The sequence below is a fragment of the Rhinatrema bivittatum genome, chromosome 15 (genome assembly GCF_901001135.1).
Source record: "Rhinatrema bivittatum chromosome 15, aRhiBiv1.1, whole genome shotgun sequence".
NCBI lineage: Eukaryota > Metazoa > Chordata > Amphibia > Gymnophiona > Rhinatrematidae > Rhinatrema > Rhinatrema bivittatum.
In genome coordinates this window covers 34,075,837-34,319,629 of record NC_042629.1, presented here as the reverse complement: position 1 = coordinate 34,319,629, position 243,793 = coordinate 34,075,837, and the positions used below count along the sequence as shown (strand labels likewise).

Below are 243,793 nucleotides of genomic sequence, written 5' to 3'. Positions count from 1 at the left end.
AACAGTCCAGATATATTCCACATATTAAGAAAGATGGAAGGAAGGCCAAACAATTACCAATGTGGTTAAAAAGGCAAGATGAAAGAGGCTATTTTAGCCAAAAGATCTTCCTTCAAAAACTGGAAGGATCCAACTGAAGAAAACAAGAAAAAACATAAGCATTGGTAAGTTAAATGTAAAACGTTGATAAGACAGCTACAAGAGAATTTGAAAAGAAGCTGGCTAGAGAAGTAAAATCTCATAATAAAATCTTTTAAAATATATCCGAAACAGGAAGTCTGCAAGGGAGTCGATTGGACCATTAGATGATCAAGAGGTTAAAAGGGCACTTAGGGAAGATAAGGCCATTACGGAAAGATTGAATTCTTTGCTTCAGTGTTTACGAATGAGGATGTTGGAGACATACCCATTCCGGAGACAGTTTTCAAGGGTGACAATTCAGAAGAACTTCCCCAAATCATAGTGAACTTGGAAGATGTAGTAGGCCAGATTGACAAACTGAAGAGTAGCAAATGACTTGGACCAGTTTATATACCCCCTCTGGGGTCTTGAAAGTACTAAAAAATGAAATTTCAGACCTATTACAAGTAACCTATCATTGAAATCATCTATTGTACCTGAAGCCTGGAAAGTGGCCAGTGTAACCCCGATATTTAAAAAGGGTTCCAAAGTTGATCTGGGAATCTATAGACCAGTGAGACCGGAAGTCGTCAGCAAGTCTAGGTACAGAAAACTCTCTCAGACTACTTTTAAAGGACTGAACACAGCTGTCTCGCCCAGTCCTCCTTAAGATTGAGACCTGCAGGTTCCAGGGCTCCAGGAAGTCCTTTTACTGCCAGAGAAAGTACTACCCTCCTGCTTCTTGGGCATGCACATCACGTGCCAGCTCTCAGGGTCGCTCACATCAATAGCAGACCCCTAGGCCTTAAGCCGCCCCCCCTCCCAGCAAAGCCCCGCTATGGGGTTTTGACTACAGGCAAGGGAGCATGTGCCAGATTGCCGTACTCTCAGCCCCCTGCCCCCCTGGTCAGGGGTTGGCTACATCTATTTGCGGAGCATTATGTTGGACCAGTGGATTCTCGCCATCATTCGCCAAGGGTACCTGCTCAACTTCAGGGATGTCCCAGAGGACTCTCCCCCGTGTCCATCGTGGGGTCTGTCCACTCATCACGAAGTGCTTATGACAGATCTCTGCCCTACTAATGGCCAGGGCGGTCGAAACCACCCCCCCCCCCCCCCCCCCCCCCAGCGGGGCCGAGGGTTCTACTCTTGGTACATCCTGCTACCAAAGAAAACAGGGGGTCTGCACCCTATTCTTGATCTGAGGACCTTAAACAAGTTTCTTCAAAGAGAAAAGTTCAAGATGGTCTCTTTGAGCACCCTGATCCCTCCCCTGCAAAAAGGAGACTGGCTCTGCTCCCTTGACCTAAAGGATGCCAATGCCCACATCAACATCTTCCCCAACCACAGGAAGTATCTCCACTTTCTAGTGGGCAAGGAGCATTTCCAATACTGCATGTTGCCCTTCGGCCTCGCTTCGGCTCCACGGGTCTTCACCAAGTGCCTGGTGGTTGTGGGGGCACACCTGAGCCGGCAGGGTGTGCACGTGTTCCCCTATCTGGATGATTGGTTAATCAGAAGCAACACCCAGCAGGGGGCACTCCGCTCCCTGACACTAAGTGCCTGTGTGCTGTAGTCTCTAGGATTTGTCATCAACTACCCCAAGTGCCATCTCAGCCCATCTTCACATCTGGGCTTTATTGGAAAAAGACTGGATACGGGTCAAGCCAAGGCGTTTCTGTCCCACACCCTAACACTTGTCCTGGCAACACTGGCGGGTTTGGTCCGCCGCAGTTGTCAGGTTTCCGCTCATCTGTTGCTCAGTCTTCTGGGTCACATGGCTGCGTCTGTCCTTGTTACCCCATTCACCTGCTTGTGTATGCGCAGTGCTCCATGGACCCTGTGCTCTCAGTGGCTGCAGGCAACCCAGGACCTCAATGCACCTGTCTGCATCACGCAGCCTCTTCAGGCCTCCCTGTCTTGGTGGGAAAATCTCTCCAATCTGGAGCAGGGACTTCCATTTCAAGCTCCTCCGCACCAGACTGTGTTCACCATCGATGCATCCACTCTGGGATGGGAGGTGCATGTGGACAGCATCCATACACAGGGTCGATGGAGGCACAGGAAGCTCGCTGCCAGAACAACTTCCTGGAGCTCCGAGTGATTGCTAAGCTCTCTGGGCGTTTCAGGATTGTTTGTCTCACAAAGCTGTTCAGATTCAAACGGACAATCAGGTTGCGATGTGGTACATCAACAAACAGGGAAGCATGGGCTCCTTCCTCCTTTGTCATGAGGTGGTGCAGATATGGTCCTGGGCCCTATCCCAAGGCATGCTCTTGCAAGCGATTTACCTGGCTGGGATGGAAAATGTGGTGGCGAACCACCTGAGTCGGGCGATCTGACCACATGAGTGGTCACTGGACCCCTTGGTAGTAGACCGGATCTTCCACCTGTGGGGAACCCTGGATGTGGATCTCTTTGCAACAACAAAGTCAGCCACTTCTGCTCTCTGTTCAGGAGTGACAAGTGACCAGCCTCGGACACCTTTGCCCACACTGGGGCAAGGGTCTTCTGTATGCGTATCTTCCGCTTCCACTGGTAATGAAGACTCATGAAGCTCCAGCAGGACAAGGGCCCATGATCCTGGTGGCCCCATATTGGCCGAGGCAGGTCTGGTTTCCAATCCTGCAAGACCTGTTGGTCAGACAGCCCATCTGTCTGGGGACTCCCCCCGATCTGATCATGCAGGATCGGAGCAGGCTGTGCCATCCAAATCTCAGGTAATTAGCTCTGATGGCCTGGATGTTGAGAGGCTAGTCCTGCAGTCCCTCTACTTCTCTGACGTGTCTCAGGTACAGGTAGCTTCAAGAAAGCCTTCTACTAGGAAGTCTTACAGGCTCAAGTGGAGGAGGTTCTCCGTCTGGTATGGAAGTCATGGCTTGGATCCATTCTCCTGCCCCATGTCGCAGTTGCTAGATTACCTGTGACACCTCTCGGAGGCTGGCCTGAAGACCAACTCAGTCAGGGTCCACCTGAATGCCATCAGTGCTTACCATCAAGGTATTGGTGGTACGCCCATCTCTGTGCAGCCTATTGTAGGCCGATTTATGCGGGGGTTGCTTCAGATGAAGCCTCCTATGTGTCCTCCTGTTGCATCATGGGACCTCAACGTAGTGCTAGAGTGGCTCATGCGTGACCCATTCAAGCCTATGTGCTCTTGCGATATGAGGTACCTAATCTGGAAGGTTCTCTTCCTTGTGGCGATCACTTCGGCTCGCAGAGTTAGTGAGCTTCAGGCATTGGTGATGTATCCGCTCTACACAAAGTTCTTTCATGATAGGGTGAGTACACAGGACCACCCTAAGTTTCTGCCTAAGGTGGTGACTGATTTTCATCTTAATCAGTCTATTATTCTGCCCATGTTTTTCTTGAGACCTCATTCTCACCAAGTCTAATGGGCTCTACACAGTTTGGATTGTAAGAGGGCTTTGGCCTTCTAGCTCAAATGCACTACAGGCCACAGGTAGTCCACACAACTCTTCATATCCTTTGACAAAAACAGAATAGGTGTTGCGGTGGTCAAAAAACTCTGTCCAACTGGCTGGCGGATTGCATCTCCTTCTGCTAGGCGCAGGTGGACCTTCAGCCTGGAGGCTTAAAAACCCAACTCTCCCTGCCTAGGGCTCATTGTTTGGGTTCATACTGTCTCCCTGTGTTACCAACAGCACTGCAGTTATTTTTGTGCCCGTTGGCACCTGGTTTGGTGCCTGTTTGTCATAAGCCTTAGTGGGAGCAGCCTGTAGCTTGGTATTCACCCATCTGTGAGGACCACCATCCTGCTTGACCTAGGAGAAAGCAGAGTTGCTTACCTGTTCTCCTAGTACAGCAGGAGTTTAGTCCTCAGGAAACCCGCTCGCCACCCTGCGGAGTTGGTTTCTCATGGATGCGTGGATAGTGACATGCTGGGCATGCTCAGTGTGCCAGTCAAAGTTCTAGAAACTTTGACAAAAGTTTTCCATGCTGGGCTCTACCTGATGTCACCCATCTGTGAGGTGTAACATCCTGCTGTCCTAGGAGAACACCTGTTACAGATAAGCAACTCTGCTTTATCCGGCTATATTCTGATTTATCTAGCTAAGTAGTAGCAGTCGGATAAGTCTTAAAAGTTGGATAAATCTAAAACGCACTACTTATCCAGCTATCTGGCTTAGCCATCTAAGTAGCGCTTTTCAGACTTATCTGGCTAAGTAGCAGTTTTGCCACTTCTTATCCAGATTAAATCAGAATTTATCCAGATAAATGCTGCTACTTATCTGGATAAATCCAAACTTGTACACCATGTAGCTTTTACATACGCACGCACTCATATTTTATAACCTGCACATACTGTATGCGTGCAGGTTTCCCACTCAAATTGTGTGAAAAATGATTCTACCACGCTGGACAAGGAAAACTAAAAGTAACATTTCTTTAAAATATATTTGTCTCCTAAATTGTATATAGTACTATATAGCAACAGTGTACACTACTAACTATGCAATAGAAAGGTAGTTCAAATTTTTAGAAAATTATGTTCAAATGCTGCTGGAACTAATTTTGACAACAGAAGGAAAGTTCCACAAGGAAAACCATTTGTTTTCACCAGTATACAGCAAATTCAGTGGACACATCCAATGTTATCCCAGTTTGAGTACTGGAAAAATAATGGAAGTTTGGTCTTCTTAAGCCTTGGTGGAAACAAAGACCATTATTTCAAAAATTGCAACCATATTCAGAACTACAAAAATAATTACAAACCCAGTGACACTTGTCAGTGAAGGTGTGTGCTATAATTAACAGGTGATTGTACTACTAAGGTACATTTTATTGACTGGTGGTCTTTTATGGAGTTTAAAAGCACATTCACCCTTCTACTTAATAAGCTAACATTTTTTTAATCATTCGTGCAATCACAGTTAATATATGTACCAAACAGCATGAAATTAAATCATCAGTGTATAGTGACTGATTAAGTTGGTGGTGCACCATAAATTTTGCTGCTACCATGTAGCTCAATCATAGTTAAATCCTTGATAATTATTTTCATGAGGAGAATAAGCTTATACCCCAGGGGTAGGCAATTCCAGTCCTGAGAGCCAGAAACAGGTCTGGTATTCAGGATATCTACAATGAATATATGTATGACATATATTTGTATGCACCACTTCCAATGTATGCAAACATCTCATGCATATTAATTGTGGACATCCTGAAAACCAGACCAGTTTATTGCACTCCAGGACCCAAGTTGCCTACCCTTATCATATCCCCCTATGTGCAAGCGTGTTATATTTTTCACAACTACATGCCCATGAGATAGTTAACACTGAAGATGTGAAAAAGGCCTTCATGCCAAGCCTACATCACAAGGTCAGTGTGCTCCCCCACCACCCACTCAATACAACAAGGCCACCCAACCCCTTATTATCCCCATGATACACAAAGATATCACCCCTACCCACCAGCACAATAAGAAAACTGCCCAGAATCCTTAGAAGCCCATCAGACCTCCTATACCACCAACCCTGCCAGGACTTAATCTCCCCATATTGTTTTGTAGGCAGGTGAAGTGCTTTAACTCCTGCAGTCTTGCCTAACACCGTCATAATTGTATCACCGTCACATTTTGTCCACATATGGGTGAAACTGTGAGGCAGCACTAAGCTGGTGACATGAAACCAATAGATAAGCACCTCTCTTCTACCTAAGGAAAGGGGAGGTTGGAAGGGTCAGGCAGCCTTGTACAGATAGCCTGTGAACGTCAAGGAGATGGGCAGGGCAGGGAAGGCTAGGAGAAGTAAAATGTACAGTGTACCCAACTTCCAGGCCAAAATATTTTAAAAAATCATTTAAAAAGCAGTACACAGAGCAAACATAAGTAAAGCACTGCCACTCATTTAGTGTCACTTTTTACATTTAAAATATTAACAATTTAAAAATACAAATAGAATTGTTTAAAACTCTGAAGTCACATAGTCAAAATGAATGTGTTATGTGGGAGATGTTACCTTTGTCTGGCATCTGCCTCTTACCCTCCCAGCTGACCAGCCTAAGTCTGAAGCTGTCTCACACCCTCTCTGGAGCAGTCTGTGTCCCTGAGACTTCCTCTCCCAAAAGGTTCAGCAGGAGAAATAAAATGCAGCACTACTTTTCAAAAGCAGCTCAGTCCCAGTCAGGAGGACAAGCTCTGTAGTTAGGGAGCGGCTACGAAAAAGTTATAGAGGGTTAAAGAAGAAAATTAAAAGTGCTACAGGTTATTACATGCTTCCCTCTCCAATGACTGCAGCTTGCAGAGGGAAAAGAAACAAATAACTAAGACCTTGAATTAGCAGCTTTAACTTTTCTCTGTTCTCCCCTTCAATCGAGAACTTCATTCCCTAAACCAGGGGTAGATAATTCTGGCTCTGGAGTGGCCACAAGCAGGACCCTCCACAATGAATATGCACTATATGCAAATATCTTTCATGCATATTCATCGAGAAAACCAGACCTGTTTGTGGAGCTGAGCTTCTGAGGACATTTCCCAGCTCCCCATTCTTTCAGGTGTAGACACAGAGCCAGTCAAATGACTTAAAAAAAAAAAGTCTAAAATGCAACAAAAAATAATTAAAACCATGATGATAAATAATAACTGGTGCAGCTGTTCACGCTTACACGATAATTGTGAAGTAATTTGAAGCACTAGTGATTCTTTAAGAATGTATGGCTATCCAAAAAATGACAGGCTGTTTGCCATTTTTTCAAGTTTATACACTGCTCTGCACTACTGGACTTTATGGCCCTGAATGAAATAACTTTGGTAGCAGCCATTTTCAAATCTACACATATGTTGTCTGTAAATCATAATCTCTCTCACATTTTCCCATCACACTAGCTAGGAGGATAAGTGCATGCTGCCACTAGAATGATCACCCACAGAACTGCAGCAATTTCATGGTGTGAAATGTCACAGCTTGGTTATGCAGGTGATTTCAGTGGGACCCCTCCACATCGCCAGGTAGGGTTCAGAAGAAGCTGTGCTTGTGTTCTATGAAGGAGATCCGCGCAAAGTAAGGAGAATGCACACAATAATTACTTGATAACTACAAATGCCTAAAAAATTCCATGTCACAAAATAAAGATCCAGGTATCAGTTCCAGATGAAAAATTGAAAAGCTACCTTGGTTGGATTAAAAGGCTTTTAAATAATATTTTACTCAGCTTGACTGTGGTCTCCATTGTGACCCTTAGCTTTGTCATTCATGAAAATTACTATTACACGCTGAGAATAATTACTTTATAATTAAGGAAGTCAGCTCACTCATAAAATACAATTATTGCATTTTCTGACATCACGTATGAATCGCTTGAGTTTCTCCAAAATTAGATTCTGCTATATATACACATAGATTAAAGGAAAACAACATTGTAGCCTTGCTAGCTGAATCGTCCCCACAATAAAAAATCTGCAAAGCTTCCCTTTATAAGATTTATTAAAGTACTCTCCACAAATTAAATTTTTGTTTCAATAAACATTTTTAAAGTATGGATGAGCACAAGTATTCGCAATATAGCAAATAATATTTTTTTTTTTATAAAGGTTTAATTGTATGTTGCTAGAGATCTAGTTATGGTAAAAATTGCTGCATAAATTGTACTCGTGCTACTACATACTTTAAGAATGGCTTCTGGATGACATGTGGTAATGTCTACTTTTTTCAGCTTGTAGTCTGATTCCATCCTACTGCCGCCTGAATCTGCTGTTAATATAATTAGCCCATTTTCCTCACCACCTATCAGTTGCTCCCGCTTCCCTACGTACAGCTGTCGCTTTGCAGTTATGATGAGGATGTCACCAATGTAAAAAAGATGCAAGAACTACACAGAATTTTCTCTTTTCCAGTGTGTCATCTTGAGATTACCACACAAAATGTAACCTTTACATTAATTATTTCATATGTGTTCCATTGCCTATTTACGGTTGGAAAAAAATTATTTTAATCAGGTTTGGGTAAAGCTAAAAACACACAGAACGAGGTAATGTTATAGGTAACAATATCTGGCAAACTAAATCATGAGGGAATATTGTAATCCTTTAAGTGTAATGGTCTGTGAAGCGAAAGGATTTGTTATCAGAAATGTTGAGGAGCAAGTTTTGAATCTGCCTTGCTCGCCTTGCTTCTGTCATGAACCTCCTAGCTCGCTCTTTGGCAATCAGCTGCTCAGTTCGTTTTTCCATTCTCTTTCTTGCCAGCCATCTGTAAAGAATAATCAGAATACTGAGTTTGCATTATTTTGGGTTCAACCCATCAAAAACAAAATCCCTGCTGGAGTCTGTGGACACAGTAGTAAAATGACTGGAAAGTACAGCACACCATGTGTAACACTGTCAAACCCTTCCATCAGAAAGTCTGTCTCAGAGCAATTGGATGGCCCAGAAGAATGGATGTGGAGTCTTTTGCCTACAGCTTTCTGGTTTGAGTCCATCTTAGGTCAATAAGTACGAACAGCTTGGCCTACATGGCATGAGTTGATGATTTAAACTAGTTTCCAGTGGACAGTTAACTGACCATTTTTCATTGCATGCTCAGAGAGAATTGAACTGTGGACTGCAGATGCCAACTGTGTTCTGCTCCTCTGCAAAAATTTAAGCACACATTTGTGGTGCAGAAGCAACCTCTGGGGACACCCAGAAAGGAAAATTGGTTCTTACCTGATAATTTTCGTTCCTGTAGTACCACGGATCAGTCCAGACTCCTGGGTTTTGACTCCCCTCCAGCAGATGGAGACATAGAAGTTCTGACGGACTCTGCCATATATACCAGGATGCCACCTACAGTCCGTCAGTATTACTCAATCACAAAGCAGAATGGTACCAAACCAAACTAACTATATGCAGTAACCTAACAACTTAAACTGGTTCACTAACCCCCAAGTGGGAACAGAACACATGAAACATGGTAAACAAAATGATTCTGCAGACTAAACAAACGAAATGCTGAACAAGCGGACTCTCCATTACCTGTGAATGCCAAATGGGCGGGACTCTGGACTGATCCATGGTATTACAGGAACGAAAATTATCAGGTAAAAACCAATTTTCCTTTCCCTGTACGTACTCAGATCCGTCTAGACTCCTGGGAAATACCAGAGCTCTCTTACCTACAATGGGATCCGGAGAGGCCCGCTCTTAGCACACCTCCAAATCTGCCCGCACCCGGGCCCTGGACATCCAGCGGTAATGCCTGGCAAAAGTGTGTAACGATTTCCAGGTAGCTGCTCTGCAAATCTCCTGCGGCGTAATTTGCTGACATTCCACCCACGATGCCACCTGAGAACGAGAAGAATGTGCACAAAGCCATTTGGGTAAAGGTTTACCCCTCAGCAAATATGCAGAATTGATAGCCTCCTTCAACTATCGGGCGATAGTGGACTTTGATGCCATGTTACCTCTTCTGGGGCCACTCCAGAGCACAAAGAGATGATCCAAGACCCGAAAACCATTGGTAACCTCAAGATAACGCAGCAGTCCAATTTCTTTAAGTCCCTAGATAGAGGATCTGAATGATCCAGGTCCGAAAAGGAGGGAAGCTCCACAAATTGATTCAGATGAAAGGAGGAGACTACCTTCGGAAGGAAGGAAGGAAGGAAGGAACCGTTCACAAGGATACTCCAGAATCCAAAATCCTCAGGAAGGGTTCCCTGCATGACAAAGCTTGAAGCTCAGACACCCTACGAGCAGAAGAAATTGCTACCAAAAACACCACCTTCAACGTCAGATCCTTCAACATTGCTCTTTTCAAAGGTTCAAAAGGTGCAGCAAGTAAGGCCAAAAGAACTAAATTTAAGTTCCAGGACAGACAAGGATGTCTCACCGGTGGCCGTAAATGCTTCGCTCCTCTAAGAAATCAAGAAACATCCGAATGCATTGCTAATGGTACCCCCCTGAATGGTACTGCGTAAACAACCAAGCGCTGCTACCTGCACCCGCAAGGAACTACACGATAATCCCTTAGCTAAGCCAGCTTGAAGGAAGCACAAAATATCCGGCACGGACGCTCGGGTAGGCAGAATCTCCCTGTCTACACACCAAGCCTCAAACACCTTCCATACTCGCACATAAGACAGAGACGTAGAAGCCTTACGCGATCTCAAGAGCGTAGATACTACCGCGTCTGAATATTCTTTGCTCTTCAGACGCTGCCTCTCAAAAGTCATGCCGCTAGACAAAAGCGATCGACCTGGTCGAAACAGACAGGTCCCTGACTAAGTAGGTCTGGGAGATCCGGAAACCTCAGAGGAACCTGCACTGCGAGATTGACCAGATCCGCAAACCATGGACGACGCAGCCACTCGGGAGCCACTAGGATCACTTCTGTTGGGTGTAACTCTATTCACCGGAGTACCTTGCCGATTAGAGGCTAAGGCGGGAACACATAAAGCAACACATTCGTCGGCCAGGGAAGTACCAGAGCGTCTACTCCCTCTGCTCCCGTGTCCCTGCGGTGAGTAAAGAAGCGTGGGGCTTTGGAATTCCTGAATGTCGCCATCAGATCCATGCAGGGCGTGCTCCATCAGCCAGCTCCCACTCCCCGGGATCGAGACAATGTCGACTGAGAAAATCTGCGTGCACGTTGTCGACCCCTCCAATGTGGGACGCCGCGATACTGACCAGGTACTGCTCTGCCCAGCTGATCAGCAGTCCAGCCTCCAAAGCCACAGGCTGACTCTTGGTTCCACCCTAGCAATTGATGTAGGCCACTGTGGTCGCATTGTCAGAGAGAACTCTGACCGATTTCCCCTTGATGAGTGGGAGAAAAGCCTGCAATGCCAGGCGCATCGCTCTGGTCTCTAGACGATTGATGGACCTCTGTGACTCCTCCTGGGACCACTGCCCCTGCCCGACTTCTGTAGACAAACCGCTCCCCAATCGGAGAGGCTGGCATCCGTAGTCACTACCGTCCATTCTGGGACAACCAAGGGAATTCCGCGGCTCAGGTTGTCCTAAAGGAGCCACCAGTCCAGGCTGGCCCAGGCTGCGTCTGGTAAAGGTAAAGGCAGATGAAATTGTTTGGAAACCGGATTCCTGTGAGAAAGCAATGACGATTGCAACGGCCACATGTGAGTGAAGACCCATGGAACCAGCTCCAGGGTCGAAGTCATGGACCCCAGAACTTGCAAGTAATCCCAGACCTTCGGCGGATGTTTGGACAATAAGGATCTCACCTGTCCTTGCAATTTGGCAATGCAATCTGCCATCAGGAAGACTCTGACCAGATGAATGTTGAACAAAGCCCCCCAAAACTCCAAGTATTGGGAGGGAATTAGACGACTCTTGGACAGGTTGACCACCCAGCCGAGTGCACACAGCAGCTGAAGTACCCGGTCTATCGCTTTCTGGCAAAGCGCTTCCGACTTTGCTTGAATCAGCCAATCGTCCAAGTATGGATGCACCAAAAATCCTTCCCTGCGCAGTTGTGCTACTACCACCACCATGATCTTGGTAAACGTTCTGGGCACGGTGACAAGACCGAAAGGCAGAGCCTGAAACTGGTAATGCTATCCCAGGATGGAAAACTGCAGGAACTTCTGGTGATCGGCTCTGATCCCGACGTGCAAATACGCCTCCGTCAGATCCAGGAATGCTAGAAACTCCCCCTGCCGCACTGAAGCAATGACCGACCGTAATGTCTCCATGCGGAAGTGGGGTACCCAAAGACATCTGTTGACCTGCTTTAAATCGAGAATGGGCTGGAAGGTTCCCTCCTTCTTTGGAACCACAAAGTAAATGGAAGTAAGAGCGACCTAGTCGATGTTCTGCCGGAGGGACGGGAGAAATCGCACAGAGATCGAGAAGGCGCTAAAGAGTCTCCCGTACCGCCCGGCGCTTGGTTGCATATCCGCAGGGATAGACCAGAAACTGATGGCAGGGCCTTCGTGCAAAATCTAAAGCGTAGCCGTGTCTTATCACCGATAGAACCCACTGGTCTGACATGAGTTTGGCCCACTCCTCGTAAAACAGAGACAATCTGCCCCCAACCACCGGTACCGAGGAGTGGACCGGCCGTCCATCATTGTGAAGGCTTTCCGCCCTGAGTGGACTGGGTGTTGCCAGGCCTACCGAATCGTCTTCCCCAAAAGGACTGAGACCATGACTGCTGTCTGTTGGTGAAATGAGGAAGTGGCGGTCGAGGTGTTCAAGACCTCCGATCCCCACGAAAGTGAGACCTGGATGAAAAGGAACCCCTAGACTTCGGCCTGTCCTCAGGCAATCGGTGTACTTTATTCTCTCCAAGCGACTGAATCAGATCCTCCAACTCCTTGCCAAAGAGCAGTTTGCCCTTAAAAGGCAGAGATCCCAGCTGAGACTTGGAAGAGACATCTGCTGCCCAGTTTCGTAACCACAACAGATGATGCGCCGAAATGGTGGAAACCATGGTCCTAGCTGAAGTGCGGAGTAAATCATGAAATGCATCCGCACTATAAGCGATTACAGCTTCAAGCCGTCCAGCCTGGAGGGTTTCTCCCTCCGACAATCCCTCATTGGCCTGCAGTTGTTGCACCCAGAGAAGGCCTGCCCGCAAAGCAAAATTGTTACACATAGCCGCGCGGACCCCAAGCGCTGAGACTTCGAAAATTTTCTTGAGTTGAATTTCTAGCTTGCGATCCTGCAAGTCCCTGAGGGCCATTGTGCCGGTTACCGGGATGGTGGTCTTTTTTGTGACAGCAGAAACTGCCGAATCCACTTTGGAAAGCCGAAGAAGCTCTAAGGCCTCTTCTGGAGAGGATATAGTTTATCCATAGCTTTGGCCACCTTCAGACCTAAGTCCAGCGTATCCCACTCTCGAAAAAGCAAATCCGTGACTGAAAAGTGAAAAGGAAAAGAGGAGTGCGGACCCCGCAAGCCCAACAACACCGGGTCCGTGGCCCCCAGCCAGGACTGTTCCTGGGGAGTCTCAATACCCAGTTCACCTAAAATGGCAGGGATGAGAGGACCCAGCTCCTTACAAAAAAGCCTGACCACCTTAGGATCGTCGCCATCCATCCCATGAGATCCACACAGACCTCCCTGTGCTGGATCTGCCTCCCCATCAACCCCCCCCCCCCCTCGGAGGCTGGGAAGGTAACTGCGGATCCTCCTGATCCCCAGAGTCTGAAGAAGAATCAGAGACAGCCTGAGGTGTCCCCAACCTCAAAGGCCTCTGTAACTGAGGGCGACCCGTCTCATCTACATTACCAGTACAAAGTGCTGCCCTTCAGGCTGGCACTAGCCCTCCTGCATTTTTACCAAATGCCTAGTGGTGGTGGCTGCTTACCTCAGGCATCGCTTGGTGCACATGTTCCCCTACCTAGACGACTCCCGCTCCGGAGCCTTGCAGGCTCTGACCCTGTTGGTGCAGACGCTACAGACGGTGGGGTTTGTCATAAACTTTTTTCTTGGACTTGGCTGCAGGGTCCAACAAGAAAGATCTATCAAGTTCCCTCCTTCTTACCTGCTTTCCTGGCTTTGAATGTTCTGGGCATCAACAGCACAAAATCTGATGAGAACGAAGAAGCGGAAGAGGAATCAACGGTATCCCCCCTCCGAGATATCCCCTAAGCCATGTGGATCAGGCCCCCCCGAATTGCCCCCCTCAGGGGCTGTCTTTTGCGGGGTTAACTGCGACGGGAGATTTCCTTCCCCCTCCGCCACATTTACTGCTGCGCTCGCTGCTGAGCTCGCTGCTGCGAGCAAATCCAAGATGGCACCCGTTCCCGCACTCAGCGGGAACGGGCTGAGAGTCGGGGGCTGCAACTCCCCGAAGGCTCTGGAGACAGTCTGGACCTGCATAACGACCTTCACTGGGGTTGCAGAGGCTCCCTCTCCTCCTGAGAGGCAAGAAGAGCAAAGCCCTTCTCTCGACAGCTGCATGCGGCACCACAAGCCCAACACGCGGCTCTCCTCGACATCTGACAACAAAAACACAAGTGCTCCTCAGCACAACCCCGACGTAAACGCGGCGAAAGGGGACTAGGGGAGCCCAAAAGCGATCAGAGGGAGAAGGAGAGCCCAGAAAATGAAAGGCAACAAAACTGCAAAAATTTTAATTTTTTTTTTACTTGCCCTAAAGCCTCCTGGTCCCAATCCTACTGGGAGGCGTGAGCTGGGCTCCCCGGTATCACCCCAAGTACTGCACTTAGCTGGAAATAGGGTCCTCAACCCTTCACCTCAGCGGCCTCTACAACCAGGGGGGATGGTCCCCTCAGAACCTAACAGCCCCCTGGGAGGCAGAAGACTGTCTCCTGTAGCCCAAACTTCTTTTTCCTCAGTTAAAATCAAAGACCTCTTTTTTTTTTTTTTTTAACTGACTAGGCTATACCTAACCCTAATCCAACTCTAAGTATGCTCACAGACTGTAACATATGAAACATAGAAACGATGGCAGAAGAAGACCAAACGGTCCATCCAGTCTGCCCAGCAAGCTTTCACTTTTTTTTTTCTCCCCCATACTTATCTGTTTCTCTTGTCCCTTGTAAGTGACTTTTTGTTGTATTTCCCTTCCACCCCGCCATCCCTTCCACCCCCGATATCGATCTATTTCCCTTCCACCCCCGCCAATGTAGTTAGCAGTGCTGGAGCTGCTTCTAAGTGAAGTATCAGTGCTGAAGCTGCATCTAATTGAAGTATCTAGCTAATTGTTTAGGGGTAGTAATCGCCATCATAGCAAGTTACTCCCACTCATGTTTATCCAGCCTGTGCAACTCAGTCCTTGTTGGTTGTTGTCCGAATATAAATCATCTTTACTTCATTCCCCTGGTCGTTTAAGCAGTGATCCTGTCATCATTCCCCCTGCCCCTGCATAGCAGAGAACTATGCTGGATATCGTTGAGAGTGAAGTATCAGGCTAATTTGGTTTGGGGTAGTAACCGCCGTATCAAGCAAGCTATTCCCCTGCTTTTTTATGGATGCAAATCCTTTTTTTTTTTGTTTTTCTCTATTTCCTCTTGCTGTTGAAGAATAGACCAATGTTGGAGTCGCATTAACCGTGTGTATATTTATTTAATTAGGAAACTAATCTCCAGGTAGTAGGCGTCATTCCCGCAAGCCATCATTTTGCATCAGCCATCTGCTGGAGACAGAGAAATACTGAAGGACTATAGGTGGCATCCTGGTATATATGGCACAGTCCGTCAAAACTTCTGTCTCCATCTGCTGGAGGGGAGGCAAAACCCAAGAGTCTGGACTGATCTGGGTACGTACAGGGAACAGAGATTAAAGTTGATGAGGGAGTCAGCTGTAGTAAGGACCTTACAAATAACAGCAAAGGCATTTAAAAGAAAAACAAATTTTGAGGCATATGTAATCAAGGTCCACTTGGTAAAGCACAATTTTATCTGCTGTTGTATGCATGTTTTATGTGTGCAAACTTTATTCCTGATACAGCAAGACGTTTTGTGCAAAAAAAATACCCACAAAATCTGCTCTCCCATTCAAATTTAATAGTATTGAAGGTATTAACAATCACCTCCCAATGCAGAGAGATGTTCTTAGATTGTATGTTGTTAGCACTGGAACCTTACAGCCGGATTTTCAATGGCTGGGGGTTACACGCATAGACGGGCCCTGTGAGCGCGAGCACATTTTCGAAAGTGCCTGGCCACGCGCATAACCCTTGGTATGTGCAGAAGTGCCGGGCCATCGAAAAGGGCCGAGCTGAGGGGCGGGGTCTGGGCTGGGAGGGGGCCGGCCAGGACAGCAGCCATTAGGCCCTGTCCCAGGGAAGCATGTGCTGGCCCATAACTTACTTCTGCTCTGAAGGAGCAGGTAAGTTAAAAAAAAAAAAAAAGAATAGGGTAGATAGAGTTTAGGGGTCGGGGAGGAGAAAAGGTAGGAAGGTTAGGTAGGCGTATAGGGAAGTTCCCTCCCAGGTCGCTCCTTAATTGGAGTGGACTGGGAAGGAACTGGGGAAGGCCTACCTGTGTCGCTGTGCATTGCATTTTAAAATTTCCCCCCCCCGCGCGCACGCGTCCCAACCTGCCCGCACGCGTCCCAACCTGCCCGCACATGTGTGTGTGGATTTTAAAATCCGGCAAAAATGTGCACACGGGAACCACAGGGTCGGATTTCCCATAAGGCCAACCTAGGCCATGGCCTAGGGAGTAGCAGTCAGGGGGGCGTATATACAGCAGAAATAACAATCAAACATTTACAAATTTTTCAGTATTACTTTGAAAGGCCATATATTTAAATTTAGCAAATGTTGCTTACCTGTAACAGGTATTCTCACAGGACAGCAGAATGTTAGTCCTCACATATGGGTGACATCACAGGATGGAGCCCAATCACGGAACACTTTTGTCAAACTTTCTAGAACTTTGACTGGCACCTACTGGGCATGCCCAGCATGGCACTAACCCTGCAGTAGGGGTCCCCCTTCAGTCTTGTTTAAAAGCTACAGGAAGTGCCGAAAAATAAAATAAGAAACATAACGAACCCAACACCGCAGGGTAGCGGGCGGGTTTCGTGAGGACTAACATCCTGCTGTCCTGAGAGAACACCTGTTACAGGTAAGCAACATTTGCTTTCTCACAGGACAAGCAGGATGGTAGTCCTCACATGTGGGTGAGTACCGAGCTGAAGATGTCCGAGAAAAGCACCAAATGTACCCAAAGACATGCAATAGACACAAGGACTGGGGTGAAAAATTGGCTGAGGGCATCCTGAACCCTACCGGGCAGGCAGAAAGGTGTTGGTACGTCAAGTTGTGAATAGGTTACGCAGGACAGATTGACTTTGTCCAAGCAATAGTAGGCTGTAAAGGTGTGGAGAGAACTCCAAGTGGCAGCCCTGCAAATGTCAGGAAGCAGCACCGAGCGTAGGTGTGCTACTGAAGTCCCATGGCCCTCACAGAGTGTGCTTTGACATGGTCTTGAAGCGGAATGCCTGCATGCTGGTAGCAAAAGGATATGCAGTCCGCTAACCAGGATGAGAGAGTCTGCTTACCCACAGGCTGTCACAATTTAATAGAATGGAAAGAGACAAACAATTGAGTGCTTTTCCTGTGGGCAGCTGCACGGTTTAGGTAGAACGCTAGAGCCCGTTTACAGTCAAGGGTATGCAGAGCCTGCTCTCCTGGACTGGAGTGGGACCTGGGAAAAAAGGTAGGTAGTATAATGGATTGATTGAGATGAAACTCTGATACTACCTTAGGCAAGAACTTAGGGTGAGTGCAGAGTACTGCCCTGTCTTGCAAAAGTATAGTGTAAGGCGGATAGGTAACTAGGGCCTGTAACTCACTAACTCTGCGAGCCGAAGTGATTGCCAAAAGGAAAATCACTTTTCATGTGAGATAGCAAAAGTTCACAGGATTGGAGAGGCTTGAATGCTGGTTTCATGAGCCGACCCAAAACCAGGTTGAGGTCCCAAGAAGGGGTCGGAGGACGCAGTGGAGGCTTGAGGTGAAGCAAGCCCTTCAGAAAACGTGTTACAAGGGGTTGTATTGATATGGGAACATCCCCGACACCTGTATGGAAGGCGGCCACCGTACTAACATGCATTCTGATGGAGGAAGTTTTTAGACCTGACTCCGACAAGTGCCAGAAATAGTCCAGAAACTTCGTAACTGGACAGGTAAAAGGGTCAAGGGATTGAGAAGAGCACCATGACTGAAACCTGTTCCATTTGTAAAGGTAGGATTTTCTCGTTGATGGCTTCCGTGAAGCAATCAGGACACGGGAAACTGATTCAGAAAGGTTAAATGGCTGAAGGATTAACCTTTTAACATCCATGTCGTCAGGTACAAAGCTTGACGATTGGGGTGGAGCAGGCACCAGTCGTTTTGCGTAATCAGAAGCGGGACCTTTCCCAAGGGATTGTGCCTGCAAATGGAGAGATCCTGTAGTATTGGAAACCACACTTGGCGTGGCCAGTGAGGTGCTACCAGGATCATGGTTCCCTTGTCCTGACGTAACTTCACGAGAGTCTGAGAGAAGTGGAAGTGGAGGGAATGCCTATAGGAGACTGGTTGCCCATGAGAGGGAAAACGCATCTCTTGGCTGAGAGTGTTGGCTGCGAATGAGAGAGCAAAAATTCTCTACTTTGCGGTTCTGAGATGACACAAAGAGGTCTATGTGGGGGTAGCCCCAACGTTGGAATATTGAGTCCGCTACTGAGGGTTTGAGAGACCACTCGTGCGGTTGAAAGGTGCGACTCAGCTTGTCTGCCAACACATTGTCCACTCCCGGCAAGTAAGTGGCCCTGAGGTATATCGAGTGGGAGAGGGCCTCCTCCCATATCTGTGCAGCTTCCTGGCACAGGAGGTAGGAGCCCGTGCCTCCCTGTTTGTTGATGTACCACATGACCACCTGGTTGTCCATCTGAATCAGGATGACTTGGTTGGAGAGGCGATCCTGAAATACTCTGAGAGCATATCTGATTGCTCGAAGCTCCAGGAAATTGATTTGGTGTTTGGCTTCCTCTGGAGACCAAGTTCCTTGTGTCTGCAGATTGGCCACATAGGCTCCCCAACAGAGGTTGAAAGCATCGGTGGTGAGAGTTATTTGAGGGTCTGGTGCCTGGAAGGAAAAGCCTTGGAGGAGATTGATCTGATTTTTCCACCAGGCGAGAGACTGACGGAACGAGTCGGTGACGTGGACAATGGTCGACAGGGGCTGAATGCATTGAGTCCATTGTGACCGTAGAGTCCACTGTATGACTCATGGCTAGGCGGGCCATTGGGGTGACCTGAACTGAGGATGCCATGTGTCCCAGGAGGATGAGAAAGTGGCATGCAGTCATGTAGCGCTGAGACTGCAGCTGGTGTGCGAGACAGACTAGAGTGAGAGCTCATTGTCGAGGTCGAAAAGCTTTTGCCTGCAAGGTGTCCAAGTCTGCCCCTATGAATGATAAGGTTTGAGATGGGACTAAGTAGGATTTGTCGTAGTTGACGAGAAATCCTAGTGAAATCAGTGTGTGTAAGGTAAGATGTAAGGACGACTGAACAGTTTGCTGAGTGGGAGCTAACCAATCGTCTAGATAGGGGGTAGACGTGAACACCTTGAGTCCTGAGGAAGGCTGCAACTACTACGAGACATTTTGTGAAGACTCGTGCTGCAGACGCGAGGCCAAATGGAAGCACTTGGTACTGATAGTGCTTGGGGCCTACTAGAAATCTCAGGTATTTGCGATGAGATGGAGTTATCGCAATATGAGTGTATGCGTCCTGGAGGTCTAGAGAGCAGAGGCAGTCCCCTCTTAGTAGAAGAGGAAGAAGAGAACCCAAGGTTACCATTTTGAACTTTTCTCGATGGACGTACTTGTTGAGGGCACGTAGATCCAGAATTGGACGAACACCTCCCGATTTTTTGGGGATTAGGAAGCACCGGGAATAGAACCCTAGGTCGTGCTGAGAATAGGGTACTGGTTCTATTGCCTTGGGCTGGAGAAGGAGAGAAAGCTCCTGTTCCAGAAGGATGGAGTGATCGGATGTTCTCCACATCGGTAGAGGTGGGGAGTCCGGTGGGATGGAGAGAAAGTTGAGATGATAACCTTGAGCGATTATCGCTAGGACCCACTGGTCTGAGGTGATTGAGGGTCACCTGTTGATGAAATGGCACAATCGACCTCCCACTGGTATGTAAGGCAGTGGAAGCTGGCTGCTGCTCTCTATGCCCAGTTTTTGCTCTACTGGGCATGAGCAGCAGTTCCCGCATGACTGCTTGTTGCTAGATCTCCTCAGTTGTTTTCAAAGTGTAAAGAAGTAATTCTTGTGAAGGAAGCTGTCCAGGAAGGAGGGCAGATTAGCATGGCTAATTCATCCTATCATCTATGGAAAACACCCTTTACAGTAAGTAAACTTGCTTTTTTCCATTGATAAGCAGGTTGAATTAGCCATGTTGTCTGGGGAGTCCCAAGCTGAGGGTTGCTGCAGTGCCTCGTTTTCTTTTTGCAAACTGGACTCCTGCGTGGGCAGCCATCACTTGTCTGCCATTTTGTTTAAAGATTGCTTGGCCTACAGAACTATCAGAGACCATCAGTTGGTCCAGGCAGTAGAATAATGTGAAAGTATGGATTGAAGATCATGTTGCAGCCTTGCAGATGTATTCAGTTGGTAGATTGTGAAGGTATGCCACAGAGATTGCAGTTGCTCACAACTGGTGTGCTTTTACTGAACCCAATAACTGGATGGAAGCATAGCAGGAAATGTGATTGATTGATCGAGGTGAAAGGCAGATACTACTTTCAGCAGAAATCTAGAATGTATCTGAAGCATCACTTTATGATGAAAAATTGTAGCTATAGTGGAAAATGAATTAAAGCCTGAAGTCACTTACTCTTCTTGCAGATATTATAACAATCAGAAATAGGTCTTTCCTTGTAAGGAACCTGACTCCATAGGCTCGAAAGGTTCTTTCATTAAGACCTTCAAAACAACATTAATACCTCTATGTACTTGAGACTTCCAAATCAGCAGATGAATCTACTATAAGGCCTCTCATGAAGCTAGAGATCAGAGGATGTGTTAAGATAGGTGCTTCATTATTACGATTATGATAGGCCACGATAGCACTCTGTATACTCACATTAAGAACATAAGAAAATGCCATACTGGGTCAGACCAAGGGTCCATCAAGCCCAGCATCCTGTTTCTAACAGTGGCCAATCCAGGCCATAAGAACCTGGCAAGTACCCAAAAACTAAGTCTATTCCATGTTACCACTGCCAATGGCACTGGCTATTCTCTAAGTGAACTTAATAGAAGGTAATGGACTTTTCCTCCAAGAACTTATCCAATCCTTTTTTAAACACAGCTGTACTAACTGCACTAACCACATCCTCTGGCAACAAATTCCAGAGTTTAATTGTGCGTTGAGTAAAAAAGAACTTTCTCAGATTAGTTTTAAAAGTGCCCCATGCTAACTTCATGGAGTGCCTCCTAGTCTTTCTATTATCCGAAAGAGTAAATAACCGATTCACATCTACCCGTTCTAGACCTCTCATAATTTTAAACATCTCTATCATATCCCCCCTCAGCCGTCTCTTCTCCAAGCTGAAAAGTCCTAACCTCTTTAGTCTTTCCTCATAGGGGAGCTGTTCCATTCCCCTTATCATTTTGGTAGCCCTTCTCTGTACCTTCTCCATCGCAATTATATCTTTTTTGAGATGCGGCGACCAGAATTGTACACAGTATTCAAGGTGCGGTCTCACCATGGAGTGATACAGAGGCATTATGACATTTTCCGTTTTATTCACCATTCCCTTTCCAATAATTCCCAGCATTCTGTTTGCTTTTTTGACTGCCGCAGTACACTGAACCGACGATTTCAATGTGTTATCCACTATGACGCCTAGATTTCTTTCTTGGGTTGTAGCACCTAATGTGGAACCAAACATTGTGTAATTATAGCATGGGTTATTTTTCCCTATATGCATCACCTTGCACTTATCCACATTAAATTTCATCTGCCATTTGGATGCCCAATTTTCCAGTCTCACAAGGTCTTCCTGCAATTTATCACAATCTGCTTGTGATTTAACTACTCTGAACAATGTTGTGTCATCTGCAAATTTGATTATCTCACTCGTCGTATTTCTTTCCAGATCATTTATAAATATATTGAAAAGTAAGGGTCCCAATACAGATCCCTGAGGCACTCCACTGTCCACTCCCTTCCACTGAGAAAATTGTCCATTTAATCCTACTCTCTGTTTCCTGTCTTTTAGCCAGTTTGAAATCCACGAAAGGACATTGCCACCTATCCCATGACTTTTTACTTTTCCTAGAAGCCTCACAATTGGTGAACTCGCTAGTCCTGATTGGGAAAGATGGTGTAAATATGAAAGCAATAGTTGAGGCCCACAACAGAAGGGGGTTTATAGAGTTAACGATGCACCAGGTCAAATAACAGTGCCATTTGAAGAATTAATTATAATTAAAACCATGGACCCCCCTGACACTAACTACAGATCAGTTTCCAACCTACCATTAATTGCAAAATTAATAGAAAAGACAGTTCAAAAACAACAATCAGAGCATTTAGAAAATAACATCCTGTATCCATCACAACATGGATTCCGGAAACATTACAGCACTGAAACACTTTTACTTGCACTGACAGACAATATATTAAGAGGATTTGACAGTGGAAAACATTACATTCTTGTATTACTTGATCTATCTTCAGCATTCGACACAGTAAATCACGAAATGCTAATCAAAAGACTAGAAGAAATGGGACTACACAATAACACAATTACATGGTTTAGATCATATCTTAATAACCGAATGTTTCAAGTACAAATCAATAACACCATATCCAAAAAAATAACATTAAAAACAGGAGCACCACAAGGATCCGCACTATCAGCAACACTAACATTTATCTACTACCACCATGCCATCTCCTAGCAGGTCTAGGAATCATACACTACGTTTACGCCGATGACATTCAATTAATCCTACCAATTGAAGACACCATTGAAAAAACACTAAGCTCAGCTAATATGTATCTTAACATAATCAAACAGCTTTTAAACCAAATGGAATTGGTAATTAACATTGACAAAACCGAATTCTTACACTTAGAAAGAATATAAACAAAATAATGCTCAAAAACAATCAAAAAATCGATTTAGCCGAGAAGGTGTGTAACCTAGGTATCATAATAGACACTGAGCTGAACCTTAAACAGTACATATCACTAAAGGTTAAAGAAGGGTATGCAAAACTAATGGTACTAAGGAAATTAAAGCCATTACTGACATTATCAAACTTTCGCACAGTACCCCAAGCACTAATATTTGCGAGCACGGATTACTGTAACGCACTACTGTTGGGATTACCTTATACATCAATAAGACCACTGCAAATTTTACAAAACTCAGTGGCTAGAATTCTCACAGGCAAAAGAAAAAAAGAGATCACATTACAGATACACTAGCAGAACTACATTGGCTACCTATCGAACAAAGAGTTCAATTCAAAGCTTACAGTACATAAACTGATCCACGACAAAAAAGCAGAATGGCTGAACACAGCACTTCGAGTACATGTACTACATAGAAATTTAAGATCAGCAAACAAAGCTCTCTTAACCATTCCATCAGTAAAAACAGCTAGACTAACCCAGGTCAGAGAGCGTGCACTATCACTGGCTGGTCCCATATTATGGAACACTATGCCCCTAGAAGTAAGACTACAGAGAAATTTCAAAATGTTTAAAACAAATCTCAAAACTTGGCTTTTCAAACAGGCTTTTTACAAAGAGAACGGTGAAAGTATGTAAGGATAAGACGGCACAGAGCACCCAGCACATAATCTCCAAGTGACTACCTGGAAATTATCTTTATCCCAATGAATACGTAAATAACAATTAAATACTGAGAATGAACAGCATGTACTCACCCAAGAGACATGTATAAAAGGGCAATTTAAGTCAGAAATCAAATAGTCTATAATGAATTATATGTTACCGGTTATTAATGGCACCTTTCGTAAAGTTTAAGCTATTGATTACTATATGTGCCTTTTTGTAAATGTTATGATGGTAAATAACTTAATGACGGTATAGAAAAACGTTTAAATAAATAAATAAATGAGAATTTCTTGCATTGGTTTCGGTAAATTCCAATGAGTTAGGACCGTGTGTTCAACATCCATGTTGTAAGGTGTAGGTGTTACGTGCGGGTGTTTTCGTGTGCCCATGGGCCTCAGTCCGACCCCAGACGGATCCAGGACCGAACCGAGGGTTGACAGCGTGTTCCAGCATGGCTGACGGTCTTACCCTCTGGCAGGCCTGCAAGCTCCCAAGGCCAACAACAGGATGATGTTGGAATGTGAATGGTCCTCCGAACATTCCGAGTCCTTTCAGACCTGCCGCTTGGACTGGCATGGAGCAGCAGGCCTGGCCTGAGGTCGAGGGCAGATGGACCTTGACATGAAGACATGACACCAAGATCGATGCTACGGCATTGCAGACAAAGAAATGGCACCAAGGCTGATGCGGACGGCATCAGAGACGAGGGCTGGCACAAGACATGACACCAAGGCTGATGCGAAGACATCATGGACCAATGGTCGATGCAACGGCATCCCGGACCAGGGTCAATGAGACGACATCAGGAACAAGACATTGACATGATACCAAGACTGGTCCGGGACGAGACGAGGAACTTGACGAAGTCCAGATGAGACGAGAGATTGGGTGGAAGGACATTGGCACTGTCTCTCAGGGCGCCCTACACAGTCCACCCGCGGGGCTGGTCGCAGACCACCCTGTCCCACAGCGTGCCCTACACAGCCTGAGGAGGCTGGTCACGGACCACGCTGAGAACGGGACAAGCGCAGGGAAGAATCCAGTCGAAGTGGAACTCCGACGACGAAGCCAGATGTCGCCCGAAGCACCACAAAGGCTGGCAGGACATGACGGCTCAGGAGCACAGGACATCAGTCCACCTGCAGGCCACTCCACGCTCGGGAAAGACATCATCCGAGGGAGTTGAGTCTGACAGGTACCAGAAGGCTCAGGAGCGCTGAAGCAAACACCAAGAAGGGCAGAACACCAAGGAACCTGGAACATCAGGAAACGGAGGATCAAGACGAGACACCAAGACACCTGGACGAGGACCTCAGGCACAAAGACATAACTTGACTTGAAGATGAAACGAAGAGGAGCTCCATGAAGAAGACCTGACGGAGCTCTGGCAGGCAGGAGCCTCCAGAGGGAAGTAACTCCGTTGCAAGGCAAGGCTGACTGGAAGTTGAAGTCCTTTTATAGGGCTGCAGACAGGCGACTCCCTGGGAGGAGTTTGGAAGGCCCACACCTAGCTGGCCCTATAACTACGGAGGAGTGCTGCGGGCTGGTCCCTAGGGAGAAGGGCAAGGCTCAAACCAGGAAGTCCATGCAAACACAAGCAGCCTCAGGCAGGCCCCAAGAAGATTGAGGCCTCCCAGGTCCTGGAGCAAATCCTGGATAGTTCATAGGCGAGACCCCGGCTTTGGAGTGGCCTCCAGAACCCAAGGGCTCAACCTGCAGGGGAGGCAGCTAGTAAAAGTGAAGCTCCAGACTGTTCTGCTACGGGATGCATTCGCTAGCTGCAGCATAGACCTCGAGGGTTCACCCTTGAGGCTGCATCAAATATGCTGCAGCACTAAGGGCTCACACACCGCATCTTTCATAGCTCTTATGCATCGGCGCGTCGTACATGGTACACTTCGAGGGCTCCTACAATGCATGCCTTGGTACGCCATGTGTCAATTGCTTTGAAGCTTTGGTGTTCTGTGAGCCAGTTGCTTCAGCGCGTTGTTCACTACATGCTTCAGCATGTTATAGGTTGTGCAATTCAGCATGCCATGCACCATGTGTTCTGGAGCGTCGTGTTTTGATGCGTCTAGTGCCTTGGGCTGTAAAGCAACCTTTGATGTGCTTTTGGATGCAATTTGCACCGTGGCCTTTTTCCGCGCTGCCGTAGCTACTTGAAGATGGGGGTGCTGAGACTTTGATTCTGATGGCAAATGTAGTACCTCTGGTGTCCCCATGGATGCAGCCCATCAAAGACTGGGACTGAGTTTCTTAGGCCCTGGAGAGGACTGAGTCAATCTTCTATCAACCTCCCTCGCGGATGGAGCAAAGCCTTTTGAGATTGAAGAAGTTTTTTGCTCCCCTGCTGACACAAGCTCTTCTCTTAAGCTGTCTCTGGGCCCATGGAGACATTCTCCCATAGCCTCGGCAGTTGGCCTGGTCGTGGTCAGCCCCCAGAGAGAGGTAATAGTAGTTGTGCTCATCTGTGAGCGACATTATGTCCCCACATGAGCAATTCTTGAGTACTTTTACATGTTCAATCTGCCTTTTCCACCTCTTTAACAAATGTTTAGTACCTTCTGTGAACAAATCTCAGCATGAATGTTACTGGTAGGTTTTCACAAGATGGCCTCAGTTACCTAATTTTTTTTTCCAGACTAGTCCCTGGTGTTGATAAAAGGGTTGATTGTTTGTACCTGTATCTATTCAACTTTACACCCTCTACTGTAGTATAGTACAAGAAACAGACAAAATCCCCAACTGTGACAAAGTGTATTAAATATGAAAGTCTCCACGGATACCTTTTATATTCTGTATATACAGATATCCTTAATATTCAGTGATACAAACAACTGCCCTCATCCTGTTTTTGGTGTTTGTTATGATCACTACTATTTATTTATAAAATGTACACAATACTGTGCAATCACAAGGCATATGAAAGCTTAAAGGTCTCTCTCACAAAGAATGTATAAACTAAGTGAAGACTGATTAAGGAAAACAGAAAACAGCAGTTGCACACAGGGAAATTAGATTATTTGTTCAAACCTCAAGGTCACACCATGACAGTGACTGGCAAAAATGGGAATCAAATCTGAGAATCGGAAGTTCTAAACCACTAGGTTATGCTGCCAGCTCAGGAAGAAGATTTAACTCTTCACATAAAAAAGATAATCCATATTTTAGATAGGCTTATTAAAGCTGAAGACCAGGCACTTTGCATGCCAAACAGCTACTTACTGTCTGAAAGCTCTATCACAGTCTTCTTTCTTGTGCACAAAGTATGAATTATCTTGCTGTTTCCTCAATTCATCCATTTCTCTCTCTTTCATTTGTTCTTCTTGCTTCTTCTTAAGCCACAACTTGAAAGCTGCGTTTGGATCTCTTTCCAAGTACTATTAAAAAAAATGAATATCTGCTTAGCACAGTACACAGTATGCCATATGGTGCTATTCTAAATTGTTTTAAGGTGCAGATTTTTTCACCTTGTAAAACATTCAAATATTTGACAGGCTTCTGTAAAGTACAGAAAAGTGAAATTTTCCATAGAAGAGGAAATTCAAGGATAAAGGGTGCTCCAGCTCTTGCCAGGTTCAAATGCAGGCTGCTTTTAAAACATGAACCTAATTGTTCCTGCAGAAAGTCTTCTTACCTCACCCATGGGCCACATCCTTCTATAGACAACTATCAAGAAGCTCCTTGAAGTTGGCTCTGCTGTTTTAATTTCAAGAGCCCTCCCACATGTTTTGTGTGTGTTTCTTGTCTGTCCTTATTAGACTGTAAGCTTCAAGAACACTATACAAAGAACAATAATAATGTACAAAGTTGCAGGCTAAGAGAGAATTTGAAAAGAAGTTGGCTGTAGAGGAAAAAACTCACAGTAAAAACTTTTTAAAATATATCCGAAGCAGAAAGCCTGTGAGGGAGTCAGTTGGACCGTTAGATGATCGAGGGGTTAAAGGGGCACTTAGAGAAGATAAGGCCATCACGGAAAGATTAAATGATTTCTTTGCTTCGGTGTTTACTGAAGAGGATGTTGGGGAGGTCCCGTAATGGAGAAGGTTTTCATGGGTAATGATTCAGCTGGACTGAATCAAATCACGGTGAAGATGTGGTAGGCCTGATTGACAAACTGAAGAGTAGTAAATCACCTGGACCGGATGGTATACACCCCAGAGTTCTGAAGGAACTAAAAAATGAAATTTCAGACCTATTAGTAAAAATTTGTAACTTATCATTAAAATCATCCATTGTACCTGAAGACTGGAGGATAGCAAATGTAACCCCAATATTTAAAAAGGGCTCCAGGGGCGATCCGGGAAAACTACAGACCGGTTAGCCTGACTTCAGTGCCAGGAAAAATAGTGGAAAGTGTTCTAAACATCAAAATCACAGAACATATAGAAAGACATGGTTTAATGGAACAAAGTCAGCATGGCTTTACCCAGGGCAAGTCTTGCCTCACAAATCTGCTTCACTTTTTTGAAGGAGTTAATAAACATGTGGATAAAGGTGAACCGGTAGATATAGTATACTTGGATTTTCAGAAGGCGTTTGACAAAGTTCCTCATGAGAGGCTTCTAGGAAAAGTAAAAAGTCATGGGATAGGTGGCGATGTCCTTTCGTGGATTGCAAACTGGCTAAAAGACAGGAAACAGAGAGTAGGATTGAATGGGCAATTTTCTCAGTGGAAGGGAGTGGACAGTGGAGTGCCTCAGGGATCTGTATTGGGACCCTTACTGTTCAATATATTTATAAATGATCTGGAAAGAAATACGACGAGTGAGATAATCAAATTTGCAGATGACACAAAATTGTTCAGAGTAGTTAAATCACAAGCAGATTGTGATAAATTGCAGGAAGACCTTGTGAGACTGGAAAATTGGGCATCCAAATGGCAGATGAAATTTAATGTGGATAAGTGCAAGGTGATGCATATAGGGAAAAATAACCCATGCTATAATTACACAATGTTGGGTTCCATATTAGGTGCTACAACCCAAGAAAGAGATCTAGGTGTCATAGTGGATAACACATTGAAATCGTCGGTGCAGTGTGCTGCGGCAGTCAAAAAAGCAAACAGAATGTTGGGAATTATTAGAAAAGGAATGATGAATAAAACAGAAAATGTCATAATGCCTCTGTATCGCTCCATGGTGAGACCGCACCTTGAATACTGTGTACAATTCTGGTCGCCGCATCTCAAAAAAGATATAATTGCGATGGAGAAGGTACAGAGAAGGGCTACCAAAATGATAAGGGGAATGGAACAACTCCCCTATGAGGAAAGGCTAAAGAGGTTAGGACTTTTCAGCTTGGAGAAGAGACGACTGAGGGGGGATATGATAGAGGTGTTTAAAATCATGAGAGGTCTAGAACGGGTAGATGTGAATCGGTTATTTACTCTTTCGGATAGTAGAAAGACTAGGGGGCAGTCCATGAAGTTAGCATGGGGCACATTTAAAACTAATCTGAGAAAGTTCTTTTTTACTCAACGCACAATTAAACTCTGGAATTTGTTGCCAGAGAATGTGGTTCATGCAGTTAGTATAGCTGTGTTTAAAAAAGGATTGGATAAGTTCTTGGAGGAGAAGTCCATTACCTGCTATTAAGTTCACTTAGAGAATAGCCACTGCCATTAGCAATGGTAACATGGAATAGACTTAGTTTTTGGGTACTTGCCAGGTTCTTATGGCCTGGATTGGCCACTGTTGGAAACAGGATGCTGGGCTTGATGGACCCTTGGTCTGACCCAGTATGGCATTTTCTTATGTTCTTATAAATATGAGAAAATACTTCTTTATTGAGAGGGTGGTAGATTCCTGGAACAGCCTATCAGCAGAGATAATAGCAAAAAAATACCACGAGATAATTTAAACATAGAAATGACAGCAGAAGAAGACCAAATGGCCCATCCAGTCTGCCCAGCAAGCTTTCACACTTTTTTTTTTTTCCTCATACTTATCTGTTACTCTTGGCCCTTAGTAACCTTTTGGTTCTGTTTTCCTTCCAACCCCGCCATTAATGTAGAGAGCAGTGTTGGAACTGCATCTAAGTGAATATCTAGCTTAATTAGTTAGGGATAGTAACCGCCGCAATAAGCAAGCTACACCCATGCTTGTTTACCCAGTCTATGTAATTCAGTCCTTGTTGGTTGTTATCTGTATATAGATCCACTTTTCTTCATTCACCCCTGCCATTGAAGCAGAGAGCTATGCTGGATATGCGTGAAGTATCAGACTTTCTCCCTTGCCATTGAAGCAGAGAGCTAACATGCATTGAAAATGAAGTAAACGTGCTTTGAACTGACACAGAACGCTGAGGGAAAGGTAGCTGAGGGGTAACATCTAGTAGAAATGAGCAAGAGGCTCAGTGGCATGCAGTCAAGGCCTTCTAGGGATTCAGTGAATCCTCAAGAGGCTCAGCCTCCTATTGCAGTGTCATTGTTGTTGTTGTTTTTTATTTTGTCAGCTCCAGGTTCACAATTGCATTTGCGAGTGGTATCATCGGCCTGTGTGGGTGCAATGGAAGCAAGACTGCAGCACTGATGGCTCAGTGTCTTTATCAGCTTGGGAGGACCTTTGGCATGATTGGCCCAAATATGCCGATTCAAAGTATCTTATCAGTTTATGTAGGCTCAATGGAGGCACTGCCAGCCAACAAGGCACCAGCTTTAGGTCAGTAAGTCATGCTGGGAGGAGGAAAAGTGTGAGAAAGATAGCTGGGGGCATGGGCAAGCCTTTTGGAGGAGGAGGAGGGAGCTAGGGCGAGATGAGTATTGTGAAGATAGAAAGTTGGAGGGAATTATCCTAGAAGGGAAAGGAGGGAGAGAGAAATAGGGAAAGGAGGGAGAGAGAAATGGGGAAGGGAGGGAGGAAGAACTGGGGATAGGCAGTTTAGCCTGGTGAGTAAGAAGACGTGAGGGAGAGGGAGACAGGCGGAGAAAGCTGAGGAGGGATGAGCCTGGGAAATGGGAGACACTGGATAGGAGATCAGCCTGTGGGATGGAGAGAGGGAGAAAGAATTGAGGGGGAGGGCAGCTGAGCCTGAAAGGGAGGGAGGGATAGAGAGCTGGGTGAAGGAAAGGACACAGAACTTGGGGAGAAGGAAGGAGGGAGAGAACACTTGTTGTTGGGGGGGTGGTGTTTGAGCCCTATATGGGGAAGCAGCAAGAGCTCTAAGGATGTCTAGACGGTAGCAAGCAGTGGCGTAGCCACGGATGGGCCTGGGCAGGCTGTGGCCCACCTACTCTGGACTCAGGCACATCCAATCAGTGTTGCATAGCAGCCCGTCACAGGGCCACAGCGGATATGCTGGGCGAGAGGAGGAAGAATCCACAAGGCCACCGATGGACCCCATCCATCCAGCAGCTGAGAAGAGAATCGCAAGGCCGCCAGGGCACCCCATCTGACGTGGCCAAGAAGTGGAACAGAATTGTGAGGTCGCCGCTAGACCCTATCCCACCAGCGGCTGAAAGGAGGATGAGGCCCGCAAGGCCACCAGTGCACCCCATCCAACCAGTGGCTGAGAAGAGGAGTAGGATTGGGAGGCTGATGGTTGAAGAAAATAAAACCCTCACCAGAAGGCATGTAGGTGTGAATGGTAGCCTGCCTGGTGGTTGGGGGTGTAAATGGTAGCCTGCCTGGGGGGGGGGGGGGGGGGGGGGTGTGCGTGTATGTCTGTGAATTGTAGCCTCTCTGGGTGTGTGTGTATGAGAATAGGATGGCCGGTGTGTGAATGGGAGCCTGCCTGGGGGGCTGGAGGATGTATGAATTAGAACTTGCCTGAGCTTTATGTGTGAATAGGAGCCTGCTTGGGGGCAGGGGTGAATGGGGAGCCTGCTTACACTGCGTGTGTGAATGAGAGCCTGCTTGGGATAGTGAATGGGAGCCTACCTAGCAGTGTGTGTGTGTGAGAGAGAGAAAGCATGTGGGAGTGGGAGCCTGTATGTGAGAGCCTGTGTATTTGTGTGAGAATGGGAGTCTGCATGTGAGAGCATGTGTGTGTGTACTTGTGTACGTAGGTACAAGCTTAGATTGTAAGCCCTCTGGGGATAGGGAAATACCTACAGTACCTGAATGTAATCCACTTTGAAGCGCTGTGAAAAGTGGAATATAAAAAATAAATAAATAAATACATGTATGGAAGTGGAAGCCTGTATGTATAAGAGAACATGTAAGAGTGGGAGCCTGTGTGTTTGTGTGAGTGGGGAGTCTGCATATGAGAGTAAAAGCCTGAGTGTGTATGTATGTATTGAAATGGGAGCAAAAGCCAGCATGTGAAAGCCTGTGAATTTGTGTGGGAAGATGAAGCTGTGTATGAGAGAGGAAGTAAAGGTGAGAGCCTGTGTGTGTCTGTGAGGGGGAATTGGAGACAGCATATGAGTCCCTGTGTGTATACGTTATGCATGGGAGCGAAGCCTGCATGTGTGAAGAGCATGTGAGAGCTTGTGCGTTTGTGTGTGAGAGAACATGTAAGAGTAAGAGCCTGTGTGTGTCTGTAAGGGGGAATGGGAGCCTGTATATGAGAGATAGCATGTGAGAGTAAGAGCCTGTGTTTTGTGTTTGTGGGAATGGGAGCATGTGTGTGAAAGAGAGCATGTATGTGTGTGGGAATGGGAACCTATGTGTATGTGAGAGAAAGCATGGAAGAATGGGTTTCTGTGTGAGAGAAAGTATGTGTGTGTGAGAGAGCATGTGAGAGAGAGAGTCTATGTGTGTATAGGAAGGAGGAAGGAAAGAAGACAGAAGAAGAGAGAAGAAACAGAATAAAAGAGACCATGAAAAAAGGAATAAGGAAAAGACAGACAAGGGGAAAAAAGAGGCTGGGATCAACCAATTAGAAATATAAGATCAGACAAGAAAGGTAAAAAAATTTAATTTTGCCTTTCAGCAATTGGAATATGTCATCTTTGGAAATGTGCATTTTTTACATTTGTATTTTGCTTTTTCTTTAGTATTCCAGGGTTCACAGAATCTGATTTCTAAGGCTTTCCATGTCAGTTCTGTCTGCATGTTTGTTTCTAATTTGTAGACCCTTATTCTGTATCAGGTAAGGGTCTTTCTGTATTGTGCATGTGTGACAGAGATGCAATATTTTGGCTACCGTGTAGTTTCTCTGTAGGGATTTGTAACAGTCCGGTTTGTTCTGTTTGCCCACTAGGTAGTGTATTAGTGTGCTAGAGCCTGGTGTAATGTTTGCCTTGCTGCCTTTTCATAGATAAAGTTGGTGCTATTTGAGTTCTGAGAGTTACTGCTGTTATGGTATGGTAAGGTTCTATGTATTTATTTATTTATTTTTGCAGGAATTTGTTACTTCACAAAGTGTTTGACAGTGAAAGGAATTTGTTTTTCTGTCACTAAGCTGGCACCGGAATTCTAATTTTTTTTTTTTTTTGCATGTCATAAGAACATGCCATACTGGGTCAGACCAAGGGTCCATCAAACCCAGCATCCTGTTTCCTACAGTGGCCAATCCAGGCCATAAGAACCTGGCAAGTACCCAAACACTAAGAAGATCCCATGCTAGTGATACCAGTATTAGCAGAGGCCATTACCTAAGTCAACTTGATTAATAGCAGGAAATGGACTTCTCCTCCAAGAACTTATCCAAACCTTTTTTAAACCCAGCTATGCTAACTGCACTAACCACATCCCTTGGCAACAAATTCCAAAGTTTAATTGTGCATTGAGTGAAAAATAATTTTCTCTGATTAGTCTTAAATGTGCCCCATGCTAACTTCATGGAGTGCCCCCTAGTCCTTCTATTATCCGAAAGTGTAAATAACTGATTCACATTTACTCGTTCAAGACCTCCATCATATCCCCCCTCTGCTGTCTCTTCTCCAAGCTGAACAGCCCTAACCTCTTCAGCCTTTCCTAGTTCTATTCTTACCTGTTGCAAATCATTTTATGATGATTATTATGATTGCAGCTTTATGCATTTTTGGAAAGAGGATTCATAAAAAAATATATTAATATATTTTATTATGTGATGGGATCTGATGTTTCTGTTATGTGTTTTTTGTTTACTTTTCACATGATAAAAGTGCATTTATAAACTGCAATAAATATAAAATGAATACAGATTAATAAGGCATTTTTAATGTTAGTAAGTGCTTGAAGTAATAGAATTAAAATATTTTAAAAGGTCACTCATGCATAATGGCTGTTGCAGACTACTTAGAAATCCACTGTAGAGTGCATGCTAAGGCATTTTTTATCTATAAAAGTACAACTAGTAGGGCCTAGATCTGTATGTCTACTGCCCACTCATATTAACCTTGAGGCCCCCAAAAAACTTTAGTTCTGGCTATGTCACTGCAGCAGTCTCAATTAGTTTAGAAAGGAATAGATGAGATGGGATAGTAATTAGCCAAATATGTCAGGTCTAATGAGCTGTTCTTGATTGTCCACTAACTTTGTAGAAATCGCTTATGGGATCTTATTCAAGCCTGAACCCATGACAAATAGAAGACCATACTGCTGGAGATGTTCATTGGGGCCCACTGGTTACCTACACCACCACGAAGAGTTCATCATTTTTGAATTCATCCAGGTCCCCACTTGCCCATGGGGAACATTTAGGTCAATATTCTCATCATGCTCTCTGGTAGTACTTGGATAAGCAGGTTCAGACCTAGCTAGTAGCTGGATGGAGGATGACCAAGGAATATCAGGCAACCGTCTAGCCAAGGAAACCAATGTTCCATAAAAAAGCAATGCTCCCTGTGAGTTCTTACCTAAGCAGGGCCAAACCTGGCTAGTACTGGAATGGAGACCCACTGCGGAATAGCAGGCAGCCAGACAGCTGAAGAAATTAATTTATTCATAATCAAGCAAATAAACTCCATATGCAACAATAACCTCGCAATCATCCTAGGAATCACTTGACTGGCAAAGCATAATCCCCAGATCAACTGGCCCAATGGGAACGTAATATTCTCCTTCAAACTTGTGTTGCACTATGAGTTTCAGATCACACTAAAGCTAATCCTTGGGTAGGGATTAACTTCTTAACAAAATCACATTTGGAGTTGATGTCCCGGGTACCATGGAAGTATTGTTCCCTTCCCGACTCCCTGCTCTCCTCTCCCCCATCCCCACTGAGGATTCTCTCTACCTTAACACCTGGCTAGCAGGAGAGTGGTGTCAGCCACCTGCCATTTCTAGCCTGCTCCTCCTGCCACTGACATCTACTCCTACCAAATGGTTCACACATTTAAATAGAGCACAGGGCAGTTCAAAACGCTAATATTCTGCATGGGAGAAAGAGATGCTGGTAACAGGAGAAGAAGGTTAGAAGTGCCAGGACACAGGCGCCATTGTCCTACTGGCTGGAGCCAATCACAGAGAGGGAACATGAGAGAGCCTGGACAGGACAGGTGCTTTTCAGTCACTTTACACATGCAGTGCAACATGGAGAAGGTATGGGATTTGCCATGGCCCCTGAAACAGTATCAGCAGATGCAATAAAGAACTAATAAGCATGGTCCCTGGCAAACAAGCAGAGAGGGGAAAGCCAGGGATACACACTGCATGGCAGCCAACAACTCCTGGTCTTGAAATCCCACCTCCCCACACAGGCCCAGTTAATCATGAGTGCAAGAGCTGCCAAGATGGAAGGTTACCATTCTGCAATTGGCTGCTGCTGCTGCCACCACCACTGTAGATAGCCTGCTGGCCTGACATGGACGACTGGGATATACCCAAACTCCCAACAGGCCAGCTCACCTTGATTACTACCATCTTTCTAACAGGATATCTGTAATAATACTAGGAAGATTGGCTTCACTTACACTATTGTTCAGCTCCTCCAGCTCTTTAGCCTGCTGAATTCTCTTCTCTCCAACTAATTGTTCTCTTTTCTTCTGCAGCCAAGCTCTGAATGCCATTTGGTTCTCCTTTTTCTTTTGTTCTTCTTGTTGTCTTTTCCATTCTTCCTCCTTGTGAAGAATCCTAAAGAGTTAACCATAATCTTGCACAAAGGAATAAATTGTTCTATCTTTATCATGTTCGTAACATTCTATGGTAAATTTTCAATATGGCTCCTATGAACAGCAGCAGGCATGTACTTTTAGCCTGCACAAACCAATCTGGGATTTAAACACAAACTATCCACATAGCTTGTGTTTGAAGATAGGGTATTATTTGGATAAAAAGTACATATGTACATTAAATTGTTTCAGATGAGGTCCTAAATTATGCCTGTTGGCTTTGTGCATATACTTTTTAACTTTAATGTACGCATGTAGTTTTCTCCCCAACCCCTCAACACCTCTTTTTGGTGCCTCTAAAAGTACACATTTTCTTTTTTGGCAGCTGAAAATCCACATAGATGGCTTCTGACATGCTACCCACCTATCCCTTGTTTTTATACCCTTAACTGTTTAAATTCTATAAAGAATATTCATCAATATCATTAATGTTAGTAGTTATCTAAACAGCATTACTACCTATAGATTGAAAGAAAAAAGTATGCCAAACTTAGTGGTCATATTTAACCTCTGTTAATCCATGAGTCATTTTAGCAGTGAGCTAAGACTCAAAAAGCCACATTAAAATGTCATCTGCTTTTCATATACACTGTTCTAAAAATTCAGTGGTATAAACCAATCCCAGCTTAAGCAACTCTGAGTTCCAAAAATGAGCAGGCCGTGTCTAAGGGTACCACAGTGAAAGGGAAACCTCTTCCTCATTTGAGCACCACTCAGCTTTAGTAGCCGTGTTCCCCTGAAAGAATGTGCTTTCACTTGCCTCTGCTTTTTCTGCAGCAGATTTCTGCTGGAAAAGTATCCGTGAAGATTTGAAGAGGTCAACTGCAGGTTGTCTCCTGCCTTAAACATGCCCGCTCAATGTGGCTCAAGGGCATGCACTGAGGGAATAACGTGCGGCCGTTGAAAGCAGTGAAAATCTTCTTACCCGCATAAATGGCTTTGAAAATTGTCCTCTTCAAGTAAAGAAATCAAAGGTTGCTCACATATTTCATGTACAATATCCATAGTAGAGTCATTTGGGTTGGGGTGACCAACTCCAGTCCTCAGGATTCACAAACCTGTCTGATTTTCAGGGTATCCACAATGAATATGCATATTGTGGTGAACGTCCTGCCGTCTCTACTCAGCTCTTGGGGGCAAAGGCAGAGGGCTAGACAGAGACAAAGGAAACCTAGGTATCAGGAGCAGGCCCAGGTTCCCCTTTGCTGAGGCAGGCGGGTGAGGAGGTGGGAGGGATCAAGGTCCCACATACTCTGAAGGTTATGACTAAAGGTCAACTCTTTCAGGACCTTCTCTTCACCTTTTGGACTGACTCAGAAGATACAGCAAGAGGGATGGAGGGTGCTCCATCTCACCAGGGGACTCTGGAGGCTCCAGCTTCCATGCCAGCACAAAGTGAGCTTAACTGCTTAAAAGGAGATCTTGGATGTTCAGACTGTTGAGAGACTAATCAGTTTGCTGTAAAGCAAGAACTGAATTTGAAAACAGGACTATTAAATATTCTTCAATTACCATCTCCATAGAGAGTATTTGAGTAATGTATTATTAATTCATTACTAGCAGAAACCGACAAAACATTTATGAAAGGAATTAGCATTTGTTATGTCTCCCTCCCTGTCCGATCCCAGCACTTGCTGTCCCCCTTCCCCCACCATGTCCCTTCTCCAGCCTGCACGGTGCAAACCAACCAAAGCTGTTTGCTAGATCCGCCAATCTGCACAGCTGAACTGCCAATTCCTTGTCATCTTTCTACAGTGCACAGTGGAGGCCAATGCCAGTCAGACAGATGCGCACCCTGTTGGTCACCGATAGGAACCACTGCACTGGTTCCTAAGTACATTTTATTATCTATATATAATGAGATAAGAATGGAACAATTCTAGCAGGATATTGATAAAGCACTTCAACTACTGCATACTGTTCCAAATGAATACCACAGTTGGACATTTTTTAAAAGTGTACTGCAGGAAAAAAACACACATAAAAACTCATAACTGGGGTCTACTGCTACATAAATGATTCTTTGGAAAAGATTATGCCACTAAAATGAAAAGGAAATCACTGTTGAAATTTTTACTCTCTTAAGGCAAAATGAAAACCTCCCTTTGGGCCAATCCTATGGCAGAGATGTGTGCATTCATTCAAGAGATCAGAGTTTGATTCCTGATCCCAACCGACTTCTCAGGCCAACTAGGGTAACATTCTCTGCCCCTGCACAAAGAGGTAATCTAAACCACTGCACAATGGTGACACCTAGGGGCGGGTTTTGAATAGGACATGCAACTTAAATCTAGCCAGCTAAAACATCGGACTAGATTGAGGAAACGTTTTGAGGCAGATGGATTGATAGTACAGTAGTTGGGCAGAATAGAAAGGGGGTGGGTTAAACTGGTGGTGGGGGGGGGGAAGCCTGGTTATTTGTGAATGAAGGCTTGTGGCACTGTATATTTAGTAGGGGCACAGAGGTAATAATAAGGAGACTATTATTATGGACTGATGGTTCCCTCTTGCTCCTTTCAGCTCCAGCTTAATTAGAACCAACCCCTACTAAATATGCAGAGCCACAAGCCTTCATTCTCAATTAACCAGGCTTTCCCCTCCCCCCTAAGTTTAACCCATCCCCTTTCTATCCTGCCCAACTACTGCACTAACAATCCATTGGCCAGATAAATTTATCTGTATTGCACTGAATATCAGTGCTAACCAGCCACAGAAAATCCCCAACCATTGAAAGCCCCATCACCTCTTATTTATCCAGCTAATGTTTTGCAGGTAATGAGTTACCCACACAAAATTTTACGGGAAATCAGAGGAGGGTTTTGAAAACAAAGATACTGTATGTCTGGGTAGCTCCTGAAATAACCTGGACAAATCTTTTGAATAAGGACCTCTGCTTGTGCTTGTGATTTAGTTCTGGGTTGGTTATTACCTCCAGATTTTCAAGTGGGAATAGCCACTAACTCATATATCACCCCAAAACCACTAATCTGGTTGAGATCTTGAATTTCTGCATTAAACAGAAGACAGCTATCAAGCTTATGTTATACAGGTGATTGAGAGGTTTTCTAGCTAAGTTTGGGACTATGCCAGAGAAACCTAGGGTATTAAATAGACCCCACACTGCCCAGATAAGTTTGTCAGGCAAGTCATTAGCCAGCTAAAACCTTATCCAGCACAGGGCAATCCAGGAGCAGGGCTTCAACTTAGCCAGATAGCACTGAATAGCAGTGCTACCCAGCAAGTCTGGTAATGGTGGAGAGGAGGTCTAAAGTTAATCGGTTATGCTTATCCAGATAATTGGCTATAGTTAGCATAAAGCCAATAAGTTTAAAAGCTTACAGGCAGCAGTAGCCTGGTCCTCTCCCACGAGCAAGTGAAAAAAAAAAAGTTGTAGCCATAGCGGCCCGATACTCCCTTCCTCTGCTTAGATACATGGGGCATTACCCTCACCCCATCCCTGAACCTCTCAAAGCTTTCCATTACCCCTGCAAAGAATGAGAAAGTGTTATGATGGGGGGGCTAGTTGTCAACCTTCCCTGGCATCTCCCCTTGTACTCTGCAATTTAAACATGCTAAGCCATCCTCCTCCCTCCCATCAGAAGCCAGAATCTCCTACAGCACTGAGGTAGCAGCAGGAGGAGACAGCGTATCTCCTACTGATCTAGGAACTAAGTTCAAGACACCTATTAGGAGGGGCCAGAGACCTGCTGGACTTGGAGGCTAGTAAGAGGTAAGGCTGTCTTGACACCAAAAACCTTTAGAGGGGTCCTAGTGAGAGGAGGGATTGAAGGGTGGGAGTTAATTGTTTCCTAGGTTAGAGATGGGAGGAGAATCTGGCATGGTTGTTATTCTTCAGCTACACTGGAGTGGGAGTGAAGGCTAAGCTGTGAGGGGTGTGTTTGATTTTTTTTTTTTTATTTTAGTTTGGGTGAAGGCTGAGGACATGGCCTTCTCCTGTAGTAAAACTGCTAGCGGGCTAGATCGGCACCACAGCAGTTTATTTCAACTGTTATATTTCAAACATTAAATTTAACCATTGGCTTTAGGGTGCCAATGTACTAAAGTGCACTAATGCTTTCACAATCATTAGCACACGTTAAAAGCACTGTTAATACATATAATCTTATTTATATGTGTTAACAGCACTTTCCACTCATGAAAATTATCTTGTGGGAGTCTTAAGGCAAAAATGATGCTAATGAGGTGAGATTCAAAACAGCTCATCACCTATTAGAGTAGGGAAAAAGCATGTGTTCTGTTTTGCAGATACATTAACACACAAAATTCTTCACTGCAATTCAGAAGTGTAGTTAAGGTTTAGCAATAATGTTCATAACTAACATATGCAGTACTTTATCAGTACTGCCTCATTTCCATGTAATTAACATTTACATTAATACACATGTGAATTAATGGCTGATGTTAACTTACTTTAATACATTGGCTCTCACATTTAGCTTCTGCTCTGGGGTCCCTAGTGCACAGCAATTTAGAGGTCCATATTTAGCCGCTATGCAGCTCAGCAAGTTAACCAGATAAACTTATTCAGCTAACTTAGCCTATATATTTAGCAACATGGCCATGGCACTAAATATATCCAGCTATCCTAAAGTTAGCCAGATAAACATATTTCGTGCACAATATTAACTGCATGCTCCCCATTCCCTTATATAATGTGTAATTTTCCTCATCTTGTAGATTTTTTATCTCTCCTGTACCCCTGTAATATCCCGTTACCTTGTATAATATATAATATTCCTAGTATCTTTTGATTCTCCTTGTTTCCCTATGTATATTAGTTTCTCTCTTTACTGATTTTCCTACGTTACCTTTTTAAGGTCCCCTTGTACATTCTCCCCTTTTTTATTCTTACGGTTGCTCCCCTGTTTCCCCCGCCCTGTTCCATGTAATTTCATGGAGTTCTTTGTAAAGCGATATGATGTACCCATGAATACTGGTATAGAAAAGTTTATAAATAAATATCTGGCTAACTTTAGGACAGGTCTACGGGCCAACCAGAGGTAGTTGGATAAGTTATCCAGCTAACTGTGAATATCAGAGTTAGCCACATAACTTATTCGGTTAAGAGCAAGTTTGCTTACCGTAAACTGCGTTTTCCGTAGATAGCAGATGAATTAGCCATGCTGTCTGGGTACGTCCTCCGTGCCACTAGGTGGCGGAGCTCTCAAAGTCTAGGTAAATCATTTAGCTAGGTACTCCCTCCCTCCTGTATCGTGACAGGATCACCTCAGGCTCCTCAGTCAGTATCAAAAGCAAGGTAGGTATGCTAGAACTGTCCGGGGAGGCAGGCGGGTCAGCATGGCTAATTCATCTGCTATCTATGGAAAACACCGTTTATGGTAAGCAAATTTGCTCTTTTCATGTAGATAAGCAGCTGAATTAGCCATGCTGCCTGGGAGTGCCCAGCTGACATATTGAGCTGTTAATGTGTGTAATTTGATATATTTGCTCAATACGGGAGATCGAGGCGGACAGTTCCTATGAAGGCTATGTATGAGGAACAAGTGCTCTTCTGTAGGATAGTCCGTCCTATTAACGCATCATCCGCAGTTTATCGAAACAGTAATGGGATGTGAAAGTGCGCAGCGATGACTACGCTGTCACTTTACAGAGGTCTATAATGGGAACCACAGGTAGATGGGCCATCGGGGAGCAATTGCACGCACCCGGCGTGTCTTTGGATTCGTAGGTAAAGTTTGCTATCATTGGTGATAGCAAACTGAATACAGTTCGATATCAACATAGATAGAGTGCATTTTGTTACTGGAAGTCCCTGAGTGTTCGGGTTGAAATATTGAAAGAACTGTAAAGGTCTGTCAGATGAATGAGTGCGCTGTTTGTAGTAGTCTAGCGCACGTGTACAGTCCAAAATATGGAGTTTTCTCTCATTCCCATTCGCATGAGGATTTGAATGGAAAGTGGGTAAGGTGATGGTTTAGTTGATGTGGAAAGTTGAAATCACCTTTCCATGGAAGTACTTCCCATGAGAAATATCGAAGGTGACTAGAGTCTAACGGTTCAAAGGGGTGGAAGTATTAGGTATTCAATGATCATAGAAACGTCCCACGGCACTGCTGGTTTATGTAAAGGTGGACGTGGGTGGAATATTCCTTTCAGGAATCTGGAGACTAGTTTATGACATGAAATGGGCTCTCCATTGAGATGAATGTGGTAATCCACTAAAGCGCATAAAGGAACACGGAGTGAGGAAACAGCAAGACCCTCACTGCAGAGTAGATGAAGATAGGAGAGAAGCCATTCAGGTGGGCAGTTAATAGGTCAATACCCGTTGTTGAACACCAAGAAACGTAGCGTGACCACTTTTTGTTGTAATTGAGTCTGGTTGACAGTTGTCCTGAAGACAGTAACATGTGCTGAAGATCAGGAAAGTGTTTAGGTTTTATGTGACTCGACCAATCCCCATGCCGTGAGGCGTTGGGAGGAGTGAAGAAGATGAGAGATCTTTTGTCCTGGGTGAGTAGTTGAGGGCTGCTGCCCCGCAGAATTGGTTTGCAGATTGATAGGTGCAGTAAGTAGCTGCGCCATGGTTGCGTCGCCACACTGGCGCGACAGAGATCAGACTTGCTTGGTCTGCGATGCATCTCTGGATTGTACGAGAGATGAGTGCTATTGGAGGGAGCGCATACCATAGGTTGTGAGAGCCATTGACTAGAAAAACGTGTGGAGCGACTCTGTGGGCTTGGGAAACCGAGAAGGTTTTCAGTTTTCTGTAGTCTCCTGTTGCAAACAGGTCGAGGGAAGGATGGCTCCCAACTGAGAATATGTGTTGAGCTACCTTCTGGTATAATTCACATTCGTGGGGATGAAATATTCTGCTGAGCTTGTCTGTACTGGAGTTTGGATTCCGGGCAAATAAGTTGCTTGAAGAGAAATTGATCGTTGATGAGCCCATTCCAGTATCTGGAGTGCTTCCTTGTAAAGGTCTCAAGAACCTGACCCTTTGTCTTTGTTTATGTAGAACATTGTGATTTGGTTGTTTTTTAATTAATCATTACTATCTTCCCATGTAGGGAGTCTCCAAAGGCTCAAAGGGCGTTTCTCACCGACTTGAGTTCTTGTAGGTTCATGTGTTGCGAACGGTCGTATGTGGTCCATAGATCCTGTGTTGATAACTGGTCTAGTTGAGCTCCCCAGCCCCTGGGAAACGCGTCCCTGGTGAGTATTATCTGATGTCGTAAGGAATTTAGGAACGAGCCCGTTCATAAGTTGACGGGAGTAGTCACCACTGAAGGTAGTTTTTTTCATGCTGTTGGTGAGAGTAACGTGCAAACAATGGATGGAGAAATTGAATCCATTAGGTCTTTAGTTTCCACTGCAGGCGACGCATATACAGGTGTGTATGCGGGACCACATAGATGGATATTGTCACATGACCTAGGACGGCCAGGATTTGTCTAGATGGTGAGGATCAAGTCAAAGAAATGATCACAAGGGTGCCTTGGCTAACTGTCACAGACAGGTAATCAGTCAGGTAGGAAAGATCATGATGCTATGTTGTCAAAAAGGAGTACCACTGCGCAATCCCTGGCGAGGATTCTTTAATCAGTAGGGACTCTCTATGAGAATTTCTATTCGGTTTGACGGAGGCTATAGTCCTGCATGTCAAGCGGAGCAGTGTTAATGAAGGTTAGAGCAGGGAAAGGCTGCACAAGTGCGGCGAAGATGAAAAATGGAAGAAATCGGTCCGTATAGAATCTGAAGAGTAAGTACGGGTTGATCTGTGTGTTAGGACAGAACAAATAGAAGAGACTGCTCCCCACTAAAGGTAGTGGGAAATAGGCAGTCTAAGAAATCCCCCAACGGCTCATGGAAGCTGGCAGAAGTTGGAGAATGCCGCCGCATTTCCTGTGAAACTGAAAGTTGAAGTCACCAGTGGGACAGGAAATATAACGTGGTCAGTAGAATGATATAGATGAAATTCATTCGACCTCCAGTTTGATGGATCAGCTACGGCAGAGACATGAGTTTTAGTTTCCATGCACATTGGTGAAAGAAGGATGTTCCTTGCACGTAACTTGCTATTGCATTGTGCAGTCGGCGAGGATAACTTAAGTAAAAGACTCGATTGTGTCTGTCGGTGCAGTACACAAGAATGCAGGAAGACTAGGGTGGTCGGCATTCGACAGAATACTGTGCTTGTCCCTGGCAAGAAATGGCAGGATGCACAATTATTATTTTTTTTTTTTTCGCTGTGGAGATCATTGAAACCAGCTTATCTGCTTATAAATAGAGAAGGTATCGTGAAGTATCCCATGTTCTTGGAGAGAAACTTTAGAGCCTTAGTGTTGCGTTCGTGCCTATTCTCGCCCTTGCTCCACCCTCTCTACCTTTGTGGCGACTCCCTTCGGCTCAGACGGACAGATGCAGCCGCTGCTTCTCCCCGCCTCTTAGTCCCGGTATCCCCGGGCTGGCTTGACGCCACAGATCCTCCATGTTTTTGAGGATGTAAGGGTGCGCGTATGCGCGCGCACTCCAGACTTTGTACCAGCAAGGGCTCGAACCTCGGGGGCGTCCCCTTGTAGTGACGTCATTTGTTTTCAATTTAAAAGGTCTTTGTTTGCTAACCTCAAACGAGTTAGCAAGGAACTCCATCAGGACTTGCTTTGGCAGTCCACGCTACTTGCAACAACAATCCGAGTCAGCAAGGGGAAACCTTTCTCCACTGCTCGGCCTTTTCAAACTTACCAAGAGTACCCGCTCCTCGGGGGCTCCGCTCTCTCTATTCTTGTTTTCAGATTGTTGGACGGGATCCGGTACTCGCTCCTTGAGGGCTTACATTCCAGAAGACTCAGAAGACTCCTATTGCCTGGAGGCAATCGCAGACATGAACACAGTGATCCTATTACAGACAGGAACCGGTACTCTCTCCACGAGGGCCCTTGTTCCTAATCGCTGCGGCTCCCTTCAGTCTAAGACGTTATTGCAGGTACGGAGATCGTGAGTTTCCATTGCAGATAGGAACCGGGACTTGCTCCACGAGGGCCTATGTTCCTAATTCCTTTCTCAAAGATATCGCATACCAATATCTTATGGATTATTATTACAGATTAACAAACAGGAACCGGTACTCACTCCACGAGGGCCTACATTCCTAAATCTCTTCTAGCCTCTCTTTTTTTCCAGAAGTCATCCCATACACAGTTATTGTGAGTTCTATTTCAGACTGCCTATAGGAACCAGTACTCGCCTGTGGCTCCTGTTCCTGAATACTGAAGACTCTCTGTTGCATAAAGAAGACACTACAGAGATCTACAATTGTGAGTGTATCATCTACCACAGGTTATGTCCAGCATTCCCTGTCTATTCACTACCTATAGTCTCTCCTTACAGCTCAGCAGCTCAGAGATCGTAGTTCCAGTATCAGAGGGACTTCAGCCCTGCCAGGCATATCAACCCACTACTATCACCTCTGGTGGTTCTACTTCCAGTCTAATAAAGAACTATCTGTGTTTGTCTCAATACTCCAGCCTAGCCGATGGTCCCTCTCAAGATCTCCATTTGAGGGCGCTGTCATCTGCCATTGGCCCAGGGATTCACTATTTCTACTAAGTGTTACTTCTTACACTAATAGAGCGGTATTATCATCTGCCACTCTGTGGCAGCCAACCCACATCAGACCATTACTCCTCTCTCTGCGGAAGCTGATTCATATCACATAGCTTTCTCCCTGTGGGGATCATACAGGTTGCTGGCTCATCTTTCTGCAGGAACAAAACATAACAGTTGCTACTCCATCCCTCTGGAGGAGCAGAGCACTAACAGATTGCTAACTCCTTAGCAAGATCCTTAACAGAGTGCTACTGCGCCCCCTGGCGGGGTGTTCACTAACAGATTGCTAATTCCTCCTTCAACGGGAATATCCAGCAGCCAGATCTATAACAGATTGCTAACTCCTCCCCTTTGGGGAGCTGGTTGCCAACAGATTGCTAACTCCTCCCCTTTGGGAAGCCAGTCTTTAACATTTAGAGACTGGAGTCCTGTGTGGAAGACTACAATTCACAAAAATATTACCTTCTCCAGTGATGAAATAGTAGCAGATATTGGAGTGCCCATTTAGCGAAACTAGGACATTGAATGTCCCCAAGGCAGGGGGCTAGAAGAAGGTGAGACCCCCCTTTTTTTTTTAATGTCTAAATGCGAGGAAGATAGTCGTCCGTAGGCGGGATCTCCCCTTGCCTGTTTTTTGTTTGTTTGTTTTTTTGCAACACTCGGGGCAAGTCAGAAAAACGGATCCGCCGAAGGAGAGATTTCTCACCAAGTAGTGCAGTAGGGAGTGAGCAGCAGTCGCAGAGAAAGTAGCACTCCCAATAGGAGAACCTGAAGATGATCTCTGTATGGGCCGACGGTGGAGGGAATTGGAGCCTTCTGGTGCATTATGAGTCCTCGAAGGCCATGCGTGCCCTCATGGAGGGTCGTTAATAGCCAAGTGGAGTGGAGGAGTAGCCTGGCAGTTAGAGCAGAGGGCTACGAACCATGAGTTCAGGGTTCAAGTCTCACAGTCACTCCTTGTGACCTTGGGCAAGACACTTTACCTTCCATTGCAAACCTCAGGGGATAGGGAAATATACACCGTACCTAAATGTAATCCACTTTGGAGCGCTGAGAGAAGAGAAAGGATTCACGGCGCCGAAGGGCAAAAAACCATGATGTCCGGCAGGGCAGATGCATCGTGCGAAATGCAGCCATCTTGGCAGCAAGGTACTTGGCCACACTTTTACATGCGGCTTAACGCTGCAATGCAGGACTGATCTGTTGACGCTGCATGACCACGCGTCAGTGCGCCCCAATTGAATTGGTAGCCAGCAGTCGTGGTAGCGTGTTGGCTTGCTCGTGGGCATGTCACTTATTCATGTGGACGCGATGGTGATTCTGAGAGTGTCCCTCAAGTCTTGGAAGCGCTCATGTTCGATGGAGACTGTGCTACCATCTGCACTGATCTTTTTTTTTTTTTTCACTTGGCACCCGCATCGGTGACCCAAAGTGCCTGGCTTCCATAGCGATGTCCTGGCGCCCTCGGCGCCCATGTCCACACTACCAATGGCATGTGCAACGTCCGAGCCAATAGTCAGCGCGCTGTCAACGCCTTGTGATTTGTACAATAAAACATGCCGGTATAACGCTGGACGACTCCCTGAGTCATACCTGCTGAGAGGCTGGGTGCCTCGAAGAACCTGCAGAAGTTCTAGCCCCGGCGGATGTCTTGCATGAATGCACCAGCAGATGCACTATGTTGAAGCGCCGGCGCGCATGCGTCGATGGCCCGGCGCTTGCACTGAAGGTCGGTGCGCCCGGCGCCTGCGTCGATATAGACGCTCCTTCAGCACTATGGAGCACTTTCTGCTCTGTTCATCAGGATCCCAAAGACTCAACTCGGTGCTGGACCCGCTGAACCAGGAGGCTACTGAGGAGCTAGAATTAGAAAAGGGGGAAACAGCCCAATTGGGGCCCCCGAAGTCATGCCTTGGCGTGCCTGCATGGAGTCAAGTCCTTTTCTGTCCATGAGTTGACTTACAATCAATGTAGCGCCCCTCCCTTGGGCTCCACTCGGTACTGGCCCGGACTGGGAAGCGTACCGAGGAGGTTGACGTGCAGGCATTGAATTGGCTGAGAGGGAGGAAGGGGTGCCCTGAGACGTTAGAACAGTCTCGTGAGGGCAGGCCTTCTGAAGTAGATTTCATTTATTTTATTTTGTCCTTTCCTCTATTTCTGTTTCTTATGTTTGAAATGTTAATTATACGTTTTCTAAGTAAATTGTGAGGAGAAGAAGAGAGTTCCACGCACTCTGTTGCGCGGAAAAAATTTGACTGAGGAGCCTGAGGTGATCCTGTCACGATACAGGAGGGAGGGAATACCTAGCTAAAAGATTTACCTAGACTTTGAGAGCTCCGCCACCTAGTGGCACGGAGGACGTACCCAGACAGCATGGCTAATTCAGCTGCTTATCTACATGAAAACACTCCTCCCCATTACGTCCATTCTCTTCCCACCAGTTAGCCGGATAAATACTTCAGCATTTATCCAGGTAAGTGGTGATCCCTGACGAATATTTAAAACATGCCTCTTTGCCGGATAAGTTAGAAGGTATCTGGCTAAGTGGAGCTGAATATCGGCCTCTTAATGACTGATGAAGTTATTAGTGTGTATGACCCTGTCTAGCTTATGTCAGCATGTTAACATTTACTGTGTTGGCATCTTAGCTAAATAGCACATTTTTTTTCAACGTCAGGGGCCTTTGTACATAGAGCATTACTTAGTCCTCGTGCTAATGGAGAGCTTAACATGCGGGTTCATTTTTTTTTTTTTTTTTTAGTTCTTTATTTATTAATATTTTCAAATTTTACATATAGAGAAAATATTTTGAGATACAATTGTTTAATACATTTATGTAATACATTATCATCTTGAGTCATAACACTCAAATACATATGAAATAAAAATATATGAGTATTAATTAATGGTTTTGACACCATAAGATTGGAAAGCAATAAACTACTGCTTATCCAATAAAATAAAATGAAATAATTCTTAAACTGAAAATTGGTAAATCAATTCTTTGGAAAAATTGAGGCAGATGATTTTTTAGAATCAGAATAAGAAACTAAAGGAGAAATTTTTAACAATATCATTAATATAACTAAGCGTATCACATAGACAGCTGGAATTTTATATTTGTCCAGATTATTGCTATACTCCACTAGATGGCTCATTGACAGGGGAGGACTCAGCTATAGGCAGGTCTGCTTCTGTACCAGGTGATTGGGACTCAACAAATTGTTTCAAGTGTTCTATTTGGTAAAAAATATAAGAATTTACCCCCTTCTTTATCTCGCATCTGCAAGGATATCTTAAAAAGAACAAAAAACCTAAGGATATAATTTGTTGGCGCATTGCCAAAAATTCCCTTCTCCTTGTTCTAGTTATTGGAGCCAGGTCTGGATATAATTTGACTGCCTCCCCATAGAACATTGTTGGAAACTTTTTAAAATATTTTCTCATCACACCGTTTATATCTTGAGATGTAATAAAAGATACTACAAGTGTGTTACGGTGAACAACTTCTAAAGTTGATTCTTCGAGGAAGTTCGTCAAATTTTTGCACCCCCTGTTATATGTAAACCGGCATGATATGATCTTATCATGAATGCCGGTATAGATGAACTTCGGTTCATCTTATCATGAATGCCGGTATTGATGAACTTCGAGGAAGTTCGTCAAGTTTTTGCACCCCCTGTTATATGTAAACCGGCATGATATGATCTTATCATGAATGCCGGTATAGAAAAACCTTAAATAAATAAATAAATAAATAAAAATAAATTTACAGGAACTTGGGGTTTTTTAATCAAGAAATAACATGAATTAATAGAGGGAAGATCCTCTTCCTTATATTGTAATACCTCTCTAAAATAATGTTTTAGAGAGGTATAGGGAATTTCACCAAGGACCTGTGGAAAATTTACAATCCGTATATTTAAATGACGCACTCGGTTTTCCAATATCTCTAATCGCCTTGAACTTGCAATTTGATCTTTGATTAGGGAAACATTCACTTTTTGTAATGACACTATGTTCTTTTCATTTTCATTCATCTTCTTCAACAATTGGGTATTCTGAGTTTGAGCATTGGATAATTGACCTTGAAAGTCAGATGTTACATTGTCTATTTTCCTCTCTAACCTAGATACCACCAGACTTAAACTATTTACTGCCTCCAGTATCTTATCTAAAGTTACCTGCCCCTCCAAGGGGGGTTGTTGTATTACAGATTCAACAGTCCTTGGGACATAGATAAATAAATGTAAGGGGCAATTTTTAAAGGATTTCCATGAGTAAATAAGAGTTTGCCCATGGGGGAAAACACCCTTTCTAAATTGCCCAACCCTCTACGAGAGGAAAAGGATAGCACCGAGAACGGTTAGGGCTAGCTGGATAAATTATTTGTGGGGATTTCATTTTAAAATTACTACACATTATTTAGAAACATATAGAAACAAAACAAAAGGAAAAAGACCGTATGGTCCATCCAGTATGCCCATCCGTCCAATTAATTTAGCATTATAATTCTCATCACTTCCTTATAGATCCCCTGTATTTATCCCAAGCTTTCTTAAATTCAGATACTGTTTTTGTCTCCACCAATTCCATTGGGAAACTGTTCCATGCAGCCACTGCCCTCTCGGTAAAGAAATATTTCCTAGTATTACTCCTGAATCTACCCTCTTTCAACTTTATCGCATAACCCCCCTTTCCATTGAAAAAGGCTCACCTCCTGTGCATGGAAACCTTTGAGATATTTGACTATCTCTATCATATCTCCCTTATCTCATCTTTCCTCTACAGTATACATGTTTAGATCTTTAACTCTATCCTCATATGCTTTAGAACAAAGTCCACTGACCATTTTAGTAGCCACCTTCTGGACTGACTCCATCCTGTTTATATCCTTTTGAAGGTCTTCAGAACTGTACACAATATTCCAAGTGAGGTCTCCCCAGGGACCTATACAGGGGCAATATCATCTCCATTTTTCTGCTGATCATTCTTCTCCATATGCAGTCAAATATCTTTCTGGCTTTTACTGTTGCTGTAACCACATGGTTGGCCACCTTAAGATCATCAGATACAATTATCCCTACATCATTTATTTATTTATTTAAAAACTCTTCCATACCATCGTTAATTCACCATCACAACGGTTTACAGAAAGGCACAATAAAAATAGTATGATTGGTATAGATTAAAAATTAAACATGTGCCAACATAGAACGGTAACATATTTTAATAGCGACTATGGGGCGGATTTTAAATGTCCTGCGTGTGTAAATCCGACCGGATTTACGCGCGCAGGGCCCTCGAGTGCCGGCGCGCCTATTTTGCATAGGCCGCCGGCACGCGTAAGTCCCGGGGTTTTTTAAAAGGGGCGGGAGGGGGCATGTCGGGGGCGTGGCCGCAGCCTCCGGACCAGCCCCTGGGACCGGAACACGGAGCGGGGCAGCTGGCCGGCGTGCGCAGATTTATGTCTGCTTTTCGCAGGCGTAAATCGTGGAATAAAGGTAAGGGGGGATTTAGATAGGGCCGGGGGTGGGTGGGTTAGGTAGGGGAAGGGAGCGGAAGGTGGGGGGAGGGAACAGGCAGCGCGCGCTGGGCTCGGCGCACGCAGGTTACACAAATGTGCACCCCCTTGCGCGCGCGCCGACCAGCGTATTTTTGTTTGCGCCTGGTGCGCGAACAAAAGTACGCGATCGCGCAATTTTTAAAAATCTACCCTTATGTGTTAAATACAGGTTAAATGTTGGTTAGGAAACTGTAAAGCGGTTCATATCTACGTTAAAATGTGTTGGGAGATATAAGGGAAAAAAGCTGATTGCTCCGTGGGTCCTCACCTATCAATTGTTTTCCTCATTCTCTTTGTCTTTGTAAAAGGCTTGTTTAAAAAGCCAGGTTTTCAGATTAGTTTTAAATAGTTTCAGATTCCTCTGTAGCCTTATTTCGAGTGGCATGGAATTCCATAGCATAGGTCCAGCCAGTGACAGTGCTCTCTCCCTTACTTGAGTGAGGCGTGCTGATTTAACAGAAGGAACAGTTAGTAGGGCCTTATTAGCAGATCTCAGGTTTCTATGTGGTACCTGCACGCGCAATGCCGTGTTAAGCTAGTCGGCCTATTCATCATGGATTAATTTGTGAATTATAAACATTGCCTTGTATTGTATTCTTTGTTCAATTGGAAGCCAGTGTAGTTCTGCAAGTGTTCCTGTGATGTGGTCTCTTTTCTTTTTGCCTGTCAAAATTCTAGCTGCAGAGTTTTGCAATATTTGGAGTGGTCTAATGGTAACTTGAGGTAGCCCTAATAGCAGAGAGTTACAGTAGTCTGTGCTTGCGCATATCATTGCCTGTAGCACTGTGCGAAAATTGTTCAGCGTTAGTAGGGGTTTTAGTCTTCTGAGTACCATAGTTTGGCGAAACCTTCTTTTAATTTCTGTGAAATGTGTTGTTTCATGTTTAGCTCTGTGCTTACAAGAATTTCACCTCCAATACTGTACCTTTTCCTTGAGTTTTTGCATCCTAAATGCATTACTATGCATTTTTTTAGCATTAATCTCAGCTGCCAGACTTTAGACTATTCCTCAAGCTGCACTAGATCACTCTTCATGTTTTTCACACCTTCCTGGCTGGCCACCCTGTTACATAATTTGATATCATTGGCAAAAAGACAAACCTTTCCAGATAATCTTTCCATTATGTCACTCACAAAAATGTTGAAAAGAGCCAGTCCAAGGACCAATACCTGAGGCACACCACTAGTAACAACCCCCTCCTCAAAGAAACCTGCATTTACCACTACCCTTTGTTGCTTCCCACTCAACCAGTTTCTAACCCAGTCAGTCACTCTAGCACCCATACCAAGGGTGCACAATTTATTTATAAGTCTTCTTTGCAGAACCATGTCAAAGGCCTTGCTGAAATGCCTAACATTCTCCCTTGATTCAGCTCTTTGATCACCCAATCAAAAACGTTTCCCCGCTTGCTTTGGACCTGCAAAATATTGGGTCAATACAGAAAGAAGCGCAGGAGAGCCAGCGAGCACCAGCAATCCCGATGCGCATAGGTCAGTGTCCTAGGCACACGATTCAGTATCGGCCTGCATGCAAATGAGGGGCCTCCTTTTTGACAGAAGTGGCGGCTGTCAGCGGGTTTGACAGCCAACGCTCAATTTTACCGGCGTCAGTTCTCGAACCCGCTGACAGCCACGGGTTTGGAAAACAGACGCCGGCAAAATTGAGTGTCAGTCTTCCAACCCGCGGGCCACGGGCAGATTTTTTAGTTTTATTTTTTTTTAATTTTTTTAATTTTTGGGGCCTCCAACTTAATATCGCTATGATATTAAATCAGAGGGTGTACAAAAAAGCAGTTTTTTCTGCTTTTCTGTACACTTTCCCAGTGCCGGCTGCACATTTTGCTCTCTGTATCGCGCGGGAATGACTAATAGGCCCATCAACCTGCATTTGCATGTTGTGGGCGCTATTAGTTCCAGGCGGGTTGGCAGCACGTTTTCAATGCGCTATTACCCCTTACTGTAGAAGGGGTGAAAAAATGGCGCGTCGAAAATACGTGGCCAAACGCGGGCTAACAGTGTGTTCCACCAGAGCGCACTTTACAGAATCAGCCCGCTTGTGAGGTGAAAAAGTATTCATGAGCCTGCAAGCTACACGAGAGGGGAAGAGGGGCTGAAAATAGCCCCTATAAGAATTACATAATTAATGGAGTTAAAACTTATCAATGATAGAAGATATGGGCACTTGAACTTGGCTAAGCATGAAGGGGAGGGAAGAAAGGATGACTATGAGAAAAGGATAAGCCAAAGGTCAATAAAAAAGGCTCTGTTGTATCACACCTCAAGACTGCCTATCTAACCTGGCAAGGTTATGATTAGAATGATTCAGACATAGGACTGGAGTAAGAGCTAAATTAGAACCAGATAATGAATGGTGGAGATCTCATGGGACAATTGAAAGAAAAAAAAAGTTTGCCAATCATTTTTTAAGGTTTTAAAATGAGATTCATGAATCTCTGCATTCTATGTTCTAAAGCAGTGATCTTAAAATACCCCAAACAAAAATAGCATCAAATCTCAACATCAAGGATGTCAAACAGATGGTGAGTGTGTAAGTTATCTGGGTAAAGTTATGCATGTAACTTTTCCTAGCTATTCAGGAGGATATCCATGCATAAGTCTGCTGCTTCAATATACCTGGATAAAATTATGCATATAAACTTACTCAGATAACTTTAGGACAGGTATTTTTTTCTAACCAGACTTCTGAACATAATTTAGCTGGAAAATGCTAAATAGGTGTTCACACTGGCTAAGGTTGGACCCCACCTACAGAATGCCTCCACTGACACCCCTTTTTATCTGAATAAATTGTGTGCACAGAATAAAGCTTGAACATAAAATGTATGCAGACAGTAAGGGGGAGATATTAAAATCTTGGGTTTTGTGTGGGGGAACTCCAACACGTACCAGCACAAAGACTTTGAATATCGACTTCATAGTGTGGCATTTTGAGATCTGGCTAACCACCAAAGTGACTCACAGAGTGACAACATTTATTACTGTAATCCTATATAATAGAAAGCCAGTGTGCCTTAAGGCAGGAGGAGGCTTCCGGTTGGTCAATGCAAACGCTAGGAAATGAGTGCGCACCGCAACTATGGTTGCCTTGGTAACTATTTTGAACAGCCGTGAGTCTGCCCCAGGCAGCAGGAGGAAGCAGACATGGCATGAAGTATTTTCCTTTTTTCTCCTTCCAGTGAGAGACAAGTTTGGATTAGTTGGAGGGAGGGGATGAATTGGCCACCTAGTGGACAGGGGGTAAAGGACAGTGAAAGCATTGAGAAACTCTGTATTCCTTATTCTGTCTGGGTTATGCTCATCATTTGGGCTGCATGGGACAATTCATATATCTATGGAGACTCAAACCAGAGTCTGACCTGGGTGGCAGGAGGCAGCAAATGCCACATGAAGCACTTTCCCCTGTCTCCTGCCAGTCAGAAAGAGGACTGGATTGGATATGGGGAAAGTGAGCTGGTGAGGGAAGTCAGAGAGAGAAGCAGCAGAAAGAGAGAAGGAAGGGAACTGACAATATGTACTATACTCTGAAATATTTGAAATCCTGTCATTTTTGTGCTAAATGACAGATAAAGTTATACATCCCTTAAGTAAGTCACATGAAGTGGGGCAACAGCTAAATGGAAGCATCAATATCAGCAATACTGTCTGTGTGAGTTAAACTGCGATATTGCTGCTTCAAGAGAGTCAGGGAATAGGAGGGAAATAGGTAAAAAAGTTTTGGTAACCCCAGTCCAGTAAGACTTTGGTGTTAGTGCAGGGCGAACATTAGTACTTGCCAATTGCACTTTTGAAACATTACACAATATACAGTCAAAACTCACCTCTTTCTTTTTCTGTGCTTTTCTTTGTTCCATCTTCCTTTGTAGTTCTTTCTGTTTGGATGAAAGGCAATAGGTAGTACTTTTTGGAGAGCAGTTTGCAGACTGCACCCTTCGAGAAGGTTGATTTTTCCTTACATTTCTCATCATATTAGTTACAGAACTAGGACGATACTTGAGGCTAGCTGGTGGTTGAGGAACATGCATCACAACTTCCACAGACAAATTGAGAGAGTTTTTACTTTGTTGTCCTAAGGTGTCTTCCTTCTTGTTAGCTAATGTGCTAGACACATTGGACTCTGAGGATCTAGGAGAAATTAGCTGTGGTCCATTTTCAATGGATGCAACATTTATTGGGGGTAAAAACCCTTGACTCTCAATATCATGTAAACTTACAAGTTCAAATTTCCCATCTCTCTCTACTAGAACCTTTCCATCTTTGTGTTCCTGTTTTGGTTCATCAGAAATCTGTAGTTGTGACATACTGCCTAAGACATTCTCTTCATTATTAATGATGTTTTTATCCACGTCAACAAATTCTATTGGAGGGACCTCTAGATCTACCAGATTATCCTTGAATTTGAGTTTTCGCTCTCGGCCTTCATATATGGGATCTTCATCCTCCAGCTGCTTATTGGCCTTTACAATCTTCTCCATAATGTACCGTTTTACTTCTTCATCTTCTACATCTTGCTGCTCCTCTAGTTCCTGTGGATTTTCTAGTTTTAACTCATTTTCAGAGCTATCACTCTCTGTATCCGATACCATGTCTGGAATAGGCACTGCATAGTTCTTGGTCTGTGACTTTTCAAGACTTTCATCAGAATCATCTTTAGCTGATGATAGGTTCTCATCATCAAATTCTGCTAGTTCCTTATCAATACATGCTTCTATCTCTGCATCATCCTAATGCAAAAAGAAAGTTTTTTCAAGATTTACATAAAATGCAGTATAATACTCCGTTTAGTCCACTACAATCAACAGCACTGATCTTTGCAAGAATGTGTATTCAAAATACATACAAGATGACTTTATTTGTGATTTCATTGAAAAACAAACCAGTAAACAAACTAGTGCCAATACAGGAAAGCACAATTGCTTATCTGTAACATGTTTTCTCAGCAGGATGTCAGTCCTCACACATGGCAGACATCAGCATATGGAGCCTGGGAAATTTGATGTCAAAGTTTCTAGAAATTTTGAGCATGCCCTACTGAACATGTGTAGTATGCTATACTACCATGCATCCGCATGGGGCCCTTTCAATCTATAATTTAGCTTAGACTGGGAGAAATCTATTCCAAGTGAGTGGGTTTTATGATGACTGATATCCTGCTGTCCTTTGAGAACACAGAGGTAAGCTACTCTTCTTTCTCCAATGACAAGCAGGATGGCAGTCCTCACATATGGGGGAATCCCTAGCTACAGACTGCCCCAAACAAAAAAGGGGAAAACCTGAAAAGGTGCCAATGGGCAAAACACGTTTTTGGTAGTAACAAGCCATTTTTTGTATTCTTTGTCCTTTTTACAGGGGCAGTCTAGAACTAAAACAATGGGTCATAAGGAAGAGGAAGTTGGATTCTTCTCTTCAGAGGCTCCTCAGGACAAACTAGCCAAACCATCAAAGCGAAAGTCCCTGTCCAAGCAAGAGTGCAATATGAATATATGGAAAGAACTCCATACCGCAGTTTTACAGATCTTCTCCATGGAAGCTGATCCTAGGTAAGCTACCAATGCTGCCATAGCTCTATCAGCCTTGACATGATCTACCAGATTCAGGCCTGCCTAGGCATAAAAGAAAATGCATCTGCTAGTCTATTTGAAAGAGTGTGCTTGGCAATAGCAATTCCTGGCTTGTTGGTGTCAAAAGAAACAAAAACCTGGATGGACTTTCTATGAGAAGAAAAAGGTCAAGACTCTTTTGCAGTACAAACCATGTATTGTGGACATGTAGCCTGGGAAACAATGCTGAAAGGATGATTGACTTGTTAAGGTGAAAATCTAACAGTACCTTAGGCATGAAAAGGATGCATGCAGGACCATCTTACTGTGAAAACATTTGACATGAGGTGGATAAGTCACTAGGGTCTGGAGCTCACTGACTCTGTGAGCTGAAGTGACTGCCATCAGGTCAGGTAATTTAGCTGACCTTCAGTGATCTTCCAGGTCAGGTACTTCAACTCACATGAGTCTATAGGCTCAAAGGGAGCTTTCATCAACTGGGCCAAGACACAGCAGGAAGCTTGATGGGAGGCTTCACGAGAAGCAAACCCCACATGAAAACAGACAACTAAAGGCTGTACAGAATTGGATTTACCTTCTGTATGATAGTGGTAAGCACCAGTTGCACTGAGGTGAACCCTAACTGAGCTGATCTTAAGACCTGATTCAAACAGATATAAAAGGTACTTAAGCATTTTTTTGTGTCGAGCAGGATACAAGACCTTTTCCTCACAACAAAAGACCAATTCCCCCACTTTAAACCTATGACTTCCTCATGAAATCCTTCCTGGAAGTCAAAAGAATACAAGACACAGCCTCAAGAAGATCTAGGGTATGCAAAGCTATCCTCTCAACATTCTGGCTGCGAGGACCAGGGGCCCTATGTTGGGATGCTGCAACAAATCCCAATCTTGAATGATGAAAGTTGGGGAATTCTCTAATCTGACTGAATTCCTGACTTCTTCCAGAGGAGTGCAAACCAAATATCTCTTGGCTAATAGGGAGCAATGAGAATCATAGTTCCTCCTTCACTTCAGTAAGGTCTTTGCCACTAAAGGAATTGGAGGATACATGTACAGAATATCCCGACTCCAATTTAGGGCAAAGGTGTACGAGACTAGTTTGCTTTGAATCACCTTTCTGGAGCAGAAGCATGGAAACATTTTGTTCAGAGGAGATGCAAATAGATCTACCACAGGTGTGCCCCACTCATGAAATATCTGGTTTGTTACCCCCCTCGACCAGAGTCCACTTAAGATGTTCCAGCACTCAACTCAGTCTTCAGTGGCCCTGAGTACCACTACATGAGAAATAGCCCAGTCCCACATCTGGAAGGTCTCCTGACTCAGAAGGTACAATTCCGTTCCTTCCTGCTACTTGGTTGTTAGTCTCAATGAAGATAAATGAGTTGGTTAATCAATCTCTGAAAGTCTTTAGAGCATACTGTATTGCCCTTAGCTTTAGGAATTTTACCTGATGAAGTTTTTCCTGAGTAAACCAAAAGCCTTGCATGTGGAGCGCATGTATGTATACTATACATGTGCTGCTACCTGCTGTGAAAAGCACATGCATTTTCTATTCATGGTTGATTGTGAATGTTCTTCTGTAACCTGCTAAGAACTATGGCTTATGTGGGCTATAACTAGTGCAAATAAATACATAAATAAATAAATGTAGGTCCCCCAGCTCAGGTTGGATGAATTTATGATTAGGACAATTTGCCCTGGAAGAGTGGAAGGAATCAGCCACCAAGGCAGAGACTCTTTCAAAGGCTGGGTGATGCAGATGCAGCCTCCAAGATACTGATCCCACTGCAGTCTAAGGGTCCATTGGGCTCTTTTTATATGGAAATGTGCCATGGGAGTGTGAAAGGTGGGCTGAGTGGTGGTATAATACATCATAGAACACACAATCTTGTAAAAGCAAAACAGTTTACTAAATACAGTAAAAATTGGTAGATAATTGTATAATCAGTAAAAACAATATCAAAAGTGAATATCAGTAATAAGCACACAGCATCATCATAAGCATTACATAGATTAATCAAGACAAATAGTTATTGCAATAACAAAGATAAAAATAAAGAAAGGAGTTTATATGGGAAATACTTTCCTCATAGGCCTTTCTTTCTATGATTTAATATCTTCTTGAAAACAGAAGGCCGTATGACACCAGGAACTCCACAAATGCAATTCCTTATATTCTTACTTTTCTAGCTCTATTCCAGCATCTGCAAGCGTTAAATGTTCTGACTTGCACTCATTTCTCTGACAATTGCCATCTGTATCTCATAAAGCTATGGCCAATTAAATAAACTGGTATTACTTGATTCCCAAAAGGATCAAATACAGGCCTTCACCAGCTTTATTTCTTAGAAAAACAACTATAGAAAGAACAGAGTATCCTGGCTTATCTTCAGCTCATTAGTATAAAGTAGCATGCTACAGTTTCAAGTCCCAATGGTCTCATGCTAAGCTATGTGCAATGTACATGTACTGAGCCACATTTATCAATTATTGGGGATTGTTTTGATCCATCTATCAACCCCAACTTTGCATACAATAACCTTCCAGGAATCTAAAAATAGCTCTCTAAAATAATCTTAATATAGGGAGTAATATGGACAATTTGATCCCATGAGGCCCAACATCCTCAAATATGTCCCATGCTGATGCTTGTTGACTCATTCTTAACCTCTTCACAGTGGGTATCAACACAATAATCCTCTCTTATAGACAGAAGGCTCTCACCCATATTTGTCTAGCAGTGCTCCTATAAATTCCAATTGAGGTGAGAGGCTCAAGAGGGACTTGGGGTAATGACAAACCCTAGTATCTTCACTGGTTCTACTCTAATTCTGAAGTGGTGACTTCAGACGTGCTCTTGACAAGCCAATCCTCCAGGAAGGGCAACAAATACACCCTGAAATATCCTTTAGATCCCATTTTCTAGAAAGGGAATCAAGGTACCCAGGGAGATCATTTAGAACTTTTCTCTTTCCAGGAACTTGTTCAAAACCCCCAGGTCTAGGATAGGATCCCCCTGTTTTTTTTGAGTCAGGAAGTACCCACCCTCTTTCCTCTGGTGGAACAGACTTGACTTCTTCTGGCATCTAAGAAAGAGGAGAGCTCCATTTATAACAATTCCTTATACTGAAACACTGACCAAGCAAGTTTCAGTGAGCAATTTGAAGGTCCATCCAGTAGGTACAGTCTACATCCTTTTGAGATTATGCTGAGGACCCATGTGTCTGAAGTTTACACAGTTTACATAAAACGTTATCCTGCCTCCAATAGGAAGGTCCTCCGGTACATATTGAGATCTCAGCTATGCTCTCTAGAATCCAGTGAAAACCTAGGTTTTGGCTGGATGCTAGTTGTAGCTTTGGGGTCCTCTGCTGCTAAAATTGAGCACAAAGACTTTGCTGTTAATGAGACTGAGGAAAACATCTCCTCAATTGATAGAAATGCTTCCTCAGCAGCTCACTCAGGTACCTTTGGTTGAGGAGGGTGGGTATGGACAGGGTCCAAAACATCACATACTGGTCTTTAATCTGAGCCAGCATTTCTTTATCTTAGTTTTGAAGAGATTCTCCCCATTGCAAGGCATGTCACCAAGTCTTTCCTGGGTATCTGGCCAAAGCTTTGAGGCCTGCAGCCAGGCCACCCTGTAAGAGTCAATACCTGCTGTAGAGATGCTCAAAAATAGCAAAGGTCAATCGGACCATATGCTTTCCACTCTCCAAGTGCTTGTCCACGTGACTCCAAATCATTGCACTGCTTCTGAGGAAGCTGCACTACCGACTCCATTTCTATTTCAAGTAAGTCAATGGTACAAGAATCATTTCTAGGGGGAACCAAAGAATAGGTTCTATACTTCGACTTTCATAAGCATGTATTTAACCACAACTGACTTGTGCGGCAGCTGTTGTTTCTCAAATCCTGAAGCCTAGATACAATATATTATATCCACCTTTTTATTCATTGGAGCCACAGAGAAGGAACTCTCCCCATCTTCATCTGAAGCTTCTGAAAGATTTCCTTAGGGGAACTCCATGAATTGGAATATGTCAAGCATTTTAGTTCTGGACTCTTCCTTAAGAACATAAGAACATGCCATACTGGGTCAGACCAAGGGTCCATCAAGCCCAGCATCCTGTTTCCAACAGTGGCCAATCCAGGCCATAAGAACCTGGCAAGTACCCAAAAACTAAGTCTATTCCATGTTACCGTTCCTAGTAATAGCGGTGGTTATTATCTAAGTAAATTTAATAGCAGGTAATGGACTTCTCCTCCAAGACCTTATCCAATACTTTTTTAAACACAGCTATACTAACTGCATTAACCACATCTTCTGGCAACAAATTCCAGAGTTTAATTGTGCGTTGAGTGAAAAAGAACTTTCTCCGATTAGTTTTAAATGTGCCACATGCTAACTTCATGGAGTGCCCCCTAGTCTATTATCCGAAAGTGTAAAAAACCGATTCACATCTACCCGTTCTAGACCTCTCATGATTTTAAATACCTCTACCATATCCCCCCTCAGCAGTCTCTTCTCCAAGCTGAAAAGTCCTAATCTCTTTAGTTTTTCCTCATAGGGGAGCTGTTCCATTCCCTTTATCATTTTGGTTGCCCTTCTCTGTACCTTCTCTATCGCAATTATATCTTTTTTGAGATGCGGCGACCAGAATTGTACACATTCTTTTTGCAATGTAAATGGAAAGGCAGCCTCCATTCTCTTAATAAAATCTAAGGAGACCTTCTCTTTTGTGGAGAAGAGAGGTCCGATGGGGGACCTGTTGTCCCCTCCTGGTCAGACAAGTCCTCAGATCCATAGCCATACCACCAAGAATATTCTGGATCCAAGCTTATCTGGTAGGTCAGGGGCACCTTATCTCACCCAGCTAGCAGATATGGCCTCAGAAAGCAGAGCACTTGTCTGTTGGAGCCTATACACCACTGACCTTCTGCATTGGAGACATTTTGTCAATTGCCAGCAAAGATTCTAGTAGCTACTGGATGTCCATCTGCAGAGCCACCAATGTTGGTGCACTGATGCTCTGCATCTTATGATCTAGGGCCTCCTGGATTTTCCTATGCAGCTCCCCCTTGAAAATGTCAATGCCTACATGGCTTGGGAGACAGAAGAGGCCATATATTCCTGGCATACCAAAGATGTATGAGTGGTTAACATTTGGACCCTCAGAAACTGATGTGATTCCTGGGATTGCATGGAGGATAAGCACTCCTCATAGCAGGAACACTTCAGGAGATTTAAGACATCCACCAGAATGTCCCCACTCCTAGCATAGTGCATTGACAGGGACCAAATTGATGCTCCATGTCCTTCACCTAATGACATCATTAGAGCTCCACAATGCTAGAAACAAATAGACTGAATCCATCGCTCCATTCTTCTAGAAGGAGACAGACAATTGTCTGCCCTGTCGGTCATGCCTGGCACTCAAGAGGATTGATGCCCTGCCGATGTCAATGCAACTCCCAATACTCTTGATATTGATGCCTCCAATGTTGATACAAATGGGACAGATTTATGAATACTGAAGTGCTTTTCCATGAGGTAAAACAGGAACACCTTTTAGTGACACTGTCACAGAGTATTATGGTTAGTGGTGTTTGGGTGGATTCCTGGGAGCTGTGGCAGATGACCACGCCCACGGGGAGGAGCCCCGTGGAGAGCCACAGTACTGGGCTAGACTCAGGATGCACAAACACAGACTTAGATCTTTTATTGTACAGCTTTGATGTGAACCACCAGAGGTGGCAGTAGTGATGTGATCCAGAGGTAGCGGTCTCAGGACCCTTGGCAGAGGGGACCCGTCTCACCACGGGATTCCGGTGTAGGTTTCCCAGCAAAGCAATGCTGTAGATGAGACAGACTGTGAGTTAGATTACTCACTAGATGGTAGCTGTAGGTTGGCGATTCCACCAGGCAGAAGTAGATGGTACAGGCACAGAGGCAGGGAGAGCAGGCCCTCAAGGAGCGAGTACCTGATCCCTGTAAGGCACCTGAAATAAAGTAGAGGCCCCTGAGGAGCGGGTACCCAGGTTAGAGATTGCCCTGAAGGGCAGAGGAAGAGCTTCCAGCGGCAGCATGGAAGCAGCAGAGTAGCTTAGACCGGTCGAGACCAATCCTTGCTAACTCAATGAGCTAGCAAACAAGTACAGGCTATATACCCGGATGGCGTGATGTCACTTGAGGGAGATGCCCCCGAGGTTTGCGCCATAGCTGGAATAGACGTGGGTAGCACGCACGCACCCTAGTAGGTCCTTGGAGGAACATAGCGGGAGGAGGCGCCATAGCCGTTCCAGGGACGCCGGAGAGGACGGCTTGCAGACGCGGTGGTAGCCATCTTCCCAAGGTGAGTGGAAGGAGCCGAGAAAAAGGTGAGGCATAAGGGGCGAAGCAGTCTGACCCCGGACACAATACACAGAGGGACAGTCTACGGACATCATGGTTGGCCCCCAAAAGGGAAAGGACACATCTATCACGGGGTCTGGGATAGACATGAACCTTTTGCACAGGGGGCACTTGTCGAAACTGCTGGCTCTCTTCTCTTTTAGGGCTTTCAGATGAAAAATGAATGCAGGGAAATCAAACAACCAGATGTCTAAAAATAAAACTGCAATCGGTGCTACCTCGATGCACCAATACCAGTGCACCACATAGCCACCAAAAAGAAAAGGAAAAACCTTACAAACAACTGAAAAAACTACCCATGGGGTCCCACAAAGATCGAGTCCTGTACTTTCATGAAGCAGACAATTCTTCAAGAGCAAGAGAGACAAAGATCCGCGACTGGTGGACTCTGCGGATGAGACTAAAGTGGCCCCCCCATGTGGATGTGTGGTACTATAGCATACTGCACATGCCCAGTAGGGCATGCTCAAAGTGCCAAGCTCCATCTGATGATGTCACCCATGTGTGAGGAATGCCATCCTGCTTGTCCTCAGAGAATCATACTGTACTTAAAGAGGTTGATATTCAGCCATGGAGCAACTAAAGTTAGACGGATATAGCTCTCCGGCTAACTTAACGGGGATATTCAGCGGCGCAGCTGCACCGCTGAATATATCTGGCTAACTTCAGGACTGTCCTATGGCGCGACCAGAATTAGCCACATTGGTTAAGTGGCTAACTCTGAATCTCTGAATTAGCTGCATAACTTATGTGGCTAACTCTGGCCCGCCCTGACTTGCCTCCCACCCATCCCCGGACCACACCAAACTTATGAAGCTAGAATTTAGCCGTGTAAGGTTTTAAATGCAGCTGGCTAGCCATACAGTTATACATCTAAATGGCTTTTGAATATCGACCTCAAAAGGAACTCAACTTTTTCCAGAATTTCATCTAACTCCTGACAAGAAAAATTGGTTAAGAGCAAGAAATGGTTACAACAATAGTTCACCAAAAGATGGTTAAGAACAAAGCAACTACACCAAAATCTTATAAATAAGAAGTGCGGTCCAATATTTTTTCTGATCTGTAGAATACTATAGTAAAACTTCAAACACAAAATACTTGCTTCAATCCTGATTTAATTTTAAAAACCTGATATTTTAATTCCAAGGAAAAAATTTTGCTTCACAATGTTATCAATAGCGAGTCAGTCCCCAGACCCAGTCAGTCAATAGCAGATCAGTCCCTAAACACAGACTATCAGGCCGAGACAGGCGCTGACAGCTCCGGAGCAGGAAGGAAGGACCTGTTATTTCCAAGCATAACCTAAACTCTTGCCTGCCCAACCTAAAATCCAACGCGCCGGGAAAGCCACGTGCTTCAGATCGCGACTAATCCCATCCCCCCCCTGTTCACCTGCCCTGGCCGCGTCCATGGGTGCCGGTCTCCGGGGCAGCCCCAGTCCTCTCTCCCATCCTCCCAGGGGCAGCCGGCGGCGAGAGCGAGAGCAGCCCGGGGCAGATCGCGAGGCGGCTTCCAGCAGCCCCCGCCGGCGAGGGTGCACGAACGCACGCCGTGACCCGAGTGCCCGGCTGAACATCCGAGGTCACGGCGTGCGCTCATGGCATCGAAGGTGCATGAACGCACGCACGCCGTGACCTGAGCACCCGGCTGGACGTCAGAGGTCACGGCGTGCGCCCATTCACCATCGCCGGCGAGGGCTGCTGGAAGCCGCCTCGCGATCCGCCCCGGGCTGCTCTCGCTCTCGGCTGCCCCCAGGAGGATGGGAGAGAGGACTGGGGCTGCCCCAGAGACCGGCACCCATGGACGCAGCCAGGGCAGGTGAGCGGGAGCTGGGGGATGGGATTAGTCACGATCTGAAGAGCGGCTTTCCCGGTGCGTTGGATTTTAGGTTTTCTTTTGCTTAAAGTTGGGATCCACTTCCTGGTACCTGTCATTTCAAATGTCATTTGAAATGACAGGTACCAGTGCACCCTGGATACTGTATAGGCGTTGTATAGTGCCTATACAGTAAAATGGATTGTGCTTCATGGACGGGCGTTGGATGCGGCTTGCATTTGCATGACATTTAAATTCAGTATCGAGCGGTATGTGATCCAGACTGTGCGTGCGGCAAACACGGGTGCGCCCGGCACTAACCCACCTCACTGTATCGGCCTGTATGTTAGAAGACTGACCTGCTATTGATTTCATTGTGAAGGAAATATGTTCTTGGCATTAAAATATCAGTTTTTTAATTAAATTAGAATTGAAGCAAGAAGTTTGGATCTGAATCTTTATTATAGTATTCTACAGATCAGAAAAAATATTGGATTGCACTTCTTACTATTTATTTTAATAAGCAGTTCAATATAGCCAAAACACATTCAGTCATGTGAACCTTAGCAGGGGTAGACAAGAAGCATGTTACACCTTTCATGGGATAAAATTTCTGAAAATTAAATTGCTTATCAAAACAGTAATGAAACTGTATTTTGTGTTTACAGATATTGGCTTCTGTCCAATTAATGCTAAGACAGGCCTAATTGAAAGGCAAGAATCTGGTAATTCAAGTACTTCATAAAGTGAGACTTCAGAACTTTAATGTTAATGAAGAGTAACAACTGAGATGCTCTCTCCATGAGGACTGTGAGCACTTTCTACACAGCAGTCCTAGCCCAAGCTATCCAAGGAGAGGAAATGGAAAAGTTAATCTGGGACTTCTCCTCAACCACTGGGGTAATTTATTGGCAAATAACTTGCACAAATACCTCTTGTTCTTTAAAGTTCTCCTTTTCTTCATCAATTAGCCAGTCAAGATCTCTTTCAAAATCATCTTCATACTCTCCACTTGTATCCGTATCAACATTGTCTTCCTTTTCACTCAGACTATCCATTATGAGAATGCTACAAAAAAAAATTGTCATCTATGGTAAACAATATGAAAAGTCAGGAAAAAGAAGGATAAAAGAGGCCTGATCATTTTTCTGAAACCATTTCACCAAAGAAAGCAACAATTTTGTGAATATTTAACAGAAAAGCAATACAAAAAAAGTGTCTGAAAGACATTAAGAATTTCCTTTATCAATAGTCATGTGACCATAGATGCTTGTACCTGGAAAAGGGATGCTTTACAGATCACAAAAAAGTGATGATCCATCCAAGTATTTGCCAAGGACAGTGTTTGGATTGCAATCCAGTTTTCCATCTTTAAAAAAATTTTGACTGTGAATTGCAATCCAAAAAAAACAAATGTCTTGTTGCCCCACTTCCTAAAAACACATAGGCATGAGATTTACCTTTATGAATTGTGATTTGAACCCCAAAACTAGTCCATCTATAAGCTTGTCTCTACCAAACATTTCTATACCCACAATCATGCAATTCTGTGGCAGTAATGATGCCCAACCTATGTTATTGACAAAGTTTTAGTAAATTACTTTTATTAATCACAGAAATGCAGAATTTTCTAACTTTTACTGCAGAATCTACTCTTGAGGTAACACAAGAAACTGGGGTCTGTGGGTATAACTCTTTATTTTTTTTTTTGCACTTTTATTAAGCATTATATCGTTGGACCATATTTATTTCTCATGCTCTTATAATCTTGTTTTATATCTAGATATTAGTTTTTCAGTTTGATATCACAAATGTTATGCTTCATCCTGGCATTACTTAAATCATGAAGATTTGCTGTATCATTTTGTCAATTTTCCTTTCCTTGTGTGTGATCTGAGTTTAATAATTGCAATTTATTTCAGCTTTATTTTCCATGTAAGTAGTTTTGCTTCTTATGGTTACTTTTCTGTCTCAAATACTATAGGATTATTTCTATATACATGTTTCTGAAATTCTGTGGCACATTTGTATATATTTGCATATCTACTAGATAAGGGAGCCCTGACCGACGTGCCGCAAATGCGCGGGCGAGCACGTCGGCCAGAGCGGAGTGTGCCCGAAAAAAAAAATGGCGCCTGCTCCTTAGGAGCAGGAGCGGTGGCAGCAACAGCAACGAGCAGGAGCGGTGATGGCGACAAGCATGAGCGGGAGGAGCAGTAGCGGCGGCGACGCGCGCGAGGGAGGGAGGAGCAGTAGCGGCAGCGGCGACGCGCGCAAGAGAGGGAGGATCAGTAGCGGCGGCGACGCGCGCGAGGGAGGGACACCCCCCTGTCTGCCGGTTGTGGATGAGCTGAAAGGGGAGGGGATTGAGAGAGGGGGAGTAAGTGAGGGGAGGGGAGGAGGGAGGAGAGAGTGAGGAGAGGGGGAAGGAAATGGACCGAAAAAAATGTTTTAAATGTAGCCCGTTGTTACGGGCTTAACGGCTAGTGTTTTTATATTAAATAATGTATTTGTATTTTGCTTTACAAAAATAAAGTTATCTCCATCATTTTTTTGTGTATCCAGATAATTTATTTTGTTCTTTTTTTGGAAGAAAGTTATTGATGATGGAAAGGGATTTCAGAAGGGAGATACAGAGGGATAAGCAATTGAGAGGAGATTTTAGGGATCAGAGATGGAGAAAGGGAGGAAGATTAGGAATGAAGGAATGGAAGGGTGAATTGGAGATCGGAGACAGGGAAGATCACAAATAGAGGAATGAGAAGATAGAAGAAGGAGTGTAAGGAGAAAGAAGGGGGATTGTGGATCATAGGAAGGAGGGGGGATGCAGTCTCTGACATACCTCCTCCAAACGACAATCCCTTCTCTCATTCACTCACATATCCCACACCACCCATGATCCCCTCACTTACATACACCCCACACCTCATTAGATCCCCTCATTCAAGTCTAAAAAATGGGCCCGGCTAGGTCAAAACCCTCCCACTACACTGTACGGAGGGGAAGTTGATTTTTGTTGTGGCAAGGTTCATGCTTTCATGTGGAATTTACTGCAAGAAAATCACTGTGAAACATTTGAATATTATGAGGTCAATATTCAGAAAAGCGGCAAGTGGACAAGTCTCCCTTTGAATATACTTACCTAAAATTATTCAGGTAAGCTTTAAGTCTAACTGGTCATATTCTGAATATACCCATGTAATAAAATTAAAAAAAGAAAACATCTAGGCCTGCAGTTTCAATTCTCCAATCCTCAAAATAAAATTTAAAAAACACATCTACCATAGTGACCCAAGGCCAGAGATCCCTCCCACCCTCTATGATGTTTTAGATAAAGGCTCCGAGCCCCCCACCCCCACCCCCAAACTCTATCCCACCCTGCTGTCCCTCTCAGAACCATCCCAAGCCCCAAACCTGAGACAGGAGCTGGTACAGTCTTACCATGCTCCCAGCATCTTTCTGCATAGCTCTGACAGCAGTGCAGGAAGTGAATGCCTTTCATCTAAAATACTGTGGAGGAGAGGCTGGCCTTGAGTTGCTATGGCCCATTTTTTTATTTTTTTTTATTTTAGAGGCTAGGGGCATTTGGAGGGGAATTTAGGGGTGTTGTGCTGGGAGATTTGGCCTGCAGCCCCGAAAGTTATATATCTATATAAATAAAAATGTAAAATAGTTTGTACGTAATCGATAATCTCAGAAACTACTGCACCAATTGCTTTCAAATTTGGACACAACCTTGTTTTCACTTTCGGCAAGGTTCTTCTCTATGTAGATTACATAGATGTCACACGGTTATAGATAAAAACATGTTTTTACATGTGTGTGGGGAAAACAGAGACATCTGCTGGACAGACATGCAACACACGCTATCTACCTTGGGAAATGAAGATGCTGTACTGCGCATGCGCGGGCGGAAGCACACGTCAGGCACAGCGGGACCAACATGGCGCTGGAAGGAGCAGCAGCGGTGCACGTCAGGCACAGCGGGACCAACATGGCGCTGGAAGGAGCAGCAGCGGTGCACGTCGGGCACAGCGGGACCAACATGGCGCTGGAAGGAGCAGCAGCGGTGCACGTCGGGCACAGCGGGACCAACATGGCGCTGGGAGGAGCAGCAGCGGCGGACCGGCGGCGATATCGGGCGTGGTAGTGTCGGCCGGCCGAACTTAGATACCTGGGAGAAGCTGCGGCAGCGATCTGGAACAGCTCACGTGCACTCAGGGAGGGATCCTCGCAGAACCGCACAAGAGGGAGAGGGACGGGGGGGGGGGGGGGGGAAATCAGCTGGGAGGACATTGCGAGCGAGAGGGGATCAGAGTCAGGGAAGGAGATTGAGAGAGGGTGTGGTGTCACTGACGAAAGGGTAGGGAGTAGGTGGGGAGAGGTGACAGTGAGGGGAGGGAGAATGAAGGGGGCGGTGAGTGTCACGGGAGAGACACAGAGGGGAGAGGTGAGTGTGAGGGGAGAGAGTTGGAGTGGGGACAGGGGAGTGAAGGGGGGTTAGTGACCAAAGAGGGAGGGGTGAGTGTGAGGGGAGAGAGTTGGAGTGGGGACAGGGGAGGAAAGAGGGGGTGAGTGTCCAAGGGGGAGGACGATGTGTGACTGAGGTAAATGAGCAAGGGGAAGGGGGCGGGGGGAAAAGAACCTGACTCTGCCACTGCAACGCGTGGCGGGCCACCGCTAGTATATTTATTTATTTATCAAGCTATATTTTAAATAGAGCCAGTTAAGAATCAACTTATCCTTGTACACATACCTGAATAACTTTAGGACTGCTCTGAGGCGGTTCTACGGTTAACTGGCTAACAATGTGATCTGGCTTAAGTTAGCCAGACAATACTGATCCATCCCAGACTGGCCTTGGTGCATCCCTGATCTAACAACTTAGCTGGATAAGTCAGGAGTGGTTCTACTGGCAGGAAATTCAAACCACCGGGTTTATCTGGCTAAGTCCCATCGTTAGACTATAGACCTGTATAATAAATATCCCGGTATCATGAGAAAAATGTAATAATGCAAGGCCATTCCTGTGGTCTTTACCGCAGTTTAGTATATCAGCCCTTAGGAATGCAAACTTTATTAGAGGATATTTAGTAGACATTGATCAGGTTACTGCAAAAGTCCAGAAAACTATTTTATTTTGTAATCAAGCATGGCACTAGATTTCAGTAACAAATGAACTGACAGTATTATAGAGCAGCAGAGATCACCATAGCAGTACTCCACTAAACAGATTGGAATGCACACTCAAAAAAGCTGTAGACACCATTTCAATACTGAAAACTATAAAATTCTTCTTCACAATAAAGATCTTATTGTTTCTAAAAGCTGATTCAAATTTCACTGCAGTGTTAGGAATAGGATTCTAACTTCAAGTTTACTATATAGAGGAAGGCCAATTTTCATAGTCCCCGCAAGCAAATGTGCAAAGGGAAACTCTATGCGGCGTTTCCCTTTGAAAATCCTGTGGCGGCCAGAGCTGCGGGGAAATTCTTTATCCCGGAACTGTGCAGGGAAAATCAGGCAAAGGGATATCAAAATGAAATCACTGTACATACCCCACCCCTGGCACTGGCTTGTTCCACCACAGAGGTGGGTGGGCAATTTTCAAAGGAATATTTTCTGCGAGTTAACGCCCTTTGAAATTTGCTCCCTTAAGCAGAAGCTTGCAGCTGATCCCCATTTTATAGAAAGGCTCAATTCACCCGCTTTGAGGGGAAAATGGAGGCTGTGGTGAAGAGTTATTCATGAAGGCTATGCAGGAGGCCAAATAACAGCAAATTGAGCATATAATTAATAAGTAAGCATTTCTGGCCTGCCCTGCGCCAATCAATGGAATGTATTAGCTGCCTCATTTCCAAATTCATGAGCCCTTTTTGGACATGCAGTGATACTCCAAGTGACATCAGTCTTCTATAGAAAAAGGCAAGGAAGCCACCCAGCTTGCAAGGACCATGATATTGGCACATAAGACTTGCCATACTAGGTCAGACCAAGGGTCCATCAAGCCCAGCAACCTGTTTCCCATGGTCGCTAATTCAGGTCACAAGTACTTGGCAGGATCCCAAGGGGTAAATAGATTCCAAGCTGCTTATCCCAAGAATACGCAGGGGATTTCTGCAACTCTACCTTAATAATGGTTTATGGACTTTTCCTCCAGAAACTTGTCCATAAAACTAAGGTCAAAAATTGAAAACATGTACTTAAAACATCTATGATGACACTATCTCATTACATATGCTCTAAAACACATGTACCATAGATCAATAGAATTAAATGGGGAAAACCCTAGTACTCATTGCGAATGGAAATGAGGCAGTTAGTCTAGTCCTCAACTCAAAGCACAGCAGGCCCGAAATTCTTCATTATACTCTCATTAATCGCCCAATTTGCTATCTGCTCTCCCACATAACTACTCAAAGCTGGAGCAGAGGCTATTTCTTATATTTGCTAGTCTTCTCTGTCTTTTTTTCAGCCTCATATTGGGAGTCAATCAAGGATGTTTATTTTCCAATTTTGAAAATTCATACTAAATGGATACAGAAGCTCTGTTCATAAAGTGGGTATGTGAGGCAGTGCCCCTATGTTCCTCCTTAAACCAGTGCAGGAACAGGCTAGGTGCCTGGTCCCCTCTAATTCATCTTGTGAGAGAGAGCTCTGTGGGTGGGGCCCAGCAGGGGAGGAATAAGAGCTGGGACCTAGGTGGGTTAATCAGACTGGGCCCAGGTCTCCAGGAGGAAAGTGGCACCTGTAAATACTGCTGTCCAAACACAGAGCTGTAACGAAGCTGTATAAGTACTGAGGGATGCGGTACTAACTGTGAGTAAACGAAGTACTCTGTTCTGAAGGTAAAGGTAGTTTACTAATGTGTATGTGTTAAAATGGCAAATGAAGATAAAGAGGTAGATTTTAAAAGCTTTGCCCGCACAAAAACGGCCACATACGCGCGAAAGTGGGCCACGCGGGAGCTATGTGAATTTTAAATAGCCAGGAAGGACGTTCGTACATGAATGTATGCACGACAGAAAAAGTAGTCAGAAAAGGGGCAGGGCATGGGCATTCTAAAGGTGGGGCAAACACTGATGTGCGTAATCCCTAATTTTCCTCAGCCGGTGAGCATATGTTACGCACGTAACCTTGCTACAGCTCCTCAGTAGGCATAGGAGTCCAGCGAACATCGGGTGGCGGGGGAGAGAGAGAGAGAGAGAGAGCGCAACTTTATAGGACTCAGCCTGACACTCAATATATGCACCAATGTAAGAGGGCACTTTGAGTTTTTGGGAAGTGGGTTGGGATTTGGAGAGTGGTGTTACAGAAACATTCAGAGGAATTCATTGTAAAATCATTAAAGAATTTTAGTCCTTATAAGCGATGAAAATTCTAACAAGAGGAGTTGATTTGTACACTGCAGTCTCTGCTAGCTGCATTGTACAAATCAACTCCTTTTCATCACTTATAAGGACTAAAATTCTTTACTGATGTCAATTTTATAGTGAATACCTCTGAATGCTTCTGTAACACCACCCCACAAACCCCAATACACCTCCCGAAAACTCACCTCGAATCAAAGTGCCCCCTAACAATGATGCACATATTGAATGTCGGGCTGAGCCCTATAAAGAATCAGTCTCTCTCTCTCTTTCCCCCTGAGCGTACGCAAGATATGCGCATCAAGGCTGCAGACATATGCACAGTGTTGTCCATAGGAATGTTATTCCCATGGGAATCCCATGGGACACGTCCCATGGGATGGGATGGGTCGGCACACATTTGTATTTTCCATGGTAGTCGATACTTGATATTGTAAAATAAATTTAGGCTGAAATTTGCAGTTGCGTAAGTGCAACAAAATAGAATTCATTCATCATCTATGTAACTGCATGGTGCTATGAGAAGGATTTCGAGTCTAAAGAATAATTCAGGTTTTCCTAGATTTTTTAAAGGCTCTGTCTAGGTTCTCTCAATTTAACGAGCGGTAACACTGCCAGACTGGCACATTGCGCATGCGCGCGGCTAGTCAGCCATTGTTGCTGTGTTGTTGATTGTCGTCTTTGGCGTTTTGTAAATACAAAGCTAGTTTTAATCTGGTGTAATCTGTTTCGTTGCTGAATTTCATTCTGAATTGCTAATTTCAAATAATTTGTGAAGGCAGGAAGGTAGTCACTTGAAGTCACGGTGTTACTGAGTACAGGCTGTGTAAGCCTAGCACCCCAAAATGGCTGACCAAAAATATGAGTTCCAGGATCTAACTAAAACTGTGGTTGCAAAGATGTTGAGTGATGGAGAATGCCACTTGATTGATGTTCCAAAAGAACATGTAAAGTCTTCAACAGCTGATGTTAAAGCAGTTAAAATATCTGAAGGTATTTTAGCACCATTTCTTTGCTGTGCAAAGTGCAAAACGCTGTACAGTTGGTATAAGTTGATTAATGGAAAATGGATTAATCAAAGTGGTTATGGAGTTGCAATACAGCATAGCATGAAATGTGGTTCTGGTAGTTCAAGTTCTACGAACATCAAAAGATTTTTTGAAGCCAAGCAGCCGGAAGTATCAAAACCACCACCAACATTGGCAAATGCGTGGCAAAAAACAGTTGTTGAACTAATTACATCACATCCAACAGTATCCATTTCGGCTGGATGTGACGCTGCTAACTTTGCTGCAAGATCTACTCACGCTGCAAACAAGGTATATAATTACACTATATCACGGCAAACAGTGACTCGTGCTATTTTGGAGCAAGGAAAATTGGCAAAACTGCAGTTTCAGAAATTGTTTCAAAATATGGCACAAGATCCAGAATGTGCAATTTCAGGAATAGTTGACTTTTGGTCTGCAAGACAAACATATCTGTTGCCATATGGAGGAATTATTGCATGTGGACTAGATCAGAGTTGGGAATGGATTACTTTTCCTCTGTCTATTATCAATATTGATAATAATGAATCTCATACTGCACAATTTACGCACAGTTTTTTTGTACGTGAATTTCTTGTCGAATCTACCACATTCTCCAGTCCATTGTTTGTGTGTACTGATAATGCAGCAACCATGACGGCAGCATTTGATGGACGGTTTGATACCGATACAGAAATTCACCGATCTGGTTGTACTGAGCACAGGTTATCAACATGCATTACTGATAGCTTCAGCAGAGGCGTGATTTTTGAATTGGATCATTTCATGGATCAACTTTCATTTATTGAAACATATTACAATACACGTCAGGCAAAGGCATCACAGCTGCCATTTTCCATACCAACAAAATCTACAACACGTGAATGGCGATCATATTACCGACGTTTCAATGCCCATTTAAAAAATTACTCGCATTACTTGAATGAAGATGATGAGGAATTCTTAAATCACATTCCGAATATTGCTCAGATTAAAGGAATGCTGTATATACATGAGAAATTCAAAACTTTTTTTGACAAACTAGAAATTGATGGTGCTACATCTCATTTAATATTGCTGTTATATTTCGTCCTAGACTATCAGTTGTACAAAGTTATTGTTGATATTGACGAAGAAACTTCCAGCAGCATGGTGAAGAAATATTGTCAGAACTTTCGCAATATTATTGAAGAAAAACTTTGGCCATATTGCGGCAGTTCTCTGGCAGTTACTGCGGCATTCCTTACTGGAGTTGACATTACAGCCAAAATAGAAGACATGGTCAAGTCAGTTGTTGTTACTCAGAAGAAAAGGAATGTGGACACCAATAAATGGGCCAATGACTGGGTCGCTTTTTCTAAGTCTGTTGTTCCAACTGTTATTTCATTCATCAAGGATTTAAATCTTTCTTCTGAATCATCTGTTGTGTGTGAAGTAGCAGGAATTGTAGAACAAAAGCCGAAAAGTGATTTTGACTTACTTTTTTATCCTCCGCCAAACAAAGCACTTAAGTTTGATGGCGCCAGGAGGAACAAATGCCTTGAGGATGAACTCATCATGTTTGAAAAATTACGGCAACCAACTTCACAACCATTAAATTATTGGAAAAATGAACATAGGTTTCCACTGCTAAAAGCAAGTGCGAAAATTGTTTTGGCCATACCAGTGTCATCGTCAGCAGTAGAGCGCTTATTTAGTGCGACTGAATTGTTGTTGAGTAAGTTACGAAAACGGATGTCACCAGCTGTCGTTATAAACTCTGTGTATATCAGATTTGCATGTAAGATGAAAATTGTGGAAATGGTTCAGGGATTACCTGGATTAACTGAATTATTAGAAACGGTCGATGAGCAGGAAATTGATAGTGTGCTGAATGAGCAGAGTGACTCAGAAATAGAATGAGAGTGTCAGAATGATACTGAATTGTCATACTTAGATTATACTTTTGAGTGTTAAAGTTAATAAATTTTGTCGTTTTGCATGTCTCTTTGTACATGTAGTCCTATTTAGTAGACACTAAACGTAAACTTTCATAAATTTAATAATTTTATTTGAACTGTATTCCATATTAATATTGTAATGGGAATCCCATGGGATGGGATGGGATGGGACAGGCATAAATTGCCATGGGATGGGATGGGACAGAAAAATATGTCCCATGGACAAGCCTGCAATGCGCATGAAGAGTATTTTAAAATCTATGCGTTAAAGGCTGGATTTTAAAAGTCCGACGCACATAAAAATCACTTCTTACACACGTGGCCGGAACCTGCGCACGCCACGCGCATTTTCAAAAGGGCCCGGCCACACGTGTAAATGATGATACGCACAGAAGTCCTGGACCCTAAAAAAGGGGCAGGACGGAGGCCAGCCGGGACAGCGGCCATTAGTCTCTGTCCTGGGGAAGTGCACTGGCACTTCTGCTCCTGAGGAGCAGTAAATAAGAAAATTTAAAAAATGGTGAAAGGTAGGGTAGGTTTAGGGGGTGGGGAGAAGAGGCGAGGGGAAGGGGAAGGAAGGTTAGGCAGGGGCTTAGGAAACTTCCCTCCCAGTCCACTCCTTAACTGGAGTGGACTCTGAGGAAACTGGGGAAGGCCCCATTGCGTCATTGCGCAAAATTTGCAAAAATTCACTTCCCTGCTTGCGACGCCCGCACATGGGTGCATGAATTAAAAAATGTTTTAAAATCTACCCCATACATTATAAAATAGTACATATCTTTGCGTGCGACGAGATGGGCGCACACATGACCCTTTTAAAATCCACCTGAAAGTGTTTTAAGAAAGGATGGAATCAGTCCAGGTTTGTGCTAGGGAAATCACCACTCATTCCCACATATGGTGTCATGCATGGGATTTTTCTAAAGCATTGTACAGAAAAAAAAAAAACAGTTTCCAAAGAAGGTTTGGCCTGACAGAAGCAGTTTTGATGCCAAACAGTTTACAGTAGAGAGACAGAAGTGCCTATTTGGAATACAGAAAGTTGTGAAGAGGACCTGTGGTTCTAAAACGAAGTACAAAACACAGGTGGCCTGTGGCTTTAAAACCAAGTGCAGAGCACAGGAGTGCACAGAGTGCGGTGGCTTGTGAAAGGGTATGGCGCAGAAGCTGCACTGAAGAAAAAAGTTTCAGGTAGAGAGAAAACTGCATGGGCCTGGTTGCAAGGACAGCCAAAAAGTGGTAGGTTTGAACCAGCTAAAGAGAGAAGCTCTGCTGGCGGTAGATAGGGATTTAATAATAAGCAAGTTCATGCTGGTCATGCAGGTTTTGTTTTTTTTTACCTTTTTTTTCTTTTGAAAAGAAAAAGGGCGTGAACCACTGGTGTAGTAAAGCTGTGCAGGGCAGAGTGTGGCTCTGGAAGGGCTACTGGAGTAGGCTGTGAGTGTGGTGAATGGGAACAGGGCGGGGCCCTCTTCCAACAAGCAAGCTACTTTGCAGTTTGAGGTGTGCAGCCACAGGAGTCCAGAGACTGCTCCCATGAGAAGCCCAGAGAAAGGGGCTGTGAAGAACCCTGAGAGAGGGGTCACAGAGAGCCCTGGGGAGGGTGACAGACTGCCTAGGAGGGGGCAGTATTGAGAAGTTGGAGCTTCATGAGGTCCTGAGGAAAACCCTGTAGGATGCCAACACTACCAGGAGTCCGGAAACAACTCCTGTGAGAAGCCCAGAGAGAGAAGGCATGAAAAGATCAGCGAGAGAGGAGATAAAGTGAGAGGCACTGAAATGAGAGGCGCCATGAAGACCCTAGTGAGTGAGGTTGCAGAGAACCCAGAGGAAGGAACCACGTCCAGAGGGTGGTGCTGCAGAGACCCCCATGAGTGAGATTGCAGAGGAGAACCCAGAAGAAGGAATCGCGGAGAGCCCAGAACATGGCACTGTAGAGACCCCAGCGAGTGAGGCTGTGGAGGAGCCAGTGACTGGCACGGGCAAGTGGCTAGAGAGCACTGAGGGGATACCAGAGGAATCACCGATGGAGGCATCACAGCCAGGCCAAGAAGTTCTGCTGGGGTGGAATTTGAACCAGGAGCCAGCAAGAGACTTGGTTAAAGGACTGGGGGTGCAGGCGGTACATTGGGTAGTGATAGAGTGGTCTAGGGTTACCCTGGGAGGTGGGGGTGAGCATAACCCTCCAAGCCTAACTGATGGGTGGCCAGATAAGAGGGGCTGGGGAGGTGAGGCACTCCTCTGGATAGGATCCTGGGGGAGTGAAATTGCTCAGACCAATGGGTCCAAGCTGGGGGGGGGGGGGCAGTATGTGAGGCAGTGCCCCTATGTTCCCCCTTAAACCAGTGCAGGACCAGGCTATGTGCCTGATACCCTTTAATTCCCGTTTGAGAGAGCTCTGTGGGCAGGGCCCAGCAGGGGAGGAATAAGAGCTGGGACCCAGGTGGGTTAGTCAGACCATGCCTAGGTTTCAAGGAGGAAGGCAGCTCCTGTAGAATATTCCTGTCCAAGCACTGAGCTGTAACGAAACTGTATGAGTACTGAGGTACTAACTTTGAGTAACTGGAGTACTCTATTCTGAAAGTAAAGGCAGTCTACTAAGGTGTATGTGTTAAAGTGGCAAATAAAGATAAAGGGGTAAATTTTAAAAGCCCTGCGCGCGTAATTCCAGCTGGATTTACACGCGCAGGGGACTTGTGCTCTGGCGCGCCTATGTTGCATAGGCCGGCGGCGCGCACAAAGCCCTGGGACGCGCGTAAGTCCTGGGGCATGGCCGAGACCTCAGAAGCAGCCCCTGGGCTAGAGAATGGCGTGCCGGCAAGGTGGGGGGGGGGGGGGGGGGCGGGGGGGATGGGCTGGAAAAAAAGTTCTCTTCAAGGCCGCTCAGATTTCGGAGCGGCCTTGAAGGGAACGGGGAAAGCCATCGGGGCTCCCCTCGGCTCAGCACGCGCAAGGTGCACACGTGTGCACCCCCTTGCACGCGCCAACCCTGGATTTTATAACATGCGTGCGGCAGCACACCATGTTATAAAATCGGGCGTAGATTTGTTCGCACCGGGTTGCGCGAACAAATCTACGCCCGCGCGTATGTTTTAAGATCTGCCCCGAAGTGTTTTAAGAAAGGCTGGAGTCAGTCCAGGTTTGTGCAAGAGAAACACCACCCATTCCCACAGGGTAATTTTCAAAATGCTTGCATTAGGTCAAACTCTATGGGCACTTTTTACCTGCTGGCTTTGCATCAATTCTTAAAGGCCAAGTATGTGTGGACTTTTCCTTTGGAACCTGTCAAAGAAACAAAGTACCTGTGGACCCTTGCAGCTGTTTTTTGTGCAGGTACTTTTTTTTTTTTTTTTTTTAAATAATATATGTAGATTTGAAGATGCAATCTACATGTCTTATTCCCTCCCCCCCCAAAACCTTAATATACCCCAGGAATGCCTCCTTTTCATATGAATAAAAGTTTGCATGTTGTGGGACACTGCATACTTTTAGCCATGTTGTGGGAGGGCAATTGGCGGACGGCCAAGTAACATGGGTAAAATGTGTTCTGCCCACATAAATGGCTTTCAAAACGGTCTTTAAATATACACTTTTTTTTTACTGCACTCAGGAGTTTTCCACTTTAACACAACTTTTCATTCGAAGTATTGATCTGAACAGAGAACATTACTGCTATTAAAATTCGTGCTAAAATGTTTCATTTGTCTCATGAGAAGTCTGGGTATGTGGGAAAGCATGGGCGTAAGAAGCCTGGTGTTGTGGGGGTGAAAGAAAGCATGGGAGTGAGAAGCCTGGGTGAGTGTGCATGCATGAGAGAGAGAGACTGCTTGGTAAGGTGACGGTGTGTGTGAATGTGAGAGAATGTGATTCAGGGAATGAGAAGCCTGTGCATGTGGAGAGTGAGACTGGTATGTGTGTGTAAGAGAGAGAAAGTGATTATGGGAATGAGAAGCCTGTGCATGTGGAGAGAACAAGCATGGGAGTGAGAGACTGGTGAGTGAGTGAGTGTGTGTGAGAGAGAGAGAGACAGAGAAAGTGATTATGAGAGTGAGAAGCCCCTATAATATAAGTAGAACAGGGGAGAGGGAAGCCTGTGTGTGTGTGTGTGTATGGCATGACAGAAACTGTTCAGGAAGGTGACTGGTGTGTGTGTGCCAAAGACTGTTTGGGAGATGATTGGTGTGTGAGAGACAGAAACTGGTCATGGGGGCATGACTGGTATGGTGTGTGTGTGAGACATGGGCACTAAGGAAGAGGACCATAAGTATAGAGCTTAGCTTCTACTGCTGCTTCTGGTGTGTGCCACGGCCTGCAGGGAAGGGGAGTAGGAGAGCTGCTGGAGGGGGTAAGTAAAGGTGGCTTTTTAAGTTTATTTTTCTTGACTGCCATTTTAATTGTGTGATGTCTGCTTTTTTGAAATATTTTATTGGTGTTTGGAGAATGTTTAATAGTTTTTATGAGTTTTTAATTGTTGGATGTTATTCTGTTCATAGCTGTTTTGAAACATTTATTCTGCTTATTAGTATAGTTTTACAATTATTTCTGTGTGGGGATCTATAGCTGCTTGCTAGTTCTGTTTTCCTAATAAGAGCTGTATTGGTTTTTAGGACCTGATTTAATATTTGTAGTGTTGCCTTTTCATAGATAGGGTTGCACCTGTTTGAGTGTATTCCATAATACAGGTGTAACTGTGTGCGGATTAGTTTATGTGCATTACTACAGATCCTGGGAGTATGTTAGGTCGGTTCTGTGTCTGTTACCGAGATGAGATATTTTTCTAGCATGTAAGCGTTTGTATCGGTCTTATTTGTTGTGTTTTCTCAAGAGGACATGCATTGGTGGTAAACTGCTGTCTTTTCATAAGTAGGGCTATTGAGCCTGGAAGTAGAAGGAGTTTGAGTTGCTGTTACTGAGATGTCACCAGAACCAGAATATCTTTTTTGTATGGGGAATGTCATAATTCTGCTTTACATCCATTATTGTGGGTCAGGGGGGTTCCCGTGGATACAAACTGTACTTTTACATGTAGCCCCGTGACGATCATGGGTCAGTGTGCCATGCATGTGAGAACCTATGGTGAGTTGAGTCACATTCACATTATAAATGTCATAATTAAATGATAAGTGTGCACTACAATCCAACCCCCTCCATAACCCCGCCCCCATATGACCAAAGCCCCGCCCCTGCCGGGCCATGGAAAAATGGTCTTGCTTGAAGCCGGTCCCTGGTGCAAAAAAGGTTGGGGACCTCCAAGATGGCTACCGGATGAGTGTGTGTGTGCTGAGCGTCCTCGTGTATTTCAAATAGAAATATTTTCCTGCGATCTTATTTCTCTAAAATGGGGAGGAAGCGTAAACCAAGGGCTTCTTACCCCGCAGAGCCATTGGTGAGCGCTCCGACCGGCCCGATGGACGCCCATGTCACATGCAGTGCCAGAGAACCGGGAGACCTGCCGTTGCAGAGTGGGGGAGGGGAAGTTGAGCTCCCCTCTCTGCCAGGCTCACTTTCACCTTTGAGTCCCGGTGAGAGGATTCCACCGATTAATCCAGCTGCCGGGAGAGAGGCATTCTACCCTGGGGAAGGAATTTCCAACCTAAGTGTGCAGGGAATTTCTCCAGCGAGGCCGGGAGAAGCCCCGGCGGCAGCTTCCAGCCCCATAGAAGTGCAGGGGCAAGTCGGTGAGGAAAATGACGCCACGAGAGGAGAAGTTACAGCTGCGACTGCTACTATTCCCGCAATAGAGATACCATCTTTGGTAAGACCGCATGTGTTTTCTTTTGAGACTTTGTGGGAAGCCATAAATGAGATGAGAACAAATGTTTTACAACAACTTGTGCCGGTAACAGAACAGATAAAAGGGCATGAAAAGAAACTGGAAGTGCTTGAAAAGGCAAATGTGGAGTGGGACCAACAAACTGCAACTATTCGAACTGAGATAAAAACAATTTAACAAACACAATCAATGTTGATGAGAGACAATAAGATTATTGTTTCAAAGATAGAAAATTTGGAAAATTATGCAAAGAGCCGGAATTTAAGATACATAAACTTTCCTCAATTACCTATGAGATCACCTAAGGAAGTTTTAAATAAATATATGATGGAAATACTGAAAATTCCAGAGGACCAAGTACCATCGGTTATAAAGATATTTTATTTGCTAAAAAAAGATGCAGCAATTCCAGAAGGAGAAGTTGAAAACATGGCACCTATTGTCGATCAACCTTTGAATATAACTGCACTCCTAGAAACATCAGATACGGAGATGGCTGTTCCTGCAACCTTAATTGTGACTTTTTCCTCAGAGATAGACAGGGAAAAGATTCTGAAATTAAGTATTAAACATAGAAATGTAAGATTTTTGGGGCTTATGGTCAGAGCCTTCCCTGATCTTTCTCGTGAAACACAAAGGAGAAGAAAGGCTTTTCTACTCCTGAGACCGCAGGTTTTGTTAATTGGGGCAAGATATTTCCTAAAATACCCTTGTAAGTGCGTGGTAAAACACTCACAAAATACATATGTTTTCTTTGATCCACCCCAGTTAACCCAATTCCTAGTTGGAAAGTCCCTGGTAACAGCTGAAACACCTCATGAAGAGGCTCTAAGTCCTCCTTAAAATGTACTAGCACTGTATTATCTGGTAATACTTACTTAGTTAATTATAATTACCTTGAGTTTGGATGATCCTCCCCCTCCTTTTTGTGGATCTCAAGAGGAACCGTAAAAAGAATTTTTGTGGGATATGGTTTAGTTATGAAAAAATTGTATTTTGATACAGTTTGTATAATTGTACGGTTATCCTTTTTTCTGTACAAGATTTAAGTTCTTGAATTATTGTAAAAATTGCATAAATATAAAATTAAAAAAAAAAAAAAAAAAAAAAAAGGTTGGGGACCACTGTCCTAGACTACACCATTAACTTCCAGTAAAAATAAGCATTACTAGGCAGGGGGAGATGATTTTCAAAGGAGTTATGTGGGTAAATGTAACATACTAGTGTAGCAATTTTCAAAAGTCCATTTACACACTCAAAAGGTGAATTTTAAAAGCCCGGCGCATACATTTATCTCACTTGATTTCAAAATGGGGCGTGGGTGTTTCAGGGCATAGCCAAGAGATGAGCGCGTAAATACTTACGCACCCTAGCACATACCCAGGTCCACTGCTGCATAACTTGACTTCTGCTATGGAGGAGATGTAACTTAAAAATTAAAAGAAATTAGGCACGCGTGGCCTTGTTAGAACTTTGTTTGAACTTGAGCTGAAATCGGCTGCTTTCATTTTTTTTTTTTTTTGTGCTCTCTTTGATCCTCGACTGCCTCCATTTCAGGACCTATAAGTATAACCTACGAACCGTCATTGAAGCGCCTGACTTTTTTTTAAGATGCCTCACTCAGTGAGAAAAAGGAGGGCGGAATCCCTCCCAAATCCTACATTAAAGATATTGGGCCCAATGGATGCTCACGTCGAGCGGAGGGATATAACACCGGGAGTAAGTTCGCTAGAAGATGTTAGGGAAGAAGTTTCACCCGAAATCTCCTCTGAACTATTAACATCTCTGTCCCCGGTATTACGAGTGGCACCAGTAAATCCAGCTGAGGACAGGTTATTGGAAAAAATACGATTACAAGAAATCACCAGCTCATTAGGAAATGGAGAGGAACGAGCTGGAGGAAGGTCTGATGTTTCCAGCAATCAACTCAGATCCGGTGAGGATGCCGAGAACGCTAGTCCTGGGCCATCTATTGGTGAGAAATTGGGAAAAATTAAAGTAATGAAAACTGACCTGGTAAAACCCAAGGAAATTTCATTGGACTCTATTTGGGAAGGTAAACAACATGTTTCATCAAATGGTTCCAATACATGAATTCATTGGGAGTTATGGTATTATATTAGATAAAACAGAAACAAATGTTAAACACAGAAATCTATTCAGAAGAGTGTAATCAAAGAAAAATCAGATACACATACTCTTTAATCAAAGAAAATCAAATATTGTCCTTTAAATTAAAACAATTAGAGAATCAGACAAGGGTAAAAAATTTAAGATTTATTAAATTTTCCTAGGGATAGATTTACATCTCCTAAGGACATGTTAAAGAGGTATATGTTGGATATATTGAAAATCCCAGAGCAGGCCATTCCTATAAGAACATAAGAAATTGCCATGCTGGGTCAGAGCAAGGGTCCATCAAGCCCAGCATCCTGTTTCCAACAGAGGCCAAAACCAGGCCACAAGAACCTGGCAATTACCCAAACACTAAGAAGAACCCATGCTACTGATGCAATTAATAGCAGTGGCTATTCCCTAAGTATAATTGATTAATAGCCATTAATGGACTTCTTGTCCAACTTATCCAAACCTTTTTTGAACCCAGCTACACTAACTGCACTAACCACCTCCTCTGGCAACAAATTCCAGAGCTTTATTGTGCGTTGAGTGAAAAAGAATTTTCTCCGATTAGTCTTAAATGTGTTACTTGCTAACTTCATGGAATGCCCCCTAGTCCTTCTATTATTCGAAAGTGTAAATAACCGAGTCACATCTACTCGTTCAAGACCTCTCATGATCTTAAAGACCTCTATCATATCCCCCCTCAGCCGTCTCTTCTCCAAGATGAACAGCCCTAACCTCTTCAGCCTTTCCTCATAGGGGAGCTGTTCCATCCCCTTTATCATTTTGGTTGCCCTTCTCTGTACCTTCTCCATCGCAACTATATCTTTTTTGAGATGCTGCGACCAGAATTGTACACAGTATTCAAGGTGCGGTCTCACCATGGAGCGATACAGAGGCATTATGACATTTTCCGTTCTATTAACCATTCCCTTCCTAATAATTCCTAACATTCTATTTGCTTTTTTGACTGCTGCAGCACACTGAGCCGACGATTTTAAAGTATTATCCACTATGATGCCTAGATCTTTTTCCTGGAACCTAACATCGTGTAACTACAGCAAGGGTTATTTTTTCCTATATGCAACACCTTGCACTTGTCCACATTAAATTTCATCTGCCATTTGGATGCCCAATCTTCCAGTCTTGCAAGGTCCTCCTGTAATGTATCACAGTCTGCTTGTGATTTAACTACTCTGAATAATTTTGTATCATCCGCAAATTTGGTAACCTCACTCGTCGTATTTCTTTCCAGATCATTTATATATATATATATATATATATATATATTGAAAAGCACTGGTCCAAGTACAGATCCTTGAGGCACTCCGCTGTTTACCCTTTTCTACTGAGAAAATTGACCATTTAATCCTACTCTCTGTTTCCTGTCTTTTAACCAGTTTGTAATCCACGAAAGGACATCGCCTCCTATCCCATGACTTTTTAGTTTTTGTAGAAGCCTCTCATGAGGGACTTTGTCAAATGCCTTCTGAAAATCCAAATACACTACATCTACCGGTTCACCTTTATCCACATGTTTATTAACCCCTTCAAAAAAATGAAGCAGATTTGTTAGGCAAGACTTCCCTTGGGTAAATCCATTTGACTGTGTCCCATTAAATCATGTCTTTCTATATGCTCTACGATTTTGATCTTGAGAATAGTTTCCACTATTTTTCCCGGCACTGAAGTCAGGCTCACTGGTCTATAGTTACCAGGATCACCCCTGGAGCCTTTTTTAAATATTGAGGTTACATTGGCCACCTTCTAGTCTTCAGGTACAATGGATGATTTTAATGATAGTTTACAAATTTTAACTAATAGATCAGAAATTTCATTTTTTAGTTCCTTCAGAACCCTAGGATGCATACCATCCGGTCCAGGTGATTTGCTACTCTTTAGTTTGTCAATCTGGCCTACTATATCTTCCAGGTTCACAGTGATTTCGTTCAGTTCATCTGAGTCATCACCCCTGAAAACCATCTCTGGAACTGATATCTCCCCAACATCCTCATTAGTAAACACAGAGGCAAAGAATTCATTTAGTCTTTCTGCAATGGCCTTATCTTCCTTAAGAGCCCCTTTAACCCCTCTGTCATCTAATGGTCCAACCGACTCCCTCACAGGTTTCTTGCTTTGGATATATTTTAAAAAGTTTTTATTATGAGTTTTTGCCTCTATGGCCAACTTCATTTCAAATTCTCTCTTCGCCTGTCTTATCAATGTTTTACACTTATCTTGACAACGCTTATGTTTTATCCTATTTTCTTCAGATGGATCCTTCTTCCAATTTTTGAAGGATTTTTTTTGGCTAAAATAGCCTCTTTCACCTCACCTTTTACATCTAAAGTTTTTTATATTCCCCCTTATAAAAGGGGAGAACCTGTGAAAGAGAATGACGTACAGAAATTGGTTCCAACAGAACCATCATTATTAAATCTTACAGAAATATTAGAGAAGTCCCAGGAGAAAAAGCAAAATTGCTTACCTTGTAATAGGTGCTATCCCAGGACAGCAGGATGTAGTCCTCACATATGGGTGATGTCATTGATGGAACCCTATCACGGAAAACCTTCTGTCAAAGTTTCTAGAAACATTTGACTGGCATCCTGAGCCCACTGAGCATGCCATGATATTCTCAGCCACAGGGGTCTCCCTTCAGTCTCGTATGTAGCAATAAGCTTTAGCAAAAATAAAATAATAAAACATATCGGACCCAACTACGCGGGGTGGCGGGTGGGTTTCGTGAGGACTACATCCTGCAGTCCTGGGATAAAACCTATTACAAGATAAGTAATTTTGCTTTATCCCAGGACAAGCAGGATGCTAGTCCTCACATATGGGTGATTATTAGCAAGCTATAGGCTGAATCAGTTTGTAAAGGACCAACAGTGAAGAATTGTTGGAAAAATTGAGGCAGCCTGAAATCATAGCAGGTTGGATGTAGAAGGAGTTGGGATTATACTAGAAACAAGTTCTTTAAGACAGATTGTCTGTAGGCTGAATCTTGTCGTCCTTCTTTGTCCAAGCAATAATGAGCTGCAAAGGTGTGAAGAGAACTCCATGTTGCAGCTTTACAGATGTCGAGAACTGGCACTGAACAATACTGTGCCACTGAGGTTGACATTGCTCTTACTGAATGTGCTTTTATTCGCCCTTGGAGAGGAAGGCCTGCTTTTCCATAACAGAACTCTATACAGTCTGCTAGCCAGTTGGAGAGAGTGTGTTTGCCCACTGGATTACCCGGTTTGTTTGGATCAAAAGAAACAGACGAGTGGATTTCCTATGCACTGCAGTGTGGTCTAAGTAGTATGCTAGTGCACGCTTACAGTCCAAAGTATGTAAAGCCCTTTCATCTTGGTGAGAGTGAGGCCTTGGGAAGAATGTGGGCAAAACTATGGATTGATTCAAGTGGAATACCGTTACTACTTTGGGGAGGAAGTTTGGATGTGTACGGAGATCCACTCTGTCATGTAGGAATTTTGTATAGGATGAGCATGTGATGAGTGCTTGTAACTCACTAACCCTTCTAGCAGATGTAATGGCTATGAGGAAGATAGTCTTCCATGTGAGAAATTTAACATCGCAGGAAATCATGGGTTCAAAAGGAGAACACATGAGCCTTGTTAACACCAGATTAAGGTCCCATTCTGTGACTGGTGGCCGTACTGGTGGTTTAAGGTGAGTTAAGCTTCTCATGAATCTACTGACAAGAGGTTGTATGGATATTGGTGCATCTCCCATGTTATTATGGTAAACCAAGATTGCACTTAAGTGTACTCACACAGATGAGGTCTGGAGACCAGAGTCTGAAAGATGACATAAATAGTCTAGCAAAGAAGGTGTGGGGCAGGAGAAACGGTCAATGTCCTTTTGTGTGCACCACAAAATAAATCTTTTCCATTTCGAAGAATAGTTCTTCCGCGTGGAAGGTTTACGTGAAGCTATAAGCACTTGAGAGACATTAGTTGAAAGATTGAGTGGTTGTAAGATCAAGCTTTCAACATCCATGCTGTTAGAGATAGGGATTGAATGTTGGGATGGCGCAACCTGCCCTGATCTTGAGTTATGAGAGTGGGAGCTACACCCAGGCGAACTGGCTCTGCGATCGAGAGGTTGAGAAGTATGGGAAACCATATTTGTCGAGGCCAATGTGGGGCTATGAGTATCATGGACCCCTTGTGCTGTTGTAGCTTCACTAGAGTTTTGGTTATGAGAGGTATCTGAGGATACACGTATAGAAGGCCTGAGTTCCAAGGGCGAGCAAAGGCGTCCTTGGCTAGCTGGTGTTTCTGTTTGTGCAGGGAGCAGAACCTGTCCACCTCATGATTCAGGTCTGATGTAAAGAGATCTATTGTTGGCTGTCCCCGACGTTGAAATATCCTGGTCGCTACTAAGGGATCCAGGGACCATTCGTGAGGTTGGAATTGACGACTGAGGCGATCTGCAACTACGTTGTGGATGCCCGCTAGATAAGTGGCCCGGAGAAACATGGAATGTGTCAGGGCCCAGTCCAAAATCTGTGCTGCTTCTTGACAAAGGAGATACGAGCACGTACCTCCCTGTTTGTTCAGGTACCACATGGCTACTATATAGTCCGTTTGAATTAGATCAGTCTTGTGTGAAAGGCAGTCCTTGAATGCATGCAGAGCATAACGTATAGCTCGAAGTTCCAGGAAATTGATTTGAAATGTTGCTTCGAGTTTTCTCCAAGTACCCTGGGTTTGGAGATTGTCTATATGAGCTCCCCAACCTAAGGTGGATGCATCTGTAGTTAAAGTTATCTGTGGGACTGGTTGTTGGAAGGGTAGGCCCTTGTGTAAGTTGTCTCTGTTTGCCCACCAAAGGAGAGATGAACGTAGCTGGTGGGTTACTTGAATTGGAGACGACAGTGGTTGAATGACTTGTATCCATTGTGACCTTAATGTCCTTTGGATTATTCTCATGGCTAATTTGGCCATAGGAGTGACATGAACTGTGGAGGCCATGTGACCTAGTAAAGTGAGAAACTGATGAGCTGTCGCTTGTTTCTGTGAGTGTAGCGAGTTTGCTAATAAGGAGAGTGTTTCTGCCCGATCGTCGGGTAGGAAAGCTCTTGAAAGGATGGTATTCAATTCTGCTCCGATGAACTGAAGCAGGTGAGATGGGATGAGATGGGACTTTTGGTAATTGATTAGAAACCCCATTGAGTGTAGCAGTGTGATTGTTCGTGTGAGAGAAACAAGAGCTCCTTGTTGAGATTGACTTCTGATGAGCCAAACGTCTAGGTATGGGAAAACGCGTACACTTTCTTTGTGTAATTGAGCTGCTACTACTGCCAGGCATTTCGTGAATACTCTGGGTGCTGAGGCAAGTCCGAATGGTAGTACCCTGTATTGGAAATGCTGTTGACCCACCAGGAAACGCAGATATTTGCGATGAGGAAGGAATATTGGAATGTGAGCGTAAGCGTCTTGTAGATCCAGAGAACAAAGCCAATCTCCTGTTTGAAGAAGGGGAAGCATGGTGCCTAGAGAAACCATCCTGAACTTTTTTCTTTAGAAATTTGTTGAGATTTCTGAGGTCTAGGATGGGACGTAGGCCTCCCGTTTTCTTTGGAATGAGGAAATAACGGGAGTAGAATCCTCTGCCCTGCTGAGTCCAGGGTACTGGTTCTACGGCTCTGGCTCTCAGAACCCTTCTGAGAGCCAGATGAATGATGTGATTTTCATTTAGCGAAAAAGGTTTTGGAGGAGAGTCTCTTGGAATCGATAGGAAACTGAGTTGGTAACCTCATGATATTATTGAGAGTATCCATTGGTCTATTGTTAACTGTAACCAATGATTGTAGAAGAAGGAAACTCGACCTCCTACTGGTAAGTTTGGGTTGGGATTGTGGAGATGGCTTTTGCTCTCTGGCGCCCACCTCAAAAACCTGCAGCTGGTCCTGTCTGCTAGGTTGAGGCCTAGCAGTTCTAGGCTGGCTAGGCTGAGATCTTTGCTGTGGACAAAAGATCTACCCCTAGATGCCGGTGGATAATACCTTCTAGGCCTGTAGAATGGTTTTCTGGTGTCCTTTCTTGATGGATGGCAGGACGCTGACTAGGAAGAGTCTTGCGGGACTGCCAATAATTGACGCAGTGTCTTTGTGTGTTCTTTAGGTTGGGCCACTGCGTCCTGTACCTTTGACCCAAACAGATTGTCACCCACGCATGGCAAGTCCACCAGCTTATCCTGTACCTCAAGCCTGAGGTCAGAGGCTTTTAGCCAGGCCCAGCGGCGTGCACTGATCCCTGAAGCTGCAACTCTTGAAGATGTTTCGAAGCTGTCATAAGCTGCACGGACTTCATGCTTTCCAGCTTCTAGTCCCTTATGGATTATTGTTTGAGCTGCATCCTGGTATTGTTGAGGTAGGGAATCAGTGAGTTCCTGCATTTGCTTCCATAGATTCCTCAGTATTGTTGCGACTGTTGCTGCCCGACATCTCTACCCCGCCCACCTTACCGCATTGGCGACTCCCTCCGGGGTTGAAGGACGGCTGGCTGCCGTGGCATCTCCCTGCCTAACCCCGGACCAGCTCGACGCTGCAAATCTACCATGTTGCCTGAAGCATAGGGCGCGCATGCGCGCGTGCTCCAATTGAAGTACCAGCAAGGGCGCGAACCTCAGGGGCATCCCCCTGAGATGACATCATCCGCTTCCGATATTTAAAGGTCTCTGATTTCGCTAACAAACTGAGTTAGCAGGGGTTTTGCTACCTAAGCTACTCTGCCTCCTCGAACTTACCAGAGGTACCTGCTCCTCGGGGGCCTCGCTCTCTCTTTGCCTTTCAGGTTTACAGACGGGAACCGGTACTCGCTCCTAGAGGGCCCTCGTTCCTGACTCTGCTGATTCTCTTCTGCTGGAAGCTATAGCTGCCTACAACATTGTGAGTTACCATCACTCTCTCAGAGCTTTCCCTGGAACCAGGTACTCGCTCCTCGAGGGCCTACCCTTTCCAGCTGCTGAGCTTCTCAGAAACCATGATTGTGAGTGTTGTCATCAAGTTCTGTTCATGAACTCTGCATACCCTGCCTACTCACTATCTACAGTTTCTCAACAGCTCAGCCATCCTGGGATCGCTGTTCCAGTATCTGAGGGACTTCAGCCCTGCCGGGCACTTCAGCTCACACTGCCACCTCTGGTGGTTTCAAAAACCTGTTTAATAAAATAACTAGTGTGTGTGTCTTCATACTCTAAGCCTAGCCGGTGGTCCCTCTCGGGATCTTCCCCCGGGGGCGTGGTCATCTGCCACCGGCCCAAGGATCCACCCACAACTAACACCAGAATTATTACAGAAATAACTCCCCTATCTGATTGCTCCTCCCATCAGCATAGCAGATTATTACAGGTTGCTAACTCCTGCACCTCAGATAATTACAGGTATTGCGTCATATAGGGTTGGTAAGACGCTATCCTGGAGTTAAGCATAGCTCCTTGGATTACCTTTCTCCCTAGAGAGTCCAGGAATCTATGATCCTTCCCTGGTGGTGCAGAAGAATGAGGTCATACTCTTTTAGATTTTTTCTGAGCCGACTCAACTACTACGGATTGGTGTGGTAGTTGTGACTTTTGGTAACCAGGGACATGTTGCACAAGATATGTAGTGTCCACTCTTTTATTGATTGGTGGAATGGAACATGGATGTTCCCAAAGCCTATGTTGTAATTCCAGGAGGACTTCGTGTATAGGAATGGCCAGGACTTCTTTGGGTGGATCCACGAATTGCAGGACTTCCAAAGTCTGCTGTCTTGTATCTTCCTCAGACACTAATTTGAAAGGGATTGTGTCTGCCATATCTTTGATGAAAGTAGTGAAGGACAAATCTTCTGGTGGAGACTTTTTCCTTCCTTCAGGAGGAGATGGCTCAGACATGAAGCTTTCAGATGAAGAATCTGTATTTTTCTCCTCCCATGAGTCATATGGTACCTGTTTGGAAGAAGAGGTAGGAGAAGACCCCGGTGGAAGTGATGGAACCACTGGTCTGAAGAGTCCTGAAGGTCCTGGTTGAGGTTCATCAAGGGGGCCTTGTCCGGGAACGTCCACTAGTCCTACAGGTTTAGTAGGGAGAAGTTGCGGGGAGATGACACTGACAAGGGCGTCGAGTCTATCCATTAGCATTTGAAAAATTGAGATGTCCAGTTGCCCTGGAGCCCCAGGCGTGGGTACTGGCATCGGGAATGTCATCGGGATTGGCATCGGTGCTGGTCCCATCCTTGGGGATGGCCCTGGCATCGGTGCGGGCACTGGCATCGACAATGGTATCTGCTTCGGCGAAGGTAATGGCGTCTGTGTTGATGGTCAATGTTCCTGAAGCGCTTCACGCACCGCCTGGCGGATGAATCCGCTCAGTTCCTCCGTAATAGCTGATGCAGGCAGAGCAGCTATATGTGGTGGCGGTGGGGGCATCATCGGCTCTACCACAGGTCCCTGTGGAGGCTCAATGTCCAGCACCTCGATAGATGGAGAACGCCTCGGTGTCGAAGGCCTCAGTGTCTCTTGTAGTCAAGGTCACTTGGCTGTCGACTTCTCCGGGAATAGTAGGGATTCTGGAATCAAAGAATGTCGATGCTGATGCCGATCTTTAGAGCGGTGCTCCGTGGCTTTTTCAAGGCCAGATGTTGACTTTATCGATGCCACGGATGGGGGTCGGTGACGACTGGTCCCCTGAACCCTCCAGACGACGTTTTTTAAGGATTATCCTTTTCGATGCTCCGGCCGGAGATGACTGAGTGGACGTCCATGTGGAAGGTAGCAGTTGGATGTGGAACAAATGTTCCATTTTTTCTTGCTGTGCTTTCCGACCTTTAGCGGTCATTTCTGCACATTTTGGGCAGGATGAAACATCATGGGACTGACCCAAACAAAGAACACACTCAAGGTGTGGATCAGTAACCGACATCGTTCGATTACATTTGGGACATTTTTTAAAACCCGTAGCCATGATCACAACGACAGCCGTCGATGAATGTGTGACTAAAAGTTTTGTAAACTCGATAAGAGTCGGAAGGGTTATTCTACTCACCGGCCGGTGGTAAAGAGAGACCCCAATGTGGGAGTGAGAAAAAAAAGTTTTAATCTGATTTTTAGTCAGAATTGTGTGAAGAATTTCACACAGGGCTCCTGCTCCGCGATGCTGAAAACAGCGTGGAAAAATGAAGACTGAAGGGAGACACCTGTGGCTGAGAATATCATGGCATGCTGGGCATGCTCAGTGGGCTCAGGATGCCAGTCAAAAGTTTCTAGAAACTTTGACAGAAAGTTTTCCGTGATAGGGCTCCATCAATGACGTCACCCATATGTGAGGACTAGTATCCTGCTTGTCCTGGGATAATGATTAGTACTGCTACTTTAGTAGCTTCATTTCTCTTAGAATCTAATAAACAACTAGTCCTAAAAATGTTTTTCAGGAATAATTCTGCCACTTTCTTAAATTTGAAGAGAAGCGTTTTCCCGGATTTTTCCAGGGCAACGCAAAAGAGACGGAAGCAATTCCTCTCTTTAAAAACAAGAGTGACAGAACTAGGCGCAATGTTTATTCTTAAATTCCCATGTAAATGTATTGTGAAATGGCAAGGTGTAACATATGTATTTTATGCTCCAGATCAATTAGTCATCTTCTTGTCAAATAAGAAAAGATCATTGCCCAGCTCTCACCAATTGGGACAGAGCAGAAAAATTAGGATAGCAATCTCCTAAAGAAGCAATGAATCTCTCCATAGTAGGTATTTTTTCCTTAAATTTAGATATATAAAAAATTTTCCTACAGTGAGGACTAAATAATGAGAGATTTATATATTCAGTGATGTAATTGTTCTCATATTTTGCTTGATTAAAATGTTGAAGGAAAAATTATCATGTTAATGATGTAGAGATAATCAATACAAAAGGTATCACTAAAAAATTATTCAATTATACACACCGTCTAATCAAAATAATATATCTGTTTTTTGAAAGACATTATTTTGAAATCGATTTTTATAAAGAACAGGACTGCATCAGCAAGCCTTAGTCAACGTGCTCAGTACATTCATATAGAGCCGTCCGGTCTTATCAATCATTTGCAGCCTGCAGATATTTAGCTTACAGTGTTCTCTGAAAAACATCCAATTGTGTGAGAATGAGTAGAAAATCTCACAAAGTATAGCGCTCTTCTCCGGTGATTCAAATATCTATACACGACTGTATAGATGGGTAAAGGCAATCTCTATTAATTCTCTATTGTCTCGATATTACAGAGCTCTAGCAAGAGGAGATATATGAAAATTCACACACGCTGGTATATTCCATTCACACGCTTTGCCAGACTAAAAGTTTAGAAGATGCATCTGATGCTGACTCTATGCATCAGATGTCAACTCGACTCGACAGCGGCCGTGTTTCGCAGCCTACCGGCTGCTTCTTCAAGAGTCAGAAGAACTTATAATGTGTGATCTATAAAACAGAGCCAAAAATTGGTAATAGAATATAGTGGGAGAGAAAAATCAATACTTAACTGACTGATGACGGTGCGAGCACCTCTTAAAGCAAGGACAGAAAGTCTCAAAGTCATCCTCTGCAAAAACGCCGAGCTAGAGACCGCATCCAGCTAGTTTAGCTAATTAAATAGCCCGCTCTTGTGCGGACGTAATGATGTCACCAAAGACGTATTCTGTAATCAAGGATACGAGACGCGAAACTCTAAGTCTTGTAACAACTATTTATTAGGCACATAGCAAAAACATCATCTTGTGAAACCAAAGTCAGATGAAAACATTGTATTCCAAGGTGCTGTTGAGACCCTGAGGGTGGACTGTATTGAGTCGATGGATCCATCTCTGTTCTGCCTGAAGCAATTTTTTGTCAAAGTCACCACCTCGCCAAGATGGAGTCAGCTGATCGAGTACACAGACTCTCAAATCTTCAAAGGTGTGAGAGAAGTCAAGACAATGGGTAACTAGAGGCGCTGTAATCCTTTGCATATTTATGCATGAACGATGTTCTATTAATCGAGTTTTCAGAGTCCTCTTTGTTTTTCCCACATAGCACAATTGACAGGGACATTGAATAATATATATCACCCCTGAAGAAACGCAGTTGGTGGTATGATGTAAATATATATTAGTATTCAATGTTGAAAAATGTAAAACTGAAGTCTCAATCATGACGTGGCAGACAGTACAAGAGCCACATTTCGAATGGGAACCAGAATGATAGGACAAGTCACGAACGGTGGAGTCTGAATGTACCAGCTGGTCCTTCAAATTCGCTCCACGAGTGTATGCAAATCTTGGAAAATGTTGAAATTCAGAATGTAATTGTAAGATATTCCAATTATGAGAAATGATGGACTTTATTTTTGCTGACATTGATGAAAATGGTAGAACGCAAGTGAGAGAATCTTCCGCATCATCGGATCGGGGTAAAAATAACCATTCTCGATGGGTGTATTTTGCTCTCAAATATGCTTTTTTAATGCATCTGGGTGGGTATCCTCTTTGAAGAAATCTGGTCCACAAATCTTTGGCTTGATGTTGGAATTCTGGTAATGTAGCACATAGACGCCTCAGCCTAAAAAACTGACTGGTAGGCAAACTTTCTTTCAATGATCTGGGGTGGGCACTGGAAAAATGCAATAAGGTGTTACTTGCTACTGATTTCCTAAACAACGTCGTTTCAAAACCTGTGGATAATTTAGAAATGTGGATATCTAAAAAATCAATATGGGTCTGATGTATACTTGCGTTCTACCATTTTCATCAATGTCAGCAAAAATAAAGTCCATCATTTCTCATAATTGGAATATCTTACAATTACATTCTGAATTTCAACATTTTCCAAGATTTGCATACACTCGTGGAGCGAATTTGAAGGACCAGCTGGTACATTCAGACTCCACCGTTCGTGACTTGTCCTATCATTCTGGTTCCCATTCGAAATGTGGCTCTTGTACTGTCTGCCACGTCATGATTGAGACTTCAGTTTTACATTTTTCAACATTGAATACTAATATATATTTACATCATACCACCAACTGCGTTTCTTCAGGGGTGATATATATTATTCAATGTCCCTGTCAATTGTGCTATGTGGGAAAAACAAAGAGGACTCTGAAAACTCGATTAATAGAACATCGTTCATGCATAAATATGCAAAGGATTACAGCGCCTCTAGTTACCCATTGTCTTGACTTCTCTCACACCTTTGAAGATTTGAGAGTCTGTGTACTCGATCAGCTGACTCCATCTTGGCGAGGTGGTGACTTTGACAAAAAATTGCTTCAGGCAGAACAGAGATGGATCCATCGACTCAATACAGTCCACCCTCAGGGTCTCAACAGCACCTTGGAATACAATGTTTTCATCTGACTTTGGTTTCACAAGATGATGTTTTTGCTATGTGCCTAATAAATAGTTGTTACAAGACTTAGAGTTTCGCGTCTCGTATCCTTGATTACAGAATACGTCTTTGGTGACGTCATTACGTCCGCACAAAAGCGGGCTATTTAATTAGCTAAACTAGCTGGATGCGGTCTCTAGCTCGGCGTTTTTGCAGAGGATGACTTTGAGACTTTCTGTCCTTGCTTTAAGAGGTGCTCGCACCGTCATCAGTCAGTTAAGTATTGATTTTTCTCTCCCACTATATTCTATTACCAATTTTTGGCTCTGTTTTATAGATCACACATTATAAGTTCTTCTGACTCTTGAAGAAGCAGCCGGTAGGCTGCGAAACACGGCCGCTGTCGAGTCGAGTTGACATCTGATGCATAGAGTCAGCATCAGATGCATCTTCTAAACTTTTAGTCTGGCAAAGCGTGTGAATGGAATATACCAGCGTGTGTGAATTTTCATATATCTCCTCTTGCTAGAGCTCTGTAATATCGAGACAATAGAGAATTAATAGAGATTGCCTTTACCCATCTATACAGTCGTGTATAGATATTTGAATCACCGGAGAAGAGCGCTATACTTTGTGAGATTTTCTACTCATTCTCACACAATTGGATGTTTTTCAGAGAACACTGTAAGCTAAATATCTGCAGGCTGCAAATGATTGATAAGACCGGACGGCTCTATATGAATGTACTGAGCACGTTGACTAAGGCTTGCTGATGCAGTCCTGTTCTTTATAAAAATCGATTTCAAAATAATGTCTTTCAAAAAACAGATATATTATTTTGATTAGACGGTGTGTATAATTGAATAATTTTTTAGCGATACCTTTTGTATTGATTGTTTGGTTTCGACAGGTTCGCGATTTTTTGCTCTTTGTGTTGTTGCAATGATGTAGAGATTACATGGGTAAAATATGATTAGAATAATATAGGGTAAATAAATCTCTCTATATATTTCAACTCAAGATATTAATGCTTGCAAATTATCTTGTGAAAATTAATAAAATATAAATAAAATTTAAAGAAATTAGTTATTTCTGCAGGGTTTAAAGAGTCTGGGGTAACCGGAGGGCATGCAGGCTATCAAACCAGGGGGATTTGGAGGACCTAGCTCTTAACTGGATGAACTGGCAAAACTGGCATGAGTACATGCCCATTATAAAATACAGACTTGTGTGGTAGAATAGGGATTTGCGCACTTAGGGGCAGATTTTAAAAGCCCTACATGCGTAAATCCAGGAGGATTATACGCGCCAGGCCTATTTTCAAAAGGCCTGGCAGCGCGTGTAAAGCCCCAGGACGCGTGTAAGTCCCGGGGCTGGGCAGGGGGAGGGCGGAATTGAGGCCTCCGGCACAGCGGCCTTTGCTGCTGTGCCGGGGGATCATGTGCTGGCACTCGGCCGGCGCGCACAACCTACACCTGCCCAGAGGCAGGCGCAACTTATAAAATAAAGGTTGGGGGGGGGGGTTTAGGGTAAGCCAAGGTGGGAGGGATGGAAGGAAAGTTCCCTCAGAGGCCGCTCTGATTTCAGAGCGGCCTGGGAGGGAACGGGGAAAGCCAGCAGGGATCCCCAAGGGCTCGGCGCGTGCAAGGTGCACTATTGTGCACCCCCTTGCGAGCACCAACCCCGGATTTTATAACATGCGTGCGGCTGCGTGCACATGTTATAAAATCGCATGTACATTTGTGCACGCCGGGTTGCACGCACAAATGTAAGCCCACGCGTAGGTATTAAAATCCGGCCCTTAGGTGTGCACCCACTCAAAATTAGACGCATATGTGCACGCGACCACACTATTTTATAACGTGCATGTATATGTACATGCACATTATAAAAGGGGTGTGTAAAAAAAAAAATGGGCATGTATCTGGGTGCACACTGACACATATGCGCAAAAGTATGTCCGCATATCAGTTTGAAAGTTACCATCTTAAAATGCACTTACGCAGGTAAAACGTATTGACAATTCAATGGCATATATTGCAGAAATTTTCAAAAGCCCACTTACATGTGTAATGTGCAAAACCCAGTTTAAGCAGTGAAAATGCTTTTGGAAATTACCCCCTAAGAACTTGACAGCAGATGATCTGTTTTTTCAATAAAATTAAACATCTATTTGATTATTATTAAAATAGTTTATTTTCAGTTTTTATCCTACTTTTCCAAAGGGAAAGCAGGATTATGGGATCTCTATATCTCCATGTCCCTAACAAATGTTGTGTTTGGTGTCCTATCTATACTAGGGTCCCGGGTCATAGCAGCTCAAGGCTCCTTCGCATCCCCTCTCCCACAATATTTCAATTCAAACTAGGCTCCAGGCCTATAAACTGACAACCTCCACCGCCACTCTCCCACCCTTTCCCCCCCCAAGAACCACTGCCACAACCCCAAGGCCAGCTAAAGCAGTACGAGTCATACTGTTCTGTCTGCATCCAGTGTTGCTCTGACAGCAATACTGGTAGCGTACAAGAGAACTCTGATGGGGGTGGTTCTTTTCAGAACCTCCTTTAGTTCTGGGTGGAACATCTTGTTTTCTATAGAATTGTTAGTTTAGGATGACATTTTCAGGGATCTGTGAATTTCTCAATTTACCAGCAGTTTGAACATCCCATATATTACTAGATTAGCAAATATTTGCAAAATACATTGAAAAGTAATATCTTAGTCAGTGCAGGCAAACTCTGGTCCTTAAATGACAAAGATCTGAATTTCAGCAAAGCCAAAACACTGCAAAATTAATCTGGTTCTTGGATCAAATATATGCAAATCTATCATGTACTGTCCCTTTGAAAATTGATGCAAAGAGCATGGGTAAAAAATACCCACGAACTTTGCAGCAATGTGGGTTGTTTGAAAATTTCCCCCTTGCAAATCAAAATACTAACAAGAACTAATAGTGTACAGGAAAAGTAATATTGCCTGTCACGTGACTGTGAAAAATATAAACAAAATGCATTCAAACGAATTAAAAGCATGTGCATATACATTAAGACCTTATAAATCTTTCCATCAACAAACTGGGAAGGAAAAAACCCCAGCAACAACGCATGCAGTTTTGGATTTTCAAAATTATGTGTGTTGTTTTTCAGGGAAAACGTATCTGCAGAAATAGCAGCTACATATCTCTGCATGTACTTTTTCCATAGGCAATTTTCAAAGGGAGAGTACATATGTACTTTTATCTTTGAAAACAGGTGCAAAGTCCTCGGGGAAAACTACCCACCGACTCTGTAACAACCCGCATAGGCCTGAAAATTCCCCCAATAAGTATAAACCTGGGTTACCTGGCTAATAAGGAACTTCGTTGCATTTCCTTGAATACTCCTGCCTAGGACTGGTGGCTCCTAGAAAGACAAGACTTTGCTAAAAAAAATATTTCTGTTTGCTGTTTTAAAATTGTACTGTGGATTTTTCTTTGTTAACTGTGGGCCTTATTTACTAAGGCTTTTTTCCAATTCTGTTTCAATAGGAAACACTCTTAGTAAATCAGGCTCTGTGTATTTTTGCTGGGCTCTACAGCTAACAATATGAGCACACAAAAGTCAGTCTGAGTCAGAATAGCTCTTGCCAGTTAAATATCTCCTGCCTGACATCCACCCACCCCAGTACCTGCTTTTATTATACAGTTTTCTAAGGGAAGAGGTCAGAGCTTGTTTAATTAAATTAAATGATAACCTAAGGTCATTTTGGGATTCTTTACAATAATAAAGATGTACCACATAGAAATACACTGATGCAATGAGAATTATTTTGTTTGACAACTGTGGGGCTCTCTGCAATGCTGAAGCAGCGTAAAGAGATGAGAATCCTCCCTCACTATACAGCATCCAGAAAATCTGACCCCATGCTGACATATGATCCCCAAAACAGGAAAAAGTAATTTGCAATAGGGTTCTAAAAAGATAATAATTGTGGCACAAATACACTCACTCCCCTCCTCTCCACCAAATGATACCCACATAAAATGTCTTCAAAACTTTGGAAAGAGAGGATGCTCCAAAAATGACATCAGAAGTGGTATTAAGAATTAAAAGAGATAGTCACTGTACACAAAAACCCAAAGGCACTATCAAAAGATCCCATAACAGAAAACACTTTCTGCTGGGGGACTCTTATCAAAGCTATTAACCTGAGAGGCATGATTGCCCGCAGAACAGAGAGAAACAAAAAGGTTACATTCCTACCAGGATCCTCGGTTAGACGGAATACAAATCAGTATTATCAAAGAAGACAGAAGGGATTCTGATATTGATATTATCTTCCACTTGAAGATCAATGACCAAGCTAGCACATGAGGAGTTCCAAAATTTAAGGGATGGACTTAGCCACCTGTCAAAGACCATAGCATTTTCAGAGGTATTACCTGTACATAGGCCAGTTTTAATATGCAGCTCAAAACTGCTGCCTTACATGGAATTCCATGTGGGCTGAGGCCCACATGGAATTATAAAAGGCTAGATTGTAGTGACGGTAAACATCTTTCTGTGGAAAAAAAAAAGATCCTAGGTGAGAAATTCAGGTAATACTGTCACATATGTTTAAACTGGGATGAAAGATGAAAGCTGAGTTGAGCAGCCACCCCAATGAACAAATGACAATTGTGCAGTAAAACACAAAAGTGATGAGCTCACTAGGCTATGCTTGAGCAACAAGGTAAATGAGGGGAGTAGATAAAGAGGCTATATGGAGTGCAGACAAGGAGCTAGAGGTAGAGGGCAATAAGTACAATTCCAGATCTGCAAAAGCCCTAATAGAGGAGGAAGACCTAGATATTGTTTGCATCACAGAAGCATGATTTAATAAGTCCCCTGAATGGGATAAGGTCATGGGCTACAATAATGATCAGGGATGACAGGGATGGCAGAAAAAAAGATAATATTAACTCTTTATGTGAAAAAAAAATCAAAGTAATTGAAATGCAGAAGGCTGTTGGAAAGGGCCATCGGCACATCTATCTATCCACGCCACAATGGTTTATAGACCCCAACTTGAGCAGAAAAACTGGAGAGGAGTGATTTGTTCAAAGAATGCAAAAAGTGGGAATGAAGGTATTGATGTTAGGAGATTTTAACCTGCTAGATGGAGATTGGAGTATCCCATCAGCAGAATCAGTGAGAAACAGAGATCCTGGATTCCCTGCAATGGATTCTTTTCAAACTAATGCTAATGGAACCTACAATGGTACTTACAAATGGAAAAAGCATTTTTAATGTCCATGTAAGCATCCACCTAAGCAAGAATGATCATCAGTTAGCTGGATATAACTGCCAAGGTGAAGAGAAGTCACACGAAATTCAAAGTCCGAGATTTCAAAAACGAGAGCCTTGGTAAAATGGGAAAGTACTTTAAGATGATGCTGGCAGAGTGGGAGGATGTAGATCAAGTGGTTTCATCTAAAATATGCTAGATAAAGAGCAGCAAACCTTCATGTTAAGAAACTAAACAATATTAAGATGAAAATGACTCCAAGTATGGGCAAAAAGATAAGCATCAAAAGGTATGAGTTCTCAGAAAGAGGAGCACAAAAGAATATCTGGTAGGACAATATGGCAAAAGTGTGAGAAGAAAAGGAAGCTAAAGAGGTAAAGGGACATGACAAGACTGTTTCAGATATACAGTATAAAAGAGGAGGCCAGAGGTAGGAGAAGATGAGAAATATGTAGAGAGGGGCAAGTGAAAAGCAGAAATGCTAAATAAATACTTCTGTCTGCTATTCAGTGAAGAAGCGATTGGAGGAGGACAGCTGATTATCAGCAAGGATATGCATGGTAATGGATTAGATATTCCACACATCTGTAAATGATGTAACTAGCAAAACTGAAAGTGGACAAAGCCATGCAGCCTGATGGGATACATCCTAGGTCAGAGATTCTAGCAGGTCCACTAAAGAACCTGTTCAGTACATCTTTGATCCCAAAGGAATGGAGAAGGGTTTATGTGGTCCCCCTTTTATAAAAGTAGTAACAGACAGAAGGTTTGAAAGAAAACAGTCAGTCTGACCTCAGTGGTGGGAAAATGAATAGAGATTCTACTGAGGGAAGGGATAATGAACTATCTAAATTCCAAAAGGTTGCAGGATCTAATCCAGCTTGATTTTACCAAAAGGGAGATCATGTGAAACAAATCTCATCAATTTCTTTGATTAGGTGACTAATGCTTTCCATCAAAAGTGCACGCTAAATATGGTTTACTTGGATTTCAGCAAAGGAGAAATTACTACTTACCTGATAATTTTGTTTTCCTTAGTGTAGACAGATGGACTCAGGACCAGTGAGTTTATGCTCCCCTGCCTGCAGATGGAGATGGAGCAAGCTGACGTCACAGTATATATAACCCTGCAGTGACCCCAGCCTACCAGTATTTTCTTCAAAAGCAACTGTGGACAAACTAGCAAAATACTTGATTAAAAACAGTCAACCATTACTGTACTCAACTCTCAAGAAACAATGAACTCAAGCAAGGAACATATGTACCCCAATCTAGGGACTAGATGAACACTTACCGTTTCGCGGGCCGGCCGCACTGGGCGATGACTGGCCCCGCTCACCGGCATGGCGGGGACGTTTCCCGGCGCCTTTGTTGCAGCGGGAGACCCTCACCAATGTACCTTGCCGCCCGCAGGCAGCTCCGGCCCCACTGTCGTCCCCCCCCCCCCCAGCGCACCACGACGGGGACGCCATCCTCGCAGCAGCCTCTGGCCTGCGCCACTCTACTCTTCTTAAAGGGCCAGCGGCAGGAAAATGATTGCGGCCCTCTCTGATGACATCAGACCCAGCTGGTTGCTGTGTTCCCTGCAGCTCGGAAATTTGACATGCAGAACATATAGCCACCAGGAACACCGTCTTTAAGGTCAATAACTACAAGGAAAGGCTACACAGTAGTTGGAATGTAAGGCCCACCAAGAATTCCAGCACCAAATTAAGACTCCACGATGGAACTGGTAACTTCAAGGGATGCCAAAGATGCTTCACTCCCTTCAAAAAACGGGCCACATCAGGATGAGATGATAAGTAATCACCATTCACCAGACCTCTGAAACAGGCAAGAGCCGCAACCTCTACCTTCAAGGAATTAAGGGACAATCCTTTATTTAACCCATCCTGCAAAAATTCCAGAATGAGCCGGATCATAACCGAATGAGGAAGCACACCTCGATCCTCACATCAGGCCTCAAAAACTCTCCAAATCCGCGCATAGACTAAGGACGTGGAGAACTTCCAAGCGTGGAGCAAGATAGCAATCACCTCAGAACAGTGCTTCTGAACCGTGTGTCGCAACACACCAGTGTGTCGCCACGCACTAGCAGGTGTGTCACATGCTCCCGGTCTCTCCCACTGCTCTTCCTTCCCTGCTGCGGTTGCCGCCGGGCTAACAGCACGTTCAAGCCCAGTGGGAATGGCAGCAGTGCTAGAAGAAGCTGTGGTACCTGCGGCTGGCCTTTCCCTTCCCTTGCCCCCCCCCCCCGAACAGGAAGTGATACGTGGTGCGCGGGAAGGAGAAAGGCTGTGCCGTGTGGAAAAATAGCAGCGGCGGCAGCAGCATCAGCCCCCGAGCAATCAAAGCAGCCGGTAATCGGGAAAGGAGTCAGCAGCATGAGCCTCCCGCGGCCGATGGGATTCTTTTTTCTTGGCCTGCGGGGGCTGGAGGAGGAAGCTGCTGCAACTACCATTGTGCTTGGGGGGGGGGGGGAGAGGAAGTGAGTGAGAGAAAGAGAGAGAAGCAGCCAGCCTGTGTGTGATTGAGAGCATGTATGTGATTGAAAGAAACTGGTCAGAGAGCTGATGTGTGTGTATATGTGAGAGACAATGAAAGTGACTGCTCAGGGAGATGACTGATGTTTATGTGAGAGTGTGAGACATTAGTCAGGGAGGTGACTGATGTGTGTGTGAGAGAGAGAGAAAAAGCATGGAAGTGAGAAATCTAGGTATGTGAGAAAGCATGGGAGTAAGAAGCCTGCTGTTGTTGGGGTGGGGGGGGTGTGAAAGAAAGCAGGGGAGTGAGAAGCCTGATTATCAGGCCGATACAGTACAGTGCGCTCTTGGACGCGCATTTTCCCATACCCCTTATCCAGTAAGGGGCGGAAAACGCGCGTCCAACCTGCGGCACCTAATAGCGTCCTCAACATGCAAATGCATGTTGATGGCACTATTAGGTATGCACACGGGATACAGTAAGTAAAATGAGCAGCCAAGCCACACATTTTACTCTAAGAAATTAGAGTGTACCCAAAGGTAGGCACTAGTTTCTGCCGGCACCAGGAAAGTGCACAGAAAAGCAGTAAAATTGCTTTTCTGTGCACCCTCCGACTTAATATCATAGCGATATTAAGTCGGAGGTCCCGACGCTCAATTTTGCCGGCGTCCGGTTTCCGAGCCTGAGGCTGTCAGCGGGCTCGAGAACTGACGCCGGCAAAATTGAGCGTCAGCTGTCAAACCCACTGATAGCCGCCGCTCCGGGTCAAAAGGAGGTGGTAGGGACGCGCTAGTGTCTCTAGCGCCTCCTTTTGCCCGTTTCTACCGCACCACCTCATTTAAATACTGCATCGCACGCGCCGGGAGTGCAGGCGTTCGTCTGCTCTCCCGCGTTTTTACTGAATCGGCCCGTATGTGAGAGAGAGCATAGGAGTGGGAAGCCTGTGTGTGCATGCATGAGAGAGAGAGACTGGTTGGTAAGGTGACTGTGTGTGTGAGAGAAAGAGACTGGTGTGTGTGTGAATGTGAGAGAAAGAATGTGATTCAGGGAATGAGAAACCTGTGCATGTGGAGAGCGAGCATGGAAATGAGAGAGAGACTGGTGTATGTGTAACAGAGAGAAAGTGATTATGGGAATGAAAAGCATGTGCATGTGAAAGAGAGTGAGCATGGGAGTGAGAAATGCCTGTATATCTGAAAGAGAACATAAGAACATCAAGCCCAGCATCCTGTTTCCAACAGTGGCCAATCCAGGCCATAAGAACCTGGCAAGTACCCAAAAGCTAAGTCTATTCCATGTTACCGTTGCTAGTAATAGCAGTGGCTATTTTCTAAGTCAACTTAATTAATAGCAGGTAATGGACTTCTCCTCCAAGAACTTATCCAATCCTTTTTTAAACCCAGCTACACTAACTGCACTAACCACATCATCTGGCAACAAATTCCAGAGTTTAATTGTGCATTGAATAAAAAAGAACTTTCTCCGATTAGTTTTAAATGTGCCACATGCTAACTTCATGGAGTGCCCCCTTGTCTATTATCCGAAAGAGTAAATAACTGATTCACATCTACCTGTGAGTGAGAAACAGCATGGGAGTGAGAAGCCTGTATATCTGAAAGAGAACATGGGAGTGGGAAGCCTTTGTGTGTTTGTTTGTGTGTGTGTGAGTGAGTGAGAGAGAAAGTGATTATGGGAATGAGAAGCCTGTGCATGTGGAGAGAACAAGCATGGGAGTGAGAGACTGGTGAATGTGTGTATGAGACAGAGAAAGTGATTATGAGAGTGAGAAGCCCATATATGTAAGTAGAACACGGGAGTGGGAAACCTGTGTGTATGTATGGCATGAGAGAAACTGTTCAGGAAGGTGACTGGTGTGTGTGTGTGTGTGTGTGTGTGTGTGTGTGTGTGTGTGTGAGTCAAAGACCTTTTGGGAGATGATTGGTGTGTGAGAGACAGAAACTGGTCATGGGGGCATGACTGGTATGGTGTGTGTGTGAGAGACATGGGCACTAAGGAAGAGGACCATGAGTATAGAGCTTAGCTTCTACTGCTGCTTCTGGTGTGTGCCTCGGCCTGCATGGAAGGGGAGTAGGGGAGCTGCTGGAGGGGGTAAGTAAAGGTGGCTTTTTAAGTTTATTTTTCTTGATTGACTGCCATTTTAATTATTTAATATTATGTGATGTCTGCTTTTTTGAAATATTTTATTGGTGATTGGAGAATGTTTCATAGTTTTTATGAGTTTTTAATTGTTGGATGTTATTCTGTTCATAGCTGTTTTGAAACATTTATTCTGCTTATTAGTATAGTTTTACAATTATTTCTGTGTGGGGATCTATAGCTGCTTGCTAGTTCTGTTTTCCTAATAAGAGGTGTATTGGTTTTTAGGGTCTGATTTAATATTTGTAGTGTTGCCTTTTCATAGATAGGGTTGCTCCTGTTTGAGTGTATTCCATAATACAGGTGTAACTGTGCGCGGATTAGTTTATGTGCATTACTACAGATCCTGGGAGTATGTTAGGTCGATTCTGTGTCTGTTACCGAGATGAGATATTTTACTAGCATGTAAGCATTTGTATCAGTCTTATTTGTTGTGTTTTCTCAAGAGGACATGCATTGGTGGTAAACTGCTGTCTTCATAATTAGGGCTATTGAGCCTAGAAGTAGAAGGAGTTTGAGTTGCTGTTACTGAGATGACACCAGAACCAGAATATCTTTTTTGTGGGGTGAGTTGTGTGGGGAATGTCATAATTCTGCTTTACATCCATTATTGTGGGTCAGGGGGGGTTCCCATGGATGCAAACTGTACTTTTACATCTAGCCCCGTGACGATCATGGGTCAGTGTGTCATGCATGTGAGAACCATCTGTCAGGTGTGTCCCGACAGAAAAAAGGTTGAGAACCACTGCCTCAGAAGATTATCCATGCGTCAACAAGTGAGGCCTCTCAAGGGCTAAACTGTAAATCAAAACAGAGTCGGATCTTCATGAAGGACAGATCCCTGCTGCAACAGATTCGTGTGTGTGGGAAGACGAAAGGGGGTCGTCTGAGCCAATCCGGTGCCACCAGGATTACCAGCCCCCTGTGGCTTTCAATCCTGCTAATTATCCTGCCCAACAAGGGCCATGGAGGAAAGGCATAAAGCAACTTGTCTTCTGGCCAGACCTGTACAAGAACATCTATGCCCAGGGACCACAGATCTCTCCTTGCGACTGTAGAATCGAGGAACCTTCACATTGTGAGAAGTTGTCAGCAGGTCTAAGAATTGAAGGCCCTAGCGAGCCTCTATCAGCTAAAACACCTCATCCGACAACACCCATTCTCCTGAGTCCAGACTCTCCCTGCTGAGAAAGTCTGCTCTGAAGTTGTCTTTTCCTGCAATGTGAGAGACTGAGATCATCTGTAGATGTCTTTCCGCTTATTCCATAAATTGGTCTATTTCCTGTGACACTTGCTGGCTCTTGGTTCCTCGCTATTGATTGATGTAGGCCACTGCTGTTGCATTGTCTAACATCACTCGGACCGCTTGACCCTGCAGATTGTGGCTGAACTGCAAGCACACCGCGATTGATGTTCCAGAGGGACTCTTCAGCATTTCAATGCCCTTGGGCTGTCAGCTCCTGACAGTGAGCTACCCAACCCCGAAGACTTGCATCTGTTGTGAGTATCAACCAGTTCAAGGAGGTCAAGGAAACACCCTTTCTCAGGTGAGCCTCCTGAAACCACCACTGGAAATGAGAGCAGATTTCCATCGGCAAGTGGAGCTGAACTGAATAATCCTGAGACTGCGGGTTCCAATGAGACAGCAGTGAGTGCTGAAGAGGACGCATATGCACCCTTGCCCATGGCACCACTTCCAGGGTTGCCGCCATCAAACCGAGCACCTGTAGATAGGACCACACTGTCGGGCATATAGTGCTCACCAACTGATGCAATGTGACATCAATTTCTGAATCTGAACTTCTGAGGAAAAACCTTGTTCTGCCTTGTGTCGAACTGAACACCCAGATAATCCAACAAATGAGATGGCTGAAGAATGCTCTTTATTTATTTATTTTTAACTTTTGTATACCGACATTCTTGCATTAAATGCAAATCATGCTGGTTTACAGTGAAACAGAAAAAGCAGGAAAAAATTCCTTTGTCAGGTTCACCACCCAACCAAGTTCCTGCAACAAGGAGTTCACCATGCGGGTCACCAGACAGATCTCTTCCTGAGACTTGGCTCAAATCAGCCAGTCGTTCAAATACGGGTGTACCAGGAACCCATCTCTTCTCAACACTCCCACTACTACCATCATAACCTTCGAATACGTTCTGGGAGCAGTGGCTAGACCAAAAGACAGTGCCCGAAACTGATAATGGCACCCCCAAACACCAAAAACGCAGAAAATGGTGCTCTCAAAAGATGGAAATATGAAGGTAGGCCTTGGACAGAGCCAGGAAGGTCAGAAAGTCCCCCAACTGCACAACCATTATCACGGAGCATAAGATTTCCATGCAAAAATAAGTCACCCTCAAATGACGGTTGACACTTTTGAGATCCAGGATGAGACAAAAAGGAGCCCTCCTTCTTGGGCACAACAAAATAAATGGAATATCGCCCCATACTTTCTTGAGATGTAGCACTGGAACTACAGCCCTCATCTGGAGAAACCTTAGAAGCGTAGATTCCACTGCCTGCTTCTTCTGTGGGAAGTGGCAAGGAGACACCATGAACACGTCCCAAGGAGTACTGCGAAATTCCAGCATACATCCTTCTCATATCACCTCCAGGACCCACTGATCCAGTGTGATCTCGACCCACCTCTGATAAAAGAGAGAGGCATCCTTTATCTCTTGTTCCTGAAGGTGGGTCAACAAACTTTCATTGAGAAGCTTGGGAGGATCCGCCACCCAAGCCTGTTCTTCTCTTGTGTGACTGGAATGAAAGGACCGAGATGTACTGAAAGGCTAAGTCCTCTGAAAAGTCGATCCTCTGTAGGGACGAAAGTGCTTGGAACCCCAGAGATAACCCCTCATACCAGAGGGGCACTGCAACTGCTTCTTATCCTCCGGCAACCGAGGGACCAGACATTCACCCTACTTACCAGCCAATTTCTCCAACTAGCTCCCAAACAAGAGTGAGCCTTTAAAAGGCATTTTCATAAGATTAGCTTTGGAGGTTGCATCAGCTGGCCAATTTTGCAACCATAGTTCACGCCTGGCCACTACCACCGAAGCCACTCCTCTGGCCCAGATATGGATCAAATCGCAGCCCACATCTGCTAAAAAAGTGGCAGCGGGTTCCATAACTGCTCTGGAATGCACTCCAGAATCCTTAACTTCCTAAGAAAGAAGCAGACCAGATTGTGCCACTAGGGTGCAACAAGAAGTTATCTGTAAAGTCATAACCACTGCTTCAAAGGTTTGCTTTAAGGTTAGCCTCAATCCTCCTATCATGCACATCCTTCAAGGTCTCTCCTCCACATCTGCTTAGAGATGGCACAGACCAGAGCATCCACTTTGGGAAAACGCAAATGCTCTCTCACCGCTGGATCCATTCAAGATCTATCAATTCCTGAATGGAGTCCATAACAGGGAACAAAGATGAGGCTTTATGCAAGGAAACCAAAAAGGGATTCTTCTTCAGCTCAGACATGGAATCTGCACCAGGAAAACCTAGCATCTTCAAGGTCTGGGAAATCAGGGCTGGCAACTGCAACATGGTCCGATATGGTTCCAATCCCAGAGGAATTTACCCATCTTCCAAGAAATCAGGATCTGCCTCATCATCAGTGCCATCCGGGTTCCTGTTGGGATTACCCTCAGTGAACTGAGGCATGCTCTGGCACTTAAACATAGGACTGGAAGAGAGAGGGGCCACCGGCTGAGGGTTCGACCTGACAGGATTGGGCAAAACTGAGGACTGCGTCTGAAGAAAGGATTTCAAACCATGAAAAAACTCCACCCAAGAAAAAGCAGCCAGATCCAGGCCAAACCCAGAAGGAACTGGAGCGGGACCCACTGAACTGCCATCTCCTGTGGAGGAACCAGTCAAGGGTGTTCCAAGATCCAGTGCACTTCCACATAGAACCTTAACCAGACCATCATCAGGCTCGGAGGATCCAGGCTTAGCGAAATTAGAGGAAGACAATTCTCTCTGAGCCTCTAAACAGTGCTGACACGTTAGAGGACACGTCAGGCTGAGATACCCGAATATGACAGGCAACACAGAGAGAAAAGCACTTAAGTTTCTTGATTGCTGGCGCCATCAGTGCATAGGCAACGGAGAATGTGCATCCAGCCGGCTCAAGCTGAAAAAACTTCAAGCGCACAAAATTTTGTGCACAAAAATTAGGTGCCCCAAGAAGAGGCGCCACAAAAATCACAAGCACAAACTGTGCACCAAAATCTGGATGCACTACCAATGCTTAAAAATTTGTGTGTGCAAAAGGTGCACCCAAAACTGAGCGCACACCACGTGAGCAGAGCCGATGCACTGCGCACACTGATGTCCTGTAGAGGGCAGGAAAGCATGTGTGAAAACGCCGCTGTGGCCTACCATGCGGCGTGCAGGAAAAAAGCCTAACTGCAGAGCCTAGCCCACTGGGGTCACTCAACCCGCCAGGCTGCGGGAGTGGGAACAAACGGCAGAACGGCACGCTGAGCACGGAGACCGTAGGAAGTCCTGCAAACCCCTCTACACACTATCTCTGCCTCTAATTTTTTTTTGGTTTTAAACTTAACAGATCTCAGCCCTTACCAGCTGAGTACAGAGACGGTCTCCGGCTGCAGAAGAGGGCATGTGCCGTCACCACCACGCTCAGCCTCCTGCACCTGCTGCCTTTAAGCTGTACAATCAGCTACCAGACCAAGGCACACATCTGAGGGACCATGTAAATCACCTCAGGAATTCTCAGCTGGGGGAGAGACCATCTGGTATCACCACAGGAGAGTGGGGCTTTTCTTTTTCTATTTTAAATTCTCCTTCCAAAATCTGAAACAATCCCCATAGGGAGATGCACATTCACCAAACGCTGGAGATTTATTTATTTATTTATTTAACACTTTTTTATACCGACCTTCATAGTAATAACCATATCGGATCGGTTTACATTTAACAAGGGTATAACTGAGGCGTAACTAAAATAAGTTAAACAAAAGAGGTGAATAAGGCAAAGTTACATTCAACAAGGGGTAAGAACTTGGAAGCTAACGTAGCTGGAAGAAAGGTAAGGCAGAAATAAACAAGAAATACAATAGAGAATACAGGTTAAAGCTTCAAGTGCTTTAACCTAGCAGTGCCATAGTCCATCGTTCATGAAGATCAAAGACCATCGTCCAGATAAGGGAAGGGCAACTAGTGATTATCTTGTGGATCCCCGAAGGCTTGGTGGAAGAGCCACGTCTTGAGTTTTTTTCTGAATGTTAACAGGCATGGTTCCAATCTGAGGTCTGACGGGATGTTATTCCAGATCGATGGGCCTGCGATCGAAAATGCTCGGTCTTTGGTCGAGGAGAGGCGTGTGGCTTTAGTCGGAGGAAATCTCCGAGATGGAGAATACTGGCAAGCTGGGGTCCCTGCAATAGTATATATACTGTGACATCAGCTTGCTCCATCTCCATCTGCTGGCAGGGGAGCATAACCCACTGGTCCTGAGTCTGTCTACACGCTAGGAAAACTTTTGATACTGTCCTGCAAAGGAAATTCATAAATAAACTGAGCTCCCTGGATCCCAACATGTTGGACTGGATTAGAAATTGGTTGAATAATATAGAGTAGAAGTAAATGGAATTCACTCTAAGGAAAGATAGGTAATTAGTGGAGTCACTCAGAGATCAGTTCTGGAGCTGGTTCTGTTTAAATATTATTGTGAGAGTATTGCATAGGGATTAGAAGAAAAAGTTTCTTTTTGCAGATGACACTAAGTCATGCAACAGAGTGCACTCCCCTGAGGAAGTAGACAGAATGAGAAGTAATATAAAATAATCAGAGGAGTGGTCAACTACTTAGCAATTTAAATTCAATACAAAAAAAGTGCAGAGTCTTGTATTTGAATGCAGAAATCTGAGGAAGCAGTATGCAATGGGGGCTGATGTGCACCAATCAGGAGAGAAAACTTGGGGTGATAGTGTCTGATGACCTTAAGGTAGCAAAACAATATGATAATCGGTTTTCTCTCCTGGTTGGTGCAAATTGTTGAGGAGAAGATGAAAACCCTTAACAAGGGGTATGCATGCACCGATGTGAATATGTAGCATGAGATGAGATCAAACAATATCAATTTTAATGTAGAAGGGAGAACCACACCACCTCTGTATCTCATTCTGATTCACTTAGGTTGCGACAAACTTGTGATCTGCAGGTTAATCAAGCTCCTAGTGAGACTCAGGAAAGATTTAGACAACAGCTTTATTATCCCAAGCTAAGAATATCTGGTTGGATATCATCCTGAGAGTATAGTGGAACTAAATACATAGGAAAGAAAGAGATGGAGTAAAAAAGAAACAGGTACATTGGAAAGCATTTACACTTGTTCTGGGAATTAAACTAGCAACTGGTTCTGTCTGGCACACTGCAAGTACAGTAATAACTAGAAAACCTCACATAAATACAGCTCATAATATAGTAACCGAATGGTCCATCCAGTCTGCCCAGCAAGCTTATTGTTGTATCTGCCATGCAGGTTACCCCCATGTTTCTCTTAAGGGTAGTAACTACTGCTCCAAGCCTTAAAACAACCAATACATAATGTACTGCTAGCAACATTTTTACTAGGTGATGAGCCTCTGAAAATTCAGACAGTGCTGCTTGATGGGCTTTACTTATGGACTTGGCTATAGAAGCAGTTTTGTGGGGTTTTTTTTCTTTTATGTCTGTGTATCAGTACCCCAGACCATAAACGTCAGGGCTGTGTTGGTTGTTGTCTGAATCCAATTCCTCCCCCTCCCACCCCCCACCCCCCACTGTCAAAGAGGGTGCAGCCAAGTCTGTCTGGAAGGCTAGGCAAGGGTCTTAGGAAGCCAGACGTTTGTGCAACAGTTTTTATGTTTAGTCACAGAACAGCGAAGGGTACTTATTGTGAACGAAACAGGGGATGTTGTATGCTCATCTACCCAAGACGGTGGAATGCTAAGGAGGAAGAAAAGGAAAACTGTCCTGGATAGGAAGTGATAACTTACTTACAGACATACAGGCCGATTCAGTACGGTGCGCTCAGGCTGAGCGCACTGTTAGCCCCCATCTAGACGTGCGTTTTCCACGTGCTAATAATACCCCTTATACAGTAAGGGGTAATACCGTGAGGAAAACGGGTGTTCAACCCCCCAAAAACTAATAGTGCCCGCAACCTGCACATGCATGTTGATGAGCCTATTAGTTAGTCCCGCGCGATACAGAAAGTAAAATGTGCAGCCCAGCCACGCATTTTACTTTCAGAAATTAATGCCTGCCCGAAGGCAGGAGTTAATTTCGGCCGGCACTGGGAAAGTGTACAGAAAAGCAGAAAAAAACTGCTTTTCTGTACACCCTCCGACTTAATACCATAGCGATATTAAGTCAAGGGCTCCAAAAAAATTTTTTTTTAATTCTAAAAAAAAAATAAAAAAATAATAATTTTAAATCTGCCTGCCGCCCGCGGGTTGGAAGACAGAAGCTCAATTTTGCCGGCATCCATTTTACGAACCTGTGGCTGTCAGCGAGTTCGACAACTGACACCAGTAAAATTAAGTGTCAGCTGTCAAACCAGCTGACAGCCACCTCTTCTGTCAATAAGGAAGCGCTAAGGACGCACCAGGAGAGTGGCCTGGGCGCATGTTGGGAGAGCAGGCGCTCACCTCGGAGCACCGGCTCTCCCATGAATTTTACTGAATCGACCCGATAGACAAAGATAACTGGGCAGACTGAATGAGCCAATTGGTCTTTATCTTTGTTGAACAGAATTAAGGTTTAGTTGACTCTCTAGCTCTGGTGTTTCCTCATCTGCCATCATCTACTATGGCTCAATGTTGACCTTCCTGCTTTCCTCTCTCTCCTGAATCCTCCAAAGTCACTATTAAAACTTTGATTTTTGTTTAGACAAAAAACTTCATAGCCAATATATCAATGTAATCATTAATGCTGTCATTCATTGTAATACTGCTATAATAGGGCTGTTAAGCTAATTGCTGTAGCACGTTTTCTTAGGACACTCAAGCACGATCTTAGTTCACAGTAGTGTCAGAATCACATATCTATCCTCAACCTTTGTCACTTCATGAACCATATTAGCAGCTAGTGGAGTTAAAAAATCCACTTTCTAGAGTTATCTTCTTTTAGCTGGAACATTTAAGTATTAATTCCATTTTATTTTTGTGCTTTAATAAAAACTATGTTGTGTTTAAAGAAAGAGCCATAATGTGGCTCCTGTGCCTCAAGTACAGCATCATTGAATCTAACGAAATGGGAGCAAAAGTAGTCAGGAACGGGCAATCTAACTTAATTCTGTCACCTTATTGTGCTCTCTCAGTCAGACTCATTTCTACGAAAATGCTTCATTCTTACACACTAAAGTAAATTGAACTGATTTAATTCCCCCCTCCGCCTCACACATACTAAAAAACATTCTTTATTCCACTCTTAATACTTTAATGCAGAAAAGATTATGCATTCCCAACTCAGTCCTTTTATCTCATCCTTTTCCTCACAAGCACAGCAATGTCAGAGATATATTAAGGGGAAGGGGGGAATTCTTTCCGTCGTTTATTTAAGTCGATTTTCTTAGCTCGTGAGCAAGGAAGGCGGTAATGCATTTCTATCAGCTCGTTCTTAGATTCCATCCCGCTTACCTGCTGGAGTCCCTTTACCCCATTCTTCGTTTTATTTTAATGCAATAGTCAATACACCTTTACGGCCTCACCTGCTTTGCACCTGATTTGGTAATGCTTTTTTCTCATTCAGTGTCTATGTGGTAAATAGGCTTAGTAACTCAGGTCCTCCGTGCGTCCCCAGTCTGAAAGTCAGGAAGCTCCAACCCAGGCACCGGGGACGGCGGGGATAATAACGGAACTGCTCGGGTCCTGCTGCTGCTGCCATAGGAACCGCCGAGACGACCTCCAGGGCCACACATCACTCCACATCTCCCCTCCCCTTCCTCCCGTCCCCACGTTCCCCAACAGCCGCAGACTCACCTTTTGATCCTGAAGCGCCGCAACCACCCTCCGGAGGGGGGGATGGTGAGACTCAGGCGGCCGCGGCTGCGGTCACCGCGGCCGGCCACCCCCAAACGCCCCCTCCCGCTCCGCGCAGCCAAGCCGCCGTCTCCATGCCAACGTGACGCAGCACAGAGGCAGGCAAATCCCGCCGCGCCCGGCTTCTCGCGAGATGTCGGCGCAGGGTTGCAAACGGGCCCTTTATAGCAAACCCGCGTGTAGCCTTCGGGTCCCTTCTTCCTGCTTTTGTGGAGAAACCCGGGGCGGTCCACGCGCTTGTACGAAACCGGGAAAGCAGCGGCCGTCACTCTCTTGCCCCACCGAGGTGCGCCGCGCTTCGTCATGCAGCCCAATCCCAAACCTCCCTCCTTATGTGCAAGTGGAAGAACCAGCAGGCTGTGTGGCAGACAGGAGCCTGTAACGTCCCTGGCCCCTGGCTGCTGATAACTGGGTTACAGACAGATAAAGGGACACAACCTACTTTATGTGACATCCCAGAGTTGCATCATGTGGATCCCACAAAAAACGGCTTGACTAGCCAACTTGATTAAAGAGGGCTTAAAAACCTATCAAAATCTTTATTTTGACTTGTTTAATAATTTCATATCTGTAAATATCAGAGATGCCAGTGGTGGTCCTTTCCAATGACTGAGATTTACCACCCAATGAGTGAGATCGTAGGCCAAAGTGATATTTTTCAGGCAGTGCTTCTAAGATATAAATCTGGGCTCTCTTGAACTGTCTGTAGGCTGCTTCCTATACCGTGGGATCAGATGGTGTTTTCCCTGTTGGAGACATTAAACACGACATATCACTGACCTCCAAACTCCCAGTCTCCTGCTGTCTCAGCTTCCGTTCTCTGTGTGTGGTTCCAGGTGCTGCTACAGCCTCTTTCTCTCCATGTGCACTTTCTGTGTGTGGCTCTCAAACAGTTTCAATGCAAAATACTAGACATCCTAGGCAAAACGTATAGCCTTGATCCCGTCCTCCCCCCACAAGTTTCTCCATGCACAATTAAGAATTATGCATTGACAACATTTTACATTAAGCAGGGCATTGAAGGTACATTCTTCTGAGGTAAAAAATATCTCTTAAAATAAAATTTATATTATATTTACATGCACCGCTGTGGTGCTAACCAGAAAATCCTGCTGAAAAAGACACTTGGAACCAATGATCCCCATAAAAAGTACCACCTTGCTAATAAGTACTGAACAGCACGTGGAGGTACTTTTTATAGCGGTGTTATTCTGAAAAGTTGAGCTTAATCCTTCATAGGAGGCAATAATAAAAGTATTTTTGGGCATCATTTGTGCCATGTCATTGGACTATATTTTATGGGCTTGAGAGACTTATTGTGGATGTTTAATCCCCCTGAGGATGCACAATGGTGAAATGAGGATCCCTTGTAGGGGAAGACCTTTTGGGGAAGACCTCTGTGATGATGTAAGGTGTTTCGATACATTTGGAGGATAATTTGAAAGATGTTACATGAATGTGGTGTGATTGGGATGATTTGGCTTATATATATATATATATATTGTATTTATAGTAAATTTGTTTCTGAGTTGTATCATTTTTGTAATTTTACTAACCTTATTTCCAGCCACACCGGGGCATGATTGGACCAAGTTATTGATCCCACATCAGACAACCATGAGGTCAACTAATATGAGAGTAGGACTGGTGCACATGTGAGAAATACGTATAGTTATGCTGAGTTGGGTTCCAAATATCCACCAGTCCCCTCTCCGAGATCAAGTCCTTTAATGCCAGTCTATGAGATCTATTTCCTCCCTCTCCAGACTAAGTATTATCCAGATATGGGGATCTGGTTAGGGTGAAATCACCCCCCACTATTACCTGGCCCTCTGCCCTCGTCTCCAGCAGAGAAGATATGCGTGTAAGGAAAGGCCCCTGTTCTGCATTTGGGCCATATAGAGTAAGGAGTGTAAACAACTCATTACCAATCATGACTTTGAGAGCTAGAAATATGCCCTCCGCATCACGTTGAACATCCACCACTAAAGAGCGGGCAAAAAGTATGCCCACTCTACAATATTTCTTTTTAACTGAGGCGGGGGCTAAATATTGCTGAGGGCAGGATGGGAGGAAAACAGGTAAAAACCATCTGCTCTGTAAAAAAATACATATATATATATATATAAATATATATATAGATAGATAGATAGATAGATGGATAGGTAGATACATGTGTGTGTGTGTGTGTGTGTGTGTATATTGACTACGATTTCTTATGGGCCTCTTTCTCTCCATGTGCCAGTGGTATACCTAATGTTTTTGGCACCTGGGGTGGATAATTCCTTTGGCACCACCCTCCAGATTCATTTCTCCCTCCCTCCCCCCCCCCCCCCCAAAGTGATCTCTGGTTTCCCTCTCCCTCACACAACCTCCCTCTCTCTTGCACATACTTTCACACACCCTTGCACACAGGCTCCCTCCATTTCTGTCTCTCACATACACACCCCTTCACACAGCTCCCTCTCACACACACAAACTTGCACTCTCACTCCCATACACAGACTCTCCTAGACACACACAAACATGCACTCTCATTCCCATACATACACACACAGACTCTCCTAGACACACACAGACACAAACACTCTCACTTCCTACCCCGTTCCCCATCCGAAGCACAGCAGCAGCTTCCTCCTTCAGCCCCCACGACAGATGGGGACTCTTCATTTTTCTTGAGGCGGCACGAGGGCTGGTGCAGCTCTACTTCCTGCATCTGCAGTGGGGGGGGGGGGGGGGGGGGCAGGGCTATTGCTCTTCCTCCTGCTTCGGGCCGCGACTGCATGACTTTCCTTCTTCCTGCCCGTGCGGACCCACCCCTTTGTCTTCCGGGCTGCGGAGTGTGGGAAGAAGAAAAGGCCATTCGGTTGCTGGCTCCAGATCCATGGCAGCCACACAGTGTTTCCACCGCTCAGAGCCCGAAGGCCTCCCTCTTCTACCATGAGCAGGATGGACGCCGCTCATGGCCACCGACTTTCCAGCTGGCACCCCCCTTCCTGGCTGTCAGCCGGGGTGGACTGCACCCCCCCCCCCCTTAGTACGCCACTGGGCAGTGCTACTTTTAAAGGGATAAGACCCTCTCTGGGTCCTGGGGGAGGACAAGGGTGCACGCTTTGGATACAGTTTTGTATCCAGTTTGTTTAAAAACAGGAAACATTTTCATGGTTAACAAAATTGGGAGTATCTACTATGAAGGGTTGGGGAATAGTGCTATGAAGCTCGGTGTTCCCGAGCACCTGGCCCTCTTTCGGCAGCTGCAGGCTTATAAGATAATGGGCAGACTGCGTAAGCAGGACTTGCTCGTCAGAGAATCAGGCAGAGAGGCTTCTTAATCAGCATTCCTGTGGGTCCTGGCAGTGCTGCTTAGCACCTGCTCAGCAATCTACATGCCCACTATTGACTCCCAGGTAGCAGTATTTAAACAGCTTGTTAAAACTGCCCATAACATTACATAACATTTTATTTGCTGTTTTTTCTTGTTCTGAGCTTGCTATTAAACTGATTTCTCAGTTGTTTTCAAGTACTGTAGCTACCTCATTTTACAATGATTTCCCCATAGTGTTATGGGGCAGATAATATTTAATTTTCTTCAGTAATGGAAGCAGACACTGGTTGCAGGGTGTATCCACACATACAAAAAAAATAAAATCTTATTCTATAATTATAATCTGGTATTTATTTATTTTATTTATTTAAAAGGATTTATATCCCACGCCCATCAATGTTCGGGGCGGGTTACAATAATACATTCATAATTAAATCTAAACATAAAATCCTAAGACAAAAATAAACATTATAAAAACTGACAAAATATGGAAAACACCTTTAAAATAAATTAAAATGGCTAGAAAAGTGGAAGCTGGTTATTGGGATTCGCACAAATCAATAAAAGCTTGCTTAAATAAAAAGTGCTTTAAGGCTTTCTTGAATTTTTGGAATTACCTATGGACCTAAGGGTTTGAGGTATGGAGCTCCAAAGGATAGGTCCTGCGATGGAAAATGCACGTACGCGTGTCACTACAAGCCTTGTAGTTTTAGGAAAAGGGACTTTTAACAGCAATTGATTTTTTGATCTTAAATTTCGGGAGGGGATATATAAATGTAAGCTAGCAGACAACCAAGTGTTATTGTTATTATAAATGAGATTGTGTAGGATTGAGAGAATTTTATATTGTGCGTGCCATTTGATGGGTAACCAATGTAGACTAAAAAGAATTGGAGAGATGTGTTCATGTAATTTTGCATTAGATAATAATCGTGCTGCTGCATTCTGCACTAACTGAAGTGACTGTATTGTGGTCTGAGGGAGTCCTTCATAAAGGGAATTGCAGTAATCAATGCTTGTCAATACCAATGACTGAAGAACTGGAATGCAGATGTGTCTAATAAAGGTTTGATGTATTTTAGTAAACAGGGTTTATAAAATGAAGATTTTACGATGGTTTTTATGTGACTTTCATATCTAATTTGGTATCTAGTATAACACCAAGATTGCGGATATTATTTGAAATTTTAATTATTGTATTATCAAATGTAAAGGTTTTTGGAATTTCTTTAAAGTGGGGGTGACCTAAAATCATTATTTCTGTTTTTGATACATTTAGACTGAGTTTATTGTGTGATAACCATGTTTTAATTGAGGAAAAACATATAGTGATACATTTTGTGGTTGATTTCCAGTCCTGCTGAGTAGGAAAATAAAACTGAATATCATCAGCACAGAGGTAATAGGTAACCCCTAGAGTTGAAAGAAATTGGCAAATGGGAGTGAAGGTAAATATTGACTAGAAGAGCAGAGAGGAGCCTTGAGGGACTCTCAATTAGGTCTGAAACCAAATTGGTATTGATCGAGTAGTGAACGATCATCTAGATAAGTGGTAAGTTGTTTTAAAATGACAGCGCATTGTGGGCCAGATTTTCTAACCTACGCGCGGGCGTAGATTTGTGCGTGCAACCTAGCGCGCACAAATCAAATCTACGCCCGATTTTATAACATGCGTACGTAGCCGCAACGCATGTTATAAAATCCAGGGTCGGCGCGCACAAGGGGGTGCACACTTGTGCACCTTGCGCACACTGAACCCTAGGGGAGCCCCGATGGCTTTCCCCATTCCCTCCGAGGCCGCTCCGAAATTGGAGTGGCTTCGGAGGGAACTTTCCTTTCGCCCCCCCCCCCAGACCTTCCCCTCCCTTCCCCTATCTAACCCACCCCCCAGCCCTACCTAAATCCCCCCCCTACCTTTATTATACGCACGTAACCCTTTGAAAATCTGCCCCTGTATGTAAAGTTGGACATATATTAGATTCAACAGTGATCACATTGATTTCAATACAATAAAATATATATTACACTAATATTCATTATTAATAACCGCATCTTCAACCATTATACAAGAAATTCACTTGGTTATAATGACCCTAACCTCAAGGAGCTCACAATGTAGGTTTAAGCACAGTGAGATTAAGTGACCAGCTCAAGGTCACCCAGTGGCTTGGGAAACCAGAATCTTCTAACAATCACTATGGTACACTGCCAACCCAAGAAGAAGAATTTGTTTTTTTAAAGGAAAGTGAGAAAAAATGTTTTTCAGACACAAGAAGAGAGAAGGAGGAAGCTGTAATGAATACCCTTCCCATTCCAGAGGAAAGTCCTGGTCCAGTTCTTTTTTCAGCTCCCTACATTATAAGAAAGGAATTTGTTTAAGACTTCTTACCTGGGCATCCTACTTTAGTCTTCCAAAGAATATTTTAAGAGGAGGGACGATGTGGAATCGACGTCCCAGTCACTGGCACAGCCATCACCCCATAGCCACACTTACTCACCAGGCTCAGCGTGCCCACATACTGGGTGCCAAAGGAGCGTCACTGCGGTGGCTGAATAAATAGGAAGTTGGGTGGCATAAAAAGAGAATCAGAGTGGTAAAAAGAAATTTGGAAAAGCAAGTAATTCAATAGAACTTTTATTGCTGACATTTACAAATGAAATTTAGGAGAGCCCACTCAGCCATGTGATTCGGTTAACAGCACACTGCAGCCAGCCACCAAGCCCAGATTCACAGCTGAAATATGAATTTTGAGTGCCTGACCCAGAGGTGGGTAGAGCGAGCAGTAGTATGGAGCACAGAGAGACTGATTCATATGACCCTGGATATCATAGATCTCCCAGAAAAAGGAAACATGCACGCAGAAAGACAAATCAAAAGATGAGATTGAGCCACTTTAACTTTTTCCATCATAGGCATCTCCTCCTTGTAAGAGATAAGCCACGAATTTACACAGTAATCTGTGTGTAGGAGGGAGGGGTAAGCACTCGCTCTGTTCCGCACCCTCCTGTCAAAAAAAGCCCTGGTACTGGTGAAAACCGTTGTGATGGCGAAACCGAACGACGGCATTTAAAACTCGATAAATAAATAAAAATAGAAATCTTGCTATCATGGCACAAGCATTAAACTCTCTTAATCTGGGGAAGGGATTATCTGGGCCCATATGACCCTCCCCTTCATGTGCAGCACAAATAGGAATCATCACAGGGTCAAGTTTCACTAGCCCAAAGTACATGGTTACTTTTGTAGCCGCAGGCAAGGAGAAAGTACATTTGTACCTGCTGCTTCTGCAGGTGGCAGAATGGGGGCAAAGCAACCCACATAGATTTGAGACTGAAAGTCCCTGCACATGGATTACTCCCTTGACCTGGGGAACACCTGGTTGTATTTCTGATTAAAAGCGCATGCATTGTGAAACCCCACTCCTATGTTTAGCTGGATTAAAGTGTGCAGGGCAAGCCTAGCTGGGTGACTATTTAGCTGGCTTTATCCTTTTGAAAATTGTCCTTTATGTGTTCTAGCAATCCACTCTGCCCCTGTATGTTTACTTAAAAAGGTGAGGTATGCTTTGTTTATTGACGGTTGAAAAGTTCACAACCTCCAGTATTCACAGTTTATTCAGTATTCAACAGTGATAAGTGCTTCCATCTATCATCCAATCTAAATAATGAAAGGACATTAAAACACGCACAGGCACGTCCCTCAATAACTGCACTGTGTTCCATCAGTTTCTTTGGTGATTTTTTTTTTTCCAATTTTGTATTTTTGTTTGACAGATTTCTTCCTGCTCTTTTGGGTTTCCAGCTGAACTGGAGCCAGCCTCTACTGGGATTACAGCACCATGAGTCTCCATTTGCAGCTAGGAAGGGTAACTTCCCTCATTTTTAACCCTTCACGCTAACTAAGCCATATCAGTAAGAATCCCCAGCCAGGAGCTACAGACTGGCTCAGTGGCAGTGCTGGGTGGTGCCATTCAGATGACCTGGCGTCAATGCCCAAGCTCGGCTTCTGTTTCTTGGGCCTGCTGGGCCTACAGATACTAAGGGGTCAATTTTAAAACATCCACACGTGCGTCCATGTACACATGGTTCCCGGCATGCGCACATGGATGCGGCTATTTTATAACATGCGCGCATCGGCATGTGCATGTTCTAAAATACGGTTCCCGTGTGCCCAGGATTTTAATGTCCGTGTGTGCAAGGGCGGGCGGGTGCCCTCCTCCGCATGTGGGGGGCGGAATTTTTGAAAATTACACGTGACGACGCGATTGGCCATTTCCCAGATCCCTCCCAGTCCGCTCCAATTAAGGAGCGGACTGGGAGGGAACTTCCCTATACCCCTTCCTACTCTGACTCCCTTTTCCCCTATCCTCCCCGACCACTAAAACCCCTTTCCCTACCTTTTGTATTCTTCTTTCTTAAATTGCTGCTTTAGCTGCCAGCTGCAGCAGGCTTCTCACGACAGTGATGTCCATTGGACTTCTCAGCTGACTGGTAGAAGCATTCCATCTTCTAAATAAAATAAGAATTATTACTACTGTAAGCCCACCACTCCTCATGCAGCCTCTGATCTCCATAGCCTTATGTTTATAATCCCTTAAATGTCAGCATTCTCCAGCTATCTTCCGCTTTTTTTTTATTTATATTTTTAAATTTTTACAAATATTCAATCTTACAATTGAATCAATTAACAGAAAAGAAGGTAAATAACCATCTGGTCATTTTAACATTTTAACATAAGAAAACAAAAACAAGATAATAAACCTTCTGATCTGACATTACCAAACTACTATAGTAGGGGAGTCCGGTATATGAGCAGTCAAGAAATGAAATATAACAACATAGTTGCATTGATTTGTCACTAGTGAGGATAGGCAGAAGGAAAACAATTTTACTTATGCCATGTATAAGTAATAGATTCTATTCTACACCCTGGTTTCGTTGTGCTTCCAAGAATCTCTCCAATTGTTCAGGCTCATAATATACATATCTTTCACCCCGAGTATACATTATGCATTTGCAAGGGAATCTCAATTTAATTTGTATCCCGAACGTCCTAGCCTGATTTACTAAAGTCAAAAATTTTTTCCTTCTTAATTGAGTATCTTTGAATAAATCTGGATATATCCACACTTTCTGTCCCAAGTATAGAGAGGCTCTCTTTACTAAAAACATTTTCAGAATTTTATCTCTATCAGACATCTGTTTAAATTTAACCAACAGAGTGCCTCTCTTCTCTACTTGGGAACTGAAAGAAGTTTCTATTAATTCTGTAACATTAAGTGATGTTTCTGCTACATTTTGCTCCATTAGATTTTCATTTTTCCAACTGATAAAGTGGGGAGTCCGAGGAGAGGAGAAAGAGGGAGAGACTTTCCAAACTCGTACCAACACTCTGAGAGGCCTACCTCGGCGCTTCTAGGAGGTGAGAGACCCCGGAACATCCCACGAGCCTGCCGCGGGCGTAGCGGAGAGGCGGAGCCTGAGTGACATCATCAGGAAGTTCCTGGAGCTATAAGTTCTGGCGACAGACACAGAGTTTTGGGAGTCCGAGGAGAGGAGAAAGAGGGAGAGACTTTCCAAATTCGTACCAACACTCTGAGAGGCCTACCTCGGCGCTTCTAGGAGGTGAGAGACCCCAGAACATCCCACGAGCCTGCCGTGGGCGTAGCGGAGAGGCGGAGCCTGAGTGACATCATCAGGAAGTGCCTGGAGCTATAAGTTCGGGCGACAGATGGCGCACCATCGCCATTGGCGCGCTACCTAAGCCGCGCGCTCCGCAAGGGGCGCGCGGCTTGGTCTGGCTTAGGCCGGCGAAGGCTGAAGGCTGCCGGGTCCCTTTGAAGTGGGGCATGAGGAGGACTCTCTTCAGCTGGAAACTCTTCTTTGGTATAATTTTTCTTGGGTAAAGTGAGGATAAGTTTTATCTTGTATAAGCTGTTTGTTTGTTTTATTACCTCATTACGATATGCCTCATTCTAAACGCAAAGGAAAGGTCAGACAGGAAGCCTTAACCCCTGTGAGACCAACCTCTATTCAAACAGCAATTACAGGATATTACCCAGTGGCAGAAATGATAGCCTCGGAGTATCTCATTGAAGGAGGAGGTAGTGAGCAGCCATCTCTCCTCCTGGGAGAAGTAAGCCTAAGTCCCGGGGCGCCATTACCACCTTTCCCCCCCCCCCCCCGTAGCTCTGCAGCCGACCATGAACTAGGCTCACCCTCCTTGCGAGATCCGCTAGGGGGACAGAGTCCGATTAGGGAGTTCGTGGTCGTAGGAGAGTCAGAGCATGTTGAGCAGGGAGATTCTATACTCCCTACTCCGGGGGGTAGGGTTACTCCGAGGGGTAGGGTTAGTACACCTACTAGTAGGAAAGATTCTAATCTACCCAAGGGGGGTAATGATAGACCAGAATCACCCATATTCAAATTGGATAACCCAGTACCAGGTGTGTTTGCAGGTAGTCCATCAAATATAACAATGGATACAATTTGGCATGCTATAATTGTTTTGCAAAAGAATATTATAAGTTTAAACAGTAATATTAAAGACATGCAAACTGTTTTGCTTAATATAAATCCAACAGTGACAAGTCAGGCTGAGAAAATGAACAAAATAGAAGAAGAAATAAAACAGATAAGATCAGTACAAACAGCGATTATTCAAGGTGAAAATCAGTTATTGAAGAGAATTGAGGGTATAGAGAATTCTATTAAGTATACCAACCTGAGAATCGTAAATTTCCCAAAGTGTAAATTAATTTCTCCTTGTGAGCAATTAAAAAATTATTGTTTAGAAACATTATCAATGTCAGTGGAAGATTTTCCTTCAATTTATAACGCCTACTTTATCAGTTGGAAAAATGAAAATCTAATGGAGCAAAATGTAGCAGAAACTTATTAGTTTTAATTATAGGGTGTAATTTGTCTTTACTGTTTTGAAATATTTTATTGTTTTTTGGGAAATATTAGAATATATTTTAATTATTGGATTTTTTTTATTCATCAGATGTTTTAAAATATTTTATTGGTGTTTGGGGAAATTTTAGATATTCTATTTGTTAACTGGTTTGAGATTTATTCTTTTTATGACTGATTTTACTATTATGATTGTTTTATATTTCTTGATTTTATTTTTTAATGATTTATGAAGAATGGTAATGTTTTTGTTTTCCCATTGTTGCTCTGGCTTGTTGTGGGTTCAGTTCTTCTCTGCACGTTTCTATTCATACTTTCTGGTCTCTTTATTCTGTATTTGGTCTGCGTTTTCCGTGTGTGACCAACATGAGGTATTCTGCTACCATATAATTTATCTGTAGCGATCTATAGCAGTCTGACTTGTTCTGTTTTCCTAATAGGAAGTGTATTGGTGTTTTAGGGCCTGGTGTAATATGTGCAGTATTATCTGTTCGAGTGCTAGCAGTTAGGGTTGTTTTGGTATGCCAGGTTTACGATATTGTAATGGTAATGCCGTTTATTCATGGCTTTCTGAGGACCAAGCCCACACCCAGCACACATTACAAAAAATGTAATTCCATAGGAGTTCCAAGCGTCTTTTTTGCGGGATTTTCTGGTTGGCACCACAACAGTGCATGCTGCTGCTCTAAAAATAATTTGGGGCACCAGAATCCTATTTAAGACTCCCTATGCCCCTAAAATATTGTAGCACAGCCACAGGCCAGCATGCATCCCTGCATCCAGCATGAAAAGTTGTAATCAAACCTCCATAACCCTCAAGTACTGTTTTTGCAAAGATTATATTCTCTCTCTCTCTCTCTTACTTTTCTTTTCTCTTAGCTGTTTCTTAGTGTTCTCCTTTCTTCCCTGCTTAATCCGATAGCTATCACTCCCTACCCTCTTACTTCCTTCCTTTCCTGCCCATGATTCCCCTCTCAGCCACCTTGAATCAAATATTTGCCCATTGGTAGGATGGACTGTATGAACTGGCCGCATAAGCTCTGCCTGCACTTCATCCATTTCCTGCTCTCACACGTGCCATGCATGAACAGAAGATACCAAGAGAAGTCCATATGTCATGGAATTTCTGCCGGAAATCCATAGCCTGAAACCCAGATGGATTAAATGATCTGAAACCAATGCTAAGGCACCCTTTGGGATTGGCCCAAAAAACAAAGAGGAAGGCGGTCTAGAAAAGCCGTGAGGAACAGATTAGAGAGTAGCCGGAAGTCCTTCGATCATTAGACGCAATTTGAATTTTGAAACTGCTCCAAACCACAATCGAGGCTAATTCCGATTGCTGGATGGATATATAATATCTGTGTACAACAACAGATAGGGCAAACCTGCAAGCCCATTGATGATACCTAAACGAGCCTGTGATGTATTCCAACTAATTGAGCTTACCGCAGAACGTGTCATTTTATGCCTTTCAGCCCCTGAAGCAGCCCTTTTGAGGGCGAAACTCAGGCCTAGAGTCGGGCAAACAATAAAGAATTTTCGAAGGACTTCCGGCTACTCTCTAATCTGTTCCTCACCCTTTGGGATTGGGCATGGTTTCAGACTAAAATGCATTGGAAGAGATGCACTTTTTACAGGTGATTTACTGATTTTCCATCTATCCTCCCTACCCTTAACCGAGGCCTGTCCCAACCCCACACGCCTGCTTTAAGACATAGGATCCTCATCCAAATCAGCTACAGCTTTTAAAGAAGACAAATGCTCCCTTCCCTCATCTAATTACAAATCAAGGGAACAAGGGAACCCTGGCCCCTAGCAGCATCTTCACTTCAACAATGAATTCCGACTCAAGCTGTGCAGATTCCACTGATCCTGTCTGCAGTGCGAAGGACCGGGACATCAGAATTGTTATATTCCTTATCAGCTTTGACTGAAATGTTTGTTGCAGTATCTAAAACACTGTACTGAAATATTTTATTTGCACAAATGATCACACAGACACATGCGTTAGCAATACCTCCAGGTGCCAGTGTTGCAAAGTTTGATGTCTTCATTCTGGTAAAGCATGTAAAGGGTGTACAGAAAAGCAGAAAAAACTGCTTTTCTGTACACCCTCTGACTTAATATCATAGCAATATTAAGTCGGAGGCCCCAAAATTTAAAAAAAAATTAAAAATCTGCCCACAGGTCGGAAGACGGACGCTCAATTTAGCCGGCGTCCGTTTTCCAAACCCGTAGCTGTCAGTGGTTTTGAGAACCGATGCTGGTAAAATTAAGCGTCGGCTGTCAAACCTGCTGACAGCTGCCGCTTCTGTCAAAAAGGAGGCGCTAGGGACATTCTAGTGTCCATAGCACCTCCTTTTACCGCGGGCCCTAATTTACATAACTGGTCTTTCTGTGTCGCGCGCCCAGAAGAGTGGCCTGTGCACAAGTCGGGAGAGCGGGCGCTCGCCGGCTCTCCCGTGCATTTTTCTGTATCGGCCTGGCAGAAATTAGGGACTACAACTTAGAAATAGAAACATGCAAACAAAACTGAAATAGAAAGCCTGAGAAACCAGACTCTGAACCGTGGAAGGCTAAAGAGCAAAATACAGAATTATAAGAAATGCATATACCCAAAGATGGCAGATTCCAATTGCTAAAATCTCAAAATATATAGGGGCAGATTTTCTCGGGTTACGTGCATATGTTACACACGTAGCCTTTGAAAACATACGCGCGTAACCTGAGAAAATCTGCCCCTGTGTGCGCCGAGCCTATTTTGCATAGGCTCGGTGGAGCGCACAAGCCCCGGGACGCGCGTATGTCCCAGTGCTTGCAAAAATGGGCGGGGCGAGTGCGGGAAGGGGGCGTGGCCGGAGTCTCCAGGCACAGCAGCCATTTGCCGCTGTGCTGGGGATTGCGCGCCGGCCAACGGCTATGTCTGCTGGGAGGCAGGCGCAACTTACCCGACAAAGGTAAGGGGGGGTTTCTAGGTAGGGCTGGAGGGCGGGTTAGGTAGGGGGAGGCGGAAGGAAAGTTCCCTCCGAGGCCGCTCCGATTTCGGAGCGGCCTTGGAGGGAATGGAGGAAGGCTGTGCGGCTCGGCACGTGCAAGTTGCACAATTGTGCACCCCCTTGCGCGCACAGACCCTGGATTTTATAACATGCGCGCAGGAGCATGCACATGTTATAAAATCGGGCGTAGATTTGTTCGTGCCAGGTTGCGCGAACAAATCTAGGCCTGCGCGCACCTTTTAAAATTTGGCCCATATTTTTTTACCTTTATTTATTTATTTATTTATTTATTTAGGTTTTTTTATATACCGCCATTCATGAACAAGTCACATCATGCTGGTTTACATAGAAACAAGGGGTGCATAGAACAGTAGAACTAAACTGGTGCAAGGGGAAGCAGTTACAAAAAACCAGGGGTAAGATAACTGGGAGAGAGAAGAAAGAGGAACGGTAGGGAGTAAAGATTTGTAAGGGGATAATTACTTAATAACTTAATAATAATAACTTAATGAATATTTACAGTAACATTGTTACAGGAGATAGTGGTGGTTATGAGTTGTCCGGGAAGGCCTGTTTAAAAAGCCAGGTCTTCAATCTTTTGCGGAAAGTTGGTAGGCAGGGTTCTAGGCGCAGATTAGTGGGGATGGAGTTCCAAAGTGAGGGTCCGGCTGTTGAGAAAGCCCGATCTCTTGCTGTTGTGTGTCGTGTGGATTTTGTGTTCGGTACCTGAAGGGATCCTCGGTGGACTTCTCTGATTGGTCTTTGAGAGATATGAAGGCTGAGCGGATATTGAAGGTCCAGGGAGGTGTAGTGATGGATTGACTTGTAGATGACGGTGATAGTTTTGTAGAGGATTCTGGCTTGGATGGGGAGCCAGTGAAGATTTTTTAAGATGGGTGAGATGTGGTCTCTTCTTTTGGAATTTGTAAGGATTCTGGCCGCTGTGTTTTGTACCATCTGAAGCGGTTTGGTGTATGAAGATGGAAGTCCCAGAAGTATGGCGTTGCAATAATCTAATTTTGCGAAGATTATTGCTTGAAGTATGGTTCTGAAGTCTTGAAAGTGGAATAAAGGCTTAATTCTTTTTAATACTTGTAGTTTATAAAAGCAATCCTTGGTGGTGCAGTTTATAAAAGCTTTCAGGTTCAGATTGTTGTCAATAATGGCTCCTAGATCTCTGACTTGAGAAGATAGGGGGATGTTTGAAGTGTGAGAGTGGTGATTATTGTTTTCAGGAGTAATGAGAATTAGTTCGGTTTTGGCGGTGTTTAGGATGAGATTTAAGCTGGAGAGGAGGTCATTGATTTTTGATTGGCAAAATTCCCAGTATTCAAGTGTTTTGCCTAGTGATTCTTTAAGGGGAATCACTATCTGAACATCGTCTGCATAAATAAGGTGTTTGAGATTGAGATCCGTTAGAAGGTGGCACAGTGGGCGTAAGTATATGTTGAACAAGGTAGGAGATAGGGAGGATCCCTGTGGTACTCCTATGGGGGCCTCGAAACAGGAGGATTCCTTATTCCTTTGATGTCTGTTCTTTTTATTTTCTTAATCAGTTGGTCCAGGCCTCTTTTTTTCCACTTTCCCCTTGCAGTCTTTTCCTAATTCTTTCTCCAGGTTCACTGTTCTCTTTCTGCTTCTTCTCTCTCCTATTTTCTTCCCTTCCTCTCTCTCAAACACACACAAAGGCTCATGTTTTCTACCAAAGACTCCCTTACACACACAAGCTCTCACTCTCATATGTTCTACCACATACACAAGCTTTCACTCTCATCCCCAGGCTCCCATCCTCATACTCACATCCAGGCTCCCATTCCCACATACACACACCCAGGCGCCCATCCTCCCATCCTCATACCCAGGCTCCCATCCTCATACTCACACCCAGGAGCCCATTCCCACATACACATACCCAGGCGCTTATCCTCCCATCCTCATACCCAGGCTCCCAACCTCATACACCCAAGCGCCCATCCTCCCATTCTCATACCCAGGCTCCCATCCTCATACTCACACCCAGGCGCCCATCCTCCCATTCTCATACCCAGGCTCCCATCCTCATACTCACATCCAGGTGCCCATTCCCACATACAATCACCCAGACTCCCATTCTCACACGCATGTACCAAGGCTCACTACAAACCCTTTCTTCGCTGCCACAGGGACGGGCTCCCATGGTGGCTTTGTTTCAGTGGGTCTTCTTCATGGCCTCTCCTGCTGCTGCCGCCATCCTCCCAGGTGTGCCGGGAAGTTTAAAAAAAAAATAAATCACGTGACGTGAGTGACTGGCCCACCGGGGAAAGCCCGATCCTCTGATAGGGCAATCTGCCCCTGGCAGCAGGCCTGGAGACATTTCTGAGACCTGGCAGGCACTCCTGCTTAGCTATCTAGCTTCCAGAAAATGTCATTTTTACATTTAATGTGTAATTGTTTAGGTGCCAAAAAATGTTAAACCAAGCCACAAATCATTTTGGGTCGTAAAACCAAAAATAAATCTAGTAATTTGCTTTGGCCCATCTCTGGTGGCCAACTATTTGTGTACACTACTCAATCTGATCTTTGGTGGGCAAGGGTTCTGGATGTGCCCCAACGTGGCCTCACTTAGTGCCAGCAGATGGCGCCGTGAATCCACTCTATTGACAGACCCAGCCTTATTAAATGCTGCCAATACCATTTCTGTCTCCCGAGTTTTTGGATTGTAAAGCTGGAAGTGCTCGACGGGGATGTATAATGGTCTTGAAAACTCATGCGTTCTTTCCTTCCAATGAAACTTAGGGCAGCCTACAAAGGCACCAGTTTCCTGCAGGAGATTTAATGCAGCGGTTCTCGAGATACGACGGATTGAAACCGTCTACCATGTGTTTCTTATGGGAAAATTCTAGACTCTGCCCCTCTCCTGCATCACCCCGAAACCACTCACGAACTTTGAAAGGTGCAAATGAGTGGAATCTGTTCCCAGAGGATGTGGCCAAGATGACTAGCGTAACAGGATTTAAAAGAGGTTTGGACCTGGATGAAACCTGGTCCATTATTAACCAGTTAGATTAAAGAAAGCTTTTGCTATCCCTGGAGTGAGTAAGAGAAATTAGATCTACAAATGGGATCCGTCAGGTATTTGTGACCTGGATTGGCCAATGTCCGAGATGGGATATTGGGCTCGATGGACCTTGCTCTGACCAAGCATGGCATTTCTTATGTTCTCAGATGTCCCCACCAAGGACCTATCTCCACACAAAGCTTGGTTCAGCCATTTAGAAATTGAAAGGTGGGGAAACCCACTCACAGACACACTTGAGCATCTGATAAACCCCTGTTCCTTTAGAACCAAGGCTAAAACAGGGATTTGAACAGTTGGAAATGGAAGAATGAATCTTCCTGTGGAGAAATATTGTCATATTGTCGAGGTTCCTCTTTATACAAGGTGAGCATACCTGGAGCACCACGCCAAAGGGACAGAATGAGCCAGTTCTGGTTTTAGCCCATGACATGCATGGTGATACTGTATAGTGCTGCTTTTCTTAAGCAAATCACAGTCACATCTCCAAGCATTCCCTGGGATAAAATCTGTCCCTATAGATATAGTATTAAATGTCACCCTATTTCTGCATTTCTGTCAATGACAGGCCAGATTAAGCGAAAACAGAGGGTGCATTTACTCCAGAGGGGCACTTCTTGGAGGGGGGTAGTAGGGCTAGGGCAACACAGCAAATCGGATATCATAAATCCTTACAAGACCAGCAGCAGATCAGGGCGTTGCTCCCCAGAGGTTGCAGGCCCCCTTGCCTGAGGCTGCCCCTAAATGCAAGATCCCTGCAGGCAATCAGATGCCTTCCCTGGCCTGAGGCCAATCAGTCAGAATCAGTCATTCAGCATGCCGCGCTCATGGCAGTGCTAGTGCCATCACTGTTATCGTGTTCTCATGCCAGTCTGCCCGGCAGACTAACACTAGCAGCAGCAGCCAACTTCGCCAGTTGCTACCCAGCCCTAATCCCCTAATCCTCTGCCCAACCAGGTGAAGGGCAGCACTCAATACATGGGCTGAGCTGGAAGATTGGCAGCCAGGGATTAGAGATCGCTTGGCACTTCCCCCCTGCTGGTTAAAGGTGGCATATGAAGCTACGCCACAGCTGGACAGAAACAGTCCTCTTCACTGACGCTGGGCTCCCAGGCTACAGGAGAGAGTCCCCCATACCAGCCTGCCTGTCTGTGGCTGAGGCAGGGGATCACTGGAACAAGTGACGGCAACTCACCAAGGCAAGATAAGTTGGAAGTGACAAAGTAGGCTTTGGGGGGTTGAGGGGGAAAGCCTACAGCAGAAGAAAAGAAAGCAAATTAGAGCTGGTTGTCGTGAAACGGAGTAGACAGAATCTTCCAGTTCAGTCTTTCTCCAGCTCATGGTTGTGTGCAGATGCTATGGGTCTCACATTCTCTCTCTTTGCCCCAGTTTGTTGCTTCTGACGTTCAAAGGCTCCAAACAGCGTGACCACTGGCACCAGGGAAAGGAAGATGCTATTTTTAAACATATTTAGAGATGTATGTTTTGTATTGCCCTGGGGGCACTAAAAACATGAATCCAGGCCTGGTCAGTGATAAAAATGTTTGCTGCTGTTGGCTCTAAAACTTGCTCAGGAGCCGTGATTCTGCAAAAATGAATCTGGAACCCATAATCTATCAGCAGAGATATTGGATTGAGAGGTCGAAAAATGGGGACGGAAAGAGAAATGTCTTATGCAAAGAAATATTTGTATTGTAAATAGAGTCTCAGGAAAGGTACATATCCGAATCATTTTGTATAATTGGGATTTTCAACAAGTTCTGCTCCTCTTTTCTGAGGAATACATGGTTTCTCCCATTAATAGGACTTGAGCTCTCATGATCCCTTATAGGTAAAATGACTATATCATGCCATGTGAAAGGGAATGCCAAATATTGCACAATGGTGACACCTAGAGCCCATGTGTGCAAGGTTCCAGAAGGATCTTTGGGGCGTGTCACACATCCAAGGACTGCTATTGTGATATCTGGGCTATGTAAATTGGGAGAGAGGAACCTTCTCCCCCACCCCCAGGCAGCTGCAAATGAAGGCTGCTGGCACCATAGCCCCACTGAGGCCAGTTCTGACTGAGCTGGGATCCCAAAAGGAACAAGAGAAAACTGCTGAGCCCAAAAATAAACAAAAACAATACAACACATCGCCACTTTTTAACAGAAACTGAACCTGCCATCTGATGTTTCTACCATTTCAAGCAAAAGGGAATGCCAAGCATTCTGGGTCCTCGTGCAAAAAGTAACAGAGGCTACATGTGAGGACAACAAATTACTGAGTCACTTATTTGCTTGCCTAGGCAGAGAATAATACACATAGCATATATCATCAAACACATGACAAGACACAGAAAAGTCTGAGCTAGGCAGAAATATGATCAGTTTATCTTACTTAATTATTTTAAACAAGTAACTAATTACTTGAAACTAGCAACTTTTTAAAAGCTATGCCGCACAGTTTAATGTACCTTGTAGCTACTCTGCTTTGGTGGCATGGCCTCTGCCCGGAGAATGGGCTCATTTCAGGCAATTCCAGCATTGGCGCGCGGGTGCCAAGCGCCTGCCAGCATGGAGACGTCGGTGACTGTTCCATTACATAACAGCTCCCCAGGCTGCACACTAGGCCAGCTTCTTGACACCCACTGCCTGTAAGCTGCGGCTGGAAGCTTCTGTACTGCTTCTACATTGCCCAACCTGGTAATTACCCCCAGCAGGTGTGGGATGTTGTTTCCAGGGCTGGCTGATGAAAGTGGAAGGAGCACAATAAGTCCTGAGGCCGAGACATGGGCTGCTGGCACACCTCCTGTTGTGTCATCAGGCGAGTTTTACTTGGAATTACACCTCGAACAAAGAACATTAAAAAGTGGCGAGGAGCCATCAGTCAGTCAAATAGCTTTGTGTTACTGCATGTAAAGATCTTTTACAAGCATAGGACTATCTCATATGGTAAACATTACTTTATAATCTTACAAGAGTTCAGGGGAAAAGGAAATAGGAAATGCAGAAATATACTTCTATCACCTTCCCATCATCACGGTCTGGCAGGCTGGAATCAGGGAGCACCCCAGTAAAAGTGGCACAGGACTGCAGGGCAGGACTGGAGCTGTGCTTCTGCCTAACCAGGCCCTCCTCCGAAGGTGAGCTCTTGGGGCTGGTAGGACTTATCTTCTGCAGAAAATCATGGCTGGAGCAGGCACAGACTGGAAGCTGTGTATAGGCTGGGAGCTGGATTCAAGCACTGACAATAAGGCTGGTACTGAGGACAGGCAGATGCTGGATATACGCAGGGCTGAATGCAAGTCTGGCACTGAGGATAGGCAGGTGCTTGATACATACAGGGCTTGAACCAAGGACAAGGGCAAGGCCTGGGAAACAGACAAGGAACTGAACAGGATTGGGCAGGACAAGGACAGGACAAGGACTAGACTAGACAAAGACAGGACTGGTCAAGGACTAGACAAGGACAGAATTAGGACACACAATAATAAACCAGTAAAGCCCAACAGGGCACAAGGTAGGGAAGGTAACCCTAGTAGGCTCAAAAGCCACAAGGCAGAAGGCCATTGAGCAATGCAGAAGATCCTAGAAGGCCCCAGAGCAAGGCAGGAGGCCTGGATAGAGCATAAGGCATGGTTAAAAGATGAGGTGAGAGAGGCTTTAATATCTAAAAGAACATCTTTCAAGAAGTGGAAAAGAGATCCAAATGAAGAAAACAGGAAACAGCATAAGCACTGGCAAGTCAGATGCAAAGCATTGATAATGAAGGCAAAGAGAGAATTTGAAAAGAAGCTTGCTGTGTAAGCAAAAACTCATAATAAAAACTTTTTCAGGTACATTCGAAGTAAAAAGCCTGCAAGGGAATCAGTTGGACCATTAGATGATCAAGGGGTAAAAGGGGCACTTAGGGATGACAAAGCCATAGCAGAGAGACTAAATTAATTATTTGCTTCGGTATTCACTGAGGAAGATGTAAAAGATATATCCTTCCAGAAATAACATTCAAAGGTGATGATTCCGAGGAAATGAAACAAATCTCAGTGAATCTGGAAGATATACTAGGGCAAATTGACAAACTAAAGAGTAGCAAATCACCTGGACCAGATGGTTTACATCCCAGAGTGTTGAAAGAACTGAGAACTTAAATTGCGGACCTGCTATTGGAAATTTGTAAACTATCAATAACATCATCTATGGTACCTGAAGACTGAAGGGTTGCCAATTAACGTCAGTTTTTAAAAAAGGATCAAGGTGTGATCTAGGAAGTTACAGACCAGTGAGTCTGACGTCTATGACAGGCAAAATGGTAGAAACTATCATAAAGAACTAAATTGCTGAACATATAGATAAGTATAGTTTAATGGGTCAAAGCCAACACAGATTTAGCCAAGAGAAGTCTTGCCTCACAAATCTGTTACATTTTTTTGAGGGTGTAAATAAACATGTGGATAAAGGTGAATCAGTTGATATAGTGTATCTGGATTTCCAGAAAGCATTTGACAAAGTCCCTCATGAGAGACTTCTTAGGAAATTAAAAAGTCATGGGATAGGGGGCAGTGTCCTATTGTGGATTGCCAACTGGTTGAAAGACAGAAAACAGAGAGTAGAGCTAAATGGTAAATTTTCCCAATGGAGAAAGGTAAATAGTGGATCTCTTCTGGGACCACTGCTTTTTAATATATTTATAAACGACCTAGAAATGGAAACAACAGGCGAATTTTCAAAGCCCAGCGCAGGAGATACACGCATGGCTGGACCCTGCATGTGCCGAGCGCATTTTAGAAACAGCCTGGCCATGCGCATATCTCCCGGTATGAGCAGAAGTGCCAGGCCATTCAAAAGGGGTGAGACGGGGGCTGACCAGGGCAGCGCCATTTTGCACTGTCCTGGGGAAATGTGTGCCGGCAGCCAGTCGGCGTGCACAACTTACTTCTACTCCTTAGAGCAGGTAAGTTGTAAAACAAAAAAGTGTGGATTTAAGAGTCGGGGAGGAGAGGGGAAATGGTAAGAAGGGTAGTTAGGAGGATAGGGAAGTTCCCTCCCAGTCCACTCCTTAATTGGAGTGGACTGGGAGGGAACTGGGAAAGGCCTATTCATGTTGCCACGTGTTGTTTTTAAAAATCCTCCCCCTTGCGTGTGCGAGATGCTACCCGCCCGCAACGTGTGCATATTATAAAATCGCCACGTCCATACTCATGCACCGAGAACCGCAAGCACAAGAATGCACACACACTTGTTTGAAAATCTACCCCCAAGTGAGGTGCTCAAATTTGCTGATGACACAAAATTATTCAAAATTCTTAAATCACAAAAGGATTGTGAGAAATTGCAAGAGGATATTGCAAAACTGGGAGACTAGGCATGCAAATGGCAAATGAAATTTAATGTGGATAAGTGCAAAGTGATGCATTTAGGGAAGAGTAATCCAAATTATAGCTACAAAATGCAAGGTTCCACATTAGGAGTCACCACTCAAGAAAAGGATCAGGTGTCATCGTTGAAAATACGTTGAAATCTTCTGCTCAGTGTGCAGCAGCAACCAAGAAAGCAAAAATAATGCTAGGAATTATTAGGAAAGGAATGGAGAATAAAACAGAGAATATCATAATGCCTCTGTATCGCTCCATGGTGCCACCTCATCTTGAGTATTGTGTGCAGTTCTGGTCATCATATCTCAAGAAAGATATAGCAGAATTAGAAAGGGTACAGAAAAGAGTGACCAAAATTGTTGCGGTTCTGGCCGCGAGCACCGCGGCCAGGCCCCTATTGCTCCCGCTTCCAGAGGCCTGGTTTGCGACCTGGTTGGCGGCGTCCCTGCTGGGGCTGTGCTGCTGCAAGCCCTCCCATGGATGCCTGGCTCCTAGGCGCGCGTGTGCGCCACTTGGGCGCTTTTCTAGGCCGTTTCCCGCCAGTGGTGACTCCGCCCAACTCCTGACGTCAGACGCCGCAGCCTTGATAAGTCGGCTACGGCCATCCAGTCTTTGCCTTGCAACGAGTTAGCCTCCCGGTTTCCTGTTGCGCTGTGCCCCAGAGTGACTCGCTTCGCTTCGTCTCTCCGTTCTTGCTACAGTACCTGCCTGGTTCCTGCTCACTTGCTACAGTACCTGCTGGTTCGTGCTTGCTTGCTACAGTACCTGCTGGTTCCTGCCTGCCTGCTACAGTACCTGGTTGGCCCCTGTCCGCCTGCTACAGTTTCCTGCCTGATCCCAGTACCCGGAGCCTGCTACTGTTCCCGCCTGGTTACAGTACCCGAGTCTCACAACAGTTCCTGTCTGGTTCCAGATCTCGAACCCAGTTACAGTATTGCTACTGTCTTAGTCTGGTTCCAGTTACCTGTCCCGATCCACAACCCGCCTAAGTCCCAGCGGCCGGGTCCCTATGGGCTCCTCCCGGGGGGGGCTTCGGCTTCCAAGGGTGAAGCCACTTAAGTCCCAGCGGTTGGGCTCTTACGGGCTCCTCCCAGGGGAGTACCAGCTTCCAGGGTGAAGAGCATCTACGTCCTGCCTGAACATCTGCCTCCCGGCCTGCTATTCACTAGAGACATTGACCACCTTTCCCAGTCTCCAGCAGGTTGGCCCAAGGGTCCACTAAACAGAGACTCCCATAACAGATTGCAAGGCCATGGACTCGGCGGATGGACCCGCTCCCTCGGATCTGCCCGGGATGGCCCAGAGGATGCTACAGCACCAGAGCTGCATAGATACTTTGGCAGCCACTGTGGAATGGGTATCCTTGCGCCTGGAGTCCTTGCCTTCCGCTGGCGGGGCCCCCGAGGGTCACAGCTCCTCTGTGACTCAGCTACCGGCACCCTCTTGTTATGCTGGTGATTTAAGGACCTGCCTCGGCTTCTTGAACCAATATTTTGTATGGTTCTCCTTGTTGCCTCGGCAGTTCCCCTCGGATGCGGTGAAAGTGGCATATATCCTGTCCCTGCTTGATGGGAAAGCCTTAATTTGGGCTTCTCCCCTCTGGGAAAACAATGATTCTTCCTTAATGAACTTACAACTGTTCATCACGAACTTTCGCCAGGCCTTTGATGAGCCCGCCCGAATAGCCACAGCTACCTCTGACCTGCTGCAACTTCGTCAGGGGGCTCGCTCCTTGGCAGATTATGCAATGGAGTTTCGGACTTTAGCCCAAGAAGTAGGTTGGCAAGATGGTAGTCTTAAGGCCATCTTCCTGGAAGGCCTCTCCGGATGCATAAAGGATGAAATTGCTGCTTGAGATCTGCCGGAGGACCTCAACGCCTTGATCGAGATGGCTGCCCGCATCAACCGCTGCCTACAACAACGAGCCAAGAAGCAACGCTCCTCTTGCCATAGCCCGGCTTGTGGGCCGAGACCTTTGCCCTCGCCCAAGAGTTCTCGTCCAGACGCTCCCACCTGCGAACCTATGCAGCTGGGACGGGCCCCGCTCTCTGCTGAAGAAAGGCAATGTCAGCGTTCGTTGAGGTTGTGCCTGTATTGTGGCCAGAAGGGCCACTTCTTGGCACGCTGCCAGGAGCGTGCGGAAAAACGCCAAAGCCTAGGAGGTCGGGAGGAACTCCTCCTAGGTTGTAATACAGCTCCTCAATGTACTGTCCCTGTTACCTTTGAATATCCCGGAGGCTCCTTTGAGACGATGGCGTTCCTGGATTGCAGAGCCGGAGGTAATTTCATCCTGCAGGACTTAGTCTCCCAGTTGCGAATCCCTATGCATAGACGGGAGGTCCCATTACGAATTACCTCTATCCAGGGGACGCTTCTTCCTGGACCTGTCCAGATGTCCACAGCACCCATTACGGTCTGCACTGGGGCGATCCATTCGGAGGAGATAGTCTTCCTAGTGTTGGAGAAGGCTGTCCACCCTGTGGTGCTTGGGTTGCTGTGGTTGCAGAAACACTCGCCCACGATTCAGTGGGATACGCTACAGATTGTCAAATGGAGTCCTTTCTGCCTAGCTAATTGTATGAAAGAACCCAAGATGCACGCTGCCGTGGAGCCTCTGGCACCTTATGAGGACTTTACGGATGTTTTCTTCAAGACCAAGGCGGAGTTCCTCCCGCAGCATCGTCCATATGACTGTGCTGTGGACTTGCTGTCTGGTACTATGCCCCCCCGAGGAAGGGCTGACCCCTTATTCATACCTAGCAAGAAGGACGGCTCACTGAGCCCGTGCATGGACTATCGAGCCCTAAATTCTATTACCAACCAAGACCATTGCCCGCGCCCTTTAATCCTGGAGCTCCTTGATCGGCTTCGAGGAGCGAAGATTTTCACAAGATTGGACTTGCGAGGAGCATACAATTTAGTCAGAACCCATCCCAGAAATGAGGTGTTGCGGGACCTTCTGATAACCTGTGTAATTGTTTACCTCGACGATGTCTTAATCTACTCCCAGGACCAGTCATCGCACCGTCAGCATGTCCGTCAAGTGCTCCAGGTATTTAGGGAGCATCGCCTGTACGCGAAGCTGGAAAAATGTAGCTTTGAGAAGACGTCCTTGCCGTTCCTAGGCTACATAGTCTCTGCAGCTGGCTTTCGAATGGATCCTGAGAAAGTGGCAGCTATTAAGAATTGGCCTCGGCCAAAGGGTCTTCAAGCGTTGCTACGCTTCCTCGGCTTTTCTAGTGTTTACCATCACTTTATTCCCAATTACTCTCGTATTGTGGCCCCGTTAACTACCCTCACCCGAAAGGGGGCTAACGCGGTAGAAGTTGAGGCCTCCAGTGCGGCCATGGGGGCCGTATTGAGTCAGTACTCTGATTCTGGACAGCTGTTGCCCTGTTCATATTTTTCAAGGAAATTCTCCCCGGCAGAGAGCAACTACTGTGTTGGGGACAAAGAGTTGCTAGCTGTGAAACTTGCCCTGGAGGAAGGGAGACAGTGGTTGGAAGGAGCCAACCATCCGGTTACGATTTATACCATTCATAAGAACCTAGCATTGTTAAAGCAAGCCCAATACCTGAATCCAAGACAAGCCCGGTGGTTGCTGTTTTTTGACCGGTTTGACTTTACGTTACGCCACCGACCCGGCTCGAAGAACGTTCGAGCTGACACGCTCTCACGCCCCTCTGAGGTCGAAGAGACTCCTGATACACCCCAATATATTTTGAATCCTGAGAAAGTAAGTCTTGCTGCAACCTTCGTGTCCTCCCAAGGGAAGACCGTCGTTCCACGTCGCTCTCAGAGAGCAGTTCTCGCTTGGGCCCATGACTCCCTCCCTGGAGGTCATGCGGGTAGGAAAGGGATTTTAGACTTGTTTAACCATTTCTACTGGTGGCCAATGGTGAGACGGGACATCCAAGCTTTTGTGGGCTCATGCCCTACTTGTGCTGTTCAAAAGCCGTCCATCGGGAAGCCCAGGGGTCTGTTGCAACTTAGTTTTTCATCAGCGTTCCATCCTCAACGTAAGGGGCAAACAGAGCAAACCAATCGAACTTTGAAGACTTCCCTTCGTGTCTTTGTGAACGAACGTCAAGATAATTGGTCTAAGCTACTCCCGTGGGCGGAGTTCTCGTATAATAATCACATGTATGCTGCTACTGGAAGTTCGCCTGAACCTAGGGCACTCCCGGCAGTGCAACTCTCAGCTCGCCAGCTTCGTTCCTTGTGGATCTCTACCCAGGAAAAGATCCGTAAGGTCGCCCTGTCCGCTAAGAAGTGGGCAGATAGGCATCGTCAGCCAGCACCCATCTTCCTTCCAGGAGACCATGCCTGGCTTAGCACCAGAAATCTACAGCTACGAATCCCGCCCAGACGACTAGCACCGAAATTCTGTGGGCCTTTTCGAGTCACTGAACGCGTGGGAGCAGTCTCTTACCGTCTGTGCCTACCCTCCTCCATGCGCATACATGACGTCTTCCATGTGTCATTGCTGAAGCCTCTTGTGTTATCCAGGTACCACTCCCGGACTCCTGAACCATGGGATCCTTCTGTACCGGACGAGGTCACGTATCAAGTGCGTGAAGTTTTGGATGTCCGGTTTCATCAACGCCGATGGGAATACTTGCTTGCCTGGGAGGGTTGCGGACCCGAGGATAATTCTTGGGAACCGGCCTGTAACATCCTCGACAAGGACTTACTACGGCAATTCCATCTGGATCACCCAAGTAAACCCGGACCGGCTACGAGGGGGCGTAAAAGGGGAGGTACTGTTGCGGTTCTGGCCGCGAGCACCGCGGCCAGGCCCTTACCTCCGGGTTCACAGACCTGCTCCCGCTTCTAGAGGCCTGGTTTGCGGCCTGGTTGGCGGCATCCTCACTGGGGCTGCGCCGCTGTGAGCCCTCCCATGGATGCCTGGCTCCTAGGTGGGCGCTTTTCTAGGCCGTTTTCCGCCAGTGGTGACTCCGCCCAACTCCTGACTCAGACGCCACGGCCATCCAGTCTTTGCCTTGCAACGGGTTAGCCTCCCGGTTTCCTGTTGCGCTGTGCCCCGGAATGACTTGCTTCACTTCGTCGCTCCATTCCTGCTACAGTACCTGCCTGGTTCCTGCTTACTTGCTACAGTACCTGCTGGTTCGTGCTTGCTTGCTACAGTACCTGCTGGTTCCTGCTCACTTGCTACAGTACCTGCTGGTTCCTGCTTGCTTGCTACAGTACCTGCTGGTTCTTGCCTGCCTGCTACAGTACCTGGTTGGCCCTTGTCCGCCTGCTACAGTTCCTGCCTGATCCCAGTACCCGGAGCCTGCTACTGGTCCTGCCTGGTCCCAGTACCCGGAGCCTGCTATTGTTCCTGCCTGGTTCCAGTACCCGAATCCTGCTACAGTTCCTGCCTGGTTCCAGTACCCGAATCCTGCCACAGTTCCTGCCTGATTCCAGTACCTGAGTCTCGCTACAGTTCCTGTCTGGTTCCAGAACCCGAACCCAGTTACAGTATTGCTACTGTCTTAGTTTGGTTCCAGTTACCTGTCCTGATCCACAACCCGCCTAAGTCCCAGCGGCCGGGTCCCTACGGGCTCCTCCCGGGGGGGGGCTTCGGCTTCCAAGGTTGAAGCCACCTAAGTCCCAGCGGTTGGGCTCCTCCCGGGGGAGTACCAGCTTCCAGAGTGAAGAGCATCTACATCCTGCCTGAACATCTGCCTCCTGGCCTGCTATTCACTAGAGACATTGACCACCTTTCCCAGTCTCCAGCAGGTCGCCCAAGGGTCCACTAAACAGAGACTCCCATAACAAAAATGATAAAGAGGACGGAATAATTCCCATATGAAGAGAAGCTAAAGAGGTTAGGACTCTTCAGCTTGGAGAAGAGACAGCTGAGTAGAGATATGATAGAGGTCTATAAAATAATGAGTGGAATGGAATGTGCAAATGTTAATCAGTTGTTTACTCTTTTGAAAAGTACAAAGACCACGGGACACACAACGAAGTTATTAGATAATACATTTAAAACTAATAAGAGAAAATATTTTTTATTCAACACATAATTAAGCTTTGGAATTCATTGTCAGAGGATCTGGTGAAAGCTATTAGTGTAGCTGCGTTTAAAAAGATTTGGACAAGTTCCTGAGGAAAAGTCCATTAACCTTTATTAAGGTAGAGTTGCAGAAATCCACGGCTTAGAACATAAGAACATAAGAAAATGCCATACTGGGTCAGACCAAGGGTCCATCAAGCCCAGCATCCTGTTTCCAACAGTGGCCAATCCAGGCCATAAGAACCTGGCAAGTACCCAAAAACTAAGTCTATTCCATGTTACCATTGCTAATGGCAGTGGCTATTCTCTAAGTGACCTTAATAGCAGGTAATGGACTTCTCCTCCAAGAACTTATCCAATCCTTTTTTTTTTTTTTCCAAGCAGCTTGGAACTTATCTACTCCTTGGGATCCTGTCAGTACATGTGACCTGGCTTGGTGACTGTTGGAAAGAGAATACTAGGCTTAAAGGACCTTTGGTCTGACCCAGTATGGCAAGTCTTGTGATCTTATGTTCTTAAGGCAAAATAGAATAGCAAGACAAGGTTGGCCAGGTCAAGGAGCCAAGATGCTTCCATAAAGAGGCATCGAGGGACTAGGCAGGCTGGTTAAAAAGGCCTGGTGCTGAGGCATCATTTAATCAGTGAGGAGGTATCTTGTGCAGCTGTGCATGGTGCTCGCTGAGGACCCCAGATGGAGGGGAGGCTGCACAGTTATATTAATGGCTCCCAGGACCAAATCTATTATTGCATCATTCAGGTGTGAAGGCTCTGCTTCAGCCTACCATCTGATCTAAACTTATTCTTAGCAAGTGAAATATGAGGAGGTACAAGGATATCTAAATTTACTAAGGAGAAGGCCGAACACAATGAATAAAGAAAGGCGGATCCATCTGCAGAAAACTTATGAGATTAGTCCAGGGTCGAATATTTCTATAAGTGATACTACAGAGGAGTAGGTAGAAAAGCTTTTTGCAGATTATATAAAGATCTGCAACAGGAAGGACACTCCAGGTGGAGCAGAAAAATGAGGCGTGATCTAAGAAAGCTTGAGGAATTGTTAGAAATTTGGCAATTATAATATAGTGCAAACAAGTGCAGAGCCATACATTTGGGATGCAGAAAGCCCAAGAGAATAAAACATGATGGGGATAGGGAAGAGGCTAAAATACTAATTAGCATCAGTCAGGAGCATGACCTTGGGATGATCATATCTGATGCCCTCCAGGTATTTTCATAACAGTACCACAAGGCAGCAGTGTTCAAGGATTTAAAGGGAAAAGAGGTTATAATGGGCAGGGTTGCAGTTTCAGAAATGGTCCCCTGTTCTGCACGCAGGACCCTAGAGGCAGGCTGCGCTCCTGAGTCTTAATGCATTGGCTCGGCTGATGCTGCAGGGAGGAGGGCTTTAGATTTATTAAGGAACAAGGGAACATTTTGGGGAAGAGGGGGTCTATTTCGACAGGATGGGCTCCACCTTAACCAGGGTGGAACCTGACTGCTGGCACTAATATTTAGAAAGGAGATAGACAAGCTTTAAACTAAATCATGGGGGAAAGCCATCAGTCACTCAGGAGTGCAAGGTTCAGAAAGAGGTATCGTCTAAGGATCTGGCATAACAGGGAAGTTAAAATACCCTGACAGAGAGGCTAATAAGCAGGTTAAAACAGACGTAAAATGCATACTCTAAATTGTGTGTATGCGAATACCAGAAATCTAAATAATAAGATTGAAAAGATAGAATATATGGCACTTAATGAAAATATGGATTTAATAGGCATCTCAGGTGGAAAGAGGATAACCAATGGGACACTGTGATATCACAGCAGAAATTAGGGAATCCATTTTCAGCTGCTAAGAGGTTGACAAATTTAGCCAAATAAACTTATCCAGCTAACTTAGGTGGGATATTCAGCAGTGCAGCTAAACCACTGAATACACCCACCTGTCTTAAAGATAGCCTGATTTTATCTGCTAGCCTTTGGACTGCTCTACGGCCCCAGATTTAGCTAAATAAATTATACCGCTAACTCTGAATATTGGACTTAGCGGGATAATTTATTTTGCTAACTTAGCAACCCACAGAAACTCCTCCAGAACACCTTCAAGTTATCCAGCTAAGTTTTATCCAGCTAACTACTGTAGCAGCCCTTGTTCCCCTCAGGTTGGCAGAACTTAGGTCTGGTGATAAGGTGGAGATCCGTGGAGATGGTCAAGTCACAGCCCAGGGTCCGGGGCAGGCTGGCGTAGTCAGAGACAAGGAGCGATCAGGACAGGTGGCATTCAGGTGAGGTCGATAATCAGAGGCAGGCAGAGTTCAATCTTCATCAAGAATCAGGCACTGGTCAGTGGCAGGTGGAGTCCAATCGTAGTCAAGAATCAAGCAGGCCGAGGTCAGGACCAGAGATCCGTCCAAGGGAAGACAGGATGGACAAGCAGGCAGGGAGGTGAGGAACAGCACAGGTGGGCAGGAGAAGACACTGAAGAACTGAAGAATGACCATAGGACAAAGATGAAGAACTGGAGACTGACTACAGGACGAAGACGAGGAACTCAGGAATGACAACCAAGGACTGCCAAGACGATGACCAGGAATGCAGGAATGAAGACCAGGGACACTCAAACGAAGACCAAGGAGATACTGAGGCTACTTTCTCTACCAAAGGTAGTTGGCCTATGGCCGAGGCATCTTGTGGGAACTGTTCTTTTATAGGGCAGCAATGATGCCGTCATCAGCAGGGGCCACAGAGGTTTTCCCGCTGCGGTCCCTTTAAATCTGCTACGATGTCGAGCATGAGCGCCTAAGGATGGTGCAGTTCGTAAGGGCTGGCATCTCTGGGATCAGAGGCAGGTTGTGCATGGTAGCCTGCCACACGTTCTCTGGGAGGCCTTCCCCGGTGTTGGCATTCATCCCATCGGTCTCAGTGCTGGAGGTCAGCGTGGCTGTCCACGGCTTTGTCCTGTGGACCACCAAACACAAACATATCACTGTCTAAATGGTCAGTTTTCCCAATGGAGAAAGATAAATACTGCAGTGTACCAAGGATCTATATTTGGACCAGTGCTGTTTAACATATTCATAAATGATATGGAAATGGCAGGTGATCAGATATGTAGATTTTGCAAAATTATTTAAAGTTATTAAAACATGAGTGGATTGTGAGGAACTGCAGCGGGACCTTTCAAGACTGGGGGATTAGGCATTTAAATAGCAAAGGAGTGCAAAGTGATTCACATATGGAAAATACATTCTAACTAGGTGGGTAATTTTATAACCCTGCACAAAGGGATAAAGTCTGTAGGTGCTTTTTACCTGCAGACCTTAGCTCGAACTTCCAAATCAGACGTATGAACATTCATCTGCTTTGAAAATTTCTGAGTTTGGTCTGTACAAGGTAGACTGCTTGGAACAGGGTGTAGCTTTCTGCATGTAGATTTACACGCATACTTTTGAAAATCAAAAATCCTTTCTCTGCCCCGACTCCATCCCTGGGACCTTTTCTTGTGAATGTTGGGTAAAAGCACACACAAAATCGGGTTTCACATGTAATTTTACCCGCAAGAACCCCAGATAGATTTTCAAAAGACCATTTATATCCACAAAGCCCTGCTTTCTGCATGTAAATGCTTTTGAAAATCTGACCCTATAGGTACGCGATGCTGGGTTTCATATTAAGAGTTACTACTCAGGAAAAGGTTCTTGCAGTGTATGATACATCAAAGTCCTCAGTTCAGCAGTCAAAAATGCAAGTAGAATGTTAGGAATGATTCAGAAAAGGATGGAGAATAAAACACAAAATATTATAATATCTTTTTATCAATCCATGGTGCAAGCGCAATTTGAGTATTATGTGTAGTTTTGGTCACCCTCATCTCAAAAAAGATAAAGCAGAACTGGAAAAGGTACAGCGAAGGGCAACAAAATTTAAAAAGAGGATGGCATGGTTTTCTTGAAAAGAAAGGTTAAGCCAGTTAGGGCTCTTGAGCTTGGAGAAAAAGCATCAGTGTGGATATGTTAGAAGTTTATAAAATCATGAGATTTATAAAATCATAAGTATTTTCAAATAGTTCTAAATTTCCAACAAAGTAACAGGTAGAAGATTTAAAACAAATCAGAGAAAGTATTTTTTCACCTCACACACTATCAAATTGTGGAATTTGTTGCTGGAGGATGGTCAAGACATCTACATAGCTGGGTTTGGACAAGTTCCTAGAAGAAAAGTCCATAAATCATTATTCGCCAGGTAGATTTGAGAAAGCCACCACATATCCCTGGGAGTGAGCAACTCTTGAGGATCCTGTCGGATAATTGCGACTTGAATTGGCCACTGTCAGAGACAGGTTGCTGGGCTCAAAGGGTCTTTGTTCTGACTTAACATGGCATATGTAAGACGGTCCAAAGGTCAAAAGGTGGTGCAGAATCTTTATAGCAAGGCCTATGAAATGAGACATAATGAGCTAAATAGAAATACTTATTCTTAGCAGTTTTCTGGCTAGGGATGCTGCTACATTCATCTTATTTGATGGTTGTCATCTTCCAATCAGAACAGGGGTGCATAATTTGGGAGCGATAAATGACAGCAGACTTTCAATGCGTTCACACTTGAAAGCAATAGTAAAATCATCATTGAAGATACTGTGTTTATTGTGGAGGTTGAAACCTTTGTTGGATCCTTCTGACTTCTGCACCACACTTCAGTCATTAATATTCTCCTCACTGGATTACTGCAACACTTTGTTTTATGGTCTTCCAGTTAATTCTATAAGAGCTATTTAAATAACTCAACATAGTGGTATTGTAGTATGCAAACACATCTCCCATCTACTCGCTATCCTTCATTGGTGTATAAAGTACAAAATATTCATGCTAATGCATAAGTTGATGTATGATATCGCTCCTGTATGGCTCAATTCTCTTTACCACATTTACGAGACTGCTAGGACATTGAGGTCAGCCAATAGAGGCCTGCTAGAAGTTCCTTCCCCTCAAGCTTGCCCACTTTGCAGACGTACTTTTTTAGTTGCAGGACCCAGAGCATGAAATGCTCATCTGGAGTCTTTGTGTCTATTTTTAGATACATCAAAGTTCAAAAAGAGAGAGTAATGACCCTTTCATATTATTGTTCCACAATATTTTTCAGTGGATATCTATTTCATGTTATGCTGATGGCTTTTTATCATTCAGGAATATGCTGGTACTCAATATGGGGGTTTGATTCTATCATCTTGTGTTGTTATTGTTATGCTTTCAGTCTATGTTCAAATGTTTCAAGCTTGAGACTTGGTCTCCCCTGATGCAGTTCCTTGAAACACAGCCTGTGTCGGGCGACCGTCAGTGGTATTTGCCTGATGTTTGAACTGATCTATGAAACTATATAAAGCTTACCTCTTGAACAGTAAAACTAGTGGACAAAGATTTATTTCCTCACCTTCTATGTTTGTGCCCTATTGTGGCTCAGGACTTTCACCCATAACTGTGTGCTTATTATTGTATTAGGCTATACTCTACTCAGACAGATAGCTTAGGTGCTTTGCCAGCTAAGTAAGTGGTGTGGCCATGCCACTGAATATAGCTGGATAAACTTAAAGTTAGCCGAATAAGATAACCAACTAACTTTAGACCTGCTCAATAGTGGGCCCAAAGCTAGCTGGATACCTTAGTCGGATAAGTTTGAATATCGCTACTTATCCAGCTATGTTAACCGGATAAATAGCTCCTCCCAGATATACTCCCAGAATGCCTCTTTTTTACCTGGCTAGATTTTAGCCAACTATTGACTTCTCTAAATAAAATCTAGCCAGATAGGAGACTGAATATACCAAAACTTGCCATTTAGATGGACAACTTTAAGTTATCCATCTAAACGGCTTTTTAGTATCTACCTCTCTTTGTTTTGGCATTATTTGTTTAGATTTGGATGTGTTTGTGAATTATGTTGATTTGATTTTATGAATGTTTAAATTGTACCTCCCTTTGATTTTTTCGTAAATGCGAGTAACAAATTGATAAATTAAAACTAAACTAAATATGTATTCTCTCTAGAGGAGAGGAGCAGGGAGTGTACGATAGAATCATAGACGAAAATAATGCACAATGGAAATAAAATTCTAGAACAAGAGATAATGATATGAGACTGAAATGGGGTAGACTCGGGGGTGACATTCTGCACAGAAAGGGTAGTGGATAGATGGAACAGTTTCCCTGGTTTCAAAAGCAGTAACAGAATTCAAGAAAGCCCCAGGATAAGCACAGAGGGTCCCTGCAAAGAAGCACGGGGAAAGCCAGAGATCATTTGGGGTCTAGGAGGCATTGCACTAGGAAGTAGCTTGGATAGACCAGATGGACCTGACCATTCTTATCTGCCATCAGATTCTGCGTGTCTATGGAGCAAAATGGACCAATTTTGACTCTCCAAGGTGCAAGCAAAACTAGCCTTATGTAACCACAAGCACAGCAGTCAGAGCTATAAATAATATAAATCCAGTCAGAGAAACAAGGAAGGAAATGCTTCAATTTTTCATTAAGTGCCAACACAGTGAAAGAATGCTTTGTTTCCTTGTTTCTCTGGTTGCATAACACCATTGTGGTATTTTTCAGAAGAAATACACCTACGCATACAATATGCCCAATTAGCCCCACCAGACACGGCTACACTTATTAAGACAATTAGCTAATCATTGGGGGGGAGAGAGAAGCCCAACTGATAAGCCAAGAGACCAACTGGTTGTGCCCACAGCAGAGCCACCTCTGGGAAACTTGCTGGGAGCCTTGCACACCCAGCAGGAGCTTAAGGAAACCCTAAAAAGTGCCCTCAGATTTCAAAGAAAATCATATTCAGTTTCAACCCTCTTTCCTTCTCCTGGGGGATTCTATAACACTAGTCTACTTTACTGCTAAACACCCGCAGGGAACATTTCATCACAGGAGAACTAGTCTCTACCTGAATGGATTTGCCCTCATGCCCTGGTTGTAAAGTCTCTTCCATGTAAATGTTTCTGTCTCCCTCTATCCCTTGGAGGGATTAAAATCCCACCCTTTGATAGTTAAAAGCAGTAAAATATAGACAGTGAGAGGACAATTTTCAGAGCGATTTTGCCTGGATAGATCACCCTGCCTGAAAAATTGTCATTCCCTTCCAAATGCACATTCAGGCAGTCACAGGGTGCTTGCATTCAGCCAGGTGTGAAGAAGTGACCCTAAACCTCCTGCTTAGCCTGTGCATGTAGCCTGGTCCACCTTAAAAACTGGACAGAGAGAGAGAGAGCTCTGGGGGCGGGGGTGGGGCTCCTCGGAGTAGGAATAAGAGCTGGGAGCCAGGTGGGGAGAGTCAGGCCAGGCCCAGGTCTCCAGGAGAAGGCAGCTCCTGAAATATCCCTGTCTTAAATGGCAAGTCCCGTACATGAATGCTGACAGTGCCCGTGCATACTGCTGAAGGTAAGCAGCCATGCTGGGTTTCAAGTGCGCTGTAAATAAAAGCACTCATAGAAAGCCTTGACTGCTCATTTATCATGCCACACCAGGTTAAATGGAAAAAAAAAACAAAAAACGAATTTTCTGGGGACGTGTTTAGCCTTGAGGAGTAAACAAACCCACATACATTTGCATTCTGAAATGTTACACCTGCTGTTTTCCCCCCATCGGCCGCCTGATCAAATAGCAGGTGCAAATGTATGCGGGCACTTCATGTGCATGGATCTGGTAGGCAGTCTTCCCATTTGTGTCTGCCTATTTTGCCAGTACGGGCTTGCTTGATCTGAGGCCTTCTCCCTCCCTTCCTCTGCCACTATGGTCCCATGCATGCTTGAATTTTGCCACTGTGGTGGCTTCTGTAATATTCACTGGTACCTATCACCCTCTAAATGCAAATATATTTTGGGCAGTCTGGATGGGTTGTGCAGTCTCTATCTGCCATCACGTTCTATGTTTCTGTGATATTTCCTTGTGTTACATTTGACCCTCTCTCTCCCTTCAGCTTCATATGATGACCCTTAGTCCATGAGGTTTTCATCCTGTGGAAAACGCTGGATGTTTGGAAAACAGCCTTACTAATTTTGAGAACTGTTTTGCTTATTGAAAAGCTTGGAGGAAAGACATGAGGGTCTGGGTGTTGGATTAAGTATGGGATCGTCAACAAATAAGGAGAAAAACAAATACTGATCTGGATAAGGAGTGATATCTTTCAAGTGGTCAAACCTCTATGCCTAGCAGTTGGAATATATCCTTGCAGTGCAATATAACTGGGCAGAATGGTTGGGCTAATTGGTCCTTTTCTCCTGCCAGCTACCATTTTACTGTCACTGTGTTATGCTAATTTTTGTACTTTATTTCTACCAGTGCACTGGTTCCCAGGATCTCCTCAATGAGTCTGCATGTAATGGAGCTGATGTGTGCACATTTATTTCATGCAGATTCAGTGAGGAGATCCTGAATAGCTCCCAGGCTAGGTTTGGGAGCACTGTTGTAAAGCATTGTAAAGAAGTGTACCGTCCTCATTAAAAGTCCAGGACCAGACATTTAGTCTGGTCCACCTTAAGACACAGCCCAGAAGGGAATGCTTTCCCCTGAGTGGGGGATTAAGAGAGCAGGCCCAGGAGGCAACAGGCAGGCTAGATATCCTGCCCAGAATGTGAATGCTTGATTTAGCTGCTGAGGTAAGCAAGCTGTTTTTATTATTATTATTATTCTGTCCTCCAGCTTTTTTCTAAAGCCCAAAACTGTTCACGTGGCATAATAAGCACCCTGGTACTATAGAAATGCCCAAAGATTAACAATATTTGGCCCTTGTACACTCCAACTGCATGTTTTTGCATTTTTTTTTGCTGCTCAGTAAGCCACATGCAGTAACACTGCTTTCAACTGAGAGAGGCAAACAGCAAACACCTCCATTTCTTCTCATAGTTATGCTTATTTTCCAAATAATTTCAAGGTGTAGAGCAGGGGTAGGCAACTCCGATCCTCAGTATGGTTTTTGAGATATCCACACCCACTTCATTGCATGCAAATGCATCTCCTGCATATTCATTTTGGATAGCCTGAAAACCTGACCAGCATGCGGCACTCAAGGACTGGCGTAGAGAGCTTTACAACAAGGTATCCCCTCAAGTCTGAGAAGTCAGTCATAGACTACATTTTGGTCAGCTGTATTTGATTAACCATTTCAGCCCAGCACACTCAAATGTCAGCAGACCTGAAATGCTAGCCCATGGGTGCACAGTGCTATAGAACTATATGAACTTAGGAAGCAGGGCTACTAACTGGTTCCATTTTATTTTTCAGCTTGGACTTGTAATCCTGCATTTTTCAGGGAAATCAGATCTATTTTAAGCCAGCCTCAAGGCATGCCCCCGTTTTGTGGTCATGCCTTCTGTAATGGGGAAAAGCTAAAGAGATACTGATCTAGACTAAAAAAAAAAAAACCCAAGCAAACCAGTTATCTTGTGGCTGTAAATCCAAAATGTATGTATTTAAAATGCTTATATTCTGTAACTTCCAAATGGACAACTTGTCCAGGGCGGATTGCACAGATACAATCATACATAATAAAATTGTAATTTAAACTAAAACAACAGATTTCAGACACATAATAAACTACATTACATTTCACTCAAACGAAAATCAGTGCACAGGGAAATCAGAACTACATGTGGAGGGGGCAAAACCTGGACTAGTCAGCCTGTCCTGCAAAAATGGAGCCATTTGGTAAGCTCGGAGGCCAAGCAGCTTCTAGTGAAGTTCTTTCTCTCCTGTAATATTGAGCTTTGTCCCAGTACTGATTGCCTTCTAATCTGCTGGGGAAATCAGGAAGGCAGTAAGGACTTTTATTGCTCCCTTTAGGTCAGGACTTCCCCAACCCATCCCAGGGACTTGGCAACCAGCTGGGCTTTAGGATATCCACAGTGAACATGCATGAGATACATTTGCATCTGCTGGGAGCTCAGAGTTTGCAGATTCACTGTGCACAGCCTGAAAATCCAGCTGGTCATGAGGGGGGTCCCAGGGACAGGTTAGACAGGAGAATGAAAGTTCCTAATACAAACTTTCCATCACACCCATGACCACAGAAGGAAAGAACTGCTGAAAAAGTGAGTTTGCCTTCTTAAAGAGTGGAGGAAAATAAAGCGGTATTATACACCCACACTTAGCACAGTCACAGCTGCCTACCCTGAAGTGCTGTTCTGAGAGGCTTGCGTATTCTGGAGGAGTTCCAGAACGGCTCCAGAACATCTCCGCCACCCACACCTTAGTTTGATCATCATAAAGGCTTTTTTTTTTTTTTTTTTTTCATATTATGATTTTTTTTTGCTCCCTAGAGCTGGCAGCAGGTTCGTTTTCCTTCACACTGCCCCATAAACCTGTTTGTTCTTTTTATTTTATCTCAGGAATCAATATTTATCCTGTGTGGGTGGAAACTGTTCCCCTGCACTTCAAGCTGTTATTATGTTAAACGTTAACGTCACAACGGGATTATTAACAAGCGACTCAACCATGTCTCATTGCTGGCTTTAAATCATTTATTCTGATCACATAAAGCAAATCGCTTCATTCTTCACTGTTCAGCCACAGCAGCAGCACTAAAGGCAATGCAAAATCTATTTTTATAAAATAAAATGCAATCACACTTCATACTGTTTCATTTTACCCCTGCCGTGTGTTCCCCATGCAATTAATATTTGATCAGTTTTCCCCATTCCCAATGAATACTCCCATCCTGCATCTCTGGTTGTGGAAAATGCACTCTGAATATCTACATAATGGAGCCCGCCTGGTTCAGGGATTAACCATTTGTGCTGCTGCCTGGAAGACCCGGGTTCCATCCTTGGCCTGGGGATTGAGGGGTTGCTGGCACTCACAGGTCTGGTGTGTGAACTGGCCCAAGTACTGCTTATACAGAGATACTGACTCCACTCCCCAAGCTCGTGAGTCCTTCACACAGCGGCCTCTCCTTCACTGCTGGCCAGCATTCTTACAGCTCTTTAACTCCATGGCTACTATTGTTGTGACCTCTACACTCTTGGTCAGCATAGCTAACCCAGCAAGCCAGTCCTGGGGTTCAGCCCCCTGCACTGCAGCAGTCTCCACTTCTCTCTTGGCTACCATGCTATCTGTGGCTATTTCTCTGCTTATCTCTTCTTTGTGTTACTGAGGCCTTACCTCTGCAATTTCAGCACCCCAGCCATTCCTCATCCTCTCCTGAGCAAACACCAGTCCTCCTTCCCTCTCTCCTTATCTCTCGAGCACCAGAAGTACCACATCTTTATATACATGTTTGCTCCTGGAAGCACAGAGCTGAATAGCCTGCCCCACTGAAGAGACTGGTTGGAGAATCCAGCTCTGTAGGGGCCTTAGGAAGAACTAAAGGAATGAGTTTCACAGTACCCGGGATGCTCCCTTTGCTCCAAGAACAGCACTGATTCTAGTAAATCAAGTGATTTTCATTACTGGCCATAGGAAAAGTGAAAATCAAGGTCCGATGCAGGAGCTTAGATCCCTAGATGGGCGCAGTGCTTTTAGCAAGTGATAGAGGAGTTTAAGAAGGCAGTCAAACTTTTGGTCTGTTGCAGGGGTCCACAGAACGTAAGTGGCCTCTAAGGGCAGCAACTGCACAAGGCAGTAAATAAATAATCGTGGCAGCACACATATTGAAAACAGTGCCTCACGGGCCTAAGGTGCACTTGGAGAAAGCCTAGGCATCATCAGGGGCAGTGTGCACATGACCAGGGGAAACCTGTGGGTCGGCTGAAAGCACAGCTCTGCATACATTGACGGGACACTTGAGGCTGAACTTTCAGAGAAGGACACAGTGAGTCCTGGAAGCAGTTCTGAGTTATTCCCACCCGGGATGGATACGTTTAGGTACATCCCATTCATGAAGACTGGTCTGGCAGGATGATAAGGAAGGTTCAATGGGCGGGGGCCAAGTGGGACAGGGCCTAATGGCTGCTGTCCTGGGGAAGCGCGCGCCGGAAGTTACTTCTACTTTGGAGCAGTAAGTATTAAAGCAAAAGAAATTAGACTAGCTAGGTAGGAGTTAGGGGTCGGGGAGGAGAGGGGAAAATGTAGGAAGAGTAGTTAGCAGGATAGGAAAGTTCCCTCCCAGACCGCTCCTTAATTGGAGCAGACCTGGAGGGATCTGGGGAAGGCATACTTGCGTCACCACACGTTGGTTTTTAAAATCCCGCCCCCCCTCCCCGCGCGCACGAGCCTCACCCTGCCCGCACATGTGCATGTGGATATTAAAATCCGGCATGCATGTGCACGCGGGAACCGCATTTTATAACATGCGCACGGCAATATGCGCATGTCATAAATTTACCACGTCCAGGTGCTTGTGCTGGGAACCGCGCACATGGATGCCCGCATGCTTGTTTTAAAATCGACCCCTTAGTTTGGACCCAGTGGTACCAGCAGCAGTGCTATGCAGGAGACCCTGTTCACTTTCCAAGCTGGTTGGGGCTAGGGCTGCTGCAGAGACAGCATTCACAGTCCTGCGAAATGGCAAAACCTGCAGGCTGGAACTAGTGCATGTACTGGGCTCTGGAGAGAGCTGTGGCCTGGGGGTGAGGGCCAAGGATCATCACTGCCATGGAAGGCTAGAGAATGTTAATGGGAGCCAACTTTTCAAAATGACTGGGGATGCTAAACACAAAATGACTCCTCCCTAGTCATAGTGAAAGAGTTTGCTTAATATTGGGGGTGTTCGAGCACTCGCTGCACCCATAGAGCTGACACTTATGAAAGAGGGAAAAGAACCTGTTTAGTTGTGAATGAAGGCTCCTGGCACCTTACCCAGTTGAGGCTGGTTCTGATTGCTCTGGAAGCCCAAAGAAAAAGAAGGAAACTGCCTGCCAGAATTACAGTAACACCCCTTGCCCCTACACATACACCTACCTGGTTTAATTATTCTGTTAATTCATTTCACGTGCACAGCACAATTTTGTGACGCTTTTCTTAATTTGTATTAAAACTTGACTAGCGTTACTTTACTCTCCGACAAATAGGCCGATGCAATATAGTGCACTCAGCCCAGTTGTATACGCTGATTTGCACGCATGTTTTGGATACACTAGAATAACTTCCGATGCAATTATGGGATCAGCGCATCCAAACCTTGCATCCAAACCAGCGCGTAGCTTAATAGCGCTTATCACATGTAAATGCCATGTAGATGAGGTTATCAGCTATTACCCAAATGCAAAAAAAATCACCTTGCATCAGGCGCACGTGTTTTAACGTGCACAAATTAACGCCAGCCCTGGAGCTGGTGTTTCGTATTGAAACACCCCAAAGCTCCACAGGAAAGCAAAATATACTGAGGAACCACAGGAAGGAGCATGAAAAAAAAAAAAATCTTGGCGAGGTTCGGGAAACGGACGTTCAATTTACGAGTGTTTGTTTTCCTAACCTGTGGCTGTGGATGGGTTAGGAAAACAGACGCTCGTTAATTGAACGTCCGTTTTCCTACCCCACGCACAGCCACATCTCCTGGGCGCCCGATGTCATGGATGTGCTAGGGCTGCACAATTTATCCCTAGCGGGTCCTTTTTAGCACAGCAGCTCATTTGCCTATTGCAGCGGGTGCCCAGGAGAGGGGGATGTGCACGCGTTGAAAAAACGCACACCCAGTTTGGACACGCGTTTTTTCGCGCTTCATATTGCATTGGCCTGTAAGTGAGCACTGGGCAATAGGTAAGCAAGGTTTGATCCTGCAGATCCAGTTCAGAAAAGATGTGTTATGAAAGTGGACCCTTGTTTCAAGGTAGATGGCTACCATCGAAGGGCGAGGCCGCTTGGACTGAAGAAACTTGCTAGAAGACTTCACCCTGGAAGCACGCAACCCCCCCAGGAGGAGCCCGTAGAGGTCCGGCCGCTGGGACTTAGGTGACTCCTCGGAAGACTGTAGAAGGTCTGGATGCAGGCGCCTCCTGCAGGTCGTGGGTTCCAGACGGCTGGCGCCTCCAGCAGGTCGAAACAGTCTGAGGACAGAGTTGAAGAAGAGTCCAAAGCCGGTCCGAGAATCAATATAGCAGAGGTGTCCGAGTCCAGTACAGGGTCAAAACAGGAGAAGGGTCCAGAGCCGTACCAAGGTCAAGCCAGGAGAAGGGTCCAATGCCGTTCCGGGGTCAAGCCAGGAGAAGAGTCCAATGCCGTACCAGGATCAAGCCAGAAGACACGTCCAGAAGTCAGAAGCCAAGAATCAATCCACGGAGCAGGGGAGAAGAGCGGGATGAAGAACCAAGAACCAGGAGCCAGGAACACACTCAGGCAGGAACCTCAATACCAAGGCAAGGTCTGAGAGGCAGACCTTGCCTTTAAATACCTGGAAGAGGAAGCAGCATCAGAAGGGAGCCACGATATTTCCTGTCTTGGCCCCTTTAAATCTATTCTTCAGCCGCGCGCGTGGCTCTAAGCAACCAGGAAGGGGAGGAGTCATCTCAGCCCCGCTGGGCTCCACAGCTGGTCCGGACAGCGGCCAAAGCCGCGAGAAGAACATCAGAGGAGGCTCCCTGCTCCTGCAGGAGCCTCCGGGTTCCCCCGATGTCTTGGGTGAGTTGCTGATCCCGACTGCGGTCTGCCGCGGCCGGCGGCCATGACGGCCGGCGGCCATAACAAGATGGGTACAGAAACTTTCGAAACAGCTCAAAATCAGGCTTCCCACCCAAAAAAATACATTTAAAAAGAGTCATATTCAGGGTTACCTACCAAAGCCATAACAAACCAACTGCCTGATTCATTAAGGGAAAATATCCTGACGAATCAGGCCCCAAGGTAAGATACACATCCCATTGCATAAAAGAGCAATCAACTTTTGTTCTAACAATAAAACCTTTCTTCAAGCTGCTCATGATCATTAGGCTCCCACCATTGATTGGTTTCATTGTGTAATAAATGTGAGTTTATTTATTGACTTTGGAGTTTCAGGCCTCTGGTTTATTATGGGCCTACTGATAAACACTACAGTCTGTGACTGAGCTTTAAGACGAATCTCCCCCCTCTTCCCAATCAACGCTTCCCCCTCCCCCCCCCCCCGTCCGGGGCAGGAACGAAAAATAATAACCAGTAGAACATTATATTAAGAGCTCCTACACAGATCTCCCACCCCTAACAGATCTAAGGCCATGAATGGACCCCGTATTAATTCAAAACACTAAACCAAAGCTTACAATGTTGCCCCAAGTGTCTACCTACATCTTGAATTCATCTGAAAAAGAAATAAGCTGCAATTATAAATTGTAATTGCAGGAATAAGTTGTTTATGTAATTTTACAACTGTTGGCAGTCTACAACTGTGGCTAGCAAGTCATATCAGCTTATTGTTATAGATGGAATAGAATTTATTCCAGGAGCCTTGCTCATTGCTGTGAGGTATCAGGGGAGGGATGTTTATTCTGTGTAATCATCGGAGGCTTCAGTTTAGGAAGGAAAATTAAGCCGTCAGGTCTGCTGACTATAAATGGGCGTAGCAGCATTATAAAACAGCTAAGCTAAGAACAGTTAACCTTGGGCTCCAGGACTGCAATTAACAGTTAGCTTCTGGCACTCATCACCGCGGGCGATCGCTCAGAGGCTTGAGGGAGAGGTGAGCTGGCAGAAGAGAGCGAGTTTTGCGAGTTTCCAGCCCACGTGATGCCAGGGCCCGTTTCATTCCTTCCAGCAGCTGTCTGTGTAGGCAGCTGGGATGCAGCGAGGAAGACAGAAGGCTAACATTCTTAATTCATAAGACCGTCTTTGTCAGCCTGTAAGCCTCACGTGCGCTCTGTGTTGTGCCAGGCAGATCGAAGATGGTGACTGCAAAACAACGTACACAGTACCTCTGACCGGCGAAGGAGCCCTGTTACTGAGAATTTCCTCAAGGCCAGCTTCCTTCTATCACATTTTAGAGTCAGGCAGAAAGCAGACTGAAAAAGAGCAGCTGTTAGCTTCAGACTTCGTGTGTTTTAATGGTGCAAAAAGTGAAGGAATCTCCTGAAGCAATGAATAAAGTCATTTGCCAGTACAGGTTGTTTTAATGGATAAATCGTTTATCTCAAAGCCTCTTCATCTGTTTCAGCTTAATGATATATCCATATCCAACCCTGTCCCCATCCTATCTGCTGCCAAGCCCCAGACTTGCAGACTGTCCGGCAGAGCTGGCGGACTGTAAGTACAGCCTGGAGGTGATCTGCTGGGCTTGGGCTTCCACTCTGAGAAGTGGACTATGGATAATTGTAAAAGACAAAGGTGATCCCCATTCAGGTACAATGAGAGCACTGAAGGGTGCAGCCTTGGTGGAGGCTTCCTGTGCACTCTCAGCCATAAGGAGGTTTCTGCTCTCCTGCTACAATTACCCCGGGGGAGGAAATTGCATCATAACAAAGGAAGATAGAAGCAAAATAGATACTAGATGCGTAACCCCCTGTTACATCCTCTGGTCAGATGCAGGGAGTTCAGGGGCCAGTCTGTGACCCATGCTCCCGGAGTTCTTTCCTGAAAGGGGGGGTGGAGGGGAATAAGTCTTTCAAGACCCTTTGGCTTGTGAGCTCTTCTGGCAGTCACAATATAGTAAAAATCACAGAACATACCAGTTTGGGGTTTAAAAATTTTTTTACTGTGTTACTTGATACAAATACATTATTTGGCAATGGTTTATCTGTATTGGGTGCAATCCTTACAGAAAATCAAGAGGGTAATACAATGTCCACAAAACCACAGTCCGTGCCATCTAGGCAAACTAGGTGGTTGCCTAGAGCACCAAAATTTTGGGGGGTGGCAAAATTCCACCAGCAGAGATGGAAAGCCAGTACTGCCAAAGAAAGGAGCGCTGTGCAGGAGAGCTGCCGCCAACAGATATGTTGGGAGTGGAGAGCAAATGACTAAAGTTTACCTAGGGTGCCAAATACTCTTGCACCAGCCCTTCACACACTAAGGATTTCTTCAACAACTACTCCCTAGCAAAGGTACTTTTGGGAGAGATACCCTTCCTGGGTTTTTCCTTATGGTACCTGAATTACTTGATGCAGAGCAGTTCTTTCAAGCAGAAGCATTTCTTCTGAAGAAAAATGGATAAGCTCCTGTTGAATCTCTTTCAGAGGGAACTCTAAAGCCATTCTCCTTGAAGAGTCGTCCTCCATCTGACTCACAACAGAATTATCCACTTTTTAGATGGTTAAGTTAACTCTTCAGCAAAACACTAGCGGACGGATTTTAAAAGGGTTACGTGCATAAGTTATGCTCCTGTTGAATCTCTTTCAGAGGGAACTCTAAAGCCGTTCTCCTTGAAGAGTCGTCCTCCATCTGACTCACAACAGAATTATCCACTTTTTAGATGGTTAAGTTAACTCTTCAGCAAAACACTAGCGGCCGGATTTTAAAAGGGTTACGCGCATAAGTTACGTGCATAAGTTATGCACGTAACCCTTGAAAAAGCCCCTTGCGCGCGCTGAGCCTATTTTGCATAGGCTCGGCGGCGCGCGCAAGCCCCGGGACACGTGTAAGTCCCGGGGCTTCGCAAAGGGGGCGTGTTGGGGGGGGTGTCGGGTGGGCGGCGCAAATTTTGGGGCGGAGCGGGAGGCGTGTTGGGGGTGTGACACCGGCCCGGGGGCGTGGTCGAGGCCTCCAGACCAGCCCCCGGGTCGGGTGATGGCGCGCCAGCAGCCTGCTGGTGTGCGCAAAGTTACGTCTGCCTCCGGCTGGTGTAACTTTGCCAACAAAGGTAGGGGGAAGTGTTAGATAGGGCCGGGGGGTGGGTTAGGTAGGGGAAGGGAGGGGAAGGTGCGGGGGGGGGGGTAGAAGGAAAGGTCCTTCCGAGGCCGCTCCGATTTCGGAGCGGCCTTGGAGGAAACGGCAGCTCACGCAGGGCTCAGCGCGTGCAAGTTGCACAAATGTGCACCCCCTTGCGCGCGCCAACCCCAGATTTTATAAGATACGCGCGGCTATGCGCGAATCTTATATAATCCGGCGTACTTTTGTTCGCGCGCGCGTAAGTTTATAAAATCTACCCCTAGGAGTTTGAGACTCTGTACCTCTTTGGTTCCAAACTCAAGTCCTTTAAGACCCCAAGAGATTCACAAATTCTGGATGCCCAAGTGCCCTTCCCTTGAGTCTCAGCACATTCCTAGTACAAGCATTTATTCATTATTCATTTAGATTTAGCTTACACCTTTTCATTGTGGCTCAAGTCAAGTGACATTCAGGTATGTGTCGGGGTACTTAGGTAGTTACTTAGATATTTCCCTGTCCCCAGAGGGAAATACCATAGAATTCACCAACGTGAGGTACCAAGTACTATAGGTTAGTTGACCCCAGGAAATAACACATTATGGCTGGGGCCACAATCTTTTAAAGGGGCTGATGTGACCTCTGGTACTTCCTCTCATCAGTGTGTAAAAATCTATGGGGGGGGGGGGTCTATTGAGACCCTCTCTTCCATGCCTGTCGGCCACTCCCAGGGGCAGATTCCCGATGACGACCGGCCCGGGGATTCACCGCTCAGGCCGGCCCAGGAGATACCACGTGGTTTGCCGAGTGGGGGGTGAGGATTGGGTGGAATGGGAGGCTGTAATTTTTTAATGAGGGGGGTTCACTAGGGAGACAGGCTTACCTGGAGCATTTTTATTACATTTTTTACCTTCAGCTGCCAGGGAAGCCTGTCTCCCTAGTGAACCCCCCTCATTAAAAAATTACAGCCTCCCATTCCACCCAATCCTCACCCCCCCTCCCAAGCCACTTTGAAGATCCTCCAACCCCCCCAAAACATTTGGACATATTATTGAACATATACATACATTTTCTGTGTTCCAGAGTACAATTTTAGGTAAATAAAAATGCAACTAACCAGCTCTTATAAAAGTAAATTTAAAGCATATGGGGAAGGAGAGGCAAGATGGCCAGCAACGGACACGTACTTTGCAGGAGCTCTATAGTCCTCGGGTCAATTTTGATCTACAGCTGCTTCCCAGATTATTACTATGAGAAAGAACAAAGGAAGAGCAAGCTTTTGACCCCATTGCAGCATCTGTTCAAACATCTGGCCCAAAGGATTGTTTTATACTGCAGACAGCAGTGGTTGGACCTTCCAGGGAGAGCACAAGTGAGGTGCTGTTTGAGAGTCTGGCTGGCAGATCCTCAGCATCAGAAGTCTCACATAGCTCTAAGAGGAAATCCCACCCCCGCCTGGCTACATGGGCTTGAGTGGTGCATCTCCAAGTTTGAGACATCATCTGCTCTAAGCCTGCAGAGCTGCCTAGCGGACCCTGGGCTAAGACTGCAGCTGGAATCTCAACACAGACAGGCTAGGGTAATACGGGGACAGAACCCAGAGGTGGCTGGAGTGGGACCTCTGGTGCAGGAAGTTAGTATTGGAGGGACAGCTGCCATGGAAGGGAATTCCACCTTTCCAAGGAAACACCAGTCGAGAGATATTTGCCTTCCCCAGTTAAGTTTGCAGCCTCTCCAACCCCCGAAGAACCTGAAAACTATAATTCTGTAGGAGATTTGGACTGTGCTCACTCATATTGAATCTTTATTGATTGGGTGTGTTAAGCAATTGTGCACATTCTCTGAAGGTACATTACTAAAAGCTCAGAATATTAGGCTAGAAGATTACAAAGTTTGTATTCAGGAGGGTGAATTGGACGAAGGCTGCTCTCATTAAAGATAATTTGGAAAATTAGGAAAAATCAAGCCAGGCAGTTAGTGATGAGAGCTAACATTATATTATATTATACTCATATTCCACCTTGCTTGAACAAAGGTTTGACCAAAACTGGTTTATATCAAAACAATATAACATAATAATCTAAAGCCATTCTCCTTGAAGAGTCATCCTCCATCTGACTCTCAACAGAATTATTCACTTTTTAGATGGTTAAGTTAACTCTTCAGCAAAACAACAGGAGTATGATATTCTGTACCTCATAATACATCATAGTAACAATCTAATACAGCAATAAAATTGTATTTTGTTGGATAAACATAAATGTCTAAAACACAAATACATCAATAAATACAATACTTCATTAACAAGCCACTAAACAGGGATAAACCATAATCCATCTAGTGAAATAATTCATATAACAATGCAATCCAAAAAACAACTCACTTTAGCAAACCCTCATACAGCCCAAGCCCAGCCAACATCTCCAAATAACTCCCAAAGCCGCAACCCCTCCCCGTCGCTTCTAAAGGAGCTCCCCAGGGGGCGACCCCCTTAGATATTACTAATTTAACACTTCAACCTGACAAAGGACTGAATATTAAAATCTTTTTTTCCCCTGTAAGGATTCCTTGTTCTAAAATCAAAACATCAGGGTTTTTCTTGATCTTTTCAAAGTATCCCAAAGTAAGCATAGGACTTTTTTGGGAATGCATGCTGAGGTTACCCAATTGGGAATTAATTTCTTTTTAAAATTCCCTACAAAGTGCATTTTCTCTTTTTCAGCCTGTCTCAGCTGAATGAGTTTTTGAAGATCACCCCGAAGGAGCCGGCTGTCGTGGTACATGTGGGCACCAACGACATAGGAAAATGTGGGAGGGAGGTTCTGGAAGCCAAATTTAGGCTCTTAGGTAGAAAACTTAAATCCAGAACCTCCAGGGTAGCATTCTCTGAAATGCTCCCTGTTCCACGCGCAGGTCACCAGAGGCAGGCAGAGCTCCGGAGTCTCAATGCGTGGATGAGACGATGGTGCAAGGAAGAGGGATTCAGTTTTGTTAGGAACTGGGGAACCTTTTGGGGAAGGGGGAGTCTCTTCCGAAGGGATGGGCTCCACCTTAACCAGGGTGGAACCAGACTGCTGGTGCTAACCTTTAAAAAGGAGATAGAGCAGCTTTTAAACTAGAACAAAGGGGAAAGCCGACAGTCGCTCAGCAGTGCATGGTTTGGAGAGAGGTATCTTTAAAGGATACTAATGATGCATTAGAATTAAGGCATCCCGACAGTGAGGACCCAATAATTAGAAAAGTAGTCCAAGTGCCTGTAACTAAAAACTCACCTGAGCTAAAAATTTCTAACTTATCCCTATCAATTAAAAAGCAGAATGAAAATACAAACAAAAAACAAACTTTGAAATGTTTGTTTGTTAATGCCAGAAGTCTAAGAAGTAAGATGGGAGAGTTGGAGTGTATAGCAGTGAATGATGACATAGACTTAATTGGCATCTCAGAGACATGGTGGAAAGAGGATAACCAATGGGACAGTGCTATACCTGGGGTACAAATTATATTGCAATGACAGAGAGGAGCACTCGGAAGGAGGTGTGGCGCTTTATGTCCGGGATGGCATAGAGTCCAACAGGATAAACATCCTGCATGAGACTAAATACAAAATTGAATCTTTATGGGTAGAAATCCCTTGTGTGTCAGGGAAGACTATAGTGATAGGGGTATACTACTGTCCACCTGGTCAAGATGGTGAGATGGACAGTGAAATGCTAAGAGAAATTAGGGAAGCTAACCAAATTGGTAGTGCGGTAATAATGGGAGACTTCAATTACCCCAATATAGACTGGGTAAATGTATCATCGGGTCACGCTAGAGATATAACGTTCCTGGATGGAATAAATGATAGCTTTATGGAGCAATTGGTTCAGGAACCAACGAGAGAGGGAGCAATTTTAGATCTAATTCTCAGTGGAGCACAGGACTTGGTGAGAGAGGTAACGGTGGTGGGGCCGCTTGGCAATAGTGATCATAATATGATCAAATTTGATTTAACGACTGGAAAAGGAACAGTGTGCAAATCCAAGGCTCTCGTGCTAAACTTTCAAAAGGGAAACTTTGATAAAATGAGAAAAATTGTTAGAAAAAAACTGAAAGGAGCAGTTACAAAAGTAAAAAATGTCCAAGAGGCGTGGTCATTGTTAAAAAATACCATTCTAGAAGCACAGTCCAGATGTATTCCACACATTAAGAAAGGTGGAAAGAAGGCAAAACGATTACCGGCATGGTTAAAGGGGAGGTGAAAGAAGCTATTTTAGCCAAAAGATCTTCATTCAAAAATTGGAAGAAGGATCCAACAGAAGAAAATAGGATAAAGCATAAACATTGGCAAGTTAAATGTAAGACATTGATAAGACAGGCTAAGAGAGAATTTGAAAAGAAGTTGGCTGTAGAGGCAAAAACTCACAGTAAAAACTTTTTAAAATATATCCGAAGCAGAAAGCCTATGAGGGAGTCAGTTGGACCATTAGATGATCGAGGGGTTAAAGGGGCATTTAGAGAAGATAAGGCCATCGCGGAAAGATTAAATGATTTCTTTGCTTCGGTGTTTACTGAAGAGGATGTTGGGGAGGTACCCATAATGGAGAAGGTTTTCATGGGTAATGATTCAGATGGACTGAATCAAATCACGGTGAACCTAGAAGATGTGGTAGGCCTGATTGACAAGCTGAAGAGTAGTAAATCACTTGGACCGGATGGTATACACCCCAGAGTTCTGAAGGAACTAAAAAATGAAATTTCAGACCTATTAGTAAAAATTTGTAACTTATCATTAAAATCATCCATTGTACCTGAAGACTGGAGGATAGCAAATGTAACCCCAATATTTAAAAAGGGCTCCAGGGGCGATCCGGGAAACTGCAGACCGGTTAGCCTGACTTCAGTACCAGGAAAAATAGTGGAAAGTGTTCTAAACATTAAAATCACAAAATATATAGAAAGACATGGTTTAATGGAACAAAGTCAGCATGGCTTTACCTAGGGCAAGTCTTGCCTCACAAATCTGCTTCACTTTTTTGAAGGAGTTAATAAACATGTGGATAAAGGTGAACCGGTAGATATAGTATACTTGGATTTTCAGAAGGCGTTTGACAAAGTTCCTCATGAGAGGCTTCTAGGAAAAGTAAAAAGTCATGGGATAGGTGGTGATGTCCTTTCGTGGATTGCAAACTGGCTAAAAGACAGGAAACAGAGAGTAGGATTAAATGGGCAATTTTCTCAGTGGAAGGGAGTGGACAATGGAGTGCCTCAGGGATCTGTATTGGGACCCTTACTTTTCAATATATTTATAAATGATCTGGAAAGAAATACGACGAGTGAGATAATCAAATTTGCAGATGACACAAAATTGTTCAGAGTAGTTAAATCACAAGCAGATTGTGATAAATTGCAGGAAGACCTTGTGAGACTGGAAAATTGGGCATTCAAATGGCAGATGAAATTTAATGTGGATAAGTGCAAGGTGATGCATATAGGGAAAAATAACCCATGCTATAATTACACAATGTTGGGTTCCATATTAGGTGCTACAACCCAAGAAAGAGATCTAGGTGTCATAGTGGATAACACATTGAAATCGTCAGTACAGTGTGCTGCGGCAGTCAAAAAAGCAAACGGAATGTTGGGAATTATTAGAAAGGGAATGATGAATAAAACGGAAAATGTCATAATGCCTCTGTATCGCTCCATGGTGAGACCGCACCTTGAATACTGTGTACAATTCTGGTCGCCGCATCTCAAAAAAGATATAATTGCGATAGAGAAGGTACAGAGAAGGGCTACCAAAATGATAAGGGGAATGGAACAACTCCCCTATGAGGAAAGACTAAGAGGTTAGGACTTTTCAGCTTGGAGAAGAGACGATTGAGGGGGGATATGATAGAGGTGTTTAAAATCATGAGAGGTCTAGAACAGGTAGATGTGAATCGGTTATTTACTCTTTCGGATAGTAGAAAGACTAGGGGGCACTCCATGAAGTTAGCATGGGGCACATTTAAAACTGATCGGAGAAAGTTCTTTTTTACTCAACGCATAATTAAACTCTGGAATTTGTTGCCAGAGGATGTGGTTAGTGCAGTTAGTATAGCTGTGTTTAAAAAAGGATTGGATAAGTTCTTGGAGGAGAAGTCCATTACCTGCTATTAAGTTCACTTAGAGAATAGCCACTGCCATTAGCAATGGTAACATGGAATAGACTTGTTTTGGGTACTTGCCAGGTACTTATGGCCTGGATTGGCCACTGTTGGAAACAGGATGCTGGGCTTGATGGACCCTTGGTCTGACCCAGTATGGCATTTTCTTATGTTCTTATGTTCTTATGGGTTATATTTTTGTGCAGTGTAGAGAATCAGTCCAGGTCTGTTGTGTATTTTTTCCTACTTTCTTACCTTTTATCTTGCTTTCTTCTAGATATTAAGGACTGGGCTGCTGATACTGTTAATATTGTTGTTGGGCCTTTATCTGCCGTCAGTTACTATGTTGCTATGGTTTTTATTTTATTTTTTTGTCCATAGCTTTATTGCCTATGTGGATTTAATTGTCTACTCCTGTCAAGATTTTTGTCTTGGCAAATTTTGTTAAAAATTTAATGAGGATAATAATTAAAAAAAAAAGTTGAAAAATAAGAAAATAACCACTGCCGAACGGAAAAAAATACAAGGAATAAGATGGAAGGAATGGCACTATGAAACGGGCATATTAAAGTCTATATTTTGGTGTATATTAAGGGATCTTCATATACTGATATGGGGAGTCAGAAAATCTTTCTTTGGATGCAAAAACTTCAAAAGGAAGCTGAGTTCTTCTGACATGAAAGGCAGTGAGTCCATGCACGGCTGGACAAGGGGGCACGACCATGCCGGTAAGGGGGCGGGAGTTAGAGAGATACTGGTGCTCAACAGAGGAAGGGAGAGGAGAATCCTGGGGGCTTTGAGTAGATGGAAAGAGAAGGGGGTCTGGGGAGCAGGGTGGGGGGATTGCTGGGCAGCGTGGAGAGAAAGGCCATGCTGCTGGACATGGCAGATAGAAAAGGGGGATGTTCGGCAAGGAGAGAAGAGAATAAATGTCACTGGGCAGGGTAGGCGGGGGGGGGGAGGATGCTGGGCATGGGATGAGGACGAACATGGAGGATGCTACTGGACAGGGGAGAGAGAGAGAGAGGGAGATATTGGGCAGGGGGTGGTGGAAGAGAGAGAGTAAAGGATGCTAGGCAAGGAGAGAGAGGGGGGGGAGTGCTGTGCTGAAGCTGCTGCCAAAGGGTAGAAGAAAGAGATCACAGATTTCAGTTTTTGCATAGAACCAGCCCTGAGTCCATGTTTAATACCATAAGAGGGCCTCGCTGCACTTGACTGCTGCTTAAAAGATGGAAATCTCTATAAATTCAAAAGGCTTTCACAGCCACCTGTAGCATTTGTGTGTGCTCAGGGTGGCCTCACAAACCTCTAAAAGAACATCTCCAATAACTATCCCAGTGCCTGAAACGCTGGCATTTCTTGGAATAAAGGTTTCACTTTGACCTGTATTTTCAGAACTGGCCAAAGGCCACTTTGGATCAGGTTCACTACCCCAACCAGTGCAATCAGAGCCATTTTGGGCAGAGCTTCAAATCTGAAGTAGTGGCAATAAAAACATCTATTAATGATTGAACCAGCAAGAGGTGACCTTCTCTCGTCTTTTCATGGTAAATCCGATGACATTTCAGACTGTGCACTCTGTTTACTCGAGTTGGTTTGAAGTTGCAAGTCACTTGACCCTCCGTTGCCTCAGGTACAAACCTAGCTTGTGAGCCCTCTGGGGACAGGGAAGCACCTACAGTACCTGAATGTAATCTGTTTTGAAGGGTCTGAAAGGCGGAATATCAATCAAATCAAATAAAAAAATACAAATAAAAAAAAGTTGGCATAAGAATGCACTGCTCTGGGAAGCCAAGATGCAGTAACCGTGCAGCTGCTGATGGAGCGATTCTGCACACCCACGTATGATCCCCTCACCCTCCTTCCCACAGTATTAACCTCTTTGGAGCCTACAACTCATCAGCTCCTTTCAGTTTACAAACTGGAAAATTCTGACTCCAGGCACCAAATGGATTAAGAAGCTTCCTTTAAAGATTTTATTTTCCCAACAATATATAAAAAAAAAAAAAAATCACAAAACACTTTGTTTACAAGCAGCTTATTTTATGCGGGCTCTTTAGAAAAAGGGACTGGCAGTCAAATCAGGTTATATTTTCCATTTCTCGGGGTATACCCTAACTCAGGAGCACTGGAACTATTTGTATAGTTAGTGGTATTAAAATCAATTAAACTCTGGGGTCCTTCTCCTTCTCAGCTCCCACCCATTACACTGCTCTCCTGTTCCTCTCTCACCTTCCCATTCTCCCTCCCAGCTTTTGCATCTGTGTGTTTCTCATATCCAAATTATAGCTACACAATGCAAGGTTCCATATTAGAAGTCACACTCAGGAAAAGGATCTAGGTGTCATCATGGAAAATACGTTGAAATCTTCTCCTCAGTGTACAGCAGCAGCCAAGAAAGCAAATAGAATGCTAGGGATTATTAGGAAAGGAATGGATAATAAAAGAGAGAATATCAATGCTTCTGTATCTCTCCATGGTGCGACCTCATCTTGAGTACTGCGTGCAGTTCTGGTCACCTCATCTCAAAAAGATACAGCAGAATTAGAAAAGGTACAGAGAAGGGCAGCTAAAAGATAAAAGGGGATGGAACAATTCCCCTATGAACAAAGGCTAAAGAGGTTAGGATTCTTCAGCTTGGAGAAGAGACAGGGGAGATACGATAGCAGTCTATAAAATAATGAGTGGAGTGGAATGAGTAAACGTTAATCAGTTGTTACTCTTCAAAAAGTACAAACACAAGGGGGCATACAATGAAGTACTGGGTAATATGTTTAAAACTAATAAGAGAAAATTATTTTTTTACTCAATGCATAATTAAGCTCTGGACTTCGTTGCCAGAGGATGTGGTGAAAGCTGTCAGTATAGCTGTGTTTAAAAAGGTTTGGACAAGTTCCTGGAGGAAAAGTCCCATTAACCCAATTTCTTAAGGTAGAGTTGCAGAAATCCACTGCTTATTCTTGGGATAAGCAGCTTGGAATCTATCTACCCCTTGGGATTCTGCCAGGAACTTGTGATCTGGCTTGGCCATTGTTGGAAACAGGATACTGGGCTTGATGGACGCTTGTTCTGACCCGTATGGCAAGTCTTATGTTCTTATGTTACTGCCAAGTCCACATCTCTCTCTCTCTCACCCTCACTTTTAGTTCTCCATTCTCTCCACACTTCTTCCTTCTCTGGGAGACCGGGACCAAATCATCTTATGGGGACTGGTCCAGAAAAAAACTTGGTTTATGGTCCTGTCATCCTCCCCGTCTCCTTCTCCATGGCAGGAGAGAAGAAGAAACAATCTTGTAGACTGGGAGTTGCAGTTATTTCCTGCTTGTTGCTTTCTGGGCAGGCCTGTGGGCCCCACTATATGAGCCAAGAGATCTGGCAAGAGTTCTGAACTATCTTCAGACCATCACACTACATGTCTGTACCAACAGGACCACAAACCTGCGTCATGTATATGGGGGTGTGATTACATAATGCCTTATGATTTCTAGGGAGATTGGATGGCAGATGCTGACGTTTCATGATGATATTCTTCTCAATCAATCTTGCGTGAGGTATTCTTAATGACATCCCTGTGGTGGGAAGCAGTGGCCATCTTTAATAAATGTCACAGTTCACAGAAACATTGCACATTTGTTTCAAAACGTGGCAAAACTTGTGATAAACATCTCACAACATGTTTTCTTCACATAAAGTCATATTTTCAACATCACAGGGTCACTGTTTGGGCACCAAAAAGTGTATTACCCCTGGGCTAGTGTTTCATCAAAAACCGTACCTCAAATACGACTTAACTATTACTTCTCTAAGCCAATCTGAAAGTCCAGAATTCCTTGTTGGGGGAAGATTTTTATTTCTAGGTTCTGAGCATTGTACAAGTCTTAACCAAACATTAAAGTCTCTAGTACACAGCACTAATAATCACACTGGAAGCTGATATGGTTCCCAACTTAACTTTTATTGATTAATGATGGAAAAATGATATCTTTTATCTATGATGATGGCAGGGGTTTATATACTCTGAGAGCTCACCATCTCAGGCTCCTACTTGGGGGAGCCACAGACCCACAGCAATGTAGGATTCTCTATACTGAGATGGCACATTAACCAGGCATAATCGCTGCCATATCAGACTTATCACCGATGAAGTAAATCCTGCCCTGGTCAAAGAGCCCATACCAAAGCCATCCAGCTCCTTGGAACTCACTTAAAGCAGGGATCAGCAAAAAGTCACAACCACCATCTCAGGTCAAAGAGTAAAACCCGTTATTAGAGATTTATAACCTGGAGACGGACAGCTGGGACGGAAAAATCCCCATCCACTTCAAGGTTTGCATGACAGTCGACTCATCACCCGTAGGGTCATTCAGAATGCTCATTGTTTGCCAGTATTGTGAAGTTTCACAATAGAATGGAGGAGTATAATATATCATGTATAATGTTCAGTTAACGGCTGTATTAATGAAGATCGGGGGCAACAGAGGGCATCATGGGAAATAATAATGACGTTCACTGTTCAGACTGTGTGGCTGAGTGTCTCCGGGCTAGGGCCTGGTTATACCTAAATAACCAGCACATCACCGGCTACAACAGGGCACTTCTCACTCAACTGGAGCAGTTTAAGAGTAATCGAAAGAGGCTGCAGCACATGAGCTTTTCAGAGAGGTGGGTGGCATTTTATAGACTTAACCGATTTATTGAGGCACGAGCTTTTGAGGACAAGATCCACTTCATTGGATGGCATGAAGTGGATTCTGTCTTCCAAAGCTCGGGCCGCAATACATGGGGGTTAAGTCTATAAGGTGCCACCCACCTCTGGCTTTTTTTCCTACATGACTACCACGGCTACACCACTGAAGATGAGCTTTTGAGAACACATAGCTCCCTTCTCCAGTATCTAAGCGAAATTAAAATATTCTCGTGAAATAAACTGGTCACTGGGAGGAAGGTGCAGCACCCCACTAAAAACAGGAAGGAAATTAAACAACACGTCTCTTACTTAAGATGCAAGTGGATGAAACCAGAGATGGCAGAAATGATGCAATGTTTTCCTGCTTCTCCTTGAGACATTGCTTCCTAGTTCTGAACAGACTGCTCTGTCCTTCATAGATGACTGTTTCCCCGAATTGTAAAACTGCTCTCGGATTAGTTAAAATAGTGCCTTGATAGAACAGAAAGACTGAAATACCCGCTGTGCACACACAAGGCCCAGATTACCCAAACCATCAGCAGATCTGAGACAAGGGCGGGCCTAGGCCTTATGGTCTGCGTGATGCCATCAGTGAACGCAGCACTGTGTGAAGTAACTCAGATGGTTAGAAAGTCCCAACCCCTAAAGAGCCCTAAATCTGGGCACAGCGAAGTTAAGCGACTTGCACAAGAACAACATCAACCAGAGATCCTATGTATTGTTCCCATAGCTATAAACTGAGAAAAAAAAAACACCTTAGTATATCTGGTCCTATGGTAATGGAGAGAGGAACAAATGCATTGTGGCAATTTATAACTGCTGAAAGGGACAGTTAATTCTCCGTATGGCAGACTGTACAGCCTATGACACTTTGGTTTCTTAATCGGGCAGCTGCATGGGTTGCTTGGTTTCTTCACCCTTTCTTTTGCATACCCCTGATGGCATGGATGATAGCGCACATGGAGGGCTGTCTCTGAGATTGACCCTCGGTGCTGCGTCTTGGGCCTGCGGGGCTCCCCACAGAAATGGCAGTCATCTTTGGATTAACCTCCACATCATGCCCAGCCCCTGTTGGGAAGGAGGGAGGGGGGTGAAGGAAGGTGGTTTGGGCCTGACAGTTTTCCTCCTCCTCCTCTGGATTTCCAGCTCAGTTGAAACGGGCTTCTCATGGGCTTATCCCCCGTTTTTAATCCCTCATGCCAACTGATCCAGCCATTGCAGTGACAGTGAGTGGGGAGGGGGGGGGGGGGCGGAGGCCACGAGCGCAGCTCCCTAGGGAGCCACTCACTGTCATGGTTTGTGCGGTGGGAATTGTGAGCGCTGCCTCCGCAGCCCTCCCCGGCTCCAGCTGACCCAGGGAGTGAAAGCTGGGCCCAGGAAACAAAGCCAAATCTGCCCTCTGGCAGTGCATCATCAGGCCAGCCTCCCTGCCCCCATCGCTCAACATATGTGACCCATTTTGAAAACTCTTGGAATGATCTAGAGGGTTTGAAACATTGAAAACCCCTTTGAGAAGGACACAGTTCAGCAAAGGTCAAGATTTTGGCCATGGAAGAAGTTACGTCTTACCTTGCAAAGGAGAGTTATCTACTAGCACAACTATTAAACATTTTATATTGCTACAAGGGGTATGCAGGCACATTAGAGACAGCTCCTGGTCTACGGAGCTTATAGTCTAATCAGGACAGACAGACCCTGTCTGCCTATGAAAGATTTTATTTCCTAGCAAGGTACATTTTAGGACTTTTTATGAAGAATTTTTCACAGCCTTTGCTTTAGAAAACCAAAACCAGCCAAGCTGCCATATTATCAAAGAATGTCTGTAAAAATCCTTACTTCACCCCCACCCTGCATACTAAGACGGTAATTTTCAAATCGGCGCTCGGGCACACATTTGCATGCGTAGGGCGGCATGCACCCAGGGACGCGACCATTTTTAACATACACATACTTATGCTCGCATGTTATAAAACAGCCTGGCTGCGTGCACAGGTGCAGCAAATTTTAAATATCATTGCAAATCCCGCTTCTTTCATGCAAGCTGGGGGATTTTAAAAGGGGTGCGCGCCAACGTCATTGCCAGTTAAACCAGTTCACCCGGTTAAGAACTAGGTCCTCCAAACCCCCTTAGTTTAATAGCCTTCACTCCCCCCAGTTAGTCCTGACTCTTAAAACTCTGCAGATCTGCCTATTTTTCTTTATTTTATAACTTACACCAAAGCAGAAGTAAACTTACACGGCAGGGGATCTGGGTGTGTGCCCAGGAGTGTAAGTATTTACGCACACATCTCTGGTTCATGCCCCGCCCAGACCATGCCAAGGCCCCGCCCCTTTTGATGCACGCACTGCGGGAGATACGGGCGTACCTGGGTGTCTTTTAAAATCCTCTTGGTGCAGGCAAGCCCCACTTATTCGTGCATCCCCTAATGAATGTGTGTGCCGGGCTTTTTACATTTACCTTAAATGCACGTCGCAGACGTATGCAGCCACCTCCAGAGCGCAGGGTCCTCCACCTTGCATGCCAGCTTCCAAAGCAACAGATGAGAAAATAAATAAAAAGGTTTAATTGTTTTGTTTTAAATAAAAAGGTTTAATAGTTTTGTTTTATGTGGTATTTATAATGTTTCCTCTTAATTTCATTTAATTGTAAAGCCTGTTGCTGATTTATTGTTCATTGTAAACCGAGGTGATGTTTTTAACGTACCGCGGTATATAAAAAAATCACTAAATAAAATAAATAAATAAATGTAATTGTTAATACTCAACTGGGGTACATGGAAGTATGGCAGAACGTAAGCCCTTTGGGTTGGGGACTTGTCACCCTCTGGACCTAACTATGTTTCTGCTCCTTGTATAACTCTGTCTATCTCTAAAGTGCATCTACTTTTCTCTCCCTTCTCTTGTACAGCACAATGTACACAGATGGTGCTTTATTTAATAATATTTGCATATTCATAACAAACTATCAAATGTTTACAGTAATGAATATATTATTATGAAAATGAGCTACCCAAAGTTCCGAGGATCATGGGCAGAAGTGAAGCAATAGCCATGAGTGACCGGGGTCCTTCTGTCTTATGCCGAAACCAACGCACCTTGTCTCCTCCACATACAGTAAGCAGTCATGTGTGAGTAGTACCAGCAGCTGAGATTAAAGGTGGGGAAAATACCCACTTTTAATCTCAGCCTGTCTTTTGCTCTTGTCCCAAAGTCTAACTCTTCAGCGCAGAGTGCAAACAAGGGAAGTCACCCGGCATGGCTGCCAGACTTGTATGAGCCAGAGTAACCATAGGATATGAACTGCTGTGCCTCCCTTAAGTGGGACAGTCCCATTATCAGCATTCCCCCGTGTCCAAAAATATCTTGCATGTGGGTGTACAGCAGTTAGAACAGGGGTGCTGAAACCGGTCCTCAGAGGCACCCCCTCACACAGCTGGGTGTTCAGGGTATCTCTAATAACTGTGCCTGAGATTTATTTGCATGTGCTACCTCTTATGTATACAAATATTTCTCATGCATATTCTTTAGAGATTGACTGTCTGGGAGGGGTTGGTGCCCGCAGACCGGACTGAGCACCCCTGAATTAGAATGCCCCTTCCTTATAACAAGTCATAGGGCAGGGGCAGGCAACTCTCGTCCTGGAGGGCCACACACAGGCCTGGTTTTCAGGCTCCCTACAATGAATGTGCACGAGATTGATTTGCAAGCAATGGCGGCAGTACATGCAAATATATCTCCTTCATGCTCATTGTGGGGAGCCTGAAAAACAGACCTGTTTGTGGCATTCCAGGACTGAAGTTGCCTGCCCCTGCTCTAGGGTTATCAAATGATTTCCCCCTGGTTGCGTGTAGCTATCTTCCTCTCTGGTTCTCTGTCACTTTGGGTAGAAGAACATACAAAAGGGGTAGGCATTGTCAATCCTGGAGTACCACAACCAGGTCTGCGTTTTAGGATATCCACTCTGAATATGCATGAGTTATATTTGCATGCACTGCCTCCACTGTATGCAAATATACGCCATGCATATTCATTATGGATGTCCTGAAAACTAGACCTGGTTGTGGTATTGCAGGACTGAAGCTGCCTACCCCTAGCATATAAATTCCCAAACCATCATCAGCTCCCCCACTCCCTAGGTCTTTTACCTAATCTTTAAACCCTGTTCCTATCACCCCCCTCCACCACCTCTGCTGGTAGGCTCTCCCATGCCTTGTGATCTTCCTCTTTGGTTGGTACAAGACTCATACTTGCAAACCCTCGGGAGCAGTAGGGAACCACCAGCTGTACTTGACTTGTTACTGGCCTTGAGCATGAATTTGGAAAGGCGAGTAATTAAATCCAGAATCCAAATCCAACATCTAGGCCCCCTCTCATGCCTAGGTGTTGGATTTGTTTTAGTTTTGGTATAATCCAGTCACTAAACCTAGTGAGGCTGTCGTCTGAACCATTTGGCCACCCCATGCTGATTGATGTGAGGGTTGTAACCATGGCCACTCCATGCAGGTAGCCCCAGCTTTCTTGGACACCTAATGCAACTACGCTGCCACTCTTCACCTACTGGCTTGAGCCACTAAAGTTTTATAGGGTCATTTTCACAGGGACTTCTGCACACAAAATATTTTCACGTGCAGAAATGGCCTTTTATAAAATTGCCCGCTCGATATGTAAGTAAACTTACACATATGTATGTCATGTTCACGTGTACATTTACCTGGACAGAGTTGGGGAGGGTTTTAGATTTAACTTCCCTATTTTATAAGATTCAGCAATATACACATAACATTTCAGGAACATTACTTTGCGTGGGTGTAACTTGTGTGAGGTAGTATTGGCAGGATAATTTTCAAAGTGCACTTATGTGATGAGTAAGTCTGCTTTAAAAAGTGGTGTAACTTATGCGCATTTCTTGCCAACTTTCTTTTCTGGGTTGTTTGGCAGTGACTCTCCCTGTGACTGAGCAGTCAAACCCCTCCCTCATTTCTTCTACCTATTGCTCCCCCACCCCCCACCTCCATCTCAAGCATATCTAAACTCTGCCATGTTTTGGGGTACTTCTGCTGGTAAGGTGCGGCAGTATCTATCACGCTCACAGTAAAGAAGCATTTTCTCATGTTCCTCTGAACCTTCTTCCCTGCAACTGCAGATCCATGTCTCGTCGGCCTTGAATTTCTCGTTCTATGGAAAATTTCAGGGTTCCATATTTTCTGGCTCCCCCCCCCCCCCCCCCCGTCTCTTCTTTCCTCCAGCAAACACATTTTAAGTGTCTTAAGCCTCCCTCTGTAGGGTCTGTGTTGCAAGCCTTGTACCATTTTAGCACCCCCTTTCTGAATTGCTCCCGTCCTCTCAATGGGGCTGATGCAATAATCATGCGCAGAAAGTGGGCGCTGAACAGTCAGAATCCCGCTTTCTTAACGCGCCCCTCCTGGGGCGCCATGCAATATTTAAATTAGGGGGGGGTTCACGTTACCAAGGAAGCGCTAGGGGCGCCTCCTTGCTAACGAGAACCCAATCGGCGTCAGCCATCCGCTGGTGTCGGTTTTCCTAAATGCCGCACAGCCAGGGGGTTCAGGAAACGGATGCTTGTCAGTTGAGCTTCCATTTCCTGCACCCGACTGTCAACGGTTTTTTTTTTAACTTTTTATTTTTTAAGTTAAATTAGTTTGGTTTTTCCTCCTACTTAATATCACAATGATATTAAGTAGGAGGCAGTACAGAAAAGCAGTTTCTCCTACTTTTCTGAACTGGTTTAAGGAGTGCTCAGCTATTAACGCCTGCTCCAGGCAAGTGTTAATTTTTGATTGCAAAAATGTGTGTCCTAGATGCACATTTTTTATTTTTGGCATAGGGAGTGAATACCTAACAGCCTCCTTCACATGCATTTGCACGTGATGAGCGCTATTAGATTCACTCCTCGTTGGACGTGGATTGTAGAGGCGCTAATCCCCTTATTGCATAAGGGGATTAGTTAGCGCCTGTACAACCTGCGTCCAACTGTGGGTTATACAGTGCGCTGGGCTGAGTGCACTACTGTATTGCACTGGCCCCAATGTCTGACTTCCAGAACTGATCACAGTACTCAAGGTGGCACCTCTCAAGGGCAATGTTGCCTCCTTTTTCCTGCTCATAATAGCTCCGCTTGTGCAACTGAATGTACTGTTAGTGTTCCTAATGACCTTATTATATTGACTGACTGCATTATGGTGGTAGTTTGAGATGAATAATCCAGAAGCCATTTCTTGTTTGGCTGTTTCCAATTCTTGTCCTTCTAATTGATGTATGGCTAATGGATCTTTTTGTCCCAAATGGCTTGATTCACACTTTTAACAGGTTTTTTTTTTCTCACCCCATCCGGTATGTCTACTCTTTTTTACACATTTTGTTGCATGCAAGGTCCTGTGGTTTCTCACAAAATTTCTGTAATCCCTTTGTGTTCCTCTTTTATAATGCATGGTGCTGAAGGTTATTGGAGATTTGCTGTAGCTCCTGGGTTCTTCAGTGGGGAGAAGGAATATATCAGGGGCCAACAGGGTTAGGCCAAAAACTCTGCACAGGGAAAGATAAACCTTCTATACCAGCAAGTGTTGTTCCAAAATTAAAGAAGTTTTACTGAAACATTTGAGGAGCGGCGATAAATAGGCAAAAAGCAAAGTTCCTGTGTGTGACATCCAGAACAGAAATCCAAACAGTCACAAAATTCATGAATATACAAGCAGAGGCTTCTTCTGGCTTCAAAACCCCATTCCCTTGGAACCACCTACCCTGTGGGACTTCCTTGTTGGTACCTGAATCTATTTATTTATTTAGGTGTTTTATATACCGTCATTCCAAAAGAAGATGACAAAGGTTTGCCAAAGCAACATTCACATTATAGGTCAACATAACAGCAAAACATGTTAACTAGATTGTTAAAATAGTAATTTGTGATAAAGTTCCTTTTAAATAACCTTCGCGAGATAGTCAGTGGGTTGTCTTGGTACTCTTTACGTTTCTTAATAATTGTTGCTCGTTCATCAAACAATATCTATGTAATTTTCTGCAAGTTGTTATTTTATGTTAGATCGTACGCATTTTTGAAGAGCCATGTTTTCAGCTCCCGTTTGAAGCTCTTTCTTTCTGTCATCAGACATAATGACTCAGGGCAAGAGTCCCACAGCCTGGGGCCCGCTGTTACAAACATTCGTTCTCTTATTTGTGTTAGGTGAGTGCTCTGCCGTGTAGACATGGTTAATAGTCCTTTGCTTTGTGATCTTAGTGTCCGTTGTGGTGTGTATGGTTGGAGAGTCACGCCTAATAAGCAGGAGTTTCTGTCGATTATGTTGAAAATTAGTGTTAGTACTTTATAGTGGATTCTGTAAGGTACTGGCAGCCAGAGTAGATCTATCAGTGATGGGGCGATGTGGTCCAATTTCCTTGTCCCTAGTAATAGTCTTGCTGAAGCATTTTTTAATAGCTATAATGGTTTTAATAGTCCTGAATGTAGGCCTAGTAATAGGGAGTTGCAGTAATCTATGTTTGAGAATATTAGTGTTTATAAAACAGTTCAGAAGTCCTGGCATGTTAGTAAAGGTTTCAACCGGTGTAAACTTCGCAGCTTGGAGTATCCTGGTTTACGTAATTTGTTTATGTGCTTTTTCATTGTGATGTTCATATCGATCTGTATTCCTAGAATCTGTATACCCGAATCAAGCCTGTAGTTTTTTCCTCCTCCTCTGAAATCTTAGGATAGATCTCCTGCACAAGACTGAGATCCTTCTTTGGCTCTCCATGGAGAATCTCTTGACAGTTCACACTGGCAAGGCTTCTGTTGTCACTCCCTGGGTGGAGATCCTCTTCTACTGCAGATCAACAATCTTGGTAGGACGCAGCTATCAATGTCCATCCAGATGGCTAGAGAGAAGTTTGCTAATGTGACCCCCTGGAGTCAGTCTCTATTGCTCCCATGCCTACAACATAACAGGTTGCTAAAAGAACAGGGAATTTAGGGCCTCCCAGTAGAGAGGTTGTAATAAATACTAAAGTGGAACAGGTGCCTTTGAGTAAAGAGCAGATAGAGCAGGAAGGTTTCAAATTACCCCTGTTAACTGAATAGCAGAATGTTAATACAACAAAAAACATACTTTGAAATGGCTGTATACAAATGCTAGAAGTCTAAACAATAAGAGGGAGAGTCAGAGTGTATAGCACTGGATATAGAGTCCTGGTGGAAGGAGGAAAACCAATGGGACACTGTGACATTAGGGTATAAATTATATCAAAGTAATAGGATGGATCAAATTAGTGGAGGGGTGGCAAACAGGATAAAGATTCTGCAGTAAATAAAATGTAATGCTGAATTTGTATGGATAGAAATTCCAGGTGAAAAGGGGGATAAAATAGCAACGGGGGGGGGGTGTATTACCATCTGTATGGCCAGAATGAACAAGCAGACAATGAAATGCTAAAGGAAATTAGGGAAGCTAACAAAATCAGCAGCACAGTAATAATGGGTGATTTCAATTAGCCCAACATTGGCTATGGAAGCAGTGCATGCAAATTTATCTTATGCATATTCGGTGTGAATATGCTGACTCTCTGGGGCTCCTCCAGGACAGGTTTAGGAACCTCTGCCTTAGGGGTCTCCTTATATCTTCAAGCCTTCCAAAGACAAATTATCCCCTGCATCCTCAGGACATATCCTTCCAGCCACCCTGTTGACTTCAGACAACTTCCAGACACTGAGTCAGAAGTGTTATTAGTAAACTGTGTGAATATCTTTGCCAGAGGGTGCGCACTATTCATGCCTGAGAGGGTTAATGTGGGTAATTTCCAGGGTGTCTCAATAGCAAAGGCAGGGATCAGACCTCATGTGTCAGTGCAATGAACTAACTAAGTTATCTTTCCTTGCCTTGGAGGGTGAGACCATTTCAGGACCCCAATACCAAAGGACACTTTCACAGATAGAGGAGCAATTTGAAAATAATTTTGGGACATGGATGTAACCAGATTAGATGTGTTTGGTGCCAGTTAATTTCATCTGAAGATTCTCTAAAGTTTTTAAGTTGGAACACCCATCCAGAGTGTCCCATCCATTTTGTTTGGCACTTACCCTCCTAGTGATACAGCATCCACAGCAAGCGTCATCCTCTGCACCTTGGGCCCTAGAGGCCTATCCTTGCCCTGGGGCTGTTGGACTGCACAGAGACCTACCCCCTCTGCCTTCCCAGATAATACCAGAAGAGCTACACCAATATGGTCTCAAAAGCTCATATTCAACTACTTTTGATAATTCTTCTGAAAAACCAATAAAAGCTGTCAGAACCTTCCAAGACTCCCCATGACTAAAAGGTGACTTTAACTGTTAGTTATCGTGTGGTTTTCTTTTGGCCCTGCAGTTTCCTCCTGCTTCTTTTGGGTTTCCATCTCAGTTGGAATCGGCCTTTGTTAGGCTACAGTGCTGTAAGCCTTCATTTGCAACTCTCTGGGTTTTATTTCCTTCTGTTTTATATCCCCAACTCAGCCCAGCCATTACGGAGTCAGTCCTTGACCAGGGGCGACGTACTGCGATGCCTTCTGTAACTTAACATGGACCCTAAGTCAGGCCATAAGGTATCACCTTTATACAATGACTGCAACTCCCTCCTCCTAGGGGCTTTGAACACACTGCCTCCCCAGCATCCCCAGCCCTGGCCGAAAGAGGGATCAAACCAGGTCCTCCACATGGCAGTGTGCAGAACTGCCACTGAGTCACTGGGTGTTCTATGCCCAGTTGTATGCAGTGATATGGTGGAGGGTTAAATCATTTCATGCAAAGAGCGTCTCCCTTGGTGGAGAGAACCCGGCAACCATAAAGAGGCAGCACATCACTGGTTATATGTGTAAGAATCCTCAATGACACTTTTCTATTCTTGCCAGCTCTTTGTTCTTTATTTAGTATTTAAAACTCACATGCTATTTTGGTGATTTGGGAGTGGGGAGAGTGGTGGGCTGCTCGCTAGTCTCACTCTCTCCTCTCTTGCTCCCTGAAGTTATTTCCGCAGTCTTGAGCTGTCTGACCCAGTTCCACACATTAATGGTGCAACCTGTGGAAGGTTTGCACATATCCCCTTGTCTACCGTCAGCGCATTGGTTCCTCTGTATATTGCCCTGTTGTCTTTGTCAGGGAGTTCATGACTCATTCCCTACCTTGATTATACAGTTGGCAGTTTACAGACCCAACAGTGCATGCGAGAAGGATGGCCAGATTCCAAGAAGAGTCAATAAACGATGTCCTTGGAGCGAAGGGGCTGGCTTGGACCAGTTCAACAATGCAGTAACAGTGAAGTGCCTCATCATGTGCTAGTTATGCAGAAAGTGACACGAGCAAGCAGGCTTGTCTGAAGCAGTGAGTGAGCGATCAGGAATGACTAAGAAATCTCTGAGAGATGAAAGACATGGGTCTGAAACACCAACAGATTGTGCAAGTTTAGTTTATGTTTTCGTAAATCACATTTCCATGAGGTATGTAGACACCATGACTAGTTGAAAAAAAGGCAAACATGCAAGCCCAAAATGGATCAAGATTACATCGGTTTCTTCTCTCACCCCTGCACTGCCATTGTGCCGCGTGCAGGAGAGTTAGCTGCTGGAAGTACGAGGGGGAGGCAGTCAGATCAATTCATGTCACTATAAAATACTGAGGGCAGTGCAGCAAAGTCAGGATGAGATACAAATGTGCAGAGTTACCAGGTGACTCCAGGTCATATCCTGTTCTGGTTTTTCTTTAGTGTACGTCTGGAGTCATAGTTCTCTTCCCTCTTGATCAGGGAGGGCTTCTGCTCACTGTCCAGCAGTGCAGCCAATTTCTACAAATAGCTTCCTTGCATCCACAACTATGTGGATTAAATGGTCAATTTTCTCAGTGGAAAAGGGTAACCAGTGGAGTGCCTCAGGTACTTGGACCGGTGCTTTTCAATATATTTATAAATGATCTGGAAAGGAATATGACAAGTGAAGTTATCAAATTAGTCACCAGTGGACCCCCTTCCTATCGGTGGTGGAAGAATGCAGAGGCTCATGTGGTCACTGGCAGCATCAGAAGAAAACGGGAGCTCATTCTTTACCCAGGGCAAGTCTTGTCTCACAAATCTGCTTCACTTTTTTGAAGGAGTTAATAAACATGAGGATAAAGGTGAACCATTAGATATAGTATACTTGGATTTTCAGAAGGCGTTTGACAAAGTTCCTCATGAGAGGCTTCTAGGAAAAGTAAAAAGTCATGGGATAGGTGGCGATGTCCTTTCGTGGATTGCAAACTGGCTAAAAGACAGGAAACAGAGAGTAGGATTAAATGGGCAATTTTCTCAGTGGAAGGGAGTGGACAGTGGAGTGCCTCAGGGATCTGTATTGGGACCCTTACTGTTCAATATATTTATAAATGATCTGGAAAGAAATACGACGAGTGAGATAATCAAATTTGCAGATGACACAAAATTGTTCAGAGTAGTTAAATCACAAGCAGATTGTGATAAATTGCAGGAAGACCTTGTGAGACTGGAAAATTGGGCATCCAAATGGCAGATGAAATTTAATGTGGATAAGTGCAAGGTGATGCATATAGGGAAAAATAACCCATGCTATAATTACACGATGTTGGGTTCCATTTTAGGTGCTACAACCCAAGAAAGAGATCTAGGTGTCATAGTGGATAACACATTGAAATCGTCGGTTCAGTGTGCTGCGGCAGTCAAAAAAGCAAACAGAATGTTGGGAATTATTAGAAAAGGAATGATGAATAAAACGGAAAATGTCATAATGCCTCTGTATCGCTCCATGGTGAGACCGCACCTTGAATACTGTGTACAATTCTGGTCGCCGCATCTCAAAAAAGATATAATTGCGATGGAGAAGGTACAGAGAAGGGCTACCAAAATGATAAGGGGAATGGAACAACTCCTCTATGAGGAAAGACTAAAGAGGTTAGGACTTTTCAGCTTGGAGAAGAGACGACTGAGGGGGGATATGATAGAGGTGTTTAAAATCATGAGAGGTCTAGAACGGGTAGATGTGAATCGGTTATTTACTCTTTCGGATAGTAGAAAGACTAGGGGACACTCCATGAAGTTAGCATGGGGCACATTTAAAACTAATCGGAGAAAGTTCTTTTTTACTCAACGCACAATTAAATTCTGGAATTTGTTGCCAGAGAATGTGGTTCGTGCAGTTAGTATAGCTGTGTTTAAAAAAGGATTGGATAAGTTCTTGGAGGAGAAGTCCATTACCTGCTATTAAGTTCACTTAGAGAATAGCCACTGCCATTAGCAATGGTTACATGGAATAGACTTAGTTTTTGGGTACTTGCCAGGTTCTTATGGCCTGGATTGGCCACTGTTGGAAACGGGATGCTGGGCTTGATGGACCCTTGGTCTGACCCAGTATGGCATTTTCTTATGTTCTTATGTTCTTATTCTGCAATTCTCCTTGTGTGCTGCCAGCCCTGCGGTACTCAATACTTGCAGTGCTAGCACTTCCTGTATGGTCATCTCACAATCTCTTGGTGGGGAGGAACCAGGACATGCAAACCCCAAAGTTGCAGGCATGGAAACTACTGCACCTGGGAGGTGGAGGGAAGTAATTGTTGGTGACTCTCTACTGAGAGACAAGGATGATCCATCTGTTGACCAGACATGTTGTCCCAGGAAGTGTGCTGTCTGCCGGGTGCCAAAATCCAAGACATTACAGAGAAATTGTCAAGAATCCTCATGCCTACTGACCACTGTCTGATGCTGCTCATCCATGTTGGCATGAATGATACTGTGAGGTACCTCACAGATCGTATCAAAAGTGACTTCATGGCTCTGGGAGAGAGGGTAAAGCAAATAGGTGCATAGGGGGTGCCTCGTGGCACAAGGCTTGCCTTCTTTGCTAGTCAAGTCTCCAGAAGTCCCTTGTTTTTAAAGACTGGGGTCCTATCCCTGATATTGAGTTCCTGAGTCTTGAGTCCCTGAATCCTGTTTATGGTCTTCAGAGCTCCTTGCCCAGCTTCCATCCATGACCAAGTCTCAAGTCCAAAATCTTCCTCACTTTCAGTGTGGTCCGTGACCAGCCCATGGGTTGTGTAGGATGCGCAGTGGTCCCAGAGTATTTGTCGTGTTTCCAGTGACAAGTCTTCATCCTATTCCAAGCCTGGAGTCTGCTACGCTTTCAGCATGGTCTGCGGCCAGCCCATGGACTGTACAGGGCATGCTACTGCACAGGGTTCTATCTGAACCTGAACCTGAGTCTGAATCCTGAACCTGAGTCTTCATCTAGGTTCCTTGTCTTCTGTGCCTTCATCTAAGTACCTGTCTTCAGAGTCGTCTTCTGTCCTCTATTTCCATCTATGCTGACGCACACGCTGTTCCCAAGTGGCAGGTCCAAAAGGTCTTTTTCAAGTGGCCGGAGGGCTACCCCAGAGACCAGCATTGCGTTGCTGGGTCTCACTCCTGTGTGTACAGGTTCAACAGAGTCTCCAAGTGTTCCAAGCCTCCAAGTGCTTCCAAGCTTCTGACTAGTCTGTGCCAGGATACACTCGTCTCTTGGAGCCTCACCCTGGGATTGTGCCGTGGTTCAAGGGCTTGCGTTCTTCTGATGACCAGACCTCAAGCCCGCTCGCAACAAGAAGAAAGTGCAAAAGTAGCATTGTGAATCGCATTGTGAATAGATTGAGAATCAAAGGTGAAGGGGAGGAATATGTAGAGACTGCTGAGGAAAAAGCAAAATTGCTTAACAAATATTTCTGTTCGGTGTTCACTGTGGAAGGGCCTGGAGCAGGACCATATAAAACAAACATAAATAAGATTGGAACTCAGGAAAACCTCAATCAATTTTTAGAGCAGTGTGTTTGTGAGGAGCTAGCTAAACTTAAAGTAGATAAGGTGATGGGGCCAGATGGGATACATCCGAGAGTACTAAGGGAATTTAGAGATGTCCTAGCAGCTCCTCAGGCTGATCTTTTGAATGCTTCTTTACAGTCTGGAGTAGATCCAGAGGACTAGAAAAGGGCCGATGTGGTTCCTATTCATAAAAGTGGAAGTAAGGAGGAAGCTAGGAACTACAGGCCAGTTGGTCTGTGGTGAGCAAACTAATGGAATCGCTGCTAAACAAAGGTTAGTGCAATTTTTGGAATCCAATGGATTGCAAGATCCAAGGTGGCATGGTTTTATCAGAGGTAAATCTTGTCAGAAGAATTTGATCAATTTATTTAATTGGGTAACCAGAGAGTTGGATAAAGGGAGAGCGCTAGATGCAGTGTACTTGGATTTCAGCAAGGCCTTTGACACAGTTCTGCACAGAAGACTTATAAATAAATTGAGCGCCCTTAGTATGGATCCTAGAGAGACTAACTGGGTTAGAAACTGGCTGAGTGGGAGGCGACAAAGGGTAGTGATAAATGGAGGTTTCTCTGAGGGAGGGAGTTGTTATTAGTGGGGTGACTCAGAGATTGGTCCTTGGACCAGTTCTTTTCAACACTTGTGAACAACATAACGGAAGGGTTGTTGGGAAAGGTTTGTTTTTGTTATGTTCTCCACTCATGGGAAGGCCCCACAAGTGGTTTCACTCACTGCCAGCACCTGGAACTGCTACATGGCCTAGTGCCACCATCATCTTCAGGGACTGTGCGCATGGCGCGCATCTTCCTATGTGAGCCCCATGGCGGGAACCCTCGCAGCAGGCACCAGAAGATGACGTCATGGCTGGGTATCTGTTGATCTTAAGGTGGCCAAACAAGTAGATAAAGTGATGGTAAAAGCCAGAAAGATGCTTGGCTGCAAATAGAGAGGAATGGTCAGCAGAAAAAGGGAGATAATATTACCTCCTGTATAAGTCCCTGATGGAATACTGTGTACAATTCTGGAGACTGCACCTTTAAAAGGATATAAACAAGATGGAGTCAGTCCAGAGGGTGGCTACTAAAATAGTCAGTGATTTCTGTTCTAAAGTATATGGGGATAGACTTAAAGATCTAAACATGTATACCCTAGAGGAAAGGCGAGGTAGGGGAGATATGATAGAGACATTCAAATATCTCAAAGGTTTCCATGCACAGGAGGCAAGCCTGTTTCAATGGAAAGGACACTCTAGAATGAGGGGTCATGAGATGAGGGTGAAAGGGGGTAGACTCAGGAATAATGTTAGGAAATATTTCTTTACAGAGAGGGTGGTGGATGTGTGGAACTGCCTTCCGATGAAAGTGGTGGAGACAAAATGGTATCTGAATTCAAGAAAGCATGGGATAAATAAAAAGGATCTCTAAGGAAGTGATGAAAATTATAATGCTAAATTAATTGGACAGATGGGAAAATTGGATGGGGCCAAATGGTCTTTTTCTGCTGTCATGTTTCTATGTTTTTATCCTCATAGACTTCCTAACATGTCCTGCAAATTCAGCATAGTTTGGGTGCAAAACCAAAAAGTAGTTAGGTGGCATATTTAAGAGTATGTGTTTGTGGAATAATTGGATTCCCCAAATATACCCTTTTCATGATCCTTGTGGATCCCCTGACATGTCATAAAAATTGATCAGATGCAAAAGCAAGGGGTGACAAATGCATGCACATATTTGTTGAATATGTCAATTAAAAAAAAATGCCCGTTAAAATCCTCATCTCCCCTGTTAGGGTTTTGGGCGGTAGCCAGGAGTGGCACAGGACAGAAGGACTGGAGCAAGTGCGGATGGTCCGGTGAAGCTGGGTAGAGTCTCTGGAGCAAGGTGCATGAAGGTAAGGGTGAATTTCAGGAACATTGGAACAGACTGTGGATGTGCGTGGAAGTGGGTGCAGGTAAGCGTGGAGCTAGAGCACTGGAACTGGGTGCAGGTATGGCTGTAACTAGAACACAGAAGCAGAATGCAGGTAAGCGTGGAACTGGAGGAAAGAAACTGGAACAAGGAAGACAGACTATGACAAGACAGGACAAACCAGGACAAAGACTACACTAAACACGAAACACAGAATGCCCGAAGGCAGCAAGGCAAGAGAAGCCCCAAGGGAAAGCAGGGGCAAGCAGACAGAGCAAGAAGGCTAGCTTCAAGGGGAAGATCAGGATGGGGAAGGGGACAACAAGGCTAAGATAGGCCACTAGGCAAGTAGGGAACCAGAAGGCCCGTAGGCCACAGAGCAAAGTAAGCAGGGAACCAGAAGGCCCATAGGCACACAGGGCAAGGCAAGAAACTGGTGGCTACAGCAGGGAGCCCAAAGGAACTCTATGCCAAAGCACTGAGGCATGGGCTAGGTGGGCTTACATACTAGAGTCTGGACAAAGGATAGGCAAGCAAGGAAGGCTGGGCAAGCCAGGGGAGAGTGCTCATGCAGGACCTTTGGTGGTAAGGAAGCTGCACAGCAGCCAGAATTGTAACATCCCCCATGACATGATCTCAAAATTTGATGTGGATCAGATGGAAAAGAAAACAATTATTAGGTGTTGTAATTGCCCAGAAGTTATTAAGTGGTATAACTGTGCATGTTTATTCATGGAATATGTGGATTTTTCCACATTAGAATATTCCTTCAAGATCCACCCTGATGTGTTGTAAAAATTTGGTGTGGCTCGGATGCTAAATGGATGCAAAAGCAAAAAAGTTATTAGCAGATGACAACTGCGCACATGTATTCATGGACTAGGTGAACTGAGAAATAAATACCCTGCCAGAATCCACATTCCCCCTGACATGCCCTGGAAATCTGATGGGGATAGGACACCGACTGGGAAAGTTATTATTGGGAGACAGACACACCCAGACAGGGTGATGGCATAAGCCACCCTCACTTCGGAGAGTAAGCTAAATATGGAGAAACAATAGTCTCTTCCTATCCCAAACAAAATAACATTTGCAGAGTTTCCAAATAACTCCAGCCCTTCCCGGATACATAGATCTGGGTCTAGTTTAGAAACTTCGGAATGTTCTTGTGCTCTAATCCAGAGGTAGGAAACTCTGGTCCTGAAATACCACCAACAGGTTTAATTTTCAGGAAATCCACAATGAATATGCATGAATACATTTGCATACAATGAAGGCAGTGCATGCAAATATACCCCATATACACATTCATTGTGGATATCCTGAAAACCCAAACCCAGGACTGAGGTTCTTCATCTCTGTACTAGTCAATGCAAAAACTGCAAAACTACATATCCCCAGGATGCTACAGAGGGGACAGAAAATGCAGGATTGGCTGCTAGGAGTGAGCCGAGATGTCTTGAAGTTAATTAATTTGATTTATATTCCACCCTTTGGCAGTGCAATGTTTCTGATTTAAACAGATTCCTTTCAGGGGAACTTTATGAATAAAAATCAGTGAACACATATTTTGTCATCTGCTGGTTTACAGTTCAGTTGAACAATCATCATTAGAACACAATTATGGGAGAGAAGAGCTGCAATTTGTGAAGTAAGCATGGGAGTGTGACTGCAGCTATTAGGAAATCTTTGTGTCTTAGTAGGATGTGACCCATTTTACTGGAGTAACAAAACAAGATTTTGCAGCTAGAAAATGAGCTCTGAAGGCCCTCAGTTCTCGTCTTCAGACGTCATCCTGTCTGAACCCAATATAATCTGAAAAAGGGATCTGTGAGGTCTCCAAAGCCCATGTACATAGTGGGTACCTCCGGGTCTGGTACAAGTCATCTTGTTTATAAATGATCTAAAGGAGTGAATAATGAGCGAGGTTGTGAAATTCACAGACATCATACTACATAGAGTAGCTAAAATGCAAACTGAATTTTAAAGCTGCAGAAAGATCTAGAAAAACTGGGAACTTGGGCATCCAAGTGGCAAATGAAATTTAATATAGCCAAGTACAAAGTGATGCATATTGGAAGAAAACAATCCAAACTATCAGAACACCCTACTGGAGTCCAATCTGAAAAACTTCTATCAAGAGAGGGATCTTGGTACTGTGGACCACATGCTGAAACCATGGCACAAAGTGCAGCTGCAGCCAATAAAGCCAACTGTATGTTAGGGATAATTTGGAAAGGTTTTGATGACTACTCTGAAGATATTATCATGCCTCTGAATAGAGGTCTTTTGAGACCACACCTGGAGTACTGCGTACAGTTCTGGTGGCCCTCCTCACAAAAAGGAAGTGGCAGAGCTCAAGATGATACAGAGAAGGGCAACCAAAATGGTGAGCGTATTGGGGTATCTTTGATAAGAAGAAAGGTTGAAAAAGTTAGTACTCTTTAGCCTGGAAAAGAGAAGAGTGAACAAGGGCATGATAAAGGTCTACAAGATCATGAGTGGAAAAGAACAAACCACAAGCAAGTGATTGTTTACACTGTCCAAAAATACTAGGACCAGGAAACAGCCAATGAAACTGTATTGTAAGGTAGTGGCTTATTAAATTGTTGTTTTCCCTGTCTGGTGAGGATAAATAAAGTTTCAAAGGAGAAAGCCCTTGACCATAATGCCAAACGTTCTTTGAAAGTCAAAAGAAGGGTCATTAACACCTTCTTGTGATGTCCTGGGAAAATGCTCTTGATGACCCAAGGGAGCACTTTAGCTGAAAGCCAGTGCTGCATTATTTGCTAGATTATACCAACACCAAGTGGATAATACTGGAAAAGGGAGATACTCCCAGAAGAAGTAGTGAAGACAAGAACAGTAGTGGAATTCAAAAGGGCATGGGACAAATACAGAAAATCCGTAGTGGCTAAAGGATGGACATGAAGAAATGGGGGTAACCTGTGTTAACTGAGGTAACCTGCAAGGAGTGGTGGTTACCAGCCTTATCAGAAGTCATGGGGGTAACCTGCATAGAGAGGCAGTTACTACCACCCCCCCTCCCCCTCAAAAAAAAAATCGTGCTGGGCAGACTGGATGGATCTCTTGAGTCTTTCTATGCTATTTACTATGTTATTATGTTACTATGTTAACTTTTCTTGTTCAGCCTGGGAAACACAATTTTATATATATATATATATTTTTTTTTTAATAACTTTTTTATGTTAAACCTCACACAACAGTGTTTAGGTTCATCAAACCACAAATTTCAACCATTTTCATATACAAAACTGATAAAACTGAGATACACATTGTCATTTGTACTTTCCACCTCCGTTCTAGTTTGATATAAATTTACCACCTTAAGAAATCACTTCCAGTCCTCTCCAATAAATACCCACTCTTTATCGTAAGTGTCCGCTTGGTCTCTTAACAAACATTTAAGCTTTTCCATCTGGGCAAGGTCTGCGACCTTAATCTTCCAGCAGGTGAGTGTTGGGACTCTCCTCCATATCTGAGCCACTGTAAGTTGTGCCATATGGAAGAAGTGGCCCACCATTTTACGATGGCCTCGCATACTGAACTTATTAGACCATTGTCTCAAGAGATATAATGCAGAGTCCGGCACAAGCTGTTGAGAACATATATTCAAAATGCAAGCTGTAATGTCTGCCCCAAAATCGTATATTTTCTGACATTCCCACCACATGTGCATGTTCCCTCCTGCCCACATCCCCTCCAGACTCATTAAACTGGGCTAAGAAAACAGGAGTGCGGTACATCCTATAGCTTAACTTATAAAGCAGCTCTTGCCCTTTACAGCAAATTGTTAAGACTTTGAGACCTTTTACAAACTGATTTCCAATCTTTAACATCCCACTCTTTATTTAAATCCATGTTCCTTTCTTGTATCAAACCAGGAGAGGTCTCTGATTTACACAACTCTGTTCCAATTGAGATACAAAGTACTGAGATTAGGTGCCATGCCCTTACTTTACAGCACAATACCCCCTCCACTCCCTCACACTCCTCCTACACAGAATCCAGCGGCAATGAGTTTGTAAGATCTTTATGTAACTACAAATACAAATACCTAGTGGGGAGAGGTAGCCCAACTCTGTGAAAGACTTTAACTGTCCATCCTCTACCAAATGGCCCAGGTACCTTAATCCAGCCGTTGCCCAGTTCTCCATATCAGTAGAGAACCTAAAGTGTGATACTGTGGGTTACTCATTAATGATCTAGCTCCTTCTGTCAATGACATATGATGCTGAACTGTTCTCCAAACCCTTAAAGTATGGCAATGATCAAATGTTCTCTTGGAATCAGTCCCAAAATATTGGAAGAGAATGGCATATACAGCAAGGACGCTAAACTATACCCTCTTGCCGCCTCCTTGTCCACTACTGACCATGACTGGGGAGGGTCAGCTCCCGTCCAGACACACAGGCCTGCCAATCGGCAAGCCCAGTAATACCAATGAAATTCAGGGAGACCCAACCCTCCCGCATCCCTATACTTTATCATTACTTCATATTTCAGTCTTGATGGTTTTACCTGCCATATAAAACTAATAACAGCATTCATCAAAAGTCTGAACATCACAGGGCAGATGCGTAAATGGATATGCTAATCGAGGTAAAATAGCCATTTTTATCATATTGACCCTGCTGATCAATGATATTGGAAGGAGTTCAACTTTCTAAAATCTTTTTTTATTTTTGTGAATAATGGAACATAATACAAATTTATATTGAACTCATGAATATATATTTTAGCTTTATTTCCAGCCCGCACATGTTATAAAATCCATTGGCCATGTGCAAGGGGTTGAATTTTAGTAAATTATGCATGGCAATGCAATTGGGCCTCCCCTAGTCTGCTCCAATTAATTGGAGAGAGAGAAAGAGAGAGAATGAGCACCTAGCCATAATGCCCTCACACTAGATAGGTATTTATATCTCTATGGGAGGCCCACCTAGTCACTCGAGGTGAGGTTTAGGTATTAGTATAGGGGTTAGGGGCCACTTTCACATTCAAAGTGAGACATATGAACAGAACAGCATTTATCTATACACTTTGCACAATGCGATAGCTTTTTGAGAGTAGAAAGGTGAAATCCACCCTTGCACCACAAATCTTGTGAAAGAGATTTTCTGCCCTTGATCATGCATTATTCGCAGCCTGGTAATTCAGAACAAGCGATGCGTACGTGTGGCAGTCAAGGTGTTTGCAATTGCCTTCACTCTTCTTGCACAATCCTGGCATCTGGCACCCAACAATCCTCCTGAACAAAATGTCTCTTCTCCAGCTCTCTCCTTGATTTGTTCTTTATCACCCAGGTATTCTTTCATGAACCTTGGTGAATCATTAGGAGTGCTGCTATGTCTCCTGGTTTTCTGAAAAGTACAAGGTGACTAATCCTGCACTGATAAGCCATATTTGGTATGACTAGCTCACAAAAGGAGAAATTCCTGTCATATTATAGTGCGGGTGTGGACTGGTGAGTGAAGCCCAGCAGCATAACACAGCCAGTGTTAACTACTGAGGGCCTTCAAAATATCAACTTTCTTATTTCTTGGCACAATTGCACCCTTTGTTTTTGTTTGTTTTCCCCTTAGTTCTGACTTCCTTTTGATCCTTTACAAGGTCATTATCAGAAGCCAGTTGCCAGGTAATCTGACCATTAAAAAACAGCCTTCCCCTTACCCAGGGATAAGGATGCTCGGGGATGAGCAAGGCACTTACTTTTTATCCCAGCAAAAAGCAGGCAGGCTCAGGGATGTGGTTACGGTCGGCAGAGGGGAAGCAGCCTACATAGATTCACTTTTCCAATCCACACGCATTGTTTTGAAGGGAAAAGGCACCCCTAGAAAAAGTGGGTGCAAATCTCTGCAGAAGGCTTTTCCCAGGCCAAGAGTCAAAAGGAAAGGCTGCTGATATTTTCCCTTTGAGAACCGGTGCAAAAATCTGCATGGAAAAAGTACCCGCGGGCTTTGCCTCTATGCACCTGCTTTTCACAATTTCCAAAAACATGGTTGATTTCTTACTGCTTTTCTTAAATAAAAGGCGCACGCTTTGCATTATGGCCCAGAGAGTTTGGGTTGAACAACCTCCCCAGAGGCTTTACTCACAGACGACCCGAGCCATCGCCAGCTCGACCCATCCCACCTGCACTTTACCTTCTGATTGTCAGTCTCTACCCTGCACTGCAGCGATAGGACCTTAAGTCTGTAATAAACCGAAGAACAGCGAGACTTGAATTAATCAACTTAAGGGAAAAAAAAGTGAAATCGACAACAGGACGCTGGCAAAGTGGGTGTTTTCTTTCTTTTATGCTTTGATGCCAGGGTTAAAACAATTGTGTATATAATTTATATATATATATATATATATATATATATATATATACACATTTTATGATGGGTAATAGGTAATAAGTAATCTGAGAATTAAGTTATATCAAAAATGTAACAGCATGTATACATACACATGCAGATGTATATTAAAAAGTTGATTTACAATAATCAAATGCACTTTATGTTAATTGTTTACATCAATGCAAATGTTAAATTAAAAAAATTCTGATTGTTAAAAACTATAACACCTCCTTTTACAATTCAAATAATGACTCACAGATGATTCTGCCCCTGAGCAACAGCAGAAGCCGAGGAGAAGCAGCCGAGTCAATAAGATTTTCTTAGGGCTGATTCTGTGGCTTGGCGGCAGGCTAATGTGCCACTGCATGGCAAGCCCAGGATGGGGGTTTGTTTCTGCTTCAGACAAGTCATCCACGGGTTGTGTCTGGGCAGGGGGTGCACCTGTCAGCCTTGGAGCAGGCTTCTTTTCCAGCCCTTGGTCAGTAAGGGGATGGGAATTATTGTAGTCATCCTAGTATTTTCCCTATGTGATGCCCTTCTGCAGAGTGTCTTACAGGTTGCTAAAATGACAGCTGGGGGAATGCAAGGCAAACATGGGAGCTGTAAGAGTTTTTTTTAGTTTTTTGTTATAAAGAGGGCGAGAGAAAATGTGTTTGTCTAGAGGGAGATTATTCCATAGATACGGAGCAAGAAGAGAAAAAGCTTGAAAGCAAGTGGAAGCTTGGGTCACATGTAGGACCCCACAGGACTGGCTGTAGGCTTAACTTGCGCCCTGGGCAAAAACTGAAATTAGCACCCCTGACCCCAGCTCTGGTTAGCACTCCCTCCTTCAGCAGTAGCAGTGGTTCCGGCACAGTATGGCCAGCCCTCCCCTCCCCACACTTCCCTCGCCCTCTGCCCCTGTCCACAGTGCCCAGCATTCCCCCTCTCTCTCCTTAGCATACTCTCTCCTCTCTCTCTCTCCCTTTCCAGCCCAAAGCATCCCTCTCTTTTTCTTGCCTCCCTCCTCCCTGCAGGCTGATCCTTCACCTAACCACCACACGCAGGAGCCTCCTTTCCCCTTTATAGCGTTCCCCAGTCTCCTGCTTGCAGAGATCATATGGGAGGGAGGGGGCAGCAGGGATCCCTGGATCATGGCGCCCTGGGTGGCTGCACAGATCGCACATCCCAAAAGCCATCCTTCAGGCTCTCCTGGGATCTGTCCAAAGGTACAGCTTTTTCTTTTTTTTTTTGAGAAGAGTTTTCCTGTTGGAACTTCATCTGCAAGGAAGCCTTTAACCCTTCCTGTCCCATTTTTGTTAAGGGAACTGAAACCTGTCTACCTAGCTCCCTTTGGAGAAGGAGGAACCATGCTCTTCCAGCTGAATTGTTTGGGGAGAGGATACCCATCCAGTGCCCAGCTTTTGAGGAGAAAAAAGAGAAGGGAGAAGGGAGAAAAAAGAAGGGAGAAGAAGTAGCAGCCTGCCCTCAAAGTTAGTGTAGCTGGGTTCAAAAAAGGTTTGGATAAGTTCTTGGAAGAGAAGTCCGTTAATGGCTATTAATCAAGTTTACTTAGGGAATAGCCACTGCTATTAATTGCATCAGTAGCATGGGATCTTCTTAGTGTTTGGGTAATTGCCAGGTTCTTGTGGCCTGGTTTTGGCCTCTGTTGGAAACAGGATGCTGGGCTTGATGGACCCTTGGTCTGACCCAGCATGGCAATTTCTTATGTTCTTATGTTCTTATTCATCCACAAAATTTTGAGACAAAATCGTTAAGCTGATCAAAGACAAACATTTTTGATAATCTTAGCAAGCATCTCAAAATTGGAAATTGGTGGAAAGTTAACCAAGATAGTACAAAATAAAGACAGCTTTTTATCAGGGGATGAACTCTAGCTACTTCAAACTGTTTGGGAAGAAAACCAACTATTAAAGTTGAGTTAACAATGGTGGCCTGGATTGCAAACTGGTTGATGGACAGAAGACAATGTGTGATGATAAATGGAACTTACTCTGAAGAGAGAGCGGTGTTAAGCGGAGTCCCACAAGGATCGGTGTTGGGACCGGTCCTGTTCAATATCTATGTGAGCGACATAGTGGATGGGATAGAAGGTATGGTTTGTCTGTTTGCGGATGACACTAAGATCTGCAATAGAGTGGACACGCCGGAAGGAGTGGAGAGAATGAGATGGGATTTAAAGAAGCTGGAAGAGTGGTCGAAGATATGGCAGCTGAGATTCAATGCCAAGAAGTGCAGAGTCATGCATATGGAGTGTGGAAACCCGGAAGAACTGTATTCGATGGGGGGTGAAGGGCTGATGTGCACAGAGCAGGAGAGAGACCTTGGGGTGATAGTGTCTAACAATCTGAAGTCGGCGAAACAATGTGACAAGGCGATAGCTAAAGCCAGAAGAATGCTGGGCTGCATAGAGAGAGGAATATCGAGTAAGAAAAGGGAAGTAGTGATCCCCTTGTACAGGTCCTTGGTGAGGCCTCACCTGGAGTATTGCGCTCAGTTCTGGAGACCGTATCTCTGAAGAGACAGAGACAGGATGGAGGCGGTCCAAAGAAGGGCGACCAAAAAGGTGGATGGTCTTCATCGAATGACTTATGAGGAGAGATTGAAGAATCTAAATATGTACACCCTGGAGGAAAGGAGGAGCAGAGGTGATATGCTACAGACTTTCAGATAGTTGAAAGGTTTTAATGATCCAAAGATAACAATAAACCTTTTCCACTGGAAAAAAATCAGCAGAACCAGGGGTCACGATTTAAAACTGCAGGGAGGAAGACTCAGAACCAATGTCAGGAAGTATTTCTTCACGGAGAGGGTGGTGGATGCCTGGAATGACCTTCTGGAGGAAGTGGTGAAAACCAAAACTGTAAAGGACTTCAAAGGGGCATGGGATAAACACTGTGGATCCATAAAGTCTAGAGGATGTGAATGAAGAATGGGTGGCTTATGGGAACGACGGCTACTACCTGGTGATAATACCCTTAATCAATAAACATACACACGGTTAATGCGACTCCAACATTGCTCTAAGCTTCAGCGGCAATGAGGAAATGTGGAAAAAAGGATTTGCATTCACAAAAAAGCGGGGAGTAGCTTGCTTGTTACGGTGGTTAATACCCCAAACCAAATAAGCCTGATACGTCACTTTCAATGCATATCCAGCATAGCTCTCTGCTTCAACAGCAGGGGAGCAAGACTGATACTTCACTTTCAATGCAAAGCCAGCATAGCTCTCTGCTTCAACGGCAGGGGAGAAAGTTTGACACTTCACACATATCCAGCATGGCTCTCTGCTTCAACGGCAGGGGGGAATTAAGAAAGGTGGATCTATATTCAGGCAACAACCAAGAAGGACTGAATTACATAGTCTGGATAAACAGATAAGCATGGGTGTAGCTTGCTTACTGCGGTGATTAATACCCCTAACTAATTAAGCTATTTCACTTAGATGCAGTTTCTACACTGCTCTCTACATTAATGGCGGGGGTGGAAGGGAAATAGAATAAAAAAGGTTACTAAGAGCCAAGAGAAACAGATAAGTATGTGAGAGAAAAAAAAAGTGCGAAAGCTTGCTGGGCAGACTGGATGGGCCGTTTGGTCTTCTTCTGCCATCATTTCTATGTTTCTATGTTAATGGCAGAAATAGACTGGGCTAGTCCTAGGGATGGCTTTTTTTTTTTTTTTAGGAGTTTAGAGGGCATGGGATCAATTTGAGACAGTGAGATGCAAGGAACTAAGTAATAAATTAAAGCCAGCGGCACTGAACTTACGATTCACAGAGGGAATAGAACAAGGCTTCCCAAACGTTTAGGCAGCGTGAACCCATTTTAGCATTTGAAAATTCACATGACCTCAGGTGATAACCAAAATAAATTAGTGGGAAAGGGGGGCGCCCAGGTTCAACAGGGGTGTGTCACCCTGCACCCTGGAACGCCACAGGACACTGGAGAAGAGAGAAAAGATGGCAAAACACATGGTGCAGCCTCTCAGGAAAGAGCTAGGCAGGCAGACAGAATGTCAATGGCATAGGTAGTCAAAGACTGATTCCTTTACCATCAGCCCATGATTCCATCAAGAGATCAGAGAAAAAGCAAAGGATTGCAGAGGGAAGGCTTTCAGCTATCAAACTGGTACTGGAAGGGCCCAGAAAGAAGGAAAGTACCTTCTCTGAAGAGCTGACCTGTTCGAAGGAGAGATGTAAAGAAACTGTGATTTTGGTTTTCGTGCTGTGGAGTTTTTGTTGCACTTTGTGTTCTGCCACCAGTTTTCCTCCTCAGTGAAGACTTTCATTTGAACAACAGCCTTGGGAGTAGAGTGATCACTGGAGAGCCTGGCTGGCATGCAAGAAGAGCCCCTGTGAATAAACCCTAAGGACCTTGGTATGTTTCTCCCCCTGAGTGGGAAGTCCAGAGACAGTCATAGGGCCTGGCACGGTCCATGGCCCTCCCCGTGCACCTCCCTTGCCCAGGCCCAGAACGGGACGGGGGCTACATCTGCATTTTTAAAGTATACCTGCAAGCCCCGAAAAGAAGCACCAATCTGTTTCTGTTAGCTTGATCTCCCAACTGAAATCCATCAAATGTTATTGCTGGCAATCTTTTCAGAGTGGGAATGAAAGGGGAGGTAATGAAGATCCACTTTATTATAACCTCCCCCCCCCCCCCCCCATTCTAAACTTGGGGTATCTGCTAACCATGTGCCCTTCAAAACATTCAGAAAGGCTCCATGTTTGGTCGAGTATCCATCACAGTCCAGGGTTTATCTGGCTCCTGAGTGTAACACATGCTTTCAATTTTCTGCTTCTACCAGTGTGGCATGATGTGAATGTGCTTTGTACTCCTATGAGCCAGCTCTGACGCAAGAGAAGAGCTGCATCACAGAATGACTAATCTGTTGCTTCTCTGAGAAGTGCACAGAGTTTAGTATTCTGATTTTCGATACCTAATAATGTGCAAGTGCTGTGTCTTAGAGACAATCTGAATAATAGCATTTCGCAAAGCAGATTTGGGCCATGATGGAAAGGGGGCACAACAAGATTAAAAGCGGTGTGTGCTCATCGGAAAGAACTAAATGTAACTGATATGCTCACAGAAACACAGAATACTTGATTCCCGGATTGGGTCATCTGTACCCGGTATTGGTTAAGGCTGGGGGATGCTGCAGAAATAGTGTTCATAGCCCCCTAAGGGCAGGAAGTGTATCTGGCTAACTGTTGATCAGAAAATAGATTCCTAATTTTTTTAGTGCTCACTAAATAATTAGTGCGCACTAAATCAAAACAAAACAAACAAAAATTTATGTATTCCCCCCTTCTCTTATAATTTTGGAACGAATAGACCTAGATCCACCAAACTTTGTGTGAGGATTTGTTGCCGATTTCACCTCCAGCCTGCAGGTGGCGCTGTGAGCTACATAAACTTTCTATTCAGTCCTCCCAGCTCTGTGCCCCTCCCTTCCCCTCAGCAGTCATCTTGTTGTCTGCCTAGACATGTATTTATAATCAGACTTTTCCTCAGTCAGTTGCCAGAGCTTAGTCCTTGTCTTCTTACTCTGACTCTGTTCTTGTTGCCTGAATCCAGAAGACTTCTTCATATCCAGTTGCTGCCTTCAGCATACTGAATGACCTCTTTCGATTTCCTGACTTACTCCAGCTTCCTGCTCTGTCCCGGGCTTCTTGCTCCTTGTTTATATTGAGGGCTAACCCTGTTTCTCATGCTTTGCCAGCCACCAGCACCTGTGGGCTCAAGCCAAGGGGAAGATGGTTGGCATAGGTGGAAAACATTTTATTGTCAGCTGCTTGGATTTGCCTCTCCAGACAATAGGCCACACATTCCTAGGGCAACCCACAGATGATTGGCGTTACACTTTGTGTAGAGGTAAGTATTTGGGGGGAGAGATCAAACTTTTCTACATTTTGAATTTGGTGCGTGATTTGGGAGGGCCCAGGAGAGGGCAGCATTGGCAATTTTCTCATGAAAAATCAAGTATAACTTTGAAATGGACAAACTTTGCTTTACCAAACTTTGGAGGTGGAGTTAAATCCTTGGGGGGTGTGTGTGTGGGGGGGGGGGGGGGAACACGTCAAATGTTTCCACTTTTCAAAGTTGGTTAGTTGCTTGGGGAGGGGGGCCACAGGAGGAAGTCAAAGTTGGCACTTTTCCAAAAGAAATGCATAAGGAATTGATCCAAGTATATCTAGAATGTCGACTTGTTCAGCTGCTGTTTTATGAGCTGCGCATCCCTGACACAGGCTTGTTTGTGAGCTGAAACGTATGTTGGGTTGCAGTGCAGTGTTTTTGTGTAATCTTTCTAGCAATGTGTTGTTTGAAGACAGTTGTTGCAGTGAAAAGTCACTCCACGTATGTGCTTGATTGAGGACATCTTGAGGTGTCCTTTCATTTGCTTCTCATGGAGCCATTGTACGCCGGTTTACAACAGTTTCCTCTTCAAGACTTGCTATTTACTTCTGGATCACATCTGTACAGCTGCCATAACCATGCTAAACAAAGGTTTTCTCCTTGGGAGACATGTATTTGCTCTTTAGACTGATTTTAATTAGCTGTTGAAACTTTGTTTATAACTGGAGATTAAATCGTGTTTTTGATACTATCTCTGTAATGTATGTGCTGGAGCCATTGGGAACAGCATGTTTATGTATTTTTGGTAAGAAAATGACTTCTTTATTGACGATGTGGTAAATAATCTAATTTTGTTTTATTTGCTGATTGACTTGGTTTACTTACCAAAGACAATTTTTATTTTTTTCAGTACTAGAGGAAGCCAGAGAAAGAATGTGCAGAGCACTTCATGATAAGGGGAGTGAGGAGAGAGGGATACTGGATATGCACCAAAGAGGCGAGACCTTGGGGCAATCCTATCTAATGGTCTCGCTGTTGCCAAATAATGGGAGAAGGCAGTGGTCAGAGCCAGAAGGATGCTGGGACGCATAGGGAGAGGCATCACCAGCAGAAAAAGATGAAGAACTAATGTCTCTGTATAGGAATTCATGAGATCTCACCTTGTGTCTAATTCTTAGACCATCTCTCCATAAAAATATAGACCAGATATATAGAGGCAGTGTGGAGAAGGGCTACAAAAAACCCTAGGAAATAAGCTTTTCTCCTATTCTGTGTCAATGGGAAAAGACCTTGATTAAGGACCTAAATATGTCTGTTAGACTTTTTTTTCATTTGACTTGCTAGCTTCTCCTTTTTCTTCCAGCTGAACTGGAACCAGTTTCTGGGATCCTGCAGCCATGAGCATTCGTACACAACTGTTTTAACAGACCCTCCACTATTCCTCCATGCACTAGGGCTCTTTACAGAACTCAATATCATGGGCTTTGAATCCAGCTACCAGGTATCACCCTTAAAGATGACCACAATTTCCTCTCCTCAGGGGCTGGAAGGGAGGCAGAGGGAGTCAGTGGTAGGAGGTGAGGGGGACAAGGGGGCAGGAGGGAGGCAATGGGGGTTTGAAGGGGTATTAACCCCAAAAGGTTAGGCAGAACTAGAGAAGGTACAGACAAGGGCAACAAAAATGAGAAATGGTTCCCTTATGAAGAAAGGCTTGACAGGTTAGGATCCTTCAGCCTGGAGAAGAGACAACTGGGTGGGGACATGATGAAAGTGTAGAAAACCATGAATGGCAGGGAACCATGGGGTTCGGTTATTTCAAAGAGCACTAGGATTAGGGGACACTCCATGAAACTAACTGGTAATAGATTTGGAGTCAATTTAAGAAAGTATTTTTTCAGTCCACGCATAATTAAGCTGTGGAATTTGTTGCCGGAAGATGTGGTCAAGGTTAATAATATAGCTGGGTTAAAAAAGCATGTGGACAAGTTTCTGGCAGACAATTCCATTAAGAATTATTAGCCAAGCAGATTATGGAGTTGCTATTTGTTACTTCTAGGAGTGAACAACAAGAAATAGACTTCCCCATTAGCATCTGCCAATTATTTGTTATTGACCCGGTTTGTCCACTGTTGTAGACAGGATGCTGGGCTCGATGAACCATTAGTGTGACCTAGCATGGTATTTCTTATGTGAAAGTCGTTATCATGCCGGCGGCAGGTGTTTCTCCCAGCCTGACTGCTGCTCGATGCTGTGGCCTCCCGCGGTTCTGCTTCGGCAGGGGAGAGGTTGCTGGAGCTTCCTGGGTGTCCTTCCTGCATCATCAACCAGTGCCTCCCTGTTTTCTTCTGTGGAGGAGACAGCCAATCTGGAATGGGAGCAAGATGTTTCTCGGGTCCAAGGGGACTGAATGCAGTGACGCCCCCGGAACAGTGTTTAGGAAAGGAGAGAAGGTCCCCAATGCAGGGGGCGGCTGCCCATCTCATCGGAGGTCTCAAGGGCTCTAGCTGCTCTACAGATGAGATCTTCTTTGAATAAGCCTCCGGGGGTGACTTTGGACAGCCTCTGGTCCACAGTGGCTGTTCTTGAGAAATCAGTTTCATCTTTAGTTACCCTTATCATAGATATGCATTCCAAACTTCAAACTTAGGATGAAAGGGTGACTGTGAAAATAAAAGTGGCTTTAATGAAGACTTCCGTTACACAAGTTAAGAATGTTCAAGCAAATATAATTAAAGACTAATTGCTGTTACATCAAAGAGAAGAGAATTTGGAAAACTCGACCAGATCCTTAAATCTCCATATATTGAATTTTCCTGTGATAATATATTTTTTGCCTATGGAACCGTTTAAAATGTACTTGAAGAAGGTTTTGTGGGTGTCTGGGTATTGTTTTCCTCCAATGATTAAGATTTGTATTTTCCCTTTCCAAATATAGGGAAGGGGGAGGGGAGGAAAGAGGAATTACAGAAATGTCCTTGGGTAGCCTTGATGTGTCAGGACTCTTGGAGAAATCAGAAGATTAGATATTTACTAGAGTTACTTTGCTTGGTGTCATTCATTTTTCCTCAGGATGGAAATAATATTCTCAGGCTCTGTTTTCACAGTTGATAGTCATTATTCAAAGGACAGAAACTCTGGGTTTTTCTTGTTCTGGCCAGATCCATGCAGGAATGTAGAAAGAAGTTTCATGCAACCTGAGGCTTTGTCTTGAGCGCTTACATGCTTTATCGATATCCTTGCAAATGCATTTTGACATTTAAAGATTTGAAATTTGTTTTTCTGGAACCTTTGGGCCAGATCTTAAAATCTACGTGCAGGCGTAGATTTGTTCGCAACCCGGCAAAGGGAATTAGAACCAAAAAGTTACCAATAAGGGCCAAGAATAACAGATAAGTATGAGAAAAATAAGTGTGAAAACTTGCTGGGCAGACTGGATGGGCCATTTGGTCGTCTTCTGCCAACATTTCTATATTTCTATGTTTCAAAAATCAATAGTGGATAAAAATGGTTTCAGACACCACAAAGTGCTTACAAGAAGCATTGGGGCCAATTTTAAATATTAAGCACGCGGGGTACATTTGTGCGCGCTACCCGGCGCGCACAAATGTACACCTGATTTTATAACATGCGCGCTGCAACGCACGCATGTTAAAAAATCCAGGGTCGGCGCACGCAAGGAGGTGCACACATGTGCACCTTGCGTGCGCCGAGCCCGAGGGGAGCCCCGATAGTTTTCCCCCATTCCCTTCGGCGGCCTTGGAGGGAATGTTTTTTTCGGCCCCCCCCCCCCACCTTCCCCTCCTTTGCCCTAACTAACCACCCCCCAGCCCTAACTAAATCCCCCTACCTTTGTTTCAAAAGTTATGCATGCCTGAGGCAGCTGGCTGGCGCGCGAACCTCCGGCATGGCTGCTGTGCCGGAGGACTCGGGAACGCCCCCGCCCCCAGACTGCTGCCATGCCCTCGGACTGCCCCCGGATCACCACCACACCCCCGGCCCCGCCCCCAGACCGCCCATTTTTGAAAACCCCAGGACATATGCACGTCCCGGGGCTTGCACTCGCCGCTGAGCCTATGCAAAATAGGCTTGGTGCACGCAGGGGTAGGTTTTTCGGCGCGCGCAGGGGTAGATTTTTGGGGGTTACGAGTGTAACCCTTTGAAAATCTACCCCATTTTGCATTGCCTTACACACCTGGTTTAAAAGCAAACGAAGTATCAAAATATTACACCTAAATTCTTGACCTGAGTAGCAACTGGAAGATGCAGACTCTTGATCAACTCAGGGTAATCATCTTTAGGAAAGCTGGAGAGCAGTAATATTTCAGTCTTCTTTAAATTTAGAGAGAATATTAGTATCAAGAAGCCACGATGCAATCCAATCGGATGTAGGTCTTGCCCTGGATACTGCTACAGCCATACAAGCACCCACAGGAATAGAAAACTGGATTATCGTCTGCATATAATTTAAAATCGAGATGAGCTGTCAGCAAGGCAGGGACAAACTGGATATATATAAATATTTAAATGCATGACAGAAAGTGCTGATCCTTGGGGCACCCCAGTTGACAATGGAAACAAAGTAGAAACATTGAAACCAATGGTCACTCTCTGAAAATGATTTGTTAAAAAGGATTGAAACCATCAGTGAAGAACAGCACCTCTGCCTAGATCAGTTAGCCTTGATAATAAAATCATATGATCCAGTGAGTCAAACGCCGATGAGATATCTGAAAAGGTTAGCAGATATCTCTTTCCTGTACCAAAGCCTCTACTGAAGTTCTCACTAGCAAGTAGCAAAGTCTCAGTACTATGACCGGCCCTGAACCCAAATTGTAAATGATCAAGTAACTCATGACTAGTCAGGTATTCGTTCAGTTTTTTTAAAACTACCCCTTCTAAAACTTTTGCTAGAAAAAGGCAAAGAGGTAACTGGTTGGAAATTTGATAACAGAGATGTTTTTTTTTTAAATTGGCCTAACTGGTCAGGTAAATGATCTTCACCATCGCAGTGAGTGGGCTGCTGTACAGGGCCAGTACAAGGGTATTAGGTGCCCTAGGGGAACCTTCTGCCTTGCACCCACCCCCCCTCCCATGATCCAGGCCCCGGCTCTGGCCCCGACCTCATTCACTCAGACAGGGCCCCCTCTCTTACATACACACTTAGGTTCCTTGTCTCATTCACACACATGCACTCTTACACAGGCTCTCTCCCTCTCTTTTACTAACACCATTGCTCTCTCTCATACACACACAATCCCTCTCACTCACACACACACACAGACAGAGGTACCGCTCGTGGCCCTCCAAAACTCTGCTTCTCTGGGAAGGGAGCAGATTCCCAACTGGCACTAGGTCACCTGTGAAGGAGCGGGGAAGGAGGGTAGGATGGGTGTGCAAGGGGCATGGGGAATGGGAGGAAGAAGGGGAGAGCTTTAGGGGGGGAGTGGGGTGGGAGGACGGAGTGCGGAAGCAGGGTACTGTGGCTTGTTCATATGTTTCCACAGCCGACGTGGAGTTTGAGCGACCGGGTACATCAAGGGAGGAAGCGTGGAGGGAATGGCCAGGGGACAGTCGAAAGGAGCTCCCCAGTGTCAGAGGAAGATCAACGTTGATAAAGGAGCAGGGAGTGACGGGTTGAGTAGGTGGACAGAGTGACAAAGGTGAGTGTATGGGGCATCCAGAACTGGTGTCGTTGACGGAATTATGGGAGGGGGTAACAAGCAAGCTGCGGAGGAGGATCCGGAGACGTAAATATATAAATATGTTTAAACTCCTGGAAGGTAGACGGGGAGGTAGAAAGGATAAGAAGAAGAGTAAGAAAAAGAGGTGGGAATCAGAGAGCTTTTCAAGATGGCCGCCTGACTGGTCACAGCGTTAAGAACTCCCGAAATTTCTTCTTTAAATAATTTCCTGATGCCTCATACGAAGCGAAAAGCCCGGGTGAGGGTTGGAGAGATCACTTCCACCCCCCTGGAACTAACGCAACCAACGAAGTTTCTTCGCTGCTGTACCTCCGCTTTCGCCGGGTGAGAAGGCCGCTGGAGAAACAGCTCCGGAGCAGGAGCAGGTCTCTCCGACTGAACTATCTTTAACTCCTGGATCATCGGATAGGCCGGCGCCTCCAGGTCGTGACGAGGAGGGGAGCTGCCAGAGCGAGGAACACACACCGGCGGGTAGCTGGGAGAAGGCCGGAGCCCTGGAGCAAGCTCAAGCGGTGGAAGGACTGAACATACAAGGACACGAGGTAAAGTCAGCGCCCGGAGTAGTGGAGGAAGGTACGGGGCTAGACTTTGATGCCGGGATTCAATTTCTTGATCCTGGAAATGGCGCCGGAAAAGCAGCAGGACAGGGCAAAGCACGGAGTCCGGTTCACAAACTTCACTTAAAAATGATTGTTGAACCTGAAATATCATTAAATATTATCTGGAAAGCCCTTAAATCTTTGGAAAAAGCGATAGTGGGATTAACAAATGAGGTCAAAGAAGTAAAACAGCAAGTTAAAGACAATGCATTGGAATTAACAACGCACTAAAAAGGAATTGAAAAAATCGAAGAAAGAGTGACTGAATTGGAGAAAGCTAATGTAGTGATAATTCGGAAAGATATGGAAGTTGAAAATAGACTTGAAAAAATTGAAAATTTGCTAAGAGTTCACAATTTAAGATTTATTAACTTTCCTGTCTTAAAAAATATCTCTCCTATTGATCTGTTCAGATTGTATGACTCACAGGTATTAAAAATTCCTGAAGAGATTAAGCCAATGATATCAAAGGCATATTATTTAAATACAGCTGAAGACAGACAAGAAAATAATGAAGAGCAAAATATTCAGGATTCAACCTCTCTGCTGAATTCATCTCAAGATATGGTGGTAACATGTCGTAGACCTTTATTTGTTACGTATACATTTCTTATGGACAAGAATAACATTTTTAAGCATTACTTTAGAAATTCTCAAACACTTTTCTTCGGTCAAAAAGTGTGGTGTTACCAAGATTTAACAAAGCAAACTCAGTTGAGAAGAAAATCCTTTTTGGAATTAAGAGGAGAGGTAGTACAGAAAGGAATGTCTTTTAAGTTACAATTTCCTTGTAAGTGTTGTCTGATATATCAGAGGAAAAGATTTGTTTTCTTCGATCCAAGTCAATTGAGAGTGTTCTTGGACTCACATACTAGCCCTTTTTAAACCTGTTGTTTAATGGTGTTAATGGAATTTGGTGGGAGGTAACTCTCAGGCGTGCCTGAATTTCTGATGTTTTATTTTCTTTGTTCCGCTCTATTATGAAGCTCTCCATTTTCCTATATTTTTCTACAAACAGAGAAATGCTATCTATATATGTTTGTATAACTGAATATTTCAAATCTGTATTGTAGTCTATTCTACCACAAGTTGATGCTTGTTAAATTATATAAATGCATAAATTAAAAATTAAAAAAAAAAAAAAAGAGGCGGGAAGGTCCTAAGGTGTCCAAAAACATTTTGAACTGGGTGAGGAGTTTCTTTCAGTTAGCTAGCATGGTGGAACATTTTGAGCCCCAGCAATATGGTGCCCTTTTGGCGTATGGGGATAGCATCGTAGCAGCATTTAAAGATTACGAAGGTTGGGCATGGCTTAATTATAATGAGAAGTTTCGGGATAAGATGGCAGGTAATAGACATATGTCATGGGGAACACAGGATATTAATTTATGGTTAACACAAATGACCAACAAGAGCACGGGCAATATGAAATGCGTGAGTAGTGGTTTCTTTGGGTCCAATGGGATGGGTGGTGGCAGCGGTTCCTTTCTTAGGTCAGGGACGGGTAACAAAACGGTTGGGTAACAAAACGGTTGGGTAGCAAGGGTTTTGTCGGGAATCAAGATGTTTGCTGGAGATTTAATAAGGCGACATGCTTGTTCCCGGATTGCGAGTTCAGGCATGCCTGTTCAATATGCAGCGGCGAGCATCCCCCCTCTAAGTGTGGACAGTCCCAGAGTGCGCCCCTTGCAAAAGGGTCCAAGCCATGAATTGAGGTTTGTAAAAGCAGATTCCCCTATAGTGTTCCAGGAGCTGGTGGTATGGCTGGAACAGTATCCAGATCGCAACGTGGGCAATTTTCTTTTTTCGGGTTTTGCAGAGGATTTTCCAATACTGTACATAGGGCCTGGTTTTGGGGGGAGGGTAAGGAATGCAAGGCAATTTTGAGGCTTACACAGGTAGCAGAGGAAAAACTGGCAGGGGAATTAAGGTTAGGGAGACTCGCCGGGCCATTCGAGGCCCCCCCCCCCCCTTTCCTAATATGCATCTTTCGCCTCTGGCAGTGATACCTAAAAAGGAACAAGGAAAATTTAGGCTTATTCTTAATTTATGCTATCCACCCTGGGAGTCAGTGAATGATTATATACTTAAAAGTGAGTGTACGGTTCAATACTCCTCTTTTGATGAAGCATTAACATTGGTAAGGAGCGCATATGGCGAAGGCCGACATAGAATCTGCATTTTGCTTGTTACCCATACATCCGGCGAGCGTGCCGTTATTGGGCTTCTCATTTCGAGGTAAGTATTTCGTTGATCGTTGCTTGCCGATGGGTTGCGCAGTTTCTTGTGCTTACTTCAAAGCATTTAGCTTGTTCTTGCACTGGGTGACTGTGAGATACACAGGTTGCGGCCAATTATTGCATTATTTGGATGATTTTTTATTTGTGGGTACTGGAGAATCTATGGACTGCCAACTCCTTTTGGATAGATTTTTAGAGGTAGCCGGGAGGATGGGAGTACCGATTGCGGCGGGAAAGACAGAAGATCCTTCTACCAGGATTACTATTTTAGGCATTGAACTAGATTCGGGGCAATGGTTTCACGTTTGCCGATGGATAAAGTAGTGAAATTGAGGTCACTGGTGTGGGAGGTGGAAGGGGCGAACAAAGTAACCTTGCGTCAGATGCAGTCCTTAGTTGGTTCTTTGAATTTTGCTTGTCGAATGATCCCTATGGGACGGGCTTTCATTCGGCATTTCTCGGCATCTACAAGGGGGGGTTAGGGCTGGGCATCATCGTATTCGGGTTATACGTAGGATTAAGGAGGATTTAGAGGTGTGGAGGATATTCTTGGATTCTTACAATGGTATACACATGATCCCTGAAGACGAGACCTCTAATCAAGAATTGGAGTTATTTTCAGATGCGGCGGGTGCCTTTGGTTTCAGTGTATATTTTTGTGGGGAATGGTGTGCTAGATCTTGGCTGGCAGATTTGGGTAGAGGCAGGATTGACCAAAAATATAACTTTCTTGGAGTTATTTCCCATGGTAGTAGCCATGGCAATTTGGGGGACACAGTTGAGAAATAAGAGAGTAGTCTTTTGGTGTGATAACTTGGGGGTGGTGCAGGTCATTAACCGGTTATAGGCTCATTGTATGAAAGTCTCGGCATTGTTGCAGCAATTGGTGGTTAGGTGTTTGGAAGGGAATTTGAACATTCGGGCTAGACATGTACCGGGTGTGCACAACGTGATAGCTGACGCTCTTTCTCGTTTTCAATGGAAGGTCTTTCGAGAAGTGGCTCCTCAGGCAAAGTCGTCAGGCGAAGAATTTCCAGAGAGCTTATGGAACCTAGGGAGGACAAAGAATGGCGATTGATTCGGCAGTTGGTGGCACCAGCCACTTGGGCGGCGTACATTTCAGGACATAAAGCAGTAGCCAATTTCCTGCATGGAGTGGGTTGGAGGGGTGGGCTGGTGTCGAATGGGATGGTGGTACAATTTATCATGTGGGCAAAGCAGCAAGGTTTTACGGTAACAGCGATTAGGACTCAGGTAGTGGTTTTTCGTTTTTCCAGAAGTTGAGGGGCTGGGGTAGTCAGCTTCATGGTAAAACGGGTTTTGGGGGGTGGCGGAGGAGCATGGGGCATCCAGGGGATAGGAGGAAGCCGATCTGTTACGGGGACTTGCTGCACTTCACTGCCCATTTGCGGGCAGTTTGTTGGTCCAGCTATGAGGTTTTGCTATTCAGGGTGGCTTTCTCGCTTGCTTTTTTTGGGGCAATGCAGATAAGCGAGTTGGTGGCCAAGTCAAGGAACACGAGTGGCGAAACCGGGTTACGGGTGGAGCAGATAAAGGTGGGCAAGGGACGGGTGACTTTGTTTTTACAGAAGTCCAAGACGGATCAGCAAGGGAAAGGGCAGTCTATTTTACTTTTCCCTGGCGGCTAGTCCGTGGGTATGCCCTGTGAAGACGTTGCAGGAGTATGGGCGATGGAGGCCAGCTGTCTCTGGCCCTTTGTTAGTGCATGAGAATGGATCCCCATTAACCAGATTTCAATTCAGTAGAGTGTTGCGTCTGGTGGTATGGAGGATGGGATGGGAGACAAGGGATTTTAGTTCGCATTTCTTTAGAATCGGGGCTGCCACTATGGCAGCGGAATGCGGTATCTCTGTTGCAGGGATCAAAGGGATAGGGAGATGGAAGTCACAGGTGTTCAGGTCGTATGTGTGCACTTAGAGTGGCAGAGATATGGGGGATGGGGGTAGGGATGGGTAAGTGTGATGGGCACTAATTTTCGTCCTTATTTTGCAGTGCAAAAGGGGGTTCAGCCAGTGATAGGGTATGCCTGGATCGTGGGCCACTCATTCATCCATCAAGCGCAACGTAATGCTATGAGGAGGCCTTACGGGGAGCAGTTGGAGCTGGAAAAACAGAACTGGACTTTGGCGTGGCTCAGCAAAAGAGGCATGGTGTGGGATGATCTCTTGCCCTTCTTGCAGAAGCGGATAGCTATGTGGGGGTGGGGGGTGGGGGTGGGGGGGCCCACATTGTGTTAATTCACCTTGGGGGCAATGATATTGGAAAAAGATCCTGCAGAGATTTACTGACATGCATGAAAAAAGACCTGGCCCAAATTATGATCCGATGGCCGAATATCAGATTGGGGTGGTCCGACATGATCGTGCGTTTAAGCTGTAAGGATCAGGCTTTGTGGACCCGGGGAGTGTTAAAAATGAATGAACAGATGGGGAATTGGATGTCTTGGGAGGGTGGCTTTAGCGTGAAGCATAAGTGGCAGAAAGAAATAGAGCATACTCCACTCCAGGGAGTATGCTCCAGGGGAGTGGAGGCCGGGTTATTCTGTGGAGATGGGATACATTTATTCGAGATTGGTATGGATCTTTTCAATCTTTCCCCGCAAGGGGGGGGAGGGCTCGAGAAGGGAATTTTAAGGTTGTAAATGCCGCAGTGGGGGAACAAGGACATAAGGAGGACATGTCCTTGTTGGTGGCGGAAACCCGAGCCCATGCTGTAAGGGGGGAAGATGCAAGGTTAATTGGAGTGGGGGGGGGGGGGGGGGGGGGGGAGGGGTGTCTCAGGCAGTTGGGGGGCTACTGCTCGAGAGGGCAAAAGAGCTTGGGGGGGATGAGACTCATGGCCAAAACTTGCCATCGCTGGGGGCGAGGCGGGGTGAGCAAAGAGGGAGGGTAAAAAACGACAACTTTTCCACTGGATGGAGGTGGTAGAGGACGGGGAGGGGAAGAATTTTGGAATGTTAAGTTATATATTTGTTATATGTTGTTTGGGCTCTGGTAATTCAATAACTGCGGCCTTTTACAATGCCAGAAAAAGTGTGGTGTATTTTTGGAGGGGGAGGGAACTGGAGCCAGTGCATGTCTTGCCTCCCTGGGTTACTAGTTATACTTTATCGTCTCTTCATTTTGTATTTGGTGAGGTCTGTGTTCTACATGTAAGGTGAGGTATTCTGCTAAGCAGACTTGTGGGGTGACCCCCAACTGATTTGCATGGATGGAATGGGGGGTGTACAGCTTTGTTTACTCACTGCTGGTCTGGAGTATGCTCTATTTCTTAGTTATTTAGGAAAAATATGAAATTAATTTTGGAGATATCTGGGCTTAATTCTTTTCAGAGTTGACTTGGCCTGTTGATGCATGTGCTGCAGAAAAAGTGCACAAGGGAGTCAGATACCCCCTGGGCCAGTTTTGAAAAAAATCCCCCGACTGATATTTTCCTGCAATCCGCTCCTGTCTGTGTGACAGACTGTGTGCATTGTTGGCTCTATGTATATCCGTGTGTGTGTGCGCCTGTGTCTCTGTTAACAGCCAGCTCTTTTGTGTGAGCGACTGTGCGTGTGTGTGTGTGGTGGTGGCCGTCTGCATGCCTTCGCCTGTGGGGCTGCCGTGCAGCCCTAGCTAGCTGCGCCTGCCCGTGGGCGGGGTGAGTGGTTGCCGTGCCTACGCCTTTCTCCCAGACGGGCTGGAAGGCGGAAGCCGAGCTCCTCCCACTCCCTGGGCCTGGAAGGCAGAAGACTCCACCCCGCTGAGAGGTGGGGGTGGGGAAGAGAAGGACCTGCGCTTCCTGGCCAGGCTGCAATCGGGCTCAGGGTTCAGAGGAGTGAGAGCGCGCGCGCGTGGTCTCTGTCCCCGGGCTGTGGAATTATTATCGCGTGGCTCGGGCACCTGGGCTTGTGGATATTCTGCGTCTGTGGGGCTCGCTGCTTGCGCAGGTAAGGTGATGCTTTCGTCCTCCTCGTCCGTTTCTTGCCTCTGAGCCGGCATGCGGGGGACCTTGAAAGCGGACGATGGGAACGGAGGAGAAAAGTTACCTTTTTGAATGCAAAGGTTTTATTGGCGGCATGGCTGGAATAAGACAGACTTTAAAAAGCAACAACGCACACCAGAAAATCAGCTTGGCTAGTTCTTAGCTGGACTGCGTCCTCTTGGTCTTATTCCCGGTTTTCTTTTTAGTTTGATCCTTTCTCTCTTTCTAATCTGTAGCTAAGGCAGTGCGCATCTTTTGCTACGACCATGAACCTTTTTTAAAATATCCCTAATCGGTTATATCTCTAGTCGGGGAATGTGATGGCTGGTCTAGTAGGTGGAGCTGGAGCTGTCTCCGTGTTTGGGCTCCTTCCCCCTACCCTGAGCCGTGGAGGGTCGAGCACCTTTGATCGGGGGGGTGGGGAGCAGTGTTTCTTAGCCCAGGCACATCCAGGCTATGCCTAGGACCTTTGAAAGTCAAACTTCAGCTCGCTTCCTGCGGGGATGGAAGCCCTTCGGCTCTTTGGTGTGATGTGGACTTTCTGTTAAAGCTGCAGTATCACTTGCATCCAACTAGCCTGCTTTTATTTATTTATTTGTGGTGGTGGTGGTGGTGTCGTTTGTGATAGGTTTGTTTTCATTCTTTGTTAATTGTTTAGATTTAGAAATCTCCCATCTAGAAAAAGATAAAATCCAGGAGAGGTACATTTTGGGGTTCCTTTCCTCATTGTCTGGTCACAATGCCTTTTATTTATTCTTGTTTGTGCCTTTTTGTTAAAGGGCCTCCAAGGCAAGGAACATTGAAAAGCACAAATACAAATTAAGTACAATACACAAAAAATAAAATGACATCTGAATATTTACTGAAACAAAAGGCATGTGCCGTTTTGGTTATCATTAACCACCTGCCCCTCCCCCCTTTTTTATGTTAATCTCCTTTCCTGGAGCCCTCTTCAGTTGTGCTTGGTGTTGGGATGAGACTTTTATGGGGTGCCAGGTTATAATGGTGGGATGGCTATGGACAAGAAGCTTTCAGAAACTTTAATTTTAATTCCTTCAGGGGAGTGGAACAAAAATCAAAAGCTAAAAGGGATTTTTAATGATTTTGTGTTAAATATCAACATAATTGTTTCCCTTTTAATGGCTACTTTAATGGAGCACTGAGAGATCCTTCTTGTTTATTCTCTGGAGAGCGGTTTACTGAGTTTTCTTTTCATGAGAAAGCTGTGAACTGGAGGATACAAAGTCAAGATCCCTCTTAATAGGACCAGACATATCAGTTCTCCAGGAGTTTGATCTGTAGTGAAAATAATAGGCACACTTACTGTATACCTGTCATAATAATAATAATATACAGGCCACTTTTTTTTCCCAAGAAAAAGAAAACTTCCTTATCTAACTTAAAATTCAAACTTCATTAGATGGTGCCCAGGGCATAATCTGGCAGAAAACCCCCAATGTGTTCCCTCGCCATAGAGTTTTGAGTTGGTGGCCTGAGAAGTTTAGCCAAATAAAGGGAGGGGCCTGTGAGTTTGACACCAAACCAGTGCAAATATTGGACCAAGTCTCCATGTGCAGCTATTCAAACCCCAAGGTGCATATACTGAAGTAGAGCTTGCAACCTAAAAACATATTTGTAAAAATTGTATTCAAAGTAAACGTGAACATTGTAAAACGAAATGCTGTTGTATCTTCATTAGAGCCTAAAGCTAAATATAGCCTTGCGGATTTGCAAGTGCCCTTCTCAGCTTTTAATATTGATATATATTTCATGCTATGTACTGAGGGGAGCTGCTTACGACTGCGTTCTCAAGCTGGGGTAAATGAGCTGACACAGCTCCAATCAAAATTAAGAAAAAAAAAAAAAAAGACCGCATTCCTTTTTTCCTCTATGACCCATTCACGTACCGGTTTCATTTCCATAAAGCACTCCCAGTGTCTGGAGGAAACACTTGGGAATTGCCGTAAAAGAAGATATTCAACATAACAAAAGTCATTTGGACCATGTAGGAGAAGGAAATGCCATAGGCCAGGGCTGGAAAAAATCATAAAGGGCTTAAAGTTTTTTGGCACTCCACAGAAGGGGACCAGACCAGGAAGAGATGTCTCAGCCTAGGGCCATGCAGGGGAGGGAAATGTGGTTGAGGTGGAGAGTAGGGAAGGACAGGGAGAAGAAACAGAGAAGCTTCAAGAAAGGTAGTATGGCGGGGGAGTACTGGAAAGGAGTGAAGAATCTTCGAAGAGGGGAAAAGAGTGCCTGAAGGAGAAAATTAAAAGGTAAAAATAAAAAGAAGCAAAATGCCCCAAAATAAGAGAGCAAAACAGAAAAAGAGAAACATTTTTAGGATTTTCTGCTTCCTAAACATTTTGGGCTGACGCCCAAGTTTTCCAGATGCATTTCCAACCCTGCCATAGACAAAGTGCATTAAGGCGCTTCACACCACCTGCCGACCTGCCCCAAAAGCCTCATCACCTCTAGAGCTATGCGTTTGGCCTCCACTCCAGCAGCTCTCAGAGAGACCTACATGTGTTTACTCCTGCACAAGATGTATACGTGCGGACCAGAACACTGCCACAGCTGTACACCTCCCTTTACTTCTGGGAGTGACTTTTAACTATTTAAAAAAACCTTAGCATTTTTTTTTGTTTGCTTGGGGGTGGGAGGAAGATAAGCAAGCTATTTTCAACAAACCATCTTATTTTCTATCAGATAATACCTCAAAATCTTTTAGTAACTTTTCCCTGCTATTAAACACTAGATAACATTTCCATGCGAAAGCTGCTTTTAAAGGACCTATACCACTTTTCCTGCCATAGATCATGGCACTCGCCTTTTTAAAAACCCTTTAGTACATTTGGTTCCATGTTGTAACAAGAGACATCTTCTGGCCCTGTGCTGTTAGAGAAACCTGCTACGCACATCTGGAATTTATAGTGTACAGTTTGCAGTTCTAAATTTTGTTTTTACTGACTTTGCATGTAACATTACATACACTGTAAGCATAATGCAAGCAAATAATGCTCCTCAGAGAATACTGCTGGTATAGCGCAGCTAAAGAAAACGCATTTGGTGGGCATTTAGTTTGGTTTCACTGCACCAGAAGCTACGTGGCATGTTAACACGTGAGCGCATACCACCTGCAGATATGCTTTGGGCTTTCACATGTCACCCACAACGCATTTGTGAAAACTGAATCCCAAATTGTATAATTTTTTTTTCTGCAGTAGAGTATCAAAAATGCCAACTGGCACTGGGGCAAACCTCATTAACCATGTGCATATGCACATGCACTGCTCCTCCACAATATGTTAAATATATAACTAGTCACTGACTTTCTCCATCTGAAATCATTCAGCAAGATACTTTTGGTACAGCATTCTTCCATACATTTAAAGTAATTAGGAACTGGCTCACACTGGAATTTTATTTTGTGGTTTGTAATTGCAGCTTTGATTTGGCTCTGGTGTCTGCTGGCTGAATGTGGAAGCCAGGGTGTGGTTTTTATGGAAGGTTTCAAACACAGGCGATGCTGGACCCCCTGCACCTTGCAGAGGCCGTAAAATCAGGCATGGTGAGGAGGCCCCTGCTGGGCAGAGCCACGCCCTTGTTCCTTCCATCCCTGTCCTGATAGCCCAGGGCAGGGCCCTATTTCCGCTGGAATTCTCAAGCATGACAGATTTTATCAGGGGCTATCATAAAATATTAACTGTGTACGTTATGAACTGACTTAGAGCTGTGGTTCCAAAACACTGAGCTGTCAGAGGTGATGACATTTAGCAGGCACCTTTTTGTTTTAAAGTGACTTTCAAGCTGTGACTTGGTAGAAGCACTTCTAGTGGTCTTTGCTGATTCACCCCCCCCCCCCCCCAACCCCCTTGTGGCCTTCTCTCAGTAACAAAATATACTGTAGTATTTATTCCTGTTTTGGCATTCAGTGGCCAAGAATGATCATTTGAGCTAATGATTTAGGTTATAGCTGAAATAAATATCTTTTCTGTTCCTTGGTCGTGATATCTGCAGTGGCTGTAATAAGCAGCTGGGAGGACAGGAGCCTAGGAATTCACCTCTGTTATATGTGCAGAGTAGTGTACAAGGCCCTCGGATTCAATCGAGCTGAGTGAATCTGGATAAAGAACAGCTGCCGAGCGGCGTTGTGATGTGAAGATTAAGGCCGGAGCTATGAACATGGCAAGCCCTGTTTCTTTCCTCTGCCAACTGTGGGCAAGCTGCCTGACCTCCTTGTGCTAAAGCTTGGATTTTTTTGGGGGGGAGCAGGGACACACTGGGTGTGCAAACTTTGTTTCTTGCAGTGTTGTTTATTTGGACGGCACTATGTAGTGCACTTCCAAGGACCGTAGTAGGAAACATTCACATCGTGCCTCCTGTCAGAATTCTGCACACCATGCAAATGATTTGTAAGAAGGACATGAGGAGAAGTGGAGAGTTGCAACTCTCCAAGACATATGTTTCATAATCACATTTTACCACATTTTCATGTTCACATCTCTGTTTTCCTTCAAATTTTCAAAAGTGTGACAGCCTGGCTCTCGCTGCTGAGCAGGGGGAAATGTAGGCCAGCAGTTTAGACCCTTCGGTGACTTAGCGCCAGAGTAAAGTGAAGCTTTGAATCTTACAAGGCTGCAGTTTAGACACTGAGCCCAGGAGTAGCTCAAGGTTGGTGCCAGAGGGCAGATTCAGACTGCAAAAGGTACGCGCGGAGTTCCCACGCTGCATTAATCAGATCTAAAGTGCTGTTGTGTTACCCAAACCCACAAAAGTAGGGAGGATCTGTCTGGAGGACCCGGGCTGAGGCCACCTGCCTGTTTTCCCTTGAGCCATTCCTTCCGCCAGATGCTAATGTGGAAGGCTTTCTAAATCAAAGCTGCGAACGCTGTCTGCCATTTTGCAGCAGACCTGAATTTATTTGTGGTTTGTTTTTTTTTTCTTTTTAGAACTAATGATGGACTTTGAAATGAAGGGCATGGACCAAGTGGCTCCTGTATATAATGGCTACAGAGGGACGTTAAAGGTAAGTCAACATTGTGGAAGGATTACGGGCCTAACCATGAGAGCCGCCATAACTGGAACTGGAGTTTGGTCCAGGGCTGAGCTGTATTGCAGAACAGCACTAATGTGCAGAAAAATGAATGGCGCTCTGCTCTCAACGACCAGGAAGCAAGAAATAAGTGGCTGGGTTTTATCTGCAAATAAGTTGCTGGGCGCGTTTCCAAAGGAACAAGTGAATCAGATTGTTACTAACCAGCAAAGGGAGTAATTCAAGAGGACACCATTTCTGTTTGTCAGACAGGTCCTTGGGCAAGAGCAGTTACTGTTGTGTTTAACAATAGTGAGGAATGGCCTTTTGCTGTTAGTCGCTGCTGTTTCTGTTCAGACATCTCTTTCTATAATCTGGTTCCTTGCAAAAAAAAAAAAAAGCAAATGGATTGTGGGTTGCTTCCAAGATGGGTTATGATTTGAGCTTTCTATTCTACGGGAGAAAACAAATTCTGCCATGAGGAGAAGGCCGAGAGGGAGATGGGAAAGCAGAGATTTTCCATCTGTCCCGATATTAAAAAAAAAAGATCTGCAAAGCTAGGAGAATAAAGGAGACTTGGGGGGGGTGGAATTGTGGCACCTCCTGTTCCCTGTGTGGATTATTGCTGGAGGCATCACAAAGCAGATGCCAACGTGTCACTTTGCTTGCAATGTATGAAGGAGGTGCTGAGAAGAAACAGAGGAGGACATGTCCCTCCTCTAAAGACATTTTTCTAGCTGTTGGAGCCCATTTGATCCATTAATTGGTGCTTGAGTATTAGTTTTGGGGCTCCTTATTTTTCATTTACCACTCAGGAAGGCCAGATTTTGCCCGAGGTTGTGCTGAGACATTAGCAATCAGCCGGTGGGGTTTCTAGGATGGTCACGGTGAATGTCCATTGTATGCAAATCCAGATTGGCTTGGTGGTTCTTGAGGACAGGGTTGAGAAGTGCTACATAAGGCTGCCCCTCCTCCTTATTTATGGATAGAGCTGCAGATTAGCCTCATTCTCCCTCTTTGTGCTTAAAGTACAGTTGTGTTATATTCTTAATTAACTTTTAATGTCTTGACGCGTGTTACGATATATCATTGTTTCTTACTTATAATTAAGCTCATTTGGATTGGTTTTGAAATTTGGGGGGTTTTCCCCCCTGATCTGTGGGTTATTTATGTTTTTCCGTGTGCTGGATTTGTGCCATTGTAGTTACAGGGAGGCGGGCTATTCAGCGCTCTGCCACTACGCAGTCCAGTTGGCCACGTTCCTTTCACTTCCTCCTCTCCCTTTTCCATTCCCCCTGGCAAAGTTGGACACCCTACCATGTCCTGATTTAATGGTTATTTGGTCTTTTAAGTAAACAACTGAGATACAGATATCTACCATTTTGTCATTCGTTGTCGACGTGCCTCGTTTCACACTTTTATGACACCGCTTTATATTCTGTAATCATTTATTTTTGTTCTTTTCTGTTTGCTAAATAGAAACCTTACCCCCCATTTGCAGCAATCTGTATGCACCAGGGCTTATTTTGTTTATTGCCAATGACTCGACCGTAACTACTGCGAGTAGTTTTCCACTTGCCTTTGCGCTTTCAGCCCTTCCCCATTAGCAACGCGCTGCCAGTTTCTTACCGAGCAGCTCTCACCACCGCTTCTCCACTAGGTGACACACACTTTTTCATAAAATTATTTATTGCATGCTTGTAGGCCAAATTTTTGGTTTGCCCAATAGGATAGAGATGGTATCGGGTGATGTATGAGATTTTTTCAAAACATATTTTTAAAAATTCTTTAATTACACTTTTTTTTTTTTTTGAACAATTTTTTCAAGTATTTTTTGATCATTGTGATATCCACACGATTAAGGGGGTCATTTTCAAAAGCTGTGCGATCACTAAATGGGGGCAGAGTCGGCCCTGGAAGAGGAGGAGTCGGGGCACACCAGGGCCAACACTGCGGACACATCGCTGGCGGCAAAAGGACCCTTATCGTCGCCATTTTTGCGCCAAATACTACACCTTTTATGGTGTAGTTATTCGGTGCGAAAGCTGGCAGCCAGCGCATCGCAGTGGCTTTCGCAGGTCCGCTCCCTGTTACCGCTGGATTTTCTAAGGTCTGCGACCTTAGAAAATCCAGGCCTAAGTTACTTTATGAATAGCTTTATAACTCTCCAGCACATAGCTGCTCCCAGTCTCTTGCTAGATTGGAGGCACTGTCCAGACTCTTCATTACTGTAAATCGGTGTTCTTGAAACTTGCATACATTGATCTCATGCATATTCATTGTGGATATGCTGAAAACCCAAGATCACCAGGGCAGGTTTGGAAAGCCCTACTATAGATACATAGAGACTGTGGATAGTCCAGACAGCTGCATGAGGGGAGGGAGATCCCCATTTGCTTTTTGGCTAGCCTTTCACAATTTTGGGAGGGTGGGGGTTAATAACACTCCTGCAAACGTTTGTGACCATATATATGACCTGTGCCCCTGCTGGCATCTCTGATATGGTGTTTGCATATTCAGGAACATGCTTTCCAGTGGCGTTTTACAAATGAAAACGTGCCAGAATTTATCAAACAATTGCTATGGTACTCAAAGTTTTTATCTACAGCCTTTTCATCCAATACTGTTTAATGCAAAGCGAAGCCAAAGGAAGTTCTGTCGACTTTTCCCGGTGGCTGAAAAACTGAACCTTGCCCGGAGGAGCACGCCATTCTACCACTCTTGCTCCTCTTGTTTATAGCCCGACTGCTGCCGTCTCTCTAAACGGATGGCAGGCACAGGCAGTCGGGCTCCAGTGTTGAAGATGGAGGCACTCTGTCTTACACCAGCCCCTCCCACATATGAAACATCGGCTCTCATGAGCAAATGTAGAGGGCCGGTTAGTAAAGCATGTAACCCGTGGAACATATCCCACCGTGCCATGTGAGGCTTAGATAGCCAGATCTTGCAACTGAGAGCTCTTCAAACACTAGTTTTGTATCAAACCAGCAGCAGCTTGAACATTGTGGCTACGAGAAACATACCCAGAAAGAGATTTAAGAAAATCCTGATTAATGTAGTCATCTTTTATATCACATATCTGAAATAAAAGATATTGCTAAATAATTCCTTTTATTAAATAATTAAATTTTTATTATTAAATAATTAAATTTAAATTATTAAATTTAAATAAAATTATTTTTTTAAATAATTAAATTTATTAATTAAATAATTATAGGTCCTTGTTATTATGTAACTTTTGGCTTCTCTGCTTTGTCTCCGCTAATTATAAAAAAAGTTGTTCCTTATGTTACGTTATGTTATACTGATTTACCCCTGTTCGATGTAAACCGACCTGATAGGGTATTCAACCTTGAAGGCCGGTATAGAAAAATGTTAAATAAATAAATAATAAATATTTTAAAGAATTGTGCAAACTTGAACTGCAAATATATCACACAATTTCCCCGCCGCTCAAACTGAGTCCCAGGATAAATAGTCTTGAAAAGTAGTAGCAGTAATCTATGCAACTTTGAAAGGGAGCTGATGCATGCTGACAATAAAATGTTTATCCTGGGACTCAGTTCGAGCGGCAGCGAAATACATAGACCTACATACAACTGTGGGTGGTATAACATCATACCTATAAGGGAGCTCGGACTGACGTGCCGTGAATACGTGGAAGACAGATCTCTCACCGACGTGATGAGTTGGCACCGCAAGGCAGAGATCCGACCACCAACAGCCGGAGCCCGTCCCTCTGCCGCCGGGGAAGAGGGAGGGAGTTGGGACGAGCGGAACGGCAAGAGCTCTGACTGACGTGCCGTGCCGCAGGGGAAGAAGTGAGTCACATATTGTAGTGATTGAGAGGGGACGGGAGGGGGATGAGAGTGAGGGATGGGATTGGGAGATGATGGGGAGTGACTGAGGAGGGAGAGGGAGGTGAGAGTGAGGGAAGGGGGGTTTCAATGAGCGGGGAGGGAGGCAATGGGAGAAAGAGGGTGAGTAAGACTGAGGGAAGGGAGTTTGAGTGGGGGCAGGGGTGGGAAGGGAGGTTAGTGACCAAGAGGGAGGAGGATGAGTGACCGAGGTGAATGAGCAAGGGGAAGGGGGAATGAGGGAGAAGAAGTGTAGAAGAGCGACATTCTCGGGTCACATAGCAATGACTGAGGAGGGAAGGGGAGGGAGTGGGAGTGAGAATGAGGGGGGGAGGTGAGAGTGAGGGAAGGGGGTTTCAGTGAGAGGGGAGGGAGGCAGTGGGAGAAAGAGGGTGAGTAAGACTGAGGGGAGTTTGAGTGGGGGCAGGGAAGGGAGGTGAGTGGAGGAAGGGGGTGAGTGACCGAGGGGGGAGGAGGATGAGTGACCGAGGTGAATGAGCGACAGGAAGGGGGAGTGAAGGAGAAGAAGTCTAGAAGAGTGCAGTTTCCGAAAACGAACCGAAAAAAAAAAATGTTAATCTAGCCCGTGTTTACGGGCTTATCGGTTAGTCTGATATATTGTGACTGTTGCTGGGATAGTCTTACTGTGAAAGAATGCGATTGCACTTCGATCTGCATTCAAACCCAAGATAATAAACATAACCTGCTTGTTTCAAGGAACACACTTTTGAAATTAATGAACAATAATCTCCTCCCCCCCCCCCCCCCAAGGAAGTCAGACAGGTGAAATAGGGCCCGTTGTAGGGACATCACTTATGGGATCCGTGAATAATGCATTACATCTGAAATAATTAAATCAGATGATATGACTGCTCTTCATGTACACGGCTTACTAGATTTAATGTCGGCAGGGTTGCTATTCTTTACTTCTCCTTCATTAATGATAATTTTTAGCGGGATGTGCATGAATGGATGTATATGTTATGTACATCTATTTTTATCTTGTAAACACATGTATAATACACATGGATTCTGTTAGCATGATTTAAAATAAGGTGATATTTATTCATTTAAATATTTTTGTAATACATTTGTACTTTGATATATTTGCAGTTCAAGTCTGTATAATTCTTTAAAATATTAACATTGTTTAGTAATCATTTATTTTAAATGTAATTCTTTTCTTTGTTAATATATTACATGTTAATTGTCTTACACCTCTGCATTTTATTGTAATATCGGATATCTGAACACGTGACTCTTTAAAAGGAATACTTAAAAAAAAAAAAGTTAATCCCCATGATTTAACTGTTCTGGAAGAGTGAATTTGTCCTTCACTCTTTGCCTGCATCCACCCTCATCAGAGAAGCTCTTTGAGGGATGTTTTCTCAAACAAGAGAGTGCTTCCTCTAGGTTGTTGTGTGTCTCAGTAATCTCAGACAGTCCAGGCGAACTCGCAGGATGTCCCCTCTGTATGCCCCATATCCTGATGCTCAAGGAGATTACTGTGATTACCAGTGTACCAGTCACCTTCCACTCTGGTCACTGCCCTCCCTCGTTGTGCTTTGTTTATAAAGCGTTCAGCCCTGTACCCCATGGAGGTGAATGCTTTCTCAGCTGGTGTGTTTTGGGATCCTGTGGTGACGACCGCAGCACGAGTTGGTGCATCCGTACAGTGCTTGGGGATGCTCTGTTGACTGAAAGCCTCTGGATGTGCCCGTGTTTTTTGTCCTATAATCTCTCTGGTGTCGTGTTTTAGCTGGAAGACTCCAGTGATAGGGGTGTGAAATGCCTAGTACCCTTGCATGAGTGGACATCCGTATACTCTCGGTTTGGTCTATAGAGTGCCCTGGGTTTCTGGGTGGTGGTGGTGTTGGTCACGGCTTATGTTTACTGAAGCACTCCTCTTCTGGCTGCAGCTTTATGTTGGTAGTAGTAACACTTGAGATGAATAAGCTTTGTTATTGGGGGAATGGCTAATGCTCCTCTGTAGCTATGAAGCACGAGGAAAGAATGTGCTCTGGGCTGATGCAAGTCCATTTTACAGAGTGTAAATGAGATGGAATATAATTACGCCCAGAACTGAAGCCGGCCTTCTTTAGTCATCCTACTTACTTGGTAGAACATTATAATTATTTTATTAAAAAATAAGATTTTAATCACTAGGATAGTGTTCAGTAGGGAAGGATCATTTTATTAGGTTTTTGGTTTGTTTTTTTTAACCATACAGTGAGCAGAATAGTGTTAAAGATCATGTTGTATGGAGCCAGCCGCAGGGCTCAACTGGCATGCAGAGGACTCTGTGTGAGTTGCCTGTCTGGGAATGACGGCTTGGGTAGATCATGGAGGTGCCCCTCGCTGCTACAGGTGCCAAGAGGGGCACTGACGGGGCTCGCTCTGGTAGGAGACTTCCCTTCCATCCCTCCCACCAAAGCCCGTGGCCAGTGAGACGACAAACTGTTGGCCAGTCATCTAGAGGCAGGAAGCATGGAGATGGCCTTAGGCCCAGGAAGAGATCTAGGAATAGACTTGGCAAAGATGAATATTAGTAAACCAAACCGTGGAAGGTTTTAGAGAATATGGATTAAATTGTGACTGCTAATGGAGTTAACATTTTGTTTACGTTTTCTGCTCTTTTTCAGCGCCAGGCTGCCTTTGATGTCTTCGGTGGCTCCACTTCCTTGCTCACGGGGTTATTTTCCTCATTCGATGAAGAGCAAGAGGTGCCGACAGGTCTGGACGCCGTTTCTCATGGTAAGCCGTCTTGTTGAATTTGGGGTGTGTGGGTCTTCGTACTGTAGCCATGTAAAGCAGTGGTGTAACTAGTCTTCCTCACAGAATCTGCTTGCCACCTCTCTCCTCCTCTGCTTGTTACCAGTTTGTTTGTTTTTGTTTAAGTTTCATTCTTGGGTGCCTCTCTTAATAAAATGGTTTACGCTTTGGCCAGGCTCTCTGATTTTTTAAAATTTCCTCCTTTTGGGTTTGGCTGTGTTGGTTGTACTAGGTTCACAATTTGAAAGTCGGGCAGTGGTTTCTGATGATGAACAATATAGATGTACCCCAGTATTCGATTCATAGTTGTGAGGCTGCCTTACTAAGAGGGACTTTCATATACACGCAGAGAGCAATTTTCAAAGCCTTTTGTTCAAGTAACTAGTAACTTTATTTATTTTTACCTGGCTAAAAAGTGCTGCCCTCTGCTCAGCGTGAATTTCCAGAATGTGCATGCTTGTAGTCAGGCTAAAAAAGACGTTCTCAAGGGAAGAGGAGAATCGCTCGTGTACATGGGTTTTCAAAAGCTGTAGCCCCATCTTACACAATTACCCAAATAAGGAGAACCTTATATCATATAACATGTATCATTTAAAACACACATTTATTTAAGAAAGACACAACTTAATATAAACCCACATATACAGTCATACATTTAAAATATCACAAACGTGAAAGTCATATAGGCAGGAAATATTCATAAACAAGATGTAAACATAAACAATATAACATTCAGATGAATCATCCATATATTGTATTAAAGTGCTTCTAAGTGCAAGTTCTCGTAGCTTTCAGTTTCACAGCTCTCCTCCGTTAAATTCTCATGGCTTTGAGCTTCACAGTCCTCCTTCATGAATTTAACGGAGGAGAGCTGTGAAACTGAAAGCTACGAGAACTTGCACTTAGAAGCACTTTAATACAATATATGGATGATTCATCTGAATGTTATATTGTTTATGTTTACATCTTGTTTATGAATATTTCCTGCCTATATGACTTTCACGTTTGTGATATTTTAAATGTATGACTGTATATGTGGGTTTATATTAAGTTGTGTCTTTCTTAAATAAATGTGTGTTTTAAATGATACATGTTATATGATATAAGGTTCTCCTTATTTGGGTAATTGTGTATATTGGGGAACCAATATTTGATTATTTTCCCTCAGTTATTGTATACCTTGGTAGCCCCATCTTAGCCATCCACACAATTGGCAGGTGCAAAATATGTGTTTCGCCTTAGTGCCCGTATTTTATGCTAATTTTTCAAAGGAAAACTACCGGGATGAAAAATGAGCTATTAAATACACATGGTAAAAGTATCTACGTAGTATGCACATTAATAAAAAATGCACCCCCCCACAAATGAATATCTTGAAATACATAAACTGCTACTAATCAATAGGGAGTAACCACTGCTTGTTGCCAGCAGTAGTAGCTTGAGATCTGTTTAATGTTTAGGTACTTGCCAGGTACTTGTGACTTGGATTGGCCACAGAACGCTGGGCTTGATGGACCCTCTGTCTGACCCAGTATGGCAACTTCTTATGTTCTTATTTCTAACTGAGTGAGTGTAACCAACTTTTTCTTCCCTTCACCTGCAATCCTAAATACTGTCCCGTATAATAACAGGTTGTTTACTCCCTTCTTAGACTTGAACAGCTGTGAATTGCCTCTCTTGACACCATGCAGCAAGGCGGTGATGAGCCAGGCTCTGAAAGCCACTTTCAATGGCTTCGCCAAGGAGCAGCGTCGGCTTGGCATTCCCAGCAGTAAGTGGCCGTTTCAGTGACTCTGCGCTCTTCAGCGGATTGTCAGTACATTGGGATTTAAAACGCTTCATAGTAACGGCCTGCGAGGCGCCCCTGTTGAGGAGCTGTGCCAAGTAGAAAGGCTGGGGAGTGGGAAAGGCGTTCCTCGGTGTCAGGTGATTTTTGGTGGTCGGGATTGAAGTGGATGGACTGTCAGCAGCACTATGCACAAGGCTAGAGGGGACCGGGCCTGGATTTGTCAATAGGCACACTAGGCCTGTGCCTAAGGTGGCAAAATTCTAGGGGGACACAAGCTGGCTGAAGACTTCCTGCCTTGCAGCCATGCTGAATCTCAGCAGAAAACAGCTCTCTGTTTCCTTATTCAGCCCTTCCCCTCCTCAATCCCAGAACTTCCCTCTCTCTCCTTCCTTTTCTCCCATCCTGAATTCCTAATCTCACACCCCCTTCACTCTTCGACTATCCGTCTCCAGTTCTTCTCCGGTCCTTTCCCCATCCTTGGTCCTCTCATCTCCTCCTCTTCTCTCCTTCCCTGAGATCTCTTCCCTGTACTGATACCTTGAGATCCTTTCTTCCTCGGACTGTAAATTGTGGAGGAGAAGCCTAGTGATTTAGAGCATTGGGCTACGAACCAGGAGACCAGGGTTCGAGTCCCATTGTCTTTCTTTGTGATCTTGGGCAAGTCACTTTACCCTCCTTTGCCTCAGGTACAAAACATTAGATTGTGAGCTCTCTGGGGATAGGGAAATACCTGCAGTATCTGAATGTAATCCGCTTTGAAGTGCTGAAAAAGTGCGAAAAACGGAATATAAATCTAAATATCCAGGCACAAGGACAATTTATAATGCGATATAAAAGCTGAAATGTTTGTCAGTGCACATCAGAATTTTCACATTTTTGCCACAGAATCTACCCTCGAGCTGCGATAGGAGCGCTGAGTCTGTGCCTGTTATCCAACCTTTCTCCGGTGGGAGATGGGGCGGAGGGGTGGCAAAATCCTAAATCTGTCCCTGGAGGGGGCTGAAGGCAAGGAGTGGCTTCCTATCTCCTAGGGCAGACAGAATCTAGACACAGGAGAAAGGGAGTTGACAGGGCTTTAAAATCTACCTTTTCTATTTTGTCATCATCCCGGGAATTATCAAACTGGATTCTTTAACCTATGTTGCATATCCAGCAAGCATTTTTAAACTCAGAGACTTTGAACTACAGGTCTGCCTTATTGTACTGTACTACATGAGACTGTAACCCCATCGCTATTCGATTATACCAGATCAGAAGAATTGTGAGATTCTCAGTTAATCCACATGCCTTAAACTGGCAAAGACCTTGTACAGGGGATTGAGTTTGTCATGAAGCAGCATTGCCTTTGTGGCAAGATTGAGCGCTCCTGTAACGTAGCCTGCACAAAGCAGTGGCAGTAGATTTTCTGGAAGGCTTGCAGCTTCCTTTCCAGCATGTCTCTCTAATGGAGGTTTCCTTCTGCTGTATTTGCAGATCCGTGGTCGTGGACTGAGAACCAGGTGTGCCAGTGGCTTCTGTGGGCAGTGAACGAGTTCAGCCTGGAGAATGTGAACTTCCAGAGGTTTATCGTGAACGGCCAGGCCCTCTGCAATCTGGGAAAGGAGCGCTTCCTGGATCTGGCTCCTGACTTTGTGGGCGATATTCTCTGGGAACACCTAGAGCAGATGATGAAAGGTAATGGGACAGGTAGTCGGCCATAGGAACTGGAGACACTGAATAGAAAAGCAAACATTTTCAGCACACACACCATATCCAGATTCCTCAAAATAGCACCTTGCCCGTTTGGGGTTTTTTGGATTAATTAGTATCTTTTTGGGTCTTATTCATGCTTTCCCTTTCATTTTTGTCCTAATATACTATAGTTCCTATTTTGCAAATTGTACATAATTTTTTTAAATCTTATTTTAAAAAAATTCTCCCGTTCAAAGTCCACCCTTCGTTCATGCTTCACACATCAGTGTGATACCTTCACGGAGTTAACACATGGATCTATAGAGCAGAGCTCTGGTTCACTTAGATTCATAGCAGTGAGAGTGGTTAAAGAATAGCTTTTAAATATTTCGATGCTGGTGGCTGTAATCTGGACCAAAGGCACATGAAACCTCAAAGATGCTCCCCCTAGCAGGGTGTAGATGAGGTCCTTTGTTGAATGTGAACACCAAAATGTTGGTTCTGATTTCAGATTATCAAGCGAAGGCAGAGGATGAGTATCTGTGTAATTCACATCTCACTTCGGGTACGCACTGGATCAATACAAACTCATTGGGTAAGTTTCCCTAACTGAGCCAATCCAGTCAAAGCCTCTTTTCACCTTTAAACTAGCTTTATGTGGGGAGTGTCAGATTTAGTTTTCCTGTAAGTTCTTGTTCTGAGTAAGTTCTGTTTTAACAGAGGGCCAGCTCTGTCGACCTGCACAGTGGTATGGAAGAGTTGTTTGGGTCTCGTGGGGAGTCGGGCACACCACAGAGGGTCTGCGCTCAAGCCCCAGCAGGATGGGAAAATGGCTGCATTGTGTGACTGTGCATTGTGTGGCAGCACCTACCAGTCACCGATTTAGCAAGCCTGTTGGATGTTCTAGTGTTGCTCTGCCATGCCGTCAGTGATCCTGGTCGTGGAGGGTGGAAGGTGTGATTAGAGGCAAAACCAAGCAAGATAACAGATGCTGCCGGTGATATACCTTACAGAATAAAAGTCATCTTGAATGCTTCTGCTTATCGCAGACAGTAATCGCACCTCTTAGGGTAGAAGCATTATCATTTGCCATTCTTACTCACATGAAAATCTGGCATCTACACATTTTCATATTCCGAGATGGTTTTATAATCTTATTTTAAAATATAGCCAGGGACCAAAGCATTCTGTAACCTTGCCACTCTCTCCTGCTTTGCCAGTGGTACAGGAAACTCTTTAGTTTGAAATTATATATAGAAAAATAATTGTACTTGTTCCTTGTTGGCTGGAAGTATGCATAAAACCAGTTTAAGTTTAGGTAAGGCAAGTAGTGGGCCAGTCTATCTCACCAGCTAATAATTGGTCTGACTGTTGTCACGTGTGCCTTGCTGAGTATCTCTTCCTTGCTGAGAAATCCATGAATATCTTTAGTGCTTTTACAGGTGTGTAAGTGATGTATTTGGGTTTACAAACTCATGAGACAGGTATCTTGGAATGTAACGAGGAACCTTGGCATTATACTTGAATCGCTGGTTTGATGCCACGGCATCTAACATAACGAAGTTCATTTTTGGAGCTGTTTCTTAAATGTAATAAGCAGAAGCCACATCCCTCTGAGCACCAATATGCATGGCCACAAGTCCAGGGATGCTACACGGGGCAGTGTTGAGCGGTTTTTATTCTAAGATGCTAGCTGTGCAATATTCTCGCATAGGTATTTAGTCTACTCTCTTTAAAGAAAGAAACCTAACAACGAGGAAACAGGAGAATATTTCTTAATATCAAATACATCAGTAAGCGAAAATGAGAATAATAGCCCTTGCGTTTTGTGTCTTATAGGTTTCAGTTTGGATCATCTCCAGTGTGCCGCGCAGGTGCCTAGCTATCCTAAAGCGGATCTCCTGAGTGAGCTGTGCCAGGCGCCAGTGGGCTCTGATCTGTGCCCTCCAGACCAGGAATTTCAGGGATACCCCAAGTCTTGCTTGGAGACTGTCAGTGTTAACAGCTACTGCTCCATGAGTCAAGATTTCACAAGGAGCAACATGAGCATATTCCTCAATAACTCTGGTGAGAGTCAGCAGATACAGTCTCCAGGAATCATTTGTTTGATTTATGCTTTTGCATATTAGCTTGTGACTAAGGCCTGAACCAATCTGATGCCTTCAGTTCCTTTTTAATTTTGCACTAACTAGTGATCATCTAGTTCACCTTCATAATGCTGGAGGTTGAAAAAAATGGCAAAAATATTCTCACTTTCCGGTCATTTTTACTATTGGATAATGCTATGTGAGAGTGGCTTGACAGGACCTGTCCTAGTGACAAGAGCCTCCAGTGTTTTTATATCTAGAAGAATTTTTAACAGACCTGTGGAACTATGGGGCTACATGGGTGGAGGCAAACTAACCAATCATATCGCTTGATTTTGATCTTCCATTTTAAAACCCATAAAATTCAGCCACTGTCAGCCATCTACTAATGAGTGCTGAGCTTGATGCTGGCTGTTCTTATAAATCTCACACCATGTTCTTCATCCCTTTTTAGGGGCATCCACAGACCATGACTCTGGGGACAGTGGCACCGAGAGCTTTGAGAGTACAGATTCGCTACTTCAGTCTTGGACTAGCCAGTCGTCTTTAGTGGACATGCAGCGGGTGCCGTCCTTTGAGAGCTTTGAAGAGGACTGCAGCCAGTCCCTGTGCATAAACAAACCAACCATGTCTTTCAAGGACTACATTCAGGACAGAAATGACCCAGTGGAGCAAGACAAACCTGTCATACCAGCAGCAATCCTGGCAGGATTTACAGGTAAACTATCTGACTGCAATAGGCCCTTTGAGACTGTTTATAGGAGTGCCCTTCCCATATGCTCAAAGGCTGTTCCTCATTTTAGAAATTTAGTACTTGCATTGCTGTGCTTCTGATATGAGCAGTCGGCTGTTGAATTTGACAGGCCTCAGCCAATCCAGTGCGTCAGTAGTAAACCGGTTGAGTGAAGTCCATCCGCCTTCAAGACGGTGAATGGAATACTCCTCAAGCAGATGATCAGCCATTTGTATTTCTCCATATTCACGGGCTGTGGAGTTACAAAGATTCCAACTATGCCTAGTTGTTAAAGCATCCAATGGCAATATACAAACTAAATGGCACCACTCTTCATATGGTAATTTGCAGCTTAGAGGGGTAAAGAAGATAGGCAGCAGTTATGCCTTAGTATACGCCACTCAGAATTCTAGCATTTCAAGTGCAATAGAACTTATCCAAGACCAGAAAATGAAGGAGAATAATCAGTGCCAGCAGCAGGAGCATTAACATTTCTTTGCCTGCTGCTACACTATACTAGATACAGTTCTCACTGGGAGCAAGTCAATAATTCTAGACCAAAAAAACTGATGCATCTCACTTCTGTTAGTACCTTCCCCATGTCTGCCAATTTTTATTCATTTGAGGCCCAGTAGTTATCGGGTGCTGAGAAAGTGACATGAAACTCTTGAGTAGTATCCCTGTATTTCCTTAGTTATATAGCCAGCTGAAGACTGAGCCACTAAGGATATAATCAAGAGCAGGAGAACTGGTGCTCTGAGAGGCTGGTCATGACTGACAAAAGCATACTTTCCATCTGAATACTATGTGGCAGGGACCAGTCTCCATATGCTTTATCTGGTACGAAACCGTATATACCAAGAGCAGCGGGTAAATAAATGTTAGAAATATTAGAGAAAAAAATGGTCTCTTTAGTAGATAGAAACAGAAACACAGAATATGGCAGCAGTTGACATAAGGCCCGTCTGGTCTGGTCAGTGTATTCCTGTTGTAATACAATAAGGCTCCAGTTGATCTCTGAATTTCCCTTTACAACTAAAGATCGTCTGTGCTTATCCCTTGCTGCCTTGAATTCTATTTTTTTATTTTGCCTCCACTAGGAGGTTGTTCCATGCATCCATCCTCCTTTAGAGAAACATCTTCGAGCCTCGTATCGTGACCTCTTGTTCTAGAACTTTCTTGCCACTGGAAAAAAGTTTGCTTCTTCTACGTTATTTATACTGTTGTGAGGCAAACGTTTGTTTCAGTAGATAAGTTCTAGAGCAAGAGTCAAATGATGCTTTAAGTAAGAATGAAAGCTACATGTCAGCCTAGGCTGGAATTAAGCAAGAGATCCAATTTCTCTCAGAGTCCGTCATTAGTTTAGAAGCATGTCTGTGTTTTAACTCTTTTTTTTAAATTATACTCCATGCTGTTTATTCAGTCCCACCTAGACGTTAATCATTTTGAGAGAGAAATTCAAGTTTCAGCCTTCCCTGTACATGCAACTCCTCCTATTGGGATGATATTTCACAGTTCTCCTGACCTCTGTTTTGACAGGCAGTGGACCGATCCAGTTATGGCAGTTTTTGTTGGAGCTGTTGACTGATAAATCCTGCCAGTCCTTTATCAGCTGGACTGCTGATGGCTGGGAGTTCAAGCTCACCGACCCGGATGAGGTGCGTGGATGATGTGGCAGCTCGATGCGGTGCTTAAATGGCACATTCAGCGATGGCTTTCTCCTACCTTTCATCTCCCTAGGAAACTGTGCCTTAGTAACGAGGAAGAATGCTAATAGCGCATTTAAGAAAGGCCACCTTGCGGATTCTTAGTTTTTTTGTTGTTGGGTTTTTTTTTAATGGGGTATAGTGTGTTGTGTTAGGCACAGAAGGGATTGGATGTATCATTATTTAAATGAATTGGAATTTTGATTAAATAATTTATAGTACCTAACATTTAAAAGGTTGGGGGAGACCTCTGCCCCAAAAGATTTGACCCCCTCAGTGTTTCAGCTGTGAGAGTCCATTCTGGTAAGAACACAAACTTGCTGTCCACTACAGGCCGGGGAAGGGCCTTCGTTCTCGTTGTTTTTCCCTGGAAATTTCTCATTATTTATCAGAACGAAAAAAAAAATTGGGAGAAAATCAGTGGGGGGGAGGAATTCAACTCATTATTTTTTTTCTACTGATTTTTCTCCCACTTTTGTTCATTCTAATAAATACTGAGGAATTCCTAGGGAAAAACCACCATTAAAAGCTGAAAGTGAAGGTTCCTAATTATGGGGTAAATAAAGGGAAAGCTGCATATGTGAAACGAGTCGCAGGACTCTAACCCTGGTATGTAGGAAGAGAGGCCCACCCGCCCCCGCTATCCACCCAAAATTAAAATGTTAATGGAAAGTTTCTTTTTTAACTTGCTCTTCAGAGGATGTGCTGGAAATTGCGCTCTTCCACCATGCTTTTGAGCTCATGGTGCACCTCTCAATGCTAATCAGAAACTCTGTTAAATATTTTCAAAGCCCTGGCTTGGCGGCTGAGGATGGAGCAGAATTGTAGCAGTGCACACCTGATGTGTCCTTAAAACAATTTTTGCTTTTTTTTACACCACTTTTTCAAAATTTGTCTGTTCAGCAGCTGCCATCCTCGAGCTACTGCACTGCACTATAGTTGATAACATCGGAATTTGTTTATCTGCCTTGGTTTCCATGCATCCAAGCAAGTTATAATGTCAGAGGAAGTCCGGGGGGTCAAGGTAGTTTTAGTTCTTTGATACTATAAATCTTTTTTTTTTTTTTTTTTTTTTTTAACAATATGGAGAAGTTAGTAAGAGATGCATCTAAAGAAAAAAAGCTTGATGTACTGTGTTTATCACAATTCCAGTTTCTGCTTCTCATATTTAAGGTTTCCTAGAGTGGTGGAAACTATCTGCTCACTACAGTTTCCTGAGTTTCCATATTTAATTGCCATCTTTGTGTGCTCGCAGGTCGCAAGGCGGTGGGGAAGAAGGAAGAACAAGCCTAAGATGAATTACGAGAAGCTGAGCCGAGGTCTGCGCTATTATTACGACAAGAACATCATCCACAAGACGTCCGGCAAGCGTTACGTGTACCGCTTTGTGTGCGACCTCCAGAACCTGCTGGGCTACACTGCAGAGGAGCTACACGCCATGTTGGGGGTGCAGCCGGACACCGAGGACTGAGCCCTACCACCTCTGCGTCCAGGAGCGGACGTTCACTGACCGCACCGCAAAAAAAAGGACCCAGGGAGACCGGAACAGTGGAACTCTTAGCAGAGACGGGTCTATAAAGAAAGGAACTTGTAGGGGAGGAAAGCAGGAGGAAATGGCAGCCTAATTTCCAAGCCCTCAGGGCCGGTTTTACCTCTTAAGTCCTGCCGTGCTAGTCCTTGGAGCAGCTTGGCCTGGGCAGTGCAATCCACATCCTCCAGCAGCCGGCACAAATCAGATCGTGCTGCATGGGGTGGACGTCAGTAGCCCCCCCCCCCCGGACTCTGTCGCAGACTTTTTTTTTTTTTTTTTCTTCAAGACCAAAGATTTACAGAGAAGCTTAATGTCGTCATGTGCCCCACCCCCCACCAATCCCCATTGCTTGCACAGGACCAGCCCTGCTTAGCTAAAACTGTGATACTGTGCAATAGAGAAAGCCCTTAATCCTTGTTGAAAGCAACACGACCTGCTTTTGTGATCACCCTTCTGGTATTGACCTCATTTTATTCTACAAAAGCACACGCTAAGTAGGTAGTGTGTCTGTTTTGTTTTTGGTGTCCGTTAGTTGCAAATCACATCATTTCAAAAACTGGTCTGTATATATTACTTTCAGTGAAAATCCAGAGGCCTGTAAAAAGCTGGATGTTGCAGTTCTGATGCATTCTCAGTGGTCTGCATGAATGTGACCTTGTGTATGTGCACATGAACCTCTTTCTGGCCAGATGGAATATTGTAAAGAATGGGATAGGGCCATGGCAGTCTAAGTCCCAGACTGATTGCTATCATTTGTAAAACAGGAAGGGGTCCTGCTTGGATCTATGAAACAATAATTATAATGTGATCGGTCTGGATAGTTTACTTTCAGATGCTGCCTTAGGTTTTGCAAATGTTTCTTGAAGTTTCTAGGATGGAAAAAAGTAAACACCTTAGACTTAAACAGATCCCAAAGGCTGATGCAGAGCAAAGTAATTGCCCAGTTTTATGATTAAAGCAGGAGGGACCTCTCTAGAGCTGGGCAGATATCCTGACTCCTTTTGTTACAGGGGCAGGGAAGGTGGTGGGCCTTGTCAATGGATGGCAGAAAACAAATGGGTATATGGCATGGCCCGGCTGCTTTTTATAGAGTTGCTACCAACAATGTTAGAAGAAACCAAAAATTGAGGAGGAATAGAGTTGTGATGTGCGTTTTGTTTTGTGAAGGAACATTTTGCTCAACCTCTGCCAATCCTGTAGGGCCGGTCCTGCGCTGCCACCTGACATGCAAGTTACGGAAGCTTGATATCGGGGAGGCAGATTTTTACAATAGGGGAATGGCCCTCCCCAAAAAAATAATAGTTTTGCAGAAGTCAATAGAAGAGCTATAGCAGAGCCAGGAAAGGAAAGTGGGCAATGCCATCCACTTTCACCTGCTAATGATGGATGAAATACAGTTTGGGGAGGTGCTTGCTTACCGTCGACCTCAGTAAGAACAAAGTCTTACCAAAGGTAGTTTTTTTAAGTCATTGGGCAAATGTCTTTTGGAGCAAACAGACTGTCTCCCTTTCATACCAGACTGTACAATTTCAGCCTTGTGCTGCTTTTGTTCTCTGTTTTTGTCTGCAAAGAGGACCGAGGTGGTGTGAGATAAATTATACAAAATGTTCTTTTAAAATCAGTCTGTTTTTATATAGCTCATTTTTTTTCCCCTTTTTTGTAAGTCGATCTGTGGAGATATCCTTTCCCCTAGTGTATAGGATGAAAGTATGAATTCTATTTTTGGAAATAATTATTTGACTCCTTTTCAGAGATCAGGAGGGATTTATGTAGCAGCTGTTTTTTACTGCAAACAATTGTATTCACTGGACACTGTAATTTAAAAAAAAACTATTTTTTATTTGTGCTCTGTGTAAATTGAACCTTGTACAGTTTGCTGAGTTAAAAAAAAAAATCAAAATCTTTATTGAAATTTTTTTGGGAAATTAAGACTTGTGGTTTGTGTTATTGATTCACTTTGGGGGCTCAAGTCATAATGATTTTGGGATGTGAATAGCAAGAAATTTTCAGGCCTCGTTATATACTCAATAAATAATCACAGGCTGAAAAAAAAAATATTTGGGATATGCAGGAAAAAGAGTGGCTAGAGATCTTGCACTTCCACACACAGCCATGGCTTTAACCACTTATTGAACATCTCCATCTTGGCTGGCATTGCACTGCTGGGCATCAGAAGAATGGTGGCTCCCTGTGCAGAACCATCCTGCCAGCCCACAGACCCAGGATGCCTGCTTTACCAATTTGTAGCTGCTACCAGCCAACTCAACTTGTTCTTGCCACCAGAGCAGCTCATCTCACCTCTGGAGAACATGGGGCTCTGACAAGGTGACAGCAGCAGCTAAGAAGATGAGACTACAACCAACAAAGCATCTTCTATCAGAAGAAGAATCACAGCAATCTGGCAGTGTAACTCTTCTATACAGCTGCTAGCTGTGGCTGCAAAGTGAACCTCCTCACGTGGGCGTCTCATGACTAGGCCCAGATCATGAACTGCCTTTGCAGTAAAGAGCAGATGATCTCTCTTTCTCCAATGTCATCTGTTAAAGCAGTGCTCTTCAACCCAATCCACAGGGCACACCTAACCAGTCAGGTTTTCAGGATATCCACCATGCATCTGCATGAGAGAAACTTGTTTTCTCCTAGCCAATTGTATGCTATGGGGTTCACTGGACAGGTTTGGGAAGCCCTGATTTAAGCATCATTACTGATCAGGTGGTGGCCTGTACCCATGGATGTAAACTGGTATGATAGACATACACTGATGACATTTGCCTTCAGAAGTTCTCTGACCTGGGTATATTTGCTTCTATTGCAGGCTGGTGTGAGTCTAGAGTAGAGCTCGGCCATACTCACAGCCCCCATTACTTCTAGGGGAGTGTTTTTGACAAATTTTAATTTAAGAACGAAAGACAATGGGAAAGCTAGCTGCAACAAACTCATTTGTTTTATTGTATCACCTAATAGTTTAAATAACTGTTAGCTTTCTTCCTTTATTTCAAAACGCTGCCACTGTTTCCCATGCAAAAACTGCTTGTAAAGGGCAAACCAATTTGGTACGTGCTAAGGCCTAAAATCTTGTCTACCACATGTACAGCAGAAGCCTAGTTTTTCTTATACTCTCCCAAATTCATTGTCTCATCACACACTCATAATTGCTCTGGGTGCAGAGTCTATATGAATGTGCATTTTACTTCACATATCCTCTTCCTAGCTACTCAAACATACACCACAGCGCTGACAAAATATTCCTATGACAATAGACAGGCAAGACCACGCCTATGGTCCTACTGCTCAACCATGTTAGCAAGCATTACCCAGCCAAACTATAATACAACATAGAACTACTCCATGCAATTATAGCTCTAGCACATACAAATTTGCACACACACATTCATTTACAACTACACACTTTAGCTCTCCTAGTACCTGCATCTTGCACACAAAACAGTTTATTCAGGAATTGACACATACACTAGAAATACTAGACTATAACTTTTATTTACAGAGCACAAAATATAAAGAAATAAAGCTACCCCTTCTGGCAGGCTGCAGGAATGGTGATGTGCACTAGATGTACTGTAACTGGGCCCTTGCCTGTGGTTTCTGTGGCTAGTGTTGCCTACTACTGAATCTGCAGCTTATCATTGTAGGACTGCCAAAGAAGAGAAACATAAGATAGCAAATGCTTACATCCTTCCTAAAGAAGACGAGGGGCATGGTAAACATCACGTCTACCAAGCAGAAAATACCACTGACAAGTGACTGAGGCAGAAAACAGTACTGGAGAAAAGAACAACAAAAGGATACCAGAAATCATAATATTTATTCAAATGTCAACATTGTTACCAAAACAAATCTGCCCATTTAGCCAACAAGCAATAGAAAACTTAACAGTTGGAAGAGCAAGCATGCTTTCACAACACCTAGTGGCACTTCCCATCACAGCAGATGGCAAACATACAGTAAGTAGGGCATGACATTTCAAGTCCAACTTCACTAGCCAAAACAAACGTACACTCACTCACCCTGAGATTAGCAGGTTTGTGTGTGGGGGTGGGGAAGGAAATAGTGTGCTTCTAGAATGGTATTTTTTAACAATGACCAAGCCTCTTGGACATTTTTTACTTTTGTAGCTGCTCCTTTCAGTTTTTTTTCTAACAATTTTTCTCATTTTATCAAAGTTTCCCTTTTGAAAGTTTAGCACGAGAGCCTTGGATTTGCACACTGTTCCTTTTCCAGTCATTAAATCAAATTTGATCATATTATGATCACTATTGCCAAGCGGCCCCACCATCCTCCATGAAAACAGCAAGAATTATTAATTTACAAAATATATTCATGATAAACATCTTGAACAGAAAATACAGAAGAAACAAAAACAATTTCAAAACTACAATATCAGAAAAAAATGCAGTGAAACATAACAGACATCGCAGAAAACAGAATTTGCATACTTTCAAATCCAACAACAACGATGGGGGTTCAATGGTTCCTGCTCCCCAACTCTCCCCTGTGTCCCTATCCCCTCTCTTATCTTGCCCCTACTCCTTTCTCTCTCTCTCTCCTACCCCCACACTCCTGTCTCTCACTCCCCCCCCCCTCTCTGCCCACTCTCCTTCCTCCTACCCCTTCCTTCCACCTCACAGTCATGTTTTTCCACCAAAAGAATTCATAGCCTCTCGCCTGCTCTCACCCTCCCTCTCCTCAGCACCAGTATCCCTCTCATTATCCATCTTCCCCCACCCCCCTCCCACAGTGTTTAGAAGCAGCTTTCCTTATCTCCACTTTCTGCTAGGCAGCAAAGTTCTCTCTTACTATCTTCCCCCGCTCCCTCCCAGGAGGCTGGTAGAACAGTCACTGTGAGGAATCCCTTCCAGAGTCCCTTCTGCAGCTCATGCCCCTCTGGTGGTGGATCTCTTCATCCTGCTTCAGCTTTGCTGTACTGCAGGCTGCAGTCCTTCCCTCTTGCTGTTCCCGGCCTGCTTCGTTTGGTCTTGATGGTAGCGCGAAACAGTTCCATCTCCTGCAGTCTTCAGCAAGCACCACATTCAATGCCTGTGCACGTTGTCTCCGCTGGTTTGGACCAGCCGCTGGTTGCAGCCTGATGCTTGAGAGTGCAGAAGCGCACCAGTGGGGGGAAAGGGTGCTGGAAGGGGATGCGGCACCGGCATGGCAGCGCCTTCTCGGGTGTGGCACCCTGTGCGACTGTACAGGTCGCACACTCCAAATGTCTGTCCTGCATGTGACTTTATGCACACTTGCTTCAGATAGGATGGTTTTGTGTTTCAAGGTCAAATGTGAGTGATCCTGTTTTATCGAGCAAAGTCTGGGGCTGGTATTCCTTGAACTTATCTACTACTCAGGGATCCTTGGGATTCTTCAGGCTCCATCCGAACTTTTCCTATTCCTTATTTCCATAATTCTTCAACCCAAGTATTTAATGCACCGAAGGAGCCTCGAAGCAGCTCCTGGCTCCCTCTGTATGGGTGGTGCCAACGGTGGTAGCCATTTGCCCTGCTTAAGGGTAAGGTAGGGAAGGTTGCAGGAAGTCACGGACAGTGGCCCCAGCTCCTGCATGGTTGCTGCTGTTCCAGATCCTGTGTCCCCCTCCCAGGCCTGTTCGAGATCCTGTAGGGTCTGGGATGAAGCTGACACTTCTGCTCAGCTCTGTCTGAGGAGGAGAAGCAGGTGAGGGGTCACCAGAGAAACAGGAAGAGGCTCCTCCAATTCTACATTAGAAAATTTAGTTTTCATTCTAACAGCAGCAGACACACACTTTGGAAGCAAAATACCGTATTTGTGAGCCATTGTTTTACTTGACCTATAGAGTTCATATAGAGAGGAGCTTGACTCATCCATGACAGTTCATATTAACTTGGCATGGTCTTCAAAATAAAATGGAAAGAAAGCACAATTTACTTCCCATCTCTAGGAATGATTGCTCTTCCAGGTTACAAAGACTGAATCCAGTCACTGCATTCATCAGAACAAATCATGTATCCGACTAGAAATAGCAGCAGTTATGTAGAACAGTAGCAGTTTTTTTTTTTAAAAAGGAAAAAGTCATCTTGATGACAAGCAAATAGCTGGAACTTTGTGAGGAATATGGGCTGGGAGGCTGCCAGGAGCCTGTATTTGTGCAGACTGATCGTTTCTCAACCTGAGTCATGAGCTGAGGGGCAGCCCTTGCTTGGCCTTTTGGTTGAAACTGAGAACCTGTACAATATGGGTGGGGAAAGGGGGAGGTTAACGCCCTAGCACCTGACCTAATTGGGGACACAGTTCTGTTATGACCATTGCCAAAACAGGAGGATTAAGAACCTGTAAAAAAAACAAAACAAAACACCAAAACATCTACTGTGAACAAGAAGTTGCACAAAGAACTTAATGGAGCCTACATCCCAGGAAGCACACGCGTTTACAGCCCACACAAATGCATGGATTAAAAAAAGAAAAAGAAAAAACAACCCTGGCAGAATCCTCCTATCCAGCCTGACAAGTTCTGAAAATCCGATAAGAAACCAAACACAAAAATTATTAGGGGGCCACACACACTGATCTCAAGAGCCTTCTCTCCCCTTAAAAAGTAGGATAATCTATCTAGCAGCGCTGAGTGTTTTCTTTAAACCACATGCTTGGCAAAGCCGTGCATCTTTTCAGTATTGTGTGGGCAGTTCTCAGGGTGTCACACAGTTTCAGAGTTTAAATATAGGCTGAGGGAAAGGACTTCCTTTAGCCATAAGAAGATTGTATGTTTGTGGCTGAAATGTACATGGATCTGCTTATTAGAATATGAGTAACTGCCTTACCCTGCACTTACCCAAAACCATATTCCAAATGGCAATAAAGTAAACAGACACATTTCTGCTGTTCTTTGCTCCAGCTGAATCTCTTTAGGTACTACCCTAGCACTTCTCTCTCTTAAGGTTCAACCTTCCAACACTTTATTGTGAGGAGGACCTTGCAAGACTAGGGGACTGAGCATCTAAATAGCAGATGAAATGAAATGTGTTCTGGTGTGAAGTGATACACATGGGGGGGAAAAAAACCCAAAGCATAGGTACACAATGCTGGCTCCACATTAGGTGTCACCACTCAGCAGGAGAATCTTGGGAGAGCTTGTGGAAAACACATTGAAATGGTCGGCTCAGTGCGCGGTGGGTGCAGCCAAAATAGCAAAAAGAATGTTAGCAATTATTTGGAAAGGAATAGAAGACACATCTGGGAGTATAATCGTGCCTGTCTATTGAATCCATGGAGCAACCACACCTGGAGTAGTGTGGGCAGTTCTAGTCGCCACCATCTTTAAAAAGACATAGTGGTCATAGAAAAAGTTCAGAGCAGGGCAACAAAAACAATTAAGGGGAAGGAATGGCTCCCTTAGGAAGAAAGGCTAAACATATAGAGGACATTACTTAAATTATTTAATAGCAGATTTAAATCTTTTTTTTTTTTTAATTTTTTTCTGGTCAACAAATAACTGCCCTATTGAATTCGTTGCCAGAGAATGTGGACAAGGCTATCAGCGTAGCTGAGTTTAAAAAAGGTTTGGACGAGCTTCTGGAGGACAGGTTCATAAACAATTATTTGGCAGGTAGATTTGTCTCTGCATTTCATACTTCTGGGAGTGAGCAACGGGGAATGGACTTTCCTACAAGGATCTGCCGGGTTCTTCCAAATGATCCAGACTGGTCACTATTGGAGACAGGAGGCTGGGCTTGATAGGTCATTGGTGTGTCCCAGCATGGCCTCTCTTATGTTCTTATGGGCAGAACCTTCTAGCACTTTATTCTCTGATGGTAGAATCTTCTAGCATTGCCTTTTTTTTCTGAGAAGAATCTGCCAGTATTTTAATTTCATTCCGCTCTGTATTTTTACTGGGTATGGTACAATCTTCCACCACTTTCTTTCTACTTGTACAACCTTCCAACATTTTGCTTTCTGTGCAGTCTTTTACAATTTTATATCCAGATACAACATTCGTGTAGTCTTCTTAAGGGAAATAGATTACTAGAGACACGGTCAGCCCTAATCAGTTTATGCTTGTGATTACATTTTCTCTCTTTCTTTACACAATTTGATTTCCAGGATATATTACAGTTAAAACGAAGATATCAGTATATGCTTTTCACATGCTCAAATAATGAACAAAATAGTAGAAAACATACAAGTTAAAACAGAAAGTAGAAAACACTACCACTAGGGAACGCTCCATAAAACTAGCAACCGGCAAATTTAATACAAATCAAAGGAAGTATTTTTTCACTCAGTACGCAATCAAGCTATGGAATCTGTAGCTGGAGGATGCGGTCACGGCAACTCACATACAGGCCAGTACAGTACAGTGCGCACTGTTAACCGGCATTTGGACACACGTTTTCGACGTGCTAGCTTCACCCCTTATTCAGTAAGGGGTAATAGCGCGTCAAACTCGCGTCCAACCTCCCCGAGACTAATAGCGCCCACAACATGCAAATGCATGTTGATGGCCCTATTAGTAATTCCCGCGTGATACAGTAAGTAAAATGTGCAGCCAAGCCGCACATTTTACTTTAAGAAATTAGCGCCTACCCAAAGGTAGGCGTTAATTTCTGCCGGTGCCGGGATAGTGCACAGAAAAGCAGTAAAAACTGGCGATATTAAGTCGGAGGTCCCAAAAGTTTCGAAAAGTAAATAAATAAATAAATAAATGTAAAATGGGCCCGCAGCTTGAAAACTGGACGCTCAATTTTGTCAGCATCCAGTTTCCAAACCCGTGGCGGTCAGCGAGCTCGAGAACTGACGCCAGCAAAATTGAGCATCGGCTGTCAAACCCGCTGACAGCCGCCGCTGTCCTGTGTGCGCGCTGGGAGAGCGGGCACTCGCCCGCGATTTTTACTGTATCGGCCTGATAGTGGGGTTCAAAAGAGGATTGGACAAGTTCCTGGAGAAAAAGTCCATTAACAGTTATTAGCCAGGCTGACTTGTGAAAGCCAATGCTTATCCCTGGGAGTGTGATACAAGAAATATATCAACTACTAAGGATATGCCGGGTACTTGTGACCTGGACTGGCCACTGTCGGAGACAGATAAACAAAGTTGCATCTAACAACTGGTAGGAAAAGTATCAGAACATAAAAAGGGTTTCAGCTCTTTCCTGAAAAACAACATTTCAAAGCCCAGGAACAGGCAGTTTTCATACAATAAGGCTTAAAGGATGGCATGGATAACCATGTTTTCTCAGCAGATCATAAAGAATGGCAAATAGGCATGAAGTCAATTCTATGAATACGAAAGGCCATCGGCCTTAAATATTAGAACCACTACCTTAAATTTGGCTCACACTTCCACCGGTAGCCAGTGAAGTTCCTTAAGTCGTGGGGTTATATGGTCAGAGTGGCAGATGCTGAATATTAACCCAGCTGCCCCTTTAGGGAGCCCATAAACAAGTATGCTATAAATTAAATAACTTATCAAGCATATAGTCTTACAGTGCATTGGAAGCAACCAGGATTTCAAAGCAAATCAGGGGATTCAAAATTGACTGTGACAATGCTGCATTGTTTTCGTGCCTTGAAACTTCCTCTATGGTAGATCCATTCAACATTTTAGAATGACTCAGTGTTACAGAGTTTCTTATCCATGTATGATATCCATCTAGGGAGGGAACTTGAAGGCAATGTTTCGGCAGTCACTCAATGCTGGAATTTATTTTGTTTGTATTGTTAATACTGCGCCTTCTTTAATGATTGATTTACCTGAAGCACATTGTAGACTAAAGATACTGATCTGTCTCACAGGGTTCAGAGTTGCATATTTACCAATTGAACTCAGACATCTGGTTGATAAGCACAGATGGTAAACAAGACCCAGTATAGTCTTCTGGGACACTCTTATTATTCTTGTTCTAGGTGGGAAAGTACTTTGTCTACTAAATTCAACCTGACAAATGGATTATTTAAGGTAAGCTCAAGCTACCCTCCTCCAATTCATGTCTTCCCCCTTCCTCAATATACTTTTTACAGATACAAACAAGAATGCCCTGCCCAACTCTTGTGTACTCATCATTAGTTTGAGAACTACATATTTTTAACATTTTTTTTTTATACGAGAACCAGAATCAATACATGTTCTAAATAAAAAAAAGTGACCTGGCTAAATCAAAGGAATTGGGCAAGCCAGTGCTAGGACACAACACAAGTAAATGAGAGAAGAGCAGGAGAATGTCAGAAGCAGCAGCATCATTCTTTTCCTCCTACCCCAGGCAGAGCAAAGGCTTTCTGGGTCTTCTCCTCCCATTTACATCTGTCCTGATGCTGCTCCCTTAAAGGCTCTGGGGCAAAAGGGGATCAGAACCCAAGAGTGTTTGTAATGTTTTCTTTAATGTAAACCGATGTGATATCTCAATTGAGATCAAATGTCGGTATATAAAAAGAATAAATAAATAAAATAAATAAATTTAGACCTGAGCCAAAGCTGTAGAGGGCTCTGACAACAGTAAGCCATTTGTAAGATGATTTACTCAACTAATTTGATGATGATGATGATGGTATTTCTAGACTCTGCAGGGTCCCCGTCCCCTGAATTCTGTGATGTCACAGTATCACTGGGATTCCCTGCTACTCATCAAATATGAAACAGATTTATGCATTTTCAATATTTTAAACAAAACCTGCTAACCTTGTCCAAGTAATTCTTAAAATATGGGTAAATCTATTTACACGTATGTTTATTTTTAGTTTCACAGAGTCTTTGAGCAGACAAGAATCCTGATAGTGTTACATCAGGAGACTGCAGAGACCTGAAATGGTGCTGCCCAGTCCTTATGAAAAATCCTTAAACTTCATAACAATAAACCTTGAAGAAGAGGGAACAATACACAACATATTCCAAGACCTGGCATTTTGGAATACAGTCTTTCTAAATGCCAGAAGTCTGAAAAATAAGACTGGAGAGTTAGACTGTATGTGCTAAAAGAAGATATAATTGGCATCTCAGAGATCTGGTGGAACACTGTCATACCCAGGTAGAAATTATATTGACATAACAAAGCAGATAAAAAAAATTGGTGGAGGGGTGGCACTATAAAGGATGGCACGGAGTCAAGTAGCATAAAAGTTTTGCAAGAAACAAACTGCACTCTGGAAACCTTATGGGTAGAAATTCTAACGGTAAAAGGGAAGAGTATAGTAGTGGGGACATATTGATGCTTGCCTGACTAGGATGAGGAAACAGACTACAAAATGCTAAAGGACATTAGACTGGTTTGTACAATGAGCAACACAATAATAATGGGAGACTTCAATTACCCGAGTATTGATTGGATAAATGTCAAATCAGGACACGCAAGGGAGGTAAAGTTGCTAGACGCCATCAATAACTGCTTCATGCAGCAGTTGGTCATGAAACCTATGAGAGGGGGAACTATATTAGATCTAGTTCTCAGGAATGCAGAACCTGTGCAAGAAATAAAAGTGGTAGATATCCTTGCAACAATAATCATAATGTAATAAAATTTGACAATCACTGGAGAGCGAATACTAAGGAAAGTTACTGTAGTAGCATTTAACTATAAAAAGGGAGGCTATGATAAAATGAGGAAATTTGTTAGGAAAAAACTGAAATGAGCCATTCACATGGTTAAAAACTTGCAGGAGGCATAGACACTGTTTAAAATTACCATCAATGAGGCCCAGACAAAATGTATTCCATGTATTAAAAAAGGTCAACATGGTTTAATAGTAAGGTGAAAGAGGCAATTAAAGACAAAAGGGCATTATTTAGAAAATGGAAAGCAGACTCAAATGAGTAAAATAGGGAAAAGCATAAGCTCTGGCAAGTTAGATATAAAAAGAGTAATTAAGCAGGCTAAGAGAGAATTTGAAAAGAAGTTTGTTATAGAGGTAAAAAAATAATCTTTTTCAAGTACATTAAAAGCAAAAAGCCTGTAAGGGAGTCAGTTGGGCTATTAGATGACCGAGGCATAAAAGGGGTGATCAGGAAGGACAAGGAAATAGCAGAAAAGCTAAATGAATTTTTTTGCTTCTGTCTTTACTGAGGAGGATGTCGGGGTCATACCCACACTGGAAATATTTTTTTGATGGTAATGACTCTCAGAGTC

The 243,793-nt window shown here is 44.4% G+C and overlaps 2 protein-coding genes across 6 annotated transcripts; one reads left to right on the top strand and one right to left on the bottom strand.

Annotated features, from left to right (window-relative positions):
- Positions 1-4,600: 4,600 nt before the first annotated feature.
- Positions 4,601-114,168, bottom strand: CCDC181 (coiled-coil domain containing 181). Of its 3 annotated transcripts, XM_029578942.1 has the most exons (7): positions 113,793-113,876; positions 98,237-98,296; positions 65,260-65,395; positions 54,350-55,252; positions 35,156-35,302; positions 26,599-26,753; positions 4,601-8,336 (listed from the first exon to the last, which is right to left on the bottom strand). In XM_029578942.1, the coding sequence occupies exons 2-7, from the start codon at positions 98,260-98,262 to the stop codon at positions 8,174-8,176; spliced, it is 1,530 nt and encodes a 509-aa protein (XP_029434802.1). In that variant the 5' UTR covers positions 98,263-98,296; positions 113,793-113,876; the 3' UTR covers positions 4,601-8,173. The 3 variants fall into 3 exon arrangements, with proteins under 3 accessions (XP_029434802.1, XP_029434800.1, XP_029434801.1); XM_029578940.1 differs by lacking the exon at positions 98,237-98,296 and having other exon boundaries at positions 113,793-114,168; XM_029578941.1 differs by lacking the exons at positions 26,599-26,753; positions 98,237-98,296 and having other exon boundaries at positions 8,163-8,336; positions 113,793-114,168.
- A 35,955-nt stretch (positions 114,169-150,123) lies between these two features.
- On the top strand, positions 150,124-233,622 carry ETS2 (ETS proto-oncogene 2, transcription factor). Of its 3 annotated transcripts, XM_029578223.1 has the most exons (12): positions 150,124-150,173; positions 185,649-185,750; positions 203,492-203,647; positions 215,465-215,541; positions 222,047-222,158; positions 223,828-223,947; positions 225,439-225,639; positions 226,148-226,231; positions 227,476-227,703; positions 228,178-228,441; positions 229,996-230,114; positions 231,418-233,622. In XM_029578223.1, exons 4-12 carry the CDS (start codon positions 215,470-215,472, stop codon positions 231,631-231,633), a joined length of 1,416 nt encoding a protein of 471 aa, XP_029434083.1. In that variant the 5' UTR covers positions 150,124-150,173; positions 185,649-185,750; positions 203,492-203,647; positions 215,465-215,469; the 3' UTR covers positions 231,634-233,622. The 3 variants fall into 3 exon arrangements, with proteins under 3 accessions (XP_029434083.1, XP_029434084.1, XP_029434082.1); XM_029578224.1 differs by lacking the exon at positions 203,492-203,647 and having other exon boundaries at positions 150,147-150,173; XM_029578222.1 differs by lacking the exons at positions 150,124-150,173; positions 185,649-185,750; positions 203,492-203,647 and adding an exon at positions 210,320-210,477.
- Positions 233,623-243,793: the final 10,171 nt, after the last annotated feature.

Bases quoted from the DNA above. Each gene is read 5' to 3' on its own strand.
- CCDC181 (XM_029578940.1), bottom strand. From the start codon at position 114,157: ATGACGAAGCGCGGCGCACCTCGGTGGGGCAAGAGAGTGACGGCCGCT. The intron at 65,396-113,792 runs GTGAGTCTGCGG...TTTTTTTTGTAG, and splicing joins CGGCGCTTCAGGATCAAAAG to CATTCTCATAATGGATAGTC. The intron at 26,754-35,155 runs GTAAGTGAAGCC...TTTTTTTAATAG, and splicing joins TGGAGGAGCTGAACAATAGT to TACTTGGAAAGAGATCCAAA.
- ETS2 (XM_029578223.1), top strand. From the start codon at position 215,470: ATGATGGACTTTGAAATGAAGGGCATGGACCAAGTGGCTCCTGTATAT. The intron at 223,948-225,438 runs GTAAGTGGCCGT...CTGTATTTGCAG, and splicing joins TCGGCTTGGCATTCCCAGCA to ATCCGTGGTCGTGGACTGAG. The intron at 227,704-228,177 runs GTGAGAGTCAGC...ATCCCTTTTTAG, and splicing joins CATATTCCTCAATAACTCTG to GGGCATCCACAGACCATGAC.